General features: G+C 40.0%; 3 protein-coding genes and 1 pseudogene across 8 annotated transcripts; 3 read left to right on the top strand and 1 right to left on the bottom strand.

The window, feature by feature from the left end:
• Nucleotides 1-27,512: 27,512 nt before the first annotated feature.
• On the bottom strand, nt 27,513-233,420 carry mdga2a (MAM domain containing glycosylphosphatidylinositol anchor 2a). 4 transcript variants are annotated; one of them, XM_006793045.3, is made up of 18 exons: nt 232,318-233,420; nt 154,414-154,553; nt 144,796-144,970; nt 127,033-127,229; nt 122,201-122,333; nt 121,732-122,001; nt 104,565-104,656; nt 104,222-104,459; nt 88,323-88,616; nt 76,244-76,516; nt 63,703-63,851; nt 58,547-58,724; nt 49,850-49,870; nt 47,639-47,794; nt 42,059-42,220; nt 31,915-32,045; nt 31,378-31,474; nt 27,513-28,957 (listed from the first exon to the last, which is right to left on the bottom strand). In XM_006793045.3, the coding sequence occupies exons 1-18, from the start codon at nt 232,388-232,390 to the stop codon at nt 28,869-28,871; spliced, it is 2,868 nt and encodes a 955-aa protein (XP_006793108.1). In that variant the 5' UTR covers nt 232,391-233,420; the 3' UTR covers nt 27,513-28,868. The 4 variants fall into 4 exon arrangements, with proteins under 4 accessions (XP_006793108.1, XP_006793106.1, XP_006793107.1 ...); XM_006793043.3 differs by having other exon boundaries at nt 88,323-88,643; XM_006793044.3 differs by having other exon boundaries at nt 122,201-122,339.
• Nucleotides 172,440-174,176, top strand: LOC102792761 (low choriolytic enzyme-like; annotated as a pseudogene).
• Nucleotides 177,684-179,474, top strand: LOC102797062 (low choriolytic enzyme-like). 3 transcript variants are annotated; one of them, XM_087852575.1, is made up of 8 exons: nt 177,684-177,755; nt 177,925-177,943; nt 178,058-178,105; nt 178,208-178,357; nt 178,446-178,563; nt 178,859-179,037; nt 179,127-179,208; nt 179,302-179,474. In XM_087852575.1, exons 1-8 carry the CDS (start codon nt 177,684-177,686, stop codon nt 179,435-179,437), a joined length of 804 nt encoding a protein of 267 aa, XP_087708701.1. In that variant the 3' UTR covers nt 179,438-179,474. The 3 variants fall into 3 exon arrangements, with proteins under 3 accessions (XP_087708701.1, XP_087708702.1, XP_087708700.1); XM_087852576.1 differs by lacking the exon at nt 177,925-177,943 and having other exon boundaries at nt 178,060-178,105; XM_087852574.1 differs by lacking the exon at nt 177,925-177,943 and having other exon boundaries at nt 177,684-177,747; nt 178,019-178,105.
• LOC148098377 (low choriolytic enzyme-like) lies at nt 181,887-187,283 on the top strand. The gene is made up of 9 exons (XM_087852742.1): nt 181,887-181,956; nt 183,835-184,023; nt 184,197-184,215; nt 184,330-184,377; nt 184,501-184,650; nt 184,739-184,856; nt 186,704-186,882; nt 186,972-187,053; nt 187,147-187,283. Exons 2-9 carry the CDS (start codon nt 183,952-183,954, stop codon nt 187,280-187,282), a joined length of 804 nt encoding a protein of 267 aa, XP_087708868.1. The 5' UTR covers nt 181,887-181,956; nt 183,835-183,951; the 3' UTR covers nt 187,283.
• Nucleotides 233,421-288,358: the final 54,938 nt, after the last annotated feature.

Genomic DNA, 288,358 nt, shown 5'->3' on the forward strand with positions numbered 1-288,358 from the left:
AGCTGAGCTTGGAAGAATTTTATGTTGAAACGCTCTTGTTGCCAAAACCCTGAAACAGAGGCAAGCATTCAAACATGTTTTCTAAAATTGATTGTAATCACCATGTGAAAATGTTGAATTATTCTCATCATCTCCTTTCAAATTTTCCATTAAGTATAAATAGTATTAGCAAAATGTCCTTCAAATGACTCTATGACTAGTTTTAATCAAGATAGTTTTTTAAATAAAGGAATATGGAGGGTCTATGGAGGTCCAAGACTGGCAAAACAAACAAATCAGCAAAATACAAGAACAACAAAAAAACAATAAAAATGCAGAAACATAGAACACATTAATTAAAAAAAAAAAAAGTGTTTCATGAAAAGAATCTCAAGTGACATTGAAAGTAATTATAGTAAATACTGTAAGGTTTTAACAAAATAGCATGATGCTGAATGAAAAAAATGACACTCAACTATGTAATACAGTATATAATAAAACAATAAAAAATGTCCTTTAAACACTGCCATATATATAATAAAGTAGAGATCCAAGTACCACATCAATATACAGTAAATTAACCATTAATACTAATACTACTACTACTGATAGATAAATAAATAAATAAATAAATAAATATAACCATGGCAACCATCTATTTCTGTTACTGGCAGTTATAAAAATCAGCTGTTGATGTGATCTCTTCAGGTATTGATAATCACGTTGGCATTGACTGGTGGCTACAGTAACTACTGATTATCTTGATGAAGGAACTGTGACACATACATGCATGTACGGTGGTCCCTCGTTTATCGCGGGAGTTACGTTCCAAAAATAACCTGTGATAGGTGAAATCCACGAAGTAGCCAACTTTATTTTTTACAATTATTATAGATGTTTTAAGGCTGTAAAACCCGTCACTACACACTTTATACACTTCTCTCAGACAGGCATGAACATTTTCACACTTTTCCCTCTTGTTTAAACGCTCTCAAAGTTCAAAGCTTTGTAGACAAAAAAAAAAAAATCAGTATTATAGAATGAAGCCAAAGGCACCCACAGATGCCTTTGACAGTGCAAAACGTTTCGTCGACATTGTTGTGTTTGTTGGTGAGAAAACTTACAAACATACAGGACAGCATTTCAGAGTAAATCTTTGACTGCTAACGATCAAAGATTTATGTAAATTTGACAAGCTGAACGCACTCTGTACTGTATAGGAGACGCGGCACGAGATTGACTGACAATGGTCTAGAGCAGTGGTCGCCAACCTTTTTTGCGCCACGGACCGGTTTATGCCCGACAATATTTTCACGGACCGGCCTTTAAGGTGTCGCGGATAAATACAACAAAATAAAACCAGTACCGGTACCGAAAAAAAGAAGATTTATTCATAACACACGTGAAAAGACCCAGGAAAACCGAGTTAACGCTAAAAACGATAAAATAACGCTGAAAACCGATAAAAACCCTGAAAACCATACATTTCACACCTGAGCCTCAACTCCCGCGGCCCGGTACCAAACGACTCACGGACCGGTACCGGTCCGAGGCCCGGGGGTTGGGGACCGCTGGTCTAGAGCCAATCAGGAAGCAGAACACAATGCAAAATTGCATAAAAAAAAAAATCTGCAAAACAGCAAGGTCCCGAAAAGTGAACCGCATTAAAGCGAGGGACCACTGTATTGGCTGTTTTGGTATGTTAGACTACATGTTCAGGTAGTAGCAATTTCACTCTGGCCTGTGTCTTTACCACAAAGGAGTGTAGCTTGATGGAAACTGAATTTTAAAAAGGTTCCAGACTCTCAGTGGCAATTTACATGTAATTTCAGGGCTAATGAGAAGTGACAGTAATCATTATCTAAATTTGCACCTTTGCATGATTGTGTGAGTTTGGCCTGAGGACATGCTAATGGTCATTGCGGTCTCTGTGTATTTTTCTTTTTAATGTATCTGTTTCCAGATCTTGCCTGTTTGTGGAAGCGAATGTTGAAGCGAAAGAATTATACTTGTGGATTTGGAGATTGTTTGTATTAAGGTGTTTCTGAAAAAATCAATAAATGCTTAATATAAATCCTTGATCGTTTAACAAAGAAGATGTGTAGAAAGCCTGTTTCTTGTAATTCTTTGTGTAGAATATGTAGAAGGTGAAGACAAAATCAAACACAGAAAAATTAAGAAAGCGACTACAAAGCAAACTTTCTGCTTAGCGTGCTCTGCATGAATGAATGACTACACACTGACATGTGTTGAAGTCTCCAATTCAAACATGAAACAATAAAAACCCCAAAACACAAAACGCTTTCTGAAAGTCTTTCAAAGTTATTTCTTTGTTCATTGGCTGTTCTTTCACTCAGTTTCATTCCAGTCCTCGTACCTGACCATTTTCATAGGATTTTTGCGTCTTCATACTTATAACCATCAAGAGGCACCTAACTCAAGGAATGAACCAGCATTGTGTCTACATGTAAGAGAGAACTTTGGAAAGAAAACGTAAATACAAATTAAATTTGTATTCAATTTACAGCACTTTGCTACTAAAAACCCGTCACAAAAACATCCTATTTATCTGTTTATTGTTGAGCTCACAAAAAATGCCAAAGATAACACAGTTTGACAGACATAAATAGTATTTTTTTGCACCAACAACGTGATTCTCAAAGAGCAACTAGCTGCATTTCAGCTGAGGGTGATGGAGATCTTGTCAAAATTGATGGAATTATCGATCGATGTGGCCAGAAGTCTGCCTCATTGTCACATATGTTTTGGACATGTCCTAATATCGCTACCTACTGGTCTAAAATATTTAAAACTTTGTCTGATATTTTTAAAAAACAGCTCCACCCAGACCCAGTAATGGCACAATTTGGTGTAGCTACAGTTAAATACTTAAATAATAAACAAATTCGTGCTCTGAGTTTTATAACATTGCTTCCAAGATGCCTTATACTTCTAAATTGGAAAAATAAAGCCCCCCCAACTCATTCTGCTTTGTTAAGAGACACAATGTATCATTTACAGTTGGAGAAAATTAAATTTTCATTGAGAGATAATGTTAAACAGTTTTACCTAATTTGGCAACCCTTTATAGATTACTTTAATAAGTAAAACTGGGAGGGGTGGCCTCCTCCCATATCTGCTCCAAGATTATACACATTGGTCTGGGCAGGTGTATTGTTTTTTTGTTTGTTTGTTTGTTTGTTTTTTGGGGGGGGGGGGTTGTTTTGGGGGTTTTTTTTCTCTCCCCCTCCTTTGTATATACTTATTTAGGTATATAAATGTGTATGTATAGACATAGATATATGATTGTTTATATAATGGTAATTATATTTTATGTAAAAAGGAGAGGGAGAGGAAGGAAGGGAAGGGGGAAAAAAGGGGGAAAAAAAACTATGTCACTGTAAATGAGATACATACTTTGTTGCCTGATTTGAATAAAAAAAATTGATGGAATTATGAACACAGAAAAGTACCATTGCATTTTAATGTACCATGCATACTGTCTGGAAAACACCTGATTGGCAGTGGCTTCATTTGTCAGCACGACAATGATCACAAACACACTGCTAATGCAGTAAAAGCATGCTTGGATAGAAAAAATCCATCACAGGGGAACAGTCATGGATTGGCCTCGCCAAAGCCCGGACTTCTGCGTTACTGAAGCAGCGTGGGATCACTTTGACAGACAATCAAATATCCAAAAAAGAGGTTTAAATGTTCTTCAAGAAGCCTGGAGAACTATTCCTCATGACTGCTCAAAGAGTTCAGGTTGTGTTGAAGAATAAAGATGCTCATATCAAATATTGACTTTTGAAATACTTTTTTTAATGCATTCACCTTGTCCAGTTGAAAAAATATAAGTACAGACCTCTGATGGGCACACCTGCACTATTTGAACAACTATCTTTCTCTCTGTTTTGTCCGTGTGCTTTATGTTTGTCGATTTCTATCGATTTCTTTCTCACTCTCAGCATAAAAACACTAGCTAGGAGATCTATACCCAACTTGTAATGTGGTAAACAGGTGGTGAAGTCTACAAATGTATTGAGTGCATCTAATATTTATCTCTATGCCCTCACTGTGCCTCTACCAGGGGTGCAACCATTTACCTGCCACTTAAATTTGCCATGTTAATTTTAGGAATTCGGGAGCTTTTCTTTGAATATGTGATAGAATTTCTTGTTTCTGTCACATCCTGTTTGTTTTTACACAGTGGATAAAAGCTTCCCACTAGGTGTCCAGAAAAGGACAATTCAGTTTGAATCCTGTGTAGGTGATGGGGTGCGTTTGATTGCCACTCTTGTCACCTTTGCTGGAGGCTCAGGAGCACTGTTGGGATTGGGGCTGTCACTGTGCTGGAGAAGCATTTATTTTGGTGATACACTTCCAGCATTTATCCACATGCACCAATTTTTCTGAAGGGCTACTCCCCCAACACCACCACCCCTACCCCTACACAGAATTATATTGGGCTCCTCAGGACATCCCAGAATTCAGCTGTGAGAGTAAACAAAACAAAAGCATGGCTCAATTTTCCTCTGTGTGCTAATGTGTTCTGCAGAGAAACAAACAAGAAAATACCTCTGGAACAAGAGGAGCCATACACTGGCAGATGTGCTTATTGATTTTAAGAAATCTCTTCCTGTAGAATGTGTGGCACGTTTAAGAACCTGCAGGAACAAAACCTCTGAAATCCTCTCTCCACCCACCACCAGCATCTCCCTTCTCAGCAAGACCAAGAAAAAAAAAAAAGGACAACTAAACAAGCGCTGCTGCAATAAATCCCAAAGGATGTGAAACCATCTGGACTGGAAAATGTGCACAAGCTGTAAACAAATGGCCTCAGTGAGCTCAAAAATTCACCTCACGCTGCAGAGCTGACCTTTCTCTGACCTAGGCTCCACATCTCCTCATAACCCACTCGCAAACACTTCCCCTTGTTGTCCCGGAGATGGCAAAATGTCTCAGCAACGGCCTTTTGATCAGTGAGGAAAAACGCAGGTGTTCACAAGCCAAACGGAACGTGCTTTGGTCGGGGTTAGAGGTCACGGCCAACGGCGAGGCGCTTGCTGGTTAATGTCAAAGATGTTGATTTGATCCCAGCTGTTGGTGCGTGGGCATTTGTGCATGATGAGAGAGAAAGAGAGTGAATTATGTTTTGACAGAGAGAAAGAGAAAGAGTGGCAGGAACACTGAAAGAGTAAAGAAGAAAGGAAGAAGTTGACAGGAGTTTCACTCCTGCTTTTCCTTCTTAAATTCCCCTTTTCCTTATTTGTCTGACAGGCTCCACAGAGGGGCAGTAAAGTGAACCACTGCCAGTCACTCCCCCCTCCAGCAGCCTCTCAGTGCACCTTCACAATAGTGTGAAATATAATTGGACACCTGCACTCACGGAGCAACCAAAAATAGCTCTCTGTGTTTACACTAGAGCTCAGAGGAGAGTGCGTAGTGCAGCCAGAGTATCATTGTTACCCTTTGTTAGGCTGTTGGAGTGTTTCATTACTCTAGTCTGATTGCCCAGCCCCCCCACCCCCACCCCCCCATGTTTTGAAGGTAAAATTGGCATTTCAAGAGCTTTTCTGTGTCTTTGTAAATTCTCAAGCACACCAGACTGCTTGGCCTGAATCTGGTTTTAGCGCCGCTCATTCAGGAGGAATTTTCAGTACAATACAAGGATTAATTCCTTTAGAGGAGAAATAAGTTTTTTTTTAAAGTGAGAGAGCCTGCCATGGTGTGCAGCCTTCCTCCCACTCACTTTTTTTTTTTTTTTTTAAATATACCATTTCCCCCTTCTTCCATCGTTGATTTTAAATGATCCCTAGTTTTTTCTCTTAGTGAACCATGCCTTTCAATAATCAAAATCCATCTAAGCACTCTCAAAGGGAGGAGGGAAAGAGGAAGACTTTATCTTTTGAGAAGTCAGCAGCAAAAGGGTTGCCGAATGTGTCCACACGCCCCGCTATTTACAGTTCTATCCTGATCAATACGCACTCCAGGCACCGAAAACCTCACTGAACCACATCTACATCTACACCTCTTACCCCGGGGACCTGGAGATGGCCCTCAGCACACAATTAAAATTTCACACTTGACTGCCTTCCACAGACTGTCAATATTAGGAAAATAAATAACAGCTAAGTTTAAAGCAAACATAAAGTTAAAGGGGACTAATAAATAACTTGTAGAAGTAATGCATACAAGGAAAAGGTAGAAATGTGGTTTGTACACGCTACAAGTCTGCAGTGTGTTCTGTGAAGCCTGGTGTTGTTTCACCGCGTGTAGCAGAATTCCTTCACCCTCCTATGAATGCATGCACCAAATTTTAAAAAAAAAAAATCATTAGATTCTACTAAAATAGCATTTCATGATTCACAGAATTAAAAATAATCCCTTTTCATCTTAGCCTTGGTGCAGCCCTCTGACCATCTGTCTAAAACAAGTTGCATTACCTCCCTTCTGCCAGCTCTTTAAATCAACTTTCTTGTGATTGGCCGCCCTTTGCAAACAGCAGGTTTGACAGCGGGTGGGTCTTCTGTCCTCGGAGCCAAAGCTGTGTGTCTGAGGCTCTTATCAACATCATACAGGGCCAAGAGCAGAAAAAACTCTTTAATATTGAGTTCCTACAGCAGCCTGAAGCCTGAGCTTTTGCTGAGATTGCTCACATATAGACTGACTTCATGATTTGAAACTTTGCCCTTTGGTGACTTGATAATTCACCATTCTAACTGCAAAGAACAGCGCATCTTCTTTTAGCACAGATGTAATTAAGGAAAATGCTAACTTCAGCATGCTAATTTGTTTCCACCATAGTAACATGCTCAAGCAGTTTGTCTTCTAATACATATATACCTTCAATTCATCCAGTCTGTGATGACACAGTATTACAAGTAAAACATGAAATGTAACTGGATTAAACACATGACAGCTCCTTGTCGGTCATGCATACTCATGAAAAAGAAAGCCTCTATACAATCCTGTGAAAAACTAAACCCTTACTGGTCAAAGGAGCTTGCAAAGAAAAGCGTCTGGACTTCTTTAAGTTGCTTGAAGACGTTTCACCTCTCATCCGAGAAGCTTCTTCAGTTCTAAGGTCAAATGGTGGAGAGTCCCAGATATAAACCTAGTGGGAGTTTCCCCCCACAGAGGGACAAAAGGACCCCCTGATGATCCTCTAATCGCCTGAGCCAAGGTGTGAAACTGGGTGTGGGTCCCAATCAGCCAGAGTTTCGGGTGAGTTCATTGGGAAACCTGGCCCCACCTTATCATGCGAATTCCTGAGGTCAGATGGCCCAGGATGTAAGTGGGCGTTAAGGCGTCTGGGAAGGGATCTCAAAACTGGATTATAGATGGCAGAGAGTTGGTGTCGTAAACCACCGCCTCTGTTCAAAGATGGTCGCTCACAGTGGACATAGATGGCTTCTTTCACTCCTCTTTCAAACCATCTGTCCTCTCTGTCCAAAATGTGAACATTGGCATCCTCGAAAGAGTGACCTTTATCCTTAAGATGCAGAAGGATAAACCCTTACTGCTTTCACAAGAATGAAGAGCGCAAGTAGCAGCCAGGTGCTGATAATCACCTACTCTTAATTAACTGAGTGTGAGCACTGCTATAAAAGCAGAGATTTTGGTAGGTTGCTGGCCTGGAGCCTTCAGGTGTTAATGCCATGCCACAATCTTATTCACATCTTCTCTTTTTTTTTTATAGTATTATCTTTCATGTCTTCATTGTCAGTGTATCTGTTGTCTTCCCTTGTGCGCTCCTCATAGCCTCTTTGTATGTATTCTGGATTTGCTGTTAACTTCCCAGTGGTCAGCCTTAGACCCCAGTTACACAGGCCTAGGTTGGCGACCACCTGGAGACCACCAGTCGTTCGAGGAAAATGAGTATTCCCAGATACGCTGTGAAATCAACTGCTAAAGCCCCAGGCATGCAGGATTAGAGACCAGTCGGTGACCCAGCTGAGTCCTTATCTCACAATTTATAACAAAACAAACTTCAAGGAAAGCTCAATAGAATTTGGAGTAAGATGTGTCACGCTGAAGAGGCAAGTCGGCATGTTAAAGGTGAGGGAGAAAGAAGCCAAGAGGACTGACTGAGCTGCAGAAGTTGGAGTGTGGAGATCACGGTGATACCATCAACGTCTTTCTAGGATCCTGAAGTAATTGAAGTCAAATGCTGACTATAAATGTCAAAAAGAGAGGGGAGGTGAGCTGCTGGCCTGTAGCAGTTTCACAGTTTGCTGAATTTCTCTTGAAATTCCTCTCTTGGTACTTTTTACTGTCACTGATTGATTTTTCTTTCTATACTTTATCTATTTTTTAAATATCTTTTTTTCTGTACTAAAACTTATTTCTGTGAGATACTATCTTTAGCTGCCTATCTCTGCGGCTGTCTCTCTGGTTTGGAGTCGCTAGAATTTCACTTAAATGGCCTGAAACCAGAACGAGAACACATAAATAATAAGTCAAACACATCAGTTTTAGTTTTCTCACATGACGAATTTGTGTATTTGTGTTCTTCTCTGTGTTGCTCTTAGTGGTTAAAAAGCTGTATATTTGATATTACATTCAAATACTTTTAGAAGTCATGTAAAAAGACTGTAGAAATTAAGAGGGCAAATAGTCCTCAATTAACTGATCATCAGCAAATAAAAGCAGCTGTTTTAACAGTTTTCAGGTTTGGGGCGTTCAGGTGTGTTAACAAAATGCCACAATCCTCCCAGGAGTGGACATCCAAGCAAATTCACCCAAAGGTCAGACTGTGCAATACTCAGAGAAATCACAGCAAACCCAGCAGCTACATCTCAGTTAGCACATTAAATATTTAAGTTCATGATAGTACAATTAGAAAAAGACTGAACAAGTATGTCCTGTTTGGAAAACTTGACAGGAGAAAGCTTTTTATTTTTAAGAAGAACATTACGGCACAGCTTAGGTTTGTAGTGTTGGGAAGGTTACTTTTAAAATGTATTCCATTACAGAATACAGAATACATGCCCCAAAATGTATTCTGTAACGTATTCCGTTACGTTACTCAATGACAGTAACGTATTCTGAATACTTTGGATTACTTAATATATTATCATGCTGTTTACAACTACATGAATGTACTATTGCTGTGATTTATTACTGTTACTGAAGGTCCGCGGCTCCGAACCGTAGTAAAGGGACCTCTGGCTAATACGGTGGGTTCGTGTCGGCTCGTAGCCGAAAACTAGCTTTACTTTGTTGTCTGGGTCAACTTTGCTAGCAGAGAGACAGAGAGAGGCGTTGAAAGGCTGCTCCAACAGAACTTATTGTTTTTGGAGGAAAACACGAACACGGTGTACAGTCGAGTCTTAATAGCTTACTTACAACTGGGCTCGTCAGGCTCTCTTCTTGGCTGCAGCGGTTATTATTATATTTACATGCTTCCAGCTCCTGTTTTTGCTCGTACTTTTCCTTTTTCTCCCTCCCTCGCTCACAGACACATAACGGGTATGGCAGTCCATTCTCCCTGCAGCACGGACTACACTGCCTATGATGCTACATTCTTTAGAGCTATACCGGTAGCATTCTGCCTATTAGCTTAGCACAACAACAACAAAAAGGCCTCTCTCACCCAGGAAACACGCAGAGAGAGAGCGTCACCCTGTAACCATGGCAACCGTAACGCTGCAGCCTGGAACAACAGAACGTAGCTGTCAAACAAAACCCAAACCGTCCTGACCCTCGACAATATGAAACAGGGAAGTACCGCCGTGTAATCCATTTATTTCAACAAAGTAACTGTATTCTAAATACCACCTTTTAAAAAGGAAACTGTAACGGAATACAGTTACTCATATTTTGTATTTTAAATACGTAACGGGGTACATGTATTCTGTTACTCTCCAACACTGTAGGTTCGCAAAGTTGGATATGAACAAACCACAGAATTTCCAGGACAATGTCTTTTGGACAGACAAGACCAAAGTGGAAATTTGCACTTCACAATGTTTGATGAGCAGCGAACACAGCACAAACACAAACTGTCAAGTTCAGTGACGAAGGGGTGAGCTGAAAGACCTGGGCACCTTGCAGTCACCGAGTCAGCCGTGAACTCCTCTTTATAGAATCACTTTTTAAGACACCTGTATGACAGTTAAAGCTCGACTAAATCTGGGTCATGCAACAGGACAATGATCCCAAGCACAGCAGCAAATCTACAACAGAATGGCTGGAAAAGAAAAAGTGTTCCAGACCTCAGCTCAATTTGAATCCTGCTGCTCTGGGTAAATAAATGGCCTGAAACCTTATTGAACTGAAGCAACGTTGCAAAGAAGAGTTTGCTGTATAACTAACGAAGTGATGCAGGAAACAATTTCTTCAAGTTATTGTTGCTAAAAGTGGTTCCACAAGCCACTGAATCACAGAGTGTGCTTACTTTTTCACACGACTGTAACACTTTAAAAATGCATTACGAGCACTGATTTAAAAAATTCTGAACTGTGAATAGTATGAATTGACCAAATCTGTACGTCAGGATGACCTAAGGTATCACAGTTTATACTGATTATTGTGTAAAAAAAATTGGCAGCTCTTGGGATGTTTAATACTACAGATATGACTCTTATGGTGATGCTAGACTAGCATCAGTCTATGATCCGGTCTATGACAGGGCTGGTCAACTCCAGGCCTCAAGAGCCGGTGTCCTGCAGGTTTTGGATATCACCCTGGGTCAACACACTTGAATCAAATGATTACTTCATTACCAGGCCTCTGGAGACAGCCCGTTCTCACTCCCGAGGCGTAACATGCCGACGTTTTGTCACGTCGCGCTGCGTTCCTGTGGAATGCAAAAGGAGACCTTCGGCGTTCTTATGATACGCGGCGGGTTATGGCTGAAATCCAGTGCAATGACGCTCCTGCGGTAATAGACGTTCCAGCCCTGTATTCCAGCCCTAAACCTAACCTTATCCCTAGCCCTAACCATAACCTTATTCGTGACCTTAACCAGGAGTTTAATGACGTTAAATAGCGTGTTTCTAAGCGATTTGAAGAAAAAGAGCGCACATGTGTAGATTGAGTCCAGACGGTTCTCATATTTCCTAATTTTTTCCGAGGTCGTCATTTAGGAACGTGGTGGGTAGCCGAAAACGTAATATGTTGACGATTTGTCACCTAGCCTAAAATGTTACGCTTTGGGAGTGAGAACGTGTTGCAGGAGAACTTCAAGAAATGTTGAGGAGGTAATTTAGCCATTCAAATCAGCTGTGATGGATCGAGGACACATCTGAAACCGGCAGGACACCGGCTCTTGAGGCATGGAGTTGGCCACCCCTGGTCTATGAGCTGTGAATGACTGCATCAGGTTTTATAGCCATTGTATATTCAGCAGAAGCACCCTGGGAAGGTTCTATCTGCTGAGCAGTATCGTTCATGGCATTTCAATATAAAACAAAAAAATTATGAGGTTCAAAGTCACTTTATTTATTCATCTTTTGTGCAGCATACATTCACAAAAGTTCAACATAATCTATTCAAAACAGTGCACTGACCCACCAAGAGACAGACAGGTATTGTCAGCGTTACATTCATACAAAAAGAAAAAGAAAATCATGAGTACTGATACTTTGTGACAACTCTGGATCAACATATTGTCAGTGTCTGTGTACCAAAGAAATGTCAGGCAGAGGTTTGACTACAGCACTGAATTCTGGGATACTCTACTCCAAGTTGTTTTCTCTTCACCCAGCAGAAGGTTCAGTCCTCTGGGAGAAAAGCTGGCACAGGATGGCTGCTTTGTTCTCTGTAAGACATGACAAAAGTAAAGGCGCTGCAGCTGCAGTGTGCTAATTTGTGACTTCCTGGCCAAACATCTCTACATTGTAAGATTTTAAAACCTATTTGACCGCCATGATAAATGCATCTTTTCAGCTAAACCACTTCCCACGGAGTTAGAGCTCCAGCACAGTTCCACAGGAAACCATGACGGAAACAAACAGAATGAGACCGATTGAATTTGCAGCGTTGTCAGCTTTAGGTGAGGTAAAAAAGTAGTTTTCTAAGGTGTGGGGTAAATTTAAGCGGAACTTGAAATCTGCAGAGCTTGTCAAAGACTTGGAAAAAATCAATTTTTCAAATGATTTCCAGCCAACTGAAACACAGACGGGGCTCAGCTACACGGCAGAAAAAGTAAATAAATAAAAAAAAATGTGAGCTGTGGAAAGGTATCTTGTCTGTGATAGATGGGGGATTTTCACGAGGATTCGTCGTCTATCTTCCTCCCTGTCTGCCTGTTTTGGTAGAAGCAAAAACAGAAGGAGATAATTGCTTGGTCTAACTTGTCATCTTCATGCTGAGAGGTGCTCTGTGACTGTGTTGTGTCCTTCAAAGGACACTTGAGCGACATCAAAACTACAAGTGGTGAGTGCAGATGAAACACATAAGGGAATTTATGGGTTGGAGTTTCAGCATTTGTCTTTTAGACCCGCTTTGGAAAAAACATTTTAAAAAATATTTCAGTCATCCTTGAAATTAAAATCAACCTGCAGCACTGCCGCTACTGATGGTCATCAGATGTTTTGCTTTTGATGATAAAACTTAAAGCTGTTCTAATCTAGAGATTAAGCACAGTCATATGAAACTGCACACCCCATGATTTGCCTTGTAAAAGCACCTTTAGCAGCAATAACTTGAAGTAATCATTTGCTGTCAGTCTCTCGAATCACTGTGGAGACATTTTCACCCTCAGATTAGGGATGCACCGATACCGATACTGGTATCGGGTATCGGGGCCGATACTGTAAAATGTGTGTGTACTCATACTCGTAAAAGTTAACCGATACCATGAACCGATACCAACTTATTTCATTAATCAGAGGGTGGCTTGTCATTTCTGTTGTAGTTTTTTAGATTGGCCACTAGGGGGCCAATTATTATTTTATTTATTTTCTAATTTTTTATATTTTATTATTTATTTAATGATAATTATTTTGTTTGTTTGTTTACAATATGGACACTCTGCAATAATTTAAAAGTTTATTTTATTCGCAAACCTAATTTGTATTTATTTTATTCCAAACAGAAGTGTTTATTTATTATTCTGAAAGCTCGAGACAGTGCCAATAGTTCAGTGATATTTTGTAAAATTACAATGTGGAGACTCTGCAATAATTTAACAGAAGTGCTCATTTTTCACTTGAAATTTTTTTGTGGTCATTTTTATTAAGATTTTATTTTTTATTGGCAGGGAATATAATAAAACTTGTCTTCCAATTAATTGTATTTGTGTGTGTGTGTGTGTGTGTGGTAGAAGTATCGTTTTTTGTACTCTGTATCGGCAAGTACTCAGATCCAAGTATCTGTATTGTATCGGTTTGAAAAAATTGGTATGTTGCATCCCTACCTCAGATTTGCTGATGATCAGTTCATCAAGTGCATTTGATCATCAGCACCTGGCTGCTACCTGCCTTCTTAATTTCTGGAGTTACTGTAAGAGTGTACTTAGTTTTCACAGGACTCCACACATACCTGTGAAAAGCTTTTTTTTTCATGTTTGAATTGTTAAAGTGAAGAGAGAAGAGAATTATTACCTTTAGCTGTTCTGCACAGTCGTGATGCAACATTATCACTAACTTGCACTGATATAACACACATGAAACGTCATCTTTTATCAAGGCTATTTCTGGGATAGCATTGTTTTTTTTTCATGCCGACTCAAGAAGTGTGTTTTATGACCTACATTTATTTAACAGGCATGTGACTGCAAAGTGAGTCTCTGCTCAGTATCTCCACGACTTTGGTTTTGCCTCTTTCAACCTCAGACTACAATTAAAGAAGACAAATATCTCAATTTTTTATGTTTAAAAAAAAAGAGAAAAAAAACCAAATTTGCAACCACTTGATGCGGTTCACCACACAGGGCATTTGAATTTGTTCTAAATTATAATTATCGGGCTCATATTTAATGGCGTGACTGCTCGTGAGAGCAGCGAGATAAGAGAGCAGCGGGGGTGGATCCTCGTGGCATTGTGCAATCAGGACATGGTGATGAGAAAAGGTCATTTGTGCTAATGCAACATTTTTTTCTTTTATTATGAGAAAGACGTCAGCGTTGATAGATGATCCAAAGGTCGCCGGTGTCGTGACGCCCCTTCTGTCCTGTAGGGTGATGCAGAACAGATCTGATGACTGCCCTCCACATCCCGCACTCCATCAGGGAACAAGCGAGGGAGCAGCTCATCCGGTGGGCGGATAAGGACGTGGGTGGAGCTCACTCACTTTGATGATGAACAACCTTGTCTGCAACCTTACTCGCAATGCAAACTCACCGACTTTAGCGCAGCGGCTTAAAGTTTTTCTTAATTTCTCTTTGGCACGAAGACATATGGGAGAAGATTTGCGCTCTTCTGATCTGGATCAGCAACTTTAACAGGAATGAAAAGCCCGTTTCCTCACAACCGACACGCTGCTTGGATAAACACACAATTCATATTGAGCAAATGAATCACCTACTTGATATGCACAGGAGCAGTAATCATTATCTGGCTAGCTCATAAGCATTATACCCATAGCCTACCAGTAAACAAAGCTTATTAAATCACTTTTTGTCAATTAGCTCTTTGAAAAATGATCTCGGGTAAAAAATAAATAAATAAATAAATACTGTGAACATGATGGACGTGATGTGGGAATTGAAGAGTGGCGTTGTCTTTGTTCTTATGCTTTACTTTGCCTTAGCTAGGAAACTATACACTGATAGCCAAGGAAATGACAAAGCAAGTGAGCTGCTAACAAGTGCTGAAGGGAATATTTACTCTTAGAAGCAGAATCAGATGTCTCATTTAAATGGACGCACTAGAATCAACAACACAGAAATGAGAATGAGTTAACTTTTGTTAAATATTAGCTAAAGAAAAGTGCTCAGCAACTCTGAGAAACTTCCAGCTCTGTGGAAGCAGGTCATGCCGTACCCACGAGGAAATCGCATGCAAAACCACCCTGTGAGGTAATCCATATATGAGACAGTAATGTAATGCAACAAATATATCAGCTCTGTTATAGGGTGACTCTCACTCCCATCATAATTGAATTAGGAACAAAGTGAGCTAAGATTAACCAGAGGTTCAGAATCTTCTCATCTACTGGTTAATCGCTTGGAAGGATGAGGCTGAAACAATGAAGTGGTGCAAAGCAGGACTGCAGAAAGGCAGATGTAAACCATATAAAGCCGAAGCAAAAGAGCAGCGGCAGCGGCGGCATGTGGAAAAGGTGACTGCTGTTCTGCTTAGGCAGTGTTTGGTTGTCTTTTGTGTTTCTATCTAGTGGCCACAATTCAAAAAAAAGATCTGATGTCTTCCTCCCGTGACGTGCGCTCTTATCACACCACACAGATGTCTGAGTGGATGCCAGCGGGCTCAGGTCTGTGATGGGAACTCCTAGTTATGTGCGGTGGCACCCGGTGCGAACGCCGGCTTCCAAAGGGCAGACAGATAAATTATTCAACCTGAAGTTTTGCATCAGCACGGCTCAGATGGCAGCACATGAGAGGGATTAATTCATGCAACATCCACGAGAGGACAAGGAGATGTCTCAAAGCCACGAGTTGAGTGAGGGGTGCTCGTATGTGTGCGGAGAGGCAAATCGCTGCTCATTATGGAAGAATTGCTAATCGCATAATTACTAATGACTGTGATATCTTTGTTTTTGAGATGCAGGTGAGAGCAAAAACAACAAAGCGATGCCTCGTGGAGTGTTTGCTCCGCTTCTGTCGTGCTGTTGGGTGGTTATATTGTTTTCAAATGATTTTGTTTGTGTGTGAATTTTAAGATCAATAACTTTTGCTTATTATCTCGGGAAAAGATGCACCGAGAATGTCTCGGTAATATTAAATGAAATCTAATCAAATCACAACAGCGTGGCTCTCTTAGGCCTGTAATCATTATCCCGTTCTTATTCCCGCAAACGTGCAACTTTAATCATCTCGGCTGACCACGAATAAGCACTATGATGGCGACTACTGTAAACAAGGTGTGCTTCTTATTGATAATGTGTCAACACCGCGCCGGTCGCAGATGTGCTCACCCGCACGTTTGCCTGAATGACTTTGACAGCACTGGCACAGCTGAATAGATATTGTTTGACTGACATGGGGAGGCCTGTCAGAGGAGAATTAGCAGACCATTAGCATTCCATGACATTTTCCCATCCGTCCAGAAAGCAGTGGTGGTCCTGTAAACAAAATGCTGTTGTGGTGCATGGCAAGGAGAAAAGGGAATAGAATGTAATGTAAAATGGCATTGTTCAGTGGCTGAGATACCAGGTGCGCATTCAAATGTGGCTCTACAGGGCAACCTCTGGCTGGCTGAAACAGAAGAGGGAGACGATAAGGGAGTGGACAAATGGGACATGCAGCAGGGTAATTGAAAGTGCTTTGGATTTTAAAGGCCAAATGCTACCAGGGGTTATCAGCAGCAGAAACAATCTGAATTTTTTATAGGAGTAACTTATTATCCGGACAAAAAGGAGGTTTGTCACGCTTGACAAAGGGTACCTGGATGGAAAAGAGATCATAAAGGCCACAAGCAAACTTAGAGTGCCTTTAAAACACTGTAAAATTACTTTTAGCACCTTGTGTGGGGGAAAAAAACCCAAAAAACATTTGGATTGTGTGCTCAACAACCTTTTGAATAAATGCGCTCCACTTACCACCAGCTATTCCATTCATGGTAATTGTCTGTGTAATGCAACAAACAGTAATGCGGTGTTGATGTTTTTTTTCCCTCCATAAATCTGCATAAACTAAAAGAGATCACCTCTTGGATATCTGTAAAGAGGCTTACATCATCACTCATGCTGCAATTCAGAGCAAAATAAACATGAAAATCAAGGTAAGAGATGCTTTTCAGATTGCCCATAATACGCCTAGAAATTCACACACCAGTTGCCACGTGGGAAAGACAACTTACTGTTTTGTCGTGTGGGCTGGTGCATACACGTACAGTATGCCACAAATCCTGCGTAAATACGTAGAGTAGAGCTGGGCGATATGAGATCTTTTCATATCACGATATGTTTTTTCATTTCAGGCGATAACGATATATATCACGATATAAGCCAAATAACTATATTTGTAAGATTTAAATGTGCCGTTGCTCACAAGTAAAATGTGAAATAATCAGCAGCTTGTTTTGATTTAAATATTTATTTCCCATAATAAGTTCAACAGGGTAGATGTACTTAAGAAACATGAGACTTTTTCAGATAAATAAAGGCAAATATTGCAAACTACACAAAAGGCAGCCGCTAAAGCGTTTAAGTTTCAAAATAGAACAAACAAAACAGACTAAATTGTCAATTCCACTTAGAAACAAAATATTAATTCTAAAAATAAATCCTAGTTTGTTTGACAGAAGAACAGACAGAATTGACTAACTTTTGTCAATATCAAATAAACTGAGAACTAAAAGGAAATTCTCAATCTCTCCTTGTTGTATAGCTTAGCTTTTCAAACAGTTTTAACAGTTACTTTAGTCTGACAAAAGCCGGATGACGAATTAGCGCTTCCATTCAAAGATTGAGCATGCACCGGTTTATTGTATTTCCAGACTTGCTTTCGGCACAATTTACAGTGCGCGCTACTCTGTTTTTGTCAGACTTGAAATAGCCGAAATACCTTCACACTACGGAACTTCTATGGCTCTTCCGTTCGACAATCTCTCCGGCATTGGAACCATCATCGGTTTTCTCTTCGGTAACCTTTGGTCACGCTCTCGGTTGATTTTTCTCTAGTCGGCACACTCATTTCCTCCATTACCCGGGCGGCACGGCGGCTGGCAGCTTCCCAAACAAATACACATGTGCGGCTTGGCACTTGTGCTGTACGTAACAAGTCACGTGACGTGACACTGCAGCTGTAATTGGTTCGGCTCTGCGCTAGTCAATTTGGATTGGCTGTTGTTCTTTTTTTTTTTTTAAGAGGACAAGAGAGATGACGCCTATTGCAATAGTTTTACTTTTCTATCGAGAAAAAGTTATTTCGCAATACATATCGTTATCGTTTTATCGCCCAGCTCTAACGTAGAGTTGTGCCATTGTCTAAATTGCTGGGCAGTCCCCAGAAATCCTTGAGGCTGAAGACTCACAGTGAAATCTGCATCTCATAAAATAATATAAAAAGATCCTTTCCCCCCAGGGTCAGAGTGTGGGAAACAATACAGTTCCTTCCCTCGGGGGAAAAAATGTCTTTCAGGTACATGACACAGTGACTCCATTCCTCATATTGCTCCTACAGCAAGGCCTCATTGTGCGGAAGAAGTAATTTGCTGCTTGGTCTTTAACTGACCTTTTAAAATGAGTGCAGTGTCACTTTAAGTACAGCTGGTCATCTGCTTGTTAATGGAAATATCTAATCAACTGATCCCGTGTCAGCATCCCAATGCGTTTAGGTCTGTGGACATGGTGAAGATGTTCTGCTGAAGTTCAAACCAAGCATTAGAAGACAGATGATTTAGGCGACTTTGACGGTGGCATCGGTGAGAGGTCAGATGTGGGATTTATCCACACAGACATCTTTAGGGCTGAAAGAGAATGGCCAAAAAAGAGACTGAAGATGAAAATACCTTGTTGATGTGAGAGGCCAAAGGACAGCGGTCAGACTTCTTTGAGCTGTCAATAGTAAATCAAATATCTATGTTTTACATCCAAGGTATACAGAAGAGCTTCCCCGAACCTACGTCACACTGAGCCTGACCTATAGCAGCAGAAGACCACACCAAGTGCCACTCCTGTCAACAAGAACGTGAGGGTAAAATTCACATGGGCTGGAAGACTGGAAAAACGTCTTGATTTCTGCTGCAACATTCAGAGATTTGATGTGAGCAACATGAACATGTCCATCCCTTTACCACAAGGTATGGCTAAGGTACACTACATTTTATGCATATTCATATTATGCTTATGCAAATGTAGAATGAAGTCTATTAAGCTAATCCAGCATGATTAGCTTAACCTGGAAACTGTTATTAACCTGGTAACCTCTGAGGCTTCTTTAGTGGCCGATTCAGCGGTGAATTAATCCAACAGCCCAACTTTACAGCTGAAATGTCTACAGCCTAGTCATGATTAAATAACATTCTTTTTTGGTCTTTGTAGCCCCATCTCTGCTAATTTTATTTACTAAATTGGACCTCTAGAACAATCTGTGATGTTCGTGTTTTTTTGAGTATTACTAAGTAAAAAATACATAACTTTCTGTGTGGTTAATTGCACTAAAAGACCATCTAAGAAGTCTGTGCTCCAGGTTTGATCATTGAAAATCTTAATTTTATTTGTATGTTCATTAGAACTAATGAACCACTTGCTAGCCTAACCTGTTTACTTGATAACTCTGCATTCAAACATTTGACTCCAAAACCCCCCCAATATGGCAGCGACCAAAGTGCTGCCTCTGTGGCATACAACGTACTTCACAATCTTTTTTTGGCCACATTGTCGTGACACACCAAAGTCACCTGTTACAGCCCCAACTCGGCTTGACCTGACCCTGTTCGGTTTTGTTCGTTTTCCATCACAAGTAGGGATTGTAGAGAACCAGTTCTCAGTAGTCTGCTTGCCTATTGATCCATTCCCTATTGATCCATTTGCACTTGCACGGAATTGCACTTGCACTTCCATTTGCAAGTGCAAGTGCAAATCCCCCCCCAAAAGGACAGGATGTGTTGCCATCTGCTGCACCTGTATGAAAAAAAACACCTGGATAACAAAATTTAAAAAATGCACAGGTACATACATCAATCTTCTTGTGGGGTGTGTGAGTGCGAGCGAGAGAAAGAGCGAGAGAGTCGAGTGTGAGTGTGTCTGTATGATGTACTTATAACGTACTTACAGAGGTCCATGCCACTCCGGACCATCAAAGAACTGGGTCAACGATCAATCAGCTGAAAATACCGGCACAGTCTCCAGTGTGGATGTGGACATTACTTTTATTTTTTATTGCACAAAAGGATGAGAGCACGAAGGTAAAGTGCAAACTGCATCCAGAACAGATAAAACTGTGTTATGCTGCATCCAGAACTTTGGCTCTTTTCAAGCCTCTGCACAGACATCATGCTAACACTAAGCTAGTCAAGAACCCAGAGTGTTATTCAAGCTGAATGGATGCCGACCCCAGTCCAGCAGTCAAACCCTGAACTTCAAAGAGGTGAGCACTCAGACTGCAACCTCTATTTTCATCTTTGCTTTGTGTTCTTGGCTGTGTATTGATACCTAAATACTAAATATCAGATGAGATAGATTACTTTTTTGAGCCCAACACTCATCACAACAAAGAGTGGAAATACTTATGAAGGAGTGGCTCTCATGACCCATCCAGTGACATCACTCTCTGGCCAATCAGTGGCATCCAGTCTGTTGACATCAGCTCAACAAACTGGATGTCTGTCGGCTCAGCTGGAGCCCAGGCTGAGTAGGTACTAAAAAATACCTGGTAAGTAGGGATGGGTATCGTTTAGGTTTTATCCGATACCAGTACCAAACCGGTACTTTTGAAACGGTGCCGGTGCTTAAACGGTGCTCAAAGAATAGAGAACACAAAATTGGTCCAAAAACCTCTCATGTTCAGCTGTTTTTTTGTGAAAAGATAACAATGTTAGCCTTTTCTGCAGCTATAGGGCATATATGGTATCACTCTTGGCTGGAAGCAGTGCTTAAACAATGGAAAAAACACAAACTTTGTCCAAAAACCTCTCATGTTTAGCTGTTTCCCATGTTGTCTTTGGTCATTTTAGCCTTTTTGGCCAGGGTGAAGGGAGTATCTGCCATCAAACAAGAAGACAGCCGCATGTAACTACAACGGTGTTTGCTAGTTCACCTTACATGCATTAATGTAATAACGTGGTTAGCGTACTCAACGTAAATTACACACGAACAACATTAAGCTACTCACGCAGAGAAGAACGGCTGCTGCTGCCATCATCATCCGTCATCATTTCTGCTACACTGGCAGGGCTAGGGGCCAGGACTCTAGTCTTCGGGTTTTTGTGGGGATGTTGCTAACTCCGGGCCCGATAACAGGCACCACACCCTCAGTAGATGTGCACGGTGTGAGGTCTCGCAGCAAGCTATCAAATACAGCGCATTTCTCGGCTTTTAAAAAAATGCTATGCGTTGCCATGTGTTTCATCAGATTTGAGGTGTTACCTCTTTGACAGCATCACAGTATCATCTTAAAGCACTTGTTGCAGGCTGCTGAGTTTGCATCTTTTGCTGTGAAGTACAGTCAGACATTGACCGCTTCGCTTTGGGCATTTTTAATCTGTAGCTCTGCTCTAAAAGAACGGACGTACCTGGACCCGCCTACTATCCTCGGAAACGTAAAATGATTGGCTAGAATCTAAAGTGTATCACATCTCAGGAAAAAAAAGCACCAAAATGTGTGCTGCTTTTCGGTCTGGTTACTACCGTTTATGTCAGAACCGCACCGGATACCGGTACCCATCCCTACTGGTAACAGGTATTATCACTGAGTGGAAACCCTCAAAGCCAGATGAGTTCAACCCAGTAGATACTATTGGGGAAGAGGTTTGTTACCTGTGTTAATAGGAAACTTTTTGAATTCCACACAGTGTTACAATAAAAAAAAAGTTTTGTTGTTTTTCTCTTCAGTATTTCAAAGTCATTTCAGTCTACGTTCAATACAGCAGCTTCTGCTCAGGCTGCCACTCTATAAGCTTTCCTCGCTCAGGAGGCCCCTGCTGACTAAACTTTGGATGACTTTCAAGTCCCCCCCCACACACCATTGTTACGCCTCTGTCTTTCCTTCAGATGTCCTTTTCTCGTCACAATCAACTCGCATGCTCTCAACTGTGAGAGGAAAACAAGCACAGAAGAACCACAAACTGGGAAGTACTGTCAAAGGAACAATTTGCACAACACAAAAGCTTTTGTTGAAAGTCCTTTGAGTGGGAGACAGGTGGTCACTGTGGGAATAACTTGGCTTTCTCTTTGAAAAACTATAGGGACAGGAGTGTCGAGTACTGACTAGACACGGGAACAAGAGGATTTGTGTTAAAGCATTCAGCACATTCTGTTCCTCGTCATTATATCCTTGTCTTGTAAATTCTCACAAAGCACATAAAATATTCCTTGTCTTTATTTTTTCATTAGTTGCAGGTATGGCACAAAAAAAAAATGGATGATAAATCCAAAGAAATACAGTGGAGGAAAAAAAAGTAAAAGAAGCCTGATCATATATAAATATAGAGCACAAAACAGAGAAGAGTGACAGGTCATCATTACAGGGTGTTGGCACAGAACAAGATAAATAACATCACTGAAACACAGCCTTCTCAACAACCTTGATATTTCATTATTTGCCGGGGTCTTTCCAAGAATGAAATTGGGGGTGGGGGCGGCTTTCAGTGCTGGCAAACGTCTTCATTTTGTCACCTGCATGCAGTCAGCTTCACCGATGGTAAATAACCAGAGCCTGCGAGTGCTTTGCTTCAGCTTGGTTTGTGATTTCTGATCAGAGCGGAAAGGAGAGGAAAGCCATCGGCAGGCAGCCCGATTCACTCCAATAAAGGGGAAAGTTGGTGCCAAAAGGTGGCAGCTTTCCCGCTGGTAACGTTGACACACTGAGGAGCCGTGCCATCAAATAGTGACATCCCGCTTCTTTCCTGTAAGAGTAAAATGAAATCTTTGAAATGTGTCTGCCTTGTCCAGTTATTTAGCGAGGCTGCTGTTGAGAAATCACTCCTGACTGCCAAAATCAGACAGCATGGAAGCTACTGCAGTAAGGTAGACGTTTTACTATAAAAAACACACACACACAGAAAACTGGGTAGTACGTTTCAAGTTTAAGGTGACGGACATTTAGCTCCTCTTTGAGTTTGTTAAACTAATATTTATCTGAATGCCAAAAAACCTCTGCGTCTGCCAATTTTGCCAGTACTGGTTGAGCCTTACTGCAGTACCAACCCCCCCCCCCCCCACCCATTGGCACCCACTCTCTTTGCTGAATCAGTACCAAGAAAGCAGGGTTGTGTGTATAGTGATAATTAGGGCTAACAGCTGCAATTATATCGTGCTAGTGCAACTGAATATGTTTTTTCTTTAGGGGAGCTAATAGCACAATGAATGGCACGATGTGACGAAGCCCTTCTTAGGTTGAACAGAAAATGAGAACATTTCCACTCAGAGAGAAATGTTGGCACTGTTCCTTTTAGAAACCCTCAAAGCACCAGGTGATAAGTGGTTAACTACAAGGTAAGATTAACAATTTTCTAGGCGTTTATAGCCACAATTTAGAAGGCAAAATTAAAATTTACACGCGAATGTCAAAAGTATTTAAAAAAGAAACTTTGGGATCAAATGAGAGTTGGAAACTGGTTTAGCTGCATAACTGAACAGGACTCCATTCTTTAACCTAAGATCTTTTCCCACAAGTAGTATATTGCGAGGTATGCACTTTCTGGGAATTAAGGCAATTCTTTGTTATAAATCACATTTTGTCACATAGCAACGAGTCATGGTTCTATTCACATGGATAAACTTTAATCAAATTTAGCAAAGAACTGAGAAATTGTTTTAACATATTGCCAGCAATTGTGTTCAATCTGTGGCCTGCACAATCTGTGACAGACCACAACCTTAAATGCTACAGTACCTCCATTTCAGTGGTATTAATGCTTACTGGGTACATTCATGCACAACTGCATTATTCATTCATGTATTCATCAATGCATAAATGATTTTCTTTGTAAGAGCTCAAGATAGAACAGCATTGAAAACTTTGCTTTCTTAATACTGCGAGACACCACCCCAGCTGACATTGGGTCATTGACTTTCCAGTTGAATGAAAGACCGGTACGTATAAGTTTTGTTACACAAGGCAAACCAAACGTGTCATCTAATCAGGGAGGAGGGTGAAACTGCAGTCTAAGACAACAAACAGCATCTCTGTAGGATGCACTGCAGCCTGCTCTCCTCTCCCAACAACCAAATGTTTATTGCCTTTACCATGCAATAAAAACAGACTTGTGATGCTTATTTTACTAGTGTTACAGAAGTAAAAAAAAAAAAAAAAAAGAGAGAAAGAGGCAATTTCTAGTGTATGCTGCGACCAACACGACGTAATGCGATGCATTACAGCCGGCCCAAACACCTTATTGGTAACGAGCTGTATTTATCATGACTGCAGGCTTTAGTACTTCAGCTCTGAGCCTCCTGTTTTCTAGTGGGTTTGATTGCCGCATACTGAAAGGAAAAGATAACGCAATCAAAAAAAAAGACAAAAAACAAACTCAAACACATAACACCCAAGCTTCAAAAAAGGACCTTGGAGTGAAACTATGTTTCATGAGAGGAACGTGAAAAAGACTATTTAGAGAAAAGGTTCGTAAAGAAAATTAAATGCATGTTTTTCATAAAAATGCACCAATGTAGGATTAAGGAGCTGCTGCTGCACACAGAAGGAGATGAATCGGGTTATAAGGGCTTACCTGTAATGTAGGATATAACTATTGAGCAGACAATAAATATAGCAAGCATCACTTCCGGCATGTGGTATGCTTAAGTATTGCATGATTTTTGACTTTTATTATATTGCAGTACCTACGGTATTCCAATTATTGCACACCATTCTACAAAAAAAGGTTTATGACAAAAGTCACTTAAAAACATATGGCACTAATACCGCAACTAATAAAACAGCTGGAACAAACAGCAAATGTCATGGGTCCGGATACAGCGATAAATAACAAAACACTTGGCGAATGCAGTCACGTTAAGCTGCACTAAACTAATCTTGAAACAACTCATTTCCCCTTCTTCCTTTAAGAATACTTCACACCTTCTGCCAACGCAGACGCTTCTTATCATCAAAATAAAGTCGGTAAACACTCTACACTAAGAAAGTGTCACACAACACTGTTTACATGTTCAAAACTGTTAATCCCCCCCCCCTCAATTGTACTTGGAGGACTTTTATCAAGAAAGAGAGCACGGCTGAGTGTGAGCTACTCACTAGACTTGCGTCCCTCAAAGGGCAGACACACGCACAAAGGGCGCGTGTGTCTGCACAGAAATGGAAATCAAAGGCACAGCGAGAGCTGCGAGAACATGGAAATAAACAATGATCCTTTTGGCAGTATAATTTCCGCCACTATTAGCCAGCCTTTTCTCAACCCGAGTGAAATTTTTTAACTTGCATGAATGTACCCAATATGCATAAAAAAAATGAAATATATTTATATATATAATGCACCATGAAACAAAAACAGAAATGAGGTCTGCCACTCGTAAATCTAATATACACAAAGAATATAAACAGGAGTTTTGCATACTTTTGGTTGTTATTTTAAAGCAATAATTTGACATTTTAGGAGGAAAACAAAAAAAAACAAAAACATTTTTTGACCAGAGGAGATTAAATTTTTTTTTCCATTTACTATGAACAGAGCACCAGCCAGTTAGCAGAGCACAATGGCTGGACACAGGAGAAAAGAGGAAGCCTGGCTCTATCCAAAGATTACAAAACATGACTGCCAGCACTTCAGCTTGCTAATTACCTCATTAAATCTCTTGTTTAATGCTAAGTCTAAATACAACAGTTGGTGGTCTTACAGTGATGGGTTGGCCTATTTGGGAGCTTTGATGGCCAATGACTTCCTGTTGTTTCGACTCGTTGTTTTAACATGATTTTTTTTAGCCATTAAAGAAACATGATATGCCACGATGAACTTCAGAGGTGCTGGTTGATTGCTTTAGTTACCCGTGCACAGATCCAGCTTACCTGATTTCCCTTATTAGGTCACACTCTGCAAGCCTGTTTCCCAAAATGCCAAATTGTTCCTTTAAACCTTTGAGTAATCTGTCAGTATTTATCGTATTCTTCTCATTTGCTGAGCTTTTGTTCTCACTGTGAATCGACCAGGTACTCCAGGATGTAAAAGGAACAGTCACCAGCACATCTTGAACTCATATCCATACTTAATAACAGTGACGACTTGAACGGGGCACTTTGGCACTTGTCATTACCTACTATATCGCCGGAGGATATAGCAACTAGCTAATGGAGATTGTATCTGAGATTATATTATTTGGAAACTGTCAAAGTCTGTGTCAAAGTCAGACATACTTGATGTTCTTGATGTGTCCAAAACAACCTATAAAAGTCTGAAAGTTCTCATCATCAAAAGCACACAGAAAACATATGTTTTAGTAAGACAATACATCTAGTAAAGAACTCCCAAGAACTCCATTTACATTCAGTGTGATCCTAAACCTTGAAATGAAAATGTCTGAGATAAAAATAAAACAAGAAGAAGAAGAAAACAAAGAAAACAGGAATGGACAGCAGATATTATCTGTGATCTCTGTAGTAACATCACACAGATTGTAACAATATTGTTAAGATGCCCTGAAATGCTCATCATTCTGCTCTGTTTTGATTAGCATATTTATCTTCTTTACATGTATCAGTTTCTTATCACACCTATTGTACACAGCTTGATGCTCACGCATGTACACTACCCACTCTGACTAACCCAGGCTTCCACTGAAGAGGCTACATATAGTGAACCACAACACCAAAACGAACCTTTACCCAGTTTATTTGCTTTCTCCGCCGGGTTTCCTTTTTTGTTCTTTAATGCTGTGGTTGCACCTTAAATAAGAAGATACGGAGTTTTTGAAAAAAACCCCAAAACAAAGTTCAATTTTCAGTTTCGTTACAGAGAGCGGAAAAGCCTGAATTTGTGGGAGTAGGTCACATATGTGCGAGAGAAATATAAAATGGATTTTAATATGCTGAACTGTATGTTGTGCTTCCTGTACTCCAACATAAACATATATCATAAACCTTTGAATAGAGCTTCTTTAACATTTACAAGTTATACATTTACCAAATTGGTTTGCTTCTTTTGCTTCCACCAGCTTTGATATTTCAGCAAATGCAAAGGGAGACAACAAGAAGTAAAAGGAAGTTAAGTCATCTTTAACGGAAAAACAAAATGAAAATAAATAAAATAAGAAACAAGACACAAGTCCTCAAAAACGTTTGTCATAACCAACAATGAACGGAATTTTTCATTTTCTTATTTTCTCTTTTTTACAATACATGTTTGTTTTTTTTTAAAAACCCCGCTGGTTAAGGTTATGGTCTCAGGTAGATCTTCCACAGTCAATCTTCACAGTTTGTGTAAAAGCAGAGAAACATTCTCGCTAGAGTAATAAAATATCATGACTATTATTATGGTCATTATTATCTTTTATTCTCGGATTGTTCCATAGAAATGGTGGAGGATAGGGGTGAGGCGTGTCACCCTAATGAAGCGCCTGCAGTCCCAAAGTTCCTGCTCTCCTCCCTGTACAACGCGATGTTTTATTCAGCAGTTGTTCTTTTGCTTTGTTAAAAAAAATCTTGCCCGCAGGGGAGGAGAACTGTGGGAATGGAGAGTGGGGTAGTCATTCGGTGAAGTGTCTTTATCCTCCTCTATGATCTTAAACTGTTTTCCTGCACAAGACAACCCCCCCCCCCCCCCCCCCCCCCAAAAAAAAAACAACCCCCTCCACAAAAACAGAACAAACAAGGAAACTAACAAAAAATTATCCAGAGCCTCACTTTGACCGTTGCCACTTTTTTCTTTTTCGTAATCCAAATTGTTTCCAAACCTGTGCTCAGGGTCTGCCAGCACTGCCTGGTTGGCTGCCCTCACATGAAACTGTGCATAGGCATAGGCTTAGGTGCATGCACACACAAAAACGCGCGCTGATACTCGCGGGCGACTGCTCCGTCGGGAGTAAAATCCGGACGCGGCACAACCCCCTCTCTCGATCTTGAACGCGCCTTGCCCTTCCGTCAGCACTTGTGGGGCAAAAGAAACATGTAGAAAATAGCCCATCAGAGGAAACATGAACAGAGACTTGTTTGATGTCGATTAACACCCAGGCTCACGATTCGGTTTGTAATCTGAAGGCACTTTGTTTCATGGCAGAAAGTAAAGTGGCTTCTGTTCCACAGGCAGACCGCTGACTGAATATTCGAGTGGGGCCTCGCTAATCGGACCTTCCTCTACTCTCTGCCTGTTTTTCCTCTCCCTCCTCTGCTTTGTCTCCTTCTCGTTTTTAAGCTCGAACATCTCTCTGCCTTCCGGTCCGCCTGTCTACACCTCTGCTGAGCCTTCTGCTCTTATTGTTCTGCCACCATACCGTCAGTTGGCCACTTGGACTCGTGAGCACAGTGTTAAAAGATACGTAGGCAGCTACAGGGGAGTAAGCAGACAGAACTAAATGTTGTCGGAGTCCTTGTTTTTCTACAGTGCAGCACCGAGCAGATAAAGAAATGCCAAAGAATGACACGAGGCTGGGCTAAAGTGAAAAACAAGTGTCGGGGATTGGCATCTGGTGCAAGAAAATGGAGATAAAGATACACAGAGAAAGGTCTGATTGAATGTATTGATAAGCAGGGAAATGTTACTTCATATTCAAAAAGTCAGCAGTGTCTGTATTTCCTTCCGTCGTCGAAGGAAGCTTTCCGGCGCCTCATGAAATGGTTCTTGTGCTTTACAAACTGCCCTCCCACGATGCTTGTGATCTCCTCCGCCGGTCCGGGCTCATTCGTCGCCGACCTGCCTTTGTGCTCGTAAAGACGTCCGGAGTTCTGCGCCAGCGGGTGTTTTTCTGTAAAAGAGGTCTCTTTAAAAAAAAAAGTAGCGCATCTTCTTTATTTACTTTTTGTGTAACTTTTTAATCACTTATTTTTTTCTCTCTCGCTCATTTAATAACTGCGGCCTTTCTGTGGTCTGCAGTCCATGGGGGGACCCCGCTGCTTTCAGGATGCATGAATCTTTGGTGATTGGATGTTGAGGGTACAGCTCACAGACGGCGGCTCTGAATATTCGCCTCTGAGATGATGGGGAAATGGGTCACCTTTGACCTTCCAGCAGGGTCAGCACCAAGGTGACACATAGCAGCCATATATGGCAGGATGTGGACAGAGCCTTGGCGCTGAGATCTAAACGGGGGGGAAAGAAATAAGCAAACATTTCAATACAAACATGGGAAGATAAGTGGTGAAGGGAATACTGATTTTATTACACATACTATTTAATATGGCTTTATCCATCTGTAGCATGCTGATTCACTTGTGTTGAATGTGTTGAATACTAAAGCTTTTCCATTTAGCCAAATACAAGACTATGCATACAGAAATATTACTAACTCAGCAGTCATGAAAGAGCTATAACATCATGATTATCCCTGTGGCTTTCACTATCTTTTAATGAGCTTTTAACTAGTAAATAATGGGCTGTTACCAGCAAAGAGCTCCGCTGCTTAAAGCTAATGAGTTGCTCGGTAACCACAACAATTGGTCAGTTCAGCTTAAAGATCTGAAGATTCGGTGTGCAGACGTAAAAGTCACATTAATGCTCTCATCTAACATCTGTGCGTGAGGCTGCAGCGGTCAGTGTTGTGTTTGCGCGACGTTTTTGTTCTGTTTCTGTTCTGGGCTTTAGGTTAAATGGTGATTTTAAATTCACTACATACAGCTGAGGTCAGAAGTTTAAATACACTCACCATGGGGATGAATGTCATGGTAATTGTGGGCTTTTAATGATTTCTTTAAAACGATTAGACGGCATACATCTTTAATTACTGAAAAACAAGAACTGGATGCACAAGTTTTAAATTATTTTGAATTTTCTCTAATCTACACAGGGTCCAAATTATATATACAGGCTCCAACACATACGTAGATCACCACTAATATTTGGACTAGCAAGTTGCACTTTGACGAGACACTTCATTAGACATCAACAAGCTTCCGGCGTAATTCTGGTTGGATATTTGAGCGTTCTTCTTGGCGGGATTTGCAAGATCCTTTGAAATTGTTTGGTTTCCTGGCACAGTCCTGGCTTTTAAGCATAATCTACATTCAAGAAGTTTAATGTTAGCCTGCTTTATCCATTCCAAAACCAATTTTGATATGTGTTTAGGATCATTTGGAGGTAGTTTATCATTTTATCAACTTTATGCAGTTTCCACTTCATGGCGGGCTTGAACATTGGTGGTTCCTGGGTTGTTTCCCATCATCTCAGAATCACACTTTGGGTCTTGTACTTATGTATAATTGTTCAAACTGATTTTGCGTAGTTGTTTGGAAAGGGCCCATTAAGCTTCTGAAACAGCCTTTCCAAAACCCCGACCTCAACACTAGTCAAAATTTGAGGAATATGCTTAAACGCGAGGTCTGTGCCCACAAACCAACTAATTTAAATTAAATCTACTAATTATGCTAAAATAGGTGGTCAAATATCCAAGCAGAATTATACCAGAAGCTTGTTGATGGCTTCTAAAAGTGTTTGGTTGAGGTGCAACGTGGCAAGGGACAAGAAGCCCCAAATTAAAATTACTTTCATGTGTATGTAAACTCCTAACCACAAATGAAGATGACTGTGAGGGATTCAGTACTATCACAGGTGTATCCCATGTCTTTCCTAAAGTAAGCTGGGTGGCTCCAGACCAACCTGCCCACAATAGCTGGATAAAATAGATGGATCTGCTGCTGTGCAAGAAAGCAAATATACGTTTTCTCCCATATGTTTTCTACTGTGCTACTAACTTCTTTGAACAAATCCTAAAACAGACACAATGAAGCATTTTTCTTTCTGAGCTGGAAAATCAGTCAGAAATCATCTCTCATCATTCCTCACGACATCTTGCTCAGTTTCCCCCTCTCACATCGCGCTGAATCATGTAAGATTCATTGCGTGAGATTGAATTGCATAATTCATAACATTACTCTGTCCTCAGCCCAGGCGACTACTCCTTTACTTCCAAAATGAATTAATGCTGTCGCTTTGAATCATAATGCACCCAAATGAAAAATAACCTACACAATAACAAACTCGCAGCGACAAAAACAATGCATCTTGCGGACCGAGATCACCGTCTCTGATTGCCGTTAGATGGGCAGTTATTTTCCACCACGGACGTGAAAAATGGAAACAGATTATCTTGATTCATTTATGGCATGTTAAAGAGACGTCTAAGTCTGAACGGCTTTTGCGAATAATTCCTGCAGAATAAATAACGGATATTAAATCAAGGGAACTGTATTTGTTTGCCAACCAATAATGCCCTGTCAATTGCAGGCCATTTTCCGTGTCCTGTTTTCTGTTTTTTACCTTCTGTTTGTTCCAGCAGCGCAATTACAGTACTCCACTCCGCTATCATTCATGTGATTACACACCCTGTTGCCATGGCAACCATGCTTTCCCCATGAGATGGTCGTTTTATGCTGCCAGCTGTCTAAGATTAGATCCTCTCTCATAAATCTGAACCTTGTCCGGTGAGGTAGAGAGAGAGTACCGGGGACTTCGATAAGAGGGACAGAGGAGAGGATGGAGGAGGCGGGTGTGTGGTGCTACTCACTGGGCGGCGGGTCTCGACACTCCCCTTCCTCCAGCGTGATATCATCAATAGCAATGTCTCCTTCAATGCCTGGTCCCCGAATCCCTTGAAGTACGACCTACAGAGAGTAGCACAAGTCATTATATTGAATCTTGAGAGACCAAAAAAACAACAAAAATAAAGAACAGGAAAAAAAGGGAAATTTGAACTGCAGTAAGATAAAGACTGAGTCAGTGTAATTTAGCTAAATTACACCTGGGAAAAAAAACCCTTAAAAAACACAACAGCAGGTGGCAAGTATTTGCTTATAATGACTGTTGGAAGCTGCAACTAAAGTTACCTATTTTACAACTAAAGTTCTGCAGCTTTCCATCATCCACTTCCTGATGGAAAAGCGTGTCATACGAGACATTTTGTGGGAATGCTGGATACTTCTCACAGCTACATCAGTGTTTAGCCCCCAGGGAAACCAATACCACACAAACACAGGCAAAGAAGAAAATAGAGGGCACCGAGGGAAACGCTACTGCATATTGAATGAAAGTTTTTTAGGCTCACCTGGAAAGACGCTGTTGGGTGGATGCTTACTTTGGCCTGCTTCCAGCGGTCACCTTGATTGCCACTTAGCGACCACACGAGGCCTTCTGAAGCCGTTTGACCCTTTTGCTTTAGGAATGCATTTAGCGTTCCTGCATTGAGGAGAGAGACAGTTGGACTGTTGCCAAAACATTTTCTAATGGCTCAAAAGAAAGTATTCATATCTTGGAATTATGGCTTAATAATCATTATATGTTTTCATTTTACAGCGCTAACTCCTTTTGTCCTACATTTAGAGTACTTCCTCTATATTATGCCCCAAATGACAACGCACTATTATTTCATTTAAGTAGGTCATTAGAAATTAAGGTAACTGGTCGATTGTAGCCACCTCTCAGCAGTACATGAAATCCATGTGAGGGGACAATTAGGGTGTGCAAGTGGAGGCTGAATCCCATATGTTTATGTTGGAGTAACAAATATATGTATGCTTTTGCAGAGACATTCAATAGGATATACGTTCTGCAAAGTTTAAAATTTAAGGAGCAGCAGGCAGAAAAGAAATGGAAAAAAGAGAAAAATAGCAGAGAGGCGTCTTCCGAGAGCTGCCCTTCTTTAAGCCACAGTTACAGGTAAGTACATCTGCTTTAAATACCTTTTCAACTTTATATTGACTATTGGATTCTTCATTTTCACCAGGTGACAGTCCTTTGTTGGACATATTACCACCCTTGGTTTTACCGTGCTATGCAGCCTTTTTTAAACCCAATATCACGGCAAAGCGTTGAATGGACACAGTAGACCGGCATGTCTATTACACGTTTTGCCAGGATACTGGGTTGCTTTTTTCTGCTCCTTACAGTGCTTTATAGTTCTAAAGTGATCTGATATGAAAAGATCCGTTACAAGGCAAAGACTGCTGTCACAGGCTTGATTTTGTAAAGTCTGACACGCTGTCAGGGGTTCAAAAGTATACTTCCTTGTAAGATCATTTGAATTACAATATGCCGAAATAGGAACATTTGTCAGCACCAACCACTGTTGTACTTCATGTACAATTCTTTCAAAAAGTAATCAGACATCTTAACGTTTTTATTCATTTTAAAAAGAATAAAATATGCAGTCCACCTGTGATGAACTGATTTGATTGGACATAAAACAATCAAAGGCTCCCAGAAGTCACACTGCATGTGAGAACTAAAACCAAGACATGAGGTCCATGAAGTCTCTGTTGACCTCACAAAGCTGACCATGTGGAATTCAGCTTTGGTAGTTTGGCTGGACAATCAGTTGGTTGACCAGCCAAACTGCAAAGGGTCTTAATCCAGGATGCCCCCAGGAACTGCAGCTAAGTGGTCAAAAGATCTGTGAAGAGATGAGAGAAGCAGTGCACAGAGAAGTAGGGAAGAAGTCTTGATTTTGAGATTGAAACTGTCAAATGGCATTTAAAAGACTGAGAATAAAGATGAAATACCCCCGTTGCACAATCCTACCATGCAATACCATGGTTCACAGCAGCATCGTGCAATGACAAGCAGACTGCTCTGGGTCAAGGAAAGGATGAAAGCCAGACATCTTAATCAAAACTCTTAAAAAATCTCTTTTACGACAAAAAAAAGCTGCTGCCTTTTTTCTAAGTGGGTCTATATTATACACCACCTGACCACGTACATTAAAGAACTCCGTAGTAATCTGTTCCAGATTAATCCCAAATAAAATTGGGCTTCTGATCTAATATTCACCTGTGTATCCCGCATTTCAGATTTATGTATTCTTCTGAATACAAAGCAGAGCCAAGCAGTAGCAAAGGTTAAACTCGGGTTATATGAATTGATACATCTATTAAGTGTCTGCATGCAAAGATAAATTATTCTCTTGCTCATGATGGTCCAAATTAATTATCACTAAAGGGCGATGTGTGATGAGAATTTCTCGATAAATGGAAATGCTTTCCCTCTAGAGGGCGGTTCTTCTGAGTTTATCATTAGTTTCAAACTATTTCTGCCAAGTTCAGTTTTCTTTTTCAGCTCAGCTGGATTTCCACTAAAGCTACAGAAAATAATCCACTGAGTGTCACTGCCAGCTCCGTATTACAAAACACAACGTGACAGCTCTATTTCAGCGGAATTCCTATATCAGTTAACAATAACACAGATGTACTGGGTCTTATTGAGACAGAACAGACTATATACCAAGTCTGCATTAAAGACTACCCTCAGTGAGGTCTCTTGTCTGGCCCCAGGCTTTGATATAAAACTGTCAGATGATGACACTGAGTGCAACCACTTTTCCCTCCTTTACAAACATACCAATTGTGTGTGTGTGTGTTTGTGGTATTTCTAATTTGCCATGCTGGAACAGCGAGTGCGTGTATGAGAGAGAACATCATCTTTTTTGCAGTGGGCTAACAGGAGCAGCATCCAAAGACTCAAATCAGGTTAGCGCTGACACCACAGTGAAGCTCAGTGCGAGCAGTGCTCTGAAGTCAAGTGGATTTCACAAATATGGGAAGCAGCACCTTTGCGTTGACTCAACCAGTGAGGCAACCTTTCATTTGATGCATCTTTGCTTCAGCTAGATGCCTCATTACTGCTAAGCCCCCACCCTGGATAGGTAAAAAAAGAAGAAGAGGGAAAGCTACGCTGTTCACACTCTCTCATCAGCACGGTATACACTCCCCCCCCCCACGACAGCACAATCTCCATTGAGAGATGAGCTCTTGTACAGAACATGACCCGCGGTTTCATCTCCTGTGGAAATGTTTAGGATGTAGGAGGATTCTTGCTGAGCTAACTGGCTTACATTTTCTTTGAACTCATAGCGATGTAGGTGGTTATGTCAGTGTCATCACATCCTGAGCAAAGGCATATGCTGTATATTCTTTGGAGTACTTTTTTTTTTTTTTTTTTTAAAGGAATACCTTTGGCAGACACTTGTGAAATTTAAAAAGATCTGAGAAGAGAAAGATGTGAGTCTGGTGAACAGTGAAGAACAGCTCCTGGAAATCTTTCAATTATGCAGTGAGGATGGTAGAGAGGTGGATTGAGGTGCTGTACCACCCTCCTTGCTAATGAAAAGATGACTCAGTTGCTTCTCAGAAGGTCAGGCTTAACGCGCGCTTGGTTGGTGTGCTTTGCTCGAGACTTAATCCTATAAACAAATGCGACACGGCCTCCAAAGGCAAACTTTGATGTGCGCTTCAGTAATTAAGTGTGACCTTGTCTCAGGTATCCACCCGCTAGCTAACTATGGAGGAGTTTCTTTGAGCCTGAGCCACTGTTCGCATCAGTGCGTAGGCATGACTCTTTATCGACTGATTCTGGCCTTCAGCGATACCGTGCCACAGCCTGACTGTGACTCACGTCAACGGCACCGTGCCAAACAGTACCGAAATCTTCAAATTTCAAGATGGAGCTTTGCCTCACCGGCTGGTTTTGTAAGCCACAGTTTAAAGTGCAAAAAAGAAAAAGAAGCTCTCGATTATTTAAAATGCCAAAATTCCCCCAGATAACAGAAAATATGAAATGCATATATTATTTGGGCAATTTGTCATAAGCATTTACTCCTCTGGGAAGAAAATATCACAAACCAACATTCCTGAGCTTGGGGCAAATGTTTCTCACGGACGGAGAGGCAGAATACCAAATGAAGCGCCGCCATGGAGGATCTGAGCTGGGTTTCAAGTCCTTGACATTTAGCCCATTCATCATAACACGCCACAGTCTGGGCATGGGCCTCACCACAGACGGGGAGGGCAGGAGAAGAGAGGGTCTGGCTGGCGATCAATTTGAGCAAATTGGAAATGTCACGGCCTACTCAACCTCAGCGGGGAGCCGGAGGAGCTCTCATCTCCCTGCTGAGTCGCCCTCCAACACCTCTACCCTTATATTCTCTCCACCTCCCTCGCCTCCTCCTCTCCAGATGTTTGGTCTGGCCCACCTGCCTAGACACTTCCACTCTAGCTCTCCCCTGAGGACACCCGGAAAGGAGCCTAAATTTCAGAGCATATGCAAGCCATATCAAGTCCAGTGTAATACTTAACGACTAACCTCTCTCGGCATGTTTTGCTTAATTAAAGATACTGTTCTCCATGTTTTAGAATTAGCATTTTACAGGCACAGTGCTCATGTTTACGCTTTGTTAGTATCTGCATTTCCTATTTCTGCCTTTCGTCCTGTTATCTCGGCTACCTGTTGCCAATTTATTTTCATGTAAGTCCATTATAGAAATTCCAATTGTTAGCTCCAAACACAAAAAGGAAATAAGTTAATGGGATGGGTACGCTCCTTAGTCAAAGGTGGATTTGTGGATGTAGATAAAAACTTTAGACTATACAAATAAATTATTTAGTCAGTATGTATAAACTAACCATGAATACACAATATAATGTAAATAAAAACAGAATGCAATGATTTGCAAATCTAATAAACCCACATCTTTAACAAATCAGATGTTTGAACTGAGAAAATGTAATATTTTAAGAAAAATAATAACTCATTTTGGCAGGCTTTCATTGAAAAAGACATTGCAGCATATGCTACTCTAAAACCAGTGTATATCTTTGGGCATGGTGGCTTTCCAGATGTGCAACTGGCTTTTCCATAGTCCGTAATGCACCCACATACCATCTGAGATAGAGAGTTCTGAACTGATAACAGTCCCTTTACTCTTTAGTCCAGAGCATGCGGTGTCCATCTTCTCCAAAAAGAATTTCAATTTGTCTGACCACAGTTTGGCCTTGGTCCATTTAAAAAGAGATTTAAAATTGTGTTTCTGGATCATGTCATCATTCGGCTTCTTCTTAACCTGCATTTGTAGACGGCAAGGTGAGCTGTGTTCACAGAAAATGATTTGTGGAAGTGTTCCTGAGCCCACGCAGAGAGAGCCCAGAGATCGGGGGCATCCAGTGTTGACTTTTAACTGTGTCACTTACACGCAAAATTGCTGAGTGCAAGTGAATCTTTTCTGATATGATGTAATGTGTATGAGATATTTAAAATCTTTGCTATTTTATGTTGAGGAACATTATTCTGAAATTTCTGCAGAAAGAAACTTTCTGCCCCTCTTTACTTCTGAGAAACGACGCCTCTCTTAGATGCACTTTTTAAAACACTTGTTGCTGATGCGTTGCGTTGCTACCTAACCTATCTAGTTGCAAAAAGTTGCTCAAGCTGTTTCTTTTCACTCTTCCAGCCTTTTGTTGACCCCGTCCCAACTTTTATACGATATGTTGCTGCCATCAAATTCAAAATGGGCTATGTTTTTCATGAAACAGTAAAATGTCTCAGTTTAAACATTTTATATACTCTCTGAATGAATAAAATATGGATTTATGAGATCTGCATTTTTACATTTTACACAGCATTCCAATTAAAATGACCTTTGATATCCATTCGTGACCTTACAAAAATCGAAAGAAACTATTCACAATGACATTTGTGTCTAACAGTAGTTAAACAAGGAGAGCTCATTGTAGATGTCAGCACTTGAATTTGAGTTCATTTAAGGAGACCCCAAGCTGCCGGGGGAAAATGAGTACTCCCAGTTTGGTTGCGGTTAGCTGCTGGAGATTGCTGGCAGTCGCTGTGAAATCAACTGCTAAAGCCCCAGGCGTGCAGGACTAAAGAGCAGTCAGTGTTGGATTTTGCAGACAAGTCAGCGTCTTCCATGCAAACCGGTAGCTGGTAACCACAGCTGTCTGCTAATGGCTATAAAAATCACAAGTAGATTTTCAGTGCAGTTCTTTGTGACTGATTTTATCCAACGAATTTTTTTCTTTGTAACCAGTGGTTACTAGTGGTGTGCGATACTGCATATTTTGGTATCGATCCGATACCCATTAAATACGGGTCAGTATCGTCGATATTGATACCGATACTTTTTAATAAATAAGGTGGATGCGTCATTGAATTGCTAAATCTTAATTCATTTTCATGACCTTAAGTGTTTTTTGTGTTTTTATTATTAAATAGTTGACACCCAGGACATAATTAGGACAAAGTTTATAATTAAATAGAAAATGCTTTATTATTGTGGCTGGTCTGCGATGCCGCTGCAGGTGAGTCCATCTCACCTGCAGCGCATCTAAAATCTCGCCTCGCTGGCTTAAAACCTGTGCTCTGCTTGTGTTGTTGTTGTTGGCGATGTGTACGGCTAGCAGCTGGAGAGCTGCAGTTTTTGAATGTACTGTTACAGCAACGGTGTAATTATTGTAAGAATAAATGATGCTGCGAAGCATGAAAACGCCATCGGGTCTGCTGTGGTGGTTTAGTTATCGAGTTTTTAAGAAAAATCTTAAATAAAAAGTGCACACAAATCAGTAAATAAGTTAAAACAAGTACTGTTAGGAAACTATAATACAAAAATTACAATTGAAATTCTAAAGAACTGGTGAAAATATAATATGTAAACAACTTAACAATCCCCAAAGCGTCTAAGTCACGTGACAACGCAAGACTTAAACACAAGGGGGAGCAAAGTGTGTCGGGAGCGGCGAGTGCGGCAACCTGGCTGTTTCGTCTTCGCAAACAAGAGCAGAACTTAAAGTAAAGAATCGCTCTCACCAGGCTAGTATTGATCCGATACCGATGCCGACTTGGTATCGATACAATTGATGTTTGGATTGAGCCGCCCACCACTAGCGGTTACCAGGGGGACCAGTGACTGGTCTCTAGTCCTGTGTCACTGAGGCCTTGATAAAGGGTTGCGTTTTATTACTACTTGCAAACTTTACAAAGTCCTGCACTCAGGTCCCTGTCTCAGAGTTAATAACAAAACAGACTTCAAAGGAAACAAGATAGAAGTTGGAGTAAGATATGTGACGCTGAAGAGGCAAGTCAGCTTAATAAAAGGTGAAAAAAGAAGCTGCAGAAGTTGGAGTGTGGAGACCATCAATGTCTTTCTAGGATCCTGAAGTAATTGAAGTCAAATGCTGACTATAAATGTCAAAAAGAGAGGGGAGGTGAGCTGCTGGCCTGTAGCAGTTTCACAGTTTGCTGAATTTCTCTTGAAATTCCTCTCTTGGCATTTTTTACTGTCACTGATTGATTTTTCTTTCTATACTTTATCTATTTTTAAATATCCCTTTTTCTGTACTAAAATATATTTCAGTGAAATACTATTTTTTAGCTGCCTATCTCTGCGGGTGATTTCCCTCTGTTTTGGTGCCACTAGAATTTCACTTAAATGGCCTGAAACCAAAACGAGAACACATAAATAATGAGTCGAAGACATCAGTTTTAGTTATCTCACATGAAGAACTTTTATAGTTTTATATTTGATATTGGATATGAATATTTTTAGAAGCACAAAGTACACCGACTGTTTCCCCTGAGATACTGTGCCTAAAATTCTGTCATGTTTTTGGTACATGTGAAATCATGTGAAAACATTTTTTTCACAGGACTCTATGCAGTCTTGTGAAAAACAAGTACACCCTTACTGTTTCCCACAGGAATCAGGGCAGTACGAAGCAGAAAGATGCTGCTAATCAAATGCATTTGATTAAATGAACATCAACATTTCAGCAGTTTTTAGACTTTTAGGTGAGTGTTAACAAAATGTCACAATCTTCCCAGGAGTTGATATCCAAGCAAATTCACCACAAGGTCAGACTGTGCAATGCTCAGACTCTACAGGCCTCATTTAGCACAATAAACGCTAAAGTTCATGACAATACAATTAGAAAAAGACAAAACAAGTACGGCTTGTTTGGAAGGGCTGCCAGGGCAAAGCATCTTCTTTCCCCAAAATAACATGGCTGCAGGCTATAGATTCACAGATTAGCATCTACAAAGCAACAAACAAACAAACAAAAAAGCCCTCAGAAGACTTCTGGAACCAAAGTGGAGATATTTGACCTTACCTTCAATGGACTGACCCACGAATCACAATGAATTGAAGCAATGTTATTAAAAAAAAAGAGTGGGCTACAATTCTTTCACAACGATGTGAGAAACTGACAACATCATACAGAAAAGATTACTTGAAGTTATTGCTGTTAAAAGTGGTTCTACAAGCTACCGAGTCACAGAGAGCTCTTAGTTTTTCACAGACTGCTCACATGGCTTTGAAAACTCTCATTTTCACATGGCTGCAGATCTTGCTGTCATTTAGATTCATTGTTTTTTATTCCTATTGCTTTATCACTTCAGCTCATATGCTAACAGTGCCTGTTTCTCACTGACATGGCTCTGGCTCCTAAACTGGACCATTGAAAATGTTCTGGGCGTATAGACTATTTCCATATTCTGCCCACCGTGATCTTCTTTCCACAAAAATAAGAATTAAGTCGTGCAATGAAAAGCAAAGCTGGTTCTGCATCAACACTAGTACCGGTGCCTTAAAAAAGACACAAGATGACCCTGCACCCACGTCTGCTGGTGACCTTTTTCGCCTTATAAAGGTGTGTAGTAGCTGATGATAGGGAGTTAGGTTGGGACAGAAAAACCCTGGAGGGCTTCAACAGTGCGTAAACTGCTATTTTTGTGCTAGAGCAAAACTCCTAAATGCACTGAGCGTACAAACAGCACACATTCAAAGCAGGAGTGCTTGTGGTTGGCTGATTGGGTCTCTGGTGAAGAGAGTCAGATGTAAGCCACAGAGTGCTCCTTCAGTCGCTTCGCCATCTTCAAATGGGCCATGCAGGGTTGTTATCTACATTGTGAGATGAATGTGAGGGCTAACACCCAGAATCTGTGCGCACACCTTTTGAAGAACTGTGTTGCAAAAAGGAGACATCTTTTACTTGAAACATCTGACAGCTACACTTAGGATTTTTTGGAAAGAAAGCGCAAAGCTCCACAGCAAACACACCACTGGGAGAAACTCTCAGGAAATGACTGCAATTCTGTTGCTTAGAGGAAAAAGTGACTACTGCGTTTCCTCTCTCACAAACAAGAAGTCCCTCACAAAAAGAAAGAAAAAACTCCACAGTGAAACACACATCTGCTGGACACCAAAACCAAGAACCTCATCATAATTAATGCCAGCGGTATGTCCCACAGATCACGGGTGGGCAATTCCAGGCCTTGAGGGCCGGTGTCCTGCAGGTTTTAGATCTCACCTTGGGTCAACACACCTGAATCACATAATTAGTTCGTTACCAGGCCTCTGGAGAACTTCAGGACATGTTGGCTGTATCCCCATTCAGGGTCTGCAGCCTTAAAGTACGCAGCCTTAACGGTCCACAAGGGCCGCGTACTCAAAGACCGCTAAGGCTGGAAGTGCGAGGCTTGTGAAATGGGGCGGTCTAGCCTCCGTCGCGCTGCCCAGGTTGCCTAGCAACCATAATACTAACAGCTGGAAATGTTTCATACAGCTTTGTTTGACAGAAATGAAGGAGAACATCTTTTGTTCGTTTGTTTGTTTGTTTCTACATGAGCTCATTGTAAGATTAAGGTCAGCTATTGAACGGCGTATATTTTAAAGTAAAGGCTGTAAGTTAGTACAAACGTCACTAATGTCACATAACTTTGCCGACATGTGGCCAACAGTAATGTTTTCATGTTCTTCGTTATTAAACATTTGCACATAAATAAGTGACATAATATTCAGTACTTAAAGTTTACTCTTCGGGCGCCCCTCATCCGCCGTTTTTTTTGGCAAAATTATCCGCACCCACCGCCGCGCTATGCATTCTGGGATATGTTGGGTCTACACCGCCACATCCTTAAAATTCAGGGAAATGAAGGATGCATTTGAGGGCCGCATTTCGAGCAGCCTTCGAATTGGGACAGCCTTCGTCGCGTCGCTGTGACGCAATTGGCCTTAAAATGCGGCCTTTAAGGCTGCGGACCCTGAATTGGGATACAGCCGTTGAGGAGCTAATTTAGCCATTTAAATCAGCTGTGTTGGTTCAAGGACACATCTAAAACCTGCAGGGACACCGGCCCTCGAGGCCTGGAGTTGCCCACCCCTGCCACAGATGCTTGATGACGTACTCTTTTAGAAATAAAATTTCATGTGGTGTTGCCTTACTGACTGTACTTAGTTCCACGAGAATAAGAAAGCAACTCCTTTCTACAGCAGAGAACTGCCAAAGAAACTTGAAATCCACTCAAAGCTGGTTTTGCTGTTTTATCAAGCAAAAACAGGGAGCAGTGATAGACTTTAAAATTGTTTAAGAAATGAAGCAGTGGTTTTAAATGAAGGCAATCATTCTTACCTATGTGTTTCCCATACATGTGGTAGAAGAAGCCAAAGCAGTAGGCAGGTGGATTGGTGATACCGTAAGGGTTTTTAGGTGCTACATTGAAAAATGGACTTATAAGCCGTGCTTGGTCTCCTTCCTTGCGCGGTCTTGACGTCTCGATGTACATGTAGAAACCTTGAAATGGATAAAAACACACATGCGGACACCAGAGTTATGAGAACAAAATAAAAGGGGTTCTACATTTTCACAAACTGTGGTCTGATCTTTCAGTGCCGCCTCATCCTCTCGTGTCAAATACTCCCGTTTTATCAGAAGAGACGGCTGTTCTTCGGATTAGATCTTAAACCAATAGGTGTGGTAATACAAAATGCCAAGAGCTGATGGTCTAATTTAAAAAAGCAGAAAAGACTTATTAGAAGTGTGGCAGTGGCTTAAGTCACAGGTTTCACAGCTGTTGCAGCTTTCTCGTAATTAGATTTTTTTTAATTCCTTGCTGATTCGTTTTGCCTTTACTCCCTTTCTACCTTTGCTGGGTTAATTTTAGCTATCAAACCTACCTGGCTTCACGAGATTAATGCAGCAGGTTTGAAAAAAACAGGCAAACAAACTTTAAATATGATTGCACGCATACAAAGATCCATATGTAACATACTGGGAGTGAGATCTGTACGAGAGGAACATAATATAGCATCTAAATCAAAACTATTGACACAGTGTGACTAAACTAATAACACAGTTTTCACGACTTTACTAAACAAACTCATCATTTATTAGCTGAGTGAATGCTGACCCCAGCCCAGCAGCCAGACCCTGAACTTTAACAGGCAACAAGCAGATGAGCAGTCAGGCTGCTTCTTCCATTTTAAGCTGTTTATATTTAGTTATATATATAATTATATCTCTATATATTTCTCTGAATACTTATGTTGACCCCATCAGCAACTTCACTGTCCCTGACTGTGAAATGTCACAAACATTTCTCCTTGAATCCCTGACAAATTGTTTTATCACTGTAAATATTGCGGTAATGACACCTTCCATAATAAAGATAAGGGCCAGGGCTCACTAGTCGCAAAAAACCTGGCACAGATACAGTGAGGTTACATTTATGGTCCCTTGGTCTGACAGCGGTGGACAGCAGCAGTGATGCCTATAAGTCAGACAGCCCTCTGCGTGCGAGCCAAATTATCTAAAGCCAATCTCAGCCCAGCCACAGGCACAGGCAAGGTAGCTAGTGAGCCGCTCCACAGCCCTCCAGCCAAAACCAAATGGAATATCTCCCTCAGCTGAATCTCATATTAGATAATTATGCACAAAAAAATGAATGGGGCTGCTAATGAAATGCTGGACATTTTGAAACCATTAGGTGATTAAAGCCAATGCATTATTTACTGCCTCAGCTGCTGCTGCTGGTACCGTAGCACCATAATAGGCACCAACTGTATATTTCACCACAGACAACTTCCATCAGAGGATTCATTAAAAATCCTCTAAAAGACTCTTGCATATCCATTTTTTCTTATTTATTCCTTGAATATGCAATACCTGTACATGCAGCTCTCGAGAGCCAATGCTAAACTTACTATGCAGAGTCTAATTTGGGTGCCATGGAAACAGCGACGAGGCTCATTTAGAAGATTATCTTGCAAATAAATGATCAAGGATCCTCACTGTTAGTTTGTGCAGCATCAAATATTTGGTGACACAATGAGCACAGCTGAAATCATCTTCTTTGAATTGTCCCATCTTATTTCGTCGTTTTCGAAAAGCGACACTTGTTTTTGTTTGTTTGCAAATAAACATGTAATTATCAAAAATGCTATGTGTCGTGCACTGACCGATAATGTGATAATCACGTTGCTTCACTGTCGCCTGGGAGCATTTGTGGATTCATTCATTGTGGATGGAGCACATAAGAAACAACCGTGTCCATTTAAATGTGTGCATTCAATATGCTAATTTCTAATACAACAAGCAGGTAGACTTTTTCAGAGGCTCGCTGACAGCTGGCAAGAATGATCACTAAGGCCTAGACCAGCTGTGGTTTTTACTATTACCACAGATTTTTGCAATATCATTGCTCAGCCGTACATATAAATCACAAGATGAGAAATATTATGAAATTACTTGCTCACTGGCTAGTAGATGTTAAGGTTGGTCAGGATTTGTGTTATACTCTGCAATATTTTTATTAATGCATAGATTTTTCTGCAGTGTTGGGAAGGTTACTTTTAAAATGTATTCCATTACAGAATACAGAATACATGCCCCAAAATGTATTTTGTAACGTATTCTGTTACGTTACTCAATGAGAGTAACGTATTCTGAATACTTTGGATTACTTAATATATTATCATGCTGTTTACAACTACATGAATGTACTATTGCTGTGATTTATTACTGTTACTGAAGGTTCGCGGCTCCGAACCGTAGTAAAGGGACCTCTGGCTAATACGGTGGGTTCCATGTCGGGCTCGTAGCCAAAAAATAGCTTTACTTTGTTGTCTGGGTCACTTTGCTTGCGAGAGACAGAGAGAGGCGTTGAAAGGCTGCTCCAACGGAACTTATTGTTTCGGAGGAAAACACGAACACGGTGTACAGTCGAGTCTTAATAGCTTACTTACAACTGGGCTTGTCTGACACTCTTCTTGGCTGCAGTGGTTATTATTATATTTACATGCTTCCAGCTCCCGTTTTTAATCGATGACAGCTCGTACTTTTCCTTTTTCTCCCTCCTTGCGCTCACAGACACATAACGGGTATGGCAGTCCATTCTCCCTGCAGCACGGACTACACTGCCCATGATGCTACATTCTTTAGAGCTATGCCTGTAGCATTCTGCCTATTAGCTTAGCACAACAACAACAAAAAAGCGCTCTCTCACCCAGGAAACACAGAGAGAGAGAGAGCGTGTCACCCTGTAACCATGGCAACCGTAACGCTGCCACCTGGAACAACAGAACGTAGCTGTCAAACAAAACCCAAACAGTCCTGACCCGCCACAATATGAAACAGGGAGGTACCGCCGTGTAATCCATTTATTTCAACAAAGTAACTGTATTCTAAATACCACCTTTTTAAACGGTAACTGTAACCGAATACAGTTACTCATATTTTGTATTTTAAATACGTAACGGCGGTACATGTATTCCGTTACTCCCCAACACTGTTTTTCTGCTACAGTGTCCACTGTAATTGTAGCCTGTAACATTTATTCAGAGAAGAGAAACAATGAGTGCTTGGCAAAGACACTCTTATCATACATGATAATGACCCCGATTGCATTACAGCGACGTGGCGATCAATATACATTGTAAGCTCATCTATGATATATCACCACATCTCTATAACTGAAGGTAAAAAATATGCTCAGAATGGACCCAAAAAACACATGTATGTATTTACTAGGGTGTTAACTTACCACCATTTTTTCCCTGCGATTTTTTTTGCTTTTTCAGAGTAACTTAGATCACTTATGTTCACATTGCTCCCTCTTGATATTGAGGAGTAATGACATAATTACTCTGCTAATTGAATTGGTGGGGACAGGGTCACAACGCCTGCATTTTATGTTTTAATAAAACTATCAATATTTCTTTCCACTGCATTGATATTATATCGCAAAAGGAAGCCAATACAATGTACCGCCTCATTGATATCTTGTCTGACCTCTAGGGAGGGCTAACGCACAGGCAGATTGTGCTAAACAGCAGGCCATTAAAACAGCGACGTACTGTTTTACAGTTTATGTATTTGTAAATGCACCGATTCATCCATTTATTATGATTATTATCTTTACCTTGTGTTTTTCAGGAGATAAGAAAGACTCCACTTGCTTGGGCGATGTGTTAAAAACTTCCAACCAGCTACTGTGAGTGTAACAACTGGCAATAAGGATTGTGCGCACGTGTGTAGATTTCCGGAGTTCTCCCACTCTCAATGAACCATTTCCAGCAAATGCAATCATGGAAGAGTATTTTGAGAAAAAGAATACATAATCACCTAACTGGGATCATTTCGGTTTTGAACCAGACAAAATGGGCAATCTGAAGGACTCGGTGACCTAAGGGCCTATGCAATCAGATGAAGGATACCTCTGCTTACATCCTATGAATGAACAAACAGATGGGGCATAAAACATGCCATGATATGGTCGGGAAACTTAACCACACATACATTTTTGCTCCAATTCTTAAAGATGACTAATAGTTCAACCTTTTAAGGATAAAGGATAAAAGATCTGATGTCTCAACAGGACCTGGAAAAACTAGTCCATGCATTCATCTTTAGTAGGCTTGATTACTGTAACAGCATCTTTACTGTTCTACCTAAAAAAATCAGTCAGACAACTACAGCTCATTCAGAACTCTGCTGCTCGAGTCCTCACCAAGACCAAAAAAGTGGACCACATCAATCCAGCTCTGAGGTCTTTACACTGGCTGCCTGTCCGTAAGAGGATAGACTTTAAAGTTCTGATGCTGGTCTATAAAGCTCTGAATGGTTTAGGACCAAAATACATCAGTGACCTCCTGACCCAGTATGAACCTTCCAGATCCCTCAGGTCATCTGGATCCGGTCTTTTATCAGTTCCCAGAGTCAGAACCAGACACGGAGAAGCTGCATTCAGCTTTTATGCTCCTTATATCTGGTACAAACTCCCAGAAAGCCTCAGATCAGCTGAAACACTCAGTTTATTTAAATCCAGGTTGAAGACTCACCTGTTCTCAGCTGCATTTGAATAAAGCACCAAATCCGCACTTAAGCTTAAATTTCAAAACTTACATTTTAACTACTGATTTTATCTACTGTTCTGATTTTATCTGTTTTGATTTTTGATTTTATATACTGTTTTGTTTGTTAGTTAGTTAGCTTGTTTTAATCAATTTTAAATCATGCTTTTTATTTGTTTTTGGACTGAATGGTAAATGGACTGATTCTTATATAGCGGAGTACTCAAAGCACTCTATACAACATACCTCATTCACCCAATCACACCCATTCTCACAAGCACTTTATCTACACTTAGTGCTTTCTAACGACATTCATACACATTCATACTCCGATGGATGCATCGGAGAGCAAGTTGGGGTTAGTATCTTGCCCAAGGATACTTGACATGCAGACTGGAGGAGCCAGGGATCGAACCACTGACCTTCCGATCAGTAGGTGACCTGCTCTACCTCCTGAGCTACAGCCACATTGTTTCACATAAATAAACTTGCCTTGCCTTGCCTCAACTCCAATTGATGGGTCATTTCAACTAAAGACAGCTTCACTGACATTTAATCACTGACGTATTTTGTCAAAGAAAAAAAATCATGGAATGTGCGTGATGTGGGACAACTCAACCTGCCAGTTGCAATTAGCACACGCCTTGAATATTTCTTTAGAGGTTAATTATTTATCAATTTATCTCTCAAGGGCAGAACATCATATTAGCAAAGTAAGACAATGAGAATAATCTCCTCCATTAATAAAAAAAGAAGACTCAGCCACTAGCTAAAATAAATATGCAATACTTTTACTAGGGATAAGCAATGATTGGCTAGTCGCTGCTTGGACATGTCAAGGGTGGAAGTTTGAGCTCCTTACCTTGCTTGGAGCCACTGTGATCACCACTAGGGCCAGTGTTGGGCGTGTACTTGGTGTCGCGTGTGGCTGCACTGTGTCGCGTCCAGTCAAAATCATCATTCTTGTCCTGGGTGAACATGCAGATGGGCTCCTCCTCAAAGCTGCAGTGGAACTCTCCTTGTGAATGACAGAGCACGTCGTTTCAGAAGAGCGAGAAGTTACAGCACACTGCTATGTCTTGAGTAGCGCGACACCTACTGTATATCTGTGACATTTCCTGCGGCGTGTGTGCGTGTGTGCATGTGTCTCGGGGGGATACATAGACCAACCCGAGTCCTAATTACATCATGCAATCTGGTGAAAAGAATTTCTATATTAAGATGTGACCTCTCACTGACTGTGAGGGAGGTGCCATTGAATGTGTTTTTCCTTTTTTTCTTGACTACGACATGCAGTTCTGTTTGCTACTTAACCAGAGTCTATGAAGACAGAGTGCGCCACTGAAGAAACACCCAAAGGCGGTTTGTGTGTGCGACTATCAGGCAGCCCACTACCGAAGCATGATGGATGACATTCAATAAACGCAGCCACAGCACAGTAAATAATTTCAAACTTAATACAAATCTCCTGTTAAAACATAATTTTGTGAGGTTTGGCACAGTAGAAAACTTTTATCTGAGCCTCTTGTGATTTTGAACAATCCCCGACATCCCCCCTTTTTAACAGGTTTAAAAGAAAAACGGGGTGATTGTTCTCCAATGTTTCATATCCTCTAACCAGTGAGACGGTGTAATCATTTCTTTAAACCTGACACCGCCTTTTCTATCAGCTTCCATCTTCTCTGTAGTAGGTGTGCAGGTGAAGATATTAAGTCCCCCCCCACCCGTGACAACAAGTTCAAAACAAGTGGAAGGACTGAAAGAGTGTGGAACGACGTTGTTATTGGTCACATGAAAGGGAACGTATAAGTGAATCGACTGCGATGATGAGTGCAAATCCCCATGCACTCAGTTTAATGAAGGGGTAGTGGCTGGATCAACTCTGTCGAAAAGAAGAGAGAAAAACAAACAAACAAACGATGCAAAAAGCACCTGACCAGAGGACTTGGCGGCGCTAAGCGGTGTCCTCAAAGAGATAGCAAAAAACACAGCATTTAGATTCAGGATGCAGGCATGTGCTCTGATAAATATTCATTGATTTATTAAAACGTAGCTGGGAGCAGTTTGGAGTGGTGACCTTGAGAGGAGCGGGATCTGCAGCTTTTACTCAGGTAATGGAGGTAACACAGACGTAGAGGTGTGGTGTGGGTGGATGGGCCGGCGGATGGAAGAGGGCAGTGATGCTGCGAGGCAGAGAGAGAGCGAGAGAATGAGCTCGAGCGAGAGAAGAAGAGGTGGTGGAGAGGGAAAAGTGCAGCGAGGGGCCGCGTTCGAGGCACTCTTGACTCTTCTCCTCATGAGCATGCAGATTTAAATGGAGGTCTAGCTCCTGGTGCTAGACATTAACGTCCCTGTCCGCGGCGAGCTAAACTAAATGTTTTCGCCTCGTGCGCCTCAGAGAGATAGGAGGATTTGGAGGATAGGCAGAGGAAGGAGGCATGCAGGTAAGATAGTTTCCTGGAGGGATTTGGATAATGATGTTGGTGATTAGGATGTTTGCTATTATGTTGGCAATGTTTCTGTGAACACCCACCAAAATATATATCTATAAAAATAAATAAACCCCGATACAAGGCAGCACACTGCCGCACAGCAAGCAATGATTAAATCTGGATTCTCAAGGCATGAATAATGTGAATTTGTAAAGTTGCAACAATGAAACAATGCGTCATAAATGAAGCTAAACATTAAAGAATATAAACAGCTATGGCACAAATGCATGCATAATTAATGCTCACAGAGCACAGAAGGTGCAAATAAACCCACACACACACACAGATACACCAAACAACATCCAACATCTCGTGCAAACGCCGTGTCCAAAATGCACAATGTCAAATATCCTGACGCAAGCTTGCCCTTTTCTAAAGGCAAGCCTTGCTCAATCATTGCTCATTTACTCCCGTTTTAGAGTCGTTTAAAAACATCTTCCGGTTTAATACTGATTATTTAAGTCGGCTCTCTATAGACGAGACAGTTACTTGGAGTATCCCCACTGTTTTCACAGCCGGTGTTGTGTCAGAAGGAGCACTCTGTCTGATGAGACATGCTAAGTGAGGTGCACATTACTTACTCAGGTGAGGGTTGATGGGAGCTGTGGAAGAGAAAGGCCAGGGATAATCGTTAGTACAAAAAAATCTTAGAAGCCTGTCATTACATGAAACACTTATTAAGAGAAAATGTGCATGGAGGCACAGGCTGACGTAAAAGAGCTCAACCTGTTGCACTTTCGGACACTGTGTGGCCGCCTTGTGAGCTCTGCTATTCAGCAAGCAGCAGAGTATTACACAGGCATATATTAACCTTTTGTGAGCAACGAGGAACATATTACGTAAAGATATAGCAGAGAAACAAGCGCTTCGGTAAAAGTGGGACTTGTCTGTCTGTCTGTCTGTGCAGCCTCTGCTTTGCAGTGAGACAGAAACACAGTGAAAGTGCTTACTAAACATTTCTGACCCATTTGTCATACAGTGCTAGCATGATCTAACAGCCGTGGCAAGACAGGTTTCTTTCTGGAGTGTGTGACCGCAGAAACAGAGACACTGTTTGCAAAGTATCCGTGCTTCATCTCTGTAACGCGCTTTTGCCTTCTCAGTGTAAACCGCGAAGGAAACAGACGGCACCAATCAACTCCCGCACTCAGAACAATGATTATCGAGCAGACACAAAGAGAGATGTCTGGGATTTGAAGTGGAAAAGGTGACAGAATTTATTCGCAGTCTGTTATCTAATGTAAAAGAGTGAGGGATTAGAAAGACCGGCCTGACCACATTAATAAGCTTATAGCGCAACTGCTTATCATTACTGCCATTTACTGGCTTTGCTGATGTTCTTGTCCAAGGTGACTTCCATTTAGAACACTAAGCCTATTTTATCCTTCCATTTAGGAGCCAATAAATCACAAAAATGAGTAATAATCACAAGTGCTAATCAGTTTCCTGCAACTTATATCGTGTCTTTTCAAACTCATCATTATGAAAACTTCGAGATCAAACGCTAACGGAAATACACCGAGGACTTCTTTTGCATTCTGTCCACCTAACCACAGTTCAATGCTTCCCTCATTGATAATTTAAGAGGCTACCGCCGCAGCAAACACATAAAGGTCAAGGGTATCACACAGAGTTGCAGCGAGCCAGTTAGTCGGCACTTCACTTTTTGCAGAGTAAATACCATTTAACCTGTCAAGAAGATTCATGGGCATTTTCATGATCGATTGCTGACCGGCTGAATAGATGCGATACATCAGCTTTACTACAAAACTATGTTGCTGGGTGATTTATGAAACCTTGCTGTTCATGAAGGGAATTGATTTTAATCCAACCAATTAAAGTGAGTAATAACAAATCATTCCTACAAAGGAAAACATGTAGTGAGAGCGGCGAAGTACAGTGGCGCTGATGAAACTGCTGTTTTTAAAAGCTCGAGTTGCAAAAAAAAAGGAGGGATTTCTGTTTATTGTTGTGTAACTCGTGGAAATGCATGTTTGCTCGGGGATAAACGGGGAGATAGACAAAGACACGTGCCGTGAAGCAACTAAAATCGCATTTTCAGCGCACACCTTCCTTGAAAACGCTTTAAGAATCTTTTATGTGACTGTGAAAATGCTCGCCGCCCGACAGTCACCGCTTCCCACTGAATCTACAGTGGACTGCACAGAGCAGCACAGACTGCAGAGGGGGAGGAAATCATCCCGGCTGTTGCAGAGAAAATGTTTTAAATGACAACTTACAGCCTCGAGCCTGCGAAACGGATGCTGAGCTTTCCGACAAAACTCTATTCTTTCAGGCCCCCTCCTGCTCGCCGGCTCTCTCCATCTCAATGTCCCATTTCCTGTAACTCTCGCTCCCTCCCTCCCAAATCCCTCTTTCTTCCGATACTGTGGTTATGAAAATGTATTTCGTTGTCTGCATTTTTTTTTTTTTACCTGCAGCTTCCCCCGACTTACTCACTACGCCTTAATCCAATCCAAAAGAGTGTGTCTGCTCAAGCAGTGTCTCCATCCACACTGAGGAAATCAAGCTGTGCACAGAGCAGGCCCAGAGGCTACTTTTACAACTGTTTTGCATGCAAACACTCTCTCCAGATCACACTTGCATAAAACAGATAATTTTACTTCCAGTATAAATGACTATATTGGATATGGGAAAACAAACAAGCATTAAAATAAACTGCGACAGAGCTCGGCTGTTGACTCGAGCGTTTTAAACAAAGCACTTTTTTTTTAAAGAAACGTTGCCGCCTTGTCTGTAACTGTGTCTGAACTCCTGAAAACAAGTAGCAGACCTCAATTGCCCTTCTTCAAATGCGCTATGCCGTTAAAGCAGAGATGTGCAAACCCTCGAGCTCACTGCGAAGGCTTTAAAAAATATCCCAGATTTTCTTCTTAATGCTGCAGCACCCTGCTTTTCCCCCCATAGCTAAAAAGCCTCAAATAATGATTGAGGATGAAATGTAATTTTGATAGTTGTCAAGATAAAAACTCCCAGTGATCGCACAGTGGAGTGAAGAGCGGATTTTTCTTTTCTTTTTTTTTTTCTTTCAAACTTCTGTTATTAAAGCACATATTAGGTGCATGTCTGCCTGACTCCTGGTTTATACTTTTCCAGCTGAGAGGACAAAACAAGCTGCATGCTTGATGCGTGAATGCCTTCCATCCAAATTGCCTAATTTTGATTGAAACACAAAGTGAGCTCATTGACCGCCAAAGGACATTGGTCCATGGAGGCTGTTCCGGATACAATCACTGACTTCATCTTGGCAGGATTCCCTGCCCACTGGCCTGCGGCTACATTACAAAGCAGCAGACAATTCCAAGGCTGCAGCCAAGTGTCCTCATAGACAACAGTGGCATGCCTGGTTTTATTCTTGATTTTTTTACTGGCTTCATATAATCCACACACTCCCACATTCCCATCAATCATATTTAGGGGTTATGGGTGCGTGCCATGATGTTCCGAGAAGGCCCTGTGATGGCTCCACAGCTGCCCAACCATCAGCTGGAATAATGACGGTGTGGGTAAATGTAGTTCAGCAATCTTTGCCTCGTGTCTCCGTGACCAAAATAACAAGAGCAACATCACACCATTGTGTCCTTTTTTACAAAAGGATGCACTGCTCTGCACAAGTCCTGCAGTAACACACACGGACACACCCGAGCCATGCTGAGCCCCGTGCAAGGCTGTTCTTTCATTAGTGTGCATATACATATGGATTGGCATTCACTTTAATCTAAAGAACTGAAGTATAAATGACAGAACAAAGAAGACAAAAGGATATCATGTGTCATGTCATGTCACAACATGTTACAGCAGCAATCAATACAGTTCAAATCATAAATATGCTGGTCACAACTCGTCTACCAAAAACAAGAGTGGATTTCAAAGGAATGTCGAACGGAGGGGCCATCCAGCTGAGCACAGGGAATCCATGAGTCATGCCTTGCACACTTGGTGAGCATAGATTAGCACGAAAAATGGAAACAGCGAGAATCAGCTAGCTCTGTCTGAATCTTTCAGGAGGTAAAGAACCCCAAACACCAGCACCTCTAAAGCTCAATAATTAATATGTCATATATCATTTAATTCTTACCAACTAAAAAAGAAAGAAAAAAAAGAGTGAAAAAATCTATAGCTCAGAGATCTTTAAGGCTTTTGTGCAGTTGCCAGGCTAAAAAGAAACTCTGGGGAGTCACTGCTACAAGGATAGCTGCTCAGTCTTTGTTCTAATCCAAGCTCACTGACTGCTGACTTATATTTAATGAACAGATATGAAAGCTGTATTGATCTTGAATAAATGTATTCCTTTAAGTGAAACTACTTTATAAAGCAGAACTACTGAGCATGTACAAAATACTGTATCAAAACAGCAGCTACTATATAGTAGCTGTAGCCAAGGACTGCGCTGTAACACGTTCTGTATCTTATTGGTCATGAACATGATTATATGATCAAAAAATGATCAAGGAAGATAGTACCAACCCTCAGAAGCTATGTGCTGAAAGTTTTGGGTAGCTTAAAAAATATATAGATCAAATATAATCTGAATTCTCAGGTTAAAGCATGCTTCACAGCAACACAAAGAGACAGAACCTGGGACAGCTTTAACACTGAGTCACCGCTGGTCACAGAAACACCCCACTTACAGCGAGAAACTGAATTTCATATAAGACTTAGGGAGTTTTGCCTTAAGGAAAGGTGTTGTATATGTCACTGCAAGGTGCATAAAAATGGAATATTAAGAAACAGCAGCAGTGTTTTACTGTGACACTGTGAGGCTTGACTGGAGGCTTAGACATTAAATCCTGTGTATTGGAGGAAACCAGAGAGGAAGAGAGACATAGTGGGAGGGGAGCGTTATGAGGAACACCAAACAGATGCTGAGTTTGTCACTGCAGCAAAATTTAAAAGAGCATCTTCAGAGTTTGGTGACATAGCCATTTTTCATCTTGCAACTGGGGACACTGTAACCACTTTTGTGTTTTCGTGCCAAGTCACAGAAAAGCTGCTACCATCGACTTTATGTGGTACAGGATGATTGCTCGGCCTTTTGGGCAATGATGGAAAAAACTTCCTCTAATGGAGGACTTATGTTGCAATTTAACACAGGGCAGAAATGTTCAAGCTAACAGCTAACAAACAGACAAAGCCGTGTTTTTTCTGTAGGTTTTCTTCATTTTTTGCAATTTCTTTAATTTTAGGGTCACAAGGAGGAAGAGACTATCCCACCGTGCAAGGCAAACACATGAAATACGTTTATCGGTTGCTGTTCAACTTCCCATTTATGCAAATACTCAAATAAATGAATAAATGAATGCAATCACCAAAGTGTCTGCTGAGTCTATGCACAAATTCAGACTGGAAGAGCCAGGGATAAAGGTTTATTCAATCCCGCAGCCTTCTTATGGTGAAGCAACATTGCTTGCCACAAATTAATCCAGTTAAAATTAATAAAAATGCAAAAGTCATTCAATTGATTAATTTGGGTTAGTAAACCTTATTTGTGCTTGGACCCTTTGGGAGCTTCCCAAACAGTCAAATCTTGGACATGTCTTTGAATCAGGACAATAGCAAATGCAGGACTGCCATGAAAATGCTACCTTAGATTTATATACCAAAGACAGGACTTAAACATAGTGATTACATAGCGATAAATAGAAGAACTTTTATAACTTTTTTTTTCAATTCACTGTAAATTTCCAAACCCATAAAGCCTTTGTGCTACAGCCCATACACAGATGCCCCACAGGTCCATGTTCCCCAGTGAGAATGAAACTGAAGTGATAATGGAGATGGTCCTGGGCTGTATTTCACACATCAGTCTCAGAGCAGAGTGGATACGGTTCAGCCCTACATTAGCCTGCTACCGTGGCGTTATGCTGTGTGTGGGAGAACAGAGCAGCCCTAGAGTGATAATTAGTCCAGGCTCTCGCTGGGCAGGCGATTTGCACGTCAGCATTGGCTCTCCTCTTTCTATCTTTTTTCTCCTTCTTCTTCTTTTATTACTTTGTTCCCCTGTATCTCCCTTTTCTTCCCAGTCCCAACTTGGCTGCCTCCATCACTCCTTCTGTGCTACTCCCTGCCTTAATTAGCCTCAATTCCCCTCACTTCGCTTCGACTGGATTCATTTGGATTCAACTCCACTGAATTCAATTCAAGGTTTGACCGCGACCGCGCAGTATCACAAACTACTACAAAAATAACAGCAGAGAAAGTTTATCTGCCTCTCTCATTTCTCTCCTTTTTCCCAATTCTCTTTGCAGAAGCCATGATGAGCTGCAGTGAAACTGAATTATTCACAACTGCAGCAGCACCACTCCGGAAGAACTTGGCAGTCAGTGATAGACAGAAAACAGTCAGTCACTTAGTTTCTGAAGATGTACATCTCAAGTACCTGTGCATCTGTTCACTGGTACTGCTGGGCCAACTGTGGATAATACTGTAGTCTTTGTATTGTTTTTGCCAGCATGCCATCCCACAAGCCGGAGAATCTATCTCTGTTTGCAACCTGCTATTTCGTTCTGTAAAGAAATACAGTGCGTTTTGATGTATTCTCAGTGGTCGCAGTACACAAAATCCTTGTGATGTCCTTCTGGCTGCTATTTTTGGCTGCTGTACTTTTATCAGAGAGACTCTTCTGATTCAACCTCAGTTTAACCTCATTTGTTATTATTGCTTTATCTCCTTAAATCCAAGGCTACTTTCTGAGATGCCCACCTGAGAACCGTCGCAAGGCTATAAGGTCAAAATGAACAACCTTGAGCTCTATGGATGAGATATACTTAGGAGAATTTTGAAATACAGTCTATTTTGAGTCCTTTTCAGTCTGGAGATAACAACGAGTGACGATTTTGTTTCATCTGAATCAGAAATGTAAATAGGAGATTTAAAAAAACCAGCAATAATCAACGGGTCGGCGATCCAGATGTTACTGCTCCTGTTTTAACCCTTTAAGACCTACCATAGAACCAAGTCCGCCAGAGCTTATATTATATTTTTACATGCTGTAGAGCCATTTTTGGGAACATTTCAAGTTGATATACATCAATACAACCATTATAGCCCAAATTTTAATAATATGTCTGCATTAAGTGCATAGTAATTACATAAATTGCAAAAAAGTGCAATAAACTACCAAAAAATTGAAAATCGTTTTTGTTTTTTTAACATATATTTCTAGTTAGAGAAATTTAAGAGGCTTATCCCTCAAAACTGTAAATACAAAAAAGTTGCACAAAATAGTTTCCCACCACAGCACATTTATTTTGAGTGTCTTCATATTTTTATTTTTGAAATACACCAATTTTTATACACTGCAGTAAAAATGAAAATAAATATTATAATGCAAATTTGCAAAAAAGCAGCATATGCATCAAAATAAACTCTTTCCAGCAGTGCAATATGAGTCCTAAGCATCCCAGAAACGACACAGGAAGTCATAAAGTCAAACATAACTTTTAAAAACACCAGTATAGGCTCATAAGGCCCTGATGGTAAAAAACTACATTTCCGCAAAATGACGTCACTTCTGGTTTTAGGTAGGTCATGGTGGAAATGCGATAGTTCACGCTGATGGACGTAGGAAGTGTTACAAACAGCTGATCGGATCGGCAAAGCGTGTTTCTGGAATATTATGTTTTTGTTGCTGCAAGTGCTTTTTATGCAATTTTTGCAAAGCTATATGTGGAAGGAAACCGGAACCTGGGACAAGCTGATGGCATAAGATGTAAGTACAACTCCTCCAGTTTCATATGCAAAAAAAATTATTGCGCTAGCTTACGTGGTTGCAGAGCTACCTGGATTTAAAAATAGTTACGCAAAACGGAGCGTGCCCGCTCTGACCGGCTTTAAAGGGTTAAAAACTCTTGAGTGCAACTCTAAACTACATTTTGATGCATCAGAAATAAATCCTAGATGCATTTTAGTGGTGGCAGTAAAAGGTGGCCATTTCAGTCAGCGTGACATTCTTGGAAACCTTTGAAAAAAATTCTGCCAGTTGGGTTTTTATAGCAAATTCAACCTGGACTCAGAACAGGCGGCTCCAGGGAGGACGAGGTCAGTATGACCAGATGTATTTATTTATTTAGTTACAATTTTTCAACCTTTTTTTCTCTCTCTCTCCTGTAGCTCTTGCTTTTTTTCCCTTGCTGTCCCTTCTCTTCAGGTAACTTCACGCTTTCTCTGGAGCAACGTTAGCACTGTGGCGATCTGCAATTACTGGCCGCACCGATCTGCTCTCTGCGTGTTGTTACAAACTGCCTCCACTTCCTTTGGAACCCGGCACGCTCTGGGCAGACGGCGCCCCTCCCTGCGACTGGTTTTGTTGTGTGTTTCCCTGTTGCGTATTAAATCATTACCAGTGCTGCTGAGCTCTTCCAAAAAAAGGGTAATTATTGCGGTTTTCTCTATAAAATCTGAGTATTTGTAAAGCAGTTTGTGGCTTGTTTTAGAAAATTGCTACATAATTATTATTATTACTACTTTTATTACTGTAGTCTATATGAAATAAATCAAATAAAATTATTACTGTTCTATCTGGCCACCGAGTCTGGGCAAATGTACAGTAAGATTTTTATGCTTTTCATGTCAGGGTCCATGTCAGGTATGGTGAGGGCAAGAACCTTTCAAAATATTTACAATGTGATGTGATGTCATTTATTGTATGAGAAACAATCCGGGGGACTAATCAGATCCTCAGACAAAGACAAAAGACAGTTTTGGGAGGGGGGAACCGAGCGAAGGCAGCAAAGCATGACTCATCTCTGACCAGCTCTGTTTGGTCTTGTTACCCAGGCTACATGCTTGAGTCATCTGAAGCTTCAATGTCATGATGATCTCTCAAGCACAGACACAACAAGTCAGCCTTTGCCCCGGTACAGGGGAGAGCTGACTCAAGCAATGAAGGTCACTAAGAAGGGATTAGTCAGTTGATCAGCATCCATTTGGCTCAAACGAGAAAAGAAGCAAAGCCGGCTGAATTCGAGCTGTCTACAGATGACTGAATATGTTACATGCAATTCAAATTACTTCAATCAGTTCCCTTTTTTTTTTTTTTACTCGCTCTTTCCTCGTACGATATGCAAAATAACTCATCATCGGATCTTTGTAATGACTGCTGATGCTACGGCGAACTTTTGATATCATCATTAGTGATGAACGTACGCCGTAAGCACAAACTTCAGCGGGAGTTAAAATTGTCTCCTTTAACTTGTTTTTATCTGTTTGCTGGCTGTGAAAACACCGAAACATTAGAAAAAGTATGTAGCGCTTACCACTGTAGGTGACGATACGGATGGCGGAGTCCCCCTCGCCGAAACGCGTGATGGGCGTGAGGCGCACCTCGTAAGACTCGGGCTTTATCAGCTCAGTCAGGTTATGCGTCATGAGCTCTCCTTTGTTGATCGTTCCATCCACTGGGATCTCCTGCTCCCACCAGCGCTGGAGCCCCATCTGTGTTAGAAGAAGAACCGCATGAGGTTTGGGATATTAGACTATTTGCTAGTTCTGTTTATAACTAACAGATTTCCAAATAGCAAAATGTTCCTGCTGCTGTTGAGGATTGGTATGTTCCCCTTCACCCTTTGTTCTATTTTTCCACCTTTCTGCTCCACATCTGAGCAATCAGCATCAATATGATGCAGTATATGGTATACTTGACAGACTCCTCTTTCTCTGTTACCTCCTACAGTCAAGCAGTTGGACCAGCTTTGGGTTTCTTTTTCCCGTATTTTCCTTGTTTGTTCCATTTGTTCTGACTGTTAGCTCATTTTACAGACCTTACCTTTTGCTTTCATGCACCATTTGCTTCATCTAAAGTCCTCCCATGCATGAATGCTAGTCTGTAAATAAAGATCATTTGGGTTCTTGTCTCTGAACTGTTCACACTTTTCAAAGAGCTGTTCTCAATACTGTACCAATAACAGATCACAGGGTCTCTAATGTGATCTCATGTGATGCATCTTCACTATCAGCTATATATAGGTTCTGTATGCAGATTTGCCAAATAAGGAGAGTATGTGCCATGCAAAGAAAACACATTCTCTCATTTTCCTCCAAGTGTGACCACAACTATGTAGTCCTTTAACACGACTGTATAATGTTCCATGCCAATTAAGACCGCCTATAGGCATCTGTACGAGTCACCAATCTGCACGATCCAAGCTGCACAACAAAAACAAATTTCTTTTGTAAGCTGATGACGGTGAGATGCTCATTAACCATATTTACTTTCGCAGCAGCTCCCAGGGTCAGAACTAAAAGACTGCTATTAAGAAGCAGCAGACACATGTTTCTATTAGCAGACGAATCATTATTGTAGGTTTTATGGGCATTTTGTAAGTACAGTTGTGCTCTGACTGTCTGCCTGATTCCTTTAAAGAATTTCTATCATGATGTTCTGCAATTTTTTATTTATTTTTGCCATCTCTTTATAAAGGGACCTTGAATTGGCACGATTTTTCTATCTTCTCTTTCAATAATGCGCAGCAAACAGGCAAACTCCTGGCTGACTTAGTTCAGGTATCGCACAAACTTTAATTCCTTTTATGCTTTCTGATATAATACAACCCCTCTGAAACACAAAGCAGCAAAGCTAGATTTGCTGGTGAGGGGCGAGTGAAGGAGGGTACATTTTATCCTTGATTATCAGATTAACAGACGAGTGATCGCGTCTGCATCACAATTAGTGACCGTACCATACAGAAAGAAGTGCACCATTAGCGGAGGGAGACAGAGATCGAATGAATGAAGGTGTGACGGCATTGAGTCAGTGTGCATGTGAGGGAACAATACCAATTAAGTAATTACTTAGAGGCTGGATGAGCCGCAATTATGGCGTGCAAGTTTTCATCACCATTAGGTGTAGGTAAATAGAGTCCGTTGTCTCTCTGCGGTAATTGCAGAGAGCGCTCTAGCCTTTACCTATGCTTTGAAAATTTTTAGCTTTCCCCTTAAGCACAAAAGGCATGACAGTTATCTGCCATAAATTACACAGTGTCAGCCTGTATGTGTGTTTCAATCCGCTAAAATAAATGATAATATGGTGAGGATATTTGCTATTGTGATATATCATAATGATGTGAGAAACTGATAAATCAGAAACTGACTACTTAAGTTGCTGCTGCTAAAAGGGTGTTTGCAAGTTATTGAATCCTCGTGTGAATGAGTGTGAAAATGCTCTTTTTCACCTAACGTTATGTAAAACTGTATTATGTAATGCATGCATTATGTTGCTGTAGTAATTTGCACATGTCCACTGGTAATGAAGTAAAGACTAAATAGGCTTTTATGTTTGGCCCGGAACTGCAGCCAAGTTCTGATAATGATATCTATCTATCTATCTATCCATCTGTCTGTCTAAAGAAACAATTATTTAAAAGTGATTTTTAATGAATTTTTGGAAATAGATCAGATGTTTATTATGTTCAAAAGCTTTGGCTAAAACATGAATATGAGACTTGATGTTCATCCAGTTTGCTCAGAAATTTATACATTTAAATATAAATATTAAAAATTTTATTTTTAATACCCGATTTAACCAGTAAGCACCAAAAATGAAATATTTCATGTACCTTATCTCACTGTTGTTCACAAATGCCCGTGGCATTATTTGCTTATGTTCAGGTGACTGTATAATACTGAATAAAATTAAATATACACATTTCTGTGTGTGTGTGTGTATGTGTGTGTGTGTGTGTGTGCATGGCTTTTAATATTGGTAATGGCTAGAGCTGCTTTATAAAGCCCTCCCCCCTTATTAAAAACCAACAGTGCTTAAATATGCAAATCAAATCAAACTCTAAATGCTGACTGGAAAAAAAAAACAGAAAAACATTCAACTTTTCAGACACTTTGACACATGCACATACTTACAGGCTTATGGATTCAGCCCCATTGTTTTGATTCCCATTAATGTTCACTGAATCCACACATTTGCACTCAATTAAGGCTTCTGTTTACATCCCATTAGCTTTCAATCTCCACATTTTCCCCAGACGTAGAGCTCCGTATTGATTTAATTTCATTTCACTGTGGCTGCGGTTCAGGAGGGGATTTATAGAAACTTAAAATAAAAATAAAGCTGATCAAAGCAATACCAATAGACTTGAAGACAAACTCCAGAATAACCAACTGCTGGCGTAACGTTAGACAAGCTGATCTACTGCAGATTACTTGCATGTAGTTAGTATGACTTCTATTGATCTGCTTGCACAATCTGACTTGTCAGATCAATTGAAAAAGATGTAAAAAAAAAAAAAAAAAAAAGGGAGGAGTGGAGGCAGAAAAGGGAAAAAAGGGAGCTGCAAAATGGCAATATATGAGTTGAAAAAAAAGTCATCTTAGGAATGGAAACAGGCAATCAAGGTTCTGGACAGACTAGAAGGGCTTGAAGCCGCAAGAGTATCAAAACAAGGCAGATATAACACTGGTTCCTTGACAGGTGCAGCGATTTGTGTTTTGTGATTCTGACCAGTGCATGCCTTTCAGCTTGAGAGTCATTTCCATTTCCCTCCCCTTCAGTCGGACCGTCTCTCATGAGGGCACTGGGCGATAAGACGGAGCAGTCCATTACAGAGGCATAAGGTCTACCAGTTCTCAAGTATTAATTCAAAACTGAGAGAAAATGATAATGATTCTCAAGGAATGGCAGGGGAGCTGCTGCTGGTTCTATAAATAGAATGAAGCGGTGTAGTCCATGTGCCGATGCTTTCTTTACTGCACCATTTTTACCCTTTTTTCAAAAGGTATCTTTCTTTTTTTTTTCCAATTTAGAAAAAGAGCCACTCCTCCTCCTCACTTCTTCTTTTTCATTTCCTCTTTGCATGCTGCCTCTGCCTCTTCTGGATTTCAACTTTTCTTCACCACAAGGCAATAAAAAAAATGTTATTATCATCCTAAATCACTAGCAAAGGGAAAGACCATAGATAGTACACTATATGGCAAATGCCACAGGAAAAAAGTCAGAATATTCCCTTCAGTAAAGAATCTCTGACTCTGATTCTCATCTAAGACAATGGAAGATTGGCCGTTTTACCTCGGAGCAAGCAGATAATGGTCCCCCAGTGTGGCCTTTGGAGATATCAAGGCAAGAAGGTGGAAAGAAATTAAATCGCCCAAACACAGATCTTCTAAAACAGACTTGGGTGGCGATGCTCTCTCACTTGTTCTTCTTAAATAAAGAAATGCACATTAGATTGAAATGCTAATGTGATTTTAAAATTGCATTCGGTCCATTGTATCACAGATGCAGACATTACAATCTGTGCACAGGACCAGCTGAAAATAGGAAAAGCAAATGTATATTCTTGGCAGGTTTTCAGACTAATCCCTGGCAAGTACACGGGCTCGGCAAGCACGACATAATTTATTACCAAACAGACCAACTGAGATAGTTGACAGAAAAATCACTGCGCTACACAAACATAACAGGTCTGAAATGTGTTCTCAAGCGTCAATTCCTTGAGGGTGTAGAGCGAGACAAACACTAAATTATATTATTCATTACAAACACAACTGTCAGGGTGTGCTCCCTAATTCGGAGCAGAAATTAGACGGATTTCACTGAAGCATGCGCCACATTTCTTCATCTTAAAAAGAAATTATTTTTTTGTTTGTTTTTAACATGGTTGCAGATGCGCCTCCACGCTGCAAAGGCGACGTGAAATTCTGCGGCAAGTTCAACATTTCAAAATGTTTCTGAGTGTGTTGCTGCACCTGCTGCTCTGAATTAAAAAAAGAGAAAAAAAGCAAGATCAAATGTGCATCGCCATGGGGGTGGGGGACAAGACAGAGAAAGAAGAGCAGAGAGTGGAAGGTGCTCATTGATTGCCAAAACAGAAAATGTAACCACGCCATCCATCAATGCCGCCTGCCTGTCATGTGTGGAGCTTATTTGAGAGGCAGGAAAAAGGAACACAAAAAAAAGCAAAAAATAGGAGCTATGCTCGCTACTTCTAGCTGTGGGGACCCCTTTCACTCTTCCGATGGAAAGCAAATACAGAAACAATTCATGGAAACCACAGACCATGTTGAGCTGACTGCCCCTGACAGGTTCTCAGTGATTCCTGCTCGGCGCACGGAGGCTCATTCACGTCCTGAAAAACTGCACAATAAGACAGATATGAGGTTTGGCTCTGTCAATCGGGTACAACACGCAAGTGCGAGCACGCCGTGCAAAAGCTTCCATCGCGTGTTTAATTTGGCAATAAGAAAGGCTTTTACATGCCTGTCGCGTGGGATGACTCTAATTTATGTCTGAAGGGTTGGAAAGAGGCTGACCAATACCCGTGACAAGTTACTGTACCAGATGCCAACATTTCATGACTTTAAGACTCATGTCGTGGCTCTTCTGGCTGTGATAGTAGCTCACAGAGAATAGAAGACTGAACAATAGGAATGCAAATGAGCAGGCACCTCATAGCAGTCTTACCTGTCTGATGCCTAGTCTGTAGGCAACAATACGGTCCACAGCATTTGGGTTCATCTGGGTCCACTGTAGCTTAAAGCCATAGACCCTCGGCCTGTTCTGCCACAGAGGGTTGTAGGTATCATAGTAGAACTCAGGGGGGTAGGCTTTCCCTAGAGAGAGAAATAATTAAAAATAATGACCATATTTATCACAAAACAGACCAAGTCATCAACATCAACCTTTGGGAATCAAGGGTGCGTTTAATCACGTGTAACTATCACAATAAATACATTTCCCTAACTTTGTTATCTTAAGTAAGCTGTACTTTGTTTTTATAAGGAATCAAGTTGGCATTTTTTTTCAATTCTGGGAACTAATTCAATTTTTAAGTGCATAAAATTCTTATTTCTGTGACAACTGTAAGCTCCTCAGCTTGTAAACGGACAATTTTTCCAGTCCAGATTTAATAAACAGGTCAAATCAGTCTAAAAAAACCCACAAACAATGTGCTAATTTCTAATCAAACAGATGGTTCATTTCAGTAATGACCAGCATTCTACAAAGAGCAGCTCAAATTAGAAGGTCAGAAATGAGAAGACCTGACGAGGGCGTATGAGGAACTGAGCAATGTACTAACAAAACTAGTGCAGTGTAAGTGCAGCTTTTATGCATATGTTTCTGTCTGGAAACAGCAGGGCAATTGAAATCAACAAGAGGAAGCAGAGGAAGAATTAATATGTATTTGATGCTCATTTTTGCCCTACTAATTTGAGCTGCTGTTGGTAGATTGCGTCTGTAATTACTGCGATGAGCTGGCTGCTTTGCAGTCTATAAATCTATAAATGAATGCACTGCTAACAGATAACCTGCACAACTTTCCACCGTCATCAGAATACCTCTGTTTATTTTTCTTGTTTAGCAAATCTGGCCCTTGGACTTCCTTTAAGCCAAAAGTAATTGACGTAGGATAACAAAGGCAGTTATCTTATTATTGTTGATATATTGTATGTATATATACAGCGTTGGGAAGGTTACTTTTAAAATGTATTCCATTACAGATTACAGAATACATGCCCCAAAATGTATTTTGTAACGTATTCTGTTACGTTACTCAATGAGAGTAACGTATTATGAATAATTTGGATTACTTAATATATTATCATGCTTTTTACAACTACATGAATGTCCTATTGCAGTGTGATTTATCACTGTTACTGAAGGTTATTTGCCATACCAATACCAACTAGATTTTTAAATCTTAATATAAATGAGTAACAGTAGGTGGACATTAGGTAATTATCTCATATAGAAAACTATTCCGCGCGAATATAAAACAGGTCCGCGGCTCTGTGTCGGGCTCGTAGCCGAAAACTAGCTTTACTTTTGTTGTCTGGGTCAACTTTGTATATATATATATATTTACATGCTTCCCATTTCTGGTCGGTGACATCTCTTACTTTTCGACTCTTTTTCTCCCTCCCTCGCTCACAGACACATAATGAGTATGACAGTCCATTCTCCCAGCAGCACGGACTACACTGCCCATGAGGCTAGATTCTTTAGGGCGATGCCTGTAACACTCTGCCTATTGCCTTCATATTAAATCATTTTTGTGAATAATTTTAAAAAAATTTTAAAAAAATATTTCTTCACGCCGCAAGTAGAGGTGACATGGGCTGCAAGATTGAGACACAGACATGAGAGCCTCTTAATGCGTTTTTTGTTTGGGTTTCCACCGGCGTGGACACCAAAAATATAGAGTTCATAGCTTTATGAAACAGGAAAATACCGCCGTGTAATCCATTCATTTCAACAAAGTAACTGTATTCTGAATACCACCTTTTAAAACGGTAACTGTAATGGAATACAGTTACTTATATTTTGTATTTTAAATACGTAACGGCGGTACATGTATTCCGTTACTCCCCAACACTGTGTGTGTGTATATATATATATATATATATATATATTACATTACGCCATAACATGTCTGCTCCACGTTGTGGCAAATTCTACATCCTCCATATCACAACGCTCCAAAAATGAAAATACTTTCATACTCCTGGATTGAGTGATTCTCACCAGCCTTTTCTTCTAATAACACAGTTAACTTTGTGAGAATTAATTTTATGCCCACATATGGCACAAACTAAATGAATCTATCAACTTTTCAGCTTTCCGGTCACAGTAGGAAAGCTGATTTCTGACAGCTCGAGAGGGAACTGGCAGAACACGGCATTTTAATCAAGATCCAGAAACAAGCTTACAGGATGACCTTCCAGGCAAAGAATAGTAATTCACCTCAATGACACGTTGTTGTGTTTGTCCCTCTGCTTCTTGGGCTTGTTTATTGAGGGATGACAATACCCAAGGCAGATGATTTTTAATAACCATGGAAAAGACAGCAGAGCTGCCATTGTTAGCTCAAACAAAAGCGGCGCTGGGATTTGATGAACCTGTGTGAAGATTTAGCAAGCAGTTTATGAATGTCAGGCAATTGGATAAACCTGTCAAGTTAGTTTATGTCACTGACGAATTATAATAGCATTATTTGCTCCTGAGTCCTTCCCTGTGGCCTCCTTAGTGTGACAGACCCTTGAACCACTTGGTTTGCTTTGATTTTGAAAATGATGATTATACTCCTGGGAGGATACGAAGCAAGAGGAGTTGTGCGTGTGTGTGTGTGGGGAGTCCCTTCATCCAGTAAGATACTGGTCTTCAGAGAGAATCAATAGAAACTTGACAGCTGATTGCTCTAAATGACACAACACTGAAGCATATTGTTGTACTGGGTGGCATTTTGTTATAATGTTGTGTACGCATGCCAGTTCTTCTGTTGCTGTAAAGACATCACCAAATGCTGTTTAAGTGCAGCTTAATAGGCATGTGCTTAATAACAGGGTTTCCTGCTAAACAGCAGGTAACTTGAATTCATCAAATTCACTTTTCATGTAGTCTGGTTTGAAAGAAATTTGATCTCAAAGGTTTGCAGAATATTTCTAGTACTAACTAAAGTTGCAGTGAGACCAAATAAAAGCCATTGTTCACTCGCAGCTGTATAATCCTCAGCATCAGTTCTCATTAGAGCCAAATGGCAAAAAGTAGCTGCGCATATCTGGCCTCAAACAAAATCTACCGAATATTTACGTAAATTTATGGAACAATTTCATAATTTCGTTGATTGCGCTGCATCAGAGCTGAGGTTTAAACACATTCACTTAGGATTTAATCACTCAAAACTACACCTCCTTTTTTTTTCTTTTACCAGTTAAATTACTCTTACTACTGAAATATTTATTTAATTAATCTTATTATTTTAGCCAAAGAAGAAGTAGCGCTTTAGACATTTCATCTTAAGTGTATAATTCAAGTCTAAATTTTAAATATTTTACATTTTAGAGACATAAATAAGGATCTTTTAACAAATGTGTTTCCATGTGATGATGTAATCTTGTTTTCTAATTCAAACGTGCTTTTACCATTAAAGACCCCCCCCCCCCCCCCCCCTTTTTTTTTTTTTAACCTGTGTGTATATTTATAGCTTCCTCCTTATGCATTTCATGCATGTGTTATTTTCAGACATATGGGGGTTATGTCACCCCCCTTCTTCTCATCAGTAATGATCTAGTCCGGTATTTACTTGGGTGTGACTTAGCCAATTAACCAATACCTACCTATTATATGTCAGCTGACCTATCTATGAAGTTTTGACTAGTTAATTTGAATTTTTTTTTTCTGTTTCCTGTCTTGTATTTAAGCAATTTTTACAATGTTTTACTATGACCCTGATGAAGGCCACAAGCCGAAACGCGTTGGTCTATTATTAAAGTTGTTCTTCTTCCTCAAGTGTTGCTGGAGTTCCTGCTTTGTGAATTCTTTCATCCTCTCCATGCACCTTGGAAGCAGGTGAAGTTGTGCCAGAAATTTTTTTTGCTGCGATTTATCACTCAAATCTAAACCAGAAGTGGGGAAACTGCACATGTAAGACAAAAAAACAAAAACACAAAACAAAACAAGACTTGTGGTTTCATTCATCGTCTGACTGGTTCGATCAATTCTCATAATCGTCCAGTATAAAAAGCCAAAATCAGCGCAGCGCAAGCAGTGCGTTTGGTTCTTTGGTCTAGATAATAAATCAGGTTAATGGTGCTCCAGTCAGCATACTACAGATCACGTGGCCTTTTTCATGGATAAAGCTATTTAAAATGCAATATTCTGATCGGAAGGAAAACAATGCCCATTCATCAGCCTGATAAAATAAAACCATTGTGAGTGAGAAACTAGTACAGACAAGTACGGCGAAAGAGAGAAAATTACGCAGTACTTTTTTTTCTAGGTTTTATCTGTTTTATGTTGAGCTGTGGAATATGTCTCAAAAGTTCATCAGCAGTCTACTGCAAGGTAAACCTGTCTGTTATAACAGATGACACTATCTCACAAACTGCCTCCGTGTCTCGCTGAGATACTAATGAAACCAGCAAAACACATTTCCCAACTAAAATAAATAAATAAATAAAAAAAACAAGGATAATTACCGTCTGCACTTTGCTTGGCACTGTTTTGCCGTATAGAGCCAGCTGTGTTTACAGCATATTGTACAGCTAATGTTACATAAACCCGCCTGGCAGATAATGTCAGACTTAGTCATGCAGCATATACAGTACAGTAAAGCCGATAAGGAAAAAGAAAAAGGCTGCAATTTGCAGTAGAGAGCAGGCAGGGAATGTTAATTAAACTCACTCACATTGTTGTCTGCATCAGTAAATTAGCTTAAAGATTTCCACACAGACCCTGTTTCAGAAAAAGCCCCAAAACAAAACAAAAAAACAAAACATGAAAAGACTCTTTTCATACTTTTCTTAGAAGTTTGACACGGAAGTCTTTATACTAATGCGCCGCATTCATTAATCTTATTTTGGGGAACTTTTTTTTCCCTCAAAGTACATTTCTTACAGACAAATATCACAGACTCACACGGCAAATTATTGCCTTTTATTCAAATATACAGTGTAATGAAGCAACGTGGCCTTTGCTCCTAATAATATGTTATGTGTGGTGAAGCACATTACCTAACCCACTTACACAGCCTGAAACAGATAACCCTGGGTGGGAGACATCAAACATAAAGTACAGAGGGCTTAATTGATTTTTTAAAATCCTGTTTATAACAGCATAACCAATGCAATGATTCATACAGCTCAGTGAAAGCCTTCAGGCAAGAAGTTGACCTTGTTTGCAGACTTCCTTTTTACTTTTTAAGGGTTTATGAACATGTTTTCATCTTTAGGAGTGCAGTCATATGCTAAGCAATTCCTATACGATTCTGGGCTTTTTTTGCTTTGCTTTTTATTTGGCAGGAAGTAGGCTTACATATGGACGCACAGCTGGCCGAGACAAACAAATAACACCAAAGCAGGAACTGCTAACAGACAAAGGCATCATAGGGCGGCGGTGATCACGTGGTGCCCTTATGGGAACGCAAAATAAATCTCTTTGCGTCTCTTTTTCCTTAAGGGAAACAGCACAGAACTCGCAATGAGTCACTTCTACATTTACAGTCTTCCTTCCTCCTCGACAAATCAGTTCAGTACAAAAAAGGATAAACGTTTTAATCGTTGCTGATATTAAAAAGCCCAGTGACTTCCGATTTCATCCTTCTTGGTCCGTGTAAACTGAAGGCTGCTCTAGAGTGACTAATGTCGAGATATTGTGCTGATATAAAAGAAGCAGAACTACAAAAATAGGCCAGAAAATACAAAATAAAGAAAGCAGAAAAAAAACACCAGAACAGACTGCATCTGTCCTTCAAGCCTGACAGACTTTCAGTCTGATCACAGATAACATTATTCAGATGCTTTTCACTCTGACTATATACTGTTAGGCATTATGACCAACAGGATCCATCAGTGTCAGCATGTCTCCTTGAGCTGCATGAACTATTCAGACTCATCCTCCATGTACTGCAGGGTTGCAGTTCAAGCCAGGTGAACTGGGCACAGACTTTAAAAGGCAGGCAGACGAGTTACTTCAAACCACCAAAGGTAAGGCACAAATCTGTGCCGGAGACCAAAGACGATAAGGTTTATAAATCCCTGACTCAGAGAAGAGTGCAGGTTTGAAAGCAAAATCAGTTTAGCTTTTGCTTTTATTTGAAAACATAAAAAATAAAAGAGACAAAAATATCACACAAAAGCACCAGATAGTAACTTAGCAGGAGGCCCAAGGGGCCTGTTTAAGACACATCTCAAAAAGAAAAGCTGAATAAATAAAAATGAAATAAACATTACTGAAAACAGATGATAGATCAAAAAATAAAATATGAAAATAGCCTGAATGCAGAAAATGCAACACAGACAGAAAAATGTGAGAGTAAGTGTTTCACAATAAAAGGAAAAACATTTTCTTATGACAGCAAATCGCACTGCAGCTAACTTTTGCACTATTGGCACACAGTTTCTGCAGCATTAGGAACAATGACTGAATGACTGAAAAAGAAGGATACTGGAACCATACAAGCACAGCATTATGTGGAATCTGAATTCATTTCACAGGCACACTCACACAATGCAGACAATGTCTATCTGAACATTGTCCCTGAGAATTTAATTGTTCCTCTCTTCTAATTTACAACTGGCTGCCAGAAATGGGGCTTAAGCGGGGAGGCGGCAGAGAAATGAGAAACACTGCTTGTTTTTTCTTTGTAAATTTCGGAAATCCAACAGAATTATAGTACTGCAGTTTGCATTGTTTGTGCTGGTCAATGGAGAGAAAAGACATGTGCTGGGCAATTTTATGCAGACTTTGTTGCCTGTGCAGAGATTGGACATATGTTGGAACTCTCCAGTCATTTTACACTTAAAGATTCGATCAGTCATGCCTGTGAAATTAGCTGTATAAAGTTTTGTATGGCTCTGAAGGAAACATTGGAAGATTTTAGGTAAAAAGATTCATTATCATCATATATTTCATTTCATATGACTATAATAAATAAATGCCACTCTTGATAGATTTTCCCCTTGACTTAATAAAACTTTCTATGTATCTTAAATCCTGAAAACAAGTAGCAGACCTCAATTGCCCTCCTTTAAAAGCACTATAGGCTTTAAAAATATCCCAGATTTCTTTCTTAATGCTGCAGCACCCTGCTCTTCCCCCATAGCTAAAAAGGCTCAAATAATGATCAATGATAATCATCAGGTTAACCTTTTTTTCTAGACTGAGTCTTAAAAAATATGCCAATACAAACTGGAGGCATGGCCTTTGAAAGAAACGCACAATCTGGGGACTACTGAAGGATATGTAGGAACTGTAGTTTTACATTTATTAAAACTATTATAAACAAAACATTGACCGTTGTTCTGTCTTTGTAAACTCTACAATAGAATAAGTGAATTAACTGCTATAATATTTTTCTAAATACCAAGCTTGTAAGCGCTTCACTCAGATACTGTCACAGATCACATTAAAGATGGGAACATCTTTATGCCTAAAGTTAAGCTAATACAAAAGAGTCTTAAACCTACATTCCTTTTACTGGCCAGTAGGGGGAGACTCCTGTGGTTGCAAAAAGAAGTCCAGTTGTAATTACGCAGGAAAACAGATCATGACTCCCTTTGTGACCAAACTAAACACTTTCCTGAGGATGTATTAGACTGAAATGCTAGTTTCACACCTTAATGAATACAGAGCAATGCTTATTTTGTTTATTATGGTCAGCCTATGTTAAAAAAAACCCCAAAAAACAGAAGGTGCAGCATCCCATGATCTGAGTATCAGATCCGGCTTGTCAAGTCGAGTTGATGCTTATGGCGAAGAAATTCTCTGTTTGAGAATTTACAGCAGGACTTTACACACCAACAGTAATGTCACAGGAGCCATGTGCATCTTTACTCAAAACTCTATGATCAGTGAACATTTACTTGCTCTGAGGAGCGTGATTTGAGCATTTGCTAACAACTCAGGGTTCCCACGACAGAGAGCCCGAGCCAAAGCTCAGTGGTACACATTACATTCCTCTGAGGGGTCTGTCCCCAGGCATAATTTAATGGCCAACTTGGCCATTAGAGCCAACTCACTGTTCCCACAGATGTCCCCATGGCTTGGCACATGGGCATCCATGCATATGCACACACACTCTCCTTTGGCACAATACACTTTTCCAGGCGACAGAATTTATGGGCTAATAATGGCCTGCTGCCTAACTATGGTGTGTTTGCATGTGTCTGTCGGCATGGTAACATGTATGCCGCTCACATGTTGACTGAATCCGAAATCCAAGGACTGTGGGCCAAAACTCCCAACTCATACTTTTCACACGGCACAGCCTGAGATGACGTCAAACATAGAGCGATGGGAGAACATCTACTGGCTTGTCTACCTGTCTTGGTAAAGTGAGTTTAAACCAAGGTGCCATCTAATTACATGAGCTACACCAATATTTTGCAAGTCTTGTCGAGAAACAGTCTCACAAGTCGCAGACAGGAGCTGATATGCACTTCTTCTACTGCAGGGTATTGCCTGATTTCATGGCATTTTAGTTTTAGAATAAAATTAAAAATTTTAACTATCGAGAGCTGGAATTAGGAGACTGAGGCATGGCAGGTTTCATAGATGATGCAATGAACCAAAGTGGATTTTCTGCACCATACTCCTGTACTCAGGGAGTTACTAAAAGAGCCTCCATACCTTTGGCAACCACTGAGTCCAGATGGTGGGAATCTGGAGCACTGGGCGGGAGGAATGGAGCAATAGCGAGGGAGGGAAGGAGGGATAGAGGATGAAAGGGAGTGGAAGTAGGAAGAGGGAGGGAGCATGAGCAATAGAAGGCGAAACCCCAGCCCTGCTGAGAAAAACAAATGGCTGGAGGGAACTAGCTGCTTCTGTCTCTCTGTTCTACCTGTTTCCCCAGGAAGGGGATTTATGGCATGCACTGTGTGTGTGTGTGTGTGTGTGTGTGTGTGTGTGTGTGTGGGGGGAGGGGGGGGGGGGTCAAGCTGGAAAGGAGGATGAGAGAGTGGAGTTTGAAAATGAGAAAGATGAAGAATGTGGAAAGGAAATGGACACAGAGAGAACTAAAGGCTATAAAAAAAATCAAGTGCAGCCAAGGTATGATTAGAACGCAGAAAGAGATAGAGAGAAATAGACACTATCAAAGAGAAGAGCGACCTAAGTGCCAGAGGATCAAAGTGACAAATACTCCTCCTGTGACCCTGCAGCTCCCGTCTCTAATAGGAGGTCTGGGAGATTGAAACCTTGGCCAAAGTTCCTGAGGACTCTCAGTGTAGCCAAACTAATTTTGTCCTGTCATAACAAAAGACTGGGAGACAATCATTTGGATCTCACAATGGAGGAAAAAAAATGTATCAAAAACAGATGAAAGAAGGTAAAAGAAAGACCTGACATAATGGACATGCCTAATTCAGATCGGCAATCTATGATTTATCTTTCCCTTGAGTCTTCGTTATATAAATTGTCTATCATATAAAGAGGCAGACACACACCCCAAAACAATATGAGACAAGGCCTTCTAAGCTTTTTGTTCAGCCAATTGCATCTGTCAGAACAACCCTTTAATTATCAATTGAATAGCGTACTAAAACATCTTCTGTTGACATGCCAACGTATGGTAAAAGAATAAAGGCTAAATGACTGTTATTAAATGCAGCTATCTGGATCAAACACAGTGACAGCCAGGCTTATAGCACTAATACCAGTATAGAATTATGTTTCTGTGAGAAAGAACGAGTTGAAGTAAGTAACTTAAAATAAATGACCAGTAAAAAAAGAAACAAAAGAAAAACAAACAAACACAAAATCGCTCCTAGCTTAGCTACTCCTAGCTTAGCTACTCCTAGCTTAGCTACTCCTAGTTTAGCTACTCCTAGCTTAGCTACTCCTAGCTTAGCTACTCCTAGCTTAGCTACTCCTAGTTTAGCAACTATAGTGCTGGTCATTTGAGGTCTGTGTAGCTTTAAATTTCTCTACATGTTGAAACAGTAAGCAGGAGGGTAAGAAAAATATTTCTGGGATACAGAGCTGGGCAATCATTTTGTTCCTTTTAGCTACGAGAAAGACAAACTTTAACACTGCTGCTATTAGCCAACTTTACTTGCTAACTAGCATGTGATACTATACTGTATTTCCAAAAGTATTCATTCACCTATTCAAATAATTGAATTCAGTTGTTCCTGCATGGCTACTGGTGTATAAAATCAAATGGCTAGCAAACTGGTTCTAAAAATATTTGTGAAAAAGTGGGTCGCTCTCAGGTCGCTCAGCGAATTCTAGCGTAGTTTCGATGGGATGCCACATGCACAACAAAGTTGTGAAATTTCCTTGCATACCCCTTACTTTTCCAACATGAGTACACAAAGAAAGGTTCTTAAAGACATGGATAAGTGTGGAAGAACTTCACTGATGTGGAAGAACTTGACTGGCCTGCACAGAGTATTGAGCTCAAACTGATTAACAACCTTTGGGACAAATTAGAGTGGAGACTGTGAGCCTAACCTTCTGATCCAGCATCAGTGTCTGACCTCACAAATGCACTTCTGGAATAATGGTTAAAAAATTCTCACAAACACACCCCTAAAGCTTGTGGAAAGCCTTTCCAGATAGATGAAGGTGTTATATCTACAAAGGGTGGATTCATATGCATGTAAAGGCAGATGAGTGAATACTTCTGGCAAAAAAGCAGGTGTGGAAAGAGTACCTTAATGTCAGCTACATCCTCTTGCTTCAGATGAGGGAAATCTTTAGCTCAACAACATCATTTAAACTGCAGTAGTGTAGGATTTCAGTTTTCAATCCTTGTTTATGATTTGCTGTTATTGGTTGGGCTTCATTGTTGCTCCTTGTTTGTGACTAATGTAAGTTTGTGCTTTGATTCCTGTTTCTTAACATAAATTATTCCAGTATTTTGAGGGTTTTTTCTTTTGTTTTTAAAATTATAGTTATTGGTTAGTATTTATAGAGATTGTTATTTACCTTTCATTACTTGTGTTTTCTTTGTATATTGGTTTAACCTTCTAGCATCTGCAATGTTCTGTGTATCATGTGGACTGAATTTTCTGCTTATTTATTTATTTGTTACTCGCTCTCTTGTGCCTTCTTTTGAATTATACTTTCTATCTGTTGACTGTCTTGATTGTGTACACCTGTGTCTGGGTTTACACAGCTGTATTCACTTCCCTTGATTGGCCCTTGGTGTCTGTTTGTGAGAATATACAGCCCTGGCTCTCTTTTGTCTTTGTCACTGTATCTGTGTACCATCGCTGTGCTCCTCCTTAGTGTCTAGCCTGTTAATTCCTGGAGGTTTTAGCTTTGCAGTTTGGTTCCTTCTGGATCTTAAAAAAATACCTTCAACTTCTACACACAACTTAATAAAAGGTTAGTTTTTTGTTGACTTAGGTTTTCTGAAACTCTTGGATTTGTATCTAATTCTAACCAGTATCCCTGTGAGATTTGATCACATTTATATGCATCCTAACACTAAAAACCTTTCTTTTCCCTTGTAATGTTAAAATTGAAACATACTCTTTGAAATCCCAACAAAAAGAATTAATCTTGCACGTTCAAAGCTTCAGCCGTTTAGCATATGTAGTCCATATTTGCCTGGAATATTAAAATGACATCTAGCATTTTCGTACATGTCAGGAAGCTAAAGTAGCTGTGGCTATCCAGCTACAGTTGATGCAATCTGCTGGCAATAGCAGTTATTCAGCTGAAAAAAAAAATGTGTGAAGTGTGTGAAGTGAGGGATCTTCATTTTGAAAATGACTTGTGCTGTTTCTCACATTGCATACTCCTGCTTACTATTTAAGTGTGACTATATGCTGAGAAAAGGTAAAAAACAACAACAACACTGACAAAATTATCTGTTAAAAACCCACACTCAAAAGTTTCCACTTTGACTACAATGGAAGGAAAAGACCACCAAGAATTTTTTATCCACGGCTTCTAAACTAATTGTGATGCCACGTTATGGCTCGGTCACACGAAACTAAAAATAGTATGGCAATCTCCATGCAACTGGTGGACATTGCCCACAGATTGCATTGAGTTTTTATAACAACATATTTGCACAGGTGTGAAGGAACCTGTCTCTAAATTGCTCTCCAGCTGCTTACCAACTTCTTGTATTCTAGTTATATAAAGAAGCAGCAACTATGGAACTTTTTTTAAAGGAATTTCTGAATTTGTGTTTCACATCTATCAGGTTCTGGCTGGACTGCGAATGGAAGTAGTTAATATGAGTTTCTGTTTAATTCATCAGAGCCAAATGTTGCAAATTTCTATTTCAGTTTTATGCGTTCATTTTGAAAAAATGCTACCCTGTAAAAGTATGTATTACACAGATAAACATGCAGTATACATTTTGTACTGGAACTATACTAACAATATTAGACACAGTGACGAATCATTATTCGTTCACCATGTGTCAAACAAATGTAGAAAAGCTAACATAAAGAGGAAACGTAACTAAACCAAGCAGAAACAGATTCTAGAAGAATAAAAAAGGAAATATGAAATGAAATGAAAAGCACTTTTTTTTTTTTTTTACCTGTAACCTGGAAAGTGCATTTGCCTGCTCCAGCCTCATTGATGACATTACAGGTGTACTCGCCCCAGCCATCACGATTTAGGCTGCGGATGGTGTACTCTGTCTCATCTCGCTGGGCGTCAAAAGCTCCCGCGTGGAGCAGCCGGTTAGAGAGAAGCCACTCGAAGCGCAACACACGGGAGGGATGGGCTCGCAGCACTCTGCAGGTCATCACTACGGGCCTTCCGAGACCCTGACGCATCTCCATGAAAACCGGCTCCACTGTTGGAGGGTCTGAGCAGGAGACACAAAAGCTCAGGAGAGTTCACAGATATTTGACAAGGACAGAAAAGTGTGTCAAGGATGAAAAGAAAAATACTTTGGATGAATAAAGACAAGAAGAGTGAGGTTAGGGCACCAAAGTGAGAGCAACGACAAACACCTGGAATAAAAAAAGGTGATACATATGACATGAATATAACCTTGCATATTTAAAAACACAAACAAGGACATTTTTTAAAATGTAAAAACACACGCACAATGATTTCAAGCGATGTAGTTGATGTTCACTGACAATCTACAAATGACAAAGCTGAAAAGATGTTTTTTTTAAATTAGAAAAAAAAACAGGTATTATAATATAAATGTAGCAAGTGAAGCAGCGCAGAGAGAGAGAAAAAGGTGATATTTAAGCAAACTGTAGAAAACAAACTAAACTGCAAATTCAATACACTTCACCAACAGATGAAAAATGAAAACAATTGTGGAGAGACCGGTAATAGCTGCCAGAAGATCCATTTTGCAAAAAGACTGGGACAACTTTTGAAACAAAAACCAGTTGAACTTCACAGAAAATTGGTTATCTGGATGATAAAACACACCTCAAACTTTCAGAAAGTAAAATTAATAACTTATTTGAGTAACTGACAGGCTTTACCTCATCCCCCCCAACGCAGAGTACACAGTGGTAAATAATTTAGCCACGTTTCAGTGAGCGAAGTCAGGAGCTAAACGACCTTGCTGCAACCCCGAACTTGAATCTGCAAAAGTTTAATATGTGTGGGTGATGTTTTGCCAGACTGTGTGCACGGTGACACGTGTGGAGGGTTTTTTTTTGGGTGAACAAAATGGGTGTAAGCACTTGTGTGTGGAAGCACTGAAAAGGTTATGAATAATTTCCCCATTTTAAGCGTCTCTGCTCCTGACACGCTCATACAGATGCTTGACAAAAGTCACGGCGGGGCTTGAAAAACAACAAGAATATGGAGGAGCAGAGGCAGAATGACATGGAGCCTCTTAATTGCCTGAAATTTGCATAATTCCTGATGGAGTAAAGGAGAGGCGGTAGCTATAGCCAAGGCCGGGGTTGCTGTTTTTCAAAATGTAGTCTGTTACAGATCACTGATTACCTGATTGAAACTGTAATCTGCAACATAATCTTCGACATTATTCACACTCGGTAATATAATCTAATTACTGAGCCTTCCATATTTGATAGGGGAATGCAATTAAATGAACAGTGTATTAAAATTTACAGGATATAATTTGATAACAGTATTAACGTCATTATCCACAACCTTAATCAGCCATTTTTTTTCCATAGGTTGTGCAAAATTCTGAGGCTTTATTTTGACGGTTTGAACGTTGAATGTGTTTTCAGCAGAACCTTTTTTTCTCCGCTTTTGCACTTAATTGAGTTTGCTTCACTCCAGGATCTTAAAGCAGGGGCACGTCTATGAGGCCAGTCAAGTGTACAGGGAAACGTGGGATGTAAACATCACAGTGAATGCAAAATAACACACTGGCATAAAACGGTCCAAAGTGGGATTTTCCATTCTTGCCCTCAGTGCTAATTATCCCTCAACACACAGCATCCTGCTATTCACTCATGAGCCACAATGATTAATGACACACCATTAGATCAGATAATGAGCGGCTGAAATGTAAAAATAACAAAAAAAACCCTCATAACACTAGGTGATAGGAAGAGTAAACACAGATCTTTCAAGAGGTTTGGACTTAATGGAAATAGAGATACAAGTTTGTCTCCTTCACCTGATTTTGTTCACGGAGAGTAAAGTGGTTTTCATCACCTCTGAATGAAACAGCAATCAATTCCTTCTTCAATTGAGCATTGCCTGGGCTTTTACCCAAACCCAAAAGGCTTATCTCTGACTCCAAAAAAGGTCTGGAATTTTACTTATCACATTAAAATTGTAGGTTTGTGTGGTGCAGTGAATCACAGTTAGCTCCGCAGCCTCCCTGAGTGGCACTAGACCAAATTGCAGTAAGTGCAGTTCCACTCACACAGAGAGACAAATGAAGATGCAGCAAATAAAGAAAAAAGAAAAGGGAAAATCTCTTATATAACCAAAACATCCTTTAAACAAGGGCACATGCCTCATCACCCCCTGTGCATTTCCTGTGAAACAGCTGCCCGGCGAACTCGAGGAGAAAGGAGCAGAAAGGTCCTTTGTGATATTCCCTGAGCAGTGCTCGCCGTGGTTAGCGTAGCAGTGAGGGTGACGTGTGCTCAGAGTTGCAGTAAGTCGCAGGATCGGGGAAAACCCTGAGCGCTAGCTGAAGTGCAATCCATCATCAGTCACTAGTGGGTACCTTGACAGTAATGTGAAGAAAAACAACATTTAGGAGCGCTCAGGTCTTGTCCCCGTGGTCCATGGGCATGGACATCTACAGGGAGGAGGCCTGAATAAAGACTCACGTGTACCGAGAGGAAGGGGTGTGCATGTTTGTTTTGTGCATGGAAAGCTGAGGTGTATTGTGTCCACCTACGTTGCTGAAATACCGTCCGCTTGACTGGTTAACAATAAACTTGAGCTTCAATCAAAATGGATTCCATTTTTCTTCTGCCTGTTTCGAGTGGGGAAGTGTCAGACGTTTATTTGGTCCCTATTTTTCTTTCATCTATTTTCTTGTCTGGCAGTAATCCCTCAGGGCAGCCATCTTACATAAAGTTAAAGTACCCATACAATGATACAATTACAAATCGTTCATTCAAAATTCAAATTAAATGAGGCAACGTGAGTTTTTAAAATGTACTTCAAAGAAAACAAAAAAAGGCACTTAAGGCAGCATAAGAAATCCCCCAGACAAAATCTGTGACATTATTAGTCTAAGTTCCTCCCCCCAAAAAGTAGATATTAACAACATTATGGATTCTCCAATAACGAATGACCAGCACAACTAATAAAAACTGGTTTTCAGTACAGGAATGGTAAAAAGATATTGACTTGGTTGCTAAAGTGAATGGTGTATAGTGTTAATTTTCACTGCACTATTAACCCGAGATAAAACCACAGTTATGTTGGTATTATCTGATTTGTATCTGCAAACTAACATCTGATTCTCGGGTGTTCAATGTAAAAATAGTTAAGACCATCACCAAAATTCAATGTTTCATGATTTTACCCCCAATACAAAAGGAGCTGTTGCTTCTCAGTCTTGATAGGTTGACCAAAGTCAGTGGAAAAAAGTTGTGGAAATCTACATTATGCGAGATCAAAAACAGGGGAAAATGTTAAAATGCAGAGTGTTCTCTCTGCTACTGAGGTACATATAGCGTGGTGTAAAAAAGTGTTTGTCCCTTTACTTGATTTCCAAGTTTTTCATATTTGTCATACAAACACACCACGTTTCAGATCATCACACTAAATATTAGACAAAGATAACCCGAGTAAATTCAAAATGCAGTTTTTAAATGCCGATTTCTTCGATTAAAGGTTAAATGTTATCCAGACTTACCTCGCCCTTTGTGAAAAAGTAATTGCTGCTGTTGTTAAAACATGAAGTAAATGTAACCACATTTTATGAAAAGCTGAATTCAGTTTCACTAAACATGCTCAGGCCTGATTACTGGCAGACCTGTTGAATAAACTACTCAAATAGAACCTGTCTAACAAAGTGAAGCAAGCGAAAAGAGCTCAAAAAGCAACACATCATGCTATGACCTAAAGGATCACCTGAGAAACAAAGTCACTGACAGCCATCGGTCTGGAAAAGGTTACAAAGCATTTCTAAGACTTTGGAACTCCAGTGAACCACAGCGAGAGCCATTATCCACAAATTGAGAAAAACGTGGAATAGTGGTGAAACTTCCTAGGAGTGACCAGCCTACAAAATTTCTCCAAGAGCACATCAACAACTCATCCAGGAGGTCACAAAAGAACCCAGAACAACATTAAGGCACCGCAGGCTTCACATGTCTCAGTTAAGGCCAGAGTTCATGATTCAACAACAAGAAAGAGACTGAGCAAGAGAAAAATTGAAGGAGAAAACCACTGCTGACCAAAAATGTCTCACATTTGCCAAAAAAAACATGTTGATGATCCCAGAAACTTTTAGGAAAATATTCTGTGGACTGATGAGACAAAAGTTGAACTTTCTGGAAGGTTTGAGTGCTGTTACACCTGGAAAAGGAACATCATACCAGCAGTAAAATATGGTGGTGGTAATGTGATGGTCTGGGTCTGTTTAGCTGTCCCGGGACCTGGAAGACTTGCCGTGGTAAATGGAGCCATGAATTTTGGCGTCTACCAAAACATCTTGAAGGAGAATGTTTGGCCATCCGTCTGTGACCTCAAGCTGAAGCACACTCGGGTTCTGTACCAGGACAAGGATCCAAAACACAACAGGAAGACCACCTCTGAATGGCTTAAGAAAAACAAAATGAAGACTTTGGAGTGGCCTATTCAAAGTCCTGACCTGAATCTGATTGAGATGCTGTGGCATGACCCTAAAAAGGCAGTTCATGCTCTAAAACCCTCTGATGCAGCTGAATTACAACAATTTTGCATGGATAAGTGGGCCAAAATTTCTCCACAGTGCTGTAAAAGATTCATTGCCAGTTATCACAATTTTGAAACTGCATTTTGTGTTTACTTCGGTTAACACGCACACACACACACACACACCACTGTTGTGCTCTCATTATGCTACTAATATAGGGCTTAATAGCACATCTAAATTTATTGCAATTTAAGCATAGACAAACTAGACAAACCAGGAGAGGATTATGTGACATCGCAAGCGCTAACTGCTCAGATATTACTGATATGTTAGGCCCGAGTCACACAGGACTAGATACCAGCTGGCAACCTTCTGGCAATATCTGGTCACTAGGGATAAATATGTATTATCGAATTGGTGAGTCATTGTTGGAGGTTGCTGACTAGGTGAAATCAGTCCCAAAGAGATGTTACCCTAAAAGATTCCTTGTGATGCCTTGGTTACCATTTTTTGCATGCAACATGCAGATAGAAATGGCTGTAAACACTTGCTAACTCCCAGCTGGTTGGCAGTAAGACTTAATAAAGTGGAATGCAAACTGGAAACGGAGAATGATTGATAAGCACAACTTGTAATTTAAAGGAGAACATTCTCAATTTCCAGTTTGTGCTGCACATTCACTGCAAATGCAAACCATTAGCAACCAAATGTGACAGTGAGACCTGAGTCTGCGAACCGCCCCTGGAGGGTGGAGCTGGTTTTTGCCCCTTCATAAGCTCAGGTGTGGGCAATTAGCTATCCTCTAGCGAACCTGAAGCTGTGAGTGCCTGGTCCAAGCTGGGCAAGTTGGTGTTTTTAATTCCTTTCTATGAAAGCTTGATGCGGATCCCACTAAGCTTCTGTTAGAATGATGGGAAACATTGCGTTCCTGTGAGAGTAGTGGACTTCACCGCCACTGACCCACATTTATTAGGGTTTGACGCAAACTTGTGGACAGAGTACCGAGCTGCTGCTTTGCCAAGTGGATTTCTGGCTGCGGGCTAAGGACCCGACACGTCACTGAATTTTAAATTGTTTCAACCTGGTGTAATTCGACAGACTGACTGCTGCGGCTGTCGATTGTGTTTGTTTCTTGTTTTATTTTTCTGTATCAGAAGGCACCACAGATATTGATTCTTTTAGTGTTTTAACCCTTTTTTATATATATATATATATATATATATTGTCGCAGACGGTGAAGGCGCTGCGTGGAAAACAAATCCTTTTTTTGTCTCGCCACTTTTGCATGCACAGCGGTGGGCCTGAGTGAAGACGGCACTGAAGATTTGCCTTTTTCTATAGTGTCCTTCCCATTTGGGGTTATGTGTGAGTTGCCGTCCCTTTTTAACCTGTGTGCTAAGTCGATTTGTTCTTAAACGGTTCCCTGCAGCACTTATCCTGTCTTACGGGCAATCATACAGTTTTATCGTTTTTAATAAAGTAAAGTTTTTAAGTGTTTTTAGGTGCCGCTGTTACACTGTTACTTTTATTTTGTATTGAAAATTAAACCCTTTTTAACTGACTGTGCGCCTCTGTCCTATTTTGAATAGGTACCTACCACGGGTCACAAACGGTAATTTGCTGGTGTCCAAAGCATTTGCAAGGAGGTTTTTTGTGCAGCAATTTTACCTGGCAACTGCTAGTCAACTCTAGTATGTACACATTTTTCCTTACTATGACATCACTAGGCCTAACTGCTAAAGCTCAGCCATGCAGGGGCTTCAGCAATTAATTTCACAGCAACTTCTATTAACATTCAGCAAACACTTGCCAACCAGTTGGGTGATTTTCCCCTGGCGACTTGTTGTTATCAGGTGGTTGCTGATCGACTTCTGGGCCTGTGTGACTGGGACCTTAGCCACGGGGAGAAGATAATGATTAGTAAACATGCTATTCTAGTGAAAGCTAACATGTTTGAAGATCAAGGGCATACTGGAATTATGCCATGATGATATAGTTATATGATATAGTTTTTTTTAACCAGTGCAGGGGAAAAAATGGGTAAAAAACAAATGCCTAATACACTGGATTAGTTTTAGGTCATTAGATTAAGTCTTTGCTTTCATATAACACATCATATTTGATCTCCATAGGCAGTGATTTAAATAACAGAGACATTAGAAAGGCAATGTGTTGAAAAGATTTCAACACTGAAAATGTGAAAAAATGTTGCTGAATCTGTTCAGACACCATTTTTTGTAAGGAGCCAGTTTCCAGAAAGGTTAAAATGTATTGTTATCCTTCATTGATATAGATGTTTGTGATGTTAAAAGCAGAATATTTACTTACAGTAGTGAAGTAGATACCTCCCTACATTTATTGTTTGAACTTACATGTGACATACCAGCGTTCAATTCAGAAAAATGTGACAGTTTATACAACTTCAGCAGCTGTACGTGGGCGTATAAAAGCAAAACAAAAGCCTTGGGCTCAGATGCAACGAAAAGCGTTCTTGTGGGAGAATAACCTTTGTAGCATAGCATTCTTCAATATGAAGTCTTGATAGAGCAAAAAAGCATTCATTAGGAAGTTAAACAGATATATATGGAATATAAAATGATAACCCTGATTTATAATGAGCCTCTGTGTTGAATAATGTAGGGGACGCTTCTCTGCATCAGTATGCCTTCCTTCCCTCATGCTACAGCTGCTGCAATCACAAAATGAACTTGCGCACCATCTGCATTAGCATATTGTTATTAAAACATAGGGATAATTTATGAACCTAAATATACAATTAATGATAATCAATGTAGATTTTTTTAGCGTGACGAGTGGCCTGGTGATCCACTAATAGGTTTAGCTCACTCAGTAACCAAGTTATAAATTATTCTGTCAAAGGCTTCTGTTTACAACCTACATATTCACTGACCTTTTCTGGTGCGGATTCGATGCGCCTGATCAATTCAATATTGTTCCACAAAAAGGGTTATTAAAATTTCATCCCCAAATGCGTGGTGTGAGCACTGCTGTAATGCAAAAGATTAATCTGCTGGTGTTAAGTTGGCGTTAGGCTAATGTGAGTCGCTCTAAAATGATTCACATTAGAGTGGGCCTCAGGGGCCGGCATTGCAGCCCTTCTTGATGCAGAAAGGAAAATTAATTAAAAACAATAATCGTGTAATTCTGCTCATTACTTTTGCCCAGGCTGTAACTTCTTTATCCCACTGTGTCTTTTTGATGTATGTCAGATAATCAGGTGCTTGCTCAGGGGGACTACTGCACGGTTGCATCAGGCAGGTGTCATGGGCAACGCAAGGAGCAACAGAAGGGAAGCCTGTATAAAAGATTCCTGTGCATCTGGGCCGAAGTAGAACTTGATAACTCACTCTGACAGACAGTGGTATCTAGGACAGAAGACCACTCTGTACCTCTTCGTTCTCCATTTCTTTTTGCTTCTTCACTTCCTCTCTCTCAAGTCCCTGGACCATGCCAAGTCAGTTTGACTAAGAACATTAGGGTGTCACAGCTTGGGATTTGGCGTTTGCAATTCTATTAGAGCGTCGACTCTAAAGGCAAACGTCTTCCATTCCCTCTACCTCTCCTCCTGGCGTCGCCTCTGCCAGCCAACAGATGCAGGTTTTTACATATCAAAGCTGTTGACTTGCCAGAGTCATTTCTTCACGCCTCTAATGCTCTTTGCTTCAGAGGACTGTACCTCGGTCCCTTGATCAAGTTACTAAACGCGGCTTTGCACATGGCTCACCACCAAAGGCGGGTGGCTCACGCTGGGACCTGGAAATGCAGGCGAGAAAAGCATCTCAGAGGGATTGGCTTGTGCTTACACACCATGAGACAGGCCAAGTGAAAGAAGGGAGGGGGCATACCGACAGGCGCATGGAGGAAACAACAAAAACCGGACCAGACCGTGTTAATAAAGTAAATTCTTAAGTGGAGAAAGACGATCAAAGGTCCATGTATTTGGCAAATGCAATCCGCGGCGAGCACTGAGGTGTACACAGGGTGGACGCGTTTCCCCAATATGCTCAAAGTGTGTCAAAGCAATCTAACAGTTCAAATGCAGATTGTTTGTGCTTTTTAAACTTAGGCTTTGATGCCAACTATTAATAAGTAAAAAGACTGACAAACAGAACTAGCTCTGAAGCAGGAACATGGCAGATTGATTTATCAATACCGAAGCCCTAATAAGTCTCTTCATTATGTGTTCTCCTTTGAAGATGGAGAACAGATGAAAGTGTTGTATGACATCAAGAACTGTAGCATCAGAGAGGTACTTTATTAAAATAATACTAGATAATGAGAGATAATTGCATTCTCAGAATAAATTGTGTTGAAAGGAACAGATAGTATTATCTGGAGTGAATTGATGCGCTTCACTGCGAGTCTCATACTGCGTGTGTCGATGACGCAACTCCATGCCAAGGCAAATCCATGTTTGAGAAGGACTAGATTTAAAGGCATGCGTGTCTTTAAGCTGAGGTTTCGGAGTCTCGGTTTCCCCCTCCTTGCCTCTTGAGGCATGTCTTCTCCATCCGAGTGTCCCTAACAACAGTCACTCTCTGCAAGTGACCCCTCTGCCACAGTTGCACATACAGAGGGGAGAAAGCAGCAGCGGCTTGTGATAAGAGATGATCTTTCATGGTTGGATGTCAGAGGTGAGAAATACTGCCCGAAAGCATGTGTGATACTGACCTCGACTCTGAGATGGGGTCATTCAGAGGTTATAGAACTTCCGCTTGTTATGTTAAAAATATTGGCAAAGCTTTTAATGTATTTTTTAATATCTTTAACTTTATCATATTGGACTTAACTGGGGCCTACTCTAGAACCCTGGGTCTTGCCTTGAGATCATTGGTCATCCCAGACGAGCCCATTCTCACTCCCGAGGCGTAACATGCCGACGTTTTGTCACGTCCCGCGGCGTTCCTGAGGAACGCAAAAGGAGACCTTTGGCGTTCTTATGGTACGCGGCGGGTTATGGCTGAAATCCAGTGCAATGACGCTCCCGCGGTAATAGACGCTCCAGCCCTGTATTCCAGCCCTAAACCTAACCTTATCCCTAGCCCTAACCATAACCTTTTTCCTGATGTTAACCAGGACTTTAATGATGTTAAATAGCGTGTTTCTAAGCGATTTGAAGAAAAAGAGCGAACATGTGTAGATTGAGTCCATACAGTTCTCATATTTCCTCATTTTTCCGAGGTCGTCATTTAGGAACGTGGTGGGTAGCCGAAAATGTAATATGTTGATGATTTGTCACCTAGCGTAAAATGTTACGCTTTGGGAGTGAGAACGTGTTGGTCATGCATGTGTATATTGTCAAACCATGTGGTTAGTGAGCGTTCCTGGAGGTTGCTGACTGTAGCCAGGTGAAATTAGTCATAAAGCAAGTGCTGCATTCAAAACAACCTCCGTGTGATTTCTTGGGCCACACATTTCCTGTCACATGTATATTACTTGTTTTACTTATGAGATAGCTTTATGATTGCATTGTAACAGTTTTGGCATTTTTATTATTATTACAAACAAGGATTTACATATTTGTATTTTTGTTTCATTACAGTGGTAAAACACACATTTGTCTTGATTTTGTTGATAAACTCTGGTCATGACAGTGGCGTCTTATTTACTTTAATAACCCACAGTGTTAAATGTAGCCCAGGTACAGCCAGCAGACTGTATGTTTTAGGTTATGTGTTAGGTACTGCATCTTTAACAATGACATGCATTTTGCTTAATTTCATGCATACTATTTAAAAGTATTATTGGCAAAAAGACTAACCCAACTTAGATCAAATTTAAATGTGTCAGAGTTTTTAAGTAGTTACTGATTTGCGGATGAAGTTGTAACATTTGAATGTGAAGCAAAAGCAGAAAGAATTAATTCTGTCATGTTGACCAGAAAGCTTCAGCTTATTTGCCATAAGCTGATTTCTGGTGAGAGGGAAAAGCTGCATTATCCATTTTTGAACCATTAATAAATGAATAACAAATAAATAAAATACCTGGCTTTGCTTGTTGAATTTTGGATTCAACTATTTATTTGGTTCCAAAACACTGCCCTTGCGTGAGACAGCAGATCCAGTGAATGCTGCTAATTAATAAAAAAGCATCTCAGAGTTTAAATCCGTTGTTTACTTTTCGGTGTCAGACTTGGGCTTGTAGGAAAGCCACTAACCTTTGATACGAGCTGTCATTGCTGCATAATCTTTATCAATTCAGCCCCAAATTTAAGACGGTCTTCTTCAAAGCGCATCAAAACGTCATTAACTCTCTTAATACAGACAAGCGGGTAACAGCTAAGCTGAAATGTGAACGCCACAGAAAAAGTACAATAAAACTCTTAAAGAACTGAGGGTAAAGTGTGGCGCTAAGAAAACAGCAGCTGAACTTCCTCTTCAAGCAAAATATCCGTAGTTGCTTGGGTAGTTTTATGTTTGGCAGGTCCAGTGTTGACAATACTTGATATATGCACCAAATTCAGTGTAATATATTTCACAATGTGCTTTAAAACAGCTGTGTTGCTGCTCAGGTTCCTTTTAGGTAAAGGAGTGAATGCATTATTTGAAACAGAAGAATGTATGGATTAACTAAGTGGGCCATGGAGAAAACAATGGAAGCCATGAGAGTTTATCCATTTCCTATGATAACTTGCCAGCGACTGGTAAGCACCCAGCATGGATGGCTTTCATTTCCTTCTTATCCATCTCCCCCTCTTTCTTTGGTGGAGAAAAACCTCCCCGAATCTTCAGCGAGTGACACTTCTTTCAATTCCTGGTGCTCATCCAAAATATTCCATTTGGATGAAGACGAAATGAATACCAGTGGGAACAAATTAGCCGGTCACTAATTAGCTCTTAAGCTAATGCTGAATGTCATGTGTTAAAGGAGGGTAAAGGGGTGTCAATGAATGGTGGTGGCGCGCAGTCTTCAGGTCATCACACAAACACACATCCAGGCCCTTTCAAATGGGGGCATCGGCATCAAGAGCTTTGTGTCTCAGTAAATATTAGTTCTGCTCAGCTCGCACTCAGCAGATAAAGTCCTCAGTGTGGGAGGCGGAGTCCGAGCAGTTTCCTCTTAGACCTGACGGAGGGTACCAGGGGACTAGACTAATTTTACAGCCTTCAGAAAGAAATTGGATGGGTGCAAATGAAAAGAAATGGGTGAATGTTCAATTCTGGTCACACTGGACTAGAATAATTACATGGTATACAAAAGAAAATACATCACAGTAACAAATGGTGCACCACATGTACAAACACATTATTTCACTGCTACAAGTTATACCACAAAATGCATTTCCCCACAAATTTAGACACATATAGAAAATACCCACAGTCTGTCAACTCACATTGTACAATCAACTCCACTATGGCCTCCCGGGGCTTCACGTTGAACCCGTTATACTGGCTGGTCTGGCAGCGGTACGAGCCCGTCATCTCCCTGGACACATTAACAATACGCAGCACGCCGTCGTAGCTCTCCATCTGCATGCTGCCGTCTGGCATGGGCGCTTCCTTATCCGCTCGCGACCACAGGATGATCGGCTTGGGCTTCCCTGAAACAAGGCACTCCAGCTCCACTGTGTCACCCTCGCGGGCCACCAGGGGAGACTTGCCCCGTGGGACTGTCAGGTTGGGGGGAACTAAGAAAGAGAAAAACAAAGGAGGGACTGATATGGGGCTCTAGAAAGTCAGCAGGCGGGGTAAGAGGAAATAGTCAACTTGGGGAAAGTTGTGGCGAAAAAGGAATGGAGGGGGAAGCGAATGAGCAAGTTGCGATGGCAATGAAGCAGCATCTCAGCAACATACACAGCTTTTATGGAAGCACCATGCGGATATTAGCAACAGTAATGTCTAACGGCTGGGACTAGACAGTCTGAACATGTACTCTATGCAAAACCACCACGAAGGACAGCAGTGAGAAGGTTTAATGCTATCAAGCGATGGCAAACGATGAACAATGCAATGAGCGGACAAGCAAATTCTAAATAGTTAATGACAGCCTTCATTAGCTAAACAAGTCCAGGTACTAAAAAGACTAAGGAATGTAGACCATGCAGTAAACTACAGAGTAAGAGTTCTGTTTGCACATCCACTCTGAATGCATGAAGATCAGGCAGATTAGGCCTCACAAGGGATTAGTCCAGTGAAATCTAAGACACAGTTCACAATCAGCGCAGCAACCGATGTTCAACTGGATTGAATAAAACAGTTACAAAATAAACATGCAGAGGAGAAAAGTAAGACATGATCTTTCTATATATATGTATATAAAACAAAAGCAAACCAGCAGTTCAACAGTTTGTAAAGCACTCCTGTTGCCTTTGATGCCAGGAGTTAGATTGATTCCAAGCTTGTGTTTAGACATGATTGTGGGCCATTGTAAATCACAAAACCAAGAGAAGAGATTTCTTTGTAACTACAAAGTCGGGATCTTCATATGAGCTATCCTTACACTTCTAATACACTCTCAGCAGTAGCAGCACTGGCATTACAATCAACAGCCAAACAGCATTGTTACTTTCACTGTCACATTTTCATCATCTCCTCGCTTTCCCATCACAAAACTCTTTTTCTGAGACGTTTTCCGCAGCTAAAATCGCTTTAACATTCATAGTTGCATCATCGCAATCAATCGTCACAGCTTTTTACTTCCCTACCCTCCTCCTATCCTTGTCGTGCAGCCACTCTGTCTCAATCTAGCACCCCATAATTTAGAGCATTTACAAGAGAACCCTCCCAAAGGTGATGCAGCACTGAGCCTGGCCATGTAACACAAATATGACCCAATAAACAGATACCTGCCTTTTTTACAACAGGTATTTTAGAGTCTGGGTGAGTGCAAACAATTAATAATAAAAAAGAGGAAGAAGATTTGCAGATATCCTTGAGCGTGTTTATGCGTGCATCTGTCTTTTCTAAGTGTGGAAGGCAGGAAATCTAGCAGGTTGGATCAAACAGTCTGGTTCCTCACCAAGCGTGCTGGCCAAGTAAATTTGTTTAATTAGTAAACCTGGCAAATTGCGCCAGCTCCTAGAGTGCTGTGTATGTGTATAAGTGTGTTCGTGTGCGAGTCCAAATCATCAACAGACTCCAGCTCTGTTTTGTAGCACTGTTCCCAAAAATAGTTTACAGCCAGCAATTTGAGGAGTGAAAATCTTCTCAGCAATGATGAAACCGTGTCGTGCTTCCCTGATGATTTTCGAATCACTGTCATTCTGCCCAAACAATGCCGCAGCTGGAATGGAGTCAAGCCACATTGGAGTTTCGCAGTGATGAAATCACCAGCAATCTCACGAAAACGAAACAGAGTCCAGCTATAGTTCTTTGAGCCCCATTTTTTGCATGGGTAAGAGGTGAGAATCCTGCAGCTGTTTCACTGCTCCAGCTCCAGGTCAGATTCCTTTTGTCCTCCCCCCAGAGTCGTGGATAAATTATCGCACTGTCGGAAACAAGGCAATCTCATGATCCTTCTTATTAGGTTGGGCCTTTTAAAGACTCCGTGGCACTCTAAAATTAGCTCATTGTTGAAAGCTCGGCAATTATGACCAAAAATTGAATAAATGCTGTAAACAGGGCATGCTGTCAGACAATCTTATTCGCAGATTTTTTTTTTTTAAGAATGAGAACCAAGCTGCAATTATTAATTGATTTAAAAACTGGAAATAAACAATGTTTGGAGTAATGTGATAAACATGTTAGCAAATGCGTGCCCACTTCCATGAGGCACGGAGAAATAAATAGGCTACAGAATCAAAACAATGAGCTGAAAAATACTAAAAAATACTAACATTCTGTAGAGTTGGATGATAATTCTCTATGATGACATCACACTACTTTCATTTTCTGTCATTCCAATAACATCTATTACTACAGTATCTGGATAACAGGTTAGGCTATTACCTAACTCCGCACATAAACCAGATCATGAGCCAGTGAGTACCAAAAAAAAACATGCTGGTGTGATTTGCATGAAATAATGAAGTCTGGTCATTCATAGATAAAATACTGGCATTGTGTTTGGCGCTACAGTGACGGCGGACCCTCATTTCATCCTTGCACATTTGCTGATTTTTTTTTATTCACACAATGTCTCAATTTTAACAGCAAAGGTTCAAATCCACTTTGCTATTCAGAACATTTCTTTGGGTTAAAACAGCGAAGTAGTGAGTTTGAAAGGACAGGAGAGGAGCAGCAAGCATCCATTAGAGTGTGGAGGAGAGGTTTATTCACCGTGTTGCCATCATTACACCTGGCCTCTCCACTGCCCAGATTAGGCAGGCAATTACAGTTTGTCTACCTGTTGGGTTTGGCAGCACAAATACTGGCTATCAGCTGCCATTGTCTCTCCTCACACCACGATGGAGAAAAAAAAAAACAGACAGGCATACATGCACTCAGAAACTCGCACATCCTTCTCTCTTGCTTACTCCGTACATTACTCTTCCTCTTGCTCTGTTTTTTCCAAGTGAACACCCTGCCTCAGTGTTTGAGTCTGACCACTGCGATGCTCAGTGTGGCAGGGAGCCTGCTACTGGTTTTCACTGTGCTCTCATTGTGCCAGAGCCATCCAAATGCCAGTGATGCCTGCGAGGCATGCCCGCTGTGTGCGTACGTCTTTGCAGTGCGCGTGCGTCCGCGCGGTTAATGTCTCTGCATGTGCACGTGTGCGCGTATCGCTCGCTGCTTCTCTCCTCGCCCACGGGTGACACCATGCTGTGATCCTGCCTCAGTTCCTCAATGAGATGCGATGCTTCTTCTCTTTGCTACGGAGCTAAAAACACTGTGCGTATGTATCTGTAGGTTTATGGGTTAAATCAAGATAGGACCTTCTAGTCTGGCCTCAGCATTGCGCTGGAATGATCCTTCAAACGTAGCTTTTAATTATGATCCATCAGCACCGCAGCGGACGCAGAACAACATGAGCTAACTGCAAAAAGGTAGAAATAACTGGCGCTTTGAATTTTCTTACAGCGACAGGATCCAGAATGATGTTTTAGAGAATAAACATTCCCGCTGCCCCCTTTTTTCGGGTAAGTGCTATGACATCACTCCTCGTCACCATGGCAACATAGTGCTCTCTACTAAACCAGGTCCTGCAGTGTGTGTGCGTGTGTGTGTGTGTGTGTGTATGCATGCATGTATGCATGAGACTGTGTGCTCAGACAGCTTGAGGCCAATGAGTTGGTCACAATGTGACAGGACTCTTTTCCTCAGAGTCCTGATCCTCTGGGGACAGAGTGAAGATTCCCATAGGTGCACTGTGGACATGTTTTTGAATCTGTGTGCTTCTCTGTGTCTGTTTTGGGGGAGGCTGTATCTACACCCTGAGTCGCTGAAGTGCAATAAATATACACAGATGTGTTAAATTTGGAAGAGTGCACCCACAGACTGCTGTGACACAGCGGTGACAAGACTGACATAACAATGTGTGCGCGTTTGTGTGTGTGTGTGTTTTGAGCTCTGTGTCATTCCCCTGAGATTTCATAACCTACAATCAATCTCAAAAACTCTTCACATGGATCAGACTGTAGCACAGCAGATTTTCTACCAGTGCCGCCTTCTTTTTTTTTTTTGTTTAACCAACAAAACAGAATAAAAGAAATGTCCAGTCTAAAAACAAATGCATGCAACCACTTTTCTACTGCTAAGCGGGGAACAACTCCCGTGGATGGCCCACAGTTTATGTAAATTGCTCAAGGGGCCTTCACAGTAGTTAATGAGGGAGGGAGAGTGTTTCTTATTCATGTTTCTCCGATTTTCCCAGCTGCACGGGGAGGTGATTTCCCAGATGGTCACCTCCATAAAGCATGACTGCAGGTGTTGCGGTGGAGGCTATAGGCAGGTACACTGAGCACAAATGCAGCAAGTTATCTCATCTTATTCAAATATGTTGTACTCTGAAAACAATCTGAGCTATGGATACACCCCTGCCCGCTGCTATCCAACGTCTCCAAACATCCACATAAGCGTGTTTATTAACAAACTGAAGTTTTTATTTGCGCTGGCACTCTGGGCACCGGTAATCTACCACAGGAACATCACAGGTGCTGTGCTGACATATTGTAGAAGTGGCATCTATTGTTGTCATATGGTGGATTTCTCAGGACAGTGTCCCAGCTGTGGGACAGCTGGTAAGCCCCTTCATCGCAGTTCATCGCTCACTGTTAGTCTATTGGGTCGTTCATCCAGTTTTGGGGATTGGTTCCTGTGTGCAGTTTATAATTTCATTTTCAAACCTTGGATTAATGAATTTTCGATTTTAGATGTGACTGCTCTACAAGACCAAAGACAAACTTGTTATTCAGGCCATTTGCTCAGTTAGAAAGATTTCTGTCATCTGTCACGTGACATTGCCTCAGCATACTGAAGGTGCTGGAGCTGGGATCTGCATTAAAAAGATATATGCAATTTAGAACTCTCAAAGGATTTAGGGATGTAAATAAATGGTCAACTCAGCAGAAAATGAATGTACTGTTCCATTTTGTTCCACCTCATGTTAACATGTGATGCGAATGACCAATAAAGCTCCTTGAATCCTTGAAAACTCTGCTGTAGTAGGTGGTCATATGAACCCTCCCTTTGAAACTACTACCCCTCACAGTGTTTATAACATAATTATAAAGTGACTTTTCACGCTGAATTGTGTGACGTTACAACGTCCCGGGCCGCAGACAGCTGATCCGGGCGCATACACGCACCACCACCATTATTTTCTACAATTACCGTGGCTGCGCGTCTTTTCGTCGACCGGGCAGATAAACAAAAAGGGGTGAGAGGTATATTTTGAGCGGCGCAGAGGGTGGCCAACATATTTTTCCCACTTACCTTTAATAAAGCCGGTCGCGTAGACTCGCTGTGATCGCCGCTTATACGAGTGGTTATGCAAGCCAATGGCATGGTGTTCCAGGGTTCAAATAGTGGGTTCGCGAGCTTGAAAGGCCACGTGAACTGCATTATTTTTGTTTGTTTTTTTTGTTATTCTGAGACACTGTAGGCTGCCTGGAATTGGCCATAAATGTCTGTATATACATATATACAGTGGGGCAAAAAAGTATTTAGTCAGCCACCGATTGTGCAAGTTCCCCCACTTAAAATGATGACAGAGGTCAGTAATTTGCACCAGAGGTACACTTCAACTGTGAGAGACAGAATGTGAAAAAAAAATCCATGAATTCACATGGTAGGATTTGTAAAGAATTTATTCGTAAATCAGGGTGGAAAATAAGTATTTGGTCACCTCAAACAAGGAAAATCCCTGGCTCTCACAGACCTGTAACGTCTTCTGTAAGAAGCTTTTCTGTCCCCCACTCGTTATCTGTATGAATGGCACCTGTTTGACCTCATCATCTGTATAAAAGACACCTGTCCACAGCCTCAACCAGTCAGACTCCAAACTCCGCCATGGCCAAGACCAAAGAGCTTTCGAAGGACACCAGGAAAAGAATTGTAGACCTGCACCAGACTGGGAAGAGTGAATCTACAATAGGCAAGCAGCTTGGTGTGAAAAAATCAACTGTGGGAGCAATCATCAGAAAATGGAAGACATACAAGACCACTGATAATCTCCCTCGATCTGGGGCTCCACGCAAGATCTCATCCCGTGGGGTCAAAATGATCATGAGAACGGTGAGCAAAGATCCCAGAACCACACGGGGGGACCTGGTGAATGACCTGCAGAGAGCTGGGACCAAAGTAACAAAGGTCACCATCAGTAACACACTACAACGGCAGGGAATCAAATCCCGCAGTGCCAGACGTGTTCCGCTGCTGAAGCCAGTGCATGTCCAGGCCCGTCTGAAGTTTGCCAGAGAGCACATGGATGATACAGCAGAGGATTGGGAGAATGTCATGTGGTCAGATGAAACCAAAGTAGAACTTTTTGGTATAAACTCAACTCGTCGTGTTTGGAGGAAGAAGAATACTGAGTTGCATCCCAAGAACACCATACCTACTGTGAAGCATGGGGGTGGAAACATCATGCTATGGGGCTGTTTTTCTGCCAAGGGGACAGGACGACTGATCCGTGTTAAGGACAGAATGAATGGGGCCAAGTATCGTGAGATTTTGAGCCAAAACCTCCTTCCATCAGTGAGAACTTTGAAGATGAAACGAGGCTGGGTCTTCCAACATGACAATGATCCAAAACACACCGCCCGGGCAACAAAGGAGTGGCTCCGTAAGAAGCATTTGAAAGTCCTGGAGTGGCCTAGCCAGTCTCCAGACCTCAACCCCATAGAAAATCTGTGGCGGGAGTTGAAAGTCCGTGTTGCTCGGCGACAGCCCCAAAACATCACTGCTCTTGAGAAGATCTGCATGGAGGAATGGGCCAAAATACCAGCTACTGTGTGTGCAAACCTGGTAAAGACCTATAGTAAACGTTTGACCTCTGTTATTGCCAACAAAGGTTATGTTACAAAGTATTGAGTTGTATTTTTGTTATTGACCAAATACTTATTTTCCACCCTGATTTACGAATAAATTCTTTACAAATCCTACCATGTGAATTCATGGATTTTTTTTTCACATTCTGTCTCTCACAGTTGAAGTGTACCTCTGGTGCAAATTACTGACCTCTGTCATCATTTTAAGTGGGGGAACTTGCACAATCGGTGGCTGACTAAATACTTTTTTGCCCCACTGTATGTATTGTAGGCTTACAGCTGGAAATAAGCTGAGTAGGAAAAGAGTGTTTGGTAAAAGAAATAATAAAGAGATGACTATTATGCCTAGTGGGAGGGGCCATGGGGTATAAAAGAAGGCTGTCAGGGCCTACCTGGGGTTCTTTCGGTGAGATGTTACAGAGAGGGTAACATGCAGACTGTGTTTTGTATATAGATGTTTGTTTTGTGTTGACTTAAGTTAGTTTTCTATTTTCTTTGTAAATAATCTTTTGTGCACCTGGGAGGCCGGCAGAATAAACTATCCACACTGAATGCTTCCTGACTACGCCTGCATTTGTTCGGGAGAAGTTTAGGAGAGGACCCCGCGACAATTGTTCAAATAATTTTTAAAAATAATTGAAATATATGTTAATAACCTGTTTTGTTGCTCTCCTCTGACCTGTGTCTCACAGTGTGTACCTCTTTTGCTGTGCTTTGCTCCAAACAGACACATTTGGAGTCAAGCAAAGCAGAGACCTGTGAAATGAAGGCACTATCAGTTAAGTTTATGACAACCCGTCACTATCTGTATGCTGTACTTTATGCTGGGTTAAAACTTTCCATTTGTTAATCCAAATAAAATCGCAACATTAAAATCTGATGGCCAGAGCGCAGTAACATCTGTTCTTTTAAGCAAAGCCAACCTGATTTGGTAGAAGAAGAAAAAAAGAAAGCGACTGGGTGGCTTACTGTGGCTTATCAGGGCTGGGGATTGTTATTTATTTATTTTTACTCTTGTGTAAACAACCTTTCTGGTTATAAGTGATGCAAAGGTTGAATTATGTGTGCCATAAAGCTTTTCAAACCAAAGTGCAAGTGCTAGCTCGTATGGCTCACTAGATTACCAGTAGTAGCTAAGCATTTCTTGCAAGGCAATCACACGCATAATTCATTTCATGCATTAAGCTTATGGAGTTAGAAAGTCGTGTTATTGACAAGAACATTCACAGTGTAGTATTTCTCAACTGCCAAAGAGCTGTTACAGGATGAAGTGAGAGGTCAAACCAATGTTAGCAGCTCTCTCAGGTTCTTTGTTAAATAGGGAGCTTAATGCTCCAGCAACTACACTTAAACCTGCTACCAAAAGCCTAGCACAAGACTAAACATGTTGCCACTTTTCTACACAGATTATTGGCCAGTAACCTTGAGTGTTTTCAACCACCTAAAAACCGTTTACAGTAGTTAAAGAGACAGCAAATTACAGCTGATAACGCTGCTCATATGGCTGATATTGTAGAAAAAGTAGTAATATTGCCATCGTCACCGAGGTGGTACACTACGTGAAAAAATGTATTGGACAATACCTGAATTCATGTTTCAGTTCCATTGCACAGATGTGTAAAATCAAGCCATGCAGTCTGACAAATGTTTGTGAAAGAAAGTGTTGTTCTAAAGAAAACACAGATTTCGAGCACGATACTGTAACAGGAAGCCACCACTATTCCAAACCAGTTTCTAAGACGTCTTCCCTTCCTTAGATCTTCCACAATAAACTTTAAGTGGTATTATTGCAAAAATAAATCATTTAGGAACTACAGCAACTCAGGCATGAAGTGGCAAACCACGAAAAGTTACAGATGGGAGCGTCTCTGAGTGCTGAGGTGACTTTAAACCTCCTTTAGCATTAACATCTGCACAAAAACTGTGCATCAGGATCTTCATGCATGGATATCCATGGCTGAGCAGCTCTTGTAAGTGTAAACATGTAGGTGGCCTTTACTTTTGTCCACAAATGCAGTGTAACAATACAGTGCTTTTGGAGAACTTTCAACAATACAAAAACACTACACAATGCACTTGTAGATTTTTTTCTTCATATTTCTACACCGTAAAAAGCCTGTTCTGCAGTGAAAGAGCATCGACATGCAACCAGCACCATCAACTGAGACACACATGCCATGAAAATTTCATGTCCTGACGAGATGGAGGCGGGAAAAAATAAAGGAAGCATCTCATTTCCATTCACAGTAACCAAAAGAGCAGTTTGAACTTTTTCACCCTGCAGTTGAGTCAGGATGCAGACCAGCTTTCTCTTTATAAGGGTCAGTGAATTTGCTGCTAAAACAAGCACATCAGAGCGGTCAACAGCCAGCAGTCATGTTGTCCCTATTAGAATCACATGTGGCACAGTCTCTTAGATGATGGCAGATTATGACAAATCAGAGTCAAAAAGACGACATTGTGCATAAAAGGAGTACACACAGAGAGCGGCGGGCCTCCCCTGCGCGTCTGATGACTCAAATTTTGTTGTAGAAAAAGGCTTGAACACTGTGTTTATTAAACCAACTCATTTCTTAATCAACTGAGCACTTGAAATTGATTTGCTTAATTAATTAACTGCAGTAATTCTTAAGATTGACAGAGACACTGGGTGGTGCCAGGATTTCAGGTGTGAGCAGGTTGCTAATTGAGGGACTCATCAAAGCCGGATTTATCACCCGCGCGAGAGGGGTGACTTTCAGTCATGATACTTAGTTTGTGATCAATCATGACGGTGATTTGTTGAATTTAAAAAAAGTATCAAATGGGAGTCAAGGAAGCACAACTGTTTAAAAGATCCAAATGTAATTTAGGCTCCGCTATTTTGATTAATTACAACTCTGCTTTTTAGCGATTAGCTAAGTGGCTATCTGTGATCAAAATTAGCTTTAAATGTCAGAAATAAACCTGTAATAACTCGGCACGCTATTAAAATTTTATCTCTTAAATGTCCCACAGGTATTTCCGGTCCAAATAACATTTCAGAATGACAGTAATCACGTCATCTAACATAACCCGGCAAGACATAAACACACATTTTACACACAAGTTAATGAAAGGATTCATTTGCTTGTTCCTGTTAGAAGTTTATGGCATGTTTTACACTAATGCTCGTAACTCTTTTCAGCTGTTCCCTTGTCCCGTGGTTCTTAATCTTGACAGTATCCAAAGAGGAAGTCTGTGTCCTCGTTTTCAGACACTCATAAATAAGCATTAGCACCGCAATCTCCGGCAGCTCCGGCGAGGAAAGAAGCTGCTTATTTAACGAGTGTGTGAAGACGGTAAACTGCTTATTACTGCCGTTTTGCAAAACGGGAGAAAATCGAGAAATTTGTGCTCGTCGAAGGTTGGAAGAATGGAAAAATAATAGCTTTCACTTTAATCAATGCATCCTGTGGAGTGGTCTCTGGCTAAGCGCTGGTTTCGAATCTGGAACTAGAGGCAGTGTTGGAGCAGCCAGCAAGTGTGGCGTTGTTCAGAGAAGAGATACTTTAAGGCTCAAATGCTTTCCAATCACTTCCCCTGTACAAAACCTTGGCAAACCTGTGGTAATCTCCTCTAAACACTTTTATTAAGACTTCTAATTGCAGCTCAGGCTTTCTCCCTCCAGGAAAACAGGCAGAGGCACAGAAAAAGGGCTTATTCACCCCACAACAGGCTGCAGGCGCAAGGCGAGGCAGAGGCACAAGGCGCTTTAGTACACGGCAGCTATACAATGGCGCTCAGCTGAGACATTTCTCTGATTCGTGGCATCAATCTCGCTGAAAGAAACACGGCATCCTTTAGCAAACAGCCCAGTCGCATCCAGGTAAAGCAGCAGGAATTTTAACCGGCAGAAGCAAAATTCAGTATGTTATTTCCTGTGACAGGAACAGCTACGACAACGCAACTCTTTCATACTATTTCATACCCGCACATTCGACCGGAACAATGAAAGCTTAAGAAGCAATCAAATCTAAGCCTTAAGGAAAGCTTTCATTTCATATGATCACAAAAGAGCCAGTCATTTCCGTGGTTATTTCCTCAGTCAGACGGCGGTGTTCTACTTATTTATTTATTTCGTTTTTTTTGCACATTAAAGGATCTGTGTTAATGCACTGGCATAGCCCAGGCACTCCGAAAGAAGAGAATGTGCTACTTAAAAGATAATGAGGAAACAATCTTGGCAGATGCGATTGATCCCACTGTTTTATAGCACAGGGATTATCAAAGGATTATCTAACAATAATTATGCACACAAGGTCGACACATTGCTTTCATGTTCACGCTGAGAGTGGCAGCCAGGTGTGCGTGATAGAAAAATGGGTAAGGCTGCGTGAGGGTGTAAATGTGGCTATCACCGTGTAGGCATATGTGTGGAAAAAGGGGACGTAAAGCTTGCTGGCAACCCGATCATCAAAACATCGCACAACCCAACAGTCACTTATCAGCACAGAACACATGCCAGGAAATTCAAAGCAAAAAAAAAAGAAAGAAGAGATATCTACAATGCCAGCAGCAACACCAACTCATGGGATTCCCCTCCACCCACCCTCTACATCCCCACCCCTCGAACGGAATCTGGAAGTTTGGGATGAGCCGAGGACAACCAGGAAACTCCCTCTTGGTGTCTGCGGGGTGTGGATATAAGGGGTGATTTCTCCCAGTGGAGTTAATTGCTGATCAACACACCTTTGCAGCTCATTCGCTGACCTCACATATACAACGCAGATAGCACAGATAAAGACAAGCATTCCTGTGATATCACACGCATGAATGTATAATTGCTTTTTCTCTCCAACCACTGCGTTCGGCTATTACTGCAAAACCTCCAGGGAGAAAGCACAAAAGGTATTGTTAGCTTTACTAAATGTGCTTCGTAGCAATCTTTTAATAAATCGGTCTCTGTTCTGTTGAAACAGTAGCTTTTTTTTTCTTTTTGGATTTTGATTGATGTTAAAATCTAAAACAACGGATAGAAAATAGAGTCAGTAAAGTTTCTTTTTTGACTATTGTGCTCAAGACTGAATGCTGTTATCAAAGCTTACACATGACTCAATACGACCCATACTAAACTGCATCAGCTCGGTAGACAAGGTGGACTGGTGTGTTGTTATTAATAGGCTATTAATGCCAGCCACTTGAACCTGTTCAAGTGCACATTACCATGGATGCATAATCACCCAGTAACATGGCAGCAACTCAATGCATTCAGGCATGCAGACGTGGTCAAGACGACCTGCTGAAGTTTGAACTGAACATCAGAATGGGGAATAAAGGTGACTGAAGCGACTTTGAACATAGTATGGGTGTCGGTGATAAAAGGGCTGTTTGAGTATTAAAGAAATTGCTGATCGACTAGGATTTTCTCACAAAACCATCTCTGGGGTTTAAAGAGAATGATCCAAAAAAAAAAAAGGAACGGGAAACTGAGGCTACAATTCGCACGGGCTAACAAAATTGGACAACAGAAGATTGGAAAAATGTTCCCTTGTTTGTCGAGTCTCGATTTCCGCTTTGACATTCTGATAGTAACAACAAAGCATGAAAACATGAAGCCAGCATCAACAATTCCAGCTGCTGCTGGTGTAATGGTGTGGGGGATTTTTCTGGCACACTCTGGGCTACTTAGTACTCTCTGGGCATCATTTAAAAGCCGCCTAGCTGAATATGCCTGTTGACAATATTTATCCCAATATTTTACCCATATTCTGATGGATCTTCTGATGGCTGATTCCAGGAGGATAAAGCATCACATCACAAACCTCAAATGTGATGCTGCTCCATTAATATGAACCCAAATGTCTGGGGAATGCTTCCACCGACTTTTTGAATCTATGCTGTGAAGAATTACGACAGTTCTGAAGGCAAAAAGGGGGCTAATCTAGCACTAGCAAGGTGAAACTGATGAAGTGGCTGGTGAGTGCATGTTAACTGGAACAGTCCTGAAAGCAGCCAGACAGATGGAAGGGTAACGGACACTTAGTGTCTGATTAGCTGCAGCAATGGAGGCAGTTTCAGATTCACAAAGTTCAATTGAACACTTATTGCGATAGAGAGCTGTTGCTACTGTAATAATGTGTGCAGGAACAGAAGTCAAAGAGACATATTTATGACTATTACACAGTCTGGGAGCAAGCCTGTAGATGTAAGACATTCAAACATTCTTAAACACAACACACACACACACACAGAATCTGCAGATAAAGAGTTTCTTTGAAAACATTCATCTTTGAGAGCATCCATCCATTTTTCTTAAGCCTATCAAGTTTAGGGTCACGTGGGCACTGAAGACTCTCAAAGCAGCCAGGGTATTCTATAGCGACTCGACATTGATAGTTTGCTACATAACCGCTCACACCCTTATGGATTTTTCCCTTTAGCTTTAGCTGAAGTAAAGCCATTCCACCAGTCTATTTTAGGGTTAACAAAGAGATAATTCACATCTATGACCAATTAAGAGTTGAAAATCGACCTCTCATGCATGTCTTTGATTTGTGGGAAGAAGCTGAAATACCCAGAGATAACACGGGGAGTACACGCAAGCGCCACACACAAATGCCCAACTCGAAACAACAAATCCCCAAACCTCACTGCAAATACGCATTTATTGTCAACCATTCTCTGAGACAGGAAAAATATGGTGATTGCACCATGTTGTCAACACCACAAGCAATGCTCTATTCATCTCCACCGTGACAGGGCATCACATTGTGGCGGATATGTAATAACCTCACCAGACAGCATTAAAAGTATACGGGAACACATAAATTCGGGCGAAAGCACCCTTCAAAAGAAATCCTTTTTTTTTTTTCTTGTAACTTGGCAACTATATCACACAAGTCCAACATATCCAGAATATTTAATTTCGCTTCACTTACCCTAAAATCAGCAAGTAAGCTCTGTGTTCGCACGAAGATGGTAATCAACTCATTGAGACGACTTAAGATTTCCCAATCTAGCTACGCTGGGAGTCAAGTTTACTGGCAGCAATCACACTGTGCCATATTTTAAGAAGATGATGAAACAAAAATATTAGAAAAATACTGCAGCCAAAGAAAAACTCTATATTGCAGTATTGTATTGAAGTTTATTTACTCATAACAAAAGTTGCCTCAAAAGCACTGTCTGAAAATAGCTACGCATTTGAAGCATTTTTGACCAGTAAGACTTGTTATTAAAATAAGTTAGTAAAACTCTCTGAAAACTATAGACACTCTTATTACTGATTTCAAGGATTTGGGACACTACTTTCCTGAGAACTGACCTGATAGCAGGCAGTGAATTTGTATGAGTTCATCTCTTATCTCAAACAAACTAGCTCTGGGGAAGGTTAAGTGTCCAGGATAAGCTGGTGTTGTATGCTGGTAAGAGGTAAACCGCCTATGTAACAAAAAACCTCATAGGTAAAGCTGACGTTTCCTCTCTAAGCGTCGTAATATTGCCTGCTGCCTGCCACCATTTCTATCCAACTTGAGCACCAACAACACTTGCTCTGATTCTAAACACTTTCCATGCTAAATTAACATATTATTGCAGATATTAATAATCGCTAGATAAGTATCCATCAGCTGTCCATGCTCGTTAGATACTGAATACTCATTTTCATGCCAGTTTTGACCATTGACTGTAGAAAACATGGACGACACGACAGCTCCCCAAAAATGAAGCCAAAACGTCTCTATCGCCCCCTTGTGTCTGGCTGCAGTATAGGTCATAAACCCCGCCTCCTCCATGTTAGCGGATGGGACTGCGGTCAGACTAAAGTAAATTAATTCTCCTTAGATAATTTTTTTCCAAAGATTCTTTTGTTTTCAATAGTTCTCATCACGCTGATTGATGTTCAAGGGGTCTCCTTTCCCATAAGTTTGATTCTAATTCCTACCGCGGTGATATTAAATTGGGGTGAAACGTCATCATAAGAGCTTTGACTGACAGCTGCAGTCACGGAGAAACTTGCGTATCTCTGTTCGCGAATAGCAGATAGAGCGTAGGCTCTGAGAGGACGCCCAGTGTTTACGCTACGAAAACACGACCGAGTGTTTTAACCTGACAGCCTGAGGTGTTCTTCAGTAAACTGGACTACCCGACAGAAGGACCCGAGGCCCCGCTGTACTTTTTCGGTAAGTTAAGAGTAGCAGGTGTGTAGCATCGCTAACTAGCTAGCAACAAGCCGTCAACACAGTGCGTATGCTAGCGGCTAAGCTAACTAACGAATTAACAACAGAGTGATTTTAGAACTATAAGATGATAAGCTGTGTGTCTTTTTTATAACAGTGACATGGTTGTATTTACCTTAATTAAACGAGTCGTCAGTCGCGGTAAACCAGCAAAAAAACTCGAGCAGCCGGGCTACGTAAAAAGTGTAGGGGGGCGTGTTTGCGGTCACGTCCAGCGGGTGTGTGGGCGGGAGCGTTACACAGTCGCTCCACCTCAAGTCACTACTGCGCAGACTCTGGCTCCAAATTTGCAAGATGGCAGCCTCCACAAGCGGGGTATTTTGGCTTCATTTTTGCACAATGGTAGGAGGCGGGGTCGCGTCGTCCATGTTTTCTACAGTCCATGGTTTTGACCCACGAAATGTGACATGCTTGTGAGCATATATGGTTTAACAATGCAATGGAGGATTATGTAACGCTGTGACATTACAGCGCTTTATTTTTTGACTATCAGGAAATAAATATATTAAAATGATCTACAAAACTGATGGGACTGATGAGACAGTTAAACAATTGAAGCCAACTGAGTGTGACTAACGTAGCTGTGAGAAATCAATGTGTTTGTGTCAAATCTGCTGGGGGGAGGTGTGTAGGTGTGTCGATGCCACAAAGGGGTGTGAGGCTCACCAGTTGTGGATGAGATGTTGACATCGATGCTGATCTCCGGGATGCCTCCTCCCTTCAGAGCGGCCACGCAGGTGTACGTGCCGAAATCAGTGAATTTCAGGTCTATGATGTCCAGGTTGGTGGTTCCAGGTGAGATGTCAGGATCTGTCTGGGTGATGACCATACGCTCCGAGCTCCGCAGGGCACGGCCATTCTTCAGCCAGCTAAATGTCAGCTCCTCTGGAGGTGTCGCCTCCACCTGTGACATCAAAAGGCTTTATTTTTATTACACTCACTAACATTAGCTCAATATTACACGCATAACCATGTGAGCTTAGTCTCCCAGTGTTTTCTGTTACCGTACCTGACAGGATATCTTTACTTCCCGTCCAATCTGGATGTGGTCATCGTTGTGGTAGGGATCTGGAGTGATCCAGAATCGTCCCTTTTTCAAAGCTGCAATTGCAAAAAAGAAATAATTTGATAAGAATCACATTTATATTTATATTCATACACTTCACGTGTTGATTCTGCAGCACGGTGCTGGAACAAACCCTGAGATATTCACAGTGGGATTTGGCTTTGGTTGTTATATTGATGTGTTTTTTGAGATCTAATCCCAAAGACAGGATTTTATAGATTTTTAAATTTTTTTTCCCCGCACTTTTACTTTGCTCAACGTCCACACTTGAGCTGTAAATCACTGTTATGCATCTCAAGTGAATGCGCTATGAAGCTAAGTGTGTGTGCGTGCGCGCGCACGTACCTGTTCAGTCAAACACACATTGTTCAAAAAGGCAGTGAAAGCCTGCATCAAGTCACAGCTGCCTGAAATACCTGATCTGAGCAACTAACTGAGCAAAATATGATATTTGCTCCCCGAGACGTGTCATTTCTGGAGCGGGGTTGTGAAATTGTAAAAGCATCTTCAACCCAAGGTGCAAGAGTAGACGATGACAGGACTACTGCAACTGGTTTACGTAAACAACATCTGAAATTTGATCTTTTGATGGTGCAGCAGGGTCAAACAGAGAACTTAAAAGATAAAGCAGAAACCTGTGTCTGTTTGAAAGCCCAACGCTTTGAACCGGCATTAATATTGATAGCTACACATGGAAGAATCCTACGGTACTGAAGCAGGTTCACGCACACTACAAGCAAACACACACTGTGAAATTGCAGAGATACCTAACAAAATATCCACCATTTCTAATCCAATTTGGTTTGCAAACTCCATTTTCAAAGCATAGCTTCTCTGAAGAGAAAAAAGAAGATGATTTCATTATAATGCATGCTGTATTGGTTTCAAACCCCGCGTCTACTGTTCAATTCATCTCCTCAGCAAAAAAGCTGACGGCACCATGGAAATCTTTTCATCTAGCAATTCCCAAGTGACATTATCATATTCAGTTTGGTAAAGGGAAAACGAAAACAAAACCTGCGTGTCAGATTTAAACACAGGAAATTGAATGTGCAAAACATTGTGACGCCTGCCAGGCTGCAAACTGAAGGAGAGGCGAGTGACACACGCCTCCTTGACGTGATCTTCCTCCTCACGTTTGAAATCAGTGTCGGCAGGCACAGAATCCTATTTCTGATGCATGTCAGATACAAATATTACAATCATGTCAGCGCTCGCCAAACACCAATGTGCATTTGCATTCACTCTTCTATCCCATATACCCTTATTCTCCGAGGCACTGCCTATCAATCGTGAAGTATAATTCCATAGCGCTGGCATGGAAACTGTGACAATTGACATTATACGGTGTGCATCCTTATATCTGTGACCTTTATGGATACAAAGCATTATCAGGAACCTAGATTCATTTCCTGTTTAGACTCAGCTCGGCAATACGTTGAACAACTCCTTCGTGCATTCCTTAAACTCAACACAAAGAATAAGGTTATTGAGAAAATATAGAGTTCACAGTTAAACCCAGTTTGTGAGTGTGTGTGTAACATCAGACATGTCAGAGACATCCAGAGATAGAGACGCGTTTACATTCCGACAGTGTGAAAAGCCTTTTGGTGTCCCAGCAACATCCTGAACAGAGTTGGCTACCACATATCCACACACACAATTTGCAAACACACATTTCCACATAACCATGTGAGTGGCAGCGTTGTCATAGATGACAGTGGATAAAGATTTGGATTACATGCAAACGTCTTTTTCACATTCCTACAGCTCAGACGTATTCTTCTCCTTTCTTCACTGCAACAAAATGAGGTATTTAACAGTCGCAGGTCGGACTCCACTTCACTGTGAGGCTGGGTTTCATGAAGACGTCCGTCAGGGGGTCGATCCCCACCGTCTTCTTAAACTACACTCATGTCAGTGAGTAAATATAGCATTAAATATACATTTGCCCATTAAAGCTCACTACTCCAGATACATTAGCTCTAAAAGTACCTGCAATATTTATATAAGATCCCATTAATACTCTAAGGAAAAAAATAAATAAAAACTGGTCTGCTGTGTCTCCTCTCTCGCTGGACCTTTTTATATTAAAATGCACTATAATTCTAGTGCAGATACACTCAACTGACCACATGAATCATGCGTTCACGGATGAGAAGGCCCTCTGTTGCACCGTCTGATGCAATGTGGAGCTGTGGAGCAAAAAAAACTAAACAAAAAAATCTTTTAGTTACTTGCATCCACTTCATATCTGTTAAATTTAGCTGATGATTCACTGGCCTGTCCATGAACGCATTTATTTTCTCCAGTGATACATTAAACAAAAAGAAAACTATGCGGTTTAAGGTGTTCTAGATGCAGCATGAAAAACGTCAGCTTAGCAAAAGCACTCACAGCACTGAGCAGAGTGTAACTGTATGAGAATGAACACATTAATGACCGTGTTAAAAACAATGCCGCAGCAGCAGTAATGCTGCAAGCTTTTAAGTCATAAAATAGATCTTCATGCGAGCTGCATATCAGTGGAGTTCACTGATGTAGACAGATGAAAACATAACACTAAGTATAAGCACAAATTATGCACCTATCCATCCGTAAAATAAAAATATAGTTGCAATTTTACATCTTGAACCATGGCTTTGAACCACAGCTAATTTTGCTATATGTTTTACTGGGAACATTGGAAATAGGTGCAGACATGTACTGAAATGTGGAAAAATAAATTGGAATATCCTACATAAGGCAAAAACAGAGTTTGTACAATTGTAACAAGGTTGAAAGTTAATATTTGCTATGACCACTTTTATTCTTTCACGATAGAGGCAGGCAATGATTTTATACAGAGTGGCCCAAGATCATCAGCTAAAACTGCTTATCTTGCTGACTCAGTCCCCTGTTGTTTGTGTTGGTAAAGCTTTATTAAAGACTTTATTTAAGTAAATCTCTTGCATCAACTCCCTACTTGTTGCCTTTATCGAGACAGTTATGACACTACTTTTACTAATGTTGACGTACCCTTCCCTTATTTTTGCATAGAGAAGCAGTGCACATCAAAACAGCCAGCAGTGCATATGTGCACTCATGCATATTTCAGAAATGGTTCCTTCCAAGTCTCCTCCACATTCAAAAATCCTTTCCTGCCTTTTTATCTGACCATTAATATTGAATAGCAAGTAGGCATTCCTTTAAATCAACTACATTTGTGTACGAGAGAGATAAGTGGGCATTACTTCCCCAAGGTTGTAGTAAATTTTGCTGGACAGCTGCAGTGACTTAAATGGCTCCTGCTCCTTTATGCATGGGAGAGAATCTAAAACTGGAAGTATTTTAAAAGGAACCGCGATGAGTGTGTGAGGTGAGAAGTACAGAGATGGGAGACTTTATCGGGTGACGGTGCGTTGTCACTCTTCCCTCCCCAGTCCGGATAACCAATTCATGGCAAAAGTCACATGAATGTTTTATGAGGGCTTTGCTCGGAAACAGAACTTTCCCATTTGCTCTGGTGGCAAACTGTGCCCCCGACTACTGCTACACTATTTTCACAACATCATTAATATCTTACAAGAGCGCTATTGTGTGTGTATATACAGTTGGAGTCTGTGCATAAATACATATATAAATATGTATGCACCTGTAAAAAGACAAATTGTAAAAAAAACGTGTGCATTTCAAAGCTGTAGCCCTACCTTTGTAAACTTTGAGAAAACTTTTTTAAACTCAATGCCCACTGACCAGCTTTTACTGTCAGGAGTATCATACAGTCATATCTGATCAAATCACTTTTATCTGTGAAGATTAGGTTTTACTGGTCCTGCCCATCCATACGACCCTTCTGGACGGAAGTTGCAAAAATAATCACAAAGGTACTGGGATTCAGTGTGACTTGTACATTCGCATCATTGTATCTACAGACGATGTTTATCTCCTGGGAATTGTGAGGGATTAGAAATATATTTTGCTGCTATTGTTAATAATCATCATCATTACCATTGCATTAATAATACAATCTGCAGTATTGATATTGTATTCAGATGTTTAAACATATTGGTACCCAATTAGCCTTTATTATAGGTGCAGTTATAACCACTCTAAACTGTTGAGTTGAATCTATAATCTTAAATGCTTTTGAATGCTTGTTATAATCTGAAATGTGTACGTGCTGGCCTTCTGTCTGGTGGAAAAGGTTACAAGTTGAAACTGAATGCATTTCATGATGACACACACAAAATCGACTTTATCTCATTTATAGGTGAGAGGTTAATCATGTTTGCTTGTAACTCTAAAATTGTCTCTGCAAAAAGAGGAAAAGTGTCTTGCAGGGTGTGGGTCTGGTGTTCCAGACGAGAAGTGAAAGTCAGATGGCTGACAGGAAGCATCTGCTGTGGAGATGGAGACAATGTTATTTTAAACTGTCTTAAGTCATTGTGGTTTTGAAACCTATGTATGAACTGTATCTGAGTGACGTCAAGGGGCGTAGTAAATTTAAGCCCTGAAAGGTATAAAACACCTGCTTATGCTCTGTAAGTTGGGGATCGGCGCTGTCTGCGTACAGTGGCGGTCTTCCCACGCGTGTCATTAAAATCATCGTTTGACTCCACCCGGCCGGATCAGTGTTGTTATTATGAAAGTAGATTACCTCCTCTACCCCTCCTCAATATTTGAACCTAACAGAATTTTCTTGGCATCTGCGAAAAAGGCTATAACAAAACGCTGGCTTTGTAAAGACCCTCCCACTATAATACTTTTTTTTACCTCTATAGTGGAAGACATCAAATTGATGGAATGTATGACTTTCACCCTGCGACTCCAGGGAGACTTGGGAAGGAGACGTTGGAGAAAATGGCTGGGCTTTACAAATTGTGGCAGCACTCTCTAATGCATAGAACTTGCAATACCAAAGTATTGATATATGTATGTGTGGATGTACGGCTGTATACACGGGCATATATTGTCTTCCCATGACCTCATAATATTTTGGGGGTTTTTTTTCTGCATAAAAATGTTCCTAAATAAAAAGTATCAAAAAAAAAAAGATTAGGTTTTACGATACAGCTACATGGTTCCGGCTGTTTTGCAGAAACATGGTGGATCGCGTGAAGCAGGTATTTAGCTGAGAATGAACGGACAAATTAGACACATAACACACACTGTGTCTCAAACGGTGCACTTTTATACTGACCATTGCTACTTTGAGTATAAGTGAGTTCACACTGAAAGGTACAGCTGTGTGAAAAGACCCAAATAGAGCACTTAATAGAAAAAAGGTTTGACACATATTGTGGTATTATTTGGATATTTATGTGGGATAAATTGCGATATAATGAAAGAAAATGTAGTAGTATGCAGTAAGAGACCTGACAGGTTAGAAAAACTGCACACACGTTGCAAGTGACGTGGGAACTAGAGATATTGTGTAAGTTCAAGTGAATTGGGCGAAATAACTGCCAGTGAAGGGAAGTGGGTGGAACCGAAGATAAACTTTTCTCAGCTTCCAGGTGAGCGACTGAAGCGACTACCAATGAGAGTGAAGAATAGTACTGATTGAAATATATGAGGTTTACCAAGGCAACAGGAGCCTGGAACATCCGCGAGGGACCAGCAGTCACAAGCAAAGCGATGTCTGTTAAGCAACAGTGTGTAAATCACGCAGGTAACATCAGAGTCCCAGTTGTCTGGTAAGTACACAACTTATCATGCCCTATTTGAAACAATATCCAGTCTCAGTTTCCACTTTATGTTGCACTTTCTGTACCGCGGAGCGAGTAGCTTGTGAGAGTAAGTGACTGTTAGAAAAACAACCACAAAGAGGCTTTTGCCAACTGGTGGAGTAATATACATTTTTCCCTATCAACTTGCCACGGGTGTTGGGGGTGGGGTGGGGGGGAGTGTCTGGGGCTTTAGCACTTGATTTCCCTGCAAATGCCATCACCTTCCAGTAACCACTTGCCAGCCGTTTGGGGAATTGAATATTTCCCTCATGACCAGCGGTTGCCATTGGTCTCCAAGCTGTGTGACTGGTTCTTTATTTACTTGACCCTGCATTGTCATCCTGATTGTCTTACTTGCTGATATGGGCCACAATCTATAGCTAATAAGTGAGAGTCAGACTGGTTTACTACTTTTATCAAGCTCCCATAATTAAGTTATGATGTCAGAGAAGTGTTTTTTCAACTCTGTAGGGAGAGGACAAGAACACATGGAAATAAACTGTAAAGAATATTATAAATATACAGTATAAGTATTTGAAAGAACAGTTCATTGTTACCTTTAAAACATCTTAAACTGTAATAAAGCCCTAGCTTCGCGTATCTGCTTATACACTAGATTTACGCACAAATATCAAGCACCAGCAGAAGAAATCCAGCTTTATTATTAAAAGCAATGCCGGCATTGCGCGAGTCAACATATGCACAAACAAGTTCTGCATGCATTATAGATGAACTTGGAATCCCGTTGCTTTTTATCATCATCAGAGCTTCCTGTCATTGAACCTTGACTATGGCAAAATGCTGAGTAAAACATAAACAATCTTCAGCAACTTTCTTCATGGTAATATCAAGAGATTAAAGGTTCCTCTGTTTGTACTTGTATTTGCCTTGCATGTTTCCTGCATCAGATTTTCTTGAGAGGTTGTATGCTGTATTCTTTTGAATCATTACCGATCATATTACAGTGTGCCCCGTGTTCCCTTTTTAGCTGTAAACTGAAGGGTTTATGCTTGTAGCGAGCCCTTTTGATTCTCCATAGCTTTAATGGCCTGTGGGAATAAAAGGTGGCCTGGACATAAAAGCCCAGATAATCACACAAAGAGAAAAGCCGCGGTTGAGGTCTTCTTCTACAGAGACCTCGTGACACACGGCGGGATTACAACGGCACCACAGGGGACCTTCTTATTCGGCAATGCACACAGTACTGGCATTTTTGCTATAAGGACCGCATATGTATGCGTATAATATAAAATAAATAAAGTTATTAATCATGGAAATACATACACGGAGCCACACTGCGAAAAAAAAAAATATGTTTGAACATGTTTTTTCCTTCACTGTCTCTCCAGTGCATCGCGTTGGCTTTGTCTGCTGGAGAAGAAAGACTTGTCTCACTCTCTTCTCACTCTGAATCATTATCCTCCTGTCTACCCATCAGCCCATCTCATTTTTCAGTCAGCCCTGTCTGTCCATCTCTCAGCAGGCGTCGTACTGCGCTCTCCATTCATTCTCGTGGAGAATATCAGCATGTGAAGCTGAGCTCGTCTCTCCGAGCCAGATGGATGTCTCTAGAAACTGCCACTCACTTCATCAGCTCATCTCAAGGTTAAGCGGGGGGAAAAAAAGGACAACGGCCAACCAGGACGGTTCAAAACGCGAGGCGTTCACACGTATGCGCACACATATTTGCTCCGCCAACTAAACACCTTTTCATTTCCCTCTTATCACTCTGTGTTTTCACATTAGCACCAACACATTCCCCATGCATCAGCAGCTTTACAAAAATCCCAGCCACACACATCCCCATCCCCAAATGCTGCACCCAACCTTCACGCTGACCTCTGGCTTTAATTTATGTTTAAAAAGGTATGCGCACATATAAAGGTGTACTCACACACATACAAATACAAAGATGCATAGAGCCTCTCTACGGCCACAGCGCGAGAGCCGGGACCGCCTGCGCCAGTCCTGACCATCCAGCCGTTCAATCTGGCATTCATGAATGGAAATATATTCAGCTTTTGACCAGAATTTATTCCAAAGCAAATTTGATAAGGGTCATTCTCATGTTGATTCACATGCTGACAGAGAGGTTTTCACAAGGCACGTCATTTTTGTTTTCCCACCACTAAACAGTCTAAACATAAACAGCAGGGAGCCCCCAGCGAAGGACTGTATTTTTGCTTCTCCGTGTATGACAGCAGCAAGCTTCCAATCAGAGTGACAAAAATGAGGATGGCGGTTGCTCGACTTTGCACACATCTATGCTCAAATATGTGCACCCGTGTACTGTAGATGCATGCAATTAGTTGCACCAGCGTTAGCAGTTCTGAATAATAAATACCTTTGCTATAAAAGCCTGTAAGCACCTTAAAAAGGTGTCGATGCCTGGATTCGCCGGGACACCGAGGATGTCGAGGATGAATATCTGATTTTGAATCTTGTCAAAGTGAAAGCAATACGCGTTTCTCTCACACAACACAGAAGGAAAACATATTTGCTTTGGGAATAGATGGGAAACACATGCACAAAGAGATGACTGTGTCTGTGTTGGAAGACATAAAAACACAGCGCCAGACCAACTGTCCATTTTAACACCATCTACAGACAGTTCTGTCATAATTCACCAATGCTCCATTTGAAAGCTGCCTCCTCATATTTGCCACCCTCCCTCCACCCCAAAAAGAAAGAAACGACTGAGTGCAGTGAGAGTGTCTTTGCATTGTCACAACTGATATATCACAACTGGTGTCTTTGTCCGTTATAGAATAGACTCAAGTGGCAGAGAAAAGCAGGGTATTGACCTGCATTTGAAGACGTGTTGCGGATCCCTAATCCATAAAAAGGATCCTGTCAGCAGGGTGATGTGATGCCAGTAGCTCGCTGGGCCGGCTGTGGAGATGGCCAAGCCCTGGAAGGCAGTCTGGCTGGTGGGACAGTATGGCCACCGAAACTACCATCTGCTAGGGAGAGATGTGTGTTTTCACATACACAGCCCCCTTTGGCAACAGCAGTTCGCTAGGGCTTCTCAAGGACTGGAGACAAGAGTGAACAAGCTGAGATAGGCAAAGAGGAGGCCACAGGGTGACCCTGTAAATTGAGCAAAATAAACTCAGAGGAGCAGAACCAAATAATTTAGTATTTCACGTACACGTGAAGTATAGCAATAGCTAGCCACTCATGGGTACTCTCTCCTCCAAAGTGCTTACATTTCCAAACATTTAGCCTTCAATGCCTCTTACTTACACACGACACATTCATTAGAGATCGGCAGAGCGTTGACATGCACACACGCATACTGTACACACAGGCAGGCAGACAGAAGGTCTGTTCTTTTAATCCAGCAGTTGTGCCATAGTGTAGCTCAGTGAGGGAGATAGAAGCAAGGACTGCCTTTATGGCGTGGAAGTATTCAGACTGTTTTGAATTTGTGGGTGAAAAGGGAGAGCAGATCACAGTAAAATGCAAATTGCGTGTGGGTGATAGTAAGTGTCTACTTAAAATCTGAAGAAGCACCTGCTGCTAAGCAGAGCTCCAGAGTGGCCCACTGAAGAGGAGAATGACACTCCAAAACAGCACTGGCTACTTTTTGAGTTCAGCTAAAGCTACAAGTAAAAAATCCAAAAGGCTGTGACTGGTTCCATAGTGCAGGACATGCGACCAATATCCAGCCCGATATCACATCAATAGGGAATGAGATCAAGTCAGTATATGTACAATAAGATAAAGGTCATCTACACCAATGACATGTACAACAACAGGTCCTCATTTTTGGTAAAATTAGTAGATGACAGAGTAAATACCCTTTTAAAGAGATCAAATTTTAAAGGTGCTAATCATTAACTATTGCTAACCGACCTCAACCACTATTGCATGGAACAAAAATGCAAGTAATAGAAGGAAGCATACATTTTGTAGATCATAGGAAAATGATTTATGTGTTAAAGAAGAATAAAAAGCAGCATTTCTCTGTCGTGTATGAAGTGGGCTGTATGTGGCTCACGATGTAATATGAGTTTGACATCCCTGATGTGTATGTTTGGGTCTTTGTTAATGGTCACAAGCTCATAAGATTCACCAGAGGATCAAACTCAGAAATCCTTTATCTGTACACCAGGACTGAAAGCTGGATTAAGCATAGTGGTCATTGTTCTTTACAATGTTTGGGTTATATGCTTATGTGAAATAAGGGATTTAGCATATAATGTGTAGCTGCAGGGTACTTTCAAACATCACAATTTTGGGAAATCTAGTGAATGCTTCTGCTAAATCTACATTCCATAAACAGAAGCAACATGTGTCAGATTAATCTCTTGTAGCTTTCCGAGCATTACTTCATTTATTCCTCATAACTCTCTTTTTTGTCGTTTTGTAACCTTTTTTTTAAGATTTGGAAAAAAATCTCCAGAAAATTCTGTGATGGGGGGGAAAAATAGAAAAAGTCTGATTTGCTTCTAAATTCAAAGACCTAACAGTATCCATGGTGATAGAAGTTTCCCAGTAAAAATGGAAATTTAGCACAACCCCATCCTGGCCCACCCACCAGCCCCCTTAATACGGTGCGATGCTGTGAGCTTTCTTTCATGCCGCGTGACACTCACTTACAGGAAGAATCACTTTGAGGGAAGCGCCACAAAGATGCCGCAAAAGCATGAATACACAAAGGAGAAAAGGTTCTGAAAAAGAATGACTCACAGTTTGGTTTTAAGAAAAGCAGTCGTCAAACAGATTATAATTATCTATATCATGCTGATACGGTCGAAGCGACTGATGAGACCAGCCTTTAAGTATCATGCTGTTTAAAATAAAGTACATTGTGCTGATGCTTGCACTTAAGCCTTACAGAAGAATCTATTTTTAGTACAAATGACATGTTAAATCATTGAATCTAGACATATATCAACCATTGCGCAGCTATGACGACCACAATTATTTGGTGCATGCTAATCCCAAAATTGAAATTGAGTCAGTGACAGCTCATCAGACTCAAGAGAGCGATCCTGAGATATGTGATAGCCTCCTGAACCCACCTCCTGCTAATTAGTGATGTCAAGTTAGACAACATCGCCTCTCTTTTTAACTAACTGTTCCTCGCAGTTTATTTTCCTGTCAGATAAAAAAAATCAAAAGAGCATTGTTTTTGGCTTTTAGGGCATTTATTCTATTTCTAGTGTTTGGTCCAAATTAAATTTGACACCAGTGATGTTTTACTTGACTTTGGATTGTTTTGCGTCACATGATTGTGACAAACTGAGGCATGAGTCTGTCACCCCAGTTTGTCTTCCTTTCTAATTGACTCAGCTTTGATGATATCGCTCAGTGTCCAAGCTCAGCTATCATTCAAGTTATCTGATCAAAATACGGTCTTTGTGAAAAGTGTTATTTCCACTGTCTGTCGTGATTGATCCCAGAGCTGTACTGACAAGAGGGACTGTTCATTAGTCAGATAAGAATGTGCCCAATTTATTTTCTTTTGTCAGAGACCTTTTATTTGCTTTATCACATGTTCATTAATTGTGTCATTTTGACTGTTGCACTCCCTTTCTATCTTTCATTTATGTCTGTTTTGCTGTTTGATGTGTGATGACTCATTAATTTTATGTACCTGAATTCTCGTCAATTGTTAATTTCTTTACCCACCCCTCCTATCTTACTGCTGTGGTCTAAACATCTAAATGGAAGTCAAAGTGATGTAAGCGGGTTTTACGAGCCTTTAAGACTTTAAAGTCTTTCATACAAGGACGCAGTACAGCGCAAAAGTCTCAAGGCACACAAATGTCTTTATATTTTTTTTTAGGAAAACAGATGCAGCAATTTAGTGAAAGATGCAAAAACAAATGGGAATGCAGCTTTTAAGAGAAAAACAGAGTTCAATTGTAACAAGCAGGACATGAAAGCCAATGTTTGTTTGGACCGCCTTTATTCTTTAACACCTGAACTCTCTAAGGCAGCTTTCCTGAAACTTCTTTAAGGAGTCTAGAGGAATAGTTCTCCAGGCTTCTTGAAGGAGATTGAAAGTTCTTCTTTGGATGTTTCTGTCTTTTGTTCTGTTCTCTATCAAGATGATCATGCACCTCAGTAATGTTAATATTCTGGGGAGGCCAATCCATGACTGATAGTGGTCTGCTGTGAGTGACTTTGTGTTCAGAATTCCATGAATTCCATCAATATTCCCATAACAATATAAAATGTTCAAATTTGTCATTCTTCAGCTTTTTCTTCCTCTTTCCCTTCCTGAATAATAGCTTCTTGATAGCTACCCATCAACTGAAACCATTTCTGATGGGATGCAAAAGCACTGTGTCAGTTTATTGCCGGATTCTTTCCTATTTCTTAAGGACATGACATGCAAATAGCGTTCATGTTCTGTAGATAGTCCTCTTCAGGCCTGCCACTTCTTCTTTTTTCCATCACTTGTACAGTTTCTGTTTTGTTTTGTAATGTTGATTGTCATTTATGCTTAGAAATATCTACTTATATATGCTTAGAGTTTGTAATTAGTTTTAGATTGGTAGAGGTGTATAATCAATTGTGTAGTGATAGGATGTGTGATCCTTAATAGTCTGCAAAGGGTTTGTGCGCATTCCAGAGTGTTCTGGCATCCACACCGACACTCTGGGAGCATGGGAAGAGGTCGTACCTTCTCTTATTGTTTTATGGTAGGATAAACGTGGCTATATCTGTTTTAGTCTAAGTGCCTTTTGTTTAGATGGTTTAGGGAAGTCATTTATGGGGTCACACTCTGACCACACACACACACACACACACACAAACACACACACACACACACACAGGCAAGGTACTCTTTGTGTGTATGTAGACGTCTATGTTAATGAACCTATGCATATTCATGTAACCTCAATAAAAGAGCAGTGTTACGGGGGAGCGGATGAGAGCAACTGGGGTCAAGCGAAGGAACGGCGTTTGTCCGGTTCTCTCCCGTGCACGAGAAACATGAAGAACTTTGCCTACTTTGTGTCTTGCTTTGCTGTGTAATTATATTGTCTTCAACGTTCCAGCGAATAGGTTCAAGCTACAAACCTATCAGTTTCCTCAAAATGTATCTATGTGCTCACTCTATACTATGCAGAGATATGCCAAGTTTTGAGGTAATAGCTCTTTGGGAATCACCTTGTTGGAGCAAAAATACTATTTTATGCCTGTCAAACTATTTATGGCATGTTTCATAAATTCCACTAATGAAATAGAAACAAATTACAGAAAGATAAAAAATAAACTTGGTTCTTTGCCAAGTTGTTGGTTATATGTGGACACAACAGTGGCACGTCTCTCGATTCACAGGTCAGTGCTATATGGTTTTAGAAATATACATATATATTCTTTTAAACATGGTAAGGTACAAGGACTCAACAGAAAAACAAAGAAAAGAAAAGAAAAGAAAATCTTGCTCCTTGGAAGCAAAATATTAAAGAAATGAATGGTGATTCAAGACTTTTGCACAGTACAGTAACTCAATGACTATTTTTTTTCTGTTGCTAAATCAATACAACTTTAAGAACAGTAACAACTATATAAAATATCCAAGTAGAGTTATAAAATGCATTAAACTTTTATATCTGGCGTGATGGCACAAATAAAATACTTATTTGTCTGCAAACCGCTGCATAACAAATCAGTGGCTGCGTATGTGTTTGCTACTAGATATTCAAGCGGAATAATGCATATTCTTCCTGTTTAACTTTTTATGAGTGCAGACAATGCTCCATAGGCTTAGACAGATGACAGAGGTCTATATATTTAAACAACATGTTTAATAAAGGTAGTGAATTCTCTTTTATGATATTTTACTAAGATCTCATATGCGACGTACTGTGCATCCAGATGTGAGACACATCAGCGAGTGTGTCATATTTATTGCAGTGACTGCCTGCAGTGAGTGTGCTCTGACTTATTCGCTCCTATGGGACACCTGACATCTCCTCTTTGATGCAAGCCTTTCACTTCTTAAGTCTTCAACTGTATGGGCACTTTCACAATACGGAGACGGGGTATATCTGTCAGGGGGACCATCAGAGATGATTTGTTGATGATTTGATTTTCAGCCTAGGGAGCATATGGCTGCATAAATAAATGCTTCCAAACAGACTCAGCATAGCGCCGACCTGATGATGGAGCTGTGGCATAATCTCTGAGATGGAAAGAGAAAATTATGACAAACCGCACTTCTGAGCCACTCTGCTAAACTCCTGTTCATATGTCTTCCACTTATGTGCGTACAGAGAAACGTAAAGTATGATCGTTGCACCAATGCTTGTTTTGTTTGTCAGGCTTAAGCTAATTAATGCATGTTTTTATTCACCTGCCACAGATTCCTGCATTTTCTCATTCAGGGCACTGGTATCTTCTGTTATGTCACAGATAAAAGTCTGATCAAACACCATCCTTAATCCTCAAGCTTAGTAACGGCAATCGATTTAAAAGTATGAAAGTCAATTTCCTCAGGCGCTGTGCCGCATCGCTGCCGCTCTTATAGTGAAATGGCTTTTCTTTAGAAATTTGAACATTGCCTTTATTAAGAATTAGTCCTCAAATACATTTTCAGCATATGACTTTTTTTTTTGACATTTCTTATGCCAAGTTCATATCGAGTACAAGTGCCCATCATCTGCTGGGTATCCACTTTGATAGCGAGCCATCAGTACGACGAGCATGCAGAAAGTGGTACTCAGAAAACAGTTATTTCTGTAATGAGCTACAGCAAGATCAGATGCTCCTCCGCCTCCTGTGCCACTCAGGTGAAGAGCAGCTTGGAAAATAATGTTTTTCTGGTAATGACCAAGCAAACAGCAGTGACCCTCCTCCAGCTGCTCTTGTTAAATTTGTGATAACCACTTCTTGAATCAGTGTATTTTAATTAATGGCTTCGCGCTCTCTTCCCGCTAGCATTACCTGTCACGATGCTGGGTCTTTTGACCCAGCGTTTTGAGTTTTAGTTTATGGTTTATGTTTAAGCGCTTCAGGTTTTCTAAGTTCCTTTTTTTTTCCATGCCTAGGTTGTTATAGTTCTTTGTCATTAGATTCCCCTTGTGTCTTCCACCCCTGTTAAGTCTCCCTTGCCCTTCATGTGTCATGTCTGTGTCTTACGTTGTCAAGTTCAGGTTGTCATGTCTGCGTCTTATGTTTCCTGTTTTACTTTGAAGAGGTCTTGTGTTCCTGTGTTCATCGTGTTTAGTTTTACTCTTCCACTGTGACGTCGTTATGTTCATGTGTGTCAGCTGTTCCCCCATGTGTTCACACTTCTCTCATTAGCCTCCTGTGTGTATTTAGTCTGTGCCTTCTCATTCAGTCTTTGTCGGATCGTCTGCGTTGTTCCCATGCCATGTCCTGCCTTCACGTTTTCATATATCCTCATCATCATTGCCATGTTTAGAGTTTTGTTTGTTTTTCTGTTTTCCAGGGTTTTTAATAATAATGGATTGCATTTATATAGCGCTTTTCAGGACCCCTCAAAGCGCTTTACAATTCCACTATTCATTCACTCTCACATTCACACACTGGTGAAGGCAAGCTACAGTTGTAGCCACAGCTGCCCTGGGGCAGACTGACAGAAGCCAGGCTGCCATATCGCGCCATCGGCCCCTCTGGCCATCACCAGTAGGCGGTAGGTGAAGTGTCTTGCCCAAGGACACGACGACCGAGACTGTCCAAGCCGGGGCTCGAACTGGCAACCTTCCGATTACAAAACGAACTGCAAACTCTAGAGCCACAATCGCCCCATAGTTTCATAGTTCGTGTTTCCTTTCTAGTTCACCCAGTTTAGGTTATTGCTTAGTTTGCATTGTTTTTGCCTCTTTATTTTGTACTGTTCTGTCTGCCTTAATAAACGGCTCATGATCAGTTAAGTTTGAGTTTTTGAATATCTGCACCTGGGTCCACTCTTCACACTCCATGCAGTTTCCCACGGCAAACTGTGACAATTGCCCTCGACTGCTTTTAAGTTATCCACAGCTGAAGTAAAGATTCGATGGGTTTGTAACTTTGAACCGCACTTTTTTATCAGAAGCTATCGAGCCTGTGAATATACTGAATAAAAACATATGAAGAAAACATAGAAAATTTCAACTCTTCCTTTCAATCAGCACAAAGGGAATTTGCCCATTATTTCAGGACTGTGGCTTGTTAGTTTTATTTGTTATTTATCTATTTATGTCCACATATTTGCTGTCGTATACCTTTTACCCACTTAAAACTCAAATGAATTACTACAATCCAATAAACTATTAAACAGTCACAGGCTTTTTGATTGTCCTCTTTGGCTGGTGTGGTCAGAAACAGCTACTTCGTGAAAAGAGATTAGTTGAGAATACTAAAGGGCCCATTAATGTCGTTGCAACCAGTGAGATCACCACAGCCTCCTCACCATTCATTCCAGTGTTGATTGCATGGGTACTTGCTGAAGTATTCTACTTAATGCCACTCAAAAAAACCCTGTGCATCAGCACTGGTACTGGAGCAGTGGAAGTCAAAACAGAAAGGAAAGTTACTGCAGAATTTTCTCAAAAACTCATCTTTTCAAGCTGTTACAGCATCTGCATAAGCTGGGAATCTCTGAGCTTCTGCATTGATATTTCTTTGAAATGGCAATGAAAAGCGACACAATCGGATTCTCGTGTGTTCAATCCAACCATGCCGGCAACGGGACCTCCACGAGGTTACACCAGAACGTGGTTTGTGCCAGCGGATGTGACGTCATTTTTGCTGCATGCTGTTATCGGTGAGAACGAGAGTGACGGGTATAAAGGGTATAATATAGCAGAGAGACAGCACGAGACTGGATAAAATGCATATTTTTAAAAATGACAATCCGTAAAAATTAGCCAATATTTGGTTGCACAGCAGGTTATAAGAAACACATACGTTGTCATTGTTTATTGGTTTGAAATCATTCTTAAAGTTTCCACAATATCCCCAAGCATTTCGGTTTGGTTTGTGGGTATAAAATCGTAAGTATCGAATGGTACTGTTAGCCACATTATCCGATCTACACTCTAAGGATTTTTTGTTATGGTTGTGGAGGTATTGCAATAAAAAAAAGTAATTTATTGGGTTTTCAGATTCTTAGATTCCATCTGGACGTCTGTCTTCAGTATGTGGATTCTGTATGGCTTCTAAAATTGGCAGAACAGGCTTTAGGGTTAGCATTAGCAGTGTGACATGGCTACACACACAAAAAAAAACATCGTAAAAAAAGGTTGGAGTGTGGGTTTCTGTTTACCAGGCTAAAGACATAGCTAGTATTAACGACAGAATGAAAATGAAATGAAAAAGACACATTTTCTAAATATAAACTTTGATACTTTTGCACCTAGATAATAAAAAAAACAATATATATCTTAGGTTGGGATCTATATATTGTTGTTGCAGGTATGCATTCTCACCTCGCACTACAATGGTAGTGGACTTCTTAGCAGGGTTTCCCACATTGTTGCTGGCCACGCAGCTGTAGACCCCCGCCTCATCTGAGGTGATGGCCGGAAGCGTAAGTGTGCCGCCCTTCACCACACTTCTTTGTGGCAGGCTGTCATTACTGCTGACCCAGGTGAGAATGGGAGGTGGCTCACCTCCAGTAGTGATGCAAACCAAGGATACTGTCTGTCCTGGATTCACAACAATAGGATCCTCTACCAGCAGTTTGATGGACGGGGATGCTGTGGAAAAAGAGAGCATCGATGATAGACTGGAGGAAGATGGACGGCTTTGGCAGTTATGACAGTTACAGAATAACTCAGCTGAGAAGATGCATGACAGTTCATCTTTCTCTTTCTACATCTTTCTTTTTTTTTAGGATATAATTATTTGGTTGCAATGAGCTTTCTGTGCACAAAAGTCAGTAATGATGTGGAGTACCTGTCTTGTTGGTAAGTCTGAAGATAACACTGCGGTCAGGAATGCCACACACGTTTCTGACAGAGGCGATGCAGCTGTAGTTAGCGTAGTCTTGGGGACGCAGATTCTTCAGCTTCAGAATCTTCGTTTCCCCCTGCAGCTCAGACGAAAAAACAACACTGGTATGCAAATGTGTGCAAAAATATGAACATAATCAAGTGAAAGGAATATGAAAAAATAGGCACTGGGAAGGAGATTACAAAGGCCGAATTGCTCCGCAGAAAAGTCGATATTTATTAACACGTATTTAATTTTAATAAAGGCAGGTGAAAAAGTGCCACAGTGTTCAAACATTTCATAGTTAAATCTAAATGAAAATGATGCTGATGTTTTTCAGCAATGAGTGGATTACTCTCTAGTGAAAAGCCCTGTAGCATTTTTTTGCCACAGAGCTCCAGGAATACAGATGGGCACAGTAGGGGATCTCTCCACAGAAATGGCTCGCCCATTGACAAAGTGCGTTTGATTCCAACCAGGCCTGTCGACTGCGAGCCCCACCCGAAAGGTTACAATAAGGATGTAAATCTTTGATCTGGCTGACTCCAGTGTGTGGGTGCGGGGATGCGTTGGGGAGGGAATCAAAGATGAGTCAGCCACATGCTGTGGCAGCACACGCAACGCTGCAATCACTCACGACTTTCACACCCTTTCATTTCTGGTGAGGCTCATGGATAAATTAATTGCATTAGATGAGCCATGGACCCAACATTTCGCTTCCTTTATTTTTCCGTTACCACTTTTGCTTTGAAGCGGATATCAGGGGAACGATGCCTATGGTACTGAGGTATTCAAAATGCAATTGGTGCGACTGGTAGGAAAGACAATTTGGAAAATGCGAGGGGTTGAAGCCATTAAACCAAAGTGGTCCGAGGGATTGATGGCCATATTGATGGACAGATTGAACACTAAAGTACATAAAGAGCTTTGGGAATGAGACTTAATAGGTGTCTATAGAAATTTGGGAGGCGTGTGGTGTCTATCAGCCAAAAAATATGCCATCTCTAGCTTTGTTTTCATGCTTTAACTGCATGTTTGTGAGGAAGAAAAACTAAAATTGAAACCACTTGGGCTTAAGATGTTTGGTGGTAAAAATGACTTGAGGGTATTTTTCATGCGAGCAGCAGGACACTGGCTCTGGGAAAATGTCTGAGGGAGATGAATCAGAAAAATGGTTACCACATTCTGAGATGTGGTAACCATTTGAGACACTTTTTGCCTTTTTAGCTTTTTAATTCATTAATAAATCATCCACTAGACTATTTGATTACCTACTTAAAAGCCTTGACATTCGGATCAAAATAATTTGCCAATTCCTCACAGGAAACACTAACATTTATACCTGCAAATCTGATACAGTAATAATGCAAACTTTCACCAAACAATGTGAATAAAAAAGGTCTTATCAGCCTCATTTCACATTCTTGTTGCTGGTCAAATTGTATCTAAGTGAAGTGAACTACATTAGGCCTGCGGTTGTAAATGTTAATAAGCAGTTAATAAATTGATTTTCTTTCTGACCTTTTCCATAAGCTAGCTGGACAAACAGTCAGTTGCAGTAGGCATCCTAATTAATTACAGCAAAAAAAGACAAAAAAAACAACATTTTTTTTCCCACATCTTGGCAACTCCAACACTGATATTACAGCCCATCACAAATTAGAAAATGATACATTACGGCTTATTGTCATTTTATAGAAGGTAACATCTAAAAAAAAGAGAATATCATAGCACACAAAAACATCAAATCCATAAGTGTTAATTATTCTAATAGCCTAAAATTGAAGCAGAAATAATGGATGAAGTGGATAATTGTGCTATTTTCGACACGTTGCAGGCAAAGTTTTGCAGCCAGAGGGAAAACGTTACAGACAGCAGGACGTGGTTTCTACAATAAAGCCCCACCTCTGCTCGCTTAATTACGAACTGGTTTAAAATGCCACTCCTGCATTTCTACAGCATCAGTGGGAATATAAAGCATTTTGCTGGGCTGGAAGAATTGTGCCAGAGTGAAGAAAGGAAGTCGTAAAGAACTAAAAATCCATGGATAAAAAAGGAAAAGGAGACAAAAGGAGACAAAACGAGACGCTGCAGCTTTGATTTAGGTCAGTTACAAGTGATTCCCTGAATAGTCTGCGGAGAGTTCAGGCAAGTTCCAATATATTGTTGAAAAATAATGTTATTAGCCATTTATATGTGCAAATTACTTGGAGTTTAGTCAGGATTTATTTGGGGTTGGATTCACGTAATGCTAATCTCTGAGTTTTGGGTTGTGTTCAAATTTCAGACCCAATTAAAGCTTTAATAGAGGGCAGGATGAAGGAGCGAGGGAAGGAGCAAAGAGGTATGAAGAGCAGGATGGAAGGGAGAAGTGTCTTTTGGGGCCCGGTTGTGCAGCTTCTTCAGACTCCTTCACCCGCTCTATTAGTTCCCAGCCATCTTTCTCCATTTGGCCAAACATCAATTTCACTTCTTTTTTTTTTTTAAAAAAAAAAACTTTTTTCTTTTCCTCTTGCCACTTCTTAAGCCTCTTTTCCCCTCTCAAATATCTTTTTCGCTTTGTCATAGTTTTGTATTCTCTCAGACGCTCCATCACATACAACTCACATCCAATTCGATCAATTAAATAAAAAAGAAAAAGAAAACTACAATTCCCTCACAAGTGGCTGAACAATCTCAATCAGTTCTTTGTTGACTGCACAAAATCCATTTTGGAACAAAGCTTCTCAATTTTCAGACGGTAAAGAAAACCCACTTGCTCATCTGAGAGAACTGATTTGTGAAGAAAAGTCTTTCTGCAGCCTTTCAGCATCTGCAAATCCTTAATATGCATGTAACTCATGAAACTGGGTTAGTGAGGCTGGTGCTGCACTCTAAGGTATGCAGCAGGGTTTTTATAACAAATAGCCACAATGTTATTGCCAATACATAATCAAATCACCCAAATCAAATAGAAACACTATAATTACGTGACAACGTGCTGTGTTGATTCGGTAATTAGCAACTGCCTCTTACTCATCTCGCTGGAGAAAAATGCAGAAAGGGTGTGCGGCTGTTGTGACAGTGTGATGTTGGGTTTGTTAACGCATTGTTAAATGAGGTCAAGATATATCATGATTTACATTTGCATGTGTATGCATCAGTTTTAAAGCTTTGCAGTACCTTTAAAAATATGCCACAATATGCAATAATACAGTGCTTTACAAATATAAATAATGGCACTGCTAAGAAAGATGGTTTACTTTAGGTGCAGGGCTTATTTATTTATTTTTTTCCCAAAGGCCATTTATATTTGTAATAAAGGCCATTGCGTAATTCATGGAGTGCAATGAAGCTTCACATCTGATGGCAAAAATAATACTTTGCTCTTTCTGTTTATTGCAACTGAAACAAAAAAATGGTTCCATGGTGAGAGAGCAATATACTGTGGGAATTTCTGGAGAATTCCAAGCCTTTTTTGTTTGTTTGTTAGTGTTTTCCAAAACTGCTTGATTTATAATGAAAATGTTTGTTGGAATTTATTTCGCCTTCCCATGGTTAAACAACCAGCACACACACACATGAAGGTGCCACAGCTGCGACTTAATTCTGGTCATGAGTGGATCGCTAAATAAATATGAGAGCACGCTGTGAGACAGAGTTTCAGCTAATTTAGCACCTGATAAACGGAGCTTGTGCTTTGCCTTCAGAAGGTTATTAAATGGTTTCAGATCCTCTGTACGGTATCAGCCTATTTGTTCTTTCTTTGTAGTCTCTGGGGGAGGGCACGAGGTGCATGTCTTAATGGCAAAACAGAATTCAAAGACTTTTACCAAAGGTTCACATTCAAATGCTAACAACATCAGACAACAGTCAGTAAAAAAAGACGGCTGTGGAGTCATGGTTGGAAACTTGAACTCATCTCGATGTGTTATGATGATGGTGGCAATGTCAGACAAATCTACAGACTGGTCTGTAAGCATCTGGCAACCCGAGCAGTTATAAGTGGTTGCTGGAGGTTGCGTCAGTTGCTGGGAAAACGATTGCAAAATCCTCAATCATAAAGGCTGACAGATCCGTGACAACCACATGTCGCTATGGAAAAACATGTTCTCCAGCTGGTTAAGAAAAAAGCCTCCTTGCGTTCACTTTGGTCACGAGGATATTGCTGTGATCATGGTTTTAGTGGAAGTGGTGGACTTGTCGAGCGTTGGTCAAGCAATAAAGTCGTTCTTCGTACAGCAAGTTCTGCTGGAGCTTCGCCTCTTTAAAAATGCAACACCAGAAATGTTGTCTTCCAGGTAAAAGTATCACCTTTTGTAAGAAGGAATCAGCACTAAATCATAACTTTGACTGAGAATGTAAACCCCGTCCATTTCAAGTTCATGTCGCACTTTATCAAGTTGTACTATCACTCAGCTAGTAATTAGCAAATATTTGCAGAAAAGCATGAAAATCAACAGACAGCCTGCTAGCAACCAAAGCAGTCACGAGTAACAGCCAGCCCCTTAGGAGCCACGGCTAACTAATCAGAAAACACGTTTCCCTAGCAACCAATGGTTGTATCACTTCCAATATGGCGGATAACCCTCGAGCCATGTCCACATGGTGTCACATAGGAAGGCGCAGTGGAAGTCTTTCTTGACATTTGAAAACACTTTATTGATGAATTTGTTGTCTTGGCTATTACATTTGTTTCATAATTCCTGGTCATACCATGTCCTTCTTCTAGACCTTTAAAATAGATCAACTTTCTCTACATGTACCATTCATTTTAATTTGAGATATTCATTCAAATCACGTTCCTGTCGACTTACCTGTGTGAAAAATGGCTCATAGATCTCCACACCCTTGTCTGAGCCTTGCGTCAGGACCTCTCTCCCACGATGCCAGCTGTAGCGGACGGGTGGGTTGGAGTTAGCCACACAGCGCAGGAATACAGTCCTCTCATAGTAGAACTGTTCCTTAGCTTCTCCTATACTCTGGTGCACTGTCACCACCGGGTCATCAAGGTCTGTGAAAGGATCCCACACACACACAGAGGAGGAAGGCATTAATAAACACTTTCCCATTATTCACTAAAGAACAAATCTATAGATCAATATGTCACCATATTTCGAAAAAATAAATAAATAAATATATATAGCATCATATATGCTTATATTCATTCACTCTCACATTCACACACTATATTTTCCAGGATGCTGTAGCAATAACAAATCTGTACCGTAACAGCAATCACAACTATAATCTCTCACAATACGCATTTCTTGATTGTGGTTAGAGGTCCGAGTGAAGGGGTCAGAATTCTCATCGCATTAGGGGGAGCCAGCAATCTGCATGCACTCGGGGGTCAACGTGAGAAAGGAGGTGAGAAGCCCACTACCTGAACTGTTTAAGTCAATAGGATGCCGCCCAAGGGCACATTGACTTCCCAGTCAAATCGAGCTGCTGTGTGCTCCAAGTCGCACTCCATTGTGAGCTTCAAAGACGAGAGAGGATGACAAATACTCTGCACAAAATGATGTTTGATGTCCATCACTTCAAAGAACACTGTTTGGCTGGCCTCTGATCTCATTCAGGCACTCTGTGATTTGACACATCTGTTACTTTAGCCATTCCCTGACAGATCTGAAGGAAGTTTTACCCCAATACCAGACAGTTGGTTATTTGAGAAAGTGCCTGTCGTTGATTAAATGGATTCAAAGTTAATCATCTTACCCGGCTATCGCATTAAGCCTTGGCAAATGGTGTTCATCATAGCTGTGGTGTCTTTTAGCATGCTAATACTCGCCTTTTAGATTATGTCCATTTGCACGCTTAACGAACGTTGGGAGCTAGCTGTTTCCCTTTCATCTCCATCCGAGATGCAATCAGTTTTTTGCACGAGCAAAAAAAAAAAAAAAGAAAAGAAAAAAATGAGGCAATTTAAGGAAAGGATGAGAGACACCCACGCAAGCTATTCTTCATCCTTAAAATTCTAACTGATAACGAGTGACCTATGAGAGGGGGATATGATTGAAGGTGTTGATGGGGGAGTTAGTATATCAGCCAATGTGCAACAAGGTGGATGACTGAGCTGGTGTTTTAATGTGCGAGCAAAAAAGCGAGCAAACTGCTCACGGTAAATACCCAAATATTTAATGATTATAAGCCTCTAGAGAAAAACTACACATGCTTTAGGTATCATTAATGGATAAATTCATTCCTTTTAATTCTGCAGCTTTGGCCCACCCCTGGATTTGCAAAGGATCAGGTCCTAATCAAAGGGGCTGTGGGCCACAGCATCCCTCCTGGACACACCAACCAGAGAATGCTGATTCCTCAGTTTCATTAAAGACATGTTCTGCCCTACAGCCCCTTAATCAAAATCTAGCAGCGGTCAATACTTCATCCAGGATCCATTACAGTGTCTCAGGTAAGAGCAATTACCTTTGGAGGGGTGGGGAGGAAGAAAAAAGCAGGGGAGGGGGGTGACAACGCTCTAGAGGAGACAGAGCAATTGCAGGGCCATTTTAGAGGAGCAGATTGCTCTAAGTAAATACACTGATTCATTATAGAGAGGAGACGAAGAGTATGAATCCTACATCTTATCTCTGACTCTACCCAGCGTCTGCCTCATCCGTTTCCTGCTACAAACAGTCAGTTTACCAACTGCGGCAGGAATGGAGTGATTCATTGACAGCCCTATCTACCTTGGGATACATGTGTCATTGAACATTGGACCTGATAGGAGGATGCCTTTTTTTTTTATACTTGGTGACAACGAAAGTGCCTGTATATGTGTATATTAGGTAAGGAGCAGTTTGAGCTATAAATAGGGCTGAAATGATATGCAGAGAAGGAGTGGATGCTAGGAGCGCAAAGAGATAAATATGGAAATATGGAAATGCACGCAGTGGATTAAAATTTGATGAATTTCAAACAAAATTCCACCTCCACCATCATTTTTTTTTCTCCCCCCAGAAGGATTGTGCATGTGTGTGTGTGTGTGTGTGTGTGTGTGCATGTCACTCTTGTGCAATTAGCTTCTGAAGTCACGCTTGACTGATTGTGAAGCTTAAATCCCAGAGCCCACAGGAAAACTGCGGTGTACAAGCAGTCTGCGCCAGAGTTGTTAGGGTTTGTAATTGCAGGTTTATGGGTTCACAGGCCGGTAAATCTGCCCATGTACAGCTAAACGCTCTAGCGCACTAACCGTAGCATCACTCCCGCTCACCTCTATCAGCCATGACAAGTCTCCAAACTCTGGGTTTCTCTGTAATGGGAGGCGGGGGAGGCAGCATGATGCGCAGAAGTGCAAACGTTAGATGCAATGTGCATGCGAGGCAGTGGAAGTCTCACAAGACGAGCATAAAAGGGTACAACGCTCGGTTTATCTTTTTTTTTTTAATCTTCTACACTGAAAAAAAACCTCAAATAAAAGCCGACATGATGATGATATTCCCATTTGACTAGCAGAAATCAGATTTGTACTTTACAGGCCTACCAAAACATTTGTTGGACAAATAGGCACAAGTGAGCGGTTTGGATAAAAGAGAAACTGAAGACTAAAGAAGGCACTTCATTATCACATCAAACCATTGCTGCTTCCCTTTCATGTCCCCCCCCACCCACCCACCGCCAAAAAAACGCAGACACCTACATGAAAACACACGTATTGCCCCACTCCACCTACACCAACATGCCACGCACACACACACAGACGCACACTTTTTCAGTGCTGTCTCCTGGGTGCTAATCTAACGTGGGTTTGTCTATTTCTTCTTGGCTTTGATGTCTTTCACCCTCTCCACCTGACTTGCCAAAGTCACCTGAGAAGAGAGAGCCTATCAGGCTTCCGGGCTGTCAGCCATGAGCAACAGAGGGTGGCGATTAATTTCACCTAATCACTGTCCCAGCATGATTACCAGCGGGAGCTGCTGACCTGAATGACATTTGTGAAATGTCTTTCATGAGTGAAAACAGCTCTCTTATGTCACTGACAAGCTCTTTGCTTTTATTTTGTGCCAAGGGGCCGTGAGCGAGTGCGAGAGATGGGCGGGAGTGGGGTCGAGGTCAGAAACTAACAGAAACAAAAGAAAGAGGGAAAAAAAAAGGCTTGGCTTGAAAGATATAGGATTAATGGACTGTTCCGGGTCTGAATTAATGGCAATCCCCCTTTTTTTTAAAAACAAATTTGGACAAGTAATCCTAAAAAAATCCCCCAGAAACAAAAAAATCTAAAACAATAAAGTTATCCTGACATTTATCTAAGTCATAAAGTTGATCTTTAGACAGAGTGGTTGCTGAGAATGAGTCTGCCACCTGATTTAATGTCCATCAAGTATTCATATGTCTTTGTTCATGTGCATAGCAAGAGGGCCCTTTTCTTTCCTTAATGCTTTAGATTAATAACAATAAACTGAAACTATGGGCACGGAGGATTCTACATGACATTTCTGTAATTTTCTCAGGCTAATGTGTTACGCTTGGGATAAATATAGCGCACAAAGATCTAAAATTGTTGACAATATGCACTGTTATGTGTAAACACACATCAAATAAGTGAGCCCAAATACACCATGATATAGATGATTTGTAATTACTGTTTGCTGAATGATGCACTTTATTGCATTTCATTTGCGTGGGTCACAAGGTTAATAACCCACTTTAGTGATATATAACATTCATCTCATGCAGAGGCCTCTGATGGAATATGTGAATGTAATTTATTGTCAGAACATTTCCTTTCCCTCCATCTCTCAAACCCTCGGCAATAGTGACCTCTATCTCATGGCTACACTCCACAATAACTACCTCCCGCTAACTGTATCTATTTGGTGTCATCTGTTGCTTCACACTAAAGCGTGATTGTCGAGGCGGATGGATGAGTTTGGCGGGCGGCTGAGGGCATGATGCATCTATTTCTGCAATAAGTCCACTCTGACGACGGCGCCTGTGTAGCAGAGATATCTCAGTAAACTGAATATCATTCTCTGAGACATGAGATATGAGCGTGAGCAGCTTCATGTGCTGCTCTGCTCTCAGTGCTGTCGGGGGGATAAAAGGGAGGGAGAGGAGAGAATCCACTGAGAAACTCGTTCAGACGCGACGGTGTGGCGCACACGTTTCTGTGCCGAGAAACAAAGAAACAGTGAGTGGACACGCTGCAAAATGAGAGTCAGTCAGAAGCGTGATACCCACATGGCTAGATTTCCAGTGATGTTGAATATCTAAAGACTGTTGTGGCGGTTTATGGCTTGTTATATGTATACTTTATTAGCTGCAGTGCACAGTGATAAGATGAGGCTGCGTAGGTTCCTTTTTTATTTGGCTAAACATGAGGTTGAATGATGTCTGCTTGGCCAATGTTCCCTCAACATATTCAGCAGACCATTGTGCAAGTTGCATTTAAAGAGGGCAGAGGTATTTCTGGTTCCAGTTTATTCGATTTCCTTTTTTCACATGGCAGATGTAATTTGTACTTTCTCAGTTCTGCAGCAATATGCATTCAATGACAGGCCTTGAGCCCACATAATGATTTCCACCACAGAATGAGCTGGTTATTAATCTTTTAATGAAGGTCTCCCTGAGGGCAGGTCACGGTCATTCAGTACTGGTTGTTGGCCTTGCTTGTTGTGTACAAAGACATCTCATCATATTATGTACTGTAGATTATGAAATCCATAAATGCATTAGAAGCAGAGTTAAACTTTCTGGCACAACTTTACCTACTTTTCAGGTAGGTAAAGAAAATAAAATCATAACGAGTTAAAGCTGCAACACTTGTAGCAAACAGAACAACTTTACCGACTGACTGATGGGTTTTGGCTTCATCATTTGCCCAAATAGTTATTCTGAACTAGTTGCCCACACAGTCTTTCTCAAACAGGTGAACCGCTACCATATTTCTTTCATAAATCTTTCTGACTTGCTGTGTTACTTATTAATGCTTCAACAGGTGTTTTGGTTATTTTTACACAACCCTTGCTCCTTTAGCAACTATCTGAAATGTGATGCGAGCATTAAAATTTAAAAAAAAGAATACATGTTTAAAAAAGAAATGAATTCCTCACTTTCAGAATTGTCTATTGTGTCTTTGTAGAAATGAATCTACATCAAATCTGTAAAACTTCTGTTAATCTAAACTGCTGCTGACAGCTAAATTCCTGCTAATAGCCAATCTTTAGCCCTGTGAATGTATTGTTAAAACTCACCCTTATTACACACAATAGTGACAAAGATGTAATATTATTTCAACTTGTAAAGCTGTAAAGCAAACTAAAAGAGGTAAAAGTAAATATATACATTAAAGATTTAATATTCTGGTGAGTTCTTTGTGGGGGGATTTTCATCAACTAATGACATGCAAACTCTGCCTTTTGTGCTCTCTGCAGTAAACCAGTGATTCTCCAAAAATGTGAGGGAAAAAATGATGCTCTGACTTTGTCCATTGTGCAGAAAAACGATAGGATAATCTACAAAATACTTTATCTCATTAAGGCATGAAGGCTTCCTCCTGTTTAGCTTGAGATTTGTTTGGGCAGCATAAAATTGTGAGACAAGTGGTTGTTGTCATCGACTGTGTTATAGAAATAGACTAGCTTTTTCCTGTTTTTAGTCTTACTGATAAACAGGGTGTAACGTTAACTTCATGTTCACTTTACAGGGCAAGAACAATAACAATCTTATCACCGAGTATCTTCAGCATGAAAGCATACAGGTGCATTTCCCCAAAAAGCCAAAAAGTATTGATGCAGAGGATTAATAACAGTGCAAATATGTCACACACAACTATGGGTACTAATTAAAATTTCAGGGTTTTTTTCATTTAAAAAGCATTGACACAGTCTACTATTGTGACATCCATTTAAAGAATGTTTAATAAATTTATTAAAAATCAAGTGTTTAAAGTCAAAGCCGGTAAAGCCAGATAATTTAAAAACACACTTTTGAAAACACATCTAATAAGCTATTTCTTATATGACATTTACCATTTTGATTTATATTTTAAAAAATATAAACTTTCAGCTTAAATAAAATGTAAAAATGAGACCATTCTTGTTTGCTAATGACGTACATAAGGTCATGTGTTCTTTTATTTCTTTTTCTGCCTTGACAGCATCAGTCACAACTCACTTTATTGACGTCAGTTCATTTAAAACATTTTTGCCTGGATTTTAACTGGCACCTAGAAATATGAGAATATTGCTCCAGTATTAGCAAATTTATACTGACTGCCCATTAAATTCCGCACTGATTTTAAAACCTTACTAATGACTTTTAAAGTATTAAATAGGCTTAAATAGGCTTGCTGCCAATTATACGAAGAGCTTGTTAGTCTCCCATGTGTCTGGGCACTTACTTACATCTGGGCTGCTGGTTATTCTATTCAAAGATCAGCAGGCCTTTATCATTAGAGCTCTCAAACTGTGAACAGTCTAGCCAGTCAAGTCACAATGTCGACTTCTTTATTGTCTTTTTAGTTTCTTTTGAAAACATTTTTATAGCTTTCACAACCGTCTGACAGATGGCAATGTTGGTTTTAATTTTCTTGTACATTCTTACTATTTATCTTATTTTCTTTTATCCATGTCTCAGACTTTTTAAAACATTTTTTTTTCTGTGAACCTCTTTGTAACTTTAAGAAGGTGCTTTATAAAAAATAATAATTATCAATACTTACAAATAAATAGCAGATTTTGTTGTGATTCCATCTGAAGAACAGTAATAAATATCTAAATCTCATTTGTAATAAAAACACTTCATTAGGTTCATTAGGTCAGATAGCTTTATGTGTGCTATTTTACAGCACTGTGGGACTATAGGAATATTTGAAATGAAATATAATCAGTAGGTCAGTTATTGGTGGTCACAACAGCTGTTTTATTAAACTGTGAAGGGGCACATCTTTGACATTGGGGGGTTTATAGCTGCTTCACTGCTGTCTCTGCCAGGAACATTAACCCAGCTAGACATGCAGGGTTAAGGCTTATAAAGGGCAACACACCACCCTTGCCATGGCACTTCTTTGGCATGCCTCTGTGGCACTGACTAACAAGCATTGAATTATTCATTAAGTATTTCAACATCTCTGCGTTTATTTGAAATTAAATTTGTACTAGGGGACGGGGAGGAAGTGGCTTTCCTCTCACTTTCTCTATGAAATGTCCCTTACTGGCTACCATTCTGCCTTAGGCTACATATGCGCTCAGTCGTTTTCTCTCTATCTTGAGTCATCATAGGATATACATTAGGTATCAAAGTAATGGTCTTTCAGGCCACAGTCATTGGGTCTGGTTAAGTATAATTACTGCCAATTAAAGTAGCAGTGCAGCCTAAGTGAATATAGATATATGGATTTTGATAATGTAGCATGATGGTGAAAAAAAAATCTATTTTTATTTTCTATAAGAGCTTATTCATAAACGCTGCATAGCTTGAAGTCAAAGCTCTGAAAACAGATTATGGTTAAGTTTACAGAGAAGATGCAGTTTTCCTCCAGCAAGAAAAAAGCCATCGTTCATTTTAACTGTGCTATTTAAACTGTTGCTTGAAGAGAGAATCTAAAGAACGCTACGACTCGATGTCCCTTAGAGACAATGCTTTTCCAATTATGCTGTGCTGTGCTGTCATGTCTGTAGGTGTAAGACCAGCGCCTGTTTGTTCTATGTACTCGTGGACATTGCGTGTGATAAATGGAGGGGCATACGTCAGCAGCCTGACTGAAAGGGCTGCAACCCCTCACTTCCTCCCGGTGATGGAAATGGGGAAATAATGAGGCCTATTTCTGCTCTGTGTGAGCAGTGTTTGTGTTTGTATGTGTGTTGGGGGGGGGTAAGGAGTAATGAATCTCCTCTTCATCCTCTCCCTTAGACACTGGCATCTGCCTCAGCCCATCTCCTCTCTAATTCATCTCCCAAGGAAAACAAGGAGGCCACAGACCACTGATCTAAACAACAACACCTAGAAAGCCACCATTAGAATTGGAGGCAAAGCATCAGTGACATGATGGAGTTCTTTTCTGGTTTGAGCCTAATGACCTTCTCCTATGTTCGGTTTGGACACCCAAGGAAGGTACATCTTTTGTGAACGATGATTTGAAAACATGTTCTCTAAATATAAAAAAGTAGAGCGTGGTAGCAGTAGTTGGACAGCAACAAAGAAGTTGAAAAAATAAAAAGCTTATTCAAGTAAAGCAGTAAATGCCGCTTTTAAGACATGTTGTAGGCGATATGTGTGTATTTGTTGGGGAAGAAAAATGACCATTTCAGACAAATGAAAGAGCACTGAATAAAGCAAAATAAATCAATATAACCTCTATTTGCGAGCCCGAGCAGAACATTATTACTATTAGGATTTGTTGTATATTGGATATATATTGATCCAACACTAGGGAAACATGATATTCCAGCTTCGTCACATGCTAAAAAACAGAGATATTCCTATTTATGTATTTCATTTTGGATTTTTACATCAACTATCATGATACATGGATATATCTGAATAGGTATTATTCTTAGAAACTATTGGTTGGGCTAACTGAGGAGATATGGATTTCAACTGACCTTTAGTTTGTTTGTTGGAATAAATCACTCAGTTATTAACTATCTAAGTCACAGCACCAATAATGACCACTTACCAGATGGTAGGAGTATCAAATCCAAAAGTATTCAGAAATGAACATCTCGTGAAGTCAAATCCTTTCGGAAGCACATAGTCAGGTTTTTTTTTACATTTCAGATTGATCTTTTACTGCCTTAATGACAAATAACAACGTTCGTCCCTGCTGACAACATTACGTTATTCACAGGATGAATAAAAAAAGAGTTCTATTGACTCAAAAAAATTAATCCAAGGTAACATAATTATCATGTTGATTTTTTAACTTTATATTTAGCTCTTTTAACAGTTTTGTTTTTTAATGTTTCCATAAACGATGGCTGTAAGATAAACAGCTAGCTGTCATCTGTTGCCTTCTCCTCACCCAGAGAGATGTTAAAAAACAAAAAGCAGATCAGAATGAAATTCTACAAGGGATAATCACATTAGCATACACAACACAAACACACTGCAGTATGTTTTAAGCTCCTGATGGCGAGAAAAACAAAGCCAAGAGATGAGGTTGACTTCACTACTCTGATTAAAGGCCCCTCCCTAGAGCGAGTCCTTGAAAGAGTAATGGGCAGTCATGAACTGGCTTTACCTCCATTAACCAAACCAGCAAACATTTACATAATGTACACATAATGTGTTGATTCATTCTGTCCCGATTCAAACAAGGCTCAGATAACTCACTGCGGCTGTATCGTGCTATTCATCACACCAGGCCATTTACATCCAGAAGCACTTTAAAGGCACTGCACATATATCTTGATGTACATACATTATGGGATCTTTTCAGAAAACTATACAGGTACATATGTATCCACATCACCTCATATCATAGGCTCATAGATCATGCCACGTAGAAGGACTATGATGGAGCTCATCAGCCATTTCTCGTACATAACTTTGCTTTTAGTTTCAAAGGGATGATGGAAATTCAATTTAGGGGTTTATTACCACTGTCATGTCAGACACTGGACATGGACTCGGTATGTTGAAAATTGAATATAACTGACTATATTTTGTGTATAGTTTGTATAATTTGTGTATTTTTGTCTGTTTTGTGTATGTCTGTATCTCCAAGAACAAAAAATAAAAATAAAAATTCAGGGTCATGCCATATAATAAGCACAATCCACAGAGAGGGTGATGCCATAGACTTTTTTTATGGATTAATGAATAATATTGAAGCTGGCTCCGGTAAATCTGCACCGTGAAGTAAGTACTGATTTTAGATGATGTGCCTCTACTAATTAGTATTCATCACCACAAATATGCTGATTGTTTTTAACTGACTGTATCTTTTCTTATAAATTTTCAATTTTGGAAACAATAAAAATAGGCACTATCTAATGATGACTTATCTTAACTACAATATCTTAAATTCCTACTGTATTTTCCTATGTTTCCATATATTTTAAACATTGCAGCGTTTGCGTGCTGTTTAGCAACGTATCCAATAACGACAGCTTACATGGAAGCAGGAACAGGTACTATGTAAACCACATGTAACAGGTACATATGGTATACAAAGGACATGCTATAGGTTCTATGACTCTATGACTATCTGTGTGACAGATGAGCTATCCATAAGAGCCATTTGCTATCCTTTACTCATCCTGTCTCAATAATGGAGACAATTAATAATCATGAACAACCACAAAACATATTGGTGCCATGTGTGTCAAGCAACCCTCCCACTTTTGGCTGATATTGATATTAATTAATACAACAACAACAAAAACAACAAAACTCGGAGGAAAGATACATGCAAATGGCTGTAGGCGACCACGCAACTCTGTGTTTTAGCACTTGGATTACTATCGGAGGCAGGAAAAGCTTCATTAATCTAACCAGTTATATACTTAATTGCATTTTATGCTGTCTTTGTGGACACTTTGTTTTTTAATAGATTTGGAACTTGGGGAACGAAGCTGTTTGAGGACATCCTGAAAAGCTATTTGCCCCTTACATCTATCTATCTATCTATCTATGTGCACATTGGTTAAACACTGCAATATGAGGACAGTGTTTCATTCCCATGTCTTTATAGATCATTTTCTTGTAAACACCCCGACTTTCTGTTTGATACTTGCACGCATGGTTAGAAACATTTAAAAGTCAGCCAGAGATGCTTTCACCCATTTCCTGGATGTTCTCCAGAGATGATAAAAAGCATATGTAGATCATTTGTTTTTATCAGTAAACAGTCAATGTAATGTTTTAATGTAATGAGAAGAGGGTCCAACACTTAACAATTGTCAGTTCTTTCAATCTGGGTTATAACTCAACCTATTGAACCTGCCGCCAGCACCTACTGCATCCAGCTGAACCCATTAATCCATAGGCTCCCCTGAGATCACCATCCCACACACTTCCCTCTGCCCATACCCAAATAAATTACCTAGTCACTTTAGAGGAGCCTCTCCTGAGTATATAAATGCAAGCAGAGAGGGCAAACATGGGTAATGAAAGGATATAGGAGTTAATAGGAAGTGCATAAGCATCACTCAAAACTCAGGTTTTATCACCATAGTCTGTTTTTCTGAGTTAACTTTTTCCCCAGAATGCCTTTTCATGCTCTTGCTCTGCACATTTACACCTTTCAGCAAGGCAGCCTGAATAAGACACCCAATGAAATAGCACATGCCAGTTTTACTGACCAAACTGGATAAAGAAAAGCCAGCACGTCCACAAAACAAACACCATCAGCTGCTGTTTGGTCTCTGAGCTCCTTCATGAACTCCATCGAGGAAAAGCAAACATCAAGCAGACACATTTCACCAAGTGAGCCCACCCTGCATGCTGTTGCTGCAAAGTGTTGCACAGCTGAGGAGGCCTATGCCAAGACAAGTTAAGCCTTTGACATGTTTGTGAGTCAGGACCTCACTGGTGAAGAGTGTGTTCATGCATAAGTGTGTGCTTGAACCCAATAGGAAGCATCAATTTTTGTTTCCTCTCACACATGAGACCATGTCACACAAAGACATGGGCGCATACATTAGCGCTTCTCACATGTCGAAAATTATTCGAGCTCAGTATTAACACCAAGTCCATGGCGACAAACACACACACACACACACACACACAAACACACAGTGTCCTTATTAAAATTCGTTGGCTTCTGCACCAGCGCTGTGGAGTGAGGGCTGCATAAGTCCTTCCAAAGATAACACAGAGAAAGCAGGCTATTGTCTCTTTCTAATCCTTTTGAATGAATACCGGGAAAAGTGAAGCTGCAAGTGGAAGTTTCAGTGCAATGACATTTACAGCCCAGTGTTTGCACAGAAAACAGGTGTTGTCTGACAACATCAAAATCATTTGCACAACATACTTCGGCAGTGCAAAATACTTCTTTCTTGTAAACTCTGGAATTCTTTTCCTTCTCTGTATTGCATTTTTATATGCTCAATTTATTCAACGCTTGTTTAAAATTGTTTAGAGCAATACATTTTGGCCAGGGCAAGCAAGGCTAACAGTGCTTGCTCAGTGAAATTTAAAAACATGTGTTAATTAAAACATAAACCTTTTAGCAATCTCTCTCCGTAAAGCTCTCAGTGCATTTTGTTGCATGTTTGCATCCTTTCTGTAAATTACTGCTATGTCGTGGCCAAATTTAGCATGTTAGCAACAGAAACAGAGTGCAGCATTACATAGAAGGCTGTCAGTTTATATAAAAGAATAAAAGACCAGCATCACAAAATCAGTAAATGGTATATTTCAGGAAAAGCTGACCTAGATGGAGGAGATCTAAAGACAAGTCATTTGTTTTGCATTTGATCATCTGTTGGATTCATTTTAAATGACTGTGAGGTAAATCTGACAATTATTATTTTCTGATTTGCATATTAATAATTTTTAGAATTATATTACTTTTTTTCCAGATATAACCAATGTATCATCTGCTCCACAGTGATCAAAGTGAGACCAAAGTGATGCCTTCGGATAACCTGATTTAGCCAAGACTAGACTTAAATTATGTAAAAGGCACAAGCAAGCTGCAAATCTTCACATTGGAAGACACAGCATGTAGGCAAGGGAAAATATATTTTGTATTGTGAGCTTTCTGGCTTCTGTGCCCTGATTTCTATTGACCAATCACATTTGAATAGACTTTGGTAGCATGTAAATAAACACTGCAAAAGGATTGCAACTGCCTAAACCATACTGTCTGATGCTGAGATACATTTTTCTTTTCTTTTTGTAATACACATTTGTAAACAATAATTGCTGGGAAAACACTGAAATTTTGGCCTTGATATCGGTTATTAAACCAGAAAACCTAAACAAATGGGTCTCTAAAGACTTTTAGATTTCCCATTGGCACTTTGGAAAAAGGAGCATACATTTATTGACCAACTACCATGAAAAGGAATAGACCAGACTCTAAAAGTTCTTTCTCACAGTTTGTTTTTTGAGCGGTCTCTTCAATGAACATTTTCCTCAGCTCGCCTTCTGGCCAAATCTCGTTTAGATATATTGTGCTGGTGATGGTCAATGAACTCCCTGAGCCTGCAATAAGCTGCCCCTGAAGAACTCTTAAGCTCTCCTCGATCAGTCACTCAATGAAACATTAGATGCTGCAGCAAAATTAATGCAGCTGAAATTAAATGAGAGCACTGAAAAGACTCCCCTTCAGGAAAAAGAAGCGAGCATCTTAAGCTTAAAATCGATCAGTGTAGGAGTTGGGCAAGGTTCTTTATTAACTTTGCAGAGGACCTTCCCCATAGACCCTACTGTGGACAAACACAACTGAGGTGTCAGCAGGTATAAAATGTGCTTAGATGGACTTCTGAGCCTTGTAAATACATTAGCTTTGAGCTGGGTATATAGCTAATATCAGCTCCTCCCAGCTGGAGAGGGCAGTTATTACCATTAATTATCCCTTCCTCATATTGGCTGCTGTTCACAGAAAACTCTAAAGAGAACTTTTGCGCTTCTCTGTCATTTTATTTTCATGTATCTGCTTCATGAATCTACATTTAATGTTTTTGTTTAAATCAAAATTTATTGAAAGAAAGCACAACAGGGTGAGGCTGCGCGTACAAAGGAGGGAAGCATGCTCACTGATCTAATAAAGATACACATATAATATAAGATTTCGAGTGCTTCTTTTGAAAATTGAAAACAGGACCCTTGATTCCAACCAGCAGAAGCTAAATAAATAGTCTCAGAAGAAAAGAGTAAAAAGGAATCAGCTGCAGAAAGATCATTCAGGTTTTAAGCCTCTCATTGTAAACCATGCCGGGGCCCCGTGTCTCGTCATGAATACTATCTTTCCTTTACAACAGAAGCGATATAGTCCATTATTGCTGGAGTTATTTGTCAGATGTAAACAAACGAGTATCAAGACAGACATGTAAGATGCAGCTGAAACAGAAAGCAAATATAATTCATGGCTTTATTGTTGTGAGGTCCGGAGCCACGGTATCTATTTTAATACTAATCAGAAATTGTAGCTGCAAACCACTAAAAGCAGCGTGTACTGCAGAGGGCAACAAATTAAATTCACCCCCAGGGGACAGCTATAACGTGGCTCTGTAGAAATGATGTGCTTTTACTGGATGCGCAACATAACACATTTCTTGTGAAATACAAACATGCTGTGTTACAAGGCCAGATGCAAGGAGATTACAAGGACAGCAAACAAATGCTATGATCTAAAATATGCATGGAATATTCCGTGTGAGTTACCAAATTACTGTAACCAATGGACGTTGTCTATATATTAAACTATGCATACTTATTCACAGTAGCCAGTTTATTTCATTTACATCGCTATCATTCACCAATGACAATCATCAGTTTGCTTTCAACATCAAGAGAACTAAGGCTGCAAAATACCGTATGATGAAGCTGGATGAGAAGCCATGCCTTTCTATTATGCTAAGGTTGTGTCTCCAGTCTGTCTCGGGCTTCATTTCCACGTCTGCTCCTGCACCTCTTTAGTGCAGCCAAGGTGAAATAGTGCACAGAAGGAACACGGTTCTAACTGTCAGCAGCTGAGATGCATTCAGCCCCATCCTCCTGCACCACTAAGCCCTTCCACAAGCTTTCTAAACAAGTTTCAATTCCACAACTTTTGCCAGTGTCAGTCCAAATAAACAAGTACAAGAATGTAGCCCACATGCTGAAAGAGAATAAGACAGAGACATGAAAGAAGAGTGAAAAGGAGAGCCAGTTAACAATGTACTCTGTATTTCTGTGGGGGACATGAGAAGGAAGCACAGAGAGGGAGAGAGAAAGAGAGGGTATATAAAGGGGAACTGGATCACAAGATGGTGCCTCATTTATTCATTGTTCAGTCATGCATACTTCGAAGAAATTATCCTTCTTTCATAAGTTGAAAAATGAGCGACATTTTTTGTGGATTTGGGGCCTCAGAGCATGCACGCTAGTATCCTTACCGATTAAATGGAGAGCATCAGTGAAACCGTTTTAGACACGTGGTATTACCATAAAAATGTATATTCATCATTAACATTGTTTTCTGAGGGTAACTGTTAATCAACAGGAAATTATGAGACACTATTTAATACCAATAGCACTGAGCAACATTTGGCTCCATTTGGGACATGAAAGACTGTCCTAGAGTGGATTCCTCAACTGATTGTGAGTGTTTGATGCTTGTTTCTGGCAGTCGCTGTGAAACTGATTCCAACAGCCCCGTTCATGCAGACCTACAGACCAGTCAGTGACCACCCTGGGAAACACTGGTTACTAGGGAAACGTGTGTATTCTGCAATTGGTTGGCAAGTTGGTTGCTGTAGGTTGACAGGAGTTGCTAGCATGGCTGCAAATAGGTATACAGTGCTGCACCACAAACCTCCTTGTGATTGCTTTGGTAGCTAGTAGGTTGCTGCTGTTGCCAGTAGTTTGCATGGAAGACATCGACTTGAGATGTCTGCGATCACCTGCAAACTGCTTGCCAAGTGGTAGCAAAACTGTTAAAAGTGTCCAGAAATGGAGAGGATTTGCCTTCAAAGTAAAAGCTGCATCGTTTGACTTGGCTGCGTTGGTTGTAGCGATAATGCACAACTCTTACTTTGAAGGCTATCATGTTCTCATTCTGGCATGTATTACACTTATTCAAAAATCACAACAGAATGGGGAGTAAACGGTGAGCATTTGTAGACAAGTTAGGATTTTCCTTCTTGGGTGACTCTTGTTGCTACTGTGCTAGGGTTTTGTTTTGTTTTGTTTTGTTTTGTTTTTTAGGGGATAAGAGGTTTTCTGCACTGTATGGAACAACAAACTGCAATGAAGGGCATTACGTGTCCTTGAGACCGAGTGCTTAGAAATGCCAATTACTTTGTACTTCACAATAAAAGTCAGTTCCAACGTTATAAACAAACTTGGACAGGATTATTTATCACAATTGATTTTCAAACTGTTTTACTAACCGAACTATGGCTGAACACTAAGAATGTTATTTGGAAAATGTATGCATTGTTAACATCCCAACGTTTTACCAATGCATGCCAGCCTGAGCTTTTCTAAAGTCATGAGGCAGACTACAAGAGGGCTACTTTGTAAAGCACAGCACAAAGAAGACATAATTAAGTAGCTATGAAGTCATTTTCAATTAAATGTTCCCTGCTAACGCAAGTTAAATGAAGCACTCGTATAATGTTGACACATAAAAAAGGAATTTTTACTGTAAATATACTGCCTCAAATCACTGCCATCAATGCAGGGAACTGCAGGAGTATAAATCCTAACTCATGAAAAAGTGCCTGGAATTATTGTAGGCGTTGCTGGAAAATAATCAAGAGCATCACTACCTTTTTCTTTCCTCTGTGATTGAAAATGATATTTGGAAACAAATTAAGGACACTGGGGTCATTTATTTTCAAAGATACAACATTTTTTTCCTTGCAGTCTGGCATAAAAAAAGAAGAGCAAGGGACTGAGAGCTGCTGAAATCAGTGAGGCAGCTTGGAGATCTTTCAAAGGCACTAAGCAAGTCATTTTAAATGTATCTCAGTAGAATTTCATGAAGCTCAAACAGTAAGACAAGCTTTTAATTATGGCATGACTACGGATTTCTTATTGAACATAAAGTCCAGATTTGGCTGTCTTTGCACAAATAAGTAGGCTGGAGGGTGTCTGATGGAGGGCAGCGACTGCTATTCCTCATCACGAAGTGAAATCGGATAATCACTGACAAATCAATAAAAGCAGTAAAGTTAAGTTTGTTACGTTTGCTTAATGAATGCTAATGAACCTTTCGCATTTGTCATGCAGCTGCTTTTAAAATAAAGAATCTGCATGTACAATGACTGACTTTACATCTAAGTAACATTCTCAGGAGAGGAAGAAGAAGTTCTGTTCTTATGCGTTACATCATAATAACTACTGGAACATTGCTATTTTTGGGCTATGCATCTTTGTATCGTTTCATCTGTTCACCAGCTGTCTGTGTTAACATTTTGACTTATAAATTAATACTGCAACACCTGTTTCACTTTACGTTCTAATTTCTTTGCAGGATAATAAACCGATTCAATTCTAAAGCATACATATATGCTGTTCCAGGCAAGCAAAAGGTTCTTGAGTTGTATGTTTTACTACACCACTACGAGGCTGGCATTGCTGCAAAATCACGACTGTGAACAGAAACATTTTCAGGGTCATGGCTGTCTGGAATCTTGCCAAAATAGAATTAGATGGAAGAATAAGGGTCTACTGGTCAATCCTTAGCAAGGTAACACAGATACAGTCGCTGATAGTCACACCTCTGGGCAATTTACCATTTGCAGTCTGCCGCACTTGGACTTCTTTGAAACCAGGAAGAAAAACATAATAACAACCACACACAAAAACACACACACACACACAGAAAGAGGCTAAACTCACAAGAAAAAAATACAAAGTCCGTGAACAAAACAACCACAACCTTATTACTGTAAAGCAACAATGGGCAATTGTTTTTGGGCAATGTTGAAAAATGAAAATGGTCTGTGCTGACTCAAATTCATCACACTTACAGTAGACGTCCACCCTAATGGACTTGATGGCAGGAGAGCCAAGGCCGTTCTCGGCCTTGCAGTAGTAGCGGCCTCCCTGGGTCCTCTGGATCTTTGCGATGTGCAACGTTTCGTTGAAGACGCTGGAGTCCTGGAAACGATCTGACACACTACCAGCTGTCTTTGTCCACCGTATCTACAAAGAAGAAAAAGTGAAAATTACTACGCTTTTCAACGACTTGACTGAAGAGACACAGAACAGACTCAGTTAAGAAGCTAATATATAGTGTAAGCATAGAATAAATACCACAGCCAACATAAACAGAAAAGGGCAGGTAAAACAGACTTGGTAAAAACTCTGAAGCTGTTGCAATCTCAAGAAAACGTTCGTTTAAAGAAAATTTTATTCTGATTGGAACAAAATTACTGTTTTCATTCCGTTTTCTTTTGATCACAATAAAGGAACTCAACACTTCCTCCATTTTTTCCCTGTGATGCGGCTACTGGAAAATAGAGCTACAATAAGGCTTTTGATGTGAAACATTCACAGTGGCATTTCACTGCCAAAAGATTAACAGCAAAAGGAAAAAAAAAACCTAAACTGGATGGGAAAGAAAAATCTGTTGAAATGATTCACTAAATCTGTTAAAGAATGCAACGAATCATTTTAGGAAGATGGCAAACATCAACAACTATGATCAGGTTAAAGACTTCATAGCCTTGTTGTTGTGAGACTGCGAGAAAAAAAACAGTAAACTGCAACAAGTGACTGTAGTCTGCATCATTTACAATGTAACATACTTGTGCACAAATGAAACAAATAATACTGTGTTAAGCAGTGATATTTAGAGGTATCCATAAACAATTTTTGTCACTAATCCACAGAGCCAACCTATACATGTAGCTTTTTCCCCAGTGTATATGTTTAGTGCTAAACTAAGCATAATCCCTCCACTGTCCGAATCCATGTTTTATGAATAGATAGATGAATAGAATAGATTTTAAGCGCCTTGAGGCGACCTTTGTTGTGATTTGGTGCTATATAAATAAAATTGAATTGAATTGTGGTGAAGAGGGAGCTGAGTGTAAAAGCGAAGCTCTCAATTTACCGGTCGATCTACGTCCCTACCCTCACCTATGGCCACGAGCTGTGGGTAGTGACCGAAAGAACGAGATCGCGGATACAAGCGGCAGAAATGAGCTTCCTCCGAAGGGTGGCTGGCCTCTCCCTTAGAGATAGGTTGAGAAGTTCGGCCATCCGGGAGGGGCTCAGAGTAGAGCCGCTGCTGCTCCACATCGAAAGGAGCCAGTTGAGGTGGTTCGGGCATCTGACAAGGATGCCTCCTGGGCGCCTCCTGGGTGAGGTGTTCCAGGCATGTCCCACCGGGAGGAGGCCCCGGGGCAGCCCCAGGACACACTGGAGAGATTATATCTCTCGGCTGGCCTGGGAACGCCTTGGTGTTCCCCCGGATAAGCTGGAGGAGGTGGCTGGGGAGAGGGAGGTCTGGGCCTCTCTGCTTAGGCTGCTGCCCCCGCGACCCGGCCTCGGATAAAGCGGATGAAGATGGATGGATGGATGAATACAATATCTGAGCAATATTGATCTTCAAATCGAATCAATGTAGTCTGTGCAGTAGACATAATATATAATATTTAAAAACAAATTACCAAACAACATCTATAAAAATAAGTAAAATAGAAAATAGAAATGAAGGTCTGTCTGTATCATATGCTGGCCTTGCTCACCCTGCAAATTCTCCGGCAGCTACGATGACCTGCATGTTTGCCACTCTGTTTTTCACATGATCCTGCATTCATTTTATGCGGGAACATTCCTTCTCGAAGCAGCTGAAAGGTTCTTTTTGTGAAGCGCACAGTGTTGATTTGGTACCTAAAATCTTCATCTAACTCCCTTTCCTCTGTTCCACACAAGACTGACCTCAGCATGGCCTTCTCAGCATGAGTACCTTTCACGAACTGATGAGACCCAGTTAGCCCATGGCATTGAGGTGTAATGAAAGGTGAAATAGTGTTACTCTCCAACATGAGGTTGTAATTGACTCTCCATCATCTCCCTCTCCTGTCCTCATTAAAGCATACAGCATGAACAGGTACTGTGACAACTCTGGCCCGGGGGCCACACAACCAGAACCGTGAAGCATAAAGCGCCATTCAATCCCTCATCCTAAGTAAGCTACAGATGGACTGGCTTTGCCTGCAGAGCCTTACATATCTCTGTCTAGGCAGCGGAGGCTATGAATTAGAATCCAATATCTCCACACTGTATGGTGATAGCATCATCTCGGATACTGATAACATCCCATTTTGCAGCGATGGCATCAGATGGAACAGGGATATCATTGCATGCAGGGATAGGGATTGGGTGCTATCACAGAGATTGCTGCAGCGCTGCTCTAGCTGTAGGGTTTTAACCATGACGACTCCATCCCAAGGTTACGACAGTATGAAGTTTGGTCATTTTCCAAACAGATACGAGAAAGGAAAGGGAAGGGTGGGTGGCCCAAAACCTGATAATGTTAACCTATTCCAGAGGCGTTTTTGGACCTTGGGGGTAGACGATGACATGAAGCAAAAAATTGAAGCTTATCAGTTTCAGATTCTCTGTCTTGCTTGAGGTGTTACTTTTCAGAGAGGTAGAAATAAATTAAAAGTCATATACGGAGAGTGTGTGTAAGTTACTAATTCTTTTCAACAACCTCTTCCCCCGAAAAGAAAAAAAGATTCTGTTGTCAGACTGTGCTTACACGCCATCCCTTTACACAGAGGCCATACTACCATTAAAAATAAAAGCCTCTAAATTAGCACCCGGCATACAAAAGGCTCCACTTGGCCTGTTTAAAATGCATTGAGAGACACCAAGAGAAAGCACTTGATGAAAAAGCCCAAACTCAGCAGCCAAAAGACGCAAAAGCCACGCCGTCGGAAAATCTGGGGCCCTGTTCTAACAGTTGGGGACATCATGAGTTCAGCACAACAAGCGCTAAAGTTAAATAACTTATGAGCATAAATTAGATGGGAGCAGATTTTTCTGAATACTGTGTCACTACAGTGCTCTGGATTCCCTCATGCAAATACAAAGCGAGCTGGCTTACGGCGACCTCAGCAGAATTCAATATTCACCCAGCTTATACCCCCAGTCATTTTCTTTGGCTTTTGTGTAAAGAGCTTTGAGTTTTCAGAAAAATGCAGTATCAATAAATGCATTGTTAGAGTGACACTAAGAAGTGGGTATTCAAATAACTCTTTATATTTTCAAAAAAAGGGAAATTGCAGCAGACCACATTATTGGTGAGCTTTCAACTCCTTCTGTACCCTCGGGCTATTTTCATTCCGGCACTCTTCTGACTTTTTTTTACCTCTGCCCACAAGGGGCGTCCTGAAGTATACCCGGTGAGAACAGTTTGACCCTCTTCACTCTCCTCAGTGCAATGCAAATACTCTTGATCTGAGAGGCGCTGGCAGATTTGAGCAATATGATAATTGTTCCTCTCAGCCCACTGAAAGCCTAGCTGGGTTTTTTTCTGTTCTCTTCAAGGACTATGTCAAACAAAACTCGTAAAGTACCTGCACGTATACAGAAGGGAATGTGCCAAACTACCCGTGGTGTACCAGCTAGTGACAGCATTCTAGCAGAATATTATTCCTGTCTGTGCCTTCTGATTAAAAAAACTGCTTTGTTTCACATTTTGTGAAAGCACCATGACAAAGCGAAGTCAAACACAATAATAACGCTTTTTTTTTGTTTTCCTTAAATCAGACAACCCTAGCAGGAATTACAGTATTTGCTTACATGGAAAGCAGAAGCTTGTATAGATTAATATCCAACTGAATATCCCAGCAGTGTCTGAGACCACACATGCTGAGATGTCACAGCACGAGCTAATTAAAATGCACCCAGTGTCTGTTGTTATGCAGTGATCATATGCTGGAGCACGCATCTTTGGTGAATCTGCCATATTGCCCGCTGTGACGTTTCCCTCTACCGAACTCGAGACTAGTTTCTAATTGCCAGCCATCTTTTCTTTTAGGCAGTGACATTGGTCCGCGCTGCACAGTGGTGCAGACGAGTGTGGCTGAGCATGACAATCAAGTGATCAGAAAACGCAGCAGGGGGTCCACAAATTGAGAGTGCACTTACACCGCGGGTCTATATTAGAAAATACTGGCCTTCATAAAAATTGGATGATCATACTGTATGAAACGCATCGCAGTGACAGTTTTGATGTCAGAACCTGAATCAAAGAGGACAAGCACAAGACAGTGACATACACGAAAATGATACTACATCTGCTTTTTGTTTGTTGAACTGCACAGTGTATGCTTGACTGGTGCTATTAAATTCACTTTTAAGACTATAGGTGGGTTGGATAGGGTGCAGATTAAGGGAAAGCTATCAGACAGATCTCCTTTTGATACTGCAGTTTGTATGGCAAACAGTGGAAAAATCGAAGGTTACATCATGCTCAAAAAAAGCACCATCTGCTAAAGACACTGGCACTGTAGGCTAACTGTCATGGGAGCATCCAAAACAGATCACATACTCCAAGTGGTCTGTATAAAGCGAAATATCCTAGGGCCTGAGGTCAGCTTATTTGTACTTGCTGACCCGTGGTGCTGTGAGTCGAATCTGGCTGGCCAATAATTGAAACACACACAAAAAAAAGGTGTTTGCGATGTGGTTTTGCTGGCTATTGGAGCTCGGTACTCAAACAAAGTACTGTGGACATAATGGATGGAGGCCAGGGCAGAGGAGATGGGGGCAGATGGCTTCATCATCAGGGACTCTTTGATGTCTGTTCATAGCATCAAAGACAATGAATAGATCTGGAGAACAGTGACCATGAAAGTATGAACAGGAAAAGCTGTTTATATTTATGTGGTGGTCTGACAGAGTCAAAAACACCCAAACAGTCAAAGAAAGACAAATAATGTGATTAAGGAAGCAAATAAGACTTACGAAACACTGTTTTTTTTAAAAGGAATGAACAAATCTATTTTCCTTTCCAGCTTTGAGTCATCTATCGATGTGCAATTCTCTAAAAAAAGAATTTGTAAAATGTAAGAAAATATTAAAAAATATGTACAGTTTTGTAGAAACCCAGAGGACATTTTTTACATTAGATTTACATATAAATATGTTTTACATTTTTCAAAACACTGAACAACTGCAAATCTTTGCAATTACAAGCTTTAGCCAGTTGTTTGTTAATATCGCTTAATAAATGACTTCTTAGCAAACTAAAACCAATTAAGTTCTTTTCCTTGAGCAAATGATTAATGGACTGCTGCAATACAAAGAGATGTTAGTCCTGTAGCAGGGGAGGCACTGCATCAATGAGGAGTTTTTTCAAGCCATTTGATATTATGTTTGTCATCCTTTTTTATAAATTTGGTAAAGATGCAAAAATATAAATTTCAGGACTTCTAGACTCACCAGATTTCATGATTCTTATCTTTTTTTATTTTCTATAAATTATTAACTTGAAGATGTCGAATTGTGTGCACTCTTTGAATTACAGTTTTAGTAAAATATTTAGCTAAAAAGCCAATTCAATCTAAATGTATTTATTTAGAGTCAAATAACAACAACAACAGATCCTAAAATACTATAGAGAAAACTCCAACAATCAGACAACCTCTTATGTCCCCCTTGGCGACAGTGGGAAGGAAAAACTCCCTTTTAACAAGCAGAAACCTCTGGCAGCACCAGGCTCAGGGAGGGGCAGCCATCTGCCGTGATCGGCTGTGGGTGAGGGGAAGGAAACGGGACAAAAGACACACTTTGGAGGACAGCCAAGCCACTTGTAGCTAAAGACAGAAAAGTCAGCAACATCACTAAGGAGGCAAATTTTGCTGGCTGACCTTCATGATCACACCCTGAGATGTCTGTGACTGTACTGAGCGAGGGGTTTCCCCTCATAGTCAAGAGGTTTATTAGATGGGGCATTGTTTGGTGCTAAACAGGGCATTGCTTATTTGCAATTTCTGAATCATAAGCTGTTGAATATACCCGAACATAAGACGCTATTATGACCAAAGCATCAGATGTTGCTTATAACCAGTATATTAGGACGTTTCAAATAGTATTTGAAACAGTATGAGACAACAGAGCGTATTTTAGTGTTGAGAAATGTCTTATTCTTTTCCTCACAGAGCTAAGATCTGAAAATCCTTCTAGTGACATCTGTACTAAACATCCCACAGAATTAGATTTAATTGGTCCCTGATCCCTCCAGATACAAATAGTCCCAGTCTTTCTGCATAGCCCAGGGTAACACCTTGAAACGCCTAACCCACAAGTCGGCAGTGAAAAAACACATATGGTGTGGAGTTGACTGACAGGAACATATATTTATTTGACAATTAAATGGAAAGGCAGAGAAGTCTTGCTGCTGCTACAAGTGTGTTTGTTTGTGTGCCTGTATTGGCTGGATGCATGTATGACTTTATTATTAGAAAGCTCTTGTTTTTCTTTCTGAGGTAGGTGGGCGGATAGGCACAGGGCTGACAAGGAGAACGGCTACGAGGAGGATGCTGCCTGGTTGGACACAATCCAGAGACTCTCGCCAGTGAGAAGGCCTATAGGGGCGTCTCTGTAATTTAAGAAGTGTGCATATTGATAGACATGTGAAGAATTAACGGTGGCAAAATCGCCAACCACGGACCCATTTACTCTGCAGTTGGTCCTTTGTGGCGCTATACTTGGCACAGCACCCCTCAGTGCATGCATTAACCCAGCAGCAGTCAAAGTCAAAGAAAGAGACTGCAATCTGAACATTAACATTGAAAAAGGCAATTTTGTGATTTGCTATTGCAGAACTAATTGAGGATTTTACTATGCTAGAGATGTCCCATGAGTCTATGTGATATCATCATTGATTCAAGCTGCTATATGGAAGGATTGCTTTGGTCACCAAAGTTAGCATGGGAGAAACCAACTGGTCTGCAAAAATACAAACTGGAAATGCCGAACATTTGCCTTGAAAGGAAAAGCTGCACCTCTTGAAATGTGTTTGCTGCAGCGGTAAGCCATCAGTTTTACTTTGAAGGAAACTGTTCTCCGTTTCCTGTTTTTGTGTCAGCGTTTTAAGTTTTGCTACCACTTGGTAGCTAGCAAGTTTCTGGTAGCAGCCAAAGCTGCAGTTTAGTGCAACATCCTCTCAGCAATCAATTTTACCTTTGACTTCTAGCAGCCTCTGACAACTGCTGGAAATATGCATTTGTCAGAGGCCTAAAGACATTGACCCGTTCCTGGGCCTGTGCAACTGAGATCTTGGTATAGATATAGAGGGTATATCTGACTTATCAGTGCAAACTTGCAAGTGAACTGTGCCTACCAATATTTTTTAAATAATGTTATATGAATTCTGAAGTCTGAGAAAAACACAAAATGTGATTTTTGTCTTTCTTTCAGGCCTACCCTATATAATTTAGTAAAGTAAAACAAGTTATAGAAAAAAGTCTTGCTGTACTCTATGGTTATGCTGTTTTGGTTAATATAAAGTACTGTAGGCAGTTGACAAGATTACAGAGTCTAGTCAAGAGATTATATTAGCCAGGGAAACTAACTGTTTTAATGCATAATTTGAATTTATTCACCTGTTATAAGCTACGTATTTTATATATATTAATAATTTACTGTATGTATAATACCTATCATCATGTTTCATAAAAAACAAGATCATTTATATGATATACAGTAAATCATGTGAGAGTTAAACGTGGAAATATGTATAGAAGATATCTGCTAGTATCACAGAGAAGTACATACAAAAGACACAGAAAGCAAACTCACACACACATAAAGAACTGTTCGCACTGGTTGTCTGTCCGAACTTGCACACTTGTAAAGTATCAAGACAGGACACAAAAAAAAGAAGTACAACCTTTGCAAGTACTGATTATTTCCCCTGCATTGGAAGATAGAGAAACTCAGCTCAATTAAAATGTGGAACTTTGGGGCAAAGAAAGGCTCAGAACACGTTCTAAGGATTAATATTTAATTCTAACGAAAAGATGGGCTGTTACTGCCGTATTAACTTGCAAGTCTGTTTCCGATGAGGTCACACACCCTTTGGTTTTTCTTGCAACATCACAAAACCAGCCTTAGGTCTACTGCCATTCCAGATAGCCACCTCAGCCTCCTAAACCACTCAGAATGAGTGTGTTCTGTCCCCAGTCCCATGCCACTACCAGAGGGGGGGACAAAGCTGACACATCCCAAAGTCTAGAGAGACACAGCCGAGACCCACTGTGCCAGGGGATCTGCATGAGTCTCATAATGACTCAGTTTCAAAGGAGATCCTGCCTTTCCTGCCACAGCCCTGCATAGCTTTTGATCTCGCGCTACACTCCCACCCACTCCCTCGCTCTGCTCTGTTTTTCAAAAATTCTAATTAAGAGGAAAGACAGAGATGATGAGTGCAAAGTTGTGACCCCCTCCCGGGGACGGAAAGAGACGAACAGTGTGCCTGAAACAGTCTTATTCAAGGAGCGTCACCTTTCCAGTTGAAACATAAATAAAACATATGCATTTTGGTTTTGCCGTCCAGAGTTTCTGGAGATTCTGTAACATTTTTGTTATTGAGCAAATAAGATAAGATAAGATGACTTTTATTAGTCCCACAGGTGGGAAATTTGTTTTGTTACAGCAAAAGTGCAAAGTTATGTAGCAGAAATTAGAAAACACTGGAATGCAATAAAATTAAATAAAATACTATATACAATAGAATAAAATAGAATAATATATACAATAGAATGAAATAGAATACAAATGCTATATACAACTGAGTAAGAAAATACAACTATGTCAGAAAAAGAATTGCACATATAGCAGTCTTATTGCACATGTGTGGGTTTGATCAACTGCAAGTCTTTGTTCAAATCAGAAGCAACATGTAATAAAAAGACAATAAAAGTTAGGGTGACCTACTGGGTTAATAAGAACAAAATGTCACGGTCAAGTAATTCATAGCAGACCTGTTTTATGTATCTATGTGGCTCATAATCGCTCACATTTAGTCTAAAAGAGCAGATGAGACCTTATTTTTGCCATCTGCTTACTTTTTTAAACTTTTAATTGTATGTTTCTAGATTTGACTACTACAAACAATACACAGTGAGCACAAAAAAAACAAACTAATTATAAGCTTATTTTCATCAGAGAAAAAAGGTGTGAAGTTTTTTAATTAGTGCACATCACAACAGTAAATAAGAATGTGAGGAAGGCTTGCTCTCAGATGTTGAGAACCCATGTGCATTCACATGACCTAGAGTCTTTTAACTGTGGCCTGTTTCTCACTGGTTTGGCAGATGTTTTTGCTGTTTTCTGCAATCTCATTTTACTTGGAAGCTGTAATTATCAGCATACAGGTGCACAAAGCAAACGAAACCATTAATAATTAAAGGATTAAACTTTTAAGCTGGTTTAGCGCAGACTTATGTGGTGTGCAGCTTTGATGCTAATACAGATTTAAAAGAGAGCTTTCTGCAGAGAGGAGAGATGGATACAGAGATATGGTACAAATTAACATACTGCCCCATGATTTGCATGTGCAACTATCTTTTCTTTCCCGTGCTGTCGGTTAAGGGCAGATGAAAAGGCGCTGACTTTCCTACCTGCGGTCGAGGATGACCTGTCACCAGACAGGTGAGCTCCAGGGTCTCCCCTTCTCGTATGGTGTAGACTCTCTCGGTGTGCCTCTCCTCTTCAACATTACAGGCGTGCCCCGAGTGTATAATGCGGACCGTAGGAGGTGCTGTTTGGGGGGGAAAAAGCACAAAGTGTGTTAGCATTCTGGTCGTTTCTGAAGGAATGAGTAGTTTAGTGAAGTAGATGGTGTATTGATTAAAAGGTTGTCTCACTTATAACAAGGCTATTCCAAAGCTTTGTGCACACATTTACACTGCACCAAGCACACAAATAACTAGAGACAGGTAAAAGAATTGCAAAAAGAGGTGACACTACTTTTATAGCATTCCCCTTGGCTTAGCATTTTAAAAGCTGCCTATTAATTATTGGGGACTGGCAGTAGTAGCACTTTGTCTCTCTCTAAGTCACAAGGGTAAGCAACCAAACTTGGCACACAGGTAGGCCCATAAAGGTTCTTATCTATATCAGAGGTTGTGACAACATTGTGTCGCTAAATAACCACTCGGCAACAGGCTTAAATCATGTATTTTGAGCATTTATGCAACTGTAACACTTTATAAAAGCATCATATCATTTTTGTTTCACCAAAACAACATTTCATTTAAGTCCACAAATGTTGAATTATGCATGATGTATTATGATGCCATCCTGCTACCTAGCAACGACCTAGCAACAGTGTAAAATGACCCACTTTAAGCATATAAACAACATCTACCGCCTGTGTTCTCTTTTTTTTTTTTGTTATTGCTTTTTTGTTACTTTGCTCAGTGTGATCAGTTTGCCAAAAACACATACAGGCCTAACAGTACTATTGCACAAAATTTGTATGATTTTGTTTGGGCCAGTGATTGATTGAGTTAATTGTAGAATTTTCTTAAAAGACCTTCGCTCAGGGAAGAACTATCTTCGTTTTTGATTTTAGGGTCTTTACCTTACAATATAAAGTGCCTTGAGGCAACTGTTGTTGTGATTGGGTGCTATATAAATGCACCTGAATTGAACTGAAGCTTCTTAGAAAGGTTGGGGAGGTATTGTACGTTAGCTGTGGCAGAAGCAGTAACCGAATAAAATACGTCAAATTTCAATCAGACAGGCAGCAGTAATGACCATCTGCAGAATACTGATGGTATGCCACAGAACTAGTAATCTTGGAAAATATCTTTCACTATCTCCCCTATCCTCCGTGCCATCAGATATCAGAATTAATTTAGAACTAAGTGTAATTACATGGAAGAAGGGTTTTATTACAAAAATGATTACTTAAAAAAAGAAATGAAAGATATATCAGTGCACTTCTGGAAAACACTTTGACTCAGAAAAGCATAATATTTCACGAAATGTTAATACCAGCTAAAAAAAAAACTGCCATTAGACCATATGGAGAGTGGGTGTCCATATTTAAATTACTGCGCACCTCATTTTGGAAACGAACTCATCATGTTGCACATTCATTTTTCCGCATAACTTCCTAATGCAATCTAATCAGGGATATAAAAAATGCCGGAAACTGCAATATGAGCAAATTAAACTACCCACAGCTGTCTGTTCACAGCTGTAATTACCTCACTGGTGTTTCTCTCCATCATTTGTTTGACCCTTGTGAGACGGTGAGAGGATTTTTGGTCTCTGCACACACCAACAGACAGTGGTGCATACGCGATGGGGGTTAAACTGAGCAGAGGAAGGAGTCATCTTAGGTAAACCACTTCAAAATATTCACTTCCACTGAGCTGTAAAAAATGCAGTTGCATGTAACCAACCCCTGACAATACTAGCATCTGTTAAGCATTTATTCCTCTCCAACTTACATGATTAGTGAAGAGGTTTGGGATGAGATGATTTAGAGAGCGGATACGGGGTATCATTAGGAGGAGGAGTACAAAATGGTGAAAAAGAAGGGGGAGAAAAAAAAATTCATGCTGAAAAATCACGAGGAGTTTCAGACTGTTGCTTGCCTTTCATGTTAGAGGAGCAGCTTCCTGTGTGGGCCTCTCTAGGCAGAGCGTGCCCCAGCAGCAGAGTCAGTTCTACCTCTACCCAGGCTTCAATGCTAATGAGCACATCGCCACTCCTCCCTAACACTGCTTTGGGAGTCTCAGTGTATCCTTCGCCATGCACTAACCACTCGTCCCTCCCTGATACTGGCCATGCTGTTTGTTTCATCCGGGTCGTTGGCTTAATGCTCCTTCTCACTTATCCTGCCTGTCTAAATGCCACATGGTGATGTGCACTGATACAGGTGCTAAATGCGCACGCATGAAGCCTTCCTTCTTGTCCTTGCCCTTCATTGTCTTCCCTTCTCAATTTGGACACACTGGTGCTGAATTCCATGGGGGGGAATAAGGGTCTGAGAAATAGGCTCAGTGTAAGGGAGCTTCACGCAAGGCTGCCACTTGAAAGAAAAAAGGCTTAGAAACAAGACCCCAGGGTACTAGCTAAACAAAGTGCTAATGGCATTTACTCAATTGAACCAGTATCTCTCTAGCATAGGCTACTATCAGTCCTGGAGGAAAGTAGGGAAACACCCATAATTAATGATCTTCAGCTCCTATCACAGTTACTGCAACAGCTGCATACACAATCGCATAAACACACACTCGTTCTTTATGCAGACAACACCAGGCTTACAGCCACAAAAGCAAATAACCGTCTCTTGAGCTTACATAATGAGCATCCTAATGTTCTAACAGTGACACATATCCTTGTACAGCTAAGACCTGCTTTTTCAAATCGTTTGGCCCAAAGCGTGAGCTAAAATCACTGTCATTACAACGTAATTTTCAGTTTGCGTTCGTAAAAGCCACTTGATACTTTACAAACAGTAACTACTCATATACTTAGAAAAGATATTTAGGAATGGGCAATGTGACATTAATGCTGTGGGATTTAGGGCCGGGGCTTCACAAAGTGAGACATCGGCGGACTGACAGGTCTGAGATAAAAGATGTGCTGGTTGAAGGGAAACAGGAGACAGACAAAGCTTTGAACACACCACAACGGGTCAGAAGTGTCAGGTTATATCCCTCTAATTCTTAACTACATCCCATACAAGTTCATTACATGGGAAAAGATGATGTCTTATATACTGCAAATGGTATGTTATAAAGGGCCTGTCTAATCGTTTCTATCTACCTCCTTGCATGCTTTGAATGGAGAATAAGAATTTTTGCCTTACAGGATTTTTGCCTTTACAAATTTTTTTTTTAATCTTGTTATTTAACCAAGACTGGTGTGCTGCTAAGGTTGAATTACAGATTGCATCTTATATGTGTAATTATTATGACTGCCTGACATGTTATGCACTAGGGCTGCCACAAACGATTATTTTGATAGTCGACTAGTCACCGATTATTTTTGTGATTAGTCGACTAATCAGATCATCATCCATTGGACATACAGCATACAACTTATTGCACCAGCAGCATCTGCTCTTATATAACTATCATTAGCTTACAGCTTTAAGTGTTTAAGGTATGTGCTAACTAAAAATAAAGACAAGATGATAGTTTATTAAATTTTAATGAAATTTGCAGATTGTTTCGGTGAAGTTTAATAAACTCCTTGCTATCTAAAATATAACAGGACACCGGAGTATATTCTCGAGCATCTCACACTTCTGATAATCAGCTGTCTGCTTGATGTTTATTCAGCTGTGTAAAAACTATAACTTTAATCTCAGCCAAACCGATTTACTCAGGAACAAATAAAATACTAAAAAAAGCCAAACAATAACATTTTTAAGTTATCTAAGTGACTTATATATCATGTTTAACCTGAGTAGTGAAAGAGGCGGTGGGTTTGAAAACGATTTGCGGAGTCCGGTGTTCTCACGGCTCTAGTGAGCCTTGCCCCCGGCTAGCTATCGAGCTAGTGGGTAACAAACGTCTCCGAAAACGTCGGAGCGCTTTTGAAAGTATGTGGCGTCTTGATAAACTGAGCAGATATTTGAGGTTTATACAGTTACATTCTCGCCTGAAAATATATTAAACGTTTATTTTGTGACCCAGAAAGAATAATAACAGTAATATTAAAACTAAGTACCTGCCGCCATTGTTGGAAATTGAGCTGGGCTGAGCTATGAATTCTGGGACAGAGCTACTTCTTCTTCTTCGGGGTTTAACGGCAGCTGGCATCCTTGTACATGCAATGCTGCCATCTTCTGTTTCAGTCCGTTATTACACTCTTAAATCCTACTACTTATTCCTGTGTCTTTTGTGATCTTACAAAGCTTCAAACGACGTGTCGACTATTAAATCAGTTGTCGACGATTTTGACAGTCGACGTAATCGTGACTAGTCGACTAATTGTGGCAGCCCTAGTATGTACAACTGTATAAAGTGTCATATGTGCAACAGTATATTTAATCTGTAAGTAAACATCTTAAATAAAGACGCCTAAGAAAGCCAATTTCAATAAAAGCTTCAAATTTAGATGCATCACATTATGTTGTATTCAGCAGTAAGTACATGGAACATGCCAGCAGTAAGAAACTGCAGATCACACATTATTCAGACTAGCGAGGGTCCAATTTGCTAATGTTTGCTAAAGCTTAACAAAGATAACTTAATTTAATCTTTCATTTTCAGCCAATTTAGTTTTGCTCAGTTAGTTTCCAAACCAACAAGGCCTAATTATCTTTAGTGGGAGAAGAAACACTAAGTTCATAATTCTAAGAAATGGAAAACACAAAATGCTCTGCTGCAACTTGAAGTCCTACAGATGTGATAATAATTAATGGTGCCCGCTGGAGTTTTGCAAACAACAAAAGTTATCATTAAGACGCATCTTGACACACAATACCATCTGGAAAGCGTCTAACTGGCAATGGCTTCATTTTTCGGCATGACAATGCTCAGACACACTGCCAGTGCAGTAAAAGCATACCTGGACAGAAAAACACATAATGGAAGATCAGTCACGGACTGGCTTCCCCAGACCCGGACCTCAGCATCATCTTGACAGAGAATGTAACAAAGAGCTTTGTATTTTCTTTCAAGAGAGTTCAGGCTGTGTAAAGTTAGAATTGTATAAAGCTCTTTTTTGCCTTTTATACTGTATTTCCATGTATGTTTGCACATTTATCGTGATCGTGGCTCAAGAGTTGGGAGTTCGCCTTGTAATCGGAAGGTTGCCGGTTCGAGCCCCGGCTTGGACAGTCTCGGTCGCTGTGTCCTTGGGCAAGACACTTCACCTGCTGCCTACTGGTGGTGGTCAGAGGGCCCGGTGGCGCCAGTGTCCGGCAGCCTCGCCTCTGTCAGTGCGCCCCAGGGTGGCTGTGGCTACAATGTAGCTTGCCATCACCAGTGTGTGAATGGGTGGATGACTGGATGTGTAAAGTGCTTTGGGGTCCTCAGGGACTAGTAAGGAGCTATACAAATACAGCCCATTTAAAAGAATCTTTGCACCTGTTTCTCATTTTCTTAGAAAAATATAAAGCAATGAGGACTTTTTAAAAGACTTTTTCACCATATTCTACTCCGTTTGGTTGATGTGAGGATGCTTCTTGGGTCGAGCATGCAGGAAGCAGGACATGTGGCACCTGCTCGCTCACTGTGAATTTTCCAGACCGTTACACTTTTTACTAGCGAGCTGGCAGGTTAAAGACTGTTTAATCTTCAATCTGAATTGGACATTTACATTCCTGCTTGCAGCTCCACTACGTTGAGAAGAGTTCACAGCTAAAGGGCGTGTGTGAAAACACCTTTAGTGATTAAGCTTATCAGACACAATTTAAAAACAACCAAAAAGATGCTACAGAGTATTTTTAAACCTGAAACTGGACACTTAATCTAAGCATATTAAAATCAGTCGTACAGACCTGCACAAAAAAATAAATAAATAAATAAATGTGAAGATGAAGCAGTGCTATGTTCCAGCTTTATTGTATGATGTCATCAAACTGTTCATAATCTGGAGTGCTGCTGTTATTGGTTGGGAATTGCGGCCGTCTCTGAGAAATACCTCACAATTACTCGAGCTGAGCAGTGCTCAGAAGATCAGCAGCTGCCATCATCCATTTAGCCATCATCGTTATTTTGGACTTGTCATATTAAAGAATCATGGAAGTTCAGTGGTACTGGCTACTAAACTTCTGATATTGTGACATCCTTTCATATACATTTTCAAATTCTTCTTCAAACATGCACATCATAAAAAAACAACAGGATCCACTTGTTGAAGCACTGTTACATAACCCCCACTAGGGGTGATAAAAACACTTCCTTCTACCGTTTTCCAGAAGTATAGCTGTATGGTGCACTAAATGAACTATTTGAAATAGTAATTACACAAAATAATACCATTAAGAGTAAATAACATTTATTACTGTATAATATTGGAATATTATTTCCTCACTGTGTTTGTTTTGTAGGCTGCTCCACAGCAAAGCATGTGTGTACAAGAAATATCAGTATAATAAACACAAACGAAAAGTATAATATTAAGGTGGCTTGTTTATGTGCACCACATGCACTTGTGATTAAACAGCACTGATGCGCATGTTGAGCAAATGTTGTCTTGAACCTTTGTGTCACGATGGGAAATTTGCATAAATGTAAATCTCCGCCTCTATTATTACTCCCCCTCACTATCCCCATCCACCTAACCATCTGCAGGCACAAACATCCAAACTCTCTCCACACACACACACACACACACACACACACACACACACACACACACACACACACACACACACACACACACACACACACACACACACACACACACACACACACACACACACACTAGCTTTCTGGTAATTATTAGTTTAAAGAAAAAAAAAGAAAAGCAGCGGACCTGCAGGGTAGAAGCAGGAGTCTCAGATGTGAATCTCGTTTTCATTTTGGTTTCTCATTTCCATAAAAGTGACATCATTTCCCCTGCTGCAGAAATACACAATACTGAGAGAAAATGCAGAAAAGTAGGAGGAGAGAACGAGACGAAGCCTCGCCACATATAACTGTGTGTGTTAAACTGTTAGTTTAGTACTCGCACTTCACATTCGCCTGTACCTGAGAGTGTTTGCGTGTGCGTTCAAGTTTGTGTTGTGTCTTTACGTGGTTAATGAGCATCATACAGTAGAATAACTAGCCTGCCTTGGCCTCAGTTAGGGGAGATGGAGACGGCTTTATCCAGTACCGCCAGTGGAGATTAAATTGGATTTGGCTAAAAGCAGCCTTGTCACCACAGTTCTGGAGTGCTTGTGTGGCAGAGGGAGTTCTTGGCAATAGACGAGACTCTAAATTTGACAAACAAATGAATGTGAAAAAAAACGCCCAACAGCTGGGGCTCGTTGTCACTGTGGGCTTAATGTCCTCAGACCAACCCCTGAGGAACACTAACCATATCCTGCTAGTTTTCTGGCTCCGTAATCACCTTCTCAGAATGAGAGATCCAAAAAGAGAGAAACAGCACAGAGCGAGAAACAGGAGGAGAGAAACATATGCAATATGCATGGAGTAACAATTTCATGAAATAACTGTTTTGTTATCACAAAATACTCATTATATATTCTGTGCTAGCACCACCGGAAATACACTTTCTGTTGCTTTTAAAAGGACTGTTGGGGAAGAAAAGGCAATTTCAGCTGTGCGATAACACTGCACAATGCCAACATCAAAAGCTTAGCGATAACGCACAAATAAGTTCACATTTGCCATATCTGCCAAAAACAATGGCTTTTCAAAAGAAGATTTGTAAAACTGCTTAAATACTCTACAGCCAACACTTACCGTTAAATAATACAGTCTAACATGCTTTCAGCAGACTCCATTAAAACCGCATGTTAATGGAATCAGTTTGACCGGAGCCTTTTCACACAAGATGCAAGACCTCTATACGCGTGCTAAACCGAAGAACAGTACAACATCAAGTATGGATGTCTGCTGAAAACAACTACAGTATCAAGTTCAACATTTGTACTGCTCAAGAGTCACCATGGTGAACAGTGTATATTGTGTACCGGGGTGTAAATCGATAAAATGTATTTTCTGTCTAAGACAGTGAATATACAAGTGTATAAAGGTCATACAGTTAGCAAACTGACTCAGTTACATAACATACACAGCATGAAAAAAGGTTACTAGCAGTATATTTAGTAGAAAACCCCTCATGTGGATTCAACCAAATATATTTGTATTTGAATATATATGAATTTAACTCTAAAGCTATAAGAGGAATGCTTGTGTTTCCCACTTCAAAATGTGCACTGCCTCACCAAACATTTTTGCTTTAGCTCCAAAAGACTATAAAGCAACACTTTCTGGCTATTTGCAGTCTACAGACAGTGGTATACTGACACGTGGAAATGCAGTATTAGCATTCATTGGGTTCTGTGCTTCAAGCCACCTGGCAAATGTTTAGTCAAATATTCACTCTAACATCTTTTAGCAGCCAAATGTTCCACTTTGTACCCCAACTAGTTGCTTAATTCAGCTTTTTGATGTTTTATGTGAATAAGCAGTGTACAATGAGCTTTATCAGTGTTTTTCTTCTTCTTTTGTTTTGTGAACAGCTGTGCGCTGCCTTTGGAAACCAGCAGGCTAATAAGAACGGTGAAGCTGTGGGGTAAAAGTATCCGACAGTGTCAAATGCAGAGTGGTTACTGACTGCAAGGGACTACTCTTACTTTAAATACAAAAATGTGAATTATTGGTTTTAAATATTGATTAGTGCAGTTTTAAGATTGTCGGGTTAATAATTTATAACTAAGAAAGTATTCGAATAAGAATTCTACATTGAATAGTTATGCAAATAGAGCTTTCCAAATACAAGAAGGTGATACTGAATTATACAGCACATCCATTATTAACGTTGGACTTGGTTCAAATTCTCTCAGGTGATGCACAACAGTGCCACTGGTTATATCTGAATAAATTCTGTGGGTTTTGCTTTTGAGAGTAAGTAAACATGGGCCATTGCCAAAGGCAACACATTCTATTCTATTATTTTCTGTGCATCTCCCGTGCCTTTTGAAACTGCAAGTTTACATTGCACCCAGGCCTGGCTGCTGGATAATTGAGAAGCAACTCATCCATGGGGTCATCCATGTGTATAAGGTCTTGAAATGGTTTGCCAGCAGCACATGCATACTATTACATCAGAGGTTGTCAGAGCGTATTGATTACACACTGTAATGCACTCGCATGGAGTCTTCATCCTCCACTCTTATTGTAAATGAGACTCTGTATAGATCTGGCTTCACACTGTTGGCGCAGATCATCTATCCCAGTGTGTACTGCGGCGGCAAAAAACAAACACAATCTTTCGGTGCAAAGTTCGCAGCGCCACGGAAAACACGTTTGTCCGGTTCAGCGGAAAAAGAAGACAGTCGTTATTAAACTGAATAGAGATGTCGAGTGGTCTTTTTTTGGCACAAGAGAACAAACCGAGCTAGATACGCGAGTTGAGACATCTCATTAAAACGGCTGAGAGGTCCGTTTGTCCGTGGACGTGGATCATTACAGGAACACAGAACACACAGCTTTAGCCCTCGGAGATTTCGTTTGGAGTTAGGCAACACATACATGAAAAACACACACACTAAAACACATATGCAACCACACACTGAGTCATGTATACACACATCTTGTTACTCTAAAATTAGGCCAGTGTGAAGCTGCCAAAGCCCTGCTGAGATGGGAAGAGAGAGAAAAGAGATGACGATGAAGGGTGAAGGTAGGGAGATTTAGAGGACAGATTCGTCTTTGCTCCCATATTACAGCACTTCACAGCAGGAGTTATGGAGCTTGACTGCATACAGCTGCAGCCATTATGTTTGTGCAAGCTTTATGCCATGCGAGCCATCTTCAGGAAGTGACATAAATGAGGCTGGTAACATCTGATGTTTGACTTTGAAGGGATTAGTATTCGAATTTTGGTTTTTACTCTAAGCCAAACATTTGAGGCTAACGCTGTTAGACGTTGCGTGGTGTCTGGCTGGAAGCAGTGCTGCGATGGTACTTTCTTGGTCTGTGGTGCTGAAACTTATCGGTTAGTGCAGGGAGGAAAAAAAGACAGCTATGCCTGTTCTCTGTATACAGTGATGAGAAGTTACCATGTGTTGTCATTTTTAATTTAACTTGTTTAGCACAGGCATACATCCAGCAGAAACCCAGTATCTTAAATTTACAGCCCTTAAATTTGATTAAAAACTCTGAGCATGAAAGACTTAGACGCCAAGATTTGCTACATGAGTTCTTCAATGAGAAACTGTTCTGCAATTTGAGCTTCTGAGTGATACTGAAATCATTAAGCAACAGAAAATGAATCTGCAAATATTGTAATTAGTAAATTGGTAATTTTTTTTAATGATAAATGTCTCGCACAAACTGGGCTATCTATGACAGGAAATTGGACTGCTAAATAGTCAATCCAGCAATTAGGAGCCATCAGCTTGGAATCGGTTAAAGTGCAGTGGTTCTTTTTTTTTTTTGTGCTAATTTACAGACGGATACATTAAATGAATTATAAAGGAAATTTTTTAACAGATTATCTGAAAATTCAAATGAAGAGTGTTTGGCTCAACCACACCAACTGTGAACAGAGAAAGGAAAGAGGAGATAACGGATGCATATAAGTCTTACTTGAGGATGATGGCGTGTGCATGTATATCTGAATGAAACAAATAGCAACACATAAAGCAATTACTGACACCTATATTAAAGAAAATGTTTGTTTTTTTAAATAATCCCCAATCCTTTTGATTGTTATAAATAAATTTATTTCAGTTCTTCATCCCTCTGCAAATATGATTTTACAATACCCGTTTCCGTTTGCTTTATGTGTCATGTTCAACGTACATCACCAAAATTTGTATCCAGGCAGAATTTTTGCTCAACTCTGAATTAAAGCTAACGTTGGGGCGACCATGGCTCAGGGGGTTGGGAAGCGTATCTGTAACCGGAAGCTCGCCGGTTCGATTCCCGGGCTCTCTGTCCTGGTCGTTGTGTCCTTGGGCAAGACACTTGCCCAAGACACTAGACCCTACCGCCTACTGGTGTTGGGGGGCCGATGGCGCGATATGGCAGCCTCGCTTCTGTCAGTCTGCCCCAGGGCAGCTGTGGCTACAACCGTAGCTTGCCTCCACCAGTGTGTGAATGCGAGAGTGAATGAATAATGGCATTGTAAAGCGCTTTGGGTGCCTTGAAAAGCGCTATATAAATCCAATCCATTATTATTATTATTGTTTTTGATGCCGGAGCCAAGTACAGAAAAATTTAAGGTAATACTTACCAAACAAGCATCTGATGAATTTTCTTAGAATGTTCTTGAAAAGCTGGGGAGGAAATCTTATGTCTTCCTAAGTGAAAAAAATGCTTGTTTTCCTGCATGAGCAGTGATTAAAGGTGCTGTTAGCACTGTTTTGCCACTGTGCTGAAGAAAGAGTTGAATGGTCTGAAACAAACTTGGAATGGATTAGCATGAATGTGCATAACCACGTAGGGCCAAATTCAAACGAGACAGACTCATACATTACCTGCAACATTTTGCAGTGAAAGCAGAAAAGATAGGGCAAGTCTAAAAACCCCTGTTCTATCATCTGATCTAATGGCTCTGTCACCAAGATGCTGCCATGTGTTATAGGGCCATTAAAATGGACACGACTTGAGTTCAGCGAACACGTCCTTGCCTCGTGAATGCCGGAACAGGTTTACGAGGAATAAACTTATAGGCCTTGACAAGTACATGCTGGTAAATTTAAAATCTCATTAATGAAAGACGTCCACAGTTAAGCAGCACCTGCTAGCTCACATTATTATTAGAGAAAGTGAGATATGAAACTATATTTTGTGACCAACAGTGCTGCGAATACAAATAAAAAAACTCACCCGCACAGCATTAAAACGTAACAGCCAGAGTATTACGGTTAAGTAAGCCTTTGTGGGCTTTTCCTATCCCATTTTACTATTCTCTCCATTCACGCTGCCACATTGGCAAAGTGGGCCTGTTGTGGCAGTTTGATTTCCCTAAACTACACTAATCGGACATCTGTAGGGAAGGATAAAGCCCAGATTGGCTGTAACAGTGCAGCAGTTATCTGTTGATAGGACTAACTCTGGCCAACACTCACACGATTGGCTGACACGAGGCAGCAGCTCTTTTTTATGGTTGGCTAGTAGTAAGCCAGCAACAGCTCACTGAGAAAAGGAGATCTGGCAACCCTCTGAAGATTGGGTGCAGCCCGCCAAGAAACTGTCTGATGATTGGCTGTGATGGCTCCAGAGCGAACTGATTGTCCTATCAATGCCCACAGTGCAGACTGGCTGACAGTGCTTCCTGCTGGCTGGCATTGCAATATGCAGCTATCCATAACACCTCCAGGGGGCATATGTCCATGTCTTTGAGTGTGAAGTGGGTTTGTGCGTGTGTGTGTGTGTGTGCGTGTGTTTCCAATTGCATATCATCCATAACTTTTTCATTGGGGAGGTGTGCAGCTAAGCTCTGCCAGCAGGCTCTAACACCTCATTATTCTAAGCCAGGCAGGAAATGGGTTTTAGAGATCTCTCACTGAGCAATGCTCTTGGAAATATGGGCTACACGTCTTCCAATATCAGCGACATAGACTGGGGAAATGCCTCTTTAGTTCAAGTTAGCTATACTACAGAAATCCACCAACTGACTAGGCACGCAGTACGATATCACAAAACACAAACTGTTACGGTCTTGTGCTAATTAATTTGGTTCTGAGAGTTTTCGAGTTTTAATGAATATGAATTTTTCCACTGAGTCTTGTTAACTGAAGGGTGCTTATTTCATGTGATGTTAAATACAGCTTGGTGAAATGATGGAGATGAAAAATAGCAGTGCCTAAAGCCTCATTAGGGGATTTTCTACATTTGGTGGAAAAACTTAAGCTAGCGTGCATGCACTGACTGGGGCATTTACGGAGTTGAAGGAGGAGAGAGAAGTACTGGATGTTAACCAAAAACAAAAACTAGTACTCCTATTTCAGTATACATTAGCATGTATACTGAACTGAAAAAAGTCAGCCTAATTTCACACTATATGCAGGTGTAATACTAGAATAATTTAGTTTGAAGCAGTAAAAACTCACGACTGGCCAACCCACTTCATTCAGTCCCACATGTGTACTGTAGCAGAAGATCTTTCAAATGCAGCTTTTCATCTTGTTCCTCATTCATACCTATAATACCTTGCCTACCATCACAACCTCATGAGCTTACATGGCAAGTTTTACCAAAGTAACCTACCAAGAAGTTTAACAAATCTCCTAATATCTTGACTTGAGATGTAATACACCTGCACTGTGTAATTTGATGCAATAGGGTGTTCACTAACAGTCCATGGGTTGAACTGGGTGTAAAATGCAAATAGTAAAACAAGATCGCTTTACAAAGTTAAACATATACATATATACAGCATCTTGCAAAAGTCTAGAGCCACTCTATTTCTTTACAGTGTGCTTCCAAAGAGCAAGACTTTGTTGTAATTTTTTAGAGCAATAGTTCTCCAAGCTTTCAAAGTTCTGCTTTTTCACTCATTTTCACTCCAGTACTTGTACCTGTCCATTTGCAGAAAAGGTTTTTTGTTTATTGAGCCACTTAACACTAAACGATCTCAAGAGTTGGGAGTTTGCCGTGTAATCGGAAGGTTGCCGGTTCGAGCCCCGGCTTGGACAAACTCGGTTGTGTCCTTGGGCAAGACACTTCACCCGTTGCCTACTGGTGGTGGTCAGAGGGCCCGGTGGCGCCAGTGTCCGGCAGCCTCGCCTCTGTCAGTGCGCCCCAGGGTGGCTGTGGCTACAATGTAGCTGCCATCACCAGTTTGTGAATGGGTGGATGACTGGATGTGTAAAGCGTCCTTTGGAACTAGTAAAAGCGCTATACAAATACAGGCCATTTACCATTTATAAACAATGCCACTTAACACTAAACGAGCACAAAAAAGGTACCTAGCTCAAGAGATGAATCTGCATTGTGTCTGCACAAAACAATGTTGCAAATAACCAATTTCAGATTGTATCTTGCATTTTGTTACTGGCAGACTGGTGGAGAAACATATATTTCCTTTAGCTGAATCTATGAAAAATGCAAATGATAACACAATTCAAAAGATCTAAAAAACTATTTTTACACCAATGAAGTGATTCCTAAAGAGTCATTAGCTGGAACCTTGGCATATCTTGGCATGCTGGGCAGTGTGTCGGTACTTCACAAATGTGAGGGAACTCGGCCCACAGAGGACAAAAAAAAGTTGCAAAACTATCAACATCAAATGAACAGTATCTGAAAGTCATGTTCTTAAGAATTAGGGGAAAAAAACCTAATAAAAGAACTGACACTGGACCTGAGAGACTCAACTGGACAACTTTACAGCAGGACAAAAATTCTAAGTCAATTCAATAAAACCATAATTGGATAGAAAAACTCACATTGGATTGGACTGGTGAGATAGACTGGCCTCAACAGAACCTGCACATCAACATTGTTGAAGCAGCGTGGAATCATCTTGATGGAGAACAGAACAACTTGCAGCCAACATTCCTAGAACGGCTTTGAATGTCCTCCGAGAAACATTCCTGAAGACTACTTAAAGAAATGACATGAAAGCTTGGCCATAAGATTTCAGGCGATGCTCAGGCTGGTCATGCTCCATAGTGTTAGAATTGTTTGTTAAAATTGTACTTCAAACTGTGTTTGCCCCATGGACTGTGATTTCAATAAATCCCTATTTCCCATTCGCTTTTTCAAAATAAAAAGAAATGCTGGGTGGCTGAAGATATTTATAAGGTATTTACAGCTTTAAATCATTTACTTTAGAAAGTTTACCAAAGCATGATTCTTCAAAAACAACAGAGCAGATTGGAGCACTAGTTTTATGTTTACTCAGCTCTGTAATACTCATCCAAAACAGTGTACAATTACGTATATGACAGTGAAAGCCAAATCACACTAGCATTCATCTCAAAGCATTGTATACTGTAAGATTAGAAACCAAAAACATTATAGGAAAAAACAAAACAAACTACAGGGTAACATCATCACTGCACTGCAGAAACCTACAGAACATTGTGAAGAGCTAAATCTCAACTGTTAAATCTATGAAGCATGTGTTTCTCCACGCTGGGGTTGAGATGTTTTAAATTATTTCATTAATGTTCTAAAAGTTCAAAATGATTGCATTACAGTATCTACACAGAAGTGCTAACAGAAAGGGTTTATCTCAGCAACTTTTGCCTGAAGGAAGGGAAATGGGATCGCAACTACTTCTCTAACATCATCAGTTCTAGGCGTGCTGGGAAAACGTGGGTGGGCAGACTGGATGAGTCACACTTTTCTCTCGCTCGTAATCAGTTTCGATGTGCCCCTGAGCAAGGCACGTACCACACTATAACTGGTACCAATAAAGACAGTGATGTGTTTGTTTTCCTCCAAAAAAGTCCACAATCCCATTAAGTTTCGCCAGCTGAACACATCTTGTGAATTTCATTTTAAATTTGCTAGAGTATTGGCTCTTTCCATTAGACACGCACCAGACACGGTTATGTTAAAACCGCCTGACCAAAAACAAAAAATTTCTTTCTTTTTATTTTGCTGCTACTTCTCCTAGACCTTTAAGATTATCAGTTTCAAATGTGCCTCATAAAGCACTTGACATGTCATCCATCAGACGCAGTTATTCTCCGAATGGACTGTGCAACTAGATTGTGGCTTAATCAATCTGCAATGACATCTGATTTAATTTACTTTTCACATGACTCTTACAGGACTGGAAATGCACACCAATTAAGACAGTGTTCATATTCGATGTAATTGTTCCTGTTTGTCTGAATGTCAATTATTATGAACACGATGTTTACCATCACAGATTGACTCTAGTATTAGGAACAAGGAGAGGGCAAGAAAGGAGACAGAGGAAAGCAAGCGGAAAGCTACTTCTATAAAATCTTTGGGTTGTAACCACCCCCCCCCCCCCCCCCCCCCAAAAAAAAACCCCAAAACAAAACAAAACATCAGCTGCATGTCAGACATGAAATTAACCAGCCAGTGAGAAAACAACTGAAGAATGAATTAGATATTTCAACACTTGCATGCAACAATACATGCTGAGAGGGTTCACAGGTGATGCTCGACATGAATGCAGTATATAAAACAGTTAATTGTTATTTTGACATCCAGTGGTATTCAGAGCAAAAGGTGAAAGGAAGAAGAGTAAGCAGGGCACCTGTGTTGGGGTCAGGGAACCGACTGTAGGAGGAGAAGCAAGAGTGAGTAAGAGCCAGCAGAGCGGGCTAACATGTTTCATTTCAGAGGGCTATTATCATGGCAGAGGACTTCCTGGCACACACTCCCACTGAACACCAGTGTAGCAAGTCTAAATGTTAAGCGCACTGTTTAATAGTCTATTACATAAATTGATATTGCTCATTGACTGTTGTCCTTGGCTGCCCACATAGTATCAGAGGAAGAGACTCGGATGTACTATAGAGCAGAGAAGGGCTAGGCTATGTCATCACTGCTGTGTGGTGTTCAGGAACAAGGTCCCAGAAGTTCTCTTACAAATACGTTGAATTTGAAGTACACATAAGCAGATGCCAGAGTTTGCAGCACCATTTCTCTCTAACATACACACAGTGTAATTTTTCCCCACTGATCGCATTATTGTGATGTACAGCACAGGACCACATCAGTGTTGGAATTGGATATGTCATCACTGCTGTTTGGTGTTCAGGAACAAGGTGCCAGAAGTTCTCTTTTTCTCCACTTCTTCCATTTACTACTACACCTCCCAGAAATGATGAAGTCAAAGTGAAATAAAAAACATATTCGAGCTATTATGTAGGGCTGCATCCATGGACTATTACCTTTGTCAATAAAATTGAAGAAAAAAAAAACTCATTTTAATTTCCTCCGGTCTAAATTGGAGTTCAGAATCTGTTTTGGAATAATATAAAATATAAATCAAGAGAACGCTTTTCATACACTGGAGAAGCAAAATCAAGAGAATTGATTAATTTTTTCTTGACTGGCAATTGATTGCTCAGTCAAATAAGAGTTTCACTTCTATTCTGATGCTGTATATTGTACCAAAACCCATATAAAGTTTATACAACTGCAACCCTCTCCAGGTATTGTCTTCTTTATTTGCATCAGACATTTGTTTTCTGTATAGCTGTATTTCATTCTTTTTATTTTCTCCCAATTTTAGAAAACACTGACTTGTCTCTAGTTAAGATGAAGGCTGTCTTGTGCTGTATATAAATCAGATTTATCCAATAATATTTTTATTATTAAAAATATGCTGATTCTAAAAAATGTACGGCGAGAACCATTGTTTTGGTTTATGATCTAAAGTTTTCAGTTTCAGTTTGAACATTTTGCACACGAGTTTGTTATTTTACATTTTTTAATCATATACAAAAACAAAAAAATTAGCTGCTAGTAACATAAAAAAAAATAAAATGTTAGAATTTTAATAAATCCTGCTGCCTGCGACACACTACTTGGATGGGCTGTACAATGAATCACACTCCAATATGTACCTTACCTTTTGATACAAAAATTCTGAAAACACTACCGGAGGTAGAACAGTACATATAACAGAGCAGCATAAACCTACAAGTGTTTTTCTCTATACGCACCAACTGAAGAAGCAGAAAATCAACTGATTCACAACAACACTACCATTTTAAACACACATACATCAGCCTTTAGTTCTCAGGTGTGTAAATGGTTTAAAAACTACGACTTGAAAGCAGTGCCAGAAAACTCTTTACACTGAATGTTTATAGCATAAGTTAAGAATGAGATTATCAGTGTGGAAACAGTGGGCAAAGCTACACAGGGCACACTAATCAGTTGTGTGTCTAAGGCAAAGCCCTTTGAACCCCTACCACTAATCTCTGTACACAGACACACCTGGACACCTTGCATATAAGCTCACCCTGACTGGGTTTTAGCATCACTTCATTGGAAGACAAGTGAAGTCTCTCAATTGACACCTTCACCACTGGCACATCAAGACCAACATGGACTTTACAACAAGAGTTTCTCTTCTGCTGCTGCTTCTGGGCCTCATCATGACCATGTAAAGAAATCCTAACTAAAAACTAAACCTGCTTGTAAATGCTGTTTTTAATGGATGTCGCATCACCCATAACATTGGTGCCTATCGTTATCTGTAACACAACATTATAAACAACTATATACAAATCTATATTTTTTTCTGTATTATTTTCACAGGCTCATGCTGGTCACAAGGGTAAGTGACCAAATCTGGTTTTGCCTCGTTGTAGCTCCGTATAACTAACTGCGTCACATTTCTCATTGTAAAAACAAGGCTGTATGACTTCTTTTCTTGCATTCATAGAGATCTCTGGGGAGGACATTACCACAACCATCCTCAGGACGAACAATGGTGAGTATCCAATCATTATATTGGAGAAAAACAGCGCTTTCTTATTTTGTCAATTGCCTAAAAAGTCATTCTTTCATGTATTTTTATAGGATCGAGAGAGTTTCTGGTGGAAGGAGATATACTCCTCCTGAAAAACAGAAATACCATGAAATGCCCAAATAAAAACTATTCCTGTTGATGGAATAGCCTGTTGATTCCCACATCTGGGAATGTTGACATCCCTTTCGTTCTAAGTGATAAATATGGTGGGTTTAACTGTGATGCATGTCACAGCACATTAACATCATTTATCCAGTGAAACACTTACGTCACTGATTAAGTTATTCACAACTGTAGATGATGGTGAGAGTGAGAAGAAGACCATTTTAGAGGCCATGAAGGGCTTTGAAACAGCAACCTGTGTTTGTTTCATTCCACGCACAGCGGAGGGGGCATACCTAACTGTTGAACCAAGATATGGGTAAGTTATTTACTGCACTACTATTTGATTGAAGGTCAAAGTTATACTATCTGGTTGAAGATAGGAATATTGTGGTTTCAGTCACATGTAAATAAATATATTTTGTCTAAAAGTACTGCAAATTATAAACTATAACGCTTTAATTTTTCCAAGTACTACAGCAACCATGTTGTCTGTTAGAATGTTCCTTATCATTAGCTAACAGTAAAGAAACATTCACAGACTGGATGATAAGACAAATTTCACTGCCTTCTATACATTATTTTCTCTGCTTTCGTTTACTGTTTGCATTTTTAGCTGTTTCTCTTTGCTGGGTCGTATTGGAGACATGCAGGTGGTGTCACTGCAGAGGTTTGGCTGCGTCCAGCATGGCATCACCCAGCATGAGTTGCTGCATGCACTTGGTTTCTACCATGAACACACTCGAAGCGACCGCGACCAGTACATCAGAGTCAACTGGCAAAACATCATAAAATGTAAAAATCTCAAATGATGATTAATTGAAATCGGATTCATTGCTTAATCTTTTCAACTTATTGGCGTTTCTTCTACAGATTATTACATTGACTTATATAAGAGGGACTCTTACAATCTCAACACTAAATATGATTACTCCTCTGTCATGCACTATGGAAGGTAAGCCTGAACAAAAACACAATCTCAAGTCAAATGTACTAAGTGTAATTGTGTTGCACAGAAACAAATTCTGTTTAATCGCCTCTTGCAATTCTTCCTAATTATAGGACTGCCTTCGGAATTACTCCACAGTCAGAAACATTAACTCCCATCCCCAATCCCAACGTTCCCATCGGCCAGATTGTTGGCGTGTCTGACATCGACATTCTCAGGGTCAACATACTTTACCAGTGCAAGAAGTACACAGGATGAAAATATTAAAAGCATTATAATAAAGCATTGTGACTTCTAGAATATTTTCAGAGTTGTGTGTTGTGATTACCATTCACATAATAAGAAAGGTTATTTCATATCACTTCAACCATATTTTCAAACATTATCCATATCCATTTATTTTATTTTGGTATTTTTACTTTTAATGGAAGGTGAAACAATATTCCATATCAATTCAAAATTACAATCATTGAATATTAGGAAGCTGGTTTGGGGAGTTGAAACGGCTACTTTTGTCTGAAATCACATGGTCAGTTTGGCAAAATTCTAAATTTTATTTCCACACAAGATTGACAGTGTTTTCTGTACACATCAATTGCTAAATGAAACTTCATATTTCAGCAATAATTCAACAATAGTTATCTTCTAAAAATGTGTAATGGCATATTTGTACACATCTTGCCAAATGTGAAAGAGAATATGAGCGGAATTTTTACATTCATATAAAAATTTTATTCATACATGAATGGAGATAAAAAAAAAAAGAAAAGAAAATTGTGATGATTTGTGAAATAACATTTTGAAGTTTCAGTTTTACCATGATGGTCATCAGTTGGGGTGGGGGGGGTGCGCACTCAAAATTTCTCTTATAAAACCTTGTTTAAAAAATGCTAATGCTAATTAGTGCAAAGTAACATAAAAATAACATGTCAAAAACTATGCCACCGAGAAATAAAATAAAGCTAAATATGATGCTGGAAAGAATTTACAGCTTTGGGTTTTCTGAAGGTTATTCTCCACCTAAGAAAACTGCAGATGTGTAAAAAGAAAGAAAGAAAAGCAGATTTTTTTGTGGGCTCCACTAGGCTGACATGCAGCTGAATGAGATCTACCTCTTCTTGCAGTTGCAAAGCATTAGAAATAAAGCTCAACCGAATGGATGGGTCATACATCATTGAACATTACTCGTGCTGTGCTCTGACTCCAAAACTCAAATTGGATTACCTGTGCACCCACACGGATCCTCCAAAGTGGACAGGCACAGGCATGCAGCCGGCACATACACACCGAGACACACATGTTCAAATGCTTCATTCAAACATTGTAAAATATAAAAATACACTAAATTCGAAGTACATGGAGTTCGCGAGTTTGTAGCACTATTTCTCTCTAACACACACACACACACACACACACACACACACACACACACACACACACACACACACACACACACACACACACACACACACACACACACACACACACAGTGTAATTTTACCCCACTGATAATAAATGCCACATTATTGTGATGTACAGCAGAGGACCACGTCATTTAAAGGTTGCCGTGATGAAATCTCTTCAAAAGCGCCAGTCCTGTCATGCAAAATCAGACCCTGAAACTGTTTACGGTGCTAGAAAGCTAGACAGCTAGACTTCTTTCCTGTAAACAACAGTCTGGAGGATGATGATCTATTAGTGAGGATTTAATAAATGTGAATACTCTCACGCTAAACAATTAATTTCTGCATTCTGAGGTTTTAGAAAATAGTTTTTTGCTCATTGTAGTCTGATAAACAAGGCCCAGACTTCATGAGATAATCACTGTTGTGCCAGAAGAGCTTGATTAATGAATACAGGAAATTATAGCGAGTAATTGAAGAAATAATATGATTTGAAACAACACATTTTAACACAACAACCAGTTACAGCCAGAATAAAATAAAAAAGCAAATGTGCATTTTATTATGAAATGGACTGACGGAATATGTAGCACTTAAGTTATTAGTGATCGACCTCATAGGGGGTTAAAACAAAAAGGAACTTTGTTCTGATACCAGCAGTAAAATGAGCTGCTCTTTGGGCATAAATAGGGTGTTCTGTGTGGAAGGAAAAAAACTGCATCGTAGGTGGTTACAGCAATACAGCTCCAAACTAAAGCAATAATCATCTGATTTCTGTTTCCTCAGCAAACAGAAATCAAGTAATAATCATGGTTTTTATTTCAAAATTACACTTGATTGCCTTTACTCAAAATTCATACAATTAATCTAAAAAATAGCGATATTAGAAGATGGTATAACCAAGATTTTTCTTGAAGTGTAAATAGAAGAACCTGAACCAGCAAATAAATACTCATCCATGCATTGTCTTAACTGCTTTCTCAATTGGGGCATGATGGCTGTCACAGGCCAAAAGGTGGAGTATACTCTGGACAGATCACTTCTCACAGGGCTAACACAGAATGACAGACAACCATTCCCACTGATATTCTCAGCCATAGCCTTTTTAAAATCAATTCAACTCAATTCAACTATATTTATATTGCGCTAAATCACAAAAACATTGGCCGCTTTATATTGTAAGGTAAAGACCCAACAAAAATAAAGAGAAAAAAGAGAAAACCCCAACAATCACATGACCCCATATGAGCAAGAGCGCTGGTGAGAGTGCAAACAAAAAAATCCCTTTTACCAGGATTAACATGGATATCTGCCATGACCGTTTGGGACAGGAATCACCAGGTGACATAACATGCATGCCTTTCAACTATGGGAGGAACTCTTAATACCTGGCATTTAGGCACATGTAAGTGAGAACACAAAGAAAGGCCCAGCAAAGCCAACAGATGTAAACACAGGATCTTTTTGCCGGGAGGCTGCAATGCTTAACATTGCACCACTTTGCTGCCTACAAGACAAATATATATGTTTTCATAGAGCTCAACCTCCCACGGCTGATGTTACTAAGCATTCATGTCCAGTATATCTCTCCCTCTGCAGCATAAACAATGCACTTTTCACAGTTCTACATTCCCATTAACAGTAACGAATCTGTCAAAAAAGCGCACATTTTAGTCAAACTGATGTGTAATTACTGTTCTTAAAACTTACGAAAACATTGATCAAAACAGGGGTGTAAGTGTCATAAATTTATTATTAGAAATTATTCTCTGGAATATATTATTGCTGCAAAAGAAGATTGAGATCAAAATGCAATTCAACTTCTGCTGAAGGTGGTGAACAAGTACAAAGTCTTGACATTACCGGACTCACAGACGCTCTACTAATAGCTCTTTTTCTAAACACACATACCCCAGCCTGTTTGCAGCCAGTTATTAATAGTTTAAAAAACTTAAGGCAGCGCCTTCAAAGTGTTTACATTGCATGAATCCACTGTTATATTTGTCATTTTTCAGATAAGGCTTTGGGGCAGGGACAATCCCATAAACCTTGGGCTGTATTTTCCCAAGACAATCTCCTGCTGGTTAAAAAAGCCTTATGCTAAGCAAGTCGACACCAGCCTGTGGTCACTATAATCCCCCCAGAATAAAATTATCAGTGTGGAAACAGTGGGAAATGCTGGACAGGGCAGCTGTGTGTCTAAGGCAAAGCCTTCTGAACCCCTACCATTAATCTCTGTACACAGACACACCTGGACACCTTGCATATAAGCTCACACCTGACTGGGTTTTAGCATCACTTCGTTGGAAGACAAGTGAAGTTCCTGAAGTGACAACTTGATGATCGGCATCTTTGGACCAAAATGGACCTGACAACAACAGTTTCTCTTCTTCTGCTGCTGCTTCTGGGCCTCTGTAATGCTCATCATGACCATGTAATTATTCATTAAAAAGTAGAATTGCTTATTAATACTGCATTTACCACATGATACATCTCCCATAACATTGGTGCCTATCTTTATCTGTAACGTAGCATTCAACACATTAAATACAACAACATTAATTACAATACAAGTGAAATTTGTTTCTATCTTCTGTTCACAGGATTATGCTGGTCAGAATGGTAAGTGAACAAATCTGGGTTCTTTGCAGCTCTGTATAACTAACTGTGTCACATTGTCACTTTTCTCATTGTAACAACAAAGCTGTATGACTTCTGATTTTCTTGCATTCATAGAGATCTCTGGGGAGGACATTACCACAACCATCCTCAGAATGAACAATGGTAAGTATTCAGTCATTATATTACAATGTTGAGTAAAGTAACTTACTTTTTAGAGAAAAACAGCACTATGTTGAAAAGTCATTCTATCATTTATTTCAATAGGATCTACAGATTTTCTGGTGGAAGGAGACATACTTATTCCAAGAACCAGAAATGCTATGAAGTGCACAAATAAGCAATACTCCTGTCGATGGCCAAAGTCTCACACATCTGGGACTGTTGACGTCCCTTACGTTCTAAGTGATAAATATGGTGGGTTTAACTGTGGTGCATGTTACAGCACATTAACATTCATCTAGTGAAACACTTATGTCACTGATTAAGTTATTCACAACTGTAGATAATGTTGAGAAGAAGACCATTTTAGATGCCATGAAGGGCTTTGAAACAGCAACCTGTGTTCGCTTCATTCCACGCACAACAGAGAGCGCGTACCTAAGTATTGAACCAAAATATGGGTAAGTTATTTACTACAGCACTACTTGAAACAAAATACACTGCATGGAAATCACTGAAAATGACTGCATATGCAGTGTAAAGTGAAAAAAACAAACAGTAAATAATTTATTTTCTTAAGTATGTTCATTTAAATAATTTGTGTAAAGGAGATTTTGTAAAGTTGGGAACAGTTTCATTTAACTATCAGGTCAGATTTGGTCAAACTTTCACTCGATACATGTTAAACATCAGACTAATGTCAACTGTCTTCCTCTGACGATCATCTCTGGCTTCTTATACTGTTTACATTTTTAGCTGTTTCTCTTTGCTGGGTCGTATTGGAGACAAGCAGGTGGTGTCACTGCAGAGGTTTGGCTGCGTCCAGCATGGTATCATCCAGCATGAGTTGCTGCATGCACTTGGTTTCTACCATGAACACACTCGAAGCGACCGCGACCAGTACATCAGAGTCAACTGGCCAAACATCATAAAAGGTAAAAATCTCAAAGCCTCAATGATGACTAATTGAAATAAGACTGTTCTGTTGCTTGGTCTTTTTAATTTATTTGTCTTTTTTCCACAGATTATTTCAACAATTTTGAAAAGATGGACACCGATAATCTCAACACTAGATATGATTACTCCTCTGTCATGCACTATGGAAGGTAAGCCTGAACAAAAACACAATCTTAAGTGTAATTGTGTTGCACAGAAACAAATTCTGTTTAATCGCCTCTTGCAATTCTTCCTAATTATAGGACTGCCTTCGGAATTACTCCACAGTCAGAAACATTAACTCCCATCCCCAATCCCAACGTTCCCATCGGCCAGAATGTTGGCATGTCTGACATCGACATTCTCAGGGTCAACATACTTTACCAGTGCAAGAAGTAAACGGGAAGAAAATATTAAAAGCATTATAATAAAGCATTGTGACATCTCCAGTTGTTTCTGAGTTTTGTGTTGTGATTGACATTCACATAATAAGAAAGACTATTCCATATCACATATTGTTAAACTTGGTTGAATTTATTTTATTTTGCTAGTTTGACTTCTTATGGAAAATGAATAAAGCTAAATGTGATGCTGGAAAAGTCTTAAAGCTTAAGTTTTCTAAAGGTTATTCTCAGCCAAGTGCAGATGTGTGAAGTAAAAGATCAAATTGGATTACCTGTGTACCCACGTAGATCCCCTGAAGTGGACAGGCATTGATATCCAGGTGGCACATATACACAGAAAAGTACTTATATGTGTTCAAAATGCTTCATGCAAACATTGGAAAATATACAAATACATTGAATTTGAAGTACACATAAAACAGATGCCAGAGTTTGCAGCACCATTTCTCTCTAACACACACACAGTGCAATTTTTCCCCACTGATAATAAATGTCACATTATTGTGATGTACAGCACAGGACCACATCAGTGTTGGACTTGGATATGTCATCACTGCTGTTTGGTGTTCAGGAACAAGGTGCCAGAAGTTCTGTTTTTCTCCACTTCTTCCATTTACTACTACACCTCCCAGAAATGATGAAGTCAAAGTGAAATAAAAAAAAAGACTTATTATTTAGAGCTGGACTGTTGCCTTTGTCAATAAACTGGAAGAAAAACATGTTTAAATTCCTCCGGTCTAAATTGGAGTTCAGAATCTGTTTTTGGAATAATGTAAAACCAAAATCAAGAGAAAGCTTTTCTTACACTGGAGAAGCGAAATCAAAAGAATTGATTCATTTTTTCTTGACTGGCAATTGATTGCTCAGTCAAATAAGAGTTTCACTTCTATTCTGATGCTGTATATTGTACCAAAACCTGTGTAAAAACCTTCTCCAGTTAATATGTAATGTGGCTTCTTTAATTACATCAGACGTTTGTTTTCTGTACAGCTGCTTTTCATTCTTTTTATTTTCCTCAAAATTTAGAAAACACTGACTTGTCTCTAGTTAAGATGAAGCTGTCCTGTGCTGTTTATAAATCAAACCTATTCAACCTGTTAACTAGAGCTGGGCGATATGAGATTTTTTCATATCACGATATGTTTTTTTCATTTCAGGCGATAACGATATATATCACGATATAAGCCAAATAACTATATTTGTAAGATTTAAATGTGCCGTTGCTCACAAGTAAAATGTGAAATAATCAGCAGCTTGTTTTGATTTAAATATTTATTTCCCATAATAAGTTCAACAGGGTAGATGTACTTAAGAAACATGAGACTTTTTCAGATAAATAAAGGCAAATATTGCAAACAAAGTGTTTAAGTTTCAAAATAGAACAAACAAAACAGGCTACTAAATTGTCAATTCCACTTAGAAACAAAATATTAATTCTAAAAATAAATCCTAGTTTGTTTGACAGAAGAACAGACAGAATTGACTAACTTTTGTCAATGTCAAATAAACTGAGAACTAAAAGGAAATTCTCAATCTCTCCTTGTTGTATAGCTTAGCTTTTCAAACAGTTTTAACAGTTACTTTAGTCTGACAAAAGCCGGATGACGAATTAACGCTTCCAGTCAAAGATTGAGCATGCACCGGTTTACTGTATTTCCAGACTTGCTTTCGGCACAATTTACAGTGCGCGCTACTCTGTTTTTTGTCAGACTTGAAATAGCCGAAATACCTTCACACTACGGAACTTCTATGGCCCTTCCGTTCGACAATCTCTCCGGCATTGGAACCATCATGTGTTTTCTCTTCGGTAACCTTCGGTCACGCTCTCGGTTGATTTTTCTGTAGTCGGCGCACTCATTTCCTCCATTACCCGGGCGGCACGACGGCTGGCTGCTTTGGCACTTGTGCTGTACGTAACAAGTCACGTGACGTGCCGCTGCGGCTGTGATTGGTTCGGCTCTGTACTACTTAATTTGGATTGGCTGTTCTTTTTTTTCTTTTTTTTAAGAGGACAAGAGCGGTGAGGCCTATCGCAATAGTTTAATTTTTCTATCGAGAAAAAGTTATTTTGCAATACATATCGTTATCGTTCTATCGCCCAGCTCTACTGTTAACTATCTATTACTATAGAATTAACAGATTAATGAAAAATATGCTTGGTTTATTCAAATGCTTGATGATAACCAATGTGTTGGTTTGGAAACTAACTTGAATTTTCACTTTTGCTATTTTGGTCATCAGCTTCTTTTTTTCTGTTTTGTTTTGTTTAATCATCTAAGAAACCGCCATTTACCGGAAAGTAACCAAAAAATAAAATGCAAGAATTTCCCAGATTATATGTCTCAGACTTCTTGGATGGGATGTACAATAAACCATGCACCAATACCTTTGTTACCTTTTGATATCAAAATTATGAAATTATATTCATTTTTATTTTTACTGTAGCTCCTATAATAGTGCCTGGAAATGCTGTTGATGAACAAAAAGAAGAAAACATTCATTTACCCAAGTTGAGTAAGTTGAATAAGCCATGTTCAAATATTGTCTCATGTTTTTTTAACAAGTTTGTTTTCCTGATAACTGCAAGGTTTAAGCTAGTGATTCAGATTCAGCTGATGTGATGTCTAGCACTTACTAGCATACAGCTACAACTGCCTGTGTTAGCTTCTCCCTATCAAATTGCAAACTTTAATAGAGCTTAAATGGGTGAGTTATGAAATGTTTGTTGCAGCTGAAGGCATTAGACATAAGGACCTGTGGTTCTGCTTTTGCTGGCATAACACTGGATATTTTGATGTATGATTCTATGGGAACTGATTTCTATTAGAGGCCTAACACACAGTGTAAGACAACCGGTCACACTGATATTCACACCCACATCCTGTTTAAAATTACCAAGTGGCCTCACATGCACACCTTTGGACTGTGGGAGGAAGTCTTCATACCTGGCATTTAGGCACAGGGATAATGTTTAAAGTTCACACAGAGAGGCCCCAGCCAGCCAACAGATTCAAACACAGGATCTTCTTGCTGTGAGACTACAGTTCTTACCACTGCACCACTGTGCTGCCCACAAAACAAATAAATATGTTTTCAGAGAGCTCAACTAACCACAGCGGATGTTACTCAGTATTCATCTACAGTAGAGGTGTCAAATATAAGGCACTGGACCAATAGTCAGCCCTCTGCCTTTGGGAAATGTGAAGAAGGACATAAACTTTGGGATGTATTTTCCTAAATTTTACAGCTTGTCCTAATGATAAAGACCCCCCTTCTTATGGAGCAAAGTAATGAAGTAAAGTTCCAAAAAGGTCCTGTATTTTTCACAGAAGACAAAATAAATGTCTGGGTTTGTTTTTTTTGTTTTTTTTGCTTGTTTTGATTTGTTTTTTTGACCAAAAAAATACATAAATTAAATAGGACCTTTTCTGGGAATGAACAAAAACATTCTGCTTTATGACGAAAGGACAATCTGGCCAATGAGCTTCCAGGACTTTTTTTTGTAATTTTACACTTTTGATTCTTACGATTTTAGCCCAAAGACTCTGAAAACAGATTTCGTTCATTAACAACAGCAGCATTTGCTTATCATTACGAAAAAAAATGAAACTGCTTTTTGTTATATTAAAGTATCTTGAGGTTTAAATACATTCTTTACACCGACAGAAAGATGAATTTCACTTGTCCCAATGTGAAATGAGTTTAACATCCCTAAGCTGCAGTACATCTCCCCCTCTACACACAAAAACAGCACACCTTTCACTGCACCATATTTCTATTAACATTATAATAGTGGTTCTATTTTCATGTTAATCTGTCAAAAGCTGCACATTTTAGTTGAACTGATCTCTAAATACTGTTTTTAAAACTTACTAAAATATTTATTTAAAACAGCGGTGCAACTATCATAAAAATTATTCTCTGGAAGATATTTTTGCTGCAAAAGAAGATAGAGATCAAAACCCATTTCAGCTTCTGTTGAAGGTGGTGAACAAGTACACAATCCTGACATCCCTTGACTCACAGACGCTCTTCAATTGTCTATGTAGTTCGACTTCTACACACACATACCCCAGCCTGTTTGCAATCAGGTTATTAATGGTTTAAAAAAATACTACTTAAAGGCAACGCCTGCAAACTCTTTACATTGCATGATTCCACTGTTATGTTTGTCATTTTTAAGATAAGGCTTTGGGGCAGGGTCACATCTCCCAAGACAATCTCCTGCTAGTTAAAAAAGCCTTATGCTAAGCAAGTCGACACCAGCCTGTGGTCACTATAATCCCCCCAGAATAAAATTATCAGTGTGGAAACAGTGGGAAATGCTGGACAGGGCAGCTGTGTGTCTAAGGCAAAGCCTTCTGAACCCCTACCATTAATCTCTGTACACAGACACACCTGGACACCTTGCATATAAGTTCATCCCTGACTGGGTTTTAGCATCACTTCGTTGGAAGACAAGTGAAGTTCCTGAAGTGACAACTTGAAAGTCGACATCTTTGGACCAAAATGGACCTGACAACAACAGTTTCTCTTCTTCTGCTGCTGCTTCTGGGCCTCTGTAATGCTCATCATGACCATGTAAGTAAATATTCAATAAAAAGTAAAATTGCTTGCTAATACTGCATTTACCACATGATGCATCTCCCATAACATTGGCGCCTATCTTTATCTGTAACGTAGCATTCAACACATTAAATACAACAACATTAATTACAATACAAGTGAAATTTGTTTCTATCTTCTGTTCACAGGATTATGCTGGTCAGAATGGTAAATGAACAAATCTGGGTTCTTTGCAGCTCTGTATAACTAACTGTGTCACATTGTCACTTTTCTCATTGTAACAACAAAGCTGTATGACTTCTGATTTTCTTGCATTCATAGAGATCTCTGGGGAGGACATTACCACAACCATCCTCAGAATGAACAATGGTAAGTATTCAGTCATTATATTACAAGAGGGGGGTGGGGGGGGGGGGGGGGTGGGCAATACCTTGTGTCATTATCAGTGTCAAATGATAGAATGAAAAGTCATTCTATCATTTATTTCAATAGGATCTACAGATTTTCTGGTGGAAGGAGACATACTCATTCCAAGAACCAGAAATGCTTTGAAGTGCAAAAATGAGCAATTCTCCTGTCGATGGCCAAAGTCTCACACATCTGGGACTGTTGACGTCCCTTACGTTCTAAGTGATAAATACGGTGGGTTTAACTGTGGTGCATGTTGCAGCACATTAACATTCATCTAGTGAAACACTTATGTCACTGATTAAGTTATTCACAACTGTAGATAATGGTGAGAAGAAGACCATTTTAGAGGCCATGAAGGGCTTTGAAACAGCAACCTGTGTTCGCTTCATTCCACGGACGTCAGAGACCGTGTACCTAAGTATTGAACCACAATATGGGTAAGTTATTTACTACAACACTACTTGAAACAAAATACACTGCATGGAAATCACTGAAAATGACTGCATATGCAGTGAAAAGTGAAAAAATAAACAGTAAATCATTTATTTTCTTAAGTATGTTCATTTAAATAATTTGTGTAAAGGAGATGTTGTAAAGTTGGGAACAGTTTCATTACCAGATGAGAGTTCTCATACAGTCCCACACTTTGGCTTGTTAAGCAATAAAACTATCTGGTTGAGGTTAGCAATCACTGTGGTTTCAGCTAAATATAAATAGATACACTGTGTCTAAATTTAGGATACATTACTGTTCTTACATCAGACTTGAAACTTTACATAAATAATCCCTTCATTTTTACAACTACTGCATAATGCATATTGGTAGAAGAAACAAATATTGTTTGTGAACATTTATGGCAATTCTAAACATAACTTTGTAGTATTAGCTATTTGCCAATATGTTGTATCAGCATTTGTAACAAAAGTAAGGAAGAGGCAGGAAAAACACAAAGAAAACAATGTTAACCTCTAGGGATGGGTACCGGTATCCATGATGGCACCGGTTCTGTCATAAACGGTAGTAACCAGACCGAAAAGCAGCGCACATTTCGGTGCTTTATTTCGGTGCTTTTTTTTCCTGAGCTGTGATACACTTTAGATTCTAGCCAATCATTTTACGTTTCCGAGGATAGTAGGTGGGTCCAGGTACGTACGTTCTTTTAGAGCAGAGCTACAGATTAAAAATGCCCAAGGCGAAGCGGTCAAAATTTGGCTGTGCTTCACAGCAAAAGATGCAAACTCAGCAGCCTGCAACAAGTGCTTTAAGGTGATACTGTGCAAAGGAGGTAACACCTCAAATCTGATGAAACACCTGGCGACGCATAGCGTTTTTTTTTTAAAGCCGAGAAATGCGCCGTATTTGATAGCTTGCTGCAAGACCTCACACCGAGCACATCTACTGTGGGTGTGGTGCCTGTTATCGGACCCGGAGTTAGCAACATCCCCCAAAAACCTGAAGAGGAGCGTCCTGGCCCCTAGCCCTGCCAGTGTAGCAGAAATGATGAGGATGATGATGGCAGCAGCAGCCGTTCTTCTCTGTGTGAGTAGCTTAATGTTGTTCGTGTGTAATTTACGTTGAGTAGGCTAACCACGTTATTACATTAATGCATGTAAGGTGAACTAGCAAACACCATCATAGCTACACGCGGCTGTCTTCTTGTTTGATGGCAGATACTCCCTTCACCCTGGCCAAAAAGCTAAAATGACCAAAGAAAAAGTGGAAAACAGTTAAACATGAGAGGTTTTTGGACAAAGTTATTTTTTTTCCCATTGTTTAAGCTGCTTCCAGCCAAGAGTGATACCATATATGCCCCATAGCTGCAGAAAAGGCTAACATTGTTATCTTTTTACAAAAAAACAGTTGAACATGAGAGGTTTTTGGACAAAGTTTGTGTTTTTTCCATTGTTCAAGCACCGTTTAAGCACCGGCACCGTTTCAAAAGTACCGGTTTGGCACCGGTATCGGATAAAACCTAAACGATACCCATCCCTATTAACCACGTTAGTATTGATGTTGCGACAGGTGTTTGGAACGCCACAAACCAGCCGATCCGTGCAGAGTCAGGCACAGCGTAAAAGAGTAATACACAACTTGGTGTAACACTAAAAACAATTTTAAACTGTATTGCCATATTTGTCAAAAAGTGGAAAGTTACTTTTTCAATTCAAATGTTTTTTCCCTTAGTTGTTCAAACTTTCACTCGATACATGTTAAACATCAGACTAATGTCAACTGTCTTCCTCTGACGATCATCTCTGGCTTCTTATACTGTTTACATTTTTAGCTGTTCCTCTTTGCTGGGTCGTATTGGAGACAAGCAGGTGGTGTCACTGCAGAGGTTTGGCTGCATCCAGCATGGTATCATCCAGCATGAGTTGCTGCATGCACTTGGTTTCTACCATGAACACACTCGAAGCGACCGCGACCAGTACATCAGAGTCAACTGGCCAAACATCATAAAAGGTAAAAATCTCAAAGCCTCAATGATGACTAATTGAAATAAGACTGTTCTGTTGCTTGGTCTTTTTAATTTATTTGTCTTTTTTCCACAGATTATTTCAACAATTTTGACCAGATGGACACCAATAATCTCAACACTAGATATGATTACTCCTCTGTCATGCACTATGGAAGGTAAGCCTGAACAAAAACACAATCTTAAGTGTAATTGTGTTGCACAGAAACAAATTCTGTTTAATCGCCTCTTGCAATTCTTCCTAATTATAGGACTGCCTTCGGAATTACTCCACAGTCAGAAACATTAACTCCCATCCCCAATCCCAACGTTCCCATCGGCCAGAATGTTGGCATGTCTGACATCGACATTCTCAGGGTCAACATACTTTACCAGTGCAAGAAGTAAACGGGAAGAAAATATTAAAAGCATTATAATAAAGCATTGTGACATCTCCAGTTGTTTCTGAGTTGTGTGTTGTGATTGACATTCACATAATAAGAAAGGCTATTCCATATGAATTCAACCATATTTTTAAACGTTCCTGTCTTCATTCATTTTCATTTATTTCTTTTTGGTAGTTTTACCTTTTATGTAAGATAAATCAATAAATCCTCAGACAAATTTTTTCATCATATATGAACTATGCCTGGAAAGAAAGGTCCTTACCATGCATAATTCTCCATTACAAGTGGTATCATAACCTAAATTAGCAATATTCAGCCACCACATGTCATCCAGACATACTGTATAAACAATATAAATGCAAACTGGTAGAGCAGGGGTGTCAAACTCAAATACACAGTGGGCCAAAATTCAAAACTGGAACAAAGTCGTGGGCTAACATTAATATTTATTGAAATATATTTATTCCTCCAGATATAAGAATGAATCTTTTCTTATGGACTCAAACACGTTTTGCTGAAAAACTGAATATGGAACAAGCAAAGCTTAATACTAAACAATATATATATTAGCTGTATAATACCAGTAGACCAGCTCTAATAGTAATTTGGTATGGCTTCGTGGGCCAAATGCAATTAGACTCCGGGCCAAATTTGGCCCGCGGGCCAGAGTTTGACACCTATGGATTAGAGCATCTCAGGACACAATGAATGAACTATTAATTCTGAAAGCTAGTAGATAATCAGAACATATCTTTCTAAAGAAGAAGTCATACTGACTTGTTCTACCAGTGCCTTCTACGGCATCTGCTATAAGATATTAACAGTGTACTCCCACTAACACAGGTGTAACTCATAAATATACATTTTTTGATTCTGTTCTGTTCAGTGTGTCACAGTTAACCCAGTGTGAGCATGCATAATATCACAGCCCCAGGCCACAAATGAAAAAAGAAAAAATAATGAACCTGGCCCACTTAGCAATGACAGCCAAAACGAACATATACTTCACAATAGGGCTGTACAATAATAACATTTTAATCTCAATCATACATTTCACTTATGAAACGCAATGCAAAAGCAGTCCCACACCACCTGATGATGATGTTCCTTACCATCGCTAACAGCAATCTGACGAATGCACAAAGGCCAAGAAACACAGTCAAGTGTTTGATAACGTCAGTCCTCCAGCATCAACTCAGACGTCGATAAAACTAAGCCTGCACAGCACCTCAGCATATCAGACCAGCTCACAGAGATGGACCAAAATCACCATTTGGCCAAAGATAAATTTCCATTAAAAATGTTGAGTAATGAAGGCTTCAGGAAAAAAAACAGGAAAAAACCCTATGCTATCCCCTTGTGATATTTTTTCAAAGTAAAATTACCTGCGTTATATGCAAAATATAGCACAGAAGGGAACCAGAGAGGGATCTCCCAGCTGTTGAGTACCTTGCTATGAACTTTTATTATTCATTATAACCATTTTGGCCATAATCATGCATGAGGCCACAGACTGACGCGCCATTATTTTCCACAGACTCTGTTTCAGTGTGTGGAGGTAGCAGTGTCCAAACTGAACAGTACTGTTCACAAGCTGCTCATTTGCAAATAAGTTAATTGCTTAGTGTGTGACAAATAAATGACGGAGTGATAAAAACAGCTCACTGTCCAACATTGGAGGTCAGATAAACATGCAGATCATCTCTATATTGGGTCCGTGGGTCCACGACCAATTCTATGAAACATCCAGACTAGGTCCACAATTTGGACATCCAACCACGACCCAACTTGGACATCAATATGATGTTCAACATTTTCACTTTTGACTGGGTAATTTTTTGGGACGTCATGGCATGACAGGTGCAGGGAATTTACATGATTAATAAGTGTAATTTCTTTTATTTACAAATATTAAGATTGTTTTTTTCAACATGATACATATGAATATGGATTTTTTATAAACAAACACAATTTAATATGTGTTATGCAGATTATCCACCAAATCTCCAGAGTAAAAAAAAGCAAGAGGAAAGCAAGGGTGACTAGAATTTCAAAATAAGAGCATGTGGACTCCAGTAGAATATTCTCAGGAGAGAATCTCAGCTCAATATGTTGTCATTTTTCTCAGGTTGATGAAAAGTAAAAAAAATAAAATAAAATAATGACTGCTAAAAGTAGTCAACAACATAATAATATTTGGGGAGTCCTCCAAAGTATATTTATCGCTAATCATCTTGAGTAGTACACCAGTAATAAAAGACTGCAGGTCAAATTATCTTGAATGCATCAACAAAGACAACTTTGTAAATGAAAATAAATATTTACATTCATTTACAAATAACTTTGTATGTGCAATAAAATTCTGTTAACAAAATAACTTTATTTTTTTCCCTGAGTGTATCTTCCCATATTTTTAGTGCCGTTTACTCAGGAAATAAAGTAGGGAAACAGTGGGAAAAAATAAAGAAATGAATTTAATTAGATACAAAAAAGACTGAGGGGTAAATATGTGGCAATATCTTCATAATTGAGTTCATTTCCATTTTGGTTCATAGTAATTAAGTTTGGGATTTGCACATTTGCGAAGACCTTGTTTTATCTGAGTGAATCAGTACTGCAGTACACGCAGCAAGCCAAAATTCACAAGCTGACTCTCTGTGGAAAGGCACAGATGTGGTAGTACACAAGATAAACCCCTCTCCTTCTACTCCCTAACCCTGCAGAGAATTTTTTTTTCCACTTGGCCACATCCCACGCTTTTGGATGTGTTTTGTTCACCCTTTGAAATTTTATGCAGTGTTATTCTTCTGTGCTCACCCCAGTGAAAGAGAGCAGCGTTGGGCGAGAAACGCATATCAGGGGAGTTTTGGAGTGAGATAAAGAAGGAGAATGCCTGGGAGAGAGAACAGATTCCTGTTAAGCAAATTCTTCTCCTCCCATGATGTATGAATGCGCTAACAATCACAAGAGCGCTGCATGTATTTCTCCAGCGTCCTGGCTTAAATGCAGCTAAAGAAGGCCATGGCACTGGCAGTGCTCTGAGAAAGCCATGCAAATCTGAATGCTTGAGATGGACACAGGTCCTTTAATGTTTCATAAAGCAGTTTCAGTTCATATCAATCGTTCTGCCCATAAAATATTCAAAATCTACTTGTTTATTGAAATATTTAACGCGCTTGGCTCTGTTCAGACTCCAAGAAACTCAGAGAGATTTTTTTTTCCAGCCAGCTATAAATTAAAATTTTCCTGCAATGCCTGATTAAAATAAGATTACACATGAGCCCACGATCCCATGACTAAAGCATAAACAGGCCAAAACAGACTGTGGTTAAGAAATCACCGAACGTTCAATGAAAATGAGAGGGAGCTTTCTCAACTGCGAAGCCTAAATCAAAACATATCGAAGGGAATATTTCTATCTTTCCTTAGACTGTTCGCACATTTCCCTCTTGGTTTTTATGCTACCGGAGACAGCCATTTGAAGCAAGCCTAATCTACATACCAAACATTTAGTTATACTGACTGTTATCTGATAACAGCTACAAAGAATTGTCTGTAAGGCTTTCACTGATGCTCTTTGACCATACTTTAAAGGGCAGTGTGTATGTGACCAGCAGGGTCTCCTGCAGGATGTCTATTCTAATAAGAGCAGGCCAAGCGGAGCCAAATGCAGCCTGATCTGTGATGTCACTGGTAATACACTGGCAGGCCATAACCGCTGGCTGGATGAATGGCTCTTACCACCACATTATTAACACAGATCAGTGTACCTGCCTCTCTTCAAACACGATAAGCCTCAGCACACAGCTCTCCTCAGTTCGCTGCATGAGCTGCCTAATGTCCACCAACAGGAAATTAAAATGTTTGCTCTGACTCGTGCTACCATCCTGGCCAGTCTGACCTTTAAGGCTATTTTAAAATGTTCAACAATTTTCAACAAGTCAGGCTTTCGACCTATCTGGAGGAGAGAAAGGGATTTTGCACTCTGGGTTTCAATTTGTGCGAGTCTGTCCAAAAACTATATTCAGATGTCCTTAGATATGTTGAAAAAATCTGTGGTTTCTCTACAGTAAACCCTCTTTCCATAATGACCATGAGGAGATCTCTTTCTCCAGCAGATCCAATCTAAGAGATAACATACAAATTGACATCTAATGGCAAGAATAATAAAATATAGATAAACTCTTCATCTTTGAGACAAACTGGATCAAAAGACACAACTGCACATGCAATCTCTGTCTCTTTGTCTGCAAACTCTTCAAATCTAAGCAAATCAAACTTGGCACACAGATACATCCTGGGTCCCTGAAGGGTCTTATCTGTATCACATTTTAAAAATCATTGTGTCATTTTAATTTCATAACAATAACATCAAATTCATATCCATAAAAATTGAATTAGGCACAATATATTATATCATCATTTGGTTGCCTCATAGCCACCTACCAAAATTGTCCATTTGTAGAGTTCATGCCCCTAAAGCACCTTATAAAAAACTTCTATCACTTTAATATAACATCATGTTATAATATATTATGATGTCATGATATAATATGACACAATGTGGCCAAGCAACCACCTGAAAATCACGGACCAAACGATCCTGTAGTATTGGCATGTGCTTAAATTCAGGCTCTTTTAAAGAATGTTGTTACTTCTGATGTGTGTTACATAGACACAAGTCATAGATTGATAGGTGTCATAGAAAAAGGTGCTCCTCGTTATAAAAAAATGACACAAACCAAAGATTTTTGAACGTTTTCTTACTTGGATACAAATTCACATTAGAGAGGGATTTCTTTAAAGCCACTCTGGTGAAAGGAATCTCAGCTAAATTTAAATTGTAGCTAGCATTGCTGCATTGTGTTTTGACATATCTGAAAACAAATGTGATCTTTAATACAGGCTATGCATTGATCTTACAAAATAACCTTGAGTAGCTTTTCTTTTTTTCCAAACATAATTAAATAGCTGTAACAAACAAACAGAAAAAAACAGAGACTGTTGTTTGTGCAGTGGATTTGATTTTGGAACATAAGAGAGAGATGAAAGCAACACTCACAAAATCAAGTAAATTTAGTTAGAGATGCGGTCAGAGAAAATAGAAAAAGATTGGCATACAAAGTCTGAGAGTCTTTCTTGTTGCCCTGCAGGGCCCAGTGGAGACGATTAGTGGGCTGAGAGATGGAGGCAAACTCTAACGTGCGCTATTGTTTAGGCTTTCATGAAGTTTCATTTAGCTTCTATTTAACAGATGCGAAGAGCCTGAGGCGCCACGTTGAAACATCTAAGGCTCATACATATAGAGCACACTGACGACTAACTGTCTGATGCCACTACACTCTGAGGTCTAATAAATATTTCATGCATTGTTTTCTCTGGCACAGAGATCATGACTGACATTACTTTAATTAAAAAAGTACAGGCAATATAAATGCATATGATCTTTACAGGTCATGTGGAAAAAGAGGAATGTTTTTTTTTTAAAAAAATACCCTTTGTAAATGTGTAAATCAGACTGAGGCATTAGTCTACAATCCCTTTGAGATGTGTTCGCATAGCTGCACCGCATCTTTGTTTGTCAACACTGACGAATTGCAGCTGTCGAAAATGATGCGGTCCCATTAGTGACGGAATCCAAGCTGAGACGGAGCCAGACAGAAAGCCGCTGTGGGGACAAGATGATAACAAGGTACTCATTGGAGATGTGAGGGATGGTGCTCGCGCATCACTCTCTGTGTTTGCCTGATGAGACCGGGGCAAAGGAGGAGGAGGAGATGGAGGGGTTAAGATAAAGTGAGAGCAAGGGAAGCGTGGAGAATGAGAAAGAGAAAGAGAGCGAAAAGTTAAGGAAGAAGAAGGATGGGTGGGAGATAACATGACGAATTGGGGGGGCAACAAAGGCAATAGAGTGGTGGGGACAGTAATCAAAGACGTGAATGGGGCGAGTGAGATGACCACAGACAGACAGCAAAGAAGCGATACAACAACTAGCTTGTGCCATGAGAGATTGACAGGTTTATTCACAAGGAGTTACTGATCTCTCATCCTAGGGACCATATTACCTCTATGTTTAGACGCATAATAACTGCAGCAAAGGGAGTTGCTTCATTCAGTAAAACACTCAAATGCAGCAGGCATGATGCCATGCCGCTGTATTAAGCCACCTTTCAATTTAACTATCTCTAAAATCATAACGTATGAAATGTAGAGCACGACATCCAGCAACAGCTGATTATTAATGTTTTAGGCTTTCGCCAGAGGAAACACTGTGTAACAGCTTACTGCTCAGCTGCTAACACCGAAACATGAGTTAAAAAGCACTGTCGCAATGCAATATCCACACCATCTGCTACAGATTAGCTAAATACTGCTAAACAATGCAACCTCGTTATCAGTTTTAAAAGCTATTTGGACAAAACACAAGGCCGAGCTTGCACTCCAACACGTTGATAAAGAACGAATTAAAATTTTATATCACTGCTTTCCAAGTTTGAACTCTGCTACTATTCAAATTCTGGAGCTCAATGCATAAAGGAACTAGGCAGCCAAATTGCATATAGAGTAGGATCAGGTATAAGGTAACCGCAATATGACTGCATACAATACAGGATGAATGAGCGGTCACACAGACATAAAGGAGGAAATCCAACCATGCTGCACTTCTTGGAATGAACATTGTGCCTCTTAGAGGTGGCCAGTTTAATTTTCCTGCAAACAAACAAAAAGCTATGTTTACACATTCAGGAGCAGTCACTGTAATCCACTGAATGCATTCTTGAGTGCTCACAAATGTGTTAACGGTATTTCTTTCCTCAGTAAAGCCAATTTGTTTACAGCCATATTTAGTTGCTACTAGTCTTCTTCATCCCTCTCTTTGCTGCTGCACTGCTGCATATTTTGGCTTGTTGATAGGCTGAGTAATCTGACACCACTGGGGAAAAAAAAGTGTGCGCACATGGGTGATACACTTTTTCATGTGTCTTTAAGACTTCTCTGAGGTACTGAAGACAGTTTGCATCAGTAATGCCAATTTTTAGAACTCTATACAAATTGCAAACCACATTTTGAAAACTCTGAAACTTAACAACTTCCAAATGTATTACAGTAGTATAGAGAGGAACTACTTCAGTACCAAGGACAGCGCAACTGTCTGTTTTCAAAGGAGCTTGCAAAGAAAAGCGTCTGGACTTCTTTAAGTAGCTTGAAGACGTTTCACCTCTCATCCAAGAAGCTTCTTCAGTTCTAAGGTCAAATGGTGGAGAGTCCCAGATATAAACCTAGTGGGAGTGTCCCCCCACAGAGGGACAAAAGGACCCCCTAATGATCCTCAAATCGCCTGAGCCAAGGTGTGAAAACTTGTGTCTTACTTGTGTCTTCAAGTAACTTAAAGAAGTCCAGACGCTTTTCTTTGCAAGCTCCTTTGACTACGATGACCTGGATGACTGAGAACCTTCACAGACAACTGTCTGTTTTCCATTTGTGATTTGTGAACAATTTAGATTCTGCCCAGGTGTCCTGGCCAATATTGTTTGGTAGTTTGGTAGTTTTGAATGAAAGCTCAGCTGTACTTGGAAAGACAGTACATACACCAAAGTTTCTATGTCACTCACAAAACCCAACCAGCCTTGTTACTGCAAGGACGGAAGTTTGTATTGTAAAATTATTACAATAGCTATACAATAACAATGTTGAATTGTGCCCCATATATGTGGCAGTTATTACTATTACTATGAATTTGAAATTGTGAGCAGTGGAGCAGGTGACAGCTTCCGATCCCCGGGAAGTCTTCCAAGGTCATTTGCTCCATGTTATTTTAACAGAACTTCCCTTCCTTTCACAGGTAAGACTACAGGACTTGCTGTTTCAGCTAATTAGACTCCAGTCTTTTTGTCCTTGGTGGACTTGCCAATAATTCCAGCTGAATTGCGATTGTCCAACAGCTGTTCCGGATTTTAGTTAATTACATTTCGCCACTTTTTTGTGGAATTTTCCTAATTAAGTTTTTGGTTACATATCCCAAATCCCTTTTAGCCAGTAAACTGGATCATAATTTGTAATCAAGCTATATTTTTATCATAGCACATTTTTACAGTGCAGACTAAAAATCAAATGAGACTGGCAAATAGACAATAATGAGATGACAAAATTACAACTCAATCCCCAGAAGCCTAGAATCCAATTCCCAAAGGTACGACATTTATGTCTTGTAAGTGTTGAATACTTCAAGAATGTTAGCGCTCCCAGATATAGACAATAAGGGGAAATTATGTTCCTTTTTTTATCTAAATGTTTCTTTTTTCTTTGTTTACAGCATAATGTTCCTAGGAGGACATATTGTCCCTGCAGAGATTTGCTGCGCATTTAAGATATTTATAACTTAGTATACTTGTATATTTCCCAATTAAAGCTGTAATTAATGCAGCCATGTTGTGCCCCCAGGAAAAAATGTGAAACTTCGATGATGACAAACAAAGCAAGGATTAAACTCCTAGCGCACACACCCAGACTTCCCAAACCTCCAAAACCTGGCACAAAAGGTCAAAGGTTTCTGATTGTGCTTTGAAAATGTTATTTCTATGAAATTCACTTTGATGGTATGTTTGTGGGCTCTGCGCTGTGCTGATTGTGTTTCTCCACACATCCTTTTGCCCCCAATGTACTTCCATCATATCGCCGCAGACAATTGGAAAATGTAATTTCTTCTCGTTGAATGAATGGGTTGGAGAGCACATGAATGTCTACTCGGGCGATGTATGTCTCTTTCTTGGAGCAAAGCACGCTGTCCGCACGGACATGCTAAATCAGCAGAAAGGTCAAACAGTGTGGAGTAGAGAGGGAGGCCTTTAAGAACATCTTGTCTGTTTCTTTGTCCAGTCAGGGCTTTTGGGAACTATAGGCAATTGAAGCACTAACATTGTCACAGACAGGGGAAATAAGGTTTTTGTCCTGCTGTGTGAACAGTGCCTGGTACTTGGTTCCAGCATTTGAAAGCAAACTTGATTCACATCCTGCTTTACCATAAAAGTGTAAATGTGAAAGTACGGTGGCCCTCCACTAATAGTGTAATGCAGCGGTCTCCAACCTTTTTTGCGCCACGGACCAGTTTATGCCCGACAATATTTTCACGGACCAGCTTTTAAGGTGTCACGGATAAATACAACAAAATAAAACTAGTACCGGTACCAAAAAAAAGAACATTTATTCATAACACACGTGAAAAAACCCAGGAAAACCGAGTTAACGATAAAAACGATAACAAAATAATGCTGAAAATCGATAAAAACCCTGAAAACCATACATTTCACACCTGAGCCTTAACTCTCGTGGCCCGGTACCAAACGACTCACGGACCGGTACCCGGGGGTTGGGGACCGCTGGTGTAATGTATTACAAAAGTAAAGTTATCACTATTCTAGGGAATACTCTGATTTTCACCTGCAGGTTATATTACACTGATGTACTGCAGGTATCGACTACCAGCCAAGACCTAAATAAAAGATGATGGCCAAGGGTATTCTTTCAATGCTGGAAGCATTGTCATTTCATTTTTAATATTATTCACTTTAAATTGATTTAAGTACTTTATTATTTTCTATTTTTTATTTATACCTTGGGGTTGCCAAGATACTTTTTCAAGAATCTTCAATTTAATAGTGATCCCCACAATCCCCACATGGAAAATGACAAAAAAAGAGATATATTTTAAAAAAAAATAAAGATTAAAACAATACGTGCAACATTATAAATAACAACAACACTATTTTTTAAGTTCACCGATGTATTGCAAAAAAACAAAAACGAGAGCAATATTTTAGGGTTACAATTCTGGTGGCTTTTCACTGTTGATTAAGTATAGTTGGTATTGTAGTATTTTGTTGTTTGTGTCTAGTTGTCTGTAGGCTTTTCTCAATTCAGTATTAGACTTAAGAGAAATCTAATGTTTTTAGACGCAAAAGATAGCGTTAATTGTTAAGTAACACAATCTATTAAAACTACAGATGCGAAAAATTACCAGTTGCTAGCTTGGACAGCTGTTTTATTATTAGCTAAAGCTGCTAGCCGTTATTTTTTTGATAACAGGTAAGGCAGGTTGAAGTGGCTACTGGGTAAACACTAATAGCTAATGTTAATGCTAATGTTATGGAAACTGTTTAATGCTGTCTTATCAAAATTCCTCATAAAAACGTTGTCCAGTGTTGTGAACTTTACCTAATTCAGATGCTAGTCCTTTGAGAAGCTGTGTGTCTGCATGTTTGCAAGTATTGTATAAAGTTATTGGATCTGAGACTGTTAGAAGCAAGTATCTTTTACTATATTTTTTGATCTGTTGATTTCACTCTGCTAAACACTCCGACTCCCCCAATTTAGTCAATATGCCATACAAATCAAGCAGCCTTACCCTATTTTGAGTTTGTCTCAGTCGGTGATGTAAAGAACACTGTCGCCTGTTATGAGCTTTTCGCCAACAGGAAAAATACAAAATCTAATTTGATCTAATTTGAAACATCTGCCAATGCAGTACAGGTGCAGTGGTGGGAAAAAGGTTTCTAAGCAGAACACTGCCTTTTAAACAAGATGATGAATAATATTTACTGCACCTGTCAGTGTTTGCAAATGAAAGTAAAACAGCAATATAATGAGTAATGTAAGCACTTAACTTGTATACCAATAATCAAGTCTAGTACTTTCATTGTTTGGGAGGTAACATTGTCAGTCAAAAGTAGATTTTTATAAAGACTGAGTATACTGCTGGTCACTGGTGTATGTTTAAAAAAAATCTAGATCCAATGCTAATATGTCCAAGCAAAAGAAATAACATATCGTTTTACATATTACTGTGTGCTTGCCCTTCTAATCTCCATTTATTAAAGCTGACAAACAGTGGAGGAAAAGGGGAACTGAGGAAGGCGTACTTCTTCCAGCAACCATCAGGGTTTAAGAAACTGCACAAGTATTCATCTCAGGAGACAGGCAATCATGTTAGCTTCAATTAGACATAACGCGGGTTTGCAGTTGATTATTTTTCAAGGGAGCGTGCGCTGAAAAATAGTGAAGATGGTGCTGGTGCACTATACCAGTGCATATGCTCATTAGCTTTTTCTTCAGTTCACCAGTTCTGATTATGAATCCTTTCATCATTTGCTTGAGTGTTTGCTTTTGCTTTGCTGGCAGTGAGAGTTGGCATATGTGTGCACAGTGATGTGTGAGAATGGCACTGTGAAAAGAGCATATACTGAGATTTTTAAAGCGAGGATGTTAGCTGAAACAATGTAGATATTTCACATTTTCTCAAATGTAAAGCTTTTCAACATAGCTCATGGTTCAGTTTCCATATCTGCACCAAAAGCACAATTTTCTGAGTAGCTTTAAAGTTTATTTTTCTCGGTAGTTGTTTAGCGTGGGCAGTCTTCCACACCAGCTGGCACAAGAAACTAGCTAAAATATATATATTTTTCCTTTTCCCATAACTAAGCTGACATGCTGTTGTGTGCCAGTATGATACCTCATGTGACGAGAAGCTCATTAGACCATGAAATTGAGCAATGTTACCTTGTCTAGTGTGAAACTTTTTAGGAAGAGAAATTAAGAAATGGGTAAATTGAAGAGAAGGGGGGAAAGCAGTGCAGCCAAACTACACTGTTTTCATACATTTGCCTATATAGATGCACACTGCATAACTTATAAGCTATATGATGTTTAGATAAAATAAACCATGCTTTTGAATTTCAGAACCCCTCCTGCTTAGCCACAGATATTTTGTGCCATTTTTAACCTAAGCAGTCGGTATTCAAAGGCACACTCAGTCAGTTACATAAGACATGAGTGCAGTCTTGTCATTCAGAAAGTATAAGCACAGCATCAAACAACATTGGAAGAAATACTGTATGTCAAAAAAGTACTAATATCACAGAGTGCAGTATTAGGGATAAGACTTGAGCCACCCCTCCTTTTTTCATATCTTGATTCTAAAGAGCCAGTTCATTTTTAGAAGATTTTCTTTTGTTGGTTAAGCCACTTAACTCTGTCCTCTCGATCATTTGGGCATTAAAAGGCAGCTAACTCAAGAGATTAACTAGTGTTGTGTCTTCACATAGCAGACAACTTAGAAGAGAACCCATTTAGATTTTTGTTAAATTGGCACCTTGCTACTTGCAGCCTGTCAAAAAAAACACATCATTTGTTCCCATTTCTTTAGTTGAATCAACAAAAAATGCCAAACATAATAAAAATTGAATTTTTGCATCAACAAGGTGATTTTCAAAGCCATCTTAGCTAAAACCTTGGCATATCTCGGCACAGTGTGCAGCATGTCCTTAACAACTTAACAACAAAAAGAAGAATTGACATGACTAAAAAAAACAGCAGATGAACAGTATCTGAAAGTCATGTCTTTAGGAAATGAAAAAATCCAGTAAAGACCTGAAACAGGACCTGAGAGATGCACCTACAGAGGTACAGTGAATAACAGTGAGTGTCCACAGTCATCTGAAAAACACAACAGAGGCTTTGTCATGGTTTGGCCATGCATTAAACTGATGGCATTATGAACCAAAAAGTCTGTAAGTTTGTATCCACCATGCAATACCATAGGGCTGCACGATTAATCGTTAGAAAATCGCGATCTCGATTCATACTTATGTGCAATCTCATTTCCAAATGACAACGATTTAAAAAAAAAAAAAAAAAGACGACGATGATTGTACCGCATTTTGATCCGGGACGTAATCTGCATGAAAACAAGCGCTCACTCTTCCTGCTCAACAAATGACAAGGGCGGAGCCTTATACCACGTGATACAGAAGCTGTGCCCAGTGTTGCCAACTTAGCGACTTTGTCGCTGTATTTAGCGAGTTTTCAGACCCCTTAGCGACTTTTTTTTCTAAAAAGCGACTAGCGACAAATCTGGCGACTTTTTCTGGCGTTATTAGAGACTTATTTATGACGACTTTTTGACGTGAAAACGCGCTCTTACTCTCAACAAGCAGCGGTGCTGCCGTGGGCACCTCGCCCGTGCCAAAGCGCTCATGGGCGGAGGATAGTCCTCCCCCAGCTGCTATTCACACACAAAGTAACTCCACCAGAGTGCCTATTTCGGGTCACTTTTGCCGGTCCAAGCCCGGGTAAAGGAGCAGGGTTGGAATTGTGACATTAAAAAAACAATAATTGCTAAAAGAAATTTAATTTGTAGTTCTAAATAAACTCTAAATGCATTTAGGACGTTTTTTACTCACTTTATGTCTCTTCCACGATGTTATTTCTCTCTCCAACAATGTAGGTTACAATTATATTAGCATGACCAATTATGCAAATTAAGCGATGACGTCATATGGCGACTTCTAGCGACTTTTAGGACAACCAATAGCGATTTTCCTTACTGGGGAGTTGGCAACACTGGCTGTGCCGTGTGATGCTAAAATTAGCAGGGAAAAAAAACAACGGAGAACACGTCAGGGATGACGAGAAAGTGACTGGAGAAAATCCATCGCGTTCAACCACCCAAACGTCAATAACGGGAACCTTATACAGCGCTTCCCTATACTCGTAGAACTTCCGCAGGCACGGAGGCTATTACTTATCACCTGACCAAAGATATGGCTCCCATCAACACTGTGCAAAACGAGGGATTTAGGAAAATGATCAACACCCTAGACAAACGCTACACAGTGCCGTCCCGCAACTATTTTTCTATTGTTGCACTACCTGCTCTATACACGCAGTGTCGAGCAACGGTGGAGACGGAATTTCAAGCAGTACAACATTTTTGCAACGACAAAATGTGAGACATTTGTTGTTTTTATGTTTATTTATTGTTTTTATGTTCAGTCTCAACTGTTACAAAGTTGATGTGCAGTTAATAAGTGCAATAAATATTTATACTGGAAAAGAAAATCGTGAGAGAATCGTGATCTCAATTCTAAGCCAAAAAATCGTGATTCTCATTTTATGCAAAATCGTGCAGCCCTACAATACCATCTGGAAAGCAACTCATTGGCAACAGCGTTATTTATCAGTATAACACTGTCAATGCAGTAAAAGCATACCTGAATAGAAAAAACACATAGTGGAACAATATCAGTCATGAACTGGACTCCCCAGAGGCCAGACCTGGACATTATTAAAGCAGTGTGGGATCATCTTGACAGAAAACAGAACAAAAGGCAGTCAACATCCAAAGAAGAGCTTTGAGTGTCCTTCAAGAAACCTGGAGAAGTGTTCCCGAAAACTACTTAAAGAAATAACAAGAAAGGTGGTCACACCAAAGTTTGACTTCCAAGCTCTATTTTTGCCTTATGTCCTATATTTCTACATATCTTTGACAGATGTCAATAAATTGCTTCAACTATTCCACATGTTCCTAGCAAACTTTAAAGAACTAAGAGGTGTTTTAGACTTTTCCACAGTGCTGTAAAAACAATCAGAATATCCCTCATAGGTGCAGGATGTTGTTGTAAAGTAACCCTCTAAAAAGAAAAGGTAAAAATAGATCCAGAAAGCAAGATGATTTCACGTTCAGCAATTTAAAAATGATAAACTTAGATCAGAAACTTCGCCGAACATACAAATGATTGGAATTTTCAGAGCAGTTGCCTTACTATCTGACATTATGCAAGAAAAAGATGAGACATAAGAACTAAAAAAGAAGTCTTATCAGTTGTAGGTCATCTGTAGATTTTCTACAAACATGTTTTCATCTCAGGGTGTCCAATTACTGCTGTTTTGTCAGATACCCCTGGAGCTAAAGAAATACACACAAGTTTTCCTGGCACCCTTGTTGGCTACCCAGTGTTTACCCATATCTGATGGAGCTGGGAGTAAGACTCCTCTCACTATTACATAACCCATTATGTCAAGGTGCTGATGTTAAAGGATGACCTTGCGACTGCCTTTTTGATTTGAATGCTAACTATGCTGGTGTGGAGGTTTTTAATTTACTGGGCCACAGAAATAAACTTCCACTCCATCATGCACTACACTTCTAGTTCTAACATACTCCAAAGTAAAAACCGCAACATTTTTGAAGTGGTTGTGCCAGAGAGGTGTAGTAAGGTAATAAAAAACAGTGGTGCTCCATGGAGTGTAAAATGGGAGGGTTTGGCAGCTTGCTGAAAGGGAGGACAGCGGGAGAGAGGAGAAGGAGCGCAGGTCGCTGGGGTAATTTAGCTCTGATCGCAGTGCACTGTCCTGAAGTCTGGCAGGGGAAGCCCATGCATCACACTGTAGCTTTGTCCAAAGTGCACTCTTATGATTGATTACCTCACACCCCGTTTTAATTTAAAGTCAATGGCATCTATAGATACCTGTCAAAGCGGAGCAACCTGTAATGTCTCCTCGGCAGCCAGGACCCTCAGTTCTCCAGCTGAGGAGCAACCAAATGGCAAGCAGAGCTTTAGTGGCCCGATCAGCCCGGGAAGAAAAAGAAGAGAAAGACCAGTGATCATGGCGATCATTCATCCTGCTGTTTCACTTCTAGGAAAAGGTCCCACAAGGCGTTTAGTCAAAGACGGATCACAGCAGACGAAACTGTTAATGTTGACTGACTGTACAAGTCAAACGAAACTGATGGAATTCAAATTTGGCTCTCCTGTACTTATTGTAGCATTACATCATTTGTAATTTTGTATAAACCTTTAGAGGATTGGGAGTTTTCTTTGGAACTGTCAGACTTAAATGTTCATATGATAGATTTCCCTCTCGCTTTTGTGCACTTTAGTTACTCTAAGACAGCTCTGATCCAAATTGCTCTTTGTGTTCTTCACTTTTCACATTAATCTAAATACCAGGGGGAGGCGCAAAAAGACATATAAGGGTTATTACAGATGAAAAATTCAATAAATGTAAAAATGGTACCCTTATTGCATTTGGCGAGTCTGGAGCTTTTTGTATTATAAATGACAGCGGGTCTCATGGGGACATCAGATCACACCCCGAAACTGATTCATATCGTTAGCAATTACATTTTGTTTTTGGCAAAGACCTTATGGAGGATCTAAATCACTGAAATGAAATAATAAGGTACCTCTGAATTAGATTAGTGCCATATTACATCCGCTGGTTTATTAAAGGCATGTGTTTGTGTATTTTTGAAAAAATGTCACCTTTATTACCAAAAAGACCCCCAAAAGCGATGTCATCTGAGTCATGTTGCAAAAGAACTAGTTATTCTTTGTAATCATAAATAATACAAAAGATATATATAAATATATATATAGTTGTTTGATCTCTACACCATCCACAAACTCTACTTATAAACAGGAGCTTGTGGCCTCCGAATATAACAGAGTTTTCATTAAAGCAAAGCCTCAGGGTCCCTGCTGGCAAAATGGCATTCTGATTCGCTGTCAGTGACCTCTAATCTTGCATTTATAATACAGGACCTTGCCCCCCGAGGGCATGGCAGGAGCCTACAGGGCTGCAGGAAGAGAGTAGCCTGAAGCTGGAAAGGGATGAATATTTCACATCTCCTCAGGTTAAAGGTCAGGCACAACAGGCACTACATATCAACACACCCACATACACATGGGACACTTCATTTGTATTGCCCTAAAATGTGGATTAATGTGAGTGTTCACGCGTTCTGGTATAAGAAGTGGTACACGGCGAGCTACGCTAGACACGGTACATGTCTAATTCAGCAGGTACTAATTTAGTAGGACCTCCATGAAAAGTTGTGGTTTATGTTTTAGAGAAAGCCTTCTCAATTTTTTAAACATGACAACAAAATGACCTCTCAGCCTTTCTCTGGAGTTTGAAAATACAGAATTGTAACTTGCTAGAGAGGTTAAAGTGGACTGGAAAAGAATTCCAGCTCCCTTAACTCATGAGCAGTGTTGGTCAAGTTACTTGAAAAAAGTAATCAGTAACTAATTACTGATTGCTTCCCCACAAAAGTAATCCAGTTACTTTACTGATTACTTATTTTCAAATGCAATTAATTACTTAGTTACTTAGTTACTTTTTAAAAACACGATTTACAACCTGAATAGGTGATAAAGCGATAGATCTTTCAGCCCAATTCTACTTTTTCTACAATCCATCATACAAAATGTAATCAAATGGAAAAGTCTCTTTTTAAAACTTGTTTTACTGGTTTTAACCTTTTAACTTTATGCATCAAGCAAAAATTAAATTATATGCACCATTCTCTGACTGGAAGAAATTTGTTTAATATTTAAACCTATTTTCTGCACATTCTAGCACATAAAATATTATTTTTTTTTTGTGTTTACACTCAATCTTTCAAATAGATGCAAGTAAAACACAGCAGAAAATAAATAAAGTCAAAGACTAGCGGTCCTTTTGCTCTATTTTCACCTGGAAAGCAGGAGTGGGGTAGGCGGAGGTTTACCCTGGTGCAGGTGTGCCGCAGCGGTCAGTGGAAGAATCCACGAGTTTCTCTGCGAGTTTCCCATTACGTTGTTGCGCACTCGGTGCTTGCTTGGAAGTTTAGGATTTTTTTTCGCTGTAAAAAGAAGTTTTCTTCCCACGCACAGCGGACACTAATGTTTTTGTCACTTTTTATGGAATCAAACTCAAAGTAAGGTCAGTACTTCCACGCTTTAAACGCTGCACGCTCATACTCTCTCCCGCACTCGATATATTATCCACTGTTGATCTGCACACAGCTGTTGTCACAAACGTCGCACTCGCTTACCTCACTGTCATGAGACATTCTCGCAAAAAATCACGGTTTTAGTAACGCAGTAACGCAGCGTTCCTACGGGAAAGTAACGGTAATCTAATTACCGTTTTTGCAATAGTAATCCCTTACTTTACTCGTTACCTGAAAAAAGTAATGGGATTACGCCCATCTCTGCTCATGAGTAACTAAATGTGATAGCCAGCTTACAGTGTCTGTGAGCTAAATGTACCCCTTTATTTCCCAGATATAGCAAAAAAAGAAGGAAATGAAGATGAGAGGCTATTTTCATAAGACTGCTCTGAGAAGTGAGATTTGATAAACGGGAAATTTAAACCTTATATGTAATGTCTGATTTTCTCTGTCTTCTTTAATTGTCTTGCAAAAAAAAAAAACTACTGCAGGGTAAACTGATTAGTTTGCAGTATTACTATGAAGTTTGCAGTGATGCACTTTATTTTTGTTTTGTTATTGTTAAGATGGATGGTAGAGAATCTATATCTAAGGTGATGATTATTCACTGAATTCTACCTTTTAGACTGGGTTTTTATCTCTAACAGCTGAAAATCAGCCAGTGAATGGCAATGAATTCAATTCTTGCTGAATTCAGCTGGATAAATCCTCAAAGAAGAGTGAATATCAGAGTTACAGCACAGGTCAGGCGATCACAGCTGTGGCTCAGGAGGTAGAGTAGGTCATCTACCAATCGGTGGTTTGCTTCCCGGCTCGTTTAGTCTGCAGCTCGAAGCATCCTTGGACAAAATACTGAACTCTGCATCCATCGAAGTGTCAGTGTGTGTGTGAGAATGTTAGACAAGGTGCTTATGTATAGAGGAAAGTGCTTGTACTAATGTGTATGAGTTACTGAATGAGACTTGTAGTTTAAAAAGAGTGCTTTGTGTGCTCTGTTAGTGTGGAAAAATGCTTGGTAAGTACCGGTCCATTTACAGTCTGTGCACAAGGAAACATCCACTGGAGCTAACAAAAAATATTAGAACTGAGTAATTCTTTTCAACATGCTCACGCTTGATCTTAGGGTTCCCACGCCGCCCAAATCCCACTTGGACCTCTGATTTGAAACCTCAGTCTAAGCAGTGGAAAGTTTTGGTCAGTTCAACCCAAGCGTGACCCTTTACAGAATATTCCATTTATGTGTCATGATGATGGAAAATAATTAAACAAGAAAAAGGTAAGGACATTTTACAAAAATAAACATTATTCTCTGTAGCAAATGTATCTTTATATGTAAAGACTTGTGATCTGCAAGTTGGGGGGCATATCTACCAACGTAGTTACATCTGTTGTATTTTTCTAAACTATCAACAAACCGTCTATTTCACATTTCATGATAATAATAGATTCTTTTTCAAATTTATCAGAAACCCATATTTTGAATCTTTTATCTTGTAAAATACCTGAACACAGATTTAAGGGGGAAAAAGACTGTGTTCTTACAAGGAGGAACAAACACTGTAGTTTGGAGGATACACAGAGCCATTACATGTTAGCCGTGAGCAAACTGGGAAAAAAAAAAACACTACACCCACTGCAAGGGAGGAGCATGTGTCTGTTTTGTTCATTTCACGCACAGTAAACTGTGCCTGATTGTGCCATGTCGCCCTGTTGCTCTAAATCTTTGTCTACACACACACCCTGGTATGTGCGGGCACATTTTGTGAGTCTATATGCCATACAGAATCACATTTTTGGTTACACTCCATTTCACACAGTAAGTGAGATAAGTGCCTTTGCCCTGATCATTCATCCAGAAAACACAGAGGGAGTAAATCAATGTCCAGTCGTAAAGACTAAAGGTTCAAAGGGAAGGTCTGGTGTTTCGCGGTGTACGTCAAAGGCAAGGCTGAACATCTAGCCGATACCAGGCGTGCCAGATGGCAAGACAGATTTTTAATTATTTAGCTTTATCAATATGCCTTCAAAATGGCTTCCCGCTTTTAGATGAATGGGGCGTATGTTAGAGTAACAATATATAATATTAACAACGAGGCTTTCGCTGCAGATTCATTGCAAGAACTGAATTATCAGATGCCCAGTCAAGTACTTGGATATCACCCAATCCCATTTGAATAATCTCAATGAGACGGCTGCGTTATCTGTCACAATCCATCAAACAAAGTATTTGAATGGGTCCACTGAGACAGGATACCCAAGAGCCGAGTCATTTATCAATAAATAAATACAAAATGAAAAGCAGAAGCTCTGAAAAGGTGACAAATAATGCCGTGTCAATTCCCAAGCCATAGCTGCTTCATCCAGAAACCAGCTTCATGAGACAGACGATAATTATTTCGTGTCAGTGATAGCGGGCTTGCCATTCAAAAGAGTCCAACCAAGAGAAAAGGAAAACTCCCACCACCCCTGCAAGACAAAATTCTGCCTCATCAATTACTGCAGGCATGTGCTGCTGATATCTTAAATCTAGGGGTCTGAAAGCCCAGCCGACTAACCAACGTAATGACTCATAATGGCTCCCAAATGTAGTAAAAAAATTGGAGTAACTGAGGTGAAATTAAATCACATTAATGAGCCAAATTACAACTTTGCTTCCTATTAACAAAAAAAAAAAAACCTCACGTTGTTACTTACTCTACAGTGAGCAATCACGAAGCAAAACACCGCGACATAAAACAGACTTCAAGTGCAACTGCATCAGCTTAACTCAGACGTACCCTTTTACCCCGTGAATCACCCAAAGCTGCCACCTTAAATCGAAAACTTCCAACAGGATAATTTGAAAGTCAGCTCGGATTGCGGATCATAATGGCTTTTATTGCCTCGTGCATTATAGTTCATCGCCGTGCGCAGAACTAAATGTGTCCCTGTTTGCACGTACATTACACATTAAGCTTGAGAGCGCTTAAGCCAAACTGTTTCCTACTCTGTACTTAACGGCCCACTCCATGCCATAGGGATGGCAGAGCTTCTCTAATAGTTAGTGCTTAGTGACGGTAGGCATCCCTGAAATATGAAAATCAATCATGGATGATGGCTCATTTGGGCTGTCTACCAGGCAACGGCAGAGCTAGGAAATAAAAAGGGCTGAAATTCCAATTACACAGTCGATGCCCATTTGTTCCATGGATATGTGTAACCCTCTGGTTGAAGTTGTTGATGCTTCCATCGCGCTGCACAATGAGCATGCTGTGGGCGTGACATATTAAATGGAATTAAGTAACTAATGAATAAATTGAGAATTGAAAAAGTGGTAAAGGAGATCCAGATGCCTCTACGGGGAAATCATGAAGCTAAGGGATGACATTGTGGTGGTTGAACAAGCGGCCACCTTTAATTGATGAGAGTAACTAAAGATTCCACACTTTCAAACAGCCATCAAAAGCAATATACAGTATACAGTTCGTTTTAGAAAACAGTGGCTGAGATAAAAGTTCAACTTTAGACAGCAGCAACAAATCACACAATGAGATCACCACGGCCCAGACTGACAGCGGCTTACGTGACCCATTTAACCTTCTTGCAAGCCACGCAAACCCCAACAATATGTTCACTGGCCTTCCTGTCACCCACGGATGGAGAGGAATAACGGTCTGCCACGGAGTCAAACTGCTCAAAACTAATATAATTTTGCCTGGGCAATCTAATAAAACACAAGAGCCATTTTCCCTCTTTTTCTGCCCTCCTTCCATATATCCTGGCAGAATCGCTATGATTCATAAAAGCTGTGGTGGCGGCTCTCAGTATGCGATGAGCGAAAGGCACCTTGGGGAATTTTATGATCCACGACGAAGCGTCCAGGATCATTTTCGATGTATGCATGTGTCACTGCATATTAATAATGGCCTCTGTCTCTGAAAGTGCCAGCACACCTTCAAAGAAGATAATTTAATCTTCCTCCTGCTGAGCATTCTCTCCTCTCCACGCTTGCTAATACTTTCTCTTAGAATCCCAGTCAAAGGAGCCACCGCTTACACCGTGCACCTTGGTTTTTGGATAATAAACAGTAGGGAACAGATAGAAATGATAGAGGAGGAATTAAGCCTGTATTCTTAATACCACCAAGGAAGATAAACACAGAGACTTTTTTCTTATCTTTACATATGGAAATTCAGTGGCCGTATAATGTTACCGGGACAATTTGCCAAGAGAATCTTTTACTTGGGCTCATCCATCTACTGCTGACAAATCACGTGTAGCCACAAAAAAACCCTTATTAAAAAATCCCCACTCTGCTGTCTTTTCATCTGTCCTCATTTGTGTACTATAAGACGGCAAACAAGCAAAAGAACAAAGCGGGGTGCTCTTAAGTGAGCCCCATGTTCCCTTTTACCCCTCAGAAAATGATTTTCTTTAAAGAACCTGCACCCCTGCAGTGAAGCCAACAAATAAGGAGAGCAGTGCTGGATTATACCAATACCAGCGGAATAACCTTAAATGTCCCTATGCTTTATTTTCATGTTGGAGGCTGGCAACCAGTTAGTCTGTCTAAGAGGAGCTGGCTCCAAAGAAACCCACCATAAAATATAAAAGATGGTCCATTATTAAATAAACTGACAAACATAATGTCAGTCAATTTTTTTACGTCACACAGTGGCCATGCAGCAGCATGCCATGACATACTGCTCTACTGTTATTGATCTCTGTCTCTCTTCCACAGCATGTCTTTCATCTTCTCTTCCTTCTCTCACCCCAACCGGTCGCAGCAGATGGCCCCGCCCCTCCCTGAGCCTGGTTCTGCCGGAGGTTTCTTCCTGTTAAAAGGGAATTTTTTCTTCCCACTGCCAAAGTGCTGCTCATAGGGGGTCATATGATTGCTGGGTTTTCCTCTGTATCTATTATTGTACGATCTACTGTACAATATAATAATAATAATAATAATAATAATAATAATAATAATAATGGATTGCATTTATATAGCGCTTTTCGGGGCCCTCAAAGCGCTTTACAATTCCACTATTCATTCACTCTCACACACTGGTGGAAGCAGCTACAGTTGTAGCCACAGCTGCCCTGGGGCAGACTGACAGAAGCGAGGCTGCCATATCGCGCCATTGGCCCCTCTGGCCAACACCAGTAGGCGGCAGGTGAAGTGTCTTGCCCAAGGACACAACGACCGATACTGTCCGAGCTGGGGCTCAAACCGACAACCTTCCGATTACAAATCGAACTGCCAACTCTTGAGCCACGATCGCCCTGATAAACCAGGCTGCCACAATATAAAGCGCCTTGAGGTGACTGCTGTTGTGATTTGGCGCTATATAAGTAAAATTGAATTGAATTGAATTGAATTAGCAGTACAGCAATGTCAGCTGATGATGTAAGTGCACTAACGTATTACATTAAGAGTCAACATAAATCTAAAAAAAAAGAACTATTAACAGTCTATGTAAGGAGGATTCATCCTCAAAAAATAAAATCAAATAAAAAAATATCAAATGAATGCACATCTGGGTTAAATCTATTCAAATGCTGCAAAGAACATTTAGCATATTATCACAGAAGCTTGATCTTTTTGAATTTGATGGGTGTTACTCTGACTTCAATAAGCATCGGGTGCATTTATTATAACCATGGCTTTTTGTCTACAGAATATCAGCAATTACTGTTTCAAAACGAGAATATGGACCCTATCCTTATTTCCTCTTTATCTTTATACACCATTTGGAGTTTAGCTATTATCAAGGGTGCCAATATATCTGGGGGGCACTGCATAACTGAGGAGAACAGCAATAGAATAAAAATGCAAGGGACAAAACAGAGAGTATAATAGTATGTTAAAGATTTCTGGCAAAGGCATTGGCTTTGCACTGTGGCAGCCTGGTTTACAAGGCCAAAATCTATTTGCAAACATTAGACTCAGACGCAACCTTCTGCAAAACTGTGCTATTACCGCGGACAGAGGCAGTATTCTACATGTATTCAATGAAGCCGGAGAAAGAATATACTGCAGTAAACCTGATTTACTTTACCCCCTTTGAGCAGAAACTGCTTAATGGAGTGTGGTGGATCTCATCTCAAACACTTCACCAGTCAGAGGTATCACAGCTCAGTAATGGATCAAGCAAAGCAGAGGTTCAGTGATGGGGTATCTGTGCCAGTGGCTGTGAGTCAAGGCCACAATCCTAACTTGCACAGGGAACAGGTTTGTTGCAGCCCTCTGCAGTAGGGAGATTCACTGATGAACACTGGCTCTGGCTAATATCAGCTTTCTTGACTTGCCTTGTAATCTATCAGCACATGACAAGCCAGTCCATTTCATGCATGTCCAGCACATGCAGAGCAGTGCTGCCAAACCACGAGGGAAAGCATTTGTGATAACAGAGCAAATCAGACCATCAAATCAGTTTAATGTTCTACAAAAAATAGAAAAATACAAAAAAATCATTACTTTTTTAAATTAAAATGTCAAATTATAATTATCTACTTGCATTCATTAAAAGAGAACAATTTGTTTTAATGGTTGAATGTTACGCTTGATTATTTTCAGACTTACAGTGTGGAGTTTAAAATTGGAGTTTGAAAATATAACTTTTAGTTTCAAACAAGTTTTTGACAAATTTCTAAAATCTTTGTTTTGTTTTGCTTTGAAGACGAGTTGTCCACTAAATTTGTTAAGCACTGTATATGGTCTCAGTGATAATCTGCCAAAATCTGTATCAGCACATCACACAAAACTGTAGTCCTGCATCTTTAACGAAGGCCTAAATAAAGATACAGTGTTCCCAAATGAGAGGGTATTTTTTTCTCTCTATACATAATAGCAGCACAATAAAAACCTAATCAAATTAAAGCTGGTACTTTAATCCAGAACTCATAATTTTATTTTAAATTAAATGTGCTAAAGCACAGGACCTCAAGTGAAAGGGGATATGTGTAAAAGTCTAAATAATTAGAGTCTGAACCTTATGAACAGAATGTGCTCCGAGTAGATGAACAGCATGAACACTGCTATTACTACGCAATAACACGATGCATTAATTTGACAGTAACTGACAAGCAACATTAAGAGAATCAAACAGCACCATATACTACAGGGGTATTCAATAGGGGTGGGGGAAAAAAATCGATACTGTGTAGTATGGTGATATTTTGTTTGCTAATAATGTATCGATACAGGGACAGCAGAAATCGATATTTTGTTACAAAAAAGGTTTTTGTGCTCTGACTTCAGAGCATGTTGATCCTTTTTCTGACCAAGAATCCTGACATTCCTTCACTGTCCAAATGTGTTTAACTTGTTTTTGGCAGCAATAAACATGACAGTTTACTTATTTTAATTTAAGACATGTTTTATTTTAATTAAGTTTAAAACTTTTTTATTTAATGTAAAATTATATTTTGTTTTAATTTACTTTCAAATTCTTCAGTTGCTGAAGGGGCTCCATAGTTTTCATAAATTGCATAGTTCAGAATAGCTATAATTGTACCAGATGGTTGCGTTCAGTTAAGTTGGACTAGACTGTAACACAAACCGTTCAAGTTTGTCAACAATAAAACTGAAATGAGAGAAAGACTGAGTGTGAGACTTTGATATTAGATAAAAATGAATATTGATAAAGTTTACCTTTATGTACAGAATCTGAATATCGCAAAATATTTTTAAAAAAAATCGCAATAATATCGTATCGTGTGTTAAATATTGTGATAATATCGTATCGTGGGATGTATGGTGATTTCCACCTCTAGTATTCAACGGCACTGCAGTAGATGATGTTATTTTGTCTTCTCTCTGAACGTGTCAGTGACAAACGCTGCACTTAGTCTACAATAAGAAAAGACATATATTGGAAATAAAACTGTTATATATCAATATATATATTTCACATGGCTAGCTCTTATTATTTATGTGTGTTAGACCACTGTAAGCATTTTCTCCAATCAGTGGGGATCATTTTGCTTTGCAGCAGTATTGGATTTTTATATAATTTGTTCATCACTTTTGTGACTTTTCAGATATTTACTTCACTAGAATCCACACAAGCAAACTTGCTCTAAGTCTTCCATTAATCACATGTACACAATGATGGAAGTTTTTCTCTATATCGCCCGCTCCTAATTGAATCGGTTCATTTAAAAATCGAACCCTATTTCAGCTTCCCTGAGAAGATCTTTGCAGTACTCACAGCTGCAACTGGACTGTGTGTGACCATGCAATTTTATGCCATAATTTATTGAGTTTTAGCATATTATGTCATCAGACAAGGCAGTGAGCAATTCCCACAGCTGTTCCCCTCTTGGCGTTTTAATGACGTTATCATCGTGGCTTACTCCCACTTCGGCTGTGGCAAATAACCTTGTAACATGTACAACAAGCCACTTAATGGTGAAATAAATGAGTCAGAGGCCTTCTCCCTCTTGTTTTCCCTGAATGAGCGTGCATGTGTGTGTGTGTGAGAGAGAGAGAGAAAGCATGGGAGTGAAACATAAAGGAGCAGAAAGCCAGCCGTGCAAGTGTGATTCTTTCCATGTAAGTGTGAGTGAAGCGCACGGTTCAGAGTGCTCTTTTATTCACTAACATCTTCCTTAGTAAACTGTGTTTGGGGCAATGACAAAAATCCCCTGATGTCTTTAAGGTTTCTTTCTGTCGCCACGCTCTCACCTCCCCTCAAGAGTATGGAGGAGGTGAGAGAGAAAAAGCCTAAGCTGTCATCACAGTTTAGATCAGTGTCCAGCCTCAAGCCGCCGCTGCCTCCACACCCCTTGCCCTCTGCCCAAACCTCCAGCAGCCTATTACGCAATTTCCAAAACAAGGTCACGGAAATATCCCGAGATGAATCAAAATAGATAAACAACAGAGGAAGGAAAGAAAAGAAGGATCCTCTCCCTTCTCTCTCACCATTACAGTGTGTGAATCTGCAGGAGGCCCGACTGCTGGAATAAGACAGCTTGCAGAGGCTAACGCATACAAAGGCCCATGGACGACATTTACACAGGCACACACACAAATGGACATATTCACAGACAAGTGTCTGACACTGTCAGCTGGAGAGGTTTTAACAGTTTTAACAGGACGTGCACCGTCACGCCATCATGTTTGTGCATGTGTGACCAGTCGAGAACAATACAGCCTCTTTAAGTTCTTTTAGATTTTAGTTATCGTGGCTCAAGAGTTGGAAGTTCGCCTTGTAATCGGAAGGTTGCCGGTTCGAGCCCCGGCTTGGACAGTCTTGGTCGTTGTGTCCTTGGGCAAGACACTTCACCCGTTGCCTACTGGTGGTGGTCAGAGGGCCCGGTGGCGCCAGTGTCCGGCAGCCTCGCCTCTGTCAGTGCGCCCCAGGGTGGCTGTGGCTACAATGTAGCTTGCCACGCTATATAAATACAGGCCATTTACCATTTATCAGGACATAATGTCATCTGGTCATGAGAAAGTTTGAAGATTAATTTGAAATATAACCTAAATTTAAATTTAAACAACAACATGTGACATTTAACATAGTGCTGATTCGATTTATTTAATGAGCACCTTTAGCAGCAATAAGAAGAAATCATTCACAGTAGGAAGTTATCAGTCCCTCACATCATTGTGGTGTTATTAAGCTGGAAACCCTTTCAAACAAACCATACTTGTTCAGTTCTTTCTAATTGTGCTGTCATGAACTTTGACATTTTACATGCCGTAGCATCAGAGATGTAGCTCTCAGGGTTTTTTGCCGTTTCTCTGAGCATTACACAGTCTGACCTTGGGGTAAATTTGTGTGGATGCCGACTCCCGGTAAGCTTGGCAACTGTCTTGAATATTTTCCATGTCTGCATAATCTTCTTACTGTAGACTTCATGTTAGACTTCATATTGTTTGCAAATAGCATTGCAACAGTTGCTTCTCTAAGATCATTGCTGATGTCTTTCCTCGTTTTCACGGCGTTAAAACACATCAGACCAGCACAGGGACTCCAACGTAATGACGATCAGTTAATCAAGCACATTTGGTTAGCAGGACCTCACTGATTCTGTATTTTGGTTTAGTTTTTATCAAATAAATACAATACAACTTTATTTGTATAGCACATTTAAAAGACCAGTGGTACACCAAAGTGCTTTACAATAAAAACAGGAAAATTAAGACAATAAATAAAAGACTATTAACAAAGTACCACATATGTCATCAGGTTAAGGGCACTATTTATACAACAATAAAAGGGAATATAAGAACAAAGTTACTAAGAACAGATATAGCTAAAAGATAAAGTACATAAATAAGAAATTGAACCAAATATAAAACAGGGACGCTAACTAGATGGAAAAGCTATGTTGAATAAATGAGTTTTTAAACGGGATTTAAAAGACAAAACGGAGTCTGACGCACAGATAGCGATAGGAAGGTTGTTCCACAGATTCGGTGCAACCAGGGCAAAAGCAACAATATTTTAAATTCGATGCGATGCTTTATGGGTAACCAATGCAAATCAGTCAGAACTGGGGTGATAGAGGCATGCTTTCTAGTGCCAGTCAGAAGGCGAGCCGCAGCATTCTGGACAAGCTGAAGTCTATGAAGGAGAGCGGAGTGAAGACCAAAGTAGAGGGAGTTGCAGTAATCCAATCTAGAAGTCACAAAAGCATGAATGAGCTTTTCAAGATCTTTGTGAGGGACATAGTGCTTAGCCTTAGCAATAAGGCGCAGCTGGTAAAAGCTAGATTTGATTACTGAAGACACTTGTTTATTAAATTTGAAAGAGCTCTAATAAAATAATGACATGCTGTTATATGACACGTGTTGTTGTTCGTCTGAGGTAGTATTTACTTTTTTTAATGCTCTGATTTGTAAAACTGTAGACTTTAAAGAGTTTGCGCTTTCTTTTTACCATGCTCATATGTGTGCTTGATCTAATGAGGAGAATTACTGTAAGGATTAATATTCACCTGCAGTTAAAATCTAATTTCCTAAACAAGGAATCCTCCTGAGTAAGCAACCCTATTATGACCCCCTCTTTGTCATGCATTATTAATCAACCTTCAGGTTAAAAAACTATCTCTAGTACACTAAAGAAACGTCACACACTGTGTATTACACAGGGGATTAACATTAATAACCACAAAGGGAAAGAAAGCCTTGTAAATTTGAATGTTGAGTCCAGACTACTTTGTAATGAAATCAATGACAACCGGAGCAGAAGATGAACATCACCTAAATCTCAATTAGTCGAAGAAGTTTATCAAAAACTGTTTTGTAATTAATTCGGGGCTAAGCGGCAAAGCTGTGTAGGCATCAGTAGCGTTTGTCTTTCCTTATTGATCGTTCTTCAGCTTCTTAATCTTTCTGCTTTTGCAAATGCAGTTTATGGCATCCTCTAGAAGGCAGTCATTCATTCTCAACTATGAGTAATATGCTGGATTTAAAAAGAAGAACAATGCATCTTTGCCATTTTTGGATTCAAACTGAAAAAAAAGAAAAAAAAATGACTCTTTTAGAGTTATGTTACTTGTTGAAGGGTCAAATTACACATTTTTTACACCGAATTTGGCCTTTTTGTGAATTTCTGAGGTATGACCTCACTTCCTGTTTACATTCTAAACAATCTAAAATTCACTTGATTAATTTTGTGACATTTTTAAAACTCTAAAGTCCTATTTGGCGGTCATGGATGACACCTCCCACAGCATTATCAGACAGAAGAATCAGTCAGTGATAAAATACTAACAGCTATCATGCAAAACGCTGTACTTTTTAATTCCTTTTTGTGCTTGCTCCAAATGAGACTCCAACTCCATATACTTTGGCTTTGACAGATCAAAGCGTTGCTAAGATGTGACCTCATTTCCTTTTTGGCAGCTCTGCCGCAGAATTCAAGTGGCTGCGACAACCGATGCATTCAAAAATCCATATGACAACCTTTGTGAGGCTTTGCCTGAAGATCATCTTTGCCAGTTTTGATGAAGCAAATGTGGTATCAGGAGTGAAGAAGAGAAAGAAGATAATGAAGGGGTGCATAAAGAAGCATTAAAAACACTAATGATGCCTATGCAGTTTCACTTCCTGACCCTGGATGAAAATAACTGTAGCTGCAATCCTTAAATATACCAGCTGTAAGAACTGAACGTGCCATGTCTGTGCCGCAAACACAGCAGCTCATCTCCACAGGAGTATCCAGCATTACAACACAATACTGCAAATAACTTAAATCCTCGTTCTGCTGCTTGTTTAGAAGCTATTATTGATGCATTAATCATTCCTTACATAATCAAAGTTCAAACTACAGCAGCTAAACTGCCTTAATTAAATTCTGATGGTCTTCCATGGCTTAGGCACATCTCCACCCATCAGGGACAGTTTAACTTCCCCTCATACTTTCGAGCTTCTGCCCTAAAGCTCTATCTGCTCCACAAGTGAACAATAATTTCCCCAATCTTCCTAACAGCTGTCACTAAAAAAAAAAATCAACGCTTATTAACGAGGAAAATTGTGGCGAGCACAGTGTGCACCCTCAGCTCCGTGTTCCTCTACGACTGCCACGCATGTGTACGGTCTTGTCATTACATGTTAATGGGCTTTCCCCTAACGCTACAGCAGAGCAGAGAGACGGAGCCTGTGATGGAGAGAACAGGGAACCATTTGATGTTTGCCAGTTGAAAGAATAAGCCTTCCTTTGGGTTGTGCTTTCCACAGAGGCATGCTGGGATTGAAAGAGCGCTTGCCCAGGGCTAAAGGGGATTTTTGGTGGGCGTCACACATCCAATTACCTCGGTAGCATCATAGAAATCCACGGGGAACGCACACAACAACAGACACACACATTCGCAAAAGTGCACGCGTGCACCCACACATACATCAACATGTAAGACACCCACTACAGGAGGCACTCACCGCAGAGGGGAGGGGGGGCAGCCACATTTTGCTATCCTGCTTCAGCTGGATCACTAGCTACAGAATTCATGAATATTATCAGCATGTGTTGATATGTGGCTTATGATATAAATATGGATAGCAATATGGAAACACCACCCAGGTCCCACCTCTTTGGAGAGCATTACTAATGCATTCAGAGACTCTATTACCAGATTTGCATGGACTCCTCTGATGAGCCAAGAGGAGCCGCACATCCACTAATACGTTGAGGTTTGTTGGCGTATTTATAAGCTGTTTTGAAGTCTTCGGTTCTTGTGGCAGAAGCAGGGATTTCTAGCTGTTTAATATCCACATCAACAAACTTAACTACAAACTTAACAACAAACTTAATAACTACATGGTCCCACATCAGCACACCGAGCACAGAAACCAGCAAAACTCAACTCATTTAAATCACAACATCCTGGAATTAAAGAATTCGGTATATTTTTTTTATTACATCTACCTACACTAGTTAATGATTTTAATATTTCCTTTTACTTTGAAACAGGGTCCTGAAGGCAAGAGGGAAATCACATTCCACCAGACCATCCAATAAAATTGATTTTGTAGTATATTTTTAATTATACAAGATTAGTCATTTCATTTAATAACATGATGAAATGGCCTAGAGCACCACTTCTCCTTTAGTGAAGCTGATAAATCTCTGTGTAGTGTTAAGTCACCTGTGTCACCACAGGGAAATACACTAGATGCGTTTGATTAATACACCTACAACATAACAAAAAGAGGCACGCATTAACATTTATTTCAATCCTGCAGGTAATATGGATATCGAATGTCGGTGGTCAAAATCAGCTGGGAATCTATGTTTACTATTTTTTAGAATAAATCACTAAAATGCAAAGTAAAAGCAACGTATGCATGCAGAGAGCAAATACTGATGTTCTTCTTGACTTGACTTGGGACTGACACAGCAGTCCCTAAACAATCAAATCGACTATTGATCTGCAATTTCACACAATCAAGCTAACCCCCAATTGAGCTTGGAGGATAAAATCCTCGGTGAGTCTGGCTGTTAGCATCAGAAAGAAAGAAAAAAACGCTGTTGAGGGAAGCTTTTCTGCTTAGCGGAGAGACCTTTGATTACAACCAAAAGACAGACAGATATAAACTGTGCTCCAACATATATTTTAGCAACCATCGCATGGTAATCACATGGCTGAAGAGGTGCTAGAAAGCTGAATAAAAAAGGAGTAATATTATTGTAAACAAGGGAAAAAGCAAAGGAGGGAATCTGGGAGAAGGAGAAATGATGAAAATAAGGCCAGGAGGTCAGCTCAAGCTGTGAACATGGCATTTGAGGAGGCTTCCTTTAGGCTTCAGTCAGCTTAAGATTAAACACATCTAACTGACATGAAAGACAAGTAAAAAGGACTACCAACTGTCTCTCTATTCACATATTTGGGCAAGTGAGGTTGGTATTTCTTAAGACTGGGAAAACTCTGTTTGGCTCTGAATTCAACTGATTCTCACTCTTTCATATATGCACGACATTCTGTATGTTGATCTCTGTGAAACAGGAATTCGCCATAACTGCTAACATTTTAAGAGATCAGCGTCAAATGTGCATGTACATCAGAGTCTGTTACCCTGTGCCCAGTATGATCACCTCATCAGAAATATACAGTCATGTGAAAAAAGGTTTCTATGCAGTCCAGAGCCAAATTAAGCAGTCAGGTGTTGTTAAGCAAATGCACTTGATTACCTGATCATCAGTGAGTGTGAGGTCCTCTATAAAAGCTGACGTCTTGCCAGTTTGCTAGTGTGGAGCATTCAGGTATGCGCTAACACAAACCCACAATCTTTCCAGCAGTGGCAAATATACTGTCACCTCAAGACATAATCTGCAATGCTCCAAAAAGTCAAAGAGCAATATCTTAGACTCTACAGGCCTCAGTTAGCATGTTAAATGTTAAAGTTCATGACAGCACAATTAGAAAAAGACTGAACATGTTTGGGTTGTTTGGAAGGCCTGCCGAGAGAAAGCCTATTCTCTCTAAAAGAACATGGCAGCTTAGGTTTACAAAGCTGAATCTGAACAAATCACAGATCTTATGGAACTAAGTTCTTTGGACAAAATGGACAGCACTATGTTTAGCTAAAACCAAACACTTAACACCCACAGTGATGCAGGAGTTGTCATTTAGGCCTGCTTTGCAGCCACAGAAACTGGGCACATTATAGTCATTGAGTTGACCAACAACTCCTCTGTATACCAAATTATTTTAGAGTCAAATTTTAGGCCATCTGTCCAACAGCTAAAGTATAGCCCAGAATGGGCAATACAACAGGGCAACAAACCCGCGGAGAGCAGCAAAGCTCCACCAGAGTCCTGTGAAAACCTTATTTATCATGTGACTGTAACTACAGGCTGCAGCAGTGCAGACAACAGCTTTGATAATTGGTAGCAATATGCTATACAGAAATGCAGTAAATGCAAACCTTTGATGTTTATTTCTTGACACAACATTTGACATCATTTCTCTAAATGTAAGTGCAATAGCCACTAAATCGCATGTGCATCATCTCATGCACTCTTCCTTGTTTTCTAAGGCTTTACCAACCTTCATGTAGTCACTCTTGGTTCCTCCTTTAGCTTTTCTGCAACGCAATAATTTCATCTAAAGTAAATGCTATTCAACATTTATTTGCCTCAGCTCTAACACAGCCTGTTCAGCTCATTCAGTATTGTTTCAAGTGCCCATAAAAGCTGAACATAGTGGCACAGAAGAGCAGACTAATGCTTTGGTGGTCTAGGTTAATTACAGAGAGATGCAGACATGTTGTTCATGTTAGATGAAGTGGAATATACTGCAGTTATTAGTTTTATTATTATATTATTATATAGAAAAGCGACAATTGGGAGCACTTTATTTTGATATTTGTTTGAGCGAGAGTTACAGCAGGCTTTCTAACAAGTGTAGATATGAACAAATTGGAAGTTAGTAAAAAAGTTTAATCATGAACATTTATTGATAATTACACAGAAGAAGCAGGTAGGGTTTCTTGGGGTACAAAACAAGACAAATTTTAAATCTGTAGGTTCTGACCGGATGTCAAAAATCTGAACTGGCCAAAGAAACTGCAAGCTCTCCAAAAAGAAGCACATGTGATGCTGAGCAGACACATATAGACTCGTTCAAGAGCCGCCGCTAATTACTGCAGCACAGATCTTGGATTTCTAAGTGGGCGCTGCTGACAGCACGAGTCAACTAGTTTTTCTCAGATTCTGGGCATTTCTTGTTCTGAACAGCTGATGCGTGGCTACTACACTTAAATCGAGCAAAGCCTTTGCAGAAGTGTTCAGGATAAACACGAGGGAAGACAGCAGACGTGCAGGACTGGGCAAAAAAAAAAAGCGAGATCTGCATCACACCTTCCTTCCTCCACCTTTTTCCACTGAACAAAATCTCAATGAAGAAGTGCTTTGCGTACTAGAGATGACTTTGCTTGCTTTGGCATAGGAAGCCATTAACTGACAGTGCACGGCTTGAGGTTATCCCCATGGGTATAACAGCCTCTGGGATATACTGTGTCTGGTGGAGAGATGAAGAGAGCATGGCGCTAAAGAGATTAGTTATTACATCGTGAATTTCGGTTAGAAGAATAAGGTTTTTAGATACTATTGAGGGATACACAGAAAGCTAAATAACAAAAAAGGGCTTAGCACTCAGTTGGATATCCTTTTAAAAATGGTGGGAGGTGCAGTAAGTGTAAAAGCGAGTACAAAAGCATACATAATGACTAAATCACACGTTCACAGGCACTTTGAGGCACGTTCGCCATCCATGATGAGTCCTGCTTCGACAGAATGATGTGTGAACATGGTCATAAATCACACTGCTAAATTAATATCTCAGCAAAGTGTTGCCCTAGATAGATGAAAAAGCACGCACGCACACAGAAAATGAGTACACATCCTCCCACACTCACACAAACTGCACGGTCATCTGTGTTAAAATTTCACAGTGTCTCTGCAGAGACACAGTACGACTCCACAGGCTCGGTCTCCTTTTGCCAGGAGGTTACTGCCTACATTTAAGAGAAGAGTGGGAAAAGGCATTTGCACTATTAGGTGGGGAGTTGTTAGGAGTTTTATGCAAAGTCGTCTCTATAGGAAGGCCCCCCCTTCTGCGCTGCATGGCATGTTTGGCATTTATTCTGAAGTGAAACTACTGAAGTCATCATTGTCAACAAAGGTACTTTGCTACTGTTCCTTCTTGTCAGAGAAGCTTAAGCAGTATTTTCTAAAAAGATAACTAAGCTCCATCCTAGAGTTGCATCAGCAATGAAACAGTGCTGAATTTTGAAGATACTCTGTCTCAACACCCCCACCAACCCAACCTTCTACCACCACCACCCTCGCCTCATCATCCCCTCCCAACACCGCCACCACCCCTGCTCCCCCGACCCACTCCACGCCACGCAGCATTTTTATCTGCTCTCTTGCGCAATTGTAAGGATGCTGCGAGAAGCTTGCGCTTCTGCAATCACTTCACATTTGTTTCAGCGATTGATTTGCTGGCATGTGAGGGGAAGGAGAGAATGTGGGTAGGCTGCGAGGGAGAGAGGGAAGGAAGAAGCGAGCAAGGAAGGCAGCGGTGAAGTCAGAGGACGTGCAATGCCAGGCTCACATACTGTCACCATGACAACAGACATCACTTCACAGGAGCAGCACTTAGGAAGGATGCCTGTGTGGGCTGAAGTGACATAGTTGAAGGTTGGCATTAGCCTCTTGTGGGTGCCACAACGTACCAATCCTTCCCTGGCTTTCTGTTTTTTTGTTTTTTTTTTTAATTTCCTCCACAGTGCTGCTAAAAGGATCTCTGTTGCTCTTGTAAGCCACCTATTGGGATTGCTGAGTGATTTGTACTTCATGTGTGTAAATGTAGGTCCTGCCAGTTTGTCTTAACAAAGACAATTCAATCGAGCAAGATGCATAACTTGAGACAGGAGTCATTCATATTCAATGAGGTGCTTTCATCATTCGCGTCACTTTGAAGCTGGGTAACATGTATAATTCTCTGTAATTTGAAGTGATGCCAATTGTGGAAATGATAACTCAAGATATAAAAACACATTCAGAGTGAAAAGAGCTTGAAAGCCAAGTCACTGAATACATCTTAAAAATATACTGTATTTTCAGGCTTAACAAATATAATAGCAGTATAATGTTAGCAGTTGTTATAGCTCATGTGATATTGAAAACCCATGAATTATCCATGTACAAAATGAATTTTGACATAGTCTTTTGCAATAATAGTCACTTTGTCTCATTCTCTGGAAGCATAAATACATCTGTTTCTTCCATTTATGCACAAATTCCAAACCTGGGTAAAGGGGTATTTTCATCTGTTCTTATCAACATGCACCATATACAGTTACAGCTCCTCACTATGCATCTGGTCTGGTTTATCTATCCCTATACAGCATACAGCACTCATGAGCTGAACAAGCTGCAAAGCATATAACAAACAAACTGTGTCATGAGTATATGTTAGAAAAAATGAAATTTAGTTAATCACATTCTGCACTGAACTCAGCTAATGAGTTTAATTTCAGATACAACAAAGCAAATACAGTGTGAGATGAATGATTCACTTAGCTGTGAGTCAGAGCTTTTGATCCATTTTGCAGAAAACCGAAACAATTCTGACCGTGATGTTGGTGACGTGGAGTCAATCTATGGGCTGATCCATTCAGTTTAGTTCTGATCACTATCTCACAGCAGCAGCTAATGGCAGGGGCTAATGTAGCACAGGAAAAGCTAACAGCAAAAGGTCAGTAATTCTGAGGTATTCCAAGCAAGGCCAACGGCTTTTATTTGTATGTTCGGTAGGGGTGGGCGATATATCCTCAACAATATTTAAAGAAAATCTGCCATGATATCTATAACAATATACTGTAGGGAAAAACACTAAACAGCTTTATCAACACTTTCAGCTTAAAGAGCGTAGCATTTATATATCTAAGTAAATGAGGAGCATTTCCTATTCTTTGCTGATATTGTCATTAATGACAGACAGAATTCAAAGTGTGGACCTACTGGAACAAGGTGCTAGCAGCAGCGTTACTGTGATATAGCAGCAACACAGCATTATGTCCAGTGATGCAACATGGGTCAAATGTAAGAATAAAAGTAGCCTAAGTAGCTACTTAAAGTCCCTCGTTTCCACCATGCATCACTAATTTCAAATCAAGCTAGCGAGTGCTCCAGCAGTGCTCAATTGAGTCATTTGTTTCCTTTTGGGTTGCGCATCAAAAGCTGCTAGCATCTCCTCTGCCTGAGTCTTCTTAGCCTGTTTGTACTCAACTATGTGTTTTGAAACAAGTTTGTTTCCACCTTTACGGGGACCACTTGTCTTGCATATTTTGGCTTTATTTATTTATTAAATTTACTCTTTACGTTCATTCTGAGAGAACTTATAAGGACACTAGTTGGAACTAGAGCTGTGCACGAAAAAGGGAAAACTAGCCCAACTCCAAGTAACAGCCGTGTGCAGCAGCCTAATGAGTGTCTTTATGAACCAAATAAATAAATAAATAATGTTTTCCATACTTTTATTTCATTCGTGTTAATTTATATTCTATAAATATGTTCAAGTTGAACCATATGTTACCTAACTCGCCAAAGTATGACTCAAACTGTACTTTACAAGTATAGTCGTTACAATAACACTGGTATCAGACCAATACATGGTATTAGTAAGCATCCAGAGTTAAGATATTCTTCTCATAATAGAAATGGAAACAGCTGGCTGATTGCATCCATAGTAAATTTGTTGTTGTAACCTCTCACATTTGGAAGTGGTAATATTTATTCTGTTGTATGTTTATTCCTTCTTACTGTAAATGTTCGAGTGAAGTGTTGCATTTTTTACTCCAGTAAAGACCCTCCACTGACTGCTTACTCTGGAAATGCAATGCTCTATAAACTGACAACCGTGTTCATTCACTCTGCCTTACTAGAATTGTTTTCTTATGGGTGGAGTCCATTGAAGTCCATGCACTAATAATAAAAATAGCAACAAAACAAAAGGAACGGGTGATGGAGATGTCAGTCCGACGCAGTTCTTCTATCCTCAGGTAACACATTATGGAACATCCTTTGTGGGTGGACTAACAGTATGCAGGGGATTTGAGATAATGCAAAACAGCAGCACTCCCTCACCTTCTCTAAAGAAAACTCCTCTCTTTTTTTATCCAATTCCAGAGTGCGAGCAGAAAATAGGAATCATTTTTCAAAGCAGATTTGCATGAGGCCAGTGTCAGAATCCGCTAGCAGTGCATGTAAATCTCCATCTTTTATGCTTAAACTGGAGCCATAAATGACATTTACAGATCAGTGTCATTCATATGTAGCAGTTGGCATTGTTTACTTTATAGGTATTGAGTATAGCACAGAAAGGAAATGACATCGTGAAAGATGATGGATCACATGAAGAGTCCTTGTCTGACTGGAACATGGGATGTCACATTGCATTTGATGGTCAACATGCCCTGATACTTAAAATTGTACAAGATAAAATTCTATTACTGTCAGGAAACATATTAGGCTACTGTATTATCCACTAGCGTCACTAGATGTGTTTAGACCATAGAAATGTGGAGAACCATAAGAACAATAAATATTGCACTTCCGTATCTAACTATAAAGCTTTTTTTGCGAAGCAATCACATCAGGGATGGCAGATTACTTTTCTAGGCTCACTACTGCTTTTGGTCAATACTGCAGTAGTTAATAGTATTTAAATATTAATTACCTGCATCTGTCTAAATGACAGTCCCTTCACAGATGTTCCAGTTATCTCATGTAAACGGCATAAGAGACTGGGGGTGAAAAGAAAAGGGAGCATTCTGCACTGCCAAAGAGAGTCTTGTTCTGGAATTAACATCTGTCATACGTCATGTTGCAAATGCGCCACAGTTATTGACCAGTCTGGCTCCTAAAGCCAAGATATTGTAGGTTTAATTTATCTGAGTTTAACCATGTGCCTGTCGACATGCGGATATTAACACTATTACATGAAATGAAATCACTACAGATAAAAGCTTTGCTATTGAACACTGTAATATTAGCAGGACCAAAGTTTGACATTTAAGATTTCAATCTTGTTTTTAATGATTCGAGGTGAAAAATGACCACTTCATGAAAATGTCAGGAGACAAAAGGAAAATATCTGTTTTGGTTCAGTGCAGGGGTGGGGGCTTCTCTGCAGATTAGAGGGCATGCAAGACTTCATTAAAAGCATAGAATAATTAAATAAACTACAAAGTAAAGGTTGGTCCAGACATGCACCAGAAAGTATCTTAATGAATGAATGAGGACAACATCATTAGCAGCGGGTTCCTGTCCTCGGTACTGTGTAGGGGAGGAAAAGTAGCTCAGGGTTTGGGGATGTGGGCTTAACAGTTCAAGCAGCCAGCCAGGTTACAATAAGCTTCTTTTGGTCTGTGGTAGGGATTTGGCCTTGAATGATCCAGAGGTAAATTGTGTTCCTGAACTTATCCAAATCCTCAAAGCAGGAGGAGGAGAGTATTACAGCTGTTCATGATGCGTGCAAAATAGCCAAAGCTACATTAGATATATTTTTTTTTATAGTTTGGATCACAAATCTTGAAGAGAAATATTACACTCCACGAACATCCACACTGAAAGCATATTCAATTCCTACTGGCTGTGCACAACTCTATCTTGGCTTTCAACTATGCAGAAGTATTCAATTGCTTATTTGTGCAGAGGACATTGTTGTAGTTGACAATACTGTTAAAATCCCCACTACTGTACAACCCTAAAGCTTACAACTCTGTGTCCAATTCTGCCTTCTGCCAAGCTACGCAAAGTATCTTTCAAAATTTCCAAAAGAGGCACAGAGAGCGCACACAGACATACATCCCACAGGATCACAACCACAGGCAACAAACATGACCTCTTGGCTTCACAGCTAAGCGCCATGTCACCGAAAAACAATTTAAGGGCCTATCCAGAGATTTACATGAGTGGTATGTCTGCAACAAAAAAAACAGTTCAATACAAAAGAATATCTCCTGCAGCTCTGAAGCCTCAGAAAGTCTGAGAAAATTGATCATCACGTTGATGTCATAGAACTTACTCCGGCTTTGAATTGGAAGCAAAACAAGTCAATGTTAAAGGAAGAAGGACAGGTCACTAGGCAGGAAAGACTAAATAAATTAGGTTACAGTAAAGTACTCTGCATTAAACTGCTATTATAGTTTACCTATTGTAATCTAAAACACAGTATAGTTTTACAGTGTTAATTGTTCGGTTTCTTTTACACCGTTATTTAAGTGTTTATACAATAACCCCCTATGAAAGCCAATGCCTGAATTTAATTTCTTATCTTTCATAAATTTAAAGAATATAAGTTTGTCACTATTCCTTTACTCCTTGCATTGCACAGCTAAAGGAGTACTAATGCTTTCAGCATTTTAAAACACCCTGAAGATAAACACTTGCTGGGACTCATTAATTGCATGAGAAGTCTCAGTCATAATCACATGTTGCTAGCTAAACATTAGCACTGCTCTGAGCCACAAAAACCCCCCAAAACTTTAATCATATCCACACATAGAACAGGAAGTGGAATGGGTCGATTTTCTGTGTTTTTCCTCCCAGATTTGTGACCTGGGAGGCCTGATGTCTGTCTGCTCAGCCTTCCATATGTTCAATTACAAGCTGGTTGTTTCATGCATTCGCGACATGGGCATAGCATCTAACATGTGATTAGAATGGAAGCTCCTTGCTGTAAATAAAGATACAAAGTTCGACAAAGCAAACTGTCGGTGACAACACAGCTAATCACTTAAATCACCCTTACCAGGGTGTACTTAACCATTTTAAATAAGCTAACAAATACAAAGTGGCTAAAGCTAAAGTTATCAAGAAGCCTCAGAATGAGCAATCAATGGATCAAAGCAGTTTTGAGGAAAATTATGGAGGTGAGTGAAAAAGAGAAAAGAGTATGTTCTATTATCTGGTGAATTTATAAACATGCTGGAAAATGATGGAGTTACTTCATATTTGTTTTTTGTGTGAATCTGTTGCACCTGCTTTTGTTTGGTAAGATTAGATTTGTAAGGTAAAGGTGGGTTTGGAGCACTTCACACACCACTTTATTTTAAGCTGTTTAAGTGAAAGATGATCAAGTACCTTAGAGCAGTTTGGGGAAGATTGCAAAGTTTAATAATTTCTTTAGGCAGTGAAGAAAAGTTGATTGTTGTTGCATTTGCTGTCATTTATAGTTCTTAAAAAGAAAATCAAAATTGGCAAAAATCAATATGAGCAGGTCGTACTAAGATAAAAAAAAAATCAGACATCAGAGGCACCCAAGTAATTGCTTTTTTACGAGTCTTATACTCCTTGCACCACACATCTATAACAGTACTGCTGTTTTCAACATTTTCAAACCTCCTCAAGATGAATGCTTGCTGGGACTGATTAATTGCTTTAGGAGTCTCAGTGCTGATGCTCTGCTAGCTAAGTAACAAAAACTTTAACCAGCAACATCCAGACCAACCAAAGTCTAGGACACTGAAAAACTATTGCATTACTCGATAAAAATGGACAGTGTGTTGCATTTTTACATTTTTTTCTTCAAAGGCATCGGCATTCAGGTGTATTTACAAAAGGCAGTGCATTGTTACCATGTACGGTTTGGTGATGGACTTTCACCCATACTAAAAATCAGATCTGCTCACCCTCTCTTGCTCCAGTAGGCATACTAATTGATAATAAGAATACCTGTGAAAAAAGAATAGTATTTGATGGAGCACCGCTTTAACTTGAATTTGGAGAGATTATAAAATCTGGTTTCCAAAATTCACCACAATGGAAAACATGTTTCACCTTAATCGCACTGTATTAGGGTATTAAAGTAAAACTGTCAAGGATTATCCAGTGAGAACTGAGTACAGCACGAGTGCTTCAGACTTCAAGATCAAACATTGTCTCTGCACTGTATATTCAGTGCCAATCTCAGAGGACTGGGTCCAAAGAGAACTGACATTCGGTTTGATTAAGTTGGTGCTATCTGAAGCCCCACCCAGGGGTACATAGTAATCCCCAATGTGCACAGCAAAGAGTTCCACTGCACCAGACTGCTTGTTCTGGGCTATACTGAGCCGCATATCCTATTTTACCACTGATTGAAGCACATATACTGTAGACGTCCATCCGTACAGTTTCCCTCCAGAGAGTGGGGGGAGAGACAGGAAAGAGATAGACAGGCAAGGAAACAGAGACAGAAAGTGAGAGGGAGGAGAAACGATAGAGTTATCCGTGGTCTCATTACGGTGGGAAATGTGAGGGTCCCGATCCAAGGGAATGATGAAGGACTCTGTGGAGGAGGCCTCTGAGAACCAACAAAGACGGCTTTAGTTTCACTGGCAGAATGCATTTGCATAGCTTAGAAGCCAAAGCGTCTGAACCGGGGCTCATGAAAAGAAACCCCACCAATTGGTTGGACTTCAATGCAAACGAGAGAGAGGGAGAGCAAGTGAGAAATGAGGAGAGAAAGGCGACGCGAGTGAGGGAGAAGTGGAATGGGAGGGGAAGCAGCAGGAACTTTTTTCTCTTAAGTAGCAAAACACAAACGAGATCGGGAACATCTGCACATCCCATGGAAGCTGTCGCCGACTGACTTTGATGCAAAGAGAACATACTGAGGAAGAACATCTCCAGAAAAAGTAACACGCATAACAACACTTCCGAGATATCACAGGAGCCATGTTCCCTTGTAGTCTTTTGATATTGTTATTTAGTACAGCTTGGTTGCCATTACACATTAATGTCATTTGAGAATATTTCCAGGTTTGTACGCATTGGGATAGCTCCATTTTGCTATGATGGCGGAGCAGTTATTGGCCTATTGGATCTCTGGAATGCAACAAATATTAGACATGGGCATAATGGAGCAATCTTCTGGAGAAGTGTGAAAAAAAAGAGGCAAGAATTAGGGAGGGAGTGGAGTGAGAGGAGCAGATGTTGTACTTTAGCGGTGTCTCCTTTTCCCACTGTGGCCTGAAGTCATGGAGGGATGACTAGCCTTCATCAATCCTCTTTAATGACTCTGGCAGCACCACTTAACACACTAGTATGTGATTTCTTCATTACTACACCATGATTCCACCATTTACTCGGCCGATGATGACGTACAGCAATGCTCAGGGATAAAACTAATCGCTGAAAGTCTCATTTTTGCAAATTGTCCCATTTGTAAGCACTGGGGTCAATTTAGAAATCGTGGGAAGGAAAGATAGGAGATGCTTTGAGTGTAACAAAAAGAAGATAATGAAATCTAGTGGGGTGAATATTGAAATGCAGTTCACCATGTGAAACTAAGAATATCTATTGCTAATTTGTTTGTTTTTTTACGCCAATTTCAAAGATGTGACAAATGTAGTGCAGCGCAGTGAAGCTTTGCTCTGCCTGAAAGCTTTCGTGAAATCCTGGTAACTGCTACTTTCATGTGTCAACCCTTCTCGCATTATCCAGTCACCCACCCACTGCCTTTCACCTGTGGTGCACAATTCCCACACCCTCCATGCATCAGACCCTTCAGTACATACATTGACGGGGACATGCAAATGTTTTGCCACTATCAATAATAAATGTTGACTTTTGAACCTCACCAATAGATTTTTTTTTTTACTGACAGCGCTTCCCAAGAGATGCACGCAGCTTGCTTTAAGCATAGTTTAGAGGTTTTTGTCGACACCTCGTCATTATTCAAAAGAATAGAACAGTTTGAGATGGAGAACCTATACTTGCCTATCTCTACCTGTGCAGCTCATCTCCCATTACTGTGTTAGTGGGATTAGAAAGCAAGACTTATGCAAATCTTTACTGAGGCACACAAATTTTGGAAAGTCGGGGGGGCTGACAGAGCTCAGGGGAACATTTTAGCCTGCACAACATACATGCAAACACAGAATGTCCAAACAGTTCCATCTGCTACACCTTCCCCCCCACCCACCCGGTCCCTTCTGCTGCTGCCCAACACCTACCACTCTCTCAACATCATATCAAACACTATGGGCCACGACTCCTTCTAATGAGATTGCACATGCTGCACCGTGGACTGTTTGCTCACACCAAGAATCCACAGCTTTGATCAGACATCAGTTTTGATAGTCGGTGTCACGCCTGCCTGACCTGAATATATCTCGCAAGGCCGCTTTAGTGGTTATTGAATCGAGCAAAAGCAATGATTTCTTTAGGCATCAATGTTTGATGAGAACTTCTGCCCTCGGGCTTAATACGTAACTCGAGTAATTCGCTAACTCCAAACAACAACACCTAAAGTACAAATCTGAGACTGCTTAATGAGCGCCGCTTTGAGGTTTGAAGATGATATAAAATTGATGTGCGTGTGTGTCTGTGTGTGTGTGCGCACCCTTCGCATTTTCAGATGTGATTCAATGTGAAATAACGCTCCAACAGGTGTCAGGTGTGGGAGAAATAAGGTAATTGGAATAACTGTATAAGCAAATGAACAGTCATGCCACGGCTGCTGGGGCATATGCTGTGATTTATTATCTCATTTACCTCCTTTCTCCAGAGGAAGAGAACAGATAAAATCCTGACGCGTCATTGGTCAGATGCAACACCATGACTGTTCCTGTCATGCTCACAGTAACCTTTTCTTGCTACATCATCTCTGCGCTCACACTCACACACCATGGCAACAAAGATCTTTCGAAGCGCTTGGCAACGGCCTCTGAAACGTACAATCCCACATCTTAACTTGACCTGACAATGTCCCCTAACAGCCACTGTTACTACAGAGAGGTCAGGGCTGTCCAACTCAAGTCCATGTCCCATGTTAGGGCGCATGAATCACTCGGAGTGCTGCTGTTGCTGCTGCTGCCGGTGCTCTGTGGATGACGATTCACTTGAGATATGATCTGTGCCACTGGTTGCACAACCACAGACGGAAATGTGTGCTCCTTGCTAAGCGTGTTTATTGGGAGAGGGAGACAAATTCAGACAGACAGACATACGAAAGAGGTGGGCAGACTGATCCACCACACATGAAAACCATTCATGACTGTGCGTGCCAAGTGTCGCTGCTCAACAGATTATAGCCTTAATGGATGACATTCAAAAAAAAAAAATGTATCTGGCCTAATGTAAGGTGCTTGCCACGTCCACCGTTTGAATTATAACTAACAAATCATCTGCAGTCGAAAGGATTCGAGACAAAAATCTAGCATGCTTCATTGTAACAATCCACTGGATGCCCCCCTCCCTCCTAAATTTAGCCTGCTCACCGACCACCGTGAGTGATGGATTGGATGAGAAAAGGGGCTGTGCATGATTGGCTACACACGCGATTTGCTGTATAACCTCGGGGCATTCGGAGCCCCCCTTATTCAAACGTGACATTCAGACCTGCTTTGTCAACCTGGCGCAAGCTGATTTTGCATTTCTTTCATTCATTCGTTTCTCCTTGTGAATTTAAAGGGGTTGCAATAGGCGATTTATGAGAAACCACTTTTTCCCTTCCATTTTACAAGGTCATTATCGCATTTGGAGTAAATTGCAAAAACTCACCATACACTCCTTGACAACGGATGCCGTCCACGATGAGCGCCAACAGCCCCAAAACACAGATAGTTAGATCCATCCTGTTCACGTTAATCTCTGCATATCCAGCTCTCAAAAGCGAGAAGTCCTTTCCGGGGCGGTGTGGCTGAGGTGCATAGACACGGGCACCGCTCCGATCCACACGTAAGATTGATTTAGAACCCCGACTCCCCCACCCCTCCCTCCGCCAACTGTTCGCTGTAAAGGTATGTATGGGCGCAGCAGGAGAACAGAGTCAGGTAACGGTCGGTTTAATGGGAAGCGTCACGCAGTCCCAAAAAAATGCGGAGCGCTCGCGGAGACACAACCGCCACGGAGGACGTGGAGAAGCAGGCAGGCGCGGGGAGTGGGGCTGCAGAAAGCCTGGCCTTGGAAAAAAAAAAAACTCTCCTCCACTGCAGGTAGGTGAGCTCCACCGATTCCGTAGACTTTAGCAAAGACCCGCGGGGACACGCAGGTTCTTTCGACTACAAGTGGATTGCGGCTCGGTACCCACGAACATAGCTCTCTCCACGGCTGCTGCTGCTGCTTACTGCTGCGGTGACTGCGAGCTGTCAAACGAAAGCACCTCCTCTGCTTAATAATAATAATAATTATAATGATAATAGTAATTATAATGATAATAATAATAAAAACACTGACAGATTTGTCACTTTTCACCTTCTGCGCTTTAAAGTAGTCCAGCTGCTGCTGTATACAGTGGAGGCTCTCCCGCTCACATAGTCACATCCCGACTGCACCCCGATGCCGCGCGCTCGACTCATCTCTCCCGGTGGCAAAAAAAAAAAAGAAAAAAAAGAAAGAAAGGCAAGGGGAGGGGAGGGTCCAGACCGGTCAGGAGCAGCCGGATGGTTTATCCACAGCTCCCCGGCGATGCTTTCGGTTGTCTCGGCGTCACCACACCACTTTTTTGGCGATTTCAGGCGACGGTGGGAGCCGGATGTGCCCGCCGTGGTGCCAGTTGAGCAGCGGTCACGTTGCGCAATACGTGCTACGGAGACAGAGTGGCACCGCAACCGGTCTGTAGCTACGTCAAGAGGTGCGTGGCTTCCAGGCGCTCATCTGTATGGGAGGCTTCGCTCAGCGTCAGGAAAGGCATGAGAGGCGCAGCTGCTGGATGCTGAGAGAAGGAGAGAGAGGGAGATGGAAGCATTGGAATTCAAGAGATCTAGCTTTGACAGACCTTTGCAATCACCACCCAAACACACAGTCTACACCGCGCCTGCTCATGTTTCACCATGCCTCCTTTATCAGACAGGGTGGATGAGGTGCTGTCTGTCATGTAGCATTCATCTGCTACATCAGACTACTTTTGGCCCGAAATAGTGGGATGTCTGTGTTAGTCTGGTGTATGCAGCTCTTCCTACTGGTGCTGGTGATGCTTCTGCCACAGGCCGACATTTTTTCGGGAACTGTTTTTTTTTGGCAACGCACAACTTTTTAAGTTTTAAGGAACTCGGGCTAAGTGGTTCCCAAATGGGGAACCATTTGGGCGTCCTGCAGGCAGTTCCGGGGGGAATTGAGAAAATCTCAATTTGATGATATTCTATAGAGTGACTACAAGTGTTCTAAAGAGAGCGAGAGAAAAGACATATCATGCACGTTTACACGTGTTTCACTTTCACCATTGTCACACGGAGGTGGCTGTAAACACTATTTCAAAGTACGGGAAATATTATACTGTGAATGAGCCCACTTCATTGTTTTGTGTTTTTTTTTCCTGTTAAGTGTTAGTGGTAATATCAAGAGCATGCAGAGACTAAAAGCTGTTTCCTAGCAACACAATTTCAATTAAATGGTTTTAATTAGTGTAATATTTTCCCCAGTGGAGAAGTAAATGGTATACTTTTCAGATAAATGGTTAAAGACAGAGGCTCAACAGTATGATCCCTGATCAAACAGGCATATGAAACCCAGTGAGGTGTCTGCGCAATTTATGATGTTAATTAATTAATAATAATTAATTAATTGTGTTTTACATAAATATATAAAAGTAAACCTGATTTCTAAGCTGATTGCTTTCAGATATTTTGTGACCCAAGTTAAAATAGTCAGAATCTAGTCAGAATCTAGCGTTGTGACAAGTGATTCGTATGAATAAAAGAGTAAAATCTTTGTTTATAGCTAATTGAAAAAGAAATAATAATATGCTCCACTTGTTGAGACAGAGAATTTTAATTTGAAGCAGCAAGTCTCTCCTCAGCTGGAGCAGCAGCAGTGGGTAGTTTGGCGCCCTCTTCAGGTTTTTAAGACATCTAGACCCAAGCAGTCGTTAAGAGTTATACTCCCTTAATGACTAAGCCCAAATTCTGATTGAGCATGATCAATGCTTATAACAATATCTGGGGTTTCCCCTTGCTTTACAGATGTTTAGCCGAACTGTCAATATCTTGCTATCAGATAAGGAACTGAAAATAAACAATGTGCTCTTTGGAGCTAATATTGGATACATGCCATTCTGAAGTTTTTAATTTTGGAATCTAAGTGATTAATCTCATCTAACTTCATCTATCAATTTTACTCACTAGTGCAACGCCAAAAGTAAGCTTTCAGATCTCATTTTCTTCCAGTGACTGATTTCGATTTGTTTCATTTTGAGGGAAATTGAGGGATCAGGGGGTTTATTATGTCTTCAGGACATCAAACCGTCTCTTGATTGATATATTTCCGTCTTTGTAAAATTATGTGCACATCTCATTTTGGAAGGCGTAATAAAAAGTTGTCCTTTCATTCTCAGATACTTAAATTAAAATTCAGCAAGTCATTTAAAAGTGAGCGTCCAGTTAATTTTTCTATTTCTTAATCACCTTGAGGCAAGTGGAGTAGTCTAATTTATTTTAGCTGTCACTTTTTGTAAAAAAAGAAGAAAAAAAAAAGAAATTCTGGAAATAATTTGACATTGGATTTACAGTAACTCAAGTAACTGACAGAGCTGTTGAAAATATTTAAAGAGAAAAAATATCAGGGTTGTCAGGACTGCTCGAAAACAGTTATGCAGTCTGGACTTGGATACGAGTGAGCTGAATGTCCTGACAAGTATAAAAAATGAGGTATTTTGTCATATGGTAGTGTGTGTGCTTTGTCGCTTACCCTCCATCTGCTGGCTGCTAATCATTCTGTTTATTACTGTACCTTTGCATCACCCATCCAATACGGACGAGAGTGGGCAACCACTAGGGAAGCTTAGACTTTAACTCCCCATCTGTCTATTGTGGATAACTCTGCACTCTATGCCCACCACCACCCCCTCGCTGTCTTCTTCTTCCCTTGTGGAATATAATGCAACCTTTATATTCATGATGTCTTATGCTACTACAGTGCACTGACATGGGAGTGAATGCAATTATGGAGCCCGTTGTGAGCAGAGCGTCTGCATGTGTAGCATCATAGAGGGGCTCATGAATATAACATGCACTCACCACTGTTGTATTTTTGGGTGTATGGCATTTCACTAAATTTAGTCGGTCATTTTAGTGCATGAGGTGTTGGGTATGGTATGAAAGAAGACAATCTGACATTTTGGGAAAGTCTCTCTGGGCTTGGCGTTCATTTTCAAACACAGCAAATGTCCAGATGACGTCACAGCAAAACGCATGGCCGTGGTCGTCCAGGGAGACATGCGTATCTGTGAATCTGTGAAAATAAACGCTAGAGAGGGTTATGGCTTTGGTATTCCAACAATATTCTGCTCTGGTTGGCATCACACATGAGTAAATCTCAAATGGAACAACATGTATTTTTCCATCTCGCTGCCCCTTAAAAGTCATATCAGCCAGCTACTTGTGGAAACAGTTTCACTAACTACTGTAAGTCAGTTCTCACCTTTTTTTTTCTATCCGGTTCTATCCGGATGCTGTTACTTTATTTAAATTGATACATTACTGCTGGACTTCGCCTTCTGAAGTGAATCATAGTTAGCCCATATCTGGTGGGCAAGAAGGATGGCATTTGACACAAACTGCAGGAAATAAAATAGGCCTGAGCATATAGATTCAAAATAGATTTAATGGCTGAATTAGCTGTAATTACTTTTTCCGTGAACTACCTGAGGAGTCATCCAAGTCACAAGCACCAAGGGAGTATGGGATATACTTTACATTTTTGGCCGGCAGTCAGAAATTACCAATGCCTGACTCACGGCCAAGCCTGCATGCATAGTAACTCACTGTGTGCCCGCTGATGAAGTTTTTACTTTGAAAATAGGTCTCCACACAGCTGGCAGAGCAAATTCTTCCTAAGAAATGTAACTGTAATGACTGCAAATCATTTGGCTTTACTGTCATTCGTGCACTTACAGTATGGCAGTGCCCTGCATGTGGTTTATCCAAATGCAGCTGGAGGGGGAAAAATGATAGAAATCATTCAGTATGAACTGTATTGACTTCTACACTGCATTTCTCAAAGTATGAAAAAGCTGGGTGCAGTTTTCATTAATGAAAAAAAGTCTTTGGTTAGTTGATGTGGAGTTGTGTTGATAAAAAACAGTTCCTGCCAAAGTGGGTGACATGACTCCCTGGGGTTCAGGCAAAATCCCCTCAAACTGCTCATTAATTGTTTAGCTATTGTGCTTTAACCATGTTAAAGAAACATACAAAGACAAAAGGGGGGATAAAAACAAATAAAAAATGACCACATTAAAAACACAGTCATGCTGCAGCGAATTAAGTGTCAACTCATGGTTGCTGGTTGTCATAGAAACTCAACAGGCTTTCTGGCTTGGAAGTTTTTAAGGAGCTTAGCTGGCAGAAAAATAGTGATGGTCAGAGCAAGTGATGGAAAGATTTAAAACAGCACGAAGACAGAGCCAGCCTGTGACTGTGACACAGCCTGAATTAGAGTTCACTAAAATGGCTAAACGGCACTTGGCTAATAGCTTAATGGACGTATTTTGGCTGCTTGTGGAAGAAAGCTATCCACCATCATCTGTGGCACTGTCCATTCTTAACATATTGGATGAGAGATGAGAGAGCCAAAGTGGGTATTGTGCACATGAAAAGGAAAAAAATCACAGAGACCACCTGTTACTGAGATGGAGTGTGAAAAAAACACAACATTCATAATATTTGTGTACACCTCGTACACCCTAAGTATAACCTACTAGCACTGAAGAAAATACGATTATTCCAAAATGGTTAAAGTCTTTTATAAACCATATAGCTCTATTGTAGTTTTGTTGGCTTCCATTGTGTTGGGCTCTCTTAAAAATGTTTGGGAACTGCTGCTCTAGAAATGCAGCAAAGACGTTTTGTTACATTAATGGGATCTGTGCCAAATTTGTTCTTAGTGCTTTTCTGTTGCAATTAAAGGCGCTGCCCCCATTTATATTCGCTGCAACGAAAACTCCCTTTCTGAGTGCAGTCTTTTAACATGAGCTAGCGTAGGCTCTTGTGCTGAGAGGCAGGCCTTTGCCTGACTGTAAAAATAAAAGGCAGTTCTGACAGGCATAACGCGTGTTTCTATTCTACAAATGTTCCCTCAGACACCCCCGTTTTCCCTGGGTAGTGGCACTCGGTATTCACGGCAGCGGGAAGCCTGTCGGTGGTATTTACACACATAACTGGGGTGAAAAGAAATAGATTTCACAATCAGGTGCAGCAGTTCATAGCAGCTAGTATCAAGAAGCCATCAGAATCCGGAAACCGCAGCCCTTTGTGATGGTCTCTGGTGAGATATCAGGTAGGTCCCAATAGAGGATGAATAATCAGTTAATTCATTGAAGTGGTGCAAAATTACCTGCGCATTTGAAGCCGTATGAAACTTGCCAACACTGCATGAAATGTGTAGCGCTCATAGCTGTAGCCCACACATGTTTATATGTCACAAGTATTTTCAATTGCTTTTCTTAATAAAAGAGGTGGGGGTGTGTGTGGGAGGTTTAATGAGTGCCTTCAATTTTACAAAATGACAAGAATCTCCACAGATCGATCCATTCATCTGTCTGTCTTGTGATCAAGGAAAGCTTTTATGTCGCCTCTAATTCAGCTATACTGCAGCTATCCATTTTAACACCAGAGAACTTCCTATTGGGCTATTGATCAGCTGCACTCCCAAGGGATTCGTTCCAACTCATCAGATTGATTATGTCATGGCTGTTTTGGTGAGACAGCACAGAGTTAACATGGCGTGCTAATTAAGCCGCATGAACCTACTTTATTACTCGAATGGGCTGATACCTGATATCAGACAAAGACAACTGAGGTCTGTTGACTTTAAAAGGTTGTGTATGAATATTTTCAATAAAAAAGTCAACAATATTGTAAATAAGGTATGGAAAAATACACAGTCTTCAATGTTTTTATGAATATTTAACAGTAATTAACCCCTCAAACACTGCTACGGTTAAGCATTTATAAGAAGAGACTATAAATGATGAATAGTTTCTGAAACATTATGATGTTGTTGTACGTCAGCATGATGTATTTGGTAACATTTATAACTCCAAGAAGCCTGTGTAACTGCTGAATAATCAGTCATCCTAACAGAGTTTCAGATGACTAATTTAGTATATGACTTTTACTGTTCATTTATATACACCAGCAATATTTGCCATTAAGATAAAACGTGACAATATATCAGGGGTGCACAATTAATTCTCCCAGTCCCAGTTTCTCATGTGGACCCTTGGGAAAAGTTAATTGCCCACTCCTGTTATAGCACATTCTAATGTTACTATTTTGGTGTTGTTATAAATAGTTTGCTTCAGGTATGTCACTGCAACTGACCAATCGTGTTGGGGGGTGGGGGGTGGGGGTGGGGGGAGATAGGTTTTTTGACTGAAAAAGAAATTAATACAAAAGACAGAGCAATAAAATACTTGGCATTGTAGAACTGATGCTTCTGTGGGAAAATCTACACCGTAAACTACGGTAACTAAGCAACGCTGTGAAAAGGTCAGTTGGAACCACTTTCTTAAACCTAATCATAGTTTTGTGTCTGAACATAACTGACCTGTGACTGAAAACATGAAAACATTATTAATAACACTAACAAATAAATCAATAAAAACAGTCGATCACCACGTAAGGAAGAAATAAATAAACAAGCCACTGACATTTGGTCTCATGTGAGATGTGAACCCTTTTAGGTAAATCTCCTGTGTCTGACCCATTCGTTCAGCGAGGCCAACTCTCTTTGAGGACTGTGCCACAGATTTGACAGATAGGGATGAACGCCATAGGTAATTTGTGAAATAATGGTAGCCACAGGATGGAGATTTGTTGCTGACAAAAAAGTATAAAGTAGGCAAAGTTAGAGGCACCGGAATTAAAGATGAAAAGATGAGCAAAACCTTAGAGTAGCATTGCCATAAAGGATTAAAACTGAGCATGTCAGAGAGATAGCTTACTTTGGAAAGTTCGGGGACAAAGAAAACAAGTCTAAATTAATTATGTGGAAATGGAGGGGTTCGTGGATGTGGTGAGAGAGGACATGCAGCTTATTGGCTGTGACAGAAACACCAACAGGACAGCTTAATTGCAATGTTTGTCCGGGAGTAGCATTCATTATGGTGTTATAGGAGTAGCACCAACTTCGATATTAGATACACCATCCATTCTGTACTTTACATCAAATGACGCACCAATCACTGATAACTAAAGTGCATGATGACAGAATTATTTCTGTGGTTAGGCAAAACAACCATGTTAAAAACAGTCATGAAGCGGTAGATATGTTGCTGTCAACATGCGGTCCACGATCAAGAGAGGCTTTTGATGAATGGAAATGTAGAGGGTTTTTAAAAAAGGTGCAAACCACTGGTTGCACTAAAGAACAGGACAGCTGGGTTAGACTTAACCAGAAAAATGTCTTTGGACATCCATCCATTCACTTCCGCTTATCCTTTTCAGGGTTGCGGGGGGCGCTGGAGCCTATCCCAGCTGTCATAGGGCGAGAGGCGGGGTACACCCTGGACAGGTCGCCGGTCTGTTGCAGGGCCAACACACAGGGACAGACGACCATTCGCACTCACATTCACTCGCACATTCACACCTAGTGGCAATTTGGATTATCCAATTAACCTATCCCCACAAGCTGCATGTCTTTGGACGGTGGGAGGAAGCCGGAGTACCCGGAGGGAACCCACGCAAACACGGGAAGAACATGCAAACTCCACACAGAAAGACCCCGGCCTGATGGTGGAATTGAACTCAGGACCTTCTTGCTGTGCGGCAACAGTGCTAACCACCGTGCTGGACATTTGAAACCAAAATGAACTTGTAAAAGAAAGATGGGAAAAGAAAAGTATGGAAAAGAAGAGAAACAATTTATAGATCTAAAGCACAATATTGTCTGTCAAATATGCTGGAGGCTGTGTTATGGCAGTGGGATGTCTGGCTGCCAGTAGAACCTGTCACTAGACTCTACTGATCATGTGACTGCTGATAGAAATACCAGGATGAACTGTGAAGTGAATGCTATATTCTCTGGTCAGATTCGTGCATATAATGATCCAAAATTGATCAGTCAGAACTTCACAGTGAAAATAGATAATGACCCAAAGCATCCGGCAAAAGCAAAGGGCAAAGAAATGGGATGTTCTTCAATGGCCAAATGAGTCACCCAATTTTAACCTAACAGAGCAAGTGTTTGAGTTACTGAAGACAAAATTAATGCAGAGGGACCCCCAAACAGGCAGCAAATGATGGTGGCATCTGAGGAAACATAGCATTTGGTGATATGGGTTCTAGACTTCAGATATTGGAAAAGTGGGTTAAAATTAAAATGATTTGTAAATGATTTAAATAGTTATTGTTACGACTGCTGTCGCAATGTTGCCTCATATGCAAATCCCAGTGTGCAGGTCCCTCTCTGTGATTGGTGGATCTAGAGGATGGACCATACGGATTGGCTAGCCAGCTGGAGACGACTTATATGATGACAACGCCATGGACAGCCAGTCATTCATCCTCAGTTTATCCCAACGAGCAGACCTTTAGCAACATGTTCAATGTGTCCGCCATATACAGGAGTATGTAGGGGTGGACTGCCCTTTTGTTTGATTATAGTTTTCTCCTGTTTTTTGTAGTTAAGGAGGGAAGTTGCTATCATTTGGTTTAACTCTTTTGAGTAGGTAAGTTTGTTAAATCCTCGAGATAGGCTCCTTTTGTTTGTTGTTTTGGCGTTAGGTCCACCCCGAAGTTATAATCTGCTCCTTGTTTTGTGTCAAATAACCTAATGAATGAACTCCTTGTAAATAAATCATTATCAAACTTTACCAGTTGAGTGATGTGGCTGCTTGGGTTCTGACGTGGATGGATCACCCTTATGTTGTTGTCTGGCCACCCCTAGACGGGCCATAACAGTTACATATTTATAATTTTATTGTTATACACATAAATGGTGATAATCTAAAAAGATTTGCTTATCCGCTGCATTTTCTACTAAAAGAGTAGCCTTTATTTTGGAAATCAAAAACAATCCATATATTGGAAATGACGTGAGCCCCTGAAAAGGGGGGCTATGTATAAAAAAGGCTATAATTCCTGAATAGGTAATATCCAGGAGTATTTTAAAATCCTTTGAAACAAAGTTGAAAGCATGAACTTCAATCGCATCTTCATTTTTTGATTTAAAATGTACTGTGTTGGCATACATAATTTTTAGTTACACTACTAAAACTCATGCCTCAGACCAATAATCTATGTACCTGTACACATATTGCATTTACAGAGGCAACATCCGGGCCTGCGCCTACACTTTAGGGCATTACAGTAGAGTTCTGTGTGGAAAGTACACAATTTGGTCCACAACCTGGTGAATGTTGAAGAAATGATATGTATGCTGGTGTTGCTTTTCACCCGACGTGATGCCTCAGCTTAAAATGTAATCAGGTAAGGTTGCTTCCTATGAATCTGTCCTAAACGCCTTTTGATCACACATCATTACCAAATATCTTTACTAATAATAATGTACCATATGCATTCGATATAAGCAGAAGACCTTGACACAGAGAGCAACTTTCACTTTACACTGAGAAACTTTTTTGATGTTCTCGTGGCGGTGGTAACCCACTTTCATTTCCAGGGCTGTGCTAATCACAAATACCATGACCTAAGCAAGTACAACCAAGTCACAAATATAAACCTCCTCAACTGCATCGCAAATGTGATCCCCAGGTTTAGTATGCAGTGCTACTTGTCGCAGTGTCTGAGAATGTAATTATCTCTCTGTAAAGAAGGTAAAGTGAAGCCCATGTTAGCCTGGGTGTCCTTGGCTACACTGAGCCAGAAACATAAATCTTCAGAACAGATCTCATTCTGGGTACATTCATTACACTCGACCAACAGTAAATTACATTATTATCTCCACTTAAAATTACAGGTAGCAACAGAGAGGAAGTACTCATTCAAAAGTAAACTTCTGCATTTGGTTGGAATTTCAGCAGACCTCAGATCAGCACTAAATTGCAAAGCAGTCGAGTCTTACCACTCGAAAAGAGCCTTTGTAATCACTGTTTGTACCTGTGCGAGTGTACAAACAGACACAGATAATTGGGTGTTTCATGAGGAAGACACCATTACAGTGTAATTATTTTCTTTATCTACGGCAGATCCTGTGCCTGATTCTGTGTGAGCGAGAGAGATTCTCATTGTGAATCTGAGCTCTTTCTGAAACCATAGTAGAGCCACGGGCGATAGCAGAAAGCAATGAAATACGGGTAAAGCAGGGTGTGTGAATGAAATACAAATGACACTCCATTCAGCAGGACAGAGTTTGCCATAGATATACACCCAAATGAAAAAGAGCCACAATCACTTTAGGCTGAGTTTTGAGCAAACAAATTAATTATTTATGAACAATGAATATTGCATATTGCTCTCAAAATTGTTGTTGCCTCTCCTTCATAAGGCAGCAGATTTGATTTACACGGCTGGATTTTCACTTCCATGGAAGCTGAATTCTAATTACTTTTCTACATTGAGACATGGAGCACAAAAGCCAACAAGCACGCAGTTGATATTTGTTCACAGCACGATAATAGTGTAAAACTGATTTGAAAAAACAACAACAAAAAAACCCCAACATATCTACGTCAAATATTTGCAATTCCTTTTCTTGGCCAGTAGCATACTCATGGAGCCTTTATAGGACACCAAATAACATTTTTTTTTTATGTTCCTATCATCCGTGGACAATAAACAGCATTTCTCTGGCTGCGTCACATCATGTTGTGTCCCTATTTTCACCCAACATTGCCTTCTGATGTGCCCACTTTAAAAAGTAATCGAGTGGTCAAACAAAGCTTGAAACAGCCGCTGTGTAACCGTTGGCTTTTTCTATTTTGCAGTATGGTTCAGATGTAGGGTAATAATGACTCTGCCATCTGCTCACTCGGTTGTCCTTTAAATGTCTTCTTTTGCTATTTACAATGAAATCATGAATTTTGTTTTAAACCTGGTCTTTCCACCTGCCCTGAATTTGCTCTGACTCCAGTGGACGCACCTCATAACATCACATCAAAATATTGAACGCAGAAGCTTTTTTCACAGAATTAGTTAGATGTGTTCAGCATTTGGCTTTTTGAAAATTCAGATTGCAGTATTTTATATGGCATCAAAACTCATATAAATTGCTTTTTTGTTGTTTTGTTGCTACCTATTAAGGGTCAGGAAGGTAAGCCGACTAGTGTGCTTTTATCAAAATGTAGCATCCACCTTGAGCAGATGATAAAACATATTTACAACAAAAGGCAATTTAGTCTTCACAATTTCGCCTAACCTCAGTATTTCTGGACTGTGGGAGGAAAATTGTGCGACTCAGTCTGCGCACACAAATACTTGGAGAATAGGTGTACTCAAACACTAGGGCTTCATAGCCAACCGGTTCAATATGATGACTGTATAGCGTAAACATGTTGTAAGACTTAAAAAGAATGGATGCAGACATTTGCAACTGGAAAAAAGGGGGAAACTAGATCTCTTTAATACAGCAGAGATATAAACGATCACCGAGCTCCATGTGTAGTCCGATAGATAATATCCTCTGAATAACTTTCTTTTGTTGTTTTTTGTATTTTAATCTGTTTAACTTTTCCATATAAATGTAATCTGTTAAATACAAACCTATGTCATCTTTATGGGAAAAGAAAAGAACTGGAAAACCAAAATAAAGAGATTTGAAAAAAAAAGAGTGGATGCCAAATAGTCAGTTAAAGTGATATGTTCAGATACATCTTATATTTCCAGTATAAACAATAAAAGTAAAATCCAAGCTAAATTTAAAGTTACTGCATATTTGAATAAGTGTATATTAAAGTATCCAAACATTTACTAGAACATGCAAGGATACATGGGAATACAGTATATAACGCAAAAGCTGTCACGGTTCTGGGTCTTTGTGACCCAGCATTATGAGTTCTTGTGTTTTGGTATTATTTGATATTATGGTTTTTGTTCTGAGTCCTTGGTTGTGCTCTTTTGGTTATTGTTAGTTCTAGCTTTTAGGTTTAGTTCTGCCCTGATGTTTATTCTCTTTTTCCCCCGTCAGTCATGTCTCATGTCACTCTGGTCTTTGTACTCTGTGTTCCCTCCGTTCTCTGTCAGTGTTGTATCTCTGAGTTCTGTCAGTGTATGTTTCCTGTTTTACTTTGAAAGTCTTATCTCATGTTAGTGTGTTCTGTTTACTTCCTTGTCTTGTCTTGCCTAATAGGTTCCAGCTGTGTGTCCACCTGTTCCTCATGTTCCTGTCAGTGTATTTTAGTCCCTGTCAGTTCGTACTTGTTGTCGCGTCGTTAACGTCGGTTTGTCCCCATCCTGTGTGTTTCCCCGTGAGAGTACAGTTAGCATTTCCCAGTTTAGTTTGTATCACCTGTTTGCCTGCAATAAAGCAGTGGATTTGAGTTCACGTTTTGCCTCCGAGTCCTGCGTTTGGGTCCTCTTCTCCCGCCTGGACACAGCGATCCATGACAAAAGTTTTTAACTATTCTAACAAGCTTGAAAGTCAATATTTGGTATGATCACCTTTATTCTTTAAGAAGAGTTTTAGTTATTTCTTTAATTAGTCTTCAGGAATAATTCTCCAGGCTTCTTGAAGGACATTCAAAGCTCTTCTCTGGATGTTGGCTGCCATTTATTCTGTTCTGATCCTTCACTACTTCAACTATGTTGATGGGGTTGATGGTACTCTTTTGTGTTCATAATTCCATCAATTTTACAAGAACCCCACTGACTGAAATGCAGCACCAAACCATGAGAGAGCTCCCACAATACTTAAGAGATGTCTGCAGACACTCAGTGTTGTACCTCAGTCCTGATCTCCTCTGTACAAAAATGTCTCATCACTCCATAAAACAATTGCCACTGATTTGTAGTTCTTGTCTAATTAGGCATACCTTTCTTCCTGTTTATCTTCATTAAGAATGGCTTCTTGACAGCCACCCTTCCACTGAGACCATTTCTGATGAGGCTTCAGCAAACAGTAGACGGAAGGGTGAGATGGATTTCTCTTGTGTCAGGTTTTGCTGGATTTTTCTTTACTGCTTGTTAAAGAAATGAGTTTCAGGTACTGTTCATCTGCTCCAGATCCAGATCAATTTTTAGGCCACCCACCTCTTCTTTTGTCATCCACTTATCCAGTCTTCTCACATCTGTAAAGACACAATGCATTGATATGCATTATAATGATATGAAACGTTTTGGGCCAATAGCTCGCTTAAGGAATCACATTGTTGGTGCAAAAATACTATTTTAGGATATTTTCTTAGATTTAACAGAGACAAAAGAAATGAAAAACAACATTATATTTTCACGGCAGTCTGCTAGCAACAAAGTGCCTGAAGTTTCAATTTAAAAGGAGTTCTTTGGAAAGTTGTTTGCCTTTTTATGCTTGATTGATTCATAAGTCAGTGCAAAGTGGCTTAAAAGACACACACACACACACACACACGCATGCACGCACACACACACACACACACACACACACACACACACGCACGCACGCACACACGCACGCACATTCCTCTGAAAATGGTCATTTACAAAGACTGGACCAAAAAATGAATGAAAAAGCAGCCAATTGCCAAAGAAAAACCTCTTTAAGAAATTACAAAATACAAAGACTTAAGACTATAGCACAGTGCTGGGTATATCACTTTAGCCAGAATACAGCTCTGCTAATATTCAGTCTTACTTTGTTTCTGCTCCATGTGAATCAAGGTCAGCCTTTCTTCTGTTCAGAGGGTGGAGATAGTCCTTAGATTGTTTATAATAATCAGTGTCAAAAGAATGACATAACATGAATTCATGTACAACAAGTAATACAATTCACATTGGTCCCCCAGCCATGCACCCGCTTGCATTATGTGTATAGCCAGAGGCATTTCTTTTCTTTTTGTTTGTGGTAAAATAGATTGAGAGCAGCCATTGATTTCAGCGTAATTGTGCAACCATAAATGTTCATTTTTAGAACAGAGGGCACAGACCACTGATGTGTTCAGAAAATAAGACAGAGAGTGAATATTTCCACTTCTTACTTCCATAATTGCACAATTGCAGTAAAGAGCAAGCTTTTCAGCATCCAACTATGACTCATCAGCCACTTCCAGTACTGGACAAATAGATCAGAATCTGAAGAATAAGCTTCTTGGATACATTTGCATTTATCTTTTTGAAATCAGATAGTTACTCAAGTGAAAATAGGATCTTTGGCTTGCATTGTTTGTGTAAATGTGACTCCTTAACTGTTTCTGTTCACCCCAAACAGCCAGTGTGTAAATATGTTAGCCGCAAGCTAGCTAGAAAAAGAAGCACCCACCCAAGAGTCATCTCGACTCTCATGTTTATAAAGAAGATTCATTGAAAGAAAAAAAGGGGGGAAAAAGCCCCAGGATGAACACATCTTTGCTCAAGTAGAAATATTTTTCAAGGTGCACAGAGGCATCTTCACCTCAGTATGCACCGACTTGGAGTGTCTGCATCTAATCATGCCCACTTGTGTTTTTCTGTCGACTTTGATTCAACAGAAAAATACACATAAAAATTGTATGTTGCACCTTAAAATTAGCCCTGCATTCTTTCTGAACACTTCGCAAGCATACATTGATCGATTTTCCCAGCCATGTGGGATCAGTGCCTGAAATTGAAAGCCAAAACTGTCGGACTGTTGAACAAAGCAAAAAAACTGTCAGTGATATATGCATCTTCAGAACAGTGTGCTTTCAAAATTATATTTCATTTGAAGCTGGTCTTGTGTGAAATGTAAGTCTAATGGGCTACACTCTCTATTCTTAAACTTTTACCTGAGACTTCCTTCACTGCTAACATACAATTAATGAGAGCTCCTTTCTCTTGCAAAAATTAGTAAGACAGTGAATGAATATAAAAGCTTCCTTTCTTCCACCCTTCTCGTTCTTTTTCTCATTCACAACTTGTTCTGGGATCAGCGGGACGTGCTAGACGCTAACATACTAAGCCTGTCTTCACAGTCAAACATTTCTAGAGAAAAGGTGTAACAGTAGCAGCCAAAATTCATCCAGGAACACATAACCTGGGGGGAATGATTGGACTTGCTACGTGTCATGAAATGTTAGCAGTGTGATAGCACTTTTTTACGATGGGTGAAAGGATATGCATTTGGCTCGGTTCTTTTGTTACACGCGTTGCAGTTTTAACCACTGAACTGCAGCGTCAGTGCTTCAACAATACCTTTGTTCTTTGCACACACTGTCGTCATGAATACTGCAACGCTCACGCAGTTCACTGATGCTCTTAGCCAAATCCTTGGTGCATGAATTTCAATCAGAGAAAGTTGCAACACATTGGTAATAATAATTTCTGAATGCTAATTATAACTACGAATCCATGTTTTAATAAAAAAATAACACAGGCGTGAGAATAATGTTACTTTCATGCTACTTTTTAAATACGCTATTTTTTTTTTGTCTTTCCAGAACTATTCAACCCAACCTTCAGCTAAATGTGCTTTTGGGGAACTGATATGAGCTGACTTTGATGTGCTCTACCAACATTTCAAATATTCATAATGTGATATGCTGTTGTAAACTCCTCAGTAACACACTACTGGCTTTCCAAGGTAGTTAAAAACCTCATAACAGAGGATCATCTGTTAGACCTCATCTGGAAATTTAAATCTTCAGCTAAACCATCCTTGGGATCCTTGGAGCAAAGTGGATATTAGTAGCTGATGATGAAAGGAAGTAATATTTAATTAAATGTCAAGCTCTGTCCATTCTACTTGTTTTCCTCCCGAAGCACTATTTAGAGTCATGCATTGCTGGAGCTGAATTTTTATTTGCCAGTAGATGTTGTGGGTCCACATACATTGAATCATCACAGGAAAGCCGTGATGAAATTAGATTGAATCTCTCTGAGGTGCTAATGCAAATTGCATTTAAGATCAAGCTTGTGTTGCTCTTCACATTGCTTTGCTTGAATTAGTCTGGATTTATGCAAATGTACTGCACAACATGGATGTCTTAAGTAGGCTACATTAACTAAAATTGTAGGTGGGAAGGTAGAAGATTTCAGTCATCTCTGTCTTTCCTCCGTGAGCATGTACTTACTTCATATCATCCTTTATCACATTTTCCGGCTGTCATTTAATTGCGTGGCAGGCATCCAACACTGTCGACTCACACATTGCTAATAGAGGTAAAATGAGAGCAGGCTCCAGGGGCTGTGAAAAGGGGATATAAATGCAAAAGTTTTTTGCAGTGTTAGATTTGGCGGTTTGACAGCCTGCACTATAATCATGAGTAACTTCAAATAGTAATAGCTTTGATTTCTTTTAAAGCAGGAATTGCAAACAGGGGAATGTGTGCCTTCACTCCACTTTAATCAGTATGGGAATAGCTGAGCACAAGTCATGAAAATAAATGAATAGCGGCACATGATGGCCTTACAATGCATCCCCCCCATGTAAATACTGTACATTGTACTGCGTGTGCAGATGCTTGTGCAGACGCTTGCTTAGGAGTGTAGTTTTCTCTAGTTCGTCAATGTCAGAGAGGTCGGGAGGCTTGGTGTCTGGGGTATGTGCACCGACATGATGGGTATGTCTCCTGAGAGCAGAGCCAAGCAGAACTGTGATATGTGTAGGGGGGCCTAATTATTGCGTGATACGGGTTCAATGTGCTTTTCTCAGCGCTGCTGACCGATCACTTCTAATGGGACAAGCAGGTGTGAAAGAACATGAGGAAAGTCAGGGAGGGCTGGTTAATAAATAGATAATTACATCAATTCACTCCTCATCTTCTCTGTCTGATTAAAGCCTACTGAGGCAGGTCTTCATTAATGAGTAGAAGCAGCTTTGTTCTCGCTGCTGGAAGACTGCCTTGACACCTCAATGTGTTTTACTTGTACAAGAATTCGGATTGTTTCGTCGTTATCGGAAGTAGTTCTCAAAACGGTGTCTTGTTGGAAGTGCTCTGGCATGTTAGAGCGACCCCAGATGAGAGAATGGGTAAAGGAAACAGTCTGCAATGAGTTACCCTCACTGTCTGCATACAAATCGGGCAGGGCGACGATGAGGCCGACAACAGATTTAACATCTCAGTGAGCTGGTGAGGATGCTGCGAGCTGGCAGCTCCCATCTTCTCTCGCTCCGCTTTTACGTCCTGTATTCACTCATCTAGCCTCCCTGGTGATGATGGTAGCTGTGGTTGAGCGGAGGTGGCAGCAGCAGGCCAGCTGGCATCCCGTTGGAAAGGCAGGTTGGGAGGGTAGCCAGCACGAATTGTCAGAGACCTGCCAGGGATGCCAAGGAGCCGGGTGCTTTTCCTTCTTCTCAGCAAGATGCTGCAACAGGGAACACACATGGATACCCACAGAAAAAAATGTCAGAATGTAACATTTTTGAGAATTTTTATAGATTAAACTCCATTTCTTATTCTGTAATCTTTTGTTTAAGCATATTATATGAGGATTCTCAAGCCTAGAAGCATCCATGTAATGGGGACAGTAGAGAAATCTGTTTGTTTCAGTAGCATTTCTCTGATCAGTAGTTATACTTCTGTATGCAAATTTAATTTTCTTCTCAGTGATTTTCACACCTCTAAACTTGACTTTAGGGAACTGGGGCCTTTTTACCTAGTGTTTGCATGTTGTTGTGGTTTTTAAAATTCTATATAAAGCCTTGTAATCATAGTTTCCCTATTTTTTTGAAGTCTAGATTGACAGCTCGGTGGCACAGTGGTTAGCACTGTTGCCTCGCTGCAAGAAGGTCTTGGGTTCAAATCTGCAATCTGGCCAAGTTTGCAGTGGGTTCTCTCTGGGTACTCTGGTTTCCTGCCACAGGTGTTTCTAAAATATCTGTGAACATGAGGGCAAATGGTTGTCTGTCTCACTGTGATAGACTGGTGACCTGTCCAGTATTCTGACTCCCACCCTATCACACCCCACCCTGTCCCAGCCTCACTGCAACCCTGGTAAAGATAAGAGGATGGATGGAGTGCAAGTTAGTATAAATCCATTAACATTTTATGTTAACCAGACTCTAGACTTTGTTGAACACTCCAAAAAAATAACTCTTTAAATTAACTTAAAATTAATGGATTAATAAATGGATTTCTATTACGAATAAGCATGTTTTGTTGCACTAACGTAATTTGCATGGGTTGGATTAAATCAATTAAATTAAGTTGGACTCAAATCTAGTAAAACAGTTGAATTCATCATTAATTAATCAAGTTAGTCCAACTCAAGTGCATTAAGTTGGAATAACAGAATTGCATAATGCTAAAAATAAAGCAATTTAATTACGTGGAAATTCTTTCCATGATTTTTTTTATGTTCATTCAAAGAGTTATTTTTTTGAGTGTGCATGGGTTCTCTTTGGCTACTCCAGCTTCCTCCCACAGTCTCTTTCTCTCTCTCCCCCCCCCCAGTCTAAAAACAAGAATGGGTTTAAGCTAATTGTTCAATTCAAATTGGGTGTGTGAATGGTCGTCTGTCTGTATATGTTGGCCCTACAACAGGTTGGTGACCAGCCCAGGGCGTACCCTAACTCTCACCCTATGACAGCTGGGATAGGCTCCAGTCTCCACCCCCACAATCTTGAATTGGATAACCTAATTCTTTTAGAAGTTGATGGCACATTTAACTCATGACAGATTGTATCTGTATCATTGTGTTGACTGATTTGCCTTACAGTGTGACATTAAATTATGTTTTTTTGTTTGAAAAGAACAAAACAAAAAAAACTCTCTAATGAACCTAGATGAAGGATTATCCAGTCAACATCACATGCTGTGCAGCGAAAACGTGTGGATATTAATTGACAAATGGTGAAAGTTGCTGAACTGTTTTCACTTTGCTACATTCTGCCCAAAAACATCTTCATAAAACCAATATGTTGGCAAGGACACATTAAGTTAGTGATAGACGTATACTGGTCTTTAAGGGCTGGTTAGGTGATATCAAACAGTTTCCTCCATGGAAATTTGCTATCATGGAGAAAATGTCAGAAGCCGGAAAGTGACTGAAACAAGCTGACAGTCCTGCCTGATATCAGGTAATGTAAGCCTGGGCTTTTATTTCATATTTAGAAATATATTACTTTCAAGGCCTTGTGAGAAACTTGTGAGAAAAGACAGGACTTCATGTTTGAATTTAAGTTAAACTTAGTTAGTGCGGAGGCCACACAAGCGCACTAATTTTCCCATTTGATTAAACTTGTGTCTGATTAAAGGTTGTCATTCGTCAGTTTCAACTAATTAGGCCACAATCCAGGAGGGCTTTTCAACTCTCACTTTCTGTTTTTGTTTTCCATCCCTTTGCTCGCACAGATGCTCTCCTCCTGTCTCGCCAATCTGTCTGTCTGTACGCTTGTCAGACTGTTCCTGTCTGTCTACACCCGTCTCTCAGTCTTTCTCTGCATCCATTAACAGAGTTCTGTGTAGTGAGGCTCAGCGGACATTACATGCGCCATCTATTTGCCAGATGTTATTGCTTACACGGTGGCAATTTCATAAGGTGCTGTGACAATTTCATTAACTTGGGGAAAATCAGACTCTCTTTCTCAGAGATGGGGAAAATGCAGAGGCGAAGGGGGTTCGGGATCTGAAACGCTGCTGGATTAGCAAGATGGAGGAGAAATACATCACCAAGGAATTACCGAGCACAATAGACACGGCAGAACCATTCTCCTCAGTTTTAATGAGATATGCTCAGCTCATGGTACCTGCTCACCTGGGCTGTAGGTAAATGAAAACGCTCCGGTGTGGCATGCTGAATTGTTACTGACAAGAGCCTTGATCGGTTAGCGATGTGGCTGATTCTCCCATCTTCGCCGGTATGAATTTAAATTTTCAAATTGAGAGACATGGAACGATATCAGACATATCCCATTTCAGGAACATATTGTGCTCTGAGCGTAAGCTCGCTGTAGGGCTTGCAGAGGAGCAAAAATATGCTGGGTTGTGCTGAAGCTGCACAGTTGCATGGTTAATGGGGCTTCATTGAAAGCAGAAGATGAGGGGTGATAGCCTTCCCTGATCACATTAGTCACACATCGATTTTGCCCCTCTATCCCCTGAGTAAAGGTGAACACACAAGACATAATCCTGTTAGCAGCTCAATTCCAGAATACTCCCCCAGATGGAAGGGTATCTATGATAAGTTTTTGTATCTGTTTACATCTGAGGTGTTGCCGGAAGAGGTGCTTACAAGTTCAATTGACAATCTACTGCTCCCTTCGTGTGAAGCTCAGAAATGCAAAAAATAAGCTGTTGTCTCTGTGTCTTTTTCACTTTGGAAGGCTATATCTTATCTATACGCACACATACTCACACAAAAGTATACACACCAAAGTTATTACACACGCACATACTCAACTGTTCCCGACTATAGCGTGCGATTTCTGTAACAGATGAAGAGATAAACGGAATTCGTCCAAAGGCACAACTCTTAAACTCGGTGTCCAGTGATGCATAATTCATTGCTAATCAAATTTGACAGGTTCTTATCTTCCTGTTTGGGATTTGCTGTGGAACAATGCGGCGTCTTTCAAGGCTGCATCGTCTTTGGCTGCGCTGTGAGTGCAAGCAGTCTAATTTCCATTTTTGCAGTCGTTCCACATTAGCATAGAGTCCTCCACGCAGTATTGGGTGAGTGGGTGGAGGGGGACAACTGGGGTCCTAATCAGATAGGATTAAAGACGAGAGTCCGCTGGAGCAGAACAGATTTAGGGAGAGACAGGGAGCGATAGCAACGAGCAGAGAGGACCAGAAGAAGAGGTGTATAAAAAGTAGTTTGTCCAACATGAAACACGAGTCTTCCACATAACGCATAGTTTCTCTGCAGTACGTCCGAACCAATTATTAGGTGGCATTTGAGTCACGTCTTTTACGTTTGGATTTTTCTTTATTGCTAACATCAGTACTTCATGATCACCATGTTGGTTCACGTAAGCTCTGGAAACTCAAAGTGTCCAGGAGGGTTATTCTACTCACGTAATTTAACATAGTTGTGCTTAGTACAATGTCATTTTGCCCTTGCAAGGTACATCAGCAAAATTGATGGTATTTCTCCTGCAACTGAAAAAAAAAATGGATAGGCCATTTAGGTTGCAGTCATACAATGAAAATGTATTGTCAGACAGATATTTTATAGCGTTCAAAGTCAATGTACTGTACAGGGGCAGACAGATGAGTTTTCACACTCAGGTTGACTGACTCAGACACTTGCAATCATACAGGCCTGAAACGGGGCCTTTGAGATGAATAGCTCCCAATCTAACAGATAATTTAGTTTGTTTTTTCTTTTTTTTTAGTAGTCTTGTTTTCCTGCTAATTCAGTTTGAATGTTGTGTCACAAATTTACATTTATGAATTTGAGAATAAAACTTTCTATAAATCGGCAAATGTGTGAGCACTCGTAACAAAAATTCAGGTCTGTCGACCAAACAAAAGCAGCATGTAAACATATTTTAGCAATTGCATCATGATATATATATCAGAGTATATCATAGTATATTTAATTAACATGCAAAAGACTCATGGTTGGAGACCAGCAGGAGACAGAAATCCCTGTGAGGGCTGCCTCAAGGAAGGACATCCAGTGTAAAAATAAGCCCAATTAAACACAAAATCCATGCATTGTGGTGACCTGTTGTGAATAAGGGAGTGGTGACAAAAATACTAACAATGATAAGGCTGGTTAAAACAAGAACAACAACTACGCTCCTTCCTTCTCCCATCCTAAATTAGGAAGCATTTAATTTTCATTAATCTGGAGAAAAGCTTAACAAATGACAATATCTAAATCAGCATGAGTTTCTTCTGAAAATTTTAGCTTTTAAATACATCTTGTCGGCTTTCATGAACAGATGTACAGTAGTTGTTCACTTAATGGTAAGAAATCCAGCTTCTATCACATGGTTTGTGTATTGAGTCGTATGGAGGGGTGATGACCCCTGTTTCTGTTAAAGGATGACACACTGACACCTACCGAGTCGATGCTGTGCTCATTCAGGTGAAGATTTGTGTGCAATGCTTCTCAATGAATTTGTGTTTCAATCCGATTGTATTAAGTGTATGCAAGGACACCACACCATTTTGTAGTCAGCTCCTGGTCTGAGTCCGACATGCACACACAATCTGCAAGTGAAGAGGAGCCCACTGGTAGAAGTTATAGAAGTTCTTATAAAAGCGTTAAAGTGATTGTTCTCATTTTGGGTATTATTATATTAACATGCACATGAAAGAATGGAGGGTGCAGAGGAGGGGTGTTTGCATGTATGTCTCTGTGGTTGATGGCGGAGAGTTGATATCCACATATTAAACCTGACATCATTGGTCATCTCTGGCTCCAAACACTTCCTTCCATTTAAAAAAAAACACAGAGGCTCCACTAAGAGTTAGAAATGGTCCAAATTCGTAGAGCTAAAATAAAATAATAATTGTGGTCATTCTTCAGTTTAATATTCAGACATCCATAAAAGAAGAAGTTAACAGAAAGCTAGCAAGCTAGTTTTAAATGTGATATGCCATATTTTTTAATTATTTCTAAATAACTTAAATTGTACAGACTGGTATGACTCTGGATGTAAAAAAAGGCAGAAAAAACAAAGAGCAGCAACATTTGGAGGGTTTGAAATGCAATGACATATCACCCAACGGCTAGCTACAGAGCAATGGCTTGGCTAATCAGTGTTGCCAACTTAGCGACTTTGTCGCTATATTTAGCGACAAAGTCGCTATATTTAGCGAGTTTAGCGAGGGTTATATCCCAGATATAACCCTAGTGGGACTCCCACTAGGGTTATATCTGGGACTCTCCACCATTTGACCTTAGAACTGAAGAAGCCTCTCGGATGAGAGGTGAAACGTCTTCAAGTAACTTAAAGAAGTCCAGACGCTTTTCTTTGCAAGCTCCTTTGACTACGATGACCTGGATGACTGAGAACCTTCACAGAAATAATTGCTAAAAGAAATTAAATTTGTAGTTCTAAATAAATTCTAACTGCATTTAGGACGTTTTTTTACTCACTTTATGTCTCTTCCACGATGTTATTTCTCTCTCCAACAACGTAGGTTACAATTACATTAGCATGACAAATTATGCAAATTAGGTGATGACGTCATTTGGCGACTTCTAGCGACTTTTAGGACAGCCAATGGCGATTTTCCTTACTAAGGAGTTGGCAACACTGTGGCTAATGGTAACACTTAGCAAATGAAAACTGTAGGTTGAAGTAAGGCTGCTCAATTAATCGAATTTTAATCACGATTACGATCTGGGCTTTCAACGATCATTAAAAATGACTGAGCCGATTATTAGCACCTCCCTCGTGCTTTACTCTCGCACTGCTCCGTGTGGCAAATCGAGCGCACCTCTCTGCATTTCGAACACGCGTCACAACAATTAAGAGGACCCGAGGGAAGCTCGGAAAGCTAAGCAGATTTTATTTGGAGAGGAGAGTGACTGCTGTTGGTTGAAAAGAGAGGTAAAAAAAACTTCAATGGTGTGGAAACATTATGGGTTCGTGGAGTCAGACGTGGATCAAGTAGACACAGTGTGTAAACTTTGCTACAGTGTCGTAGCTGCACCACAGAGCAACACTGCAAAGTTCACTAAACATAGATGTTTACATTTTTCATTTATTTTTGATATTGCAAACATTTGCACTGTTATCAGCATTTGCACACTATTTTATATTAATTTTTGACAATCTTTAAAGTCATTATTCAATACATTGTTATTGTTAAATAAATATCGTCAAATAATCGAGATCTCAATTTCAGTGAAAATAATCGTGATTATCATTTTTGCCACAATCGAGTAGCCCTAGGTTGAAGCATACATTTTTCCTTAGTGAAGGTAGAAGATAAACACCATCATATGGCTGGAAGAAGATGTCAAAAAAAGGCCGAACATCACAAAATGAGGTCAGTCATTAATATGTTACTCTGTGCTTTAAATTATAGGCTAAGAGAAAGTCAAGTCCTAAGCTGAATATCAAAACAGAAATCTTAGTTAGCCCAAGAGTGAGTGTTTTCTGAAGCCCACAGGCTGTAATTATACTGTAAGGTTTAAAAGCGAGCTTAAAGATGTGGAATATGTGAATAAAACCGGATAAAGTAAACTAAATGAAAACACAAAGCATTTCAATGACACCCTCAATCAACCTGCAAACAAAGCGCTAACATGTCATCACTTAATAAGCAAACTGAGAAATATTCTCTGTAAATAATATATATATGAAAAGAAAGATAAGAGAAGACACAAACTCTAAGAATGTCATGTCACTGAAAGACTTTAAGTGAATAAAAGTTCAATTAACTGCACGCCCACCTGCATTTTTTCAGAAAGGGCTTTTTTTTTTAAAAGATAGAAATCTCTTTTAAAGAAGAAGAAGAAGAAGAAGAACCATTAATGTAAAGGGCATGTGTAGATGTACCACTGTGAAGGATTTCTGCTGCAGCAGCATTAACAAAGACTGCCTTTTTTGAGTTCGGTGTAAACATTCAGAACAAACAGCTAAAGCTGAAAGGCAGGTGGGGAGTTCAGCACAATACTTTGACTCCTTTCACATGGAGCCAATATGACATGTGTACAAATGGTCCAATTTTGAAGTGACCCAGAGTTTACTACGCTAAAAATACAAGCTTAGTTCAAAACACTTCTCTCAGTATTCCTATACAATGGAAAGAGCATCGCCGTGTTTGCTTTTTGTGTGTGCGCTGATCAAATGGACAACAGACCATAATGCTGCAGGGACTGAATGGAACACACTTGTTTGAGTGATGAATGTTAATATTCTTGATAATAAATTGATGTCTAGTACTTTTCCAGTGGTGATTCATTGCTTTTTCTTTTTTTTTATGAGGTCAGGTTACAGCACATGGACTGAAGTGCATCATGTAGCTGATGATGTGCTCAGCTTGCTCTCTGCTGCTGCTTCATGTCTCTAGCCATGCCTAACCCAATGTGATCGCTCTCTCACGCTTCCTCTTGTACACACATACACATACAGGAAGACATTACTGCTAGACAAATTCACCATCCAATTATTTGTCTTTTTTTTTTTTTAGAGGGGTGGGTGGTAACATCACAATAGCACATTTCCTGTCAACTCCCACTTCTTTATTCAACAACTGATGCGTAAGACAGTTATTGTCCTGTTTTTTTAGACGATTGTCTTCAGTTCTACTAACATCACTTCACCGCTATCTTCTTGGCTCTGACCTTTATGTTTGGGAAACATAAGTTTTACATACAAACACATACACATACTGAACCTGGAATTTGTTAGTTAGGACAGTTTACAGCAGGGATGGGCAATTAATTTCCCCAAGGGTCCTTATGAGAAACTGGGACTGTTGTGCAGCCCTGCACCAATAAGCTTTGCATTTCATTTTAGCTCTTCATAAATGTATTTGTGTGGTCTTGCACAACAGCCCAAATTCTCATGTTGCCTGTGGGGAAAAATTAATTGCTCACCCTGTTAACTGACATGCTTGATAGACTTGAAGGAGGTGTTATATAGTATATAGTATTATATAGGAGGACTCATATAGTCAGCTACCTTAGCTGGCTGTTTTCAAAGTGGAAGAGCAGCAGCTTTACTCTGAACCCCTTCTAAATGACTATGCCACCAGCCCACTCATTAATAGTGACCCAGACACTCTTTTTTTGAATATGGGGTATCAGACTGCGCTGCTGTAGTGAGAACTTGAGCTTGAACGTGAGCTTGCATTACATTAGACTCATTCTCACTGGACATTGGATTTCACCAGGGCTGCCCTTTGCCACCAATTGTGTTCATATTTCTTTTTCATTAATACAGACTGATCTTGTTCATAACTTTTATGGGCGCAGTATCTCGCAGAACAATTTCCGGTTTGGTGGCCTCTAGATCTTGTCTCTGGTATTTGCAGATGATGGGGTCCTGTTGGCTTCATAAAGCAATGACCTCCAGCATGCACTTGGATTGTTTACAGTCAGGTGTAACGTGGCAGGGATGGGGAATTACTACCTTCAAGCTCGGGGGCACATTTATTGGTGTTTAAGTATCTCTAAGTCTTAGTCAAGTGGGGGAAGAGTGAAGAGGGAAATTAGCACAGGTACAAATTAGCGCAGTGATGCAGATGCATCTGGTCTACTGAGTGAAGAGCGAGCTGAGCATGAAGGCAGAGCCGTTGATTTAGTCAGTATACACTCATAATTTCATCCATGGCCAAGTACCTTGGGGAGTGAGTGGAAAAACAAGAATATGATTAAATGATTAAAAAAACATGACTAAAATAGCTATTATGCTTTTCTTATTGTATTGTTTATTATAAATTCACTTGATGACAGTGGCACCACAGTGCCTGACATACAAAATCCCCAGTTCAAGACTGGGAATAGATACAAACCCATCGTTTATCCAGGTCACAAGTCTGTATAAATGGATAGTCTTGTGTCAAAGAGGGCATGAAAGCTGTGGTGACCACTTGGGAAAGCAGTTGAAAGTACCTCAAATTTCTGTTCGTGATACCTTTCTTTAAACGAGATCAAAAAAAGGCATCATTTTCAAATGTGTGTGCGTATGTATGTGTTTGTGCGTGAGAGAGAAAGCTGTGTGAATATTTGTTTAAAAATTGCCAATGTACCTAAATTATCTTCTCTTCACAATAGCTTGTTTTTCTCTAGAAGTAATAAAAATATTATATGTATTTTATGCACACAAACAAAGATTAAAAAGGATAACAGTCACATGTGTACATAACTTACTGTGTCTTTGTGTTGACGAATGCTGCGTCTTTGCACTATGTAATATTTAAAGCTCTATCACACAATAAGAATTGACAGGCAAACACAGGAAATTAGATCTATCTTTGAAAAAAAAAAACAAACATACACATATATAGAAATAGGAAACTATAAGCAAGCAGACTAGCAATACTTCAGTAGAAGGAACTGACTGTAATTTATTACGAAAGGGAACATTTGTTAGTGCGGTAGTTTAGATGCTTTTGCAAATATTCATCTTATACATCAAGATGTGTTTCTGTATTTCAGTGCTGTTCCCTTTGCAATGGTTCAGACTTTTTGTAACACAGAAGAGACTGAACACAAAGAGCTAAAGTATGCTCAAAGTTGATCAAAAAAGCTTATTTGCCAGTAAATCAAAAATGTTGAGACTAATCTACCAGCAGACTCCATGGCCGCTTTTATCTTTAAAGGCTGAATCTAAAGGTTTGATCAGGTTCTTACAGACTTGTACTTCAATGTGCACAATAAATTTCAACGTTAATAATGCAAGTGTTTTCAAATATGACCTTTTTTCAATTAACTTTCAAATTCTGCCAACTAATAAATCTAAAATGTGATTGAATTAGTGTTAGTCGATATACAAAAATCTGTCAAAAACAACCCCTGGGTTTTAAAAGATATAATTGGTTTTGCAAAATTCAACCAAGCGTCGTCATGAAATGTTCTTGCACTTGGACTAGAACGACATATTAAGCTGTCACAAATGTAAGTATCAAGACCCATTCAAAAGAAATTACATGTCCTTTCAAAAGTAACAATTTAACAGCTCATACATATGTGCTTATTTATACATCTTGACACCACCACTGGACAAGTAAAGTACATACTGTACTGTACTGTTTTTCATTCCCACCTTGAATATTCTGATTATTTCACAGACCAACTGTACAATATGTTCAGGTCAGTTTAAGGAGACGGCAGTGTGTAGACTCTATCAACTTCAAGGTCACAGTGTTCTCTGAGAAACAGCAGAAAAAAAAAAAATGTAAGGACAATTGAAGTTGGTATAATACACACAGCTATAATCGTGTCGCACCACAAGCAAAGACTTGCCCTGTAGGCAAAGACTCCATCTTTGCCAGGTGAGATAATCCCATGGAGGGTATTGGTATTCATCAGATTGAAAAAGACAAGACTTCACTCTGCTTTCCATCACGCTATCTCCAACCAGGAGCTTCGGTTTGACGTACCTGCCGCTGGAGGCGAAAAAAGTCTTTTCAACTTTTAAGTCAACTTTGCTCTTGCAAAGGGATCTAAATTAACATTGCTTTGTGAGGCATAAGGCATGTGGACTTGAACAGGGATTTATGATGAGCGCAGCAACAGTGAAGTTATCAGTACAGAAGCCTTTTTTACAGGAGACTTTGCAAGTCTGAGACATTACAGGCAGGTGAAAACCTATTTCTTGTGACATTAACTCTGAGAAATCCTGTAGAAATTCCAGCTCCACAATAAGTGAGGCTTCATCTTAGCAGGGAGTTCAAGTTTAGTGACCGGTACTTTTAATGCAGTGACAGCAGCAATATAATGAGTCCTGAAGTTTGCTGATTCTTCTTTATGCACCCCTCACAGGAAATCACCAAAACTCTAGCTGCTCATTATCCACGTGGCTGGATATAAAATTGTCGGTGTTGATATGAGTTTTAGGTGTGCTGGAATGTACACTAAAATGCATGCATAAGTGAGCACACACATACATGCGCGTGCACACTAATACACCTCACTTCTCTACCCACTCTTTCCATCTTATACATTTCCAGCATGACTGAGCTTACCACATTCCCCCACAGAGCCCTTCTCCAAACTTGCAGAGTGCTCGAGCAAACACTGTGTACTGGGCCAATTAAAACTCCTGTGGTGTGGGCGAGAGGGAATGGCAGCATGGGATGGATAGATGGGGCATAACGACCCATTTAGGTAATGACCATCTTTCCCCTCTCCCTCCCCTTTCTCCACCTATAAGCCCTTCAACTCCTTCACTCTATTGTATCTCCGCACTTCCCCTTCTCTTCGTTCTCTCCTTCTCTCTTCATGTTGATTGTCTGTCACTCCCTCTGTGCTCCTGGGAGCAGCTAATTGCACCTCTTGCACTCCCCCGCTTACCCCTTGTGTGATAGGATGCCGATTGTGGCAGATGCTTACCTTAAGAGATCAATGGCGCGAGTTGCTAAACAGCTCTGCGCAGGGCCGGCTGCCACGAAGTTGGCTGTGGTCGATGCGCGTTTTGCGGCCCATTGTCGTTTTGAATTTCAAGGGAGTTTTCGCGCACGCGTCACACGACCCTCATCTTTGTTAGCTGAAATGTGCTGTAAGGTAGAAAGCGTGCATGGCGGCGGGATTTCAAATTAATACCGTCGCTGCCGGTAATGAAGCCATCAAAAAAAATCAAACGAGCTACGTCAGCCCAAAGGGATGAAGAAAAAAAATGTTTATTCTTTTTCATGTGTGCACAATACTTTAGTTGAAAGTTCAAGGCTTTCGCTTGCTGTCTTCTCTCATGTGTCACTGTCAGGTATCATTACGGTTCCAGTTGACAGTGTTACTGTGCGCTCCAGAATAAACTGTGAGTTGGCATAAAGGAATAATGACAGAATGTGACAAATTATCACTCACAACTTGTCAATCATACACACCCGGGGGTTGTTTGTTGTGACACAAATAGCAGCAGTAAACTTAGTCACAGGGAAGATGACATTTGCAAAGGTTTGGGTTACATCCTCTGTATGCAAGGATCTGTTTTTGTTCAACAGCCGGCTACACCAGCAGCCCTTTGTGTATTAAACACGGTGGAAGTACTCTCTCACAGGAATGAGGCCTGGATTCACACAAAAGAAAGCAGATTGGTTATAATGGTGGCTTGCTATCACTTATTCACTCCTGTATGGTGAGACATATTTGTCTTCATGCAAACAAACACTGCCAATGACTAAATGCACAATTACTAAAGAGTAGTCTATTTGTATCCTCCAAGTCTTCATTTTGGCAAAATGACTGCTTCGAGTCTCCTCCTGGCACATTGCTGAAAGACAAAATACCTTTTTGGAGTTAAACACACTGCATGTTGTGAACGAGCTGTCGCAAGTGATCTGATTAGAGAGTAACACCCCACAGCGCTGAACAAAGAAATGAACAGGAAGGTTTTTGGGATGATGTTTGGCAAAAAGCTTTGACACACACACACACACACACACACACACACACACGCAGGATGAAAACAAATGTCCTTTAAAACAAAATGGTTTTCTAACATCATCGCTGGCTTTAAAACTACAGCAAACTGAAAATGATCATAGGAAAGACATGCTGCTTTACCTCTCTCTATTCTCTTTTGCGCTGTGATCTTGGCTGGCATTATCAATGCCTAATTACGCTTTAAGTTTCTCATCAATTTCAAATCTAATCAAGTAGAAAATTAATATTTCAAAATCATATTTTCCGAGCAATATTCAACTCTATTCATGTCTGCTAATGAGAGAGGCTTAGACACACTCGACAGGCTGATGCACTCTTTAATTATCCCCTTTTTGCCTTCTCTCCACATTACAAAGGACAGCTTCACTGGCCAGTTCCTTTTGACCACAACACTGAGCTCAGGACATTTGTAGCTATATTACACATTTAATATTGCTTCACACACACACACACACACACACACACACACACACACGCACACGCACACACAATAATTAAAAAACTGCACTTTGTAACTAATATTAGAATTTCTTTGATGATATGACAGATGTAGTAGTTAAAAATATGCCTCAAAAATTAATCAACAAGGAAGGGAGTAAATACTTTTTTACACCACTGCACGTGTTTTGTAGATGACTGGCTGTGGTTTCTAAACCTTTCACTTTGCAGTAATATCACTTCAGTAGAATATCGTGGAGGGAAGAAATTTCAAGAAGTGAATTGTTAATTGTGGAATTCTATTACATTACTGCACTCAAATTCATTAGAAAAACCCTTTCTTTCACAATTGTTTGTAAAGCTTTATTGCACGGTTAGGTGCCTGATTTTATACACGTGTGGTAATGTGACTAAAAACAGCTGAAATGAAAGTTTCAGAGGGGTGGCCCGATACTTTTGTCCATATAGTGTATGTATATTTATTTTTCAACAAAAATAAGAACAAATACAACTGCATTTTTGTGTGTGTTTCTAAAAAGTAAATAAGCTTCACATTAAAAGTTTTTTGAATAATTATCCACCAGTCTTGGAACTCAAATCTGATTCTGACTAGGACCATTACCCGATTGAAAGGTCTGTCCATCCATTTATGTGTCCATCCATCCATTTAACTAACCATTTGTCTAACTAGGGTTGGGGGTGGGCTGGAGCTTATTACATCTGATGTGGTCGACACTCTGGTCAGGTCACCAGTCCATCACACAGCTAACACAGAGAAAGAGTCAGGGTGACTGATTTAGAACCAGTTAGACTAACATGCACTTTGGTCTTTGTTGGTTGACCACTCTGGGAGAAACAAATACTGGTCTTACACTTTCTCTCTTTGTAGATAGTTTCTCTGGCTGTTTGTGGAGTAACTTTTTATAGCCCAATCTCACACTGGATATGCAATGATACCCACATTCAGTATTGATATCTTGATTTCCAGAACCATATGTTGTGAGGAAAGGAGTTTCATGGTTCTCTGTATTTAAAATAAGCATTCACTGAGTTTTAGGGGGACTTAACTATTTCAGGCTGTTGTCATTAGCTTATCCATACAAATATATTATAGTTTTGTATACTTTTTGTTTTAAAAATAAAACCAAGGTGACCAACCACACCTTGTAAACCCATTAACTGAAAACACAAATGAAGTCAAATTAACTGATCAGCTCAAGACTTTGCCACTCACAGAAATGTGACCTGAGATCTTTTTCTTTCAGTTTTCCAGATACTGATGTGACTTGGCTGGACTACTGAGATACATTGATGGCCACCCAAGAAAATCTGGCAGTTTTGATATTATCATCTGTCTGAGATGACAATGGTGTGGATTTAATACTGGAAAATCCCCTCACTCTTCTGAAGGTGTAGTCACTACTTACCAGCTGGATTTGGTCCTTCATAGTGTTTCCCTACAGGCAGGCTGCTCAGATTGCTTATGTGGTTGTCCTCGTCTCAAATGTCTTCTACCATGACTAGGTGGACTCCAACTCCACTGTTTTGGACTGTAACCTGCAAATGTACAACTCGTTCAGCTCTGGGGATCAGAATGGGAATCGGTTAAAGGGCCACTTGAACCAGAAGCCCTTTGGTGTCCAGAGGCTGCAGTGCAAAACAAGGACTACTGTCATGCAGTCCAAGACAGCAGAGTTGGAGTCCATTCAGTCCCGGGACAAGACACTTGAGAAAGCTGAATAACATTGAGAACCACCACAACAGCAACCCGAATAACCCGCCTGTAAGGAAACACCAGATGGAGTCCAAGGCAGTTGAGCTGGAGTCTGTCAGACTTTTAGAAATGTTTACCAGACGTCTGCATTCTATCTGGTATCAGTGCAATAATCACTGGTATTATGCTTCTTTAATTTCCCCAATTACAAAAGGTCTGTGGCCTGATTACTGGCACTGCTACCTTTGAAGTGATTTTAATTTGCCGTTTAAAAAAAAAGTATAATTAACCTTATTCTAAATAGCAGTACAAGAGAGTTGATTTCACGTCCATCAACCTTCACGACCAACTAATTTTGTTGTTCAGCTGCTCAAAAGGTCGTCTTCTATTAATGAGTAGAACAACAAAGTGCATCTAATGGTGCTCTCTGCCCTTTCAATGATACAAGTGAGCTAAATAGCCAAATACATGGTGGTCACCTTGTGAGGGTTTGCTGACGACAAAGTTTGCACCTTATTTAATAGGTACAAGTCTTGAATATACACGGGGTTCTTGCAGACACAGACACACTCAAAAACGTTTTCTTTTGCACCGTTTGCACTACACTGTTGACAAATTGTGTTTGAAGAAGATATTTCTCTGTTTGGAAGCATAAAGTACTTCAGTAGAAACATTTATCTTGTACAGCATCAACTAGGTGACAATGAGCAGAATTTTAATTAGTGGCAAAATTTCAGAATCTGGGAATCAGGAACTCCTTTTAACAGGTAATCAGTGTAGATTACACTTCAAAATCATATATACCCAGCACTGTCAAGATGTCACCACAGTTTTAGCACGAAGCCAGGTGATTCAGGCCAGATGTAATTCCTAGCCACTCCTAGTCCTCTCCTGTTAATTAGATAATGCTTCACTTCTGCTGGCATCACACACTTGATGAACGCAGTCCTGGGAGATTACTTCTCCAGAGCAGCTGACAGGCTGGATTACCTAGACAAATTAATGGCTCTATAATTTGATTTTCCTGGGATTGCAATGTCTAAGCGACTCCAGCAGAGAGGAACAGTCTGAATCAGTCCTGCTACACAGTGGCATTAGCTAATCACATCTACATGCTAAAGAGACTAATAAGGCAATGAAGAAACAAAAGGGGAAGGAAAGTATTTCCTGTTTCTCCCCACAGGAACTGGTCTGTGGGGAGAAACAGTGGGGTTCTTGCCTCAGACATAAGACTCAAACAAAGGTTGTGCTGGAGGATGTGAGAGGACAAGGTAAGAGGTAGATCTGTTTCGAATGAAAAGAGCACAGAGCTCTCTGGGTGGTCGCTTGTCCCTATCAGAGTGGCTGTTGTGGCTAGATGAGCTTCCAAACACTTGTCAGGTGTTTGTTTGATTGCCATTGACTCTACTCGATGGCCACGTATGTGCACAAAATGCAAGCAAACCAACACTTTATCTCAGTCCGGTACCATCTTTTAAAAAAGTTTTACCTTTAAAAAACAAAAGCCTATTGTGCACATGTACAAACACCTCTGCACACACTATTGCAAATGGAAACAATGACATTATAAAGAACTTATGTTGCATTTTGCTGGTTCACAGCACTAATAAAGGTTGTAATGGCAGCTCTACCACTTGGACCCAGTGGCATGTAATTAAACTGTCTCATCAGGGAAGCCCAGGCCTAATGAGCCTCTCACATTTCAACAAGTAAACTGCTGCTAAAGAACAGTTTTGAGCTCAGGCATCCATTCACAATCTATTCTCGAGGGCAATTTCATCGGAATGAAAGTTCTGTAATGTACTAGCAAGAAAAAGGCAAAAAAAAGAGTCACCACTCCAAAACTTAATTCATTCCTTTGCGTCAGAGCATGTGTGTTCTGTATGACTGACAGTCAGGCCTCGGAGTGACGGGCAGTGAGTGACAGCCAATTGGGGAGGCTTCTCTACCTGCCCAGGAAGTCCCATCTGTGCTGACTGTGCAGATTTGATCAGCTTGTGCTGCACAGGATTGGTTTGCACACCGCCTACATACTGATGCATTCAGAGGCGATGGCAAATCAACACCTAAAATGGGCTAGCCTTGCAAAGTGTTGGTGCTTCTTATATAACAACAATAGCATCTTCTGTAAGTATTTAGTACAATCATTCTTACTCAAGTGTAGAGAAAGTTTGAATTCCCACGGATGCACAAATAATTTCGAAGTGAGAGGTTATATTCATCTCTGTGTGAACATGATGCTGTAAGTGTTATTATGCAAGCATAAAATTTTCACGGCTTCATACAGGCACCTCGCCATCAGGGGCTGGATTCAAAAATTCATGTAGCTCGTCTTTGTTCTTCTTTGGCTCATGTGTATTCATGACTAATGAAATGCAAATAACTTCTTTTAGTAACGTCCTCCATGCATGCACACTAGGCATTAAAAGATGACTCACTGTGCATTATCCTTCTCTCTAAATTAATAGTGTTGTGCAGCTCTGATAGCGGTTTACAAATGTATACAGAATTGAGAGAATAACACTAAACTAATGCACTTTTAACTTTTATTCCCAAAGTAGCCCGTCAGGTTTTCAAAGAGTACCAGTGAGGTAATTTAAGGCCTTGCATTCCAAACCAATTTCATATTCAAAAACCTCTTAAATAGAAAGAATAAATCACAACAGCTTGTTTCCACCCATGTCTGTCCTATCTGTCTGTGGGATGGGTAATATTAAAGGTAAAAAAGCATCTTCAAGACTACTATCAGACAGCGATCACTGAGCCTCTTCATCTTGGCACACGGTGTGCTCTCAGTGGACCTCTGGTGACTTGTTCCCCCGTGTGTGGTTCACAACATTGAATTGTGGCCATTTGATCTCCGCATGCTCCCAAAGGTACAAAAAGACTCTGGCATTTGCAGACAAGGCGAAAAGGAGTCCTTTGCTACAATGTTCAAAAGGAGGGTCAAGATGTCAGGACGGAGCGACGATGCCACTGCAAACCTCCCAAAATATCCCAGGCGGAACAGAGAGAAAGAATAATTTGAAGAGGCACTGCAGATGAAGCTGTCATGAAAGCTTCAAAAGATGTGCGCCATTCAGGGACCTTCTCTGAAAAACCTTCATATAAAACAAAGATGCATAATGCTTTTATACCACAACAAGTTGTAAACACAAGACTAATAGACGGTTAGACACTATTTCCTCTTTTCATCTTCCTGAATCAATTTTAAATTATGTTTGTTTCAACTGATGAAGAATATTCGCGATTTGTCCTGCGCTTGTTTGGTCTTCTGCTCTAAAAAAAAAAAAATTCTAAATGATTTTATCAGTTTGCCATTAGCATCTTTTGCTATGCAGAACGACTTTTAGGGCATTCTTCAAGTATTTCATGACCGGTCATTGTCAGTCTCAGTTTATAGTTTTTTGGGTTTTTTTTATTGAATCCATGACATGTTTTTAACTATGCCCAATGTTTCCTGTGCCACTTACTGTCACAACATTCTTTATTTTCCAAAATAACCTTTCTTGCATTTATCCACATTTTGCTTTGGATACTTAAGATATTGTCAATTGTGATTAGGTGTAACTATCTTTCAGTTTTAAGGTTTGATGTATCACAGTATAATAAAAAGAATCTGGTCCCTTACCATGTTCCAAAATGATTGCAATACAACCTCATAACAATACATGGCATATTACATGTTGATATTATTTATGTAACAAAACCTAATTCAAAATACAGACGCAGTGCCTGAAAAACCAGAGTTGTAGTGCTATTTGTTTAAGTAGCGGAGTGCATCGTTTACACATTTGGTTGCAGCATTCTCATCGCTGGATGTGTCTTCTCTCCCTTTTTCATTCTTTCCTGTGGGATAGTTGCCTGCTTTATCTCTAACTTTGATGCCATCTCGAATTTTGAATTCAGCCGCTTTTCACAGAGTTAACGTTGGAGTTATAGATATACCTGACAGCTTAGATGGAGGCAGCATTCATCCAGAGGAATCCTGCTTTTTACAAACTACTCCACTGTAAGAACCTGAAATCTGAGTTTCAGCTGACATGTTTGGTGTGAAGAAGCACACAAAAAGTTATTTACCATTAGATCCTTTTCCCACTCATGGGTTGCAACTGTAATGCTAACTCTTTTTTTAAAGTCAGTATTATATACTGTAAGATTCAGACATTTCTCACCTTTCTCAGTCCTATTAATTGTACCAATTTTACATTTCACTGCTGTATAGTAGATATCTGAAAGAAGAAAGAAAGACAAACTACATGATTGGGACCTAAAGAATGTAAAAACAAATTACCAGAATGTTGTTTTTTTTTTTTACCTAATTTTTGTTTTTGAGAAAAATGAGATCCACATATGAGGACATTTGTTTCAAATTTTGATAGAACAATGGCAAAAATGGAAAAATTAAGTATTTTGGTCTAGACGTTCCAAAATGTGATGTCCACATATGTGGACGCCAGGTCCTAGGAGGTTAAAGGGATTTGTGGTGTTGCTATATATCTGCACCTGTGTTCACCGTGGAGTAAATTCTTGTGTGAAAAAATGGGTCGCTCTCAGGAGCTCAGTGAATTCCTATGTGATAGGATGTCATCTGTTAAACAAGTCCAGCAATACAAAATATTCCACAGTCTACTATTAGTGGTTTTATAACAAAGTGGAAGCGATGAGGAACGACAGCAATTCAGCCACGGAGTGGTAGGCCACATAAATCACAGAGAGGGATCAGTGTATGCTGAGGGGCAGTGCACAGAGATCACCAATTTCTTGCAGAGCCAATTGCTAAAGACTTCCAAACCTCATGCGGTCTTCAGATTAGCTCAAGAAGAGTGAGTAGAAAGCTTCATGGAATGGGTGTTCATGGCCGAGTTCATGGCCGAGCTCCATCTAAACCTTATATCACCAAGTCCAATGAAAAGCATTGTATGCAATGGTGTAAAGCACCCCACCACTGACTCTAAACCAGTAGCAAAGTGTTCTTCGCTGTCTGGCAATCCGATGGATGAGTCTGGGTTTGGAGGAAAACAGTGTTTGTTTCACTTAATTGTCCCAAGTATAAAGTTTGGTGGAGAAGGGACCTTGGACTGGGGTTGTTGTTCTTACATGTGAATTATACTTCTGCGTCAGATCTACGTCGCACTTTACCCCATAAGCAGAACCCCATTAACCCTATGTACCTTCGATGTAGCTGAGCATGCACAAATGTAACTACATGCTGGGTGGGTGCAAATCACAGTGACTTGAATCATGTCATTGCAGTGTAGGGATAAAATGAGTTTGTGGTTACTACACAAGTTAGGACATAGATTTCCTGCAGAATTCCAATTCAAGCTTTAGTCCCAGTGAAAGAAACTCTTAACGTTTCATCATACCAAGACATTTTGTACATTTTGTACATCATGCTACCAACTTCGTGGGAACAGTTTGGGGGTTGCCCCTCATATTAAACCCTGTGGATTAAGAATGGGATGTCAGTGAAGTTCATATGGATATGAAGGCAGACAAGCAAATACTTTTAACAATGTAGTGTATCAGCTCACTTTAAAAAATATCTGGATTGCGTGTATGGCTGTTGTACTGTGGCTTCCCTGCAGGCTCTGAAAGGGAATCTCCTACAAATACATATTTAATGAGGTCAAGTGCAAAAATAACTGTGTCCACGGGCCAGATTTACTAACACTCCTCATCACAACAAGACCCTCTTTTGGCATTAAAAAGTTACTGTTGGATCTAATGACAACGTGCAGCATCAGTTTTACCGTGTCGTCAGAAAAGTGCATTATTGTGAAAGAGGATGGCTCAAAGAAGTAAGCTCTGTGCTAAAACGTGTCTGTCATGTAACTCTTTACTAAGTCTTTACACTGAGTCTTTAGAGCTGAGTCTCTTTGTGCTCTTAAGAAATAATAATTAGATTAATCTATTTTAAATCATGTTTTTTTATTTGTTTTTGTTTTTAATGTCTCTGTAAAGCACTTTGAATCACCTTGTTGTTGAATTGTGCTATATAAATAAACTTGCCTTGCCTATTATTATTATCAAATTATTGAAACTGGACATAATTGATTAACCTGAAGGTCTTAAGTCATATGCACAGAGATCAGTATATAATTAAAATACTTGCTGGTCTTTTCTCAGCAGTGTGCACACAAAGCAGTGTCGATGTAGTTTCTTTAAATTTAAATTGCTTTCTATCAGAGCCATTCATACTGTATTGAAATGTCTGTCAAAATGGAGCCGTTAATGTGACTGTCAGTGTGTCAAATTAAAGTCTGGATCTTAGGTCTGGAATTTGATTAGGCATGCTGCTGTGTTTGGCATCAATGTCATGTTGCGTGACCCAGTTCTAGCCAAGCTTATGCTGCCGGCCAGATGGCCTCACATCCAACTCTAGAATACTATATTTTACACTATACTGGGAAATATGTGGTTGGTTCAGTGACTCCAAGGTGCCCAAGTCCTGTGCTTGCCCAGGTTCTCACACTTCCACCACCATGCTTGACAGTTGGTATGATGTTTTTGTGCTGTGATTGGTTTTCACCAAATGAGACACTGCGCATGTGGACAGATAGTCCCACTTTGGTGTCATGATTCAACTATGCAAATATAAGCTGTGCTGCTTTGTCCCTACAGTTCTATTATTGAAAGGTCCCTACCTTGCACTATAAAGCACCTTGAGGCAACTGTTGTTGTGATTTGGCACTGAACTGAACTGAATCAAATTAAATTAATTGAATATTCTTTTAGAGATGTTTTTCCTGGCAATCTTTCCAAACAAGTGATGCTTAATCAGTCTTTTTCTAAATGTACTGTCTTGAATGTTTTACAATCATTAATAATGGTTTTCACTGCAGAATGACAGAATTCAAATTGTAAATGGCCTTAGAACATTTCCATTCATAATAGATATTTTGTAAGACCACCTTTTTCAGAGATTTCCCATTGTACTAGGCAAAAGCAAAAGCTTCACGTAAGACATCACGTAACTAAAAATACTACTTTTGTCTCTTGCCCACGTTGGAAACAATTACCAGCAAAATTGGACTTTATAAACCCAGTTAGCTCCACCTGTTGTATACTCCATCTTAAGCTTACTGATGTCAACAGCCTTTCTTATTAACACCAACACTAAGACTGCTTCTACTCAGAGTGCTGGCTCATGGCCTTATTCCCATCATATAAAACAAAAGTTGATTTAAAATGACGGACTGTTCCATGAGTCAGTGCTTTATACACTAGTCTGTCCTGATTTCACTTGGATTTGACCTTCAGAATAACATTGTAAAGCTGGCACCAACAAACAGAACACTGTAGTCATTGAAGATGTCTCATAATCTCTCAAAATAAAATAAAAAACAAAACAAAACACATTACAGGTACAAAACACTGCTTGACTGATCTCAGAAGCAATAAATTCCTTCTTAAGATTTATCGTTATGAAAGTATACACTTACAATTTCAAATAAAAGGCCAGAAAATTGAATCAGTCTACCAGTATGTCTGATACTATGGAAGACACATCATCTTGAAGTGACACTGCATCTGAGAACAAGATTTAAGCTCAGTTCTCAACACTGGACTGTTATTTGCACAATTAGCAATAAAGTACTAGTCTTCTTAACATGTACAGCATTAATGTTCTTATCACAATTTGACCTCGGAAAAAAAATAGTCAGTGGAGACAGTAAAAACACCTTACATTAAATTTTAAACAAAAGAAAACAAAAAAAATAAAAGAACATTTTATACTTGCTAAGCTTCCAAGGAAATTGGCCTGTCCAAAATGCATTACTGTGTCATCTCACTGAAAGCACTGTGATGAATATCATTCCGGTATGTGAGGGAAAAAAAACAATTTCTATTAGCAAGCAGCTTCGACGGCATAAAAAAAAAAAAAAAGTCATCCAGCTGGCTGAGCAGAGCTCTTCTCTGTCTTTGCTTTCCTTTGAGGTGCACTGTTCAATAACCCTTCATTAGTAAATTAGATGTTATCTTCTCTGACTGGATCGATAAATTATCACATAACAAGATGCTGGACCTTGATTTGCATTGCTCGTTTTGACAGCACGTAACAAACTAATTATTTCTGATGGACTCTTTGCTACGTGTGACAATTTGGGGAAATAGACTGGGGGCATTTTTCTAACTTGTAAATGCTCACAGGGCTGATACACAAAAAACAAAAGCAATGACACGGTCACATTAAAAGCTACAAGTAGACATAAAGCCCAGAAAAGCCAGTGGCGCCAAGGCTGATGTAAAGACATCTTCATTAGGACACATCAGCCAAGATTTAATCTGTCTAGTTCCTAGAGTGGTTTTATTCGCTTTAAAAAAAAAATGGGACATAAAAGAAGATTTTGTGCTTTTTGTTCATTTTATGTTATTATTACACTGACCTATTCAATTCATAGACTTAGATTATATTTTGAATATGCTTTAATGAGCATTTTCCATCCTGTCCTATATTTAATTTGCAGTTACGCCGACCAGGGCTGTTTGAGTTGCTTTTTAGGTCACTGGAAGCACGTTTGTGTGTGTCCATGTTGATGTAAAGTTGAATATAGAAAATGACAGTTGTTGAAATGCCATTTAGAGTAAGGTAATGGCCTGAATCAGTAGCAAATGTGTGGAGCTGTGAAATTGAAAAGAAGGGGGTGGGGCGGTGGGCAGAGAGACAGAAAGAGTGAGGGAGAGACAGAAAGACACCATGACAACGGTTACATGTTGTTCCCTAAGAATAATAGCAAGTCTGTCTGGGCCAATCAGCAACAAATGTGTTACATTTACATAGGTTTGCCCATTTAATAAAAATTGTGCAGTTTTGTGCCACAAGTAACAGGACACTGCAACTTTATGAGGGACCTCGAGACAGGTAATTCAGCACAGTGACACATTTGTTGACTCAATTTTGTTGTCAAAGTCGTAATACAGCTGTGAAATTGCAAGGACAGTTTTTAAGGATGTTCTGACAGCAAGGATAAGACAGTCACCTACTAAAAGGATTGCACTAATGATTCCTGTGCTCCGTATAGGAGGAAGAAAAACAAATGTTTACAGGACAAATTAAGAATTATGCAAATCTGACATAATGTGCATTTTAAAGGTAAAGTGCACCTTTCAAATATAATATGAAATAGTTAAGATTTAACTGACCCTAACCCTGACAATGAATGGAAATGGGTCTGGTAGTAGTAGTAGTAGTAGTAGTAGTACATAGTTATTATTAAGAATACACTCAGAAAATGCCTTATTGTTTTGTTTGTTTTTTGTGGTTATTAGTTTGATCATTTGTTGTGATTTTTAGTAAAATTACAATACAGCTTTGCTGCTTTTATTTTGAAGGTAACTACTATTGGTAAATCTGGGTTTTTCTCCTTGGCCCTGGACATGAGCCGTCCACCGTGCAACCAAATTACTCATCTTTGTATATGAGATAACGATAGAGTTTGCATTTCCAGAGGAATTGAAAGCAATTCGCTGAATGAAAGAGACTACAGATGCAGATAACAGATGCAGCTGCATGCTTAGATAGGTTGGGTCTGAAATGGGGCAAACAGCCAGATGTTACAACAAATCTGACAGGGAAAATGAGTCTTTAAAATGTTTCAAAAACACGCATGTTTTGTTTCACAGTTGTTGCTGAAAATGTTGATTGAACAGTGAAAATATTTTGGGTGTTTTCACTATACCCAGAATTAACTTCAAATTATTGGTAAGGCCCTCCACAACATGGAACCTAATAGTTCATTGTTGAGTTAGCCATATCAGCCAAGTAAATTCATATTTTTCTCTTTGTTTTTCTTTTTTCTGTCATCACATAGTATAAAACAAAACCTAGCAATTAAAAACATTAACTCACTGCAATGGCTGAGGGGATGAATTAAGGGAGACGTGGTGTTTTCAATTTCATTTCATTCTGTGTTGTTATTCTACTTGGTTAGTTGTAGTTAGGAACTGGATTAACGTTTCAGTCTTGTAATGCAGTCAAACCACACTGACTATAGATCATTCTTCATTTTCATCAGAAAATGAAAAAAAAAGAAATAAAAAAAGCTTACAATGTGAGCTTACCAGACCTCTGTAGCTCCTTCCTCATCTCTTCTTGTGAAACAAAATTGATGTCATGCTCCTGTTCCTCCATGCACAAAGGAGCAGATACCTATTCCTGCTGCTTGGCTGATGCCCTACTACAACACTGTCTCACTCTCCTTATGTAGTGGGCCATCTCCTGGGTTCTTGTCCACACTCTTGAGACTTAGCTGGGAGACAAATGCTCTTTTAAAGGCGCATACAGGTGCATCATCCTGGAGGAGCTGGACTGCCAGTGCAGCTTGGTCTGCAGGTACCCTCTCATGCTACCAGTGGTTATTAAGACATTACCAAAAAAAGCAAACTACAGAAAGGAGGGACAATCTATTATTCTTTGTTATCTCTGTTTTGCATTCAAGGGAAGACAGGAGAGTGACACAGAGACAGGGGAACAACAAGGAGTGTTTGGGACTAAAGAAGGCTTCAGAGGTATGTGATAGTGAGTTCTTATTTAACTATGATAGGATGGGGGAAAAACAAAACATGTACACCTGTAAGCTAAATGTATAAAGCACCCATTTTAAGAAATGTCAGAGAGTAGGAAAGGGCTAAAAAAGAAAAACCCAACAAAAAACAAGAATGACAGAGGAAATGACTGAAAATGGTGCAGATAGATGGGGGTTGAAGCAGTAGAGATCTTGTGTTGGAGAGTAAAGAAAATGGGATTGCCTGGTTGGTAAAGGGTGCTTTGGTCCCTATAAAGTCACATTACTGCAGCCTCATAACGCAGGGAAGCTGCTGCCTCCACAGATATGAGGACTGGCTTCAACAGATGAATAATTCAACTGGCAAGAAGGACATATTCTTCCACAGATACAGCATATGGCATATGGATGGGTCCTTGCAAAGGACCTTAGAGACATAGTGCAGCAGGAAAGACCACAAGGTAATTCACATCGCCTTAAGATCTGACCTTACACACCCATAAAATCAGGACTGGTAGACGCTGCTGCGTCGCTGGAAAAGACCATCTACCTTGTACGTCTTTTTAGCATTCTGTATTGTAACTAGGTCTCATTAGGCAGTTTGAAAAGTGCATCATGTTGTACAAAAGGTTTGTTAGCATGGAAATGCATGCAAAGCCCCACTGTGGGACACAAGCTTTCATTAATCCAGTCAGGAGAGAGTTAATGTGAGAGTTCCTAGGCATGCATTAGATAGCAGTTCTACTAATGGGAGGCAGGCTGCTAGGACCCTAGCCAACAGGGATTAGATAGAGAAGTGATCACAGGGAAGACTTCATCAGAAATGCTGAGGCACCAGGCACCTCATTACTACTGTAGCAATACAGCTTCAGCCCAGTGGTTCTGCTCTGCTCTCTACAGCACCACACACAGGAGCAGCTGATTCACACAGGCAGACTGGGGATGATGTATAAGTGGTAACAGAATACACAGGAAGACTCACATACAGTTAAACTTGCAGATGATAAACAAACGCATACGTAACCACCTGTTAGAAACAATGCTTGTACATTCTGTATAATAGTCATTTGTAAAGAAGGTAAACTTGTAATCCCTAAAGCGCAAATCCTCGAATTCAGATGCTCAGACACAAGCAGGCAGTTAAAAGTGTGTCTGAAGCTGAGCAAATTTTCATTATCGTACTTCAGACTTCAAACGCACACAATTTATATTTCATGTTGAGGGCCATAACTGTTATACAATGAATCTGAACAAAAGAAATAGTGTTTTTTTTCTTTTAACATCAAAACACAGCTTCAAAGAAGTAGAATGCCGGCTGTCCTGTGAGGACTGCCAACATAAAAAGACAACTGTATGCGCCATCTTCAGATTCTCAGGAACCACGGTTTCTTGTCAGGACACATTAATACGTTTTCTGCCCCACCCTGTTGGCTAGAGCTCATTTCTCATTTACTTCACAGCTCTGGTTCCATCATTAGCCTCGGTGGAAACACTGAATTGAACTAAAGTTGCATCGTACATAAGCCTCCCATAGAGCACCTACCACATTATTTTAGTTTTAGTCTGCTTTCAGTCGACTAAATGTGGTGAGTTTGTGATAGACTAATTTTGAAATTGATTCAGTTAACTAAAATATTAAGTGTAAAAGCTTGATGTATTTCTACTGGTGACAGTTGCTGCATTTTCCTTGACACCAAATTTGAAAATTGTGCATATTTCTGTTCTTTTCTTCCTCCGAAGGACTGAAATTTTGTCACATTTCCATGAGAAAAAGGAAGAATCAGAGTTTAAAATTCCCTGACAGTTTACCATGTCACACAGTGCTACAGACATTATATATGACATTTTATATATGACATTTTATATATATATATATATATATATATATATAAAATTCTGAGCTTATTAAAAGACTTTCTTAGAGATATGTGATCTAACATTGCCACAATACAAACATGATTTAAAGAATATACCAAAACTGGAGCTTAAGCAAAGAATATATTTAAAAAATCAGCTCAGTCTTAAACATCTACAGTAATACTGATCCATATAACATTAATGGGGAACATTTTACTGCATAGTTAGTACTTTTTCTTTTTATTATTTAAATGCAATTCCCCAAATTTAAACTTTTATGTGCACTGAGGTGTTTTCATACTTTTTTTTTTTCTTTTGTTAATTTTCCTCAGAGGCAGGCTCTCAAAATATACTACAACACTCATTCTAAGCTTATGGTAAAAGTATAGAAGGAATAGTAATATTAATTTTTTTGCTAAAAAGCCAAGAAAGATTTGTGCCGTTCGGTAAAAGTTACTGCATGCCTCTATTTGCACCACTTATTGCCATTTCCCCCCCATTTATCTACCTTTTGCGTAATAAAGACAGGACCAGGAAGCGTAAGCTATGACTGCATCTGTTTTACATTTGCAAAATTATAATTTGTTTGCTTTCTTCCACTCAAGACACTATGAAGACAACAGGATGTTTATCTTGAAAGCCCCATAGCTAGCGAACACTTTTGTGTGCTCCAGATGACAACCGGTCTATCATGCCGATTGCCACGTTCAAAAGAGAGAATGATTGCCAAACAGAAGCGACTGCAGGGTTATGGGCTATGTGAGTGGGTCCACAGGAGACAGGTTAGCACTGATGTGGCAGAGGAGAATTGGCAAAGACAGTATGTATCACAGAAGAGGGATTTGTTTCTCCTCTTGTTTTGGCAGATTTTTATATCCGGCAACACTTCTCCATTAGGGAGGCCAGTAAGAACAAATGTGTTAGCATTTATCTTATACACAAATACACATAAAACCACACCAAACACATAGCAGTTAGTAGACAGAATGCTTGTCGCAGCAGATTGCGGACATAAAATGATCAGTCTGCGACATCCAGATTGAGAAGCCAGGCACAATTTGCGTGAAAAATAAAGACAGATGGCTCATACGAGAAAAAATGTTAACTTTGTACAAACAGCAGGAAAAAAAAACACTGTCTTTTATTCTCTGTGGGAAAAAAAAGTATGGACCAATCAAAAGTTTGAAAGATTTCGGGACAAAAGTGGAAATACACAGCATCTTATATGATATTGGTCAACCATAGAGAAAGAAACAACTTTTAAAAATAAAAAATAAAAAACAGTAAAGTGCCTTTTTTTTTAAATGACTACAGAGAAAGAAGACACTGGGGGAGATGCTGGAGAGATTATGGCTCAATTGGCTTGGGAACACCTCAATGTCCAAAGGAGGAGGATGTTGCTTCATGTGACCCAGACCCAGATGAGCAGTAGAAAAATGAAAGATTAGAGTTAATAGGCATTCTTTGTTCACTTAGCAAAGTTTATAACAATTTTTGAAGATTCACCACTCATTATTTTTGGTTTTGGTGAAACTGGTTAATCCGTTATATCAGATATTTTATCATTTAAGGAAATACATTCTTCTTTTTCTTTCTGCACCTTTTTCTCAAATCATTTTATACTTTGTTAGACAATGGCCATAATTGTGTTTTGTTGTAAAATAAACCCACTGTTCCACTAACCCATATATTATTTATTTTTTTTATATGTATGAGTTTTAACTAATCGGAGATATCTAGGAGGAATTAAAAATCCATGGCAAACAGCTAGGATCTTAAGAGTTTAATATACTCTTTCCTTCTTTCTTTTTTTTTTTTTTTTTTTTAAAAAAGCATTTAATCCCTGTAAAATGTTAAGTTTGGTGAATAGCTGAGTTTATTTAATTAAGTTGTAAGTATTTATTCTGAAAATAATGAAAACAATCCCAACCATAATGGAGGTTAACATTGTATGTAGCCCTCCAACCCCCTTATTTATACTGTAATTTATCCAGCTGTCACTGCGACAGAGTGTCTTTGTAATGACTTCTTTATTGTAAATTTTAATTGAAAAAACAAAACAAACAAACAAAAAAAAAAAACAGACTCTTTAAACTAAGAAACTATAAAAGGAAAGTCAGGTTGTCAATGTATCAACTGATTTAAGATCTTGAGTTTAATAAACTTTTATCAAACACATTTGGCCTAACTCAAAGTGCAAACTGGGGAAAAAAAAACAGAGGCTATTTCTTATTTGTATTTTTTTCCCCCAGAAAAGTAATTTAGGAATCATGTCGCTCTATATACTCTGAACCCCGTTGGAGTATGATAATAATATTAATAACATCTCACAACATCTAATTATAAATAACATCTCAACAAATTCAAAACTTAAACTTATAACCACAACTTTTACAACAATATTCTGCTGTATTGTACAATACGTATATATTGTATTGAAAGAAATTCAGGTGTGCAGTTTTTTGTGAGTCTCCTGATGCTCTAAATCATTTCTCTTTTATTAAGGTAATGGCAGTTTTCACTCTTGAACAGCTGTGTTTAGTGGAAAAGTTGGAATAACAGTCCCCTCCCATGCATGTCATTTCAAATTGCACTCTGATTAGACACATTATATTTCACCTGTGAGTGTTTTAATAAATAATGTGGCAGGCTCTTTAAGATAGAAAGAACCAGTTTGAAGTACACAAGAAGACAAAACTGCCATCATTGTGCTATGGCAGTTGTGTATAATCAGTGTAACCACAGTGGATGTGGCATGCATAACTACACTTTGACCACGTCTGTCATTCAAATTACAGACTGTAGATAGAAAACCAGCTGTCAGCTTTAGATGGCTGCAGTGAGTTTATCAGCTGAAGAAGCAACTACTTGTCGATGAGATATGCTAATAGGAATAGACATAAATATTTACTCTGCCTTTCTGGCATTATGGCCATAATTTCTCTAAAATTGTATTTGTGGAGTTCATTTATGCAGATGAATGTACATTGAAAATGAAGCTGACAAGCTAAATATCCACAGCAAGGATTTGTTTTATTCAGGAAGATTGTTCTCTCCAATTAAAGTAATGGAAATTGCAACAGTACATGCAGCAAATGCGCTGACCGACTGACCCGGCAGACATGCTGGACGGACAAATACACACACATACACACACACACAAATTCTGTGAATAGTTGCTCAAAGATTTTAGTGAATTGCCAACTATGCCCCCCATTGCGTTGATTCTCAACTTCAACCCACGGTGAGTCACCAAAATGCCAGTACAGCAGCAGGCGGGCAGAAACTCCACTGATCAAGAAATCCAAGATTTCAGCACTACAGCACAGCATTGAACAATATATTACACTAAAATAGAACGCTTAGCAACAGAGACTGTCAATAGAAGATTAACTGAAACTAGTAGAAAATTTTAATGAGGCAATGATGAGTACTACTCCTCAAGATGCACGAACTGCAGCTCCTCACGAGTTGTGTCATTCGTTAAAACATAATTTGGCTAAGATGCTTTTTGAGTCATTCCTTAAATCTGACATACAGCTCGAGATTTGTTAAATGCAGCCCAGAGTTGTTAAAGCTGCCTTTCCTCAGTTAGCATTTAAATTCCTGCAAGTTAAAACTCACAAGGGAACTATTTTTTTCTTTGATTAATTAATTCTTTGTAAATTGTTTGGTGTTGGGTGTAGGATTCTGCTTTAGACAATATTTAGAAATAAACAAATAAAGAAATATTAAGGGTCATTACGGAGAGCCTGCACCTGATATGAGGCAGGAATGAAAGGATATTACTACGATTTGCCAAATCATAAATACAAACAAATGAGGTAATTTGTGGCATTACATCTCTCGTTCTCCTCTAAACCCAAGTCATGTTTTTATTTTCTTGTTTATTTTGATGGTTTGCAGCCACGCTGTAAAATCCAGAGGGATGTCCTTGTAGCGTGACTGTGTTAAATTAAAACCTGAGAGATACACCGGGAGAGGTGAGCTGCTGTCAGGGTCTTCTGCTTGACATGCAGAAGGAAAGGGATAGGCAGAAACTGGGGAAATTTCGCTGAAGCAATTCTCAGCCACATATTCAGCGAATCATTAATATATGATATTGCAGTCAAGATTGCTTTCCACATCAATTCATTTTTGTTTAGATATCTTGTTTCATGTGAAAGTAATCCAAAAAATATCCCAAAAGAGAAATGTAGTCATATTTTAAAAATCAATGATTTTTTTTCACATTGCATTACTTTACATTTCATCACCTCTATATTCTAGAACAATGTTCTACATGTAAACAGTGTTGTCACAACCAATTTCATGCCATTCTGTATTGTGGTATTAGATGTAATACATAAGTCTTGAAAACAGATTCGGGTCATTTTTGAGTTATTGGTATTGTATACTGACATTTAAATGTTAGCATTCGAGACTGGACCTAATAAAACAAACATTTGTTGTGAGAGGCATTGGTGATTCAAAATCTGTTGGGACCCAGAGCAAAAATTCCCAGGGGGCCCCTCTAACCAATGATGTCGCCACCACAAACACCAATAGTCCAATAAAATGACTAAATATTACTCTAGAAATGACAGAAAACATTAATTTGGCAACTATGCCCACGACCGGGCTGGCTGGTAACAAACTGCTAATTAATTGGCTGCTCTGTTAGCCAAGTTATAAAACGTAAGTAAATAAAAGGAATAATGTGTTGCTAGTGGAAGTTATGCTAAGTATCTCCCTCCTTAGTTAAAGCTAGATTAGTTAGTTGCACTTATTTATTTTGCATTACATTTAATCAGTACTATCTGCTCAACCCACTAATGTCTTTCTTTGTTTTCTGTTCTTCGTCTTTGTTTCACTCCCAGAAGGATAACTCTTCTTCATTTTTGAGTGGTTTTTGCTGTTTGTTCAAAGAGAATCATGCACACCCCCCACCCCCAGGTAGTCCAGGGCCCCAAGCAGTTACAACCTTTTTTGGTGGAAAGCCGTGCCTCTCTGGTGTGAGGTATCCACTTGATGACTCCATACTGGTATCATACACGACACCTGCATGTTAAATATTAGCCACAACATAAATAAATGCAGACCCATGTACACACTGAGGGAAGGATTTACAGTAAAGTGACAGAAGGGACAATGTCACTGCTTGCAGCTGCTCAAACATGTCACCTACTCTCTTGTTTGGGACTACCCATGTAATTACACAGCTGTCACACTGTAATCACTCTAATCTCTAGTGAATCACAAGGAAATAGCATGGGCCACTCGCTCATTAAGAGGCATGCCTCCTCTTCATCTGCCATGTGTTTGTTTTATAAACCTGGAGTGGTAATCTCCTTCTCTGCGAAGGAAAAAAAAATAGTTTGGAAAAGAAGTAAATGTGAAAGCATCCACTGCCAGTGACAGCTTGTAGGAGATCACACGCATGGAAAAACTAATCCCAGTGTAGGGATCAGCAGTTCTATACAAGGTGTCTGTGGGGAATTGTTAATCTTATGAATTAACCTGTAGTCAGGTTGAGTTAGTGCAGTGCCCACTTTTTGATGGTTGAGGGACTTTGTACAGTTTGAGCTTTGGAGGAGAGAGCTGTCAAGTTGCATTGATTAAATGCCAGCTGATGTGACAAGTTCAAAGGGAGGGCATTCAAATGAAAGTTTGCTGTCATGCTTCAGTATAAAATGACAACTCACAAACAGGCTAATAGCTGCATGTCAGTCAACCCCAAAATAAACAAAATCTAATATCTTTAAAACGGCATGATAAATAATGTCTGTATCATTTATGAGTTTAAAATTAAAAATTAAGAGGAATTCCTTTTGGCAGTGTAGAAGAATCATTTTGTATCTTTTGTGCATTTTGTGTGGAGATATTTTATGGAAATTTGGAAGTTTGGTGACAGTTCATTTGCCATTTTCTGTGGTTTGATTTCAATTCACATTTATCAAAAATGGCAGCAGCTACAGAGTTTAGAAATGTTCTTTTTGGGAGTGCACAGTAGATTGGTAAGTTTCTAAATCCACAAAATGTAAGTGCAACTAGGGTTGGGCGATATATCGAGTTTTTTTTAAAAAAAAAAATCGATATAATTTTTATACGAGATATAAGAGGTGACAATATTGTTTATATCGATATAGTATATGTTACGTTATGATTATACTTGTGGAGCCGCAAGTTTGCCTCTCTTTCATCCACTTTTGTCTTTACGCAACGTTACTCGGCCTCGCCTCTCTCCTTCACTGAACACAACTCCCCCTCCTCCCCCGTAGCTTCACCTGTAGGCAACGACAAGATGGACACGGCAAGTCTCCGTTAACGAGTTACTGCGCATCGCCCTGTGCGTGGGGCTAGACAGCGTCAACGCGTTAACGAGCTAACCACGCTAACGAGCTAACCACAGGGGCTGCATGGCCTAAAATCCTTTCATTTTCTCAAAAGTTGACAGCGCGTCTTATGTATGAATTCTGGTTGTGCTTGATGACTGCAAACCGATTTTATGTGGTACACAGCGCTCAGCAATCTGTCAAAAAAATGTTTTAGTACGACTTTGGTAAGCTACGGAGCTGCACCGCTTGATGGATTGTCGGAGCATTACGGCTACCGAGGAGCCTCGCGGAGTGATACGTACTGTGCTTCAACGTAATATTACCGTATTGTGTATGTTTAAGGACCATAAATGGCACCTGTCACGAGACGTGGTTACTAAGAGGATTTCAAACTCCAGGCTGTCAGTCACACAGTAGAAGTTGGGAACAGAGCAGCTGTGAAACCTGTCTCTTTGTTATTATGCTCTGCGTCTTTTAGTTTACATTTTGACTGCACAATTGTGAGCTTTTTGTTATGCACAAAAACAACATTGTTTTCTTTTATTTATGGAGCATTATTATTTAATGAGTTTTTTTTTTTTTACATGTACATCTATGCTCTATGTTAATAAAAGTGCCTTTGTGACATCTGGGCCACAGCTTTGACTAAGAACTCTCTTTTTGTTCTTACTTTATGGCTTTAAAAAAAAAAAAAAAAATATCGAGATATATATCGTATATCGCCATCCAGCTAAAAAATATTGAGATATGAATTTTGGGTCATATCGCCCAGCCCTAAGTGCAACTATTTATTTTGAAATGAAATTTTCTGAGATAAAAATTGTATTTTTATATTAGGAATAGAAATATAGCTAAAGATAAAATAAGAACTGTCTGAATGAAAGCAGTACTTATTCCCTACAAGAAGATCAAATGTTTTTCCTCTTGCCCATAGATGGAGATTGATGCATGTGGCTGTATATGAAAGGTGGACATAGTCAATATGACCTCATCAACTTGTATGACATACTGGCCTCACTGTACCCGTTAAAGTATGGCTACTTTGGGATTAAACTATAACACATGTTGAAATTAATTGTGCTCTACTAGTACATATCCATGTTACAGATTGTTTGTTGTTTTAAATACATAAATTCTAAAATGGGGCATTTTAAGTCATTGCTAGGCAACACAATGACGTTCTAACATATCAAATATTATTCAGTTTTTGTGGATATAAATTTGATGTTACTGTTGTGAAATTAAAACAACAGGATGCTTTTATAAGGCACTGCAGGTGCACACATGCAAAAAACATTTAATTTCAGCCTGTTGCTAGGTGGTTGCCAAGGAACCTGAACAACATATGACACACAACTGAAGTTCTGTTGCATGATAAGTTATTGTCATGAAATAAAAATGATACAATGCTTTTATGAGATGTTAGAAGTGTGTAACTGCTAAATGCAAGCTGTTTTAGCCCATTAATAGGTGGTTGCTTGAATATTGAAGGCTTTGGCCACTAGCTACACATTTGAGATCCAGAGTTATACCAACATGAAACAGATTAAACAGCAAGTAAAATCTTGAGAAACCAAGAAGCTGATACAAGTGAGTTTCAATGTATGTCTACCAAGCCAAGAATTCAACTTTTATCTATGCATATGATTTCTTTCCGTTGTTTAAAAAGAAATATGCAAATTCAGGCTAGTATACTAGAAAATGCATAAATAACCTAAATGGTATTCATTATGTATTGAGTTTGCAGACATACTCTGCCAGTGGCAATGCAAAGACTGAAGATATTTTGATGGTCTTACTCAAGGAATTTTCTGCAGAAGAGAGGATTAAACGATGGTGAGGTTTTAAGGCCACAGATCTCCAGGGCCTCTAAGAAGTTAATCAAATGGGTGAGGGAAGTTTATTTATACGCCCTGGTGTGATGTATGCATTTCGAATGGCAATGCGGTCAACCTAAACAACCCGATGCCTGTATGAGTGCATCTTACTTTTTACAGCTGGTATTCCCCATACATTTGTATAATTTCACTTCTCGCCATAGAAAAAAAAGTATACTCTTCAAAGGGGGTTGTATAAATTGATTGGGTAAGTGCTCTTTCTATTCCCTCACCAAAGCAATGTGAACACCAGTGCTTTGCATCAGAAATAGACCTTCTTTTCAGAAGTATGGAGGGAGGAAGTGGGGGGTGGAGGAGAGACAGAAAAAAAACGCCTGTATTCAAACTGGAGGCCTTACTGAATTGATGGGCACCAGGCGTGGAGCTTTTCTGCAGGGAAATCATTTGCATAATGGGAAAGTGGTTGAAGTTGGAGCTGAGAACTCTCCTCTTGTGGGGACAGTCAGTCAGTGAAGTGGAAGAAGAGAACTCCTATCTGATAGAAGACCAATACCAAGGTGCTCTGAGAGGGAGATGTATAGCAGTGATATGCTCTCTTGCTTCCTGTCACCTGCCCATTTCGTCTGCAAAACAATTTACCAACAATCTCTCAGACGTCCGCTGCCGATCTGTACTCATGAATTTGCTACTGAAAAGACTGCACCGGAATTGTTCTGTCTTCATTCGGCTAATGAATCTTACACGATGCAATATTTTACAGCCAACTGTCTTTGATAAAAAGAAGGATGATTGATTGGAAAATTGGAATTCAGCCAAATATAATTTTTGAACACACTGCATCTTTAGAAACTCAGGCAAGCTTTAGCTTCAGTCAAATGCAGAGGCTCATTCTATTATACTGTAAAACTCACACTTCATGCTCATTCAACCATGAGACCAACTAGTGATTCATAGCCATTCCCAGGTTAATAAATACACAAGACCTCAAATTTAGAAACAATAGGCTGTACGGTTGTATTATATTTCTAATATTAGTGCACATAAAGAAGTGTAGCGGTCATGAAAAATGCCTCGATGGGGTGGATGCCAGTTTCAGAAGCATATAGACTGCAGAACTGAGAATGCGTCTTACTGCATGATTTATAGGTCTTTGGCTATTATGTGCAGTTTTATGATGTATGTGTTCACTTACCCGAAAGGAGGTACGTATAGTGTAGGCTAGTAACTGAGGATCGAAGTGAATGATGTTTGAGTCATGCATTTTTCATTACATCGTAGGTTTTGGAGGTGCTTGGTGGTTTGCTGTTTCCTAGAAAGAATTTCTTTCTACTTTATTTTAGAAAGCCCAAAAAAATAAAATAAAAAATGGCAGTGTGAAGGAAGATTTTAGGGGATTTTAAACCAAAAGTTAGATTTCACTATTTGACAAACATTTTACTTCATCTTTGTGGGTGACAGCTGGCATTCAGGTGCTGACAATTGAATATTAATAACGCAAAACCTGCAAGCTAGTTCAGGCAGAAAATTTGAGACTCACTGCAGCTGATGCTTTAAACTGAGCTTATATAATGTACAGCCTTAACTGGACAGTCTATTTAAATTGTCAAAGTATTCACTGTTCACAGCTGCTATTCCTGCTGCTACAGTAGTTATTCTAAGTGTCTCTCATCTCACTGTTGCTTTTAGTTATGTTTACATGGGGACCAGTATCATTTTGACTGTAAATCGCTGGATTAGAAAATTACAGCTATATTTTGAAATATAGATGATACACTATCACACTGTACTATAGATAAAGATGTACGGCATAAGATGAAAATGTCTTTTTTTTAATTTTTTTATTTTTTTATTTTTTTATTTTTATGGAAAACGTATGGAAAACTAAACAGACACATTATGACAATCTGCACATCATCTTAGCTCCACTGCGGTATGTGGGTTCTGGTATTTAAACTCTATTCACATTTAACAAACATGTTGTGTGAATCACAGCAGAGAAAGCAAGACTAATACATTCATATTATTCAAAAGAAGGTCACCGCATTCAACACGATTTTCTGTGTATATTAAAACTTGACGATAAACTTGACAATGGTGTGCTAACTACCGATTAATGGTAGCAAGAATGGTCAATATGAAACTCAATGTACTATTTAGTAGGCCGTTCTTGTATGGGGTTTAACCTGCTTTTGCCTTCAATACTGCTTCTGTCCTTTGTGGTGTGTTATCCTGCTGGATTATGTGGTCATAATGGCACTGACATGGTAAGTGACAATACTCAAGTAGGCTGTGTTTAAATGAGGCTCAGTTGGTACTAAGGGTCCCAAAGTGTGCCAGGAATATTGTGCTCCACACCATTACACTATGACCTCTAACATGAACCACTGATATAAGCAGAGATGGGCAGTAACGAGTTACTGTAATGCAATTACTTTTTTCAAGTAACTAGTAAAGTAAGGGTTTACTATTGCAAAAAGGTAATTAGATTACTGTTACTTTCCTGTAAGCACGCTGTGTTACTGCGTTACTAGAACCGTGAGTGTCTCATGACAATGACGTAAGCGAGTGCGACGTTCGTGGCAACAGCTGTGTGCAGATCAACAATGGATAATATAACGAGTGCGGCAGAGAGTATGACCGTGCAGCGTTTAAAGCGTGGAAGTACTGACCTTACTCTGAGTTTGATTCTGTAAAAAGTGACAAAAACATTAGCGTCCACTGTTCACTGCGTGGGAAGAAAACTTCTTTTTACAGCGAAAAAACCCCCCTAAACTTCCGAGCAAGCACCGACAGTACGCTGCCATGGGAATGTGAAACTGCCAGATGCTTCCACTAACCACTACGACACACCTGCACCAGGGCAAACCTGCGCCTGCCCCACTCCTGCTATACAGGTGAAAATAGAGCAACAGGACCGCTGAGTCTT

This window comes from Neolamprologus brichardi, chromosome 15 (genome assembly GCF_056152115.1).
Source record: "Neolamprologus brichardi isolate AB-2024 chromosome 15, ASM5615211v1, whole genome shotgun sequence".
Lineage (NCBI taxonomy): Eukaryota > Metazoa > Chordata > Actinopteri > Cichliformes > Cichlidae > Neolamprologus > Neolamprologus brichardi.

Excerpts from the sequence above, each read along its gene's own strand:
- LOC102797062 (XM_087852574.1), top strand. The coding sequence starts at position 177,684 with ATGGACCTGACAACAACAGTTTCTCTTCTTCTGCTGCTGCTTCTGGGC. Across the intron at positions 178,358-178,445 it reads CGTTCTAAGTGATAAATATG|ATAATGTTGAGAAGAAGACC; the intron begins GTGGGTTTAACT and ends TCACAACTGTAG. Across the intron at positions 179,209-179,301 it reads TCTGTCATGCACTATGGAAG|GACTGCCTTCGGAATTACTC; the intron begins GTAAGCCTGAAC and ends TCCTAATTATAG.
- LOC148098377 (XM_087852742.1), top strand. The coding sequence starts at position 183,952 with ATGGACCTGACAACAACAGTTTCTCTTCTTCTGCTGCTGCTTCTGGGC. Across the intron at positions 184,378-184,500 it reads CATCCTCAGAATGAACAATG|GATCTACAGATTTTCTGGTG; the intron begins GTAAGTATTCAG and ends TTATTTCAATAG. Across the intron at positions 184,857-186,703 it reads AGTATTGAACCACAATATGG|CTGTTCCTCTTTGCTGGGTC; the intron begins GTAAGTTATTTA and ends TTACATTTTTAG.
- mdga2a (XM_006793041.3), bottom strand. The coding sequence starts at position 232,390 with ATGGATCTAACTATCTGTGTTTTGGGGCTGTTGGCGCTCATCGTGGAC. Across the intron at positions 154,554-232,317 it reads CCGTTGTCAAGGAGTGTATG|CACCTCCTACGGTCCGCATT; the intron begins GTGAGTTTTTGC and ends CCCCCCAAACAG. Across the intron at positions 42,221-47,638 it reads TCACAGTGGCTCCAAGCAAG|GTTTCTACATGTACATCGAG; the intron begins GTAAGGAGCTCA and ends ATCCATTTCAAG.